Source organism: Pelophylax lessonae (genome assembly GCF_965119305.1).
Source record: "Pelophylax lessonae genome assembly, chromosome: 5".
Lineage (NCBI taxonomy): Eukaryota > Metazoa > Chordata > Amphibia > Anura > Ranidae > Pelophylax > Pelophylax lessonae.
Genome location: NC_138772.1, coordinates 62542366 through 62759165, shown reverse-complemented (window position 1 = coordinate 62759165; position 216800 = coordinate 62542366). Strand labels below are relative to the sequence as shown.

Below are 216800 nucleotides of genomic sequence, written 5' to 3'. Positions count from 1 at the left end.
AAGCTCTTCACATTGAAATGTAGTAGTTGAGATCAGTAAAGATGCACTATGAACAATAAAGTTTATTGCAAGATTGCATTACAGTGGGTGTGGTTTTTGTTTTTTGGATCCTAGCACAGGTTCTCAAATCTGTCTTTACATCATGTAAGGTGATCATGAATCCACAGCAATGCAGTGCTGGTGAGGCCTGAGGAAAGGTTTGAAGTTGAATCTTACAGTATCGTGTTATATTCTTTAGGAACATAAGGAGAAGCGGTCTGGCCTTCTGCAGACCTCTCTGTAATGTACAGAAGAGCTATAATCCCCCTATGCTGGAGGTTTGAACTACCCCCATTCTGGCCAAAACATTGCAGTAGTGACCACTATAGCCCTGGCTGGGAAGAAAAAAACCTTTTTAGAAGTGGAAAACCGGGCATAGCCAAGTTTTCTGTGACAGAATGGGTTGGCATCCAGATACAGAACAAGCTCCCTGTTCACTACGGCTGCACTCTTCTCATGCCATTTAGTTTTTGTCTTAACTAGCAGCTGCTTTCTCAGGTTCTAAGGAATATGCCTTTTGAGATTTTTTTTTTTTCAAAGAACGTCCTTTTGGTGCAGCCTACAAAGTGAACCTGCACTGAAACAAATGTGTAGGCTGCCATTGCTGACATTATGAAAATAGTCGAGTCACTGACGTCCTACTCAGCAGATTTGTGCCAGTTCAGTGATGCAGAATCTATTAGGCCTTTATCACTTGATCCCTAAGCAACTAAATTTCAGTGTGTTTCCCCTGCCTGGAAAGTGCATAAGCTGCATACAGCCACCCATAGACCTGAATGGATGTACCTGGCTAAATACTGGATTATATCCCGGTGCTCAAGTAAACCGGAGCATAGCCTATGGACATAAACAAAAAGTTGTCTATTTTTTGCAAACACCTGTACACTATACTTTTGTGTGCACCAGTGATTACCCAAGTACAGCTGGGTGCAGCAATTAATGTCTATGTACCCAAACAGCACATGGGTTTTTTTTTTAGGAGTAGGAAATAACCCTAGAATTTTGTTGCATGTCCTCCAGGCTCCCATGCTCAAGAGGCCTTAAAGACTTTGGATCAAGGTACCGGTAATACACTTTCCAGGCAGGAGAAATGCACTTGAATTTGCATTTTTAAAAAGGCATTCTGCAATGACTGCCTACTGTACATAATTTTTTAATTAAAGGTAAAGTGTAAACCTATAGTGAATGTGTATAGAAGAGCTACATTTTAAATCCTACTGCTTTTATTTAACGGGGTCCTAGAGCCAGCCCGAGCACCCAGCTCCAATGAGGACCATCCTAGAGCCAGCCCGAGCACCCAGCTCCAATGAGGACCATCCTAGAGCCAGCCCGAGCACCCAGCTCCAATGAGGACCATCCTAGAGCCAGCCTGAGCCCCCAGCTTCAGAGAGGACTGTCCTAGAGCCAGCCCAAACACCCACTTTCAGAGAGGACCATCCCGACCCCCTTCCCCAGTCCTCTGTTGGGTCAGTAGACCTGGCTGATAGCACAGTGCAAAGAGACTGCTGCTTCCACATAGAGAGCAGTGGTCTTCTGTAGCTAAATGCCAGGTGAGTGAAGTTTGGGCTGAAGCAGAAAGAGGGTACCATAAGGTGCCTTCTTTTTGCCAGATTTGCCTCCTATTTTTGCTCCTCTGGGTTTGTTTCATTTTATGGGTGCCTGATTCAAAGTCAAGTCCCATCTCCTCTCTGCACCCTTTCCAGTCATTTCCTCAGTGCTTTCAATGGCCCTGAAAGATTTTCATCAGACCAGGCAATTGAAGTTGCTGTGGTTTAGTCCAGGAGAACTCCTCTGAAAACAAACTCGGAGGCACATGCAGCAGGATTTTTAAAGTGAGTAATAGCAACCACACTTTTTTTTTTTTTTTTTTTTTGCTGTATATGTCCCTGATTTACGTGTTTACTTTGCCTTATTGTACAGTGCAAGAAGTACGAGGGCAGACAGGCATGGAGTCTCTGAAAACCTCTTAGAAACAGCCATTGAAAGTTTGAATCTCGGCCATGTCCTTCCAACCCCTATCAACAGAGTCCGTGTCAATGGGGGAACCACTCCGCAGCACTATCGCATTCTGCCAGCATAGCACAATGATTACTGCTAGTGGCTATAGCTGCCAGCAGTAATCAATGTGTAAAATCTGACAGGCTCGTTGTACTCAAGTTAGTCGATGGATTGGCCTGAGTACAACCAGCCTGCCCATACATGGATCAAATCTGTCAGTCCCTGCTGAACGGGCCCGGATTCTATCCAGCTACAGCCAGCTTAAGACTTATAGAGAAGGTAAACCTACACTATATTGTCAAAAGTATTGGGACATCTGCCTTTACACACACATGAACTTAAATGGCATCTTAGTCTGTAGGGTTCAATATTGAGTTGGCCCACCCTCTGCAGCTATAACCGCTTCAACTCTTCGGGGAAGGCTGTCCACAAGGTTTAGGAGTGTGTCTATGGGAATGTTTGACCATTCTTCTAGAAGCACATTTTTGATGTTAGGCACTCAGGAGCAGAGATTACAAGCCAGGCCTTCTCATCCAACATAATTCATTACAAAGGTGTTCTATTGGGTTGAGGTCAGAACTCTGTGCAGGCCAGTCAAGTTCCTCCATCCCAAACTCGCTCATCCATGTTTTTATAGACCTGCTTTGTGCACTGGTGCGCAGTCAAGTTGGAACAGGAAGGGGCCTTCCCCACACTGTTCGCACAATGTTGAGAGCATGAAATTATTCAAAATGTCTTGCTAATCCTGATGCCTTAAGAGTTCCCTTCACTGGAACCAGGGGGCCAAGTCCAGCCCCACACCAAAATCCCCCCTCCACCAAATGATTTGGACTAGTGCACAAAACAAGGTCCATAAAGACATTGATGAGTAAGTTTGGGATGGTGGAACTTGACTGACCTGCACAGAGTTCTGACCTCAACCTGATAGAACACCTTTGGGATGAATTAGAGCGGAGCCAGGTCTTCTTGTCTAACATCAGTGCCTGACCTCACGAATCCGCTTCTGGAAGAATGGTCAAACATTCCCATAGACACACTCCTAAACCTTGTGGACAGCCTTGCCAGAAGAGTTGAATCTGTTATAGCTGCAAAGGGTGAGCCAACTCAATATTGAACCCTAAGACTGGGATTCCATTAAATTTTGTGCGTGTAAAGGCAGGTGCCCTGACATTTTTGACAATATAATGTGGATGGCAGAATCTTATAACAGAAATTTTAACCGTTACATTTAAATGTTTGGCTTTAGATATGCTTAACCAGCGAACACTCAATGTAAATCTCCACTTGAAAGTTTTTTTCAAGCTTTTGCTTCTGGAACAATGGAGAACAGCTCTTAAATGAGGGAGTGTTTTTGGCGTAAGGTAAAAACCTATATTTATTACTGAACCAGGGCTCCACATCCATACTTTATACTATCATTGTCTTGCACAAAGTAGTGTCCTAGGAGGTTGGCTGCACTTTCCTTTGGCTCTGCTAAGAAAAACTGTTTTTGATGTATCCTCAGCAACAGTTGTGGAAGTGGTTTCCACACCCCGCTGGACTGGAAGATTACAGGGCTAAGCCTGGATTGTGATGTTTGGGAACTTTGCTCTGCATGGTTGTGCTACCCAGACCTTTGTGTAGCCATAGAACACCCTCCAGAGCCATGGCACAGCCTCTAGTGTAATGCAGGATCGAAGGACTCGCATAGCGAGTAAGGCCGGTTCCAGTAATTGTGTTCCTCACAGTTGGTACTTTTGGGCACTGTAGTGAAATTTCCACCACCTTAACTCCGTAACAATTAAAGCTGAGAGTACCGAGTGCTGACTTTCCACGTGGAGTGTTGCAGATGCTCCTTCCCACGCCATTTAGTGTTCAGCAAGGGTACTGAATTAAAATTCAGAGGTATGGTCTTTAAAATGTTAAATCCTGCAGAGGTCTGAATCTCATATTTGTTCTGTGACTTAGATCCTTTACATCTGTCACCTCCTTACCCTCCTTCTTCATATCACAACCCCCTTTCACATCAGAGACCTCCTTTTACCTCAGTGTCCTCAGTCCCCCCCCTACACATCACAGCCCCCCCATCTCTCATCACAGCACCCCCCTACATCAGTCTCTCTTGCAATAACATCCCCTTTTAAACAAGCCCCCCTTGCAATTAAAGCTCTCCCTCACCCTTCACAATCTTAATTGAGCAGGGCAGAGGGCGTGAGCTGCCCAACTCCTAATGTTACCAAGTGAGTAATGGGTTGCTTGGACTGCCTCGTGTTGCAGTTTATTCAGCTGCCTGGCTGCAGTTTATTCACTTCTGGCTGTCTGTGACCCTCATCAGCACCAGCTGCTTGGATTGGCGAGTATGTAAAATCTCAACTCACTTTGGGCCTACATGGTACAACCTGCCTTTTCAAAGGCACACAGGGGACACTTCTGCTGCAAAGGGTGATCTCGGCCCATACACCACTATTGCTTTTAGGGGCGATTTCTTAGTATTCTCAGAAGGTATGAACAAATGTAACCTAGATCCTAAACCCTCAAATGTAAAAGGCTATCGGTGTCCTCTATAGTTCTGCATGGGGCTCCATGGTGTTCACAAGACCCTTTCTATCCACTTTGCATTTTTTGTCAATTTGTTTGCAATTAATGGAGCAATCTGCTATAAATGCATATTAAGGCAATCCACAGCAGTCTAATTTTGACCCTACTGGGCCTCCATCTCTAAGTTTGTCTGAGGCCCCTTATGCCATCTCCCGTGTCTTCAGTCTACTCCTGTATAGACTATATTCAAGCAAATTCCATAAACTTCAAATTTACAATAAATTCTTGACACTGATTGCAGTTCATTTTACCCTGCAGTGGGAGGAGGTCTGCTGTTCCAGGGATAGGGTCTTTCACAGGTCTTGTGGATGCAATGACATTTCTCCATATACTGTTTTAAAACAAGGCATGAAATTACAGCCCCTTCCCTGACAATGTGAATGAGCTTTTTCCTTTTACGGTGGCATCTATTAAGTTGTCCATTCATTCATCCTAACATGCACATCATCAAACAGGTTGATGGAGTTCTTACTTTTAGGAAATTGACATACAGCTGTGATTTAACTGGAGTCACTCTGCATCCCTTAAAGTTTTAAACCCTTGTGTCTTAGAACTTTCAGAACAAAAGTGTAGTGCCACACGCTTCAGCTGTGATGATCTTTTTTCAGCCAACTAAGCCTGTAACCGGTATGGGGGTAATGTCTGTCAATGTGCCTGGGGCATTGAGGATATGCATAAGAAATGTATTATTTACTTGTCCTTTCAGGGAATGCTACTGAAGATTGCACTGGGTGTCTGCCTCCATGCAGAAGATTGGTGGATGACACAGAGAAGCCCCAAACTTTAACTACTACTGCAGTAGTACATTGTAGGTAACCAGAATCTACATGCCATACAAGCTCCAGTTCCAAAAGTGAGAAGCCCTCAGATTTACTTAACTTTCTGAATGAAGATATGCTTCTGCTTGTGCCAGTGGGGAATTGTTTGTTTATTCTATGGAGTCTTGGCTACATAACCTTCTCACAATTTGGATGCTCTGGCTTCCTTTTTTGACTTCCACTCTAGACTCTTCAATCAGACACCTTCTTTGGCTACTCTACCACACCTTCCAGATATTACCGCACCCCATTGTGCTTTTCCTCAGGTTTTTTGGGTTCCATGCTCCCTAGGACCTCTGGTTCCTACTCGAGTAGGGACCTATCCTTGGAAATGCAGTTCACTTCCACTCTTTGCAGAAGAGCCCTTATTCATCATGGATGAGTGCTTCCCTTGTAATGCTTAATTCTCCTGAGGCATCTCCTGACCTACAAGGCTAAAAAAGGAACAGTCCTTACTGTTTCCTTTTATTCTTTAGTGCTGTCCAGCAGTAGTGGCCCTGTTCTCAGCACTGACCCTTGGGTCCACCCTAGTGCCTTTTCATGGCATTCCCATTGTGGGTACACTCTGAAACATTCCTTAAAGAGAATCGGCTTCCTGGATTTTTGCAGTTTGTGCAATACTGAGGATCCTATTGTCTACAATCCTTGTCTACATACAAACTAACCTACTCTTGGGCCCTTTTAGAGTCGATCTGCGCTGCTCAAATCCTTGCCAACAACTCCAATTCCTATGGATCTTTCCTAGTGGTAGCAGGCTGTTTCCCATTCACCCTTTTGGGTTTGTGGAATTGTTGGGAAATTCCTTTTTTGGCAAGACTCCCTCATCTTGTGCAGTCTGTTCTTTCAATGTCTCCATCTGTGTTTGAGGTTGTAGAATTTGAAAATGCACCAAACTGGTCTCTTGGAATCAAGAAGTCTCAGATGCTACTGGCTGGAACCTAGCTAGGGTGAGGATGTTCCTCCTCCCATCTTGGTAGGATTTCCATATGTATCCTATTACCTTCTCTGGAGCAGACAGATCCCAAGTCATCAGGGCATCCCTCTGTTGGTTGGTGTTTTTGATCTGACCTCAAATGGACTTCATCCCGAAGCTGTAAGATATTCATCTCGGGAAAGAGAAGAGAACTCCCCTCTGCAACAGATTGGGTGACTCCCCCACACTGAACAGTGTTTGACATTTGTGGCCTCCGCTTTGCTAGAGTAAAGATATTGTCTTTCACATTCCCTTGTCTGATGATCCCTACTTTAAACAGTAAAGCTTCAGCATGGAAATGCCCCTTCCTTTCTTCTTAACAAAGAAGTATCACTGGAAGATCCGTACTTCCGTAGAGGATCAGCAGGCAAGACACTTATAAATAGTGAAAAGGATGCGCTAGCCTGACGAATAGTTAGCAGCACCTAGAACTCCCTGAACATTGGGAGAAAAATAAGTGATAAGTGAAGAAAGACTAGTGCGCTAAAAATAAATGTACATAAACAGACAAAAAATTATGACCGTGATGAAACACAAAGAAAAACTAAATTTCCTTGAAAATTATCCATAAGCCACAAAAGTGTAAGAAAATAAGCCATAATGAATGGTGTCATAGAACAAAATGTGCTCAAGAAAGATGCAACAAAGTTACTAATAAATAATGTGGTATCAATGGAGTCTGATGAAATCCAACAAACTATTCCTTGATATTAGGTGAATTCACACAACCTGTATTGTCAACTGCTGCATGTGACCCCACCGTGATCAAACAAAAGAAAAGGATTAGGTGCTGGTCTGGTCCTTGATCTTAATAATCCAAGCCTCCAAAGAACAAAGTTTGACCGCACTCCAATGGCCAGCGAAATCCAAACTTTGTGTAAAATCCATATCACAAAGACCTCAGTTTCCATCACAGAATGACAGCAGTTGGTAACGTGCTTAGTCATCAAGCACATTGTGTTTGATGAATCCTCTTCTGTGATCAAGCTGCCGTGCCTGAGGAAGTCTTAGATCCCTCCCTTTTTTTTTTTTTTTTTTTTATTCTCTATCGGGTGTATATTTCTTAGGGCTAATACTAGTATTTCTCCTTGGTGGAGGATTCTGCTCTTACAGGGTTCGGTGGGTGATTACTATATTTTATACCACTGCAGGTTTGCAGTGTGGTTACCACACTCTGGGTGGTGTTTAGGACGCCTTATCCTTCCAGTCCTCCTGTTCTTGTATGCCAGGTTGCATTATAATATATCCTCATTCTTGACTGCCTCTTTTACATGTGTTGTCAAATAGCCTGCCCTCTCCTTGAAAAGGATTCACAGTTAGTGCCATTTCAGCTTTTTTTTCCTCAACCTAAGGCTATTTTCTCTTCTCTTTTATGATTTATGCTGTAATGGTTCTCAAATCCACAGATATCGAAGACATTCGTTGTTTATCTTGGACCTCCTCACTGAAGTCAAGGGTTAGAAGTATGCAACAATGTCTGCTGACCTCTTCGGGCAGCCGGATTTCGAGCCTTGATTGCCAGCCACTGTCATTGGCCAGGCCAAGATGAACGTCACTCCCATTCATGGGCAGGAGTTCCATCAGATTCAGCATTGCCACATTTGTGCAGTGAGCTGTGCTTTCATGGCTTACTGTACAGCGGTGGATAGGCAGGTAAGTAGCTTTAATGTAGGCAAGTCAAAAGCATGTCTCTTCTGCATTAAAATCCTGCCTGTCCCATTTTCATAGTGGAGCCTAAAGTTACACTTAAAGAGGAAGTAAACCCTCCTCTGACACTTTTCCCTATAGGTAAGCCTATGACAAGGCTTACCTATAGGTACTGTAAATATCTCCTAAACATATACCGTTTAGGAGATATTTACCTTAGATGCATCCAGTGACGTCACTGGCGCATGCGCTGTGAAGGAACGGCCGCTCGTGCCGTTCCTTCAGAGCCCCGTGCCGTGACTGTCGGCTCCCGTGCGCGGGAGTGATGTCACCGCGGCTCCAGCCAATCAGATGGCCGGATCTCGCGATCCCGGAAGACGGGCGACTAGACATGTCGCCCGTCATCCAGCTAAGCGGGCGGCACGGCGGGGGCTCGTTCTAAGGTAAGTATTTCATAATGAGCTAGTATGCGATGCATACTAGCTCATTATGTGTTTCTCTTGCAGGGTGAAGAAGAAAAAAAGAAGAAAAAAAAAAAAAAGAGTTTACAACCTCTTTAAGCTTTTCTCTGCTGACCAGTTTGTCTCATTCCTGGACCTTTTCTGTTTGTCCAAGCTTCCTTTCCACCATTTTTTTTTTTTTGCCTGGTTGTTTGGTCCTTCATTCAGCCACCCATGACTACTTCAGGTAGCACTTTTTTCCTTTTAGTGGTGATTATCTGTTCTGGTCTGGAGCACAAAGCTGATCCTCTGTAGCCTCTCCTTGTCATGGCACTTTCCACATTTGGTTGGCCCTCCTTTGTCTAGCCTTCTTCCAGGTACAAATTCTTTCATATACTGTTAGTGTATTCTTCACATTTGATGTATCTCTGGCAATTGCTTATCCCTCAGTTGGACTGCTTCTGCACTTTCTCAAAACAACAATACTGAACTTTTCTGTGTCCCTCCATCAAAAATAAAGAAAATAAGAATCTTGCACTTACTGTGAAATCTTTTTTTTTTTCTCTTTAACTTCTTTGAAGCACTTAAGTCATGCCCCTCTAATTTGACTAACTCTTGTACTGCTCACAAAACTAGTGTGCGACAGTTGGAGGTGAGGTTATACGGGGGCTGGCTTAACATTTGTTTGCCAGTATTCCAACTGCCTGGAGGTGGCAATATAACCCAAGTGTTCAAGAAGTCATAATGTTGCCTTTACTAATTGTTGGGAAACCAATAAAAATGTAATGGGGGGGGGGGGGGGGGAGTCCTAATGTTTGTGTTCCTCAGTGGACTTTAGAAATAAAATTTTATGGAAAGTGGAATTTTTTTTATTTATTTTTTTCCTTTCCCTCTAACCACTTAAAATCTTTCTTCACACTGTTATGCTGCTTTAGCACATGCACATTATGCCGGTGTTAATGTGCTGCATTAAGACAGACCATTTATTTGCATGGGCTGCCTAATGTACAAAAAAAGGTGCACTACAACCTATGGTAGTGTGACAGTGCAATTTGGTGCGCTAAAGCGCATGGCCGATTACTATCCAGTATGAATGGCATCACATTAACACCCTAACCTAAATGTGCTATCTAATGTTCTCTTTATATAATAGGACTCCCTTGAATTGCATATTGAGATGTTGATGCTCTCCCAGATGCCCGAATTGCACTATAAAATGCTAGCTTTCCACTTGGGCATCTGCTTTCTTAAACTTTAGGTTTTACCATGAGGTCCCTTTAACAGGGTTCTCTTATTTCCTTATAAGCAAATTATTTTCTCTATACCCCCCCGGCGCAAATTGTCATGTTGTGTGGCAGTATCTGTAGATGGTATCAAACTTATAGATACTATCCAGGCAGCTCATTTATTTGAATGGGCTACCAATGCACCGCAATCATAGTGTGTTTTGGCAGTGTACTGCATCAAAGGGGTGTTCTTTTAGTGTGCTGGGGTGCCATTCAAAATTAATGGCAATGCATGCATGGTGTATTACTACAATACATAGGTGTGAAGCTAGCCTTAGATTTTTCCCTCTTATCTGTAGGCAGTTCCAATAGCAGGCTTTTTCTCCAGGCCAGAATATGCCATTAACTTGCCCATTGACATTCTGATTTACATTACCTGAATGTTATATGGACCAAAGCAGTGCATGAACTAATTTTGAAGTCGGGCATATATCAATGGAAAATATGGGGAATGACTTGTCATGTAACTTTGATGTCCAAAAACTAATTTTATAAAAAAATAAATAAAAATATTGCCTTTTGACAAAAGTGCAACTTTAAAGCAAAACTTTTCATTTTAGGATGGAGGGTATAACCTGTCTGTTTTTTGTATTTATTGTCTCATTGGGATGATTTTCCTTCATTACCTGTCCCAAAGCCAGAGCAGGGAGTGTGAGGAAATCCCTGGTTGTCAACAGAACTAGTGTCCCCATTAGTAGATTCCCCCCCCCCCCTTTTTTTTTTTTTTTTTTAAGGTGAGAACCCAAATCTTTGGAATTACTTTCACTTTTAATGATGATGATAAGCAGGACAAAAAGAGTGACTTTCACTATTGGGGCACAGAGAACAGTAAAGCCCCGTACACACGTAGAGATTGTCGGCCGAATGATCGGCCGTCTTTTGTCCGGTGCTGTCCTGTCGGTTGAAAAGTGCTAAAGACTGCACACGAATTTTGTCGGCCAACAACAGCCGACTGCAGAAGTGATGTCATGTGATGGTTAACTTTCCGTGTGTTTTTTCTTCTCTGAGCATGCCCAGTCTTGCTCATCTGCTGTTAGTCGGCCGAATTCTGTACTGACTGAGGAACAATCGGCCGTTCTGGTGACGGCCAACAAAAATTTTATAGCCTGCACACCCGATTCTGTTCAGCCGAAAAGTCGGAGTCGGTTGTCGGAAGCATCATACTAACAAGCCGACAATCGGCCAATCATTTGTCGGACGAATGTTTTCGGCCGACAATCGCTACGTGTGTACGGGCCTTAAAAACCTGACAGGGGGTTCTAATTCCTCTCCACTCTAACCCAAAGTAAAAAAAGGATTTTTGTCTTATAGTTTAAAATCATTGTTTGCTCTTTAATGCCTCGAAGAGAGGCGATTCAAAAAAAACCATAGAATTAAACCAGGAAGCAAGTGTGCCTTTTATCTAGCCCAAAAGTTTGGCAGAGGTGTGTATACTGTATCACTACACATATATGTATTTCAACTGTCTTTTTGGGATGTAAATGGGATATTTGGTTTATATAATAAAAATTCCACATCTTGAGTTTGCTAGGAACTAATTTTATATTGTAGTCTTCACCACTTGGTCTGTTCCATTTCTGATTGTGTATTAGGACTTGTGTCGGTGTACAGTTTTTATCAACTTGATAAAGCGGGGGGATGCTCAACCCTATGAAGAGTGAGGGCTACTTCAACCGCTAAAAAAAAAATCTCTCTGCAAGTTAATTTGAAAGAATGTAATAAATAAATTAATAAAATGAAAGACTTGCCTGAAAACCTAGCCCTCCAGGGCTTACATCTTCACCCGGTCTTCCTTCCAGGTTTGTGGGCAGCCGCCATTTTATTGGCTGAGCCATGATGACATCCCTCCAGTGCATGCCCATGGGAGTCACGCCGGCAGCACGGCTCTCTAGAGACAACATGCTGTTTGTAGAGAGTGCAGTGCGTTTACGCCGGTGACATCACTAGTGCTGCTCAAGTAAATATCGCCTAGGAGATATATACTGTACCCATAAGTAAGCCTTACCTGTAGGTATAAATTTAAAAAAAAAAAAAAAACCTTACCACTTGAAGTAATTTGGTAACCAGTCATGGGCCACAATAAAATGGTTAATTTAAAATTGTATATTTTGAATAGCATAAAGATTTTAGACGAGGATCATCAGTTTCCAATGTGACAAACCCCTGTTGTATGTTTACCCACTGTTAAGCCTCATTCACACGCAACTAATTTCCACCGACCGGTCGTCCGTCTTTTGTCCAGAGTGCGTGTCCATTGGTTGGAATGTGATCTAGACTGCACATGAAGTTTCCCGTACGACAGAATTCTACTGCTTTGTATGTGTTCTTTCATCTCTGAGCATGCCTAGTCTTGCATATAAGATTTTTCCCCGTCGAAATCTGTACGAAAATGTGTTGACGGAGGACAAAAATTTTAATGCCTGCACATCAGGATATTGTCAGCCGAAAAGTCGGAGTCAGCTGTCGAAAGCACCATACTAACAATCCGAAAATTGGCAGATCGGTCGTCGGACGAAATTTCCCTTCCGAATTTCTTATCGTGTGTACGGGACTTTAAATCTTGTGGGTGTAGTGTACTTTCAGACGGCGCACCAAACCCACAGGATATAATAGAAGTCTATAGCGCTACAGCTAACCCGTAGGAAAGCTGAAGGTGCACTTAGCTGCAGAAGTGTGAAAGCAGCCTAATAACCCTTTTTTAACATAATATATTGCAATGGCTAATATACCCATTGCAAAACTGTAATGTTAAATAAACTGACCTTTTTTGTCTTTCAGCTTCTGTTGGTATCCCTAGGCTGTTAGAAAGGTTTCTGTCCCATGTGGAGTAATACCAAATGCACTTGGCCTGGGACAGGAGCTTGCGCTACAGCGGAAGCAGCTTATGGCACTTCTGCTTACTCTGCAGCCACTTGCTTCCTCCGTTGCCGGCTCCCTCTACTCTGATGTTCTGGGATAGAGAGTCGGCAACCAGGGATCTGGGCTTGCTGAACGGCCATCCCAGAGTATGAGGTTGCGGCCCATAGGTTTAGCACGACTATTATAAAGATACAGGACAATAATGCCCAGATCTGCCAACATATCCATAAAGAACCATGTAATCTGAACAGTGTCCAATCTGTCTTTTGAGTCATGAAATTGAATCTAGCAGTGTGGTACTTGTGGATATCAACCAGTTCTGGACCGGAAGAATTTGCCCCCTTAAGGACCAGGCCATTTTTTGCGAATCGTGTTACTTTAACGTAAAATTGCGCAGTTGTGCAACACTGTACTGAAATAAAATTGATGTCCTTTTTTCCCTACAAATAGAGCTTTCTTTTGGTGGTATTTGATCACCTGGGCATAGTTTTTATTTTTTGCGCTATTGACAAAAGAGCGATAATTCTGAAAAAAATATATTTTTTTTCACATTCTGCTATATAACATTCCCCCCAAAAAAAATGTAAAAATCAACATTTTTCATCCTTGTAGGCCAATTTGTATTCCGCTACATATTTTTGGTAAAAAAAAAATTCCCAATAAGCGTATTTTGATTGGTTTGCGCAAAAGTTATTGCGTCTACAAACTAGGGGAAAGATTTGTCTTTTTAATTTTTTACTAGCAATCGCGGCAATCTGCGATTTTTAGCGGGACAGCGACATTGAAACAGACAGATTGGACCCCTAACTGACATTTTTGACACCTCTTCACCGCCGCGGCTTAAATTTTAGGACCAGCGTTTACTATCACCTTGGTATCTCAGACCTTAACAGAATGGGCAAAGATTTTACGCCAGGATCTGCAAAGGAGTCAACACCCTCCTGAACTAGCGGATCAGTTTGTTCAGTGGTTACAGTATATTTGTGATGCATCCTGAGATGCGGCCCCCTTGGTCGGCAGGGTTTCTGTGACGGTGGTGATCCTTCGCCTCATGTTATGAAGTACTGGTCGGCCGACCAAGCTTTTAAAAAGGTGCTGAGTTATCCTCCTTTTTTAGGTGCCTCTATGGAAGAGATCATTAAAGCGGTAGTATACTCCCCTTTTTAACTTTTACCTACAGGCAAGTCTATAATAAGGCTTACCTGTAGGTAAAATTAATACAGGTATCTCCTAAACCTGCACGGTTTAGGAGATATTCTATATAAAAATAGTGCAGCACTAGAAAAAACAACTAAATAGATAAAAAGGTTACAATAAAAATATCAATAAATTGATTATAAAAGTTCATCATAATTCATAGCTGACAGTCCAGAGAGGCCAGTATTGCCAGACAGGAGCCAAAAGATCAGACAAGGAGATAAGGGTGGTAGGTTGGTGAAAACACTTCACACCCAAAGTGGTACAGAGATCTCCTTATCAGAATGAAAGGACCACTCTGTTATAGGTGGTCAAACAGGCATCTCATCCCTCTCGGGGAAACAGGTCAAATACTGTACTCCAGATCAGTCGCCAAGACATATCATTCAATAAAGGCAATACAATCCACAGATGCTCCAGGTCTCCAAAGGCAGAACAGTTATCAATCGTGTTTATGAATGAAAGGAATAGTGCATTAAAAGACTTAATTCATTAATGAAATACAGATTCATGCACTCACGATTAGTGGGATGACATAAAGCACTCAATAAGGCACTGGGGCACGCCTGTGGCATCCCTGTGGGCTCCGTCCAGCACAAGCCCGGCTTCCAGGAGGGGAATAGAGCGTCCTCCAATCGAAACCAAGAAGCAGGGAAGTGACGTCATCTCGGCTCCAGCCACTCACAGCGCCGGAGCCGCCGAACCCGGAAGAGACGCTGAGGGAAGAGGTCCGCTGCCTCAGCGCTGTCCGGGCGACCATGTTGGGGCTTCATTCTAAGGTAAGTATTTCATAATGAGCTAGTATGCAATGCATACGTTTTGGGCACCCCCACTGTTTTGAGACAATATTGTCAAAGAAGGTGGGAAAGCAGAACACCCTTGCCGATTTGGAGGACCTGTGGGTGTCAAAGGTGACCCCGTGCCTCTGATGCTGCGTTAGTCGCATCTTCCATATGCAAGGTTTCCCACACGGATACAATCAGTGCATCCACTAGCGCCTTTTCATGTGAAGCTACAGGAACAGAGGAATCATGCTCACCATCTGAGCAAGCAGGGTGCGTGGACACAAACCCCGAAAGGGCAGCTCGCATCCGACTCTGGATCTGATGAGACAGGTGAAGGCGGGGGATGCTTTTTGCTGGCCCGTTTGCCCAGGACCAAATCCACTTTGGACACCAGGACTGCAGTCAGTTGTGGGCACGCCCCAGGGGGCCCGACAGCCTCTGAGAGGGAATCAGGTGGTGAAACATGCTACAGGGACTCCATGAATGGAGAGGGAAAACCACACAAAAAAAAAAGTGTAAAAGCACTGCAAGTGTCACCCCACCGAGCTGTCGGCATAACAAGGCCCAGCACAGCACTACCGCTGCAATAGCAGAAAGGAAGGAGAGGAAACCCCACAAAGGCACACACTACCGCTGCAATAGCAGAAATGAGGGAGAGAAAACCCCACAAAACACTCACCGCCACTGTTCAGGTACTCACAGCCCGAACTATCTGCACACCATGTGGTGATCAGGAAGAAGAATATCTCTGTATCAGCACTAGAGGCCGAGGAAGGGCTCCTCACCACTGAATCACTGCCCATCTGACTCCAAAAACATGGCTGCCGCTATTTGCACTGGGAAACCATAGGAAAATGGCCACCAAGGCTACACAAACATGGCCGCCGGTCTGTAGCACACAAGGCTACAAGAAGTACTTTCTAACCTTGTGGAGAGTTTCCTCCACTTCACCCCAGGCAATTGTGTCCTTAACTGCCCTTTGCAAAAGCCTCTATTGGGCAAAAGTCAAAGCCTGTGGCTCCTTGTTTTTTAAATCAAAACAACTTTATTGTGTACCGAAAACAACACAAGGCATATACACCCAGAAATGGCAATAGACAACAACAGCAAAAAAAAAAAAACAAAGGCATAAAAAGACATAATACTCAGGTCAGCAAAAAACACCAAGAAGAAAATTGTTGTGAAACAAATGAAACTGTCTGCAGGCATCCAATAACTGGACAGTATAACAACACTCATGACGTACAAGTAGTGGGAGAGTTGAGCCACCGGTCCCAAACCTTATGATATTTGCCCGGGCAGCCCCCGTTAACACAGATGATTTTCTTATAGGGGGAAGAGTAGTATTAACCTCATTAATCCATGCTGCCAGAGTAGGCGCAGCCTGTTGGATCCAACCCCTGGCCAGGAGTTTACGGGCCAAGAAAAGTTTCATGTAAAAAGGTAACCAAATGTTTGTCTAGTTCAGCATCGGGAAAAAGCCCCAAGAGGTATAATCTGGGGTCGAGGAGCACCCATCTGGTCGTGGAGAAATTGGACAACCTGGGCCCAAAATCCCCGCACACGCGAGCAATGCCACAAGAGATGGTCAAATGTACCAGTCGACAACAGACACTTAGGGCAGTGGGAAGCCCGGGTGGGACAAAACTTAGCTATGCGTTCGGGGGTAAGATAGGCTCGGTGGAGGATACAAACATGGGTAAAGCGGTAAAGCTAGACATTTTGGGGGAGATAGATTTGGTACATAGCAAGATATCCTCCCAATCTTCATCCAGAACCAGCCCCAATAAGGGTTCCCACCTAGACTTAAGATGGTACGCGGTTTTAGTAGCGTTACCAACATTTCATAGAGTAGGGCAGTCAGTTTACAATGATCTGTACCCATAAGAACCCCAGTCAAATCCAGAGGTTCCACAACAGGGCACGTCACCAGGAACTGGGCCCGCAAGACATGATGAAGCTGCATATAACGAAAAAACATGTTGGGCGGGAGATCAAATTCTCGTTTGAGGTGGCTATACATTTTCACCGATCCCTGATGCAACACATGAGAGAGCAGGAAAACCCCTTTAGAGATCCAAACACTCGGATCAGGGAGCAGCAGAAGTTCGGGTAATGTTTTATCCAACCACAGCGGAGTAGCAGCGTGTAAAGCTTCACATCCTATCTTTTACACTGCCATGTCCCAGATCCGTTTATAGTTGTATAGGAGACCCCCACGCGGGGGAAACCTAGGAGACCCACGCACCCCCAGTAAAAGATCACAGAACGGGTGAGGGAAATCAAGTCCAGAATCCATACAGACCAAAAGACGGCACCGCAGATTATCCTGTTTATCAATATGGTAAAAATGGGATAGCTGAGCAGTCTAGTAATACAAGGGGAGATCCGGGACAGCAAGGCCCCCCAGGGAGGTCGGGAGTCGGAGCATGCGCGAGGACAACTTACGCCTGGTTGAGCCCCAAATAAAGGAATTCCAGAGAGATTCCAGAACTTTAAAGTAGCGGAGAGGCACATACACTGGGCAGTGCCATAGGACATACAATATTTTAGGCAAAAGGATCATTTTAAGAAGACCTATACGCCCCATCACCCCCAAGGGACTGTGGCTCCTTTAACCACTTGCCGACCGCCGCACGACTATCTACGTGGGCGGTCAGCCCCTCACAGGCAAAGTGACGTAGGTCTACGTCGCTCGCCTGTGAGGGTTTAGGGAGCGAGCGCGCGCCGCCGGAGGCGCGCTCCCGCTCCCGCGTGGTCACGGACCCCCCCGCGCGCGTGACCGGCGGACCCGATCGCTGCCGGCCACTCTGCGATCGGCGGGGGAGAGGGAGATAGTCAGGCAGCTTGTGTAAACAAGCTGCCTGTCATTCTCCTCTCTGTATGAGAGCTGATCACATGGATCTACTATGTAGATCCATTGATCACTCTGCATACAGTTGAAGCCACAGCCAATCACAGTTAGAATCACGCCCCTAGGGACACACACAGCCCCTCCCTCTCAAATAAAGTTAACCCCTTCACTACCAGTGCATTTTTACAGTAACAGTGCATATGTATAGCACTGATTACTGTAGAAATGTCACTGGTAACCCCAAAAGTGTCAAAAATGTCAGTCAAGGGTCCGATCTGTCCGCCGCAATGTCGCAGTACCGCAAAAAAAATCGCAGATCGCCGCCATTACGCGTTAAAAAAAAAAACAACAAAAATGACAAAAATCTTTCCCTTTGTTAGTAAACGCAATAACTTTTGTGCAAACCAATCAAAATACGCTTTTTGCGATTTTTTTTTACCAAACATAGGTAGCATAAAACAAATTGGCCGAAAATATTAAAAAATTTTGATTTTTACATTTTTTTTTGGGGGAATTTCATATAAAAAAAAGGGAAAAATATTGCTATTTTTGCAAAATTTACGCTCTTTTTTTGTTTATAGCGCGTGATCAAAAAATCGCACAGGTGATCAAATACCACCAAAAGAAAGCTCTGTTTGTGGGAAAAAAAGGACGCCAAATTCGTTTCGGTACAGCGTCGCACGACCGCGCAATTGTCCGTTAAAGTCACGCAGTGCCGAATCGCAAAATGCCCTCTGGTCGTTTAGCAGCCAAATCCTCCGGGGCTTAAGTGGTTAATGCCTTTGTCCTCAGACAACCTTTCCAATTTGGACACCACCTACTGGCTTTGGTTGGAAGTGCTAGGCAATTCAGCTGCCGACTGAGGAGTACAGGCTTAATTTATCGACTTCTTGGTTAGCCATTTCATCAAGGCAACTACTTTCCTGACATCCCCTTCTTTGTCAGTTGTCGCTTCCTCCAAGCGGACTTGACATAATAGCTTGTCAGGCAATGAGTTTCCACCACAAATGCAGCAACCATGAAGGTTGGTATCCTGTGGTGTTTGTAAACGGAGAGCAATAATAACGAGAGGCGAGATGATGAGCTTGATTAACGCTACCTGGATGTCTATGCCTAAATGGCAACTGTTCCGGCTTTTAGAGGGCTCCCTTCATCCTGAGGTGCTTGCAGGGCTGTATGCCACTTGCTCCAGGCAGACTTAAAATACTAGCTTGTCAGGCAATGACTTTCCACCACAAATGCAGCAACTATTAGGGCTGGTAACTTATGATGTTTGTAGACAGGGAGCAATGATAATGAGAGGTGAGATAATCACCAATGACCTTGATCAACATTGTCTGGATGTCTGCTCTTAGATGGCGACTTGTCTTGACCTTTAGAGGGCTCCCTCCATTTTGAGGTCCTTACAGGGCTGTAAATATTGGCTCTCTTTTTCTCAATATCTACACTACTTAACTAATCCCTTTACCTTAACCACTTGCCGACCGCCGCACGACTATTTACTGCGGCAGGCAGCCGCTCCTTGGCAAACCGACGTAAACCTACGTCGCTCGCCCAGGAGCCCATAGGGGGCGAGCGCGCTCCGCTGGGGGCACAGACATCCCCGCACGTGTGACCGGTGGCACCGATGTCCGCCGGCCACTCGCAATCTCCCGCAGGAAAGGGAGGACGGACGGCTGATGTAAACACAGCTGTCTGTCATTCTCCCTGATGTAAGCACAGAAGCTATGGGATCCTGCTATGTAGGATCGTATGTCTCTGGTTACATCACAAGCCACACCCCCCCAGTTAGAATCACACCCCTAGGGATACATTTAACCCACTGATCACCAATAAAGTTAACCCCTTCCCTGCCAGTGTCATTTTTACAGTAACAATGCATATTTATAGCACTGATTACTGTAGTAAAAAATGTCAGTCGGGGGTCCGATCTGTCCGCCGCAATGTCGCAGTCCCGCAAAAAAAAAAAAAACGCAGATCTCTGCCATTACTAGTTTAAAAAAAAAAAACAATAAAAATGACATAAATCTTTCCCGTAGTTAGTAAACGCAATAACTTTTGCGCAAACCAATCAAAATATGCTTATTGCAATTTTTTTTACCAAAAATATGTAGCAGAAAACAAATTGGCCTAAAATGTTAAAAAATTTAGATTTTTTAATTTCTTTTTTTGGGAATTAAATTAAAAAAAATGTGAAAAATATTGTTTTTTTCTTCAAAATTGTCGCTCTTTTTTTGTTTATAGCGCAAAAAATAAAAATCGCACAGGTGATCAAATACCACCAAAAGAAAGCTCTGTTTGTGGGAAAAAAGGACATCAATTTCATTTGGGTACAGCGTCGCACAACCGCGCAATTGTCCGTTAAAGTCACGCAGTGCCGAATCGCAAAACAGGGCCTGGTCTTTGAGCAGCCAAATCCTCCGGGGCTTAAGTGGTTAAAAGTAATGGGTGGTCTGACTGGGCATAGGACCAACTTCCCCATAGAAACAGAACAACACTGAGGAGATAGGAAAATGCCATAAAAAGGGAAAACATACCTGCAAATAATGACCACATAAGCATCCAGCATGTATGAGTAGGGAACTCCACCATGTGTTTCCCATAAATGCCGTAAAACTATTTAAAACTGGCACATTTGGCCATTAGTGGTGCCTGAGCATGCTCAGGTCGCCATCTTGGAAAAGGGCTAGCCAGGAAACTGGCCACAGAGACCGCATCACTTCCTGCCTTTCATGCACAGAGTGTACTTACACTGCTGCAGCAATCTTGGAAATGGCAAACGCCAACAACACAGACAGAGATAAAAAAGGGAAAAACATAAGATAAGCAAAGGGAAAATGATGCCACTTATGCCAAAGCATATAGGTCATGTAGTGGTTGTACAGGAAGAGCTTCCACCTGTAAGATCCTGGTACTTTCAGTACCTTCTAGCCTCTTACTTCCGGGTTGCGTTCCACCATTCAGGTAGATGGAACGCATATAACTGCATGTCTCTTTAACAACTGATGACGTCATCACTAGGCGCCGCTCTGAGCGGCTATTTCAACCGACGGTCTGCACTCACAAGAGGTTCGTGCAACCGCTCATAATACAAGCCTGACTGACGCTGCCGTATCCTCCAGCTATCTTCCCTATACCTGGACTGACCGGAGCCTCGCTACTTGATCCTTTACCTCGCTACCTGATCCTTTACCTCGCTACCTGATCCTTACCCTCGCTCACCAGCCTGTGATAAGTACCCCGCAGGGGATCCCTTCCTACCAAACCACTTGCTATATCTTTCTGCATAATAAGAACTGGTACTAAGCTCTAAGATACATGCTCTCACCATCTATCACCTGCATCGCTACCTAGAGTGTTAGCTCTTGAACCTACTACCACCTGTAACCTATATCCTTGTGTTTGCTTAGCATATCCTGTACACTTCATCTGTTATCACCTATTACCTGTACATGATTGCTATCTCTCCTGCATACTATCTATCACCATCTGCTATCACTCCTGCAACATTACTACCTGAGTGCTTATTATTATTTGCTATCACTACTCAAGCCTATCCCTTCAGTATATCACCTCACTACTATTGCATAGACCTCTATCACTCCAACAACATCATCTCTGAGTGTTTGTGTGTGTGCATACTGAAGCAGGCTGAACCACCATGATGAGTCAAGAGAGTTGGATAAGGTGATTCAACACATCTCTACACGACTACTGAGTGGAAATTCTGCAGCTGCAAATCCAGTTCACAAAATCAAACCCCAGAGCGTTACACCACCCAGAAAAGGCTGAACTATGCCCCTTAGACCACCGGAACAGGGTGAACCTCGTGACTCCAGTCTTGATCAGGTGAGGACAAAAAGGAGAATGCTGCGAGCTGGGTCTGTCGTTGATTTATACTAACCAGTCCTATCAGGTTGTGGGGGTGGAGCCACAACCCATTTTATGCTACCATGATGTGCCAAGAAAATGGTTTCACTAAAGAGGAAGTGAGGCAAAATCTGCAACAGACGCACAAACTGCAATACAAATCAGACAGGGGTTCTAGCCTTGCTGTACTCTAAAAAAGAAAAACCTTTTTATTTGTCTGTGTTAGACATGTGCAGAACGGAAAAAAATGTGTTTAATTTTGTTTTGGATAGATTCGTTATGTAAGGCTACATTCACACCTGAGCGTAGCGTTTTTCGCGCGTTTTTTACCGCGATTTTACCGCGATTTTTGCGGCGTTTTTTACCGCGATTTTACCGCGATTTTTACCGCGATTTTTGTGCAGGCGTTTTTAGATTCAATAGAGATCAATGGAAAACGCCTGTAATCTGCCCAAAAAGAAGCTCATGTACTTTTTTGAGCGTTTGGCGTTTTGTATACAGCTTCAAAACGCTCAGATGTGAACAGGGGCCATTGAAATGAATAGGATTTGTCTTGTTGGGCGTTTTGAGAGCTGATCCTAGAGCAGAAAAACGCCCCAAAACGCCTACATGTGAACGGAGCCTTACTAATTTGTTTAGTTTTGTTTCTCTAAAAAAAGAAACAAAATAGCTATTTAGTGAGTGGTCCGAGAAGCCGGCTGCTGTGTCCTAACCGATGACTGGTATGGATTCTAAGAGTAACCCTTTCCCCCTTGATGATGGGGACAATAACCTTTTACCCCACAACCCAGGGATGTGGTTGTGGGGGTCTGCAGGTGAGAGGGTTATCGTACCCATGTGAATGTGTAGGGGTACATCGTACTGAATCCTCAGATAGTGAGAATGATTCCTTCACATCTGCTACCGCGCATGAAAAGGCGCTGGTGGAAGCACTGATTGTATCTGTGCGCGAGACCTTAACCACTTTAGCCCCAGCCCTATTTCGGACACTTTTTGTTCACAAGTTAAAACCAGTATTTTTTCCTAGAAAACTACTTAGAACCCCCAAACATTATATATATTTTTTTAGCAAAGACTCTGGAGAATAAAATGTCGGTCATTGCAAAATTTTTTGTCACGCGGTATTTGCGCAGCGGTCTTTAAAACGCCATTTTTTTGGAAAAAATTTGAAAAATCACATTTCACTGCATTTAAAAAATACTAAACAGTAAAGTTAGCCCATTTTTTTTGTATATTGTGAAAGATGATGTCACGCCGAGTAAATAGATACCAAACATGTTACGGTTTAAAATTGCGCCCCCCCGTGGGATGGCGACAAACTACGGTCAATAGAGATCTCAATCTGCGACGCTTTAAATTTATTTAACGGTTACCAGTTTAGAGTTAGAGTGTAGCTCTTTTTTTTTAATTATTGCCCACGCTCTGGCGATCGCGGCGATACCTCACATGTGTGGTTTGAACAGCGATTTCATTTGCGGCTCGACTTGCGTATACGTTTTTTTTTGTGCGCGAGCTAACGGTGACGGGGACGGCTAAATTTTTTTTTTTTTTTTTTTTTCCTATTTATTTTTTCTTTTTTTTTAAACTTTATTACAGGTTTTTAAAAAAAAAAAAATCTGATCACTTTTATTGCTGTCACAAGCAATGTAAACATCCCTGGTGACAGCAATATGTCGTGACAGGTACTCTTTATGGAGGGATCGAGGGTCTAAAAGACCCTAGACCCCTCCACTACACTTCCCTGTATGCAAAACGCCGAAAACGGCATTTTTGCATACAGCCGTTTTTCAAATCTGCCGCCTTTTGCAGCACAGTAACCCGGACGTGACGTCATGGACGCCGCCTCCGGGTTACGTCATCGGAGACCCGATCGATGCCGTTTCCGGCATTCATCGGGACTCCATCCAGCCGGCGGACGTGCCGGCTGGGTGCTCGGGGCTCCCGGTGGGACGGTAGCCCCGAGCAAAGCCGCGGAAGGCGGCGGGAGGGGGGGGACGTCCCCTCCCGCCCCCCCGGGTAACGATCGAGCGGCTCCCGAGCCGCATCGATCGTTACCGACGGAAAGCCGACCGTCGGCTTCAAACAACGGTACCGGGATGATGCCTCTAGCTAGAGGCATCATCCCGGTATAACCCCGCAAAGTCTGATGACGTAGAGGTTACGTGACTGGTAGTAAAGTGGTTAACCACTTGCCGACCAGTCACGTTGACTATACTGCGGCAAAGTGTCTTGTTCCCGTCCAGTGACGTAGACCTACGTCGCTGGACTCCTCCCCTTGTGGGCGGCGCGCACGCCACAGGAGGCTCGCTCCCGCTGTATTCAGTCACAGCGGGAGTCGGGCCAGGGGAGGAGCGGCGGCAATCGCCGCTGCTCTTCCCCGATCGTCGGGGAATCGAGTCTGGAGATCCGCCCGCTTGTGTAAACAAAGCGGGCGGATCGCCTAAGTGACAGACCGGGTCAGATTGCAGGGTTCAGCATAGCTGAACCTGCAATCTGACCCTGTGTCACTCAGTCACCTCCCCCCACACACGTTAGTAAGCACCAGGCATACATTAACCCCTCCCTCTCCAATAAAATTAACCCCTTCCCTGCCAGTGTCATTTTTACAGTAACAGTGCATATGTATAGCACTGATTACTGTAGTAATGTCACTGGTACCCCCAAAAGTGTCAAAAATGTCAGTCAAGGGTCCGATCTGTCCGCCGCAATGTCGCAGTCCTGCAAAAAAATTGCAGATCGCCGCCATTACCCGTTAAAAAAAAAAAAACACCAAAAATGACAGAAATCTTTCCCTTTGTTAGTAAACGCAATAACTTTTGCGCAAACCAATCAAAATACGCTTATTGTGATTTTTTTTTTTACCAAGCATAGGTAGCAGAAAACAAATTGGCCAAAAATTGTGATTTTTACATTTTTTTTTGGGGGGGGGGGGGGAATTTCATATAAAAAAAATTTGAAAAATTGTTATTTTTTCAAAATTTACGTTCTTTTCTTGTTTATAGCGCAAAAAGTAAAAATCGCACAGGTGATCAAATACCACCAAAAGAAAGCTCTGTTTGTGGAAAAAAAAGGACGTAAATTTTGTTTAGGTAAGGCGTCGCACGACCGCGCAATTGTCAGTTAAAGTCGCACAGTGCCGAATCGCAAAAAGTGGCCTGGACGTAAGACAGCAAAATCCTCCGGTGGTAAAGTGGTTAAAGATGGAGGAAGCAGCTGCGACGGAGGCGCAGGTTCCCTTTGGCACACACAAGCCATCCAGAGCGGCAAAGGTGTTTCCTTTCTCTGCCTATTTTGACAAAATTGTCGCACAGGGATGACCAAAGTGTCCCCTTGGGGTCCATAAGCGATTTGCTAGGCGATACCCCTATGAGGAGTCCCTTATTAAGAAGTGGACTGTTCCACCGGTGGTGGACCCTCTGGTTTCCAGATTGAAGAAGGCAAAAACGATTCCGGTTGAAGAGTACCCGGCCTTTAAGGATCCGGCTGACAGGAAGGCGGCGGCCTGCAATATGCACACTCTGGCTGGTTCGACACTGAGGCCAGTATTCACCATTGCCCTGGTTTTGCAAACTCTGAGTGGGCTAAGCTTTTACCCTGTGACCTTTGCTGAGCTGGCAGACCAGCTGGTCCAGGGCCTGCAGTTTATCTGCGATGCCTCTTTGGATGCGACTCCCTCAGTTGCTTGGCTCTCTGTTTTCTGCCATCTGTTCAGTGGTCCTTAAGCGTGTCTTTTGGCTCAAATGCTGGTCTGCGGACCAGACTTCTGAAAAGGCCTTAACTGATCTCCCCTTTCAAGGAGATTGCCTGTTTGGAGCTACCCTGGATGACATCATTGAGGGTCTCACAGGGGAAAGAGTACCTTTCTTTCGCAGGCTACTAAGGGCAAGGACACTCGTCATAGATGTGGGCCCTCCTCTATTCATAAGACTTTTTTTGTCCCTCAGGGTCGACTGACAAGGGCTCAAAGCTTTTCAGGGCCTCCTCTGGAGGATCCAAACGAACCTGGACTGGCAAGCCGAAAGCGGGCTTCTCCAGACCTGCGGACAAAGCTCCTTCAGCATGAAGGTGGGCCCTCACCCATATTGGGGGTGAGGGGACGTCTTCTCTGATTTCTGGACCCCTGAACTTCCCTGGTACAGGACAAGTGGGTCCACAAAGTCATTCAGTCTGGCTACAAGATTGGGTTTCACTCTTTTCCCCCTGCATGTCTCCCATTGGCCATCCTGAGGTGAATCTGTTAGCGCCTCGGCTCAACAGAAAGGTGCAGAAGTTTGTGGCTTTGTCACAAGATCCTCTGACGGACGCCACTGATGGGCTGGTGGCCCTGTGGGGTCAAAACCATCTGATTTTTGCCTTCCCTCCTCTCAAGCTTCTGCCAAGATTTCTACACAGGATCGAGGCTGAAGGGATTCCGGTCATCTTGGTGGTTTCGGACTGGCCTCGTCTGTCTTGGTACGCCGATCTGGTGCAGCTGCTCACCAACGTTCCTTAGAAGCTTCCTCTCAGGGAGGATCTGCAGTCCCAAGGACCAATCTTCTATCCTGCTTTACAGTAGCTGGCTTTGGCGGCTTGGCTGTTGAACGCTAGGTGCTGATGGATAGAGGTTTGTCTGCGTTGGTAATTCCAATGCTGGTAAAAGCTAGGAAATCAACTTCTAGGAAGATCTACCATCGTACATGGAACATACGGGGGGGTTGAGCAGAAACTGGCCTTGAGTACTACCAAGGGTCAGGTGTCGGCCTTATTGGTCTTATTTCAATGGCCCGTGGCCACATACTCCCTGGTGCATAATTTTCTTCAGGGAGTTAGGCACTTGGCCCCTCCAGTGCGGTCTCCGTTGCTGCCTTGTTGGGACCTCAATTTGGTGCTCTCAGTCCTCCAGAAGCCTTCATTTCAGAATCTTTGGAAGATTTCCCTGCTTACGCTGTCCCAGAAGGTGGCTTTTTTGGTGGCTATCACCTCTGCACGCAGGGTGTCTGAATTGGTGGCGTAATCCTGTCGTTCATCTTACTTGGTGGGTCACAGAGATAAGGTGGATCTTTGCCCCTGTCCGTTGTTCCTTCCAAAGGTTGTCTCTGATTTTCATGAAGACATTGTGTTGCCTTCCCTGTGTTCCAGGCTAAAACATCCGATGGAAATTGCCTTGCATGTGGTCCGGGCAATTAGGGTGTACCTGGCAGCTAAAGGCCCCTACACACGATAAGAAAATCTGAAGGGAAATTTTGTCCGATGACCAATCTGCCGATTTTTGGATTGTTAGTATGGTGCTTTCGACAGCCGACTTTTCGGCTGACAAAATCCTGATGTGCAGGTTATAAAATTTTTGTTGTCCGTAATATAACGTCCGATTTTCGTCTCATTAGTACAGATTTCGACGGGAAAAAAAATTCTTAAGAGCAAGACTAGGCATGCTCAGAGACGAAAGAACACATACAAAGCAATCCAACACATGACATCACTTCTGAAGTAGAATTCTGTCGTACGGGAAAATTCATATGAAAAAAACCTCTTCACTTTCCACATCAGACTAGCATGCCACAAAAAACAGACGACCGATCGTTAGATAATCTGATCGCGTGTACGGGGCTTTAGGAGTCTTTTAGGAAGTCAGACCCACTATTTGTGCTCACAGATGGGCCTCGGAAAGAGTTGTGCGCTTCCTCTGCGACCATTTCCAGATGGATCAGACAGACGGTGATCCAGGCCTATTCCATCAGGGGTCAGGTTCCTCCTTTCCTTGTCAAGGTGCACTCTACTCAGGCGCTCAGTGCCTCCTGGGCCTTCCATCATCAGGCGTCAGTGACACAGGTTTGCAAGGTGGCCACCTACTTGTCGGGGCGCACTTTCACAAAGTTCTATAAAGTGGATGTGTTGGCATCTGCGGATGCTTCCTTTGGCCACAAATTTTGCAGGCTGCTGTTTGGAGGACCTGGTCCTCTTTGATGGTGAATTGTTTTTTTTCCAGGTAAGCTCCAGTTGTTTGGGTTGTGTTCCTGTTTACTTGGTTGGCTATAGTTAGCCTTGGGAATTTCTTTTTAGCTGTTCCCAACCCTCATGTTTAAAACTGCTAAGGGAGGTCCCAATGGTTAAGAAGATCAGGAGCTGTGTATGTCAATGAATGAAAGAGAAAATAGAATTTTTGTAAGAACTTACCGTAAAATTATTTTCTCCGAGTCCTCCGACAGTCGCCACCCACTCATACAATCTGCACGTCTGGGTATTGGTCTTATCCACAGGAGTAAGCTAGGCAGAAGATTTTGTCAGAAAACATTCACAAAAACCTTTGTATAGACACACCTACAGGGGGCCATCCCTCTGGTCCAATACCCCCATCTAGCTGCATTCCCAATTCAGTCTGGTAGCAAGCAGTATAGAGATCCATAAACCCCAAAAGAGGGGTGGTGGGCGGCGACTGTCAGAGGACTCAGAAAATAATTTTACGGTAAGTTCTTACAAAAATTCTATTTTCTCTTACGTCCTCTGACAGTCGCCGCCCACTCATACAATCTGCACGTGTGGGATGTCCTAAAGCAGTGTAGATGTGAGGGGTGGGAAACGTAACCGTCAAAAAAAGCAACGCAGCACCCAGGTCACAGAAAAGAACCTCTTCTGAACAAGAAAGCTAAAACACTGGGTAACAAGAAAGCTCAACAGGAGTGAACAAACCCAGGAAAGCAAAATAAACAAGGGGAAAAAACCCCAACAGGAGGAGACATGCTAAAACCACCATGTCTCCCCTAAGGCACTGCCGCACTCAGAACTTTGCGGCCAAAAGAGGCATCCGCTGATGCCAAGACATCAAGTTTGTAACATTTTGTAAAGGTATGCACGGACGACCAGGTCGCCGCTTTGCACACCCGAGTCACTGGCGCCTAATGGCGGAAGGCCCAAGACGCACTAATCGCTCTGGTAGAGTGCGCTGTGACAGGGAAAGGTGGAACCTGATCCCTAATTAAATAGGCCTGCACAATCGTCTACCTTATTTATTTTGAAATGGTTGCCGCAGACGTACCCTTCCGAGGTCCCTCAGGAAGGACAAAAAGAGAATCAGACTTTCTGAAGGATTCAGTAGACGACAGGTAAACCCTGATCGCCCTTACCATATCCAAGGAATGCAAGGCAAACTCCTTAGGATGCTTAGGCTTCGCACACAGCGAAGGTAGGACAATGTCCTTGTTGAGATGGAAATCTGAAACCACTTTCGGAAGAAAGGACTGATGAGGTCGCAAGACCACTTTGTCCCTATGAACAACAGAATAGGGGGAGTGGCAAGACACTCTGTGAGCAGATGTGACCGCCACCAGAAAGGCAACTTTCCGTGACAGCATCGGCAGAGGAATCTCCCGAATGTTCTCAAAGGGAGGACGTTGCAAAACAGACGAAACCAAATTCAGGTCCCAAGGAGGCAAGGGTGCCCTCCTAGGGGGAGCCAGATGACGCACCCCTTGAATGAAAGTGCGGATCAAGGAATTGGACGCCAAAGGGCGCTGAAAAAGAATGGCCAGCGCAGATAACTGGCCCTTAATAGTGGTCAGCGCCAGACGCTGCTCCACACCAGTTTGCAGGAAAGCTAACACCCTCGCCACCGAAAAGGAGCGGGGATGGAACCCCTGCGATTCACACAAGGTGAAATAAGCCTTCCAGGTACGATAATAAAACCTACCAGACGAGGCTTTCCTGGCCTTGAGTAAGGTAGGAATGACCGCAGACGAGAGACCTCTGTCTCTCAAGACCTGGCTTTCAACAGCCACGCCGTGAAAGCCAGCGACTGTAAAGCAGGATGGAAAATCGGCCCCTGAGACAGATCGTCTCGTAGTGGGAACTGCTAAGGAGGCTTGACGACCAGTTGCATGATGTCCGCGTACCAAGACCGGCGTGGCCAGTCTGGTGCCACTAGAATCCCCAACCTCGGTTCCGAGACCAACCTGCGAAGGAATCAGGATAACAACCGAATCGGTGGAAATGCGTAAATCAGGCGATACCGGTGCCAGGGCACCACCAACGCGTCTGCCAGAGGGTCGCGTGTGCGAGCCACAAATCTTTTCACCTTGTTGAGACGCGAACAGATCCACATCCGGGGATCCCCATCGAGCACACAGCATCTGAAACACCTCAGGGTGTAGGGACCATTCCCCCTGGTCCAGGGTCTGGCGACTCAGATAGTCCGCCTGCCAGTTCTCCACATCTGGAATGTGAACTGCCGAAATCGCCGGGACCTGCGTCTCAGCCCAGGACAGAATCTCGGCCACTTCCTTGGCCGCCTGGGCACTCCTGGTGCCCCCTTGGTGATTGATGTAAGCCACTGCAGTGGCGTTGTCCATCTGCACCTGCACTGGGCAGCCCCGCAGACGATCCGACCAACGGAGCAAACAGAGCCTGATTGCTCGCAGTTCCAAGACATTTATCGGCAGGGAGGATTCTCCCGCCGACCAGGTGCCCTGGGCAGACAAATTGCTCAGAACCCCACCCCAACAGGCTGGCGTCCGTGGTGACCCCTGTCTATAGCAACGGTCGAAAGGACTTGCCTACCGTCAGAGCCGGTGACTGGAGCCACCACAGGAGATCCGATCTCAATAGGGGGCTCAAAGAAATCCTTCTTTCCAAAGAGTGAGGACGTCTGTCCCACCTGGCGAGAATCTCCGCTTGAAGAGATCTTGTGTTAAACTGTGCAAATGGGATCGCCTCGAAAGCCAACACCATTAAGCCCAGAGACCGCATGCAGGTCCGAAGCGAGAAGGACTCGTTGTCCCTGAGGGATCTGACCTCGACCTGCAGGATACAGAGTTTGTCCTCCGGAAGAAAGACCTTCGCCTGGGCGGAGTCCAGAATCATCCCCAGGTAAGGGAGACGAACAGAAGGGGACATGGTCGACTTCTGAAAATTGATGGTCCACCCGAACTCCTGGAGCGCCTGAACCGTGATCGACAGATCGCACAACAGAGTGGCACTGGAGCTCAACCTTAACAGGAGATCATCCAGGTAACCAAAGACGGCAATCCCCCATACCCGCAACAAGGCTAGAACAGGAGCCAAAACTTTGGTAAACACCCTTGGAGCCGAAGCGAGGCCGAAAGGCAGTGCCACGAACTGATAGTGCTCCTCCGCTATTGTGAATCGGAGGCACCTCTGATGACCCTCGTATATAGGGATGTGTAGATACGCATCCTTGAGGTCGATGGAAGCCAGGAAATCTCCTGGACTCAGGGATGCCACCACCGACCGGAGGGACTCCATTCGGAACTTCTGGACCCACACAAAGCGGTTTAGAAACTTTAAGTCCAGAATCAAACACACCTTGCCCTCCTTTCTGGGCACTGTAAACAGATTAGAGTAAAAACCCCGAAACCTGTCCCGGTGTGGAACCGGGACAACCACCCCTTGGGCGAGGAGATCCTGAACCGCCCGATGGAGATCTCAGAAACGATCTGGGGTCAAATGAAGATTTGAGGGAAAGAATCTGTCTGCTGGGCGCGATCAAAACCTGATCTTGTACCCTGACCGAATGAGTTCTTGAACCCACCTGTCCTGAATCTTGGCCAGCCAAGGTTCGGGAAAACAGCGCAGACGTCCCCCCACCCCTGAAACAGGTGAGGGCGCCCCTTCAGGTCGAGGCGGACTGAGCCGCCGTGCCAGTGTGGGCGGCTTTTGACTTGCCCACCCAAGGCTTCTCCTGGCCACCAGAGGCCTTGAGGGACTTACCTTTGTCTTGTGCCTTGAAGGCACGAAAGGACCCCTGGTTAGGTTTAAAGGAAGGGCCTCGCTTATTGCGGAAGGACTTGCCCCGGGACACCTGAGGCAGCAGAGTGCTCTTGCCCCCCGTGATTCCCTTCACCAGTTCATTCAGAGAGTCCCCAGAAAGACGATTCCCTGCATAAGGGATGTCAGACACCGTCTTCTTGGAAGACTGGTCCGCTGACCAGCTTTTTAACCAAACGATCTGACGAATCGTAACTGCGACTGCAGACAGTCGTGCGACTAAAGGGGCCTCATCTAAGGCCGCGTCACACAGGTATAACAGCCTGAACAATTTGATCCACCATCTCCAGAGTAGCAGCAGGGGCGGAGCCAGCAATTAGAGTGCGCTTAAGCGCTTTGGCCCACTCCACAACAGCCTGAGAGACCATTACGGAAGCGAAAACGGGTTTCAGCAAGGAACCTGCTACCATGTAGATGTGGCGGGTAAGAGTTTCCACTCGCCTATCTGCCGGGTCTTAAAACACTGGAGAATCCTCCACGGGCATTAAAGTGGCTTTATTCAACCTGGACACAGTGTGGTCCACCTTAGGAGCCGCAGTCCAGCGAGAATCCACCGGACTCGCAAAGAGATAACGGTACTGAAATCTCTTGGGTACCACAAAATTAAGTTTTAAATTGCGCCATTGGTCATTCACGGTATCGTGAAACTCCACGGGACAGGGAAAAACCTGACCCGACTTCTGGGCTTTGCGGGTCCCAAAGGAAGACCGCTTACCCGACAGGTGGGGCTCGTCATCCAAATTTAAAGGGTCTTTCACAGAGCTAATAAGCGCAGACATTGCAGCGCGTTCTCTTGCTGATCCGGAGGGGGAATCCTCTTCCACGTCCGACTGAGAGGACTGAGACCCCTCAGGGGGTACGCTGTCCGTGGCAACCAAATCTGGCTCCGAGTCAGACGACTGAGAAGGCATAGGCCTTTTCTCAGAAGCCCGGTCAGACATCAACAAATCCACTTTAGACGCTAAAGTCACAATGCAGCAGTAAGTGAGACTATAGCAGAGGATTCGGGAGTACCTGAACCCTCCACCAGATCTGGGGGGAATCTGCTATCCTGGGACTCCATAATAGCAATCTCAAATTTAAATGACACTGACCCTTTAAATCGGCGATTTCCGCGGTTCCCACTGCAAATGCACCGCAATGAGGAACATGTCCTGTGCTACAGGAAACTGCAGGAAAATTAATGCTAGCAGGAATGCAGGCCAGGAAACACCATAAAATCCCCCCAAAGTATGCCTATACTTGCCACATGCTGCCAACTCGATATGCATGTGAGAAGAAAGGAAGTGACGTCACGCCTCTAGAGGCAGAACACAGCCCTGAGCCACAAAAACTGAATTTTTGTAAAATCTTACCTGTAAAATTCCTTTCTCTGAGTCCTCCGACAGTCGCCGCCTCTTCATATTCGTCACATATGGGGGTATTAGACTTTGCTCCGAAGGAGTAGCTAGGCAACAGAATATGTTAACAATAAAGCTTTAACATATCCCACCCTCAAGGGGTGGTCCCCTCAGTCAATACCCTCCTACTTCCTGCAACCATATCTCAGTTTTAGTGGAATAGCAGTAGAGTATACAATCAAACCCCAAAAGAGGGGCGGGGGCGGCGACTGTCGGAGGACTCAGAGAAAGGAATTTTACAGGTAAGATTTTACAAAAATTCCGTTTTCTCTTACGTCCTCCGACAGTCGCCGCCTCTTCATATTCGTCACATATGGGGACGTCCCAAAGCAGTGCAAACATGAGGGGTGGGAAACGCATCCGCGCCGAAAGGCAACGCAGTCTCCACAACAAAGAAAGGAACCTTACCAAAGGAAGGAAACCAGCTGGGCAACAGCAAAAATAAGTGCTCAACAGGAGCAACAACCCAGGAAAAGACAAAAAAAACAGGGGATACAAAACTTATCCCAACAGCCAGGAGTCCCCAACAAGGGACCCTAGGGAACAGCCGCACTAAGAACCTTGCGGCCAAAGGAAGCATCCGCCGATACCTGAACATCTACTTTGTAGAATTTTGTGAAAGTGTGCACGGTCGACCAAGTCGCCGCCTTACACACCTGGGCTACAGAAGCCCCATGACGACAGGCCCAAGACGTACTCAGAGATCTAGTAGAGTGCGCCTGCACAGGCACAGGGGGAACCTTCCCCTGCAAAGCATAGGCCTGTTCAATGGTCTGCCTGATCCATTTGGCGATGGTAGAGGCCGAAGCCGCCATGCCCTTCCGAGGACCCTCTGTAAGAACAAACAAGGAGTCCGTCTTTCGAAAAGACTCAGTCGATTTAAGGTAAACCCTTATCGCCCGAACAACATCCAGAGAGTGCAATCTCACCTCCTTTGGATGTTTAGGCTTCGTGCACAACGAAGGCAAGACAATATCCTCATTAAGATGGAATTCCGAAACTCGTTTTGGCAGAAAAGAAGGATTAGGTCGCAAGACCACCTTATCCAAATGAATAACCAGGTACGGAGACTTGCAGGACAAAGCCGCCAGTTCCGACACTCTGCGAGCCGAAGTGATCGCCACCAAAAAGGCGACCTTTTTGGACAACATAGACAACGAGATCTCCCTGATCTGTTCAAAAGGAGCACGTTGTAACACAGAGAGAACGAGATTCAAGTCCCAAGGGGGCAGAGGATCCCGCCTCGGGGGAACCAGATGCCGCACACCCTGAACAAAGGTGCCAACCAAAGGATTGGAAGCCACGGGACGTTGAAACAGAACGGCCAGAGCAGACACCTGACCCTTTATCGTAGCCAGCGCCAAACGCTGATCAACACCCGTTTGAAGGAAAGACAGCACACGGGACACCGAGTACGTGCGGGGTGAAAACCCCCTGGACTCACACCAGGCAAAATAGGCCTTCCAAGTACGGTAATAAACCTTCCCCGAGGAAGACTTCCTCGCGTTGATTAAAGTATGAACGACCTCCGGAGAGAGACCCCTCTCCTTCAGGACCTCGGTTTCAACAGCCAGGCCGTCAAAGCCAGCGACTGTAAAGCAGGATGGTATATCGGTCCTTGAGACAGTAGATCGTCTCGAAGAGGCAGACGCCACGGGGCGTCGACCGCCAGATTCACGAGGTCTGCGTACCAGGACCGGCGAGGCCAGTCCGGTGCCACAAGAATCACCGTGTTGCGTTCCGAGTGTAACCTGCGAAGGAACCTGGACAGCAACTGAATCGGTGGAAACGCGTACATCAGCCTGTACTGATGCCACGGGGCCACTAACGCGTCCGACGCGTCTGCCCGAGGGTCGCGCGTCCTTGCCACGAACCTCTTCACCTTGTTGTTGAGGCGAGACGCGAACAGGTCCACTTCTGGAAGACCCCACTTCGCGCACAACGTCTGGAAGACAGCCGGATGGAGAGACCATTCCCCCTGATCCAGGGTCTGGCGACTCAGATAGTCCGCCTGCCAGTTCTCCACTCCCGGAATGTGAACCGCCGTTATCGCCGGGACATGAGTCTCGGCCCAAGACAGAATGTCGGCCACTTCTCGAGCCGCTCGGGCACTCCTGGTGCCCCCTTGGTGGTTGATGTAGGCCACCGCCGTGGCATTGTCCGTCTGCACCCGAACCGGGCAACCCTGCAGCCGGTCCGTCCAGCGATGAAGACAGAGCCTTATCGCACGCAATTCCAGAATGTTGATCGGAAGGGAAGACTCCCCCTCCGACCAAGTCCCCTGAGCGGACAGAACGCCCAGAACTCCACCCCAGCCCGACAGGCTGGCATCCGTGGTGATCACCGTCCACGAGATCGGACGAAACGACTTGCCCCCGGACACCAACGGGGACTGGAGCCACCACAGAAGGTTTTCCCTGGTGCGAAGACTCAACGAGATTTGAAGATCCAGAGATTGAGGTCGCCCGTCCCACCTGGACAGGATCTCCGCTTGGAGACTCCGCGTGTGAAACTGTGCGAAAGGAATCGCCTCGAAGGCCGAGACCATCAATCCCAGACATCTCATACACGTCCGCAGAGACGAGTTCGGAACGTCCCTGAGGGACCTGACTTCCTCCCGGAGAGTCCTGAGTTTGTCTTCCGGCAGGAAGACCTTCGCCTGCACCGAGTCCAGTATCATTCCCAGATAGGGGAGACGAACCGACGGACTCAGTGTCGACTTTGGAAAATTTATCGTCCAACCAAACTCCTGCAGAGTTTGCATTGTGACAGACAGGTCCTCCTCCAGACCTTGTCTGGTCGCAGACCGAACCAGAATGTCGTCCAGATACCCCAGGACAGAAATGCCCTGGGCCCTCAATAATGCCAGAACCGGTGCAAGCACCTTGGTGAAGACCCGCGGAGCCGAGGCGAGACCAAAGGGCAACGCCACGAACTGGTAGTGATCCTCCGCAATGGCAAAACGAAGGTACCTCTGATGACCCTCGAATATGGGGATGTGAAGGTACGCATCCTTCAAATCGATGGAGGCCATGAATTCCCCCGGAACCAGGGCAGCCACCACCGACCGCAGGGATTCCATGCGGAACTTGCGAACCCGCACAGAGCGGTTCAGAGCCTTCAAGTCCAGAATCGGACGAACCTTGCCCTCCTTTCTGGGCACGGTGAACAGATTGGAATAAAACCCCCGAAACCTGTCCCGATGAGGCACCGGGACCACCACTCCCTGAGCCCTCAGGTCCCGCACCGCCAGGTGCAGATCCCGCAGGCGCTCTGGAGACAGTTGAAGATTTGAGGGAAAAAATCTGCTCTCCGGCCGAGAGAGAAACTCGATCTTGTAACCAGATCGAACGATTTCCAGAACCCATCTGTCCCGCACACGGGCCAACCAGGGCTGAAGAAAACCGAGCAAGCGTCCCCCCACCCCAAAACTGGGTGAGGGCGCCCCTTCAGGCCGAACTGTTATGGGCTGCAGGTCCGGATTGGCCGGACTTCTGTTTCCCAGACCAGGGCTTCTTCTGAGAGCCTTGACCTTTGAACGGTTTGCCCTTGTAGTGCGGCCGAAAGGCACGAAAGGACCCCTGAGGGGGCCGAAAATTTGCATGCTTCTTCCCAGAAGCCCCCTTAGCTTGGGGGAAATGGGGCAAGAGAGTGCTCTTACCCCCGGTGATCCCCTTAATCAACACATCCAGGGACTCCCCAAAAAGGCGAGACCCATCATAAGGCAGATTGGCTAAGGTCTTACGTGAAGATTGGTCCACCGACCAACATTTTAACCAAACCAGGCGGCGAGACAACACCGCCACGCTGTGCACACGTGCAGCCAACGGAATCAAGTCCAGGTCCGCATCACACAGATACATGACACCCTGGTGGATCTGATCCACCATATCCAGGGTCGCCGCCGAGGCCGAATCGGCCACTAGGACGCGCCTAAGCATCTGCGTCCAACTTGCGATCGCCTGGGCCGCCATGAGAGAAGCAAACAGAGCCTTAAGCATAGAACCCGTAACAGAATAAGTATGACGGGCAAGAGACTCCAGTCTCCTATCCGTGGCATCACGGAAAACAGGGGAACCCTCTGCAGGAATCGCAGTGGCTTTGTTCAAAACCGCAATTGCATGATCCACTGGTGGAGGCACACACCACCGTTCATCAGTGGCAGGCGAAAAAGGATAACGCAGCTTGAATTTACTTGGTACCGCAAAAGGTTTGCGCAGATCGCGCCATTGATCCTTAACGGCGCGCTGAAAATCAGCATTGCAGGGAAAAACCTGCGGCGTCCTGCGTTTTCTCTGCGTCCCATAAGCCGCCAAGGCAGCGGGGGGACACACTTCGTCCTGCAAACGCAGCGTTTGCTTAATGGAAGCAATCAACTCATCCATGATTGCAAGCTCTTCAGGCGAGCCAGGGGGAGAATTATCGACCCCCTCAACTTCAGCCTCCACCTCAGACCCCACTAGATCAAGAGAGGAGCGGGACCCCGATAAGGAGGTCCCTGCCAGAACAGCCCCATCACCTTCACCCTCAGAATCAGAGGACAGAGCAACTCTGGGCCGTTTAGTAGATTGAGCAGCCACCAGCATTTGCACCTGAGCAGCAAGGCCAGCCACAATAGTGGCTAAATCCCCCCCTGGGGGGGAAACAGCGGTCCCCTGGCTTTCCACCAATACTGTAGGAAATTTGCCCTCCTGAGAATCCATTGCCCCTGTAATGCCAGACAACCAAGGGTTAACTGCCCCTTTTTTGCAAGCGCGGCAAGCGCAGCCCACCGCACCACACTCAAGCACAATGAGACCCCCACAGGGAATATGCAAACTGAACACAGGCAATGGATAGCAAGAACAGAAGGATAAAACCTGAGGAGACCCTCGCCGCTGCTGCTGCCTCGATCGGTGTTCCTGGAAAGAGGAAGTGATGCTGCCAGGGCGCTCTATGTAAGCCTATGGAGGCTACAAGAAAATGGCCGCCATGCATGTAAACCATGCGGCCGAAGCGGGTGCAGGCAAAATGGCGTCGTTTGGCGCCGAAAACGCCGCTCCACAGTGCATTAAAACACATATTACAATCCAATATAAGGATACATGTTAGATCGCCGCAGCGATCGCTGTATATGCCCAAACATGCCAAGAAAAAAACATGCCCCACAGCACACAGCTCTCACACTGCCCAGCCTGACACACACAGTGCCATACAGCTCCCCCCCCCCCCCTTGCAGCCCACAGCATGCAGCCGAGAGATAGGGAGACAAGCAGTGTGAATAGAGGCAGGTTACACAGTCCCAGACTGACACCCCCCCAGACAGACAGGTCCCCACATAAATACACTTACCTCACATGGCGTGGGGGACCCGCACAGGCGAACAAGCCGCTGCACATGAGGCAGGGAGAGTCACAATTCAAGACGCACAAAATGGGGGTTAAGAAACCGCACAGCGTCCAGTGAGGTAGCCACCTCACCAATCATCCCTGCACCGAACAGGGATGGGTCGTTCACTATGCCAGGAGCGTTACCTGGCTGAACGCTCGATGGCAGACTGGGAAGCCACTGACCCACGACCTGCGACCAGGGGGATCAGCCCGAGACCCAGTCCGCATGATCCTCTTCGTCCGAAGAACTAACTAACGCTGACAAAATAACAGCTATTAAAAGGTAGAGAGAAAAACTCAAACAAAATATTAAAAAGAAGAAAGAGTCTGGGACAGAAAGTCCCAGCACAGAGAGAGCCCTGACAAGCTAGACATTAAAACTGAGATATGGTTGCAGGAAGTAGGAGGGTATTGACTGAGGGGACCACCCCTTGAGGGTGGGATATGTTAAAGCTTTATTGTTAACATATTCTGTTGCCTAGCTACTCCTTCGGAGCAAAGTCTAATACCCCCATATGTGACGAATATGAAGAGGCGGCGACTGTCGGAGGACGTAAGAGAAAAAATGGTTGCCAATACCAGTCTATGGAGAAAGCTCCGGGAAAATGGCCGCTGACCACATAAAGACAGTGCCCACAACAAAGATGGCGCCCGATCGGCGCCAACAGTATTGCAGAAAATGGCTGCTGCCCTCACACAATGAGGCCAAAACAGCCTGCCCACACCTAAAATGGCGGTCGCGCGGATTTTCGCCGATTGCGACCCCCACACACCATGTCTGTACTCCCAAATAGAGGCCGAAGCACCCCAGGGACATCAGGGACCCCCGCAACCCCCCATACAGCGGTAGAACCGCCACAGCGCCCCCGCAGGAACCGGGAAGGGACACACAGGGACCGCACTGACAGACATGAGGGGGACATTACAGATCCATACCGAACTACCATCCCCATAAACAGAGGGCCCACATACACACCCCGACAGACAATGCCATAGACAGAGGGGTAGCATGGTACTCACCGGTCCTGCGAAAACATGGGTACCACTCTGTGACAGGAAGCCTCCCACTCTGGGTGGTGGTGCCGTAAGCCGAAAGGGACGCTAGCAACACACGGCGTACCGCAGTTGAGACATCCCAGCGAAGTAGCCACTCCGCAGGCTCGTCCCCAAGGACAGGGACAGGTCGTTTGCGAGGCCAGGGTGTACGCATAGCCTGCTAACGCTCGATGGCAGGCCGGGATTCCATAAGGCTCTAGGATAACCAGTGTGAATCCCAACTCCGCAAACGCTGTAATCTTCCGAAGTCCGACTAACTAAGCGCAGGAACAAATAAAAAGCTATCATAGTAAAGAAAAAACACTTTCTTAGAGAAAAAAAAAAATAAGAAGAAAAAAGGCTGCAGCCCCAGCCAGGGAAAAGCCTGCCTACTCCTATGCTAGGCAGAGACAAACTGATTTGGGAATGCAGCTAGATGGGGGTATTGGACCAGAGGGACGGCCCCCTGTAGGTGTGTCTATACAAGGTTTTGTGAATGTTTTCTAACAAAATCTTCTGCCTAGCTTACTCCTGTGGATAAGACCAATACCCAGACGTGCAGATTGTATGAGTGGGCGGCGACTGTCAGAGGACATAAGAGAAAATGGGATTTTTGTCTTACCGTAAAATCCATTGACTGACACAGCACCCACCCCTCTGTGGAGATGTAGTTCTTCTGACACTGCTTGTAACAAAACTGAGTAACTATAGCCGAGAGAGGGAGTATACCCCCTGGGACTGCCCAAAGGCATAGCCAGATTTTTTTCTGCCTAGTGTCCTACTCCTGTAGGGGGCAGTATAACCCAATGGTTAAGAAGATCAGGAGATGTGTCCATCAATGAACATCAGAGAAATGGATTTTACAGTAAATCAAAAATCCTATTTTCTTTCTACTATAAAACAAACCCAATAAAAAAAAAAAAAAATAGGAAAAAAAAAACAAATTTTTTCATAAATTTAGGCCAATATATATTCTGCTCTGTATTTTTGGTAAAAAAAAAATCCCAATAAGCGTATATTGTTTGGTTTATATCATAAAATAATAGGTGGTGCGCTATATCAATATATTGAGTGTATTCCAAACAATAACAATCAATACAAAAAACAACCTCAAATTTAAACAAATGTATAGGTGCAAAAAGATAAATGGTGAAAAGGTCCCAAAACACAACTGTGTCAATAATAGGACCACCAACAGTGGTGTGTTGGTGACAGGTGATTATATATTCCAAACAATACCAATCAATACATAAAATAAAATATATAGGTGCAAAATTATGTGATGCAAGAAGTCCCAAGACACAACTGTGTCAATAGTAGGACCACCGACAGTGATGTGTTGGTGACAGGTGATAGTTAATTCAATTGGTGAGTTGAAGTTCCCTCCACCTGCTGGAATTCCTCCTTACCGGACGGAATGAAATAAGTGCTTTTCTATGGTGAAAATAAACGATCCTGGTGCCCAAACTGAACAAAGTGCTCCCCACCGTGCATTCACAAGAGCCCGTCAGGCCTCTTACCGGATAAATGGGGTTATCATGCACTGCTCACTACTCTCAGATCCAACCGATATTGGCAGCCACAATGGATATAGAAGTCATATACCACTCCACTGTTCACAGTCGGGTAGATTTCAGACGGTACTCATGGCCACTTGTTATAGGTGATTAAGAGGATCGTTTCGCTCCAACATTACATGTAAAAGAATAACTGCCCATGGTGCATTACCCTAAGTCCTCCTCTTCAGCTCTAACCATTCCCTCAGGCTACTGACATAGGCGAAAAAGCAAGGACTGTCCAAGGAACTGCAAAAAATCGTTTTTTTCCTTTTTTGCAGTTCCTTGGACAGTCCTTGCTTTTTCGCCTATGTCAGTAGCCTGAGGGAATGGTTAGAGCTGAAGAGGAGGACTTAGGGTAATGCACCATGGGCAGTTATTCTTTTACATGTAATGTTGGAGCGAAACGATCCTCTTAATCACCTATAACAAGTGGCCATGAGTACCGTCTGAAATCTACCCGACTGTGAACAGTGGAGTGGTATATGACTTCTATATCCATTGTGGCTGCCAATATCGGTTGGATCTGAGAGTAGTGAGCAGTGCATGATAACCCCATTTATCCGGTAAGAGGCCTGACGGGCTCTTGTGAATGCACGGTGGGGAGCACTTTGTTCAGTTTGGGCACCAGGATCGTTTATTTTCACCATAGAAAAGCACTTATTTCATTCCGTCCGGTAAGGAGGAATTCCAGCAGGTGGAGGGAACTTCAACTCACCAATTGAATTAACTATCACCTGTCGCCAACACATCACTGTCGGTGGTCCTACTATTGACACAGTTGTGTCTTGGGACTTCTTGCATCACATAATTTTGCACCTATATATTTTATTTTATGTATTGATTGGTATTGTTTGGAATATATAATCACCTGTCACCAACACACCACTGTTGGTGGTCCTATTATTGACACAGTTGTGTTTTGGGACCTTTTCACCATTTATCTTTTTGCACCTATACATTTGTTTAAATTTGAGGTTGTTTTTTGTATTGATTGTTATTGTTTGGAATACACTCAATATATTGATATAACGCATCACCTATTATTTTATCACTTATCATTTTCATCTGGTAGCAGCATATCACAGACCAGCGCACTTTTTCTTCACATCATGGTTTATATCATAAGTTATATCGCCTACAAACTATGGAATAGATTTATGGAATTTTTATTTATTTCTACTAGTAATGGCGGGGGATCAGCGACTTATAGCGGGACTGCGACATTACAGCGGACAGTTCGGACACTAAGTGACACTAATACAGTGATCAGTGCTAAAAATATGCAGTCTCTGTATTAATGACACTGGCAGGGAATCAGGGGCAATCAAAGGGGTTAAATATATGCATAGGGAGTGCTTGATGTGTGGGGGGTGCATGTACTATAGAAAGGGCAGAGATCTGTGGTTCCTGCTTTGTAGGAACACAGGATCACAACCTTCCCTTCTCACAGAATGGCAATCTGCCATGTTTACTATCGTTCTGCCTGTGTCCCGAACGATCAGCGGGTTCTAATGTAAAATCGAGCACGCTGTACACGCTCATTGGCTCCCGCTTTGTCCAAACACAGCGGGAGCAGGGCCACGGCAGCACGCCCCAGACAGGGAAATGCAGATTCATGTACAGGTATGTGATTTTTGCACAGGAGAGCTGCCTTGCCGTTGATTGAAAAAATTGGCTTTAAAGGTTAATTTTCCACATCTGTGTCTTTTTAAATTGCAAATAGTGTCCGTGTATAGTCAATGAGTTTGTTAGCTCTCACGTGAATGCACTGAACAGGCTAGATACTGACCCATAGGGAGCAGAAAACTGTCAAAAGACCTGAATAACAAGGTAATGGAACTTTATAATGCTGGATTAGGATAGACAAAGCCTTGGATAGGCCAGTCAATACTTTTCAATTACATATTAAGAAGTGGAAAATTTGGGGATCTCTTGATACCAAGCCAAGGTCAGGTAGACCAAGAAAGATTGCAGCCACTACTGCCAGAATTGTTCAAGATACAAAAAAAAAACCCACAGGTAACCTCAGGAGAATTCCAGGCTACTTTGGAAAAAGACAATGTGGTTGTTTCAAGGAGCACAAAACAAAAATTAGCTGCATGGTGGAGTTGGCGTTAAGCCTTAACTCCAGATTACAGTGTGCCCGAAGCTGAGGCTTGTCAAGGTGTTGTTGGGCATTTTGTAACAGGGCTTTTCTGGCAACTTGACATTGCAGCTCATTTTTGCTCAAGAATTTTTCGTATTGTGCTCCTTGAAACAACCACACCATTTTTTCCAGAGCAGCCTCTTTCTCCTGAGGTTACCTGTGGATTTTTCTTTGTATCTTAAACAATTCTTCTGGCAGTTGTGGCTGTAATCTTTCTTGGTCTACCTGCCCTTGGCTTGGTATCGAGAGATCCCCAAACTTTCCAATTCCTAAAAAGTTATTGAATAGTACTGACTGGCATATTCAAGGCTTTGGATATCTTTTTACATCCTTTTCCATCTTTATAACTTTCTATTACCATGTTATACAGGTCTTTTAACAGTTATATTTTCTGCTCCCCATGGCTCAGTATCTAGCCTGCTCAGGGCATCCACGTGAGAGCTATCAAACTCATCAACTATACACAGACATTAATTGCAATTAAAAAAGCCACAGCTGTGGGAAATTAACCTTGAATTGTAATTTTACCTGTGCGTGTCACCTTGTGTGTCTGTACCAAGGCCAAACATTCCAGGGGATGTAAACCTTTGATCAGGGTAATTTGGGTGATTTCTGTTATTATGATTTATAAAGGAGACAAACAACTATGTGATAATAACCCTCCCTTCTAGATTGTAAGCTCTAACGAGCAGGGCCCTCTGATTCCTCCTGTATTGAATTGTACTGTAACTGTATTGTCTTCCCCCACACTGTATAGCGCTGCGCAAACTGTTGGCGCTATATAAACCCTGTATAATAATATAATAATAAATGGTTTTATATGATCACTATCCATAAATAAAAGACAGGTTTTTGGCATGATCAGTCAGATTTTCAATATTAATGCCAAAATGTCATGATTTCTACCAGGGGATGCAAACTTTTGAGCACAACTGTATATACTGGCATTCCCTGCTCACTCCTGCACACCCGTGGAGTTAGGCAGACGTTACTTCCGGGTTGTGACTCGTGAAGTGAACAGAGATTATTAATTCCCTGAATCTCTACTATATTGTGTGACAGACTGTCAGTGACTCACAGTGTTGACATTATGACACCCCCCTCCAACTCCAATTTTTTTTTTTTTTTGCTGCGACCCCAGACTGGCTAGATCCAGCCCTGGTGTGCGTTGATTAAATATTCAGTAGTCACATCTGTTTATTCGCTAGGAACAAATGACTCATGACTACTCCTTAGGACTAATACTGAGCATTAGGCGTGAAGTTGTCACTGGTCCCACAGTTAAATATTCTTCATGTGAGGATGACCACATTAAAGTAAATAAAATGGAAGTCAAAACTATTTTTTTTAACATCTATAGCTATTCTTATCACTAATAAAACTGCCTTACCTTTTTCATTGCTCTGCAGTCTTGATAAATCAGGATACTAAATCTCACTGTGAAAGTAGGGATTCTGAGGGGCTGTAGTAGTGGCAGCTTAAAGTGGTTGTAAAGGTAGAAGTTTTTTTATCTTAATGCATTCTATACATTAAGAATAAAGAACCATGAATTCCCCCGGAACCAGGGCAGCCACCATCGAGCGCAGGGATTCCATGCGGAACTTGCGAACCCGCACAAAGCGGTCCAGAGCTTTCAAGTCCAGAATCGGACGTACCTTGCCCTCCTTTCAGGGCACAGTGAACAGATTTGAATAGAATCCCCGAAATCTGTCCCGATGAGGCACCGGAATCACCACTCCCTGAGCCCGCAGGTCCCGCACCGCCAGGTGCAGATCCCGCAAGCGCTCTGGAGACAGCTGAAGGTTTGAGGGAAAAAACCTGCCCGCCGGCCGAGAGAGAAACTCGATCTTGTATCCAGATCGAACGATTTCCTGAACCCGAACGCGGGCCAGCCAGGGTTGAAGAAAACCGAGCAAACGTCCCCCCACCCCAGAACCGGGTGAGGGCGTCCCTTCAGACCGCATTGTTATGGGCAGCGGACCCGGACTGGCCAGACTTCTGCTTACCTGCCCACGGCTTTTTCTGGGAGCCTTGTCCCTTGAAGGGCTTACCCTTATAGTGCGACCGAAAGGCACGAAAGGACCCCTGAGAAGGTCTAAACGAAGCATTCTTCTTACCGCGAACAAACTTAGACTTGTGAGTCTGGGGCAAAAGAGTACTCTTACCCCCAGAAACACCCTTGATCAGAGTATCCAAGGATTCGCCAAAAAGGCGAGAACCCGCGTAAGGCAAATTAGCCAAGGTCTTGCGAGAAGATTGGTCAACAGACCAACATTTCAGCCAGATCAGGCGACGGTTCAACACCGCCACACTCTGCAGACGCGCAGCCAAAGGGACCATATCTAGGTCCGCATCACACAAATACATGACACCCTGATGAATCTGATCCACCATAGCCAATGTTGACGGCGAAGCAGAGTCAGCCACCAGTGTGCGCCTGAGCACCTGCGTCCAATCGGCAATAGCCTGGGCTGCCATAATGGAAGCAAAAATAGGCTTCAGCATAGAGCCCGCAACCGTATAAGAGTGATGGGCCAGAGACTCCAATCTCCTGTCCGTAGGGTCCCGGAACACCGGGGTATCCTCAGCAGGAATCGCAGTGGATTTATTCAAAATCGCCACCGCGTGATCCACCTGAGGCGGCACACACCAACGCTCATCAGTAGCTGGTGTAAAAGGATAACGCAGCTTGAACCTACTCGGCACAGCAAAAGGCTTCTTTATGTTGCGCCATTGCTCCTCAACAGCGCGCTGAAATTCCGTAGAGCAAGGAAAAACCTGCGATGTTTTGCGTTTTCTCTGCGTCCCATAAGAGGACATCAAAGCAGGAGGACATGGTTCATCCTCCAAATGCAGCGTTTGTTTGATAGAAGCAACCAACTCATCCATGAGTGCAAGCTCTTCAGACGAGCCAGGGGGAGAATTATCAACCCCATCCACCTCAGCCTCCCCTTCAGACCCCGCAAGGTCTAGAGAAGAAGGAGACCCTGAGAAGGGCACTCCAGCCATAGCATCCCCATCGCCCTCTGAATCAGAGGAAATTGATACTTTGGGCCTTTTTGTGGATCGATCAGCCAACAGCATCTGCACCTGAGCAGCAAGGTTAGCCACAATAGTAGCCAGATCAGCCCCCTCGGGGGAAGCAGCAGCAGCCCCCTGGCCCCCTACCAAGGAGGGAGGAAACTTGCTTTCCTGAGAATCCATGCCCCAGTAACTAAGGAAAAAAAGGAGTACTGCCCCTTTAAGGTCGCGGCGATCGCAGCCCACCGCACTCACAACACACTGACCCACCGGGCTAGGAATACAAAGGCAAGGAATACAGGAATGGAAGGTAAAACCTGGAGAGGTCACACAGGCTGCTGCTTCATCGATCGCTGTCCTCAGAGCAAAAGGAAGTGATGCGAGACTGACCGCCCTCATAAAGCCTATGTAAGGCTACACAAACATGGCCGCCGGCCGAGGCTGTAGAGGCAGAAAACAGTGACATGTGGCCCGCGCGATCGCCGCCAAAATGGCGGCGTTTGGCGCCAAAACGGCGCTCTCACCACACAGGATCGGCCACCACAAAACTGTCACAAAAAAAATGGCGGACCGCAGCAGCGGTCGCCGCACAGTGTGCCCACAACATGTCTCACATCATGTCCTTCACAGCACACAGCATGTCACACAGCCTGTTACACAGAGCAGAGCAGGAGAGCCCCCCCCCCTTGCAGCCCACAGAGAGCAGCTATACTGCAGGGAGCTCAACATTAAGCACAGACATGCAGGGTCCCACAGTCCCAGACTGACACCCAAGACAGACAGGTCCCCACACAGAAATACACTTACCATCCGGATGGCGTGGGGAGCCTGCACAAGCGATCAAATCGCTGTACTAAGGACAGGGAGAGTCGCAGCCAGGACGCAGTGTAATTGCGGTGCGAAACCGCATGGCGTCCAGTGAGGTAGCCACCTCACCGCAGCATCCCCGCAGCGGACAGGGATGGGTCGTTCATATTTGCCAGGGAAACCTAGCTGAACGCTCGATGGCAGGCTGGGAAGCCACTGGCCCTGAACCCCATGTAACCAGGGAGGCCAGCCCGAGACCCAGCACCGCACGATCATCTTCATCAGAAGACCTAACTAGAGCTGAAAATAAACAGCTAAGTAAAGAAAGAGAAAAAAACTCCAAATAAAATCAAAAAGAGAAAAGAAGCTGAGACTGAAAAGCCCCAGCACAGGAAACGTCTAACCTACTCCTGAGCTAGACAAATGAAACTGAGGTAGGAATGCAGGAAGCAGGAGGGTATTGACTGAGGGGACCACCCCCGGGGGGTGGGGTATGCTAAAAGCTTTGATATTAACATTCTGTTGTCTAGCCACTCCTACGGAGCAAAGGTCAATAACCCTATTGTGACGAATATGAAGGGGCGGCGACTGTCGGAGGACGTAAGAGAAAATACATTTCAGAACTTTTTCCACCTTTAATCTGACCTACAACAAACTGTACAACTGAAGAACAACCTTAAATATGTTAGGTATAGGGAAGTAAAAAGAAAAAAACTAAAATACGGTTGTGTAAGTGTGCACACCCTTAAACTAATACTTTGTTGAAGCACCTTTTGGATTTTTTTTACAGCACTCAGTCTTTTTGGGTAGAAGTCTATCAGCAAAGCGCATCTTGATTTGATAATATTTGCTCACTCTTCTTTGCAAAAACACTCCAAATCTGTTAGATTTGCGAGGGCATCTCCTGTGCACAGCCCTCTTCAGATCACTCCACAGATTTTCAATTGGATTCAGGTCTGAGCTCTGGCTGGGCCATTCCAAAACTTTAATCTTCTGGTGAAGCCATTCCTTTGTTGATTTGGATGAATGTTTTGGGTTGTGGTCATGCTGAAGTTTCTCTTCATGTTCAGCTTTCTAGCAGAAGCCTGAAAGTTTTGTGCCAATATTAACTGGTATTTGGAACTGTTCATAATTCCCTCTACCTTGACTAAGGCCCTTGTTCCAGCTGAAGAAAAACAGCCCCAAAGCATATGATGCTGCCACCACCATGCTTCACTGTGGGTATGGTTTTCTTTTGGTGATGTGCAGTGTTGTTTTTGCACCAAAAATATCTTTTGGAACTATGGCCAAAAAGTTCAATTGTGGTTTCATCACTCCAGAACAGATTTTTCTTCATGCTTTTGGGAGACTTCAGATGTGTTTTGGCAAAATTTAGCCAGGCTTGGATGTTTTTCTTGGTAAGAAAAGTCTCCCGTCTTGCCACTCTACCCCATAGCCCAGTCATATGAAGAAGACGGGAGATTGCTGTCACATGTACCACGCAAACAATATGCAAAAAGATAAGTTGTGCTAAAAGTGAAAAAATGATGAATATTGACCTAAGTTAAACAATTTCAATAAATGCAAAATGTACCACACAGCCAGTACTTGCCAGATATTGCTGTAGGCCTCCTGGAAGCCTCACTGATCAGTTTTCTTCTCATCTTTTCATAATTTTGGGGTGACATCCAGTTCTTGGTGATGTCACTGTTGTGCCATATTTTCTCCACTTGACGATGACTGTCTTCACTGTGTTCCATGGTATATCTAATGCCTTGGAAATTCATCGTACCCTTCTCCTGACTAATACCTTTTAACAATGAGATCTCTCAGATGCTTTGGAAGCTCTCTGAGGACCATGGCTTTTGCTGTAGGATGCGACTAAGAAAATGTCAGGAAAGACCTACAAGAACAGCTGAACTTTATTTGGGGTTAATCAGAGGCACTTTAAATGATGGCTGGTGTGTGCTGACTCCTATTAATGCCCCTTTCACACTTGTGTGACCTAAAAGTCATGCGATTTTGCCTGGACTTGAAGCAATGCCTGTTTATTGACCTCAAAACGCAAAGATGGAACAAAGTAGTGCAGGGACTACTTTGAAGTGTTGCAACTTGAAATCGCACAGATATGAACGTTACTCATTGGAAATCAAGGTGTATGACTTGTCATGCGACTTTGCAGTCCCAAATTGCAGGACAAGTCGCACAAGTGTGAAAGGGGCCATAACATGAGTTTGATTGTGATTGCTTAATTCTGAACACAGCTACATCCCCAGTTATAAAGAGGGTGTGCACACTTATGCAACTACAATATTTTTGTTTTAATTTTTACTCCCCTTCCCTCCATAAAAGATTTCAGTTTGTTGTTCAACTGAGTTGTACAGTTTATAGGTCACATTAAAGGTGGAAAAAGTTCTGACTTGGATTGAACTTTGTCTTATTTAAATTTTTTTTACATCACAGAAACTTGACATTTTAACAAGTGTGTAGATTTTTTTTTTTAATATCCACTGTAGGTATAACATGTTTGTTATTTTTACCAAAAAAAAAAAAAAGAAGACTTTAGTGTCACTTTAATAGAATAGTGGCTATTCTGCCAATTTTGGTGTCACGAAGGTTATCTCAAGCCCAACCTGTATGAAAAGTACTCCTGAACTGTGGCTCTGCATCGCATGACCTGATATGGGGAATACTTTTCCTGGTAGGGGATATCAGGGGTCATACTTGTAACCCCTATATCTTATTGTTTAGGTGGGATTCAGACCAGCAGGACCATCTCCGCTGATTTTAGTAGACCTTTGTATGGTACTTTCATAACCTATTTCTTATATGCTACAAGTATCTCTACTCAAATATGTTTTTATACTGGTACCTTAAATGGAACTTTAACATGTTCGTAAAGAATTTTTTTGGCTAAAAATAAAGGGGGCACCCATGTGTATGCTGCTGAGCCCAGCTGTGTGCATCCATAGACACGCACACAGCACTGATAAGGTGGATAAGGTGGTACCTTGGCCTTGGTCGTGATTGATAGAGGAAAATGCAGAGTGATGGAATTGTACTCAAGAGTGGAAAGGAATGGGCATCAAGAGTGGGTATAGAGCCACAAAGTGAGGAGAAACGGGGGGTGAGGAGGGTTCGGGGAGGATAAAGGTAGGGTCTTCTACATACTTTAACCAGACACTGATAGAAGTCACAAGACTGCTATATACTGCTGATGAGAAAAGGTATTTAGCCGTTTATATTTTCTAAAATAATTGCATTTCTGTGTACTGTGGGGGAGGAGAAATAGTGACTGCAGGCTCCGGGGTTTAGTAACACTTTTAAAGTCTACATTTTTTTTACCTTTAATGCATGCTCTGCCTTACAATACATTTAAAAGAAAAATTCCCACTTCTTGTCATCCCTCCCCCCATTCCCCACACACTTGAGTCCTGTCACCGCTCCTCTCTCTTCCTGGTATCACAGGGGACACTGAGGGCTGCTATAGAGGGATTGGCTTCCGCTGTCAGTCAAACACCTGTGAGGAGGTAGTAGGGGTGTGGCCAGCCAACCCCTTAAAGCGGTAGTATACTCATCCAAGAAAATAAAAAAAAAACCTGCAAGACAAAAGGCATAATGAGCTAGTATGCACCGCATACTAGCTCATTATGAAACACTTACCTTAGAACGAAGCCCTGACACGGACCCCCGGACATCGCTGTGGGCGCTGACATGATCCCTCTGCGTCTCTTTCGGGTTTGGCGGCTCCGGCGTGGTGATTGGCCAGAGCCGCGATGACGTCACTCCTGAGCATGCGCGCGGGAGTCATTTTCCGGCAATTCTCGGCAAGGAACTCTGAAGGTCCCCCCGGACCTTCAGAGCGCATGCGCCGCACTCGTCAGCGGCTTCATGCGGTGGTAATATCTCGTAAACCGTGCAGGTTTAGGAGATATTAATTGTAACTACAGGTAAGCCTTATTATAGGCTTACCTGTAGATAAAAGTGAAAAAAGCGGGATACTACCGCTTTAATAACACATGAGATGGAATGGGTTACTCACTACTACATGGACCACCTCTATAAAATGATCTCTCGCCTCTGATCAGATGCTGGACACGTTACTTCTGCTAAACAAGCAATCTCCCATGCATCATTTGACGAGTGAGCCCCTAATTCACAAACTCTTGGGCCCACTATTAATGCCGACTTAATTATCCGCCTTCCAGGCTTGTGATTTTCCTACAACATTAACTTCTTTGTTTTGAATATCAGATACCGATATTATTGTCACCAGCTTGTTTATTTACGATATTTTGTTGTAATGCCTTTTCTTTTACAAAATAAAAAATATTTGAATAAAAAAAAAAAAAGTATGTAGAAGGATTTTTCATACTGCACTGAGCTGTCCTTTCAGGATGCAGGACCCCTGCCCCTCTGTCTGGACAGTGCTGATTGGCCCTGTGTTGATCACATGCGCCCTGCCTACTAAAAAAAAAAAAAAACTCCTCTCTAGCAATACACATCAAACAGAGCATGTGAGAGTGTCCCCAAGGCTCTGTTCTATCAGAAGATGGATTGGGGACTGTGGAAGAAGGGGAGGATCAGGGAAGACAGGATCAAACAATCTTTTTACACAATGCGCAGGATTAACCCCTTAGGTTCCACAGTGAGTATAACAAGCATGCTTTACTGCATATACAGACTGATTTTACTGTTGTGGGTTTAGTAACACTTTAAAACCATTTTAATCACTTTTGGACTGAAGGTTTTACCCCCTTAATGAGCAGGCAATTTTTTGCGATATGGCACTGCGTTACTTTAACTGACAATTGTGCGGTCGCACGACGCTGTACTTTTGATAGTATTTGATCACCTGTGTGATTTTTATTTTTTTGCGCTATGAACAAAAAAAAAAAAAAGCGACAATTCGGGGAAAAAAAAAAAATCAAAAAACTATTTTTTACTTTCTGATATATAACATTCCCAATAAAAAAAATAATATTTAAAAATCTAATTTTTTCATCATTTTAGGCCAATTTGTATTCTGCTACATACTTCTGGTAAAAAAATTCCAATAAGCGTATATTGATTGGTTTGCGCAAAAGTTATCGCGTCTACAAACTAGGGAAAAGATTTGTAATTTTTATTTATTTTACTAGTAATGGTGGCGAGCAGTGATTTTTTAGCAAGACTGCGATATCGCGGCGCACAGATCGGACCCCGAACTGACATTTTTGACACTTTTGGGGGTACCAGTGACATTACTACAGTAATCAGTGCTAAAAATATGCACCGTTACTGTAAAAATGACATTGGCAGGGAAGGGGTTAACACCAGGGCCGATCAAATGGTTAAATGTGTCCCTAGGGGATGCTTTCTAACGGGGGGGGGGGGGGCTTGCTGCAGGAACACAGGGACCGGTGTTTCTAAATAAGGGGAACACAGGATCCCTATGTTCATAACTGACAGAACAACGTTCTGCTATGTTTATAATGGCAGGCTGCCATTCAGTCTCCATGGGGAGCGATCGCTGGTGCCCGGCAGCAATGGCAGCCGCTGGACCGGCTGATTGTCTCCCCCTGTGGTCAATTGGCGGGTACGCGCGGTCCTGCGAAGCGACGTACATGTACATCGTTTCGTGGGACAGAGCTGACCTGCCGCAGTAAAACTACTTCTGCTTCTCCTCCTTCCCCCAGCTCCTATGCAGCTGAGAACAGAGGGAATGTGATCACTTATAAAAAAGGGGGAGAAAAGTATTTATGTTTTTTTTTTTTATATCTTTGCAAATGTTTGCAATTCATTTCTTTTTTAAAATGAATGAGTTCTTTTACAAGGTGATCTTTTACAATCACTTTAACGGAATAAACAGAAGCTAGAAGTTGATTGGTTACTATGCATAACGGTCAGATTCTCTCTGCTCCAGTTTTAGTAAATTCCCCCCAATGTTAGGTCATGTTTGTTTTTTACTGTGTGCAGAACTTGACCCTCAACCAAAGGTTATAATTTAAATTCAACTTCCCTCTGTTTAGAGTAAGTATCTAACTGCTGATGGTGGAAGACTTTAATTCTGTATGAAACTTTGCATGTAATAGCCAGCATGCTGGTTTGGATCCACAGCAGCCGGATGTTGTCTTAGAAGTTTCATTTTCTGCAACAGGTCTAGAATTTTTTAATTCAAAATACCATATCCAAAAAACATATGCAAACATAAGTAAACATATATATATTTTTTTATAAATAGTCTTTTGCCCAGAGCACTACAACACCACTGAATCCTATTTATTACTGTAATGTTATCAGGCTGCCAATTCAGTAATAAATATGGGGCTAGCTGTGAAGTGCTGCAGCAAGGGGTAAAATATCCTGTGCTCACCCCACATAGAAGACTCTTATTGCAGCTCACACACAGCTTCGCTTCTCCCCCCAAACACTGCTTTGTTAACATACAGAACAGATTTTACATATTCTGTACAGTAAATGGTCATTGAGAGCAATACCGCTGCTTTGCATAGGGAGCCACAATAAGGCTATGCGCTGTCAGCACCGGGTATTTTAACTATTTTTTTTTTTTATTTATAATCAGTGAGTACAAGTACTAATCCTTTTGGTCAATAACTCACGATACAGAGTACTGATATTTTGCAGGACAATTTGCATCCATACAAAGTTAATGGGCCCAAATCACACTGCAAACAATCACATGTAATTTGAAATGGAATGCAATTCCTGTCCGAATTGCATGCGGTTTCCCCACCACTCCTGTGTGAAATCACAATGACAAGCCTGGATTTCACCACTTAAGCCCCGGAGGATTTGGCTGCTCAAAGACCAGGCCCTATTTTGCGATTCGGCACTGCGTGACTTTAACGGACAATTGCACGGTTGTTCAACGCTGTACCCAAATGAAATTTACGTCCTTTTTTTCCCACAAACAGAGCTTTCTTTTGGTGGCATTTGATCACCTGTGTGATTTTTACTTTTTGCGCTATAAACAAAAAAAGAGCGATATATTTTGAAAAAATAACAATATTTTTCACATTTTTTTTATATGAAATTCTCAAAAAAAAATTTAAAAATTAGAATTTTTTTAACATTTTAGGCCAATTTGTTTTCTGCTACCTATTTTTGGTAAAAAAAAAAAAAAAATCGCAATAAGTGTATCTTGATTGGTTTGCGCGAAAGTTATTGCATTTACTAACTACGGGAAAGGTTTATGTCATTTTTATTATTTTTTTTTTTTAACTAGTAATGGCGGCGATCTGCGATTTCTTTTTGCGGGACTGCGACATTGTGGCGGACAGATCGGACCCTTGACTGACATTTTTGACACTTTTGGGGAGACCAGTGACATTACTACAGTAATCAATGCTATACATATGCACTGTTACGGTAAAAATTACACTGGCAGGGAAGGGGTTAACTTTATTGGTGATCAAGGGGTTAAGTGTGTCCCTAGGGGCGGGATTCTAACTGTCAAGGGGCGTGGCTTGTTAGATCATAACATAGACATATACGATCCTACATAGCAGGATCGCATAGCCTCGGTCATGATCTAAGGGAGAATGACAGACGGCTGTGTTTACATCAGCCGTCTGTCTTTCTCCCTCTCCTGCAGGAGATCGTAAGTGGCCGGCGGACATCGGAGCTGCCGGTCACACGCGCGGGGATGTCAGGGAACGAGCAGGGGCGGGAGCGCGCCTCCGGCGGCGCGCACTTGCCCCCTGGAGGCTCATGGGCGAGTGATGTACCGATACGTCACTTTGCCCAGGAGGGGCTGACTGCCGCAGTATATAGTCGTGCTGTTGGCAAGTGGTTAAACAGGAGCGGTGTGGGAAACCACATTCAATACAGAAACTAATCACACCACATTCCTGTTCAAATTGCATGCCATTCTTTGCAGTGGAATTTGTGCCCATTCATTTTGTATGGGCACAAATTGTACCGCAAAGTATCAGTTTTAGTATCAGGAGCATTTTCACAAGTATTCGTGAAAATACTCGGTATCAGTGAATGCCTAATTTTAACCCTTGCTGCTACAGTAGCAGTTAAAGTAAAAGAGAGCAATGTTTATAACTGTATATCTAGCCTGACTGCATTACAGTAATAATTAGCGAAGGTTCAAGGTGAAGAGGCTTCTCACCAACGGTGAGAAATATCGATTGGCACAACAGGTTATCTTTTTGCCAAGTCATCTAATTTCTATGTCAAAATTGTACACACCAGCTCTGCATAAGCTGCCCCCCACTAGTAAACATGAATGTGGCACCACTCTATGGGTTCTCCTAACATCACCGCACACTACACATACATCAACCGCAAATTCAACAACATACGACTTAAGGCAACACTGGAAGCGCACCTTTAATTTTCTCCTTATATTTACTATAAACATAGCACAAACCGGCCATAGCTATTCTTCTGTCACAAACATAATGAACTTTCGTTCTGCCGATTATAACACTGTCGTCATCTTAAGTGTCCCCCGGCGCACAGAGTTGGTGACCTTATCCCCGCAGGCTGAACAAAAAGCAAAGCAAGAGAAGAGTCAATCGTCCCCTTTGCAGATGCTCGGAAAAAAATGTCCGGCATAATTTGCAGAAGAATTGTTTTTTTTTTTTTTGTTTTGTTTTTTTGGGGGGAGGGGGTTGGAGGGGGAGGGGCTGTTGATAGCTCTGCTGCCTTACTGAATGTACAGTATCAAATCTGAAGAGATTATGTCACATGCATTCCGCAGGTCTGTCTATAAAAATGGTAGTGAATTAAAACCAAACGATTTCTCACGTCCTTGGAAAAAAAAAAAATATGTTTCCAAATTATAAAGGAATGTGTGCTTCAGTTTATTACGTTTGTTCTGCGTCTTTTTTTTCATTCGGTTTATTGTTTGAATAATGCATTTGCGCCATGAGAGAATGACGACAGCTCTGGATGAAATCTGTGGTGGTTGCAGTACAATCCCGTTGGGCTGCTCAGACGTCTTTATTTGTTCTTCGTCTCCTCGGGACCCCTCGTCTCCAGCGGTTTTGTGCTTGTCCTTCCTGAAGAGCAGCTCCGGTGCGTGCGCGAGGCAGTCTTGGATGCAGAGGTTTACTGTAACACCAGGCCCACCTGCAACGAGACAACAGTGTCATACCATCCGACCATTTAGAATAAGGCCTCATTCACATGGCAAAAATGTTCCTGCGGCTTCCTGCAGCTGGATGTGGACAGTTGTGGCCGCTGAGCCTTTACATGAGCAGTGACAGGCTGTCAGCCAGCATTCAGATGTAACTGTGAAGCCTGCAGTTAGTGGTAGATTGAGACCTCTTTTTTCCAGGAGCAATCATCTATCCCTAATCGCAGGTAATCATTCAATTTGCAATTACATGCACGGACACTGTTAGCTTGTCCCTGCTTTGTGCAGGCTCAGCGGCCGCAACTGTCTGTATCCATCCAGCCGCAGGAAACTGCTCGACTCTTGCCGTGTGAATGTGGCTGAAGGAATTGTTGAATAAAGAGTGTGACATCCTAAGATGGCTAAAACCTAATAAAATGTGTGAGTTTTAAAGGTTAATGCAGATTTATAGATCAAAAAGGAAAGTATCTGTACAGGTGCATCTCAAAAAGTTAGTAAATCATCAAAAAGTTTATTCCCGTAATTCAATTTAAAAAGTAAAACTCTCCGGTAGTCCATGTCTTATATGTTAGCCGATTATGGCTGCAGAATTGGAGCCTCATTACAATACTTGAGAGTACTAGTGTGTATATGATGTGACAGATTGCTCTTGGTAATTTTGTGGCATATTCAGTGTTAATTTTTCTCGTGCTTTTGTTTATATTTTTCAAATAGTAAAGGAAAAAAACTTAATGAAAATTGTCAATTATAAAAAAATAAATAAAAAATGTATATATAGATGTGTTACACAGAGTGATATATTTCAAGCATTTCTTTATTTTGATGATTATGGCTTACAGCTGCTGAAAATCCTAAATTCAGGAACTCAGAACATTTGATTATTACACGAGACCAATTAAAAAAAAAATAGATTTTTAACTTGCTGTAAAATCCATTTTTCTGATGTTCATTGACGGACACAGCTCCTTATCTTCTTGACTATTGGGTTATGCTGCCCCCTACAGGAGTAGCACACTAGGCTTGACTACGCCTATGGGGCAGTCCGAGGGGGTATACTCCCACTCTCAGCCATAGGCACTCAGTTTTGTTGCAAGCAGTGTCAGAAGAAAGCCAACTCCACAGAGGGGTGGGTGCTGTGTCTGTCAATGAACATCAGAGAAATGGATTTTACGATAAGTCAAAAATCCCATTTTCTCTTTCATTCATTGACAGACACCGCTCCTAATCTTCTTAACAATTGGGACGTCCAAAAGCAGTATCAAAAATGAGGGTTGGGAACAGTAAAAAAAAAACAAAAAAAACAATACACCCTCAAAGAGGACCAGGTCCTCCAAACAGCAGCCTGAAAAACCTTGCGGCCAAAAGAAGCATTCGCAGATGCCAACACATCCACCTCATAAAACTTTGTAAAAGTGTGCACAGACACAAACCTGCATCAGTGCCTCCTGGGCCTTCCGTCATTTGGAGTCAGTAAGTGCCCAAGTAGAGCGTGCCTTGACAGGGAAAGGAGGAACCTGACCCCTGATGGAATAGGCCTGATCCACAGTCTGTCTGATCCATCTGGAAATGGTCGCAGAGGAAGCAGACAACCCTTTTCGAGGTCCGTCCGTGAGCACCAATAGAGTCAGACTTCCTGAAAGACTTCGTAGCTGCCAGGTACACCCTAATTTCCCGGACCACATCCAAGGCATGCAAGGCAATTTCCTTTGAATGTTTAGGCCTGGGACACAGGGAAGGCAACGCAATGTCTTCATTCAAATGAAAAACAGAAAACCTTTGGAAGGAACGACGAACGGGGCGAAGAACCACCTTATCTCTGATACACCAGATAAGGTGAACGGCAGGATAAGGCTGCCAGGTCCAAAACCCCGTGCGCAGAGGTGATAGCCACCAAAAAGGCCACCTACTTAGACAGCATAAGCAGGGAAATCTCCCAAATATTTTCAAAGAAAGGCTTCTGTAGAGCTGAAAGCACCAGATCCCCTGAGCAGAATGCTTGCCGAGGATGCCTCCCCAGCTGGACAGGCTGGCATCCATGTTGACCACTGTCCAATACAAGGGGAGGATCTGATTTTCCAGAGGCTGTGGAGTCTTGTCCCATTTGGTCAGAATCTCCATTTGCAGGGACCTCTTATGGAACTGTGCAAACAGAACCGCCTCAAAGGGTAGACACTGTCAGGCCCAGCACCGGCATGCAAGTCCGAAGGGACGACCATCTGTTGGACAGCAGGGGGCGAATTGCAGCCTGCAATTTTTGGAGTTTGTCCAGAGAAAGGAGCACTCAGGCTAAGGCCAGAGCAGACTTCTGAAGGTTCAGAATCAATCCCACATTCCCACAGAGTTCGTATCTTGATCTCCAGGTTGTCCACCAGAGCAGAGGGATACTCTGTACGCAGAAGGAGATCGTCCAAGTAGCCCAGTACCGCGTTCCCCATTAGCGTAGCAAGGCTAGCACCGGGGCTAACATTTTTGTGAAGACCTGAGGAGCAGAGGGCAACGCTACAAACGGATAATGCTCTTCTCCCACAGCAAAATGGAGAAAAAAACTGGTGACTGGCACATATTGGAACGTGAAGGTAGGAATCCTTGATATCGATAGAGGCGAGGAAATCCCCCTGACGCAGGGATGCCACCACCGTTCTAATGGACTCCATTCTGAACTTCTGTACCCACACAAAGTAGTTTAGCGCCTTGAGGTCCAGGATTGGATGCTTTGCCTTCCTTCCTGAGAACTGTCAACAGATTTGAGTAAAAACTTTGAAAACGTTCCGAAGTCAGAACCTGGGACAATCACCATTTGAAGGAACAGGTCTTGTACCACCCCAAACATGCCCTGTAAGCGGTCTGGCTGGGGACAGGCCCAAGTTGGAAGGAAAAAAACCTTGTTAGGGGACAAGAGTGAAACTCTACCTTGTAGCCAGACCGAATGACTTTGTGGACCCACTTGTCTTGCACTAGAGAAGTCTACGGGTCCAGGAACCAGCGAAGACGTCCCCCCCACCCCCGATACAGGTAAGGGTGCACCTTCATGCTGAAGGAGCCTTGTCCACAGGTCTGGAGAAGCCCGATCTTGGCTTGCCAGACCAGGTTCGTTTGGATCCTCCTGAAGAGGTCCTGATGTCCGCTGACATCCGACCTGTCAAATCTGGATGGATGGAAACCCTATTTTCCATCCGTCCAGCGGATCGGATGGGATCGGATGAGAACGGACAGACGGTTTACATTGTTTACATCCTGGCAAAACCAGAAGTGACAAAATACTTGTTGCTTCTGATTTCTTATACCATGGAGATGATCAGGGATACATTTTGGTGGGACAGGAGAACCCAAAAATGCAGTGGGAAGGAGGGGAAGACCCCTTCCCATCGCATGTAAAAACAATTCAGCAGCTTTTTAGCCACTAGGAAAAAAAAAAAAAAAAAAAAAAAAAAGATACTGGGATGATGCCTATACCTACAGGCATCATTCTGACATCAACACTGAAGGTCCAGGATGTCATGTTACGTCCTAGGGGCAGGAAGTAGATACGGGAGGTTTACTTTAAAGCCCAGCTTTAAAAAAAAAAAAAAAAAAATGTATAAAGAGCATTGTGCTTTAATCAACCTTGATTGCAAACATCTCCTCCTAAGCCATCCTGCAGTACAATGGATTTCAGTTTCTTCTATGACTCAAGCTAATATCCTGCCCTGGGGATCAGGTATTTTTCCCAGCTTGTTATCTTCTTGGTCACTGGGGGGGGGGGGAGGGAATCGCTAATATCCTGAGCTGGGCTTAAGGTGGAAGACATATTTGGTACTCCCATAAAACTGCATTTGACAAGATTATCCAAGAATACACTCAAGTTTTTAACTATAGTACAGATTTTTTTTTTTTTTGGACCCTACAATAAAGCAGAGCTTGGTGGGAAAAGGTTCAGCTGGACTCCAGCACGTGCATGAAATCTTGACAGATATGTAATTTGTTTTACAAATTCTCACTATGCTTTACAATTGTGCAGATGAGAGTTAAGCCACACACGCGTCGATAGTTGGCCGTGAATTTTCGGCCAACGTCCGATCGGCCGATTTTCGGCTTGTTAGTATGATGCTTTCGACAACCGACTCTTCGCCCGAATGAAATCTGGTGTACAGGCTATAAAATTTTTGGTGGCCGTCACCACAACGGCCGATTTTCCATCAGTCAGTACAGATTTCGGCAGACAAATCTGATGAGTCAGAGAAGAAAAAACACACAGAAAGTAAACCATCACATGACATCACTTCTGAAGTAGATTTTTGTTGGCCGAGAAAATTTGTGTGCAGTCTAGAGCACATTTCAACCAACACAACAACACTGGACAAAAGTCGGCCGATCGGTCGGCCGATAATCGTTGCGTGTGTACGAGGCCTAAGGTGTTGCAGGCACCCCATCCATTTATCTGTACCGGTCATGATCTGTAGGTCTACACCTAGAAATGTACAAGAAAACCAAAGTCTGCCCTAGAAGGTCAGGATTTGGTCCAGTAAAGCCTGCTCACCTTTTCAGACTCCATAGCTGGGCATCTCCAGTTGAACAGGTAATATTGCAAGTTGCCATCCCCAATGCCAAACTTCAGCTTTTCCAAGAAAGTTTTGTTTTCCATCAGATCCAGAGCATTAAACACGTCAAATCCTTTCTGCAGAACACCGGAAGAGAATTTGTTTGTTTAAATTTGAAGTTTAATCTTCTTTTGAAACAACCTAAAGTTACATCTTTTTAAATAACACTGTTGTGCTTTCATTACAGACCTTATTTTAGACTCAGGAATGTCGTCTCTATACAATGCATGCAAATCATGGCACCACCCTGCCTTGGCTCTCACCCTGATGCAAGCAGTGGGCTGACTCTTGGAAAGTGTTATACAAATATCAAAATACCTCAGTTGGCTAAATTGGAGCACCGGGCATTCCTAGGCAGGATTACATTACATGCAGACCACACTTGGTAATGGCCACATGTGGCGCTGAACCTTAATGAAAAAAAATTTAAATCCAATAAACCAAAGAGGAGGGCCAGGGACAGTGAGGCTGAAAGGGTTAGATGATGCGGGACATCCTTCACCCAGGAAATGAGGCAGACTATCTGTCCTTGCTGCGGGCTCCTCTCCTGTACTGAAATTGATTATTCTAATTTTACTGCATGCTGTGAGCTTCCTGCAGTGTGCAGTGAAATTAGAATAATTAATTTTAGTACAGGAGAGGAATCTGTACACAACTGTGCAAAACTAAAAAGGTAAGGCTGAAGTTCAGCTTAAAAGAAAAAAAAAAAAAAAAAAAAAGCTGTATTTTCTATTCGGATCTCACAATAATTCAGAATCTTTGGAGCCTTTAAACACATTTGTATCAGTTTATAAATCCAGCAGAGCAGCTAGTCAGCAAATTTACTATAAAAAGGTGCATAAAAGTCAGTTCAAATAGCTTTCAGTACTTAAAGGATCTTCGGTTGTTCATAAAAGCACACTTCAGTGCCTGTTCAGGGATCCTGCGCCGTCATTACTGTGGCTGGTTCTTCACCAGTCATCTGGTCCCCAGCTTCGGCATGTTTACTAATGGCACTTTTCCACTGCAAGTACCGGCTCGGCTCTACTCGGCCCGGTTTGGTTTTCCACTGCATGGTACAGGTACGGTGTTGGAACAGTTCGGTACGGTTTGCTTTTCCACTAAAGTAGTACTAAAGTAAGTGGGTGGGATAACAATGATTCTCTGACCAATCAGTGGCTAGTAGTGACAAACAGTCAAGGCTGCATGCAAAGGATTGTGGGATATGGTACCGGCATTGCCCTGTTGGAACCACAACTGAGGTGGTACTGTTTAAGCGAGCTGTACCGTTTGGTTCCATGTAGTGGAAAAGCGCCGCCGTACCAAACCGTTCCAACAACCGTACCATGCGGTACCAGCAGTGGGAAAACACAAAAGCGAGCCGAACTGTTCGGTTCCATGCAGTGGAAAAGTGCCATAAGGGAAGCCAGCTGTGACTCCTTGTGGCTTCACAGCCGGCTTCCCACTGCGCATGTGCGAGCCACACTGTGCTTTGTGAATGGTCCCACCAATGTTCAGCGTTCTGCACTGGAATAACCCGCCTTGTAGTAAGGAGTGGGGGGCGTTGCTGAGGGCGCAGTAACGCGTTTCAGAGGCAAGTTCCTCCTTTGTCCAAAACCTCTCCTTACCACGAGGCGGGTTTTTCCAGTGCAGAACGCTGAACATTGGATCTTTTTGACAGCTGTCAAGTCCAGGTTTTTCCTGAGCCGGCTAAGAGATACATGTATTGCTGATCCACACTGGCAGCCCTGTGGACTTTCATCTTCTGTACTGCCGACAAGCGCTGACAACCCCAGTGTGCTTCCACCTAGTTCTCATGCTGATTTTCAAGAATTTTACATCTAAGTGTAATATTTTTCTGGCTGAATAAATTATTCAGCCAAAAAAATATTACACTTACACGGCCGTCAGGGAATCTCCCTCCTGATTGGCTAGGACACAGTCGCGACACCATTGGCTCCCATGGCTGTCAAAATCAGTTAGTCAATCTCAGGAGAGAGAGGGGGGGTGGAGCCAAACCGCAGCTCTGTCTGCATAGACACATGGAGCTGCAGCTCGGCTCGGGTGCCCCCATAGCAATCGGCTTCCTGTGGGGACACTCAATAGGAGGGAGGGGCCAGGAGCAAGAACGAGGGACCCGAGAAGAGGAGGATCCGGGCTGCTCTGTGCAAAACCAACTGCACAGAAGAGGTAAGTATAACAGATTTGTTATTTCTTTTATAAAACAACAACAAAAAAAATTTACAATCACTTTAGTCTCCGTTTCCACTACCGCGGCTACGAAGTCGTGCTACTTCTAGCTAGGGAAGTCGCACTGAAGTCGGCTCAAAAGGAGTGCACAAACTACTTTTGAAGTCGCCGCAACAGAAGTCGCGGCAGTGAAAACGGGCCCGATTGAAACAAATGGCTTTTGACTTGCTGTGCGACTTGACATGTGTCAAGTCGCACTAGTGGAAACCAGCACTTAGATCCACTATATGGCCAAAGGTTTGTGGACACTTGAACACCTCCGTCAGGTACTGATGTTGGAAGAATTGACTCTAAAATCAATGCTCTTCACCCCAAACGTTTTTAAATAGGAATGAGGTGTGGGTTCTATGCAGATCTTTCATGGCCTGTGTACACGGGTGTTGGGGTTTTGTTGCCGTTTGTGAAAGATTTGTGAGGATTGTGGTTGCGGTAATTGAGTTTTGGTTACTTTTTCGTTGCTGAATGCGCTATTCAGGCCGTGTTTTTTTTGCCATGTGTGCCATTTTTTGCCATTGACCCAGACTGTAAAAATGGTATAACAGGGTTAGCATATCATACACACAGACAGAACATGCCTCCATCCACCAGCTTGTATTCTAGATGAACGGTCTAATAAGTGTTAGACAAAAATGTGTTAGCTGTCACAGCGAATATTAAGCACCCTCACTCATCCACGGGGCGATAACTACTTACTAATTTGGCGATAATAAGTGCATCGTTCATGAGGTCCAGCAGCGCAGTCTCTGTGTGGACATTGTAGAAGGAATAGGCTGCTTTCAGCGTTTTATGCAGCGGGTGATGCATCACTGTGGAGGGCAATGTGTAAAAACTCAGGAAGTCTGTTAATACACCATTTGAACTCTGGAGAGAAGACAAAGCAGAGGTGTCAGACACATATACAGGATTTACCACATTGCAAAACACATTATACTGGTTCTAAAGCTCAAAGTTTTTTTTTTTACTTTAATGCATTTCCTGTATTACAGTAATTGTAAAGCTCTTTTTTATTTTTTAAAAATAACAAACTTTATACTTCCCTGATCTGTACAATAGTTTTGAACATAGCAGCCCTGATCCTCCCCTTTTCTCAGGTCCACATTGGCCCCGCCTGCCATAATGGCAGATCGTAGCTGTAGTTCATTAATTCACAGAACTCTGTGACCGAATGACAAATGACATGGCCATGTGGGCAGAGCCCCGTGCAAATGCCTTGTTTTTAAATTGTGACAGCGGGTGCGGGGAGAGGGTCCCTAGATACGCATGTAATAGTTTAGAAAGGTGAACTTTGCATTTAAGGTAAAAAAAAAAAAAAAAAAAAGCTTTACCACCTGCTGTGCCCCATCCCTCCTCCTAAAATATTTACCCGAGTCCTGTATCGATTCAGTGCTGTGCCTGGCTGCAGGTCTCCTCCACTCTCTCTTCTCACAGGATGTTCATGCAGCAGCAGGAGCCATTGGTTCCTGCTGCCGTCAATCAAGTTCTGTCAGCAGAGAGCATGGCCAGAGCTGAGCGGGACTGTATGTGTCTATAGACACACAGGCTGGCTCGGGAAAGAGCCTGCATGTCTGCCCCATAGCAAGCTGCTTGCCATGGGGGCAGACACATAAGAGCAGGAGCAGACAGTGCCGGCGGGGGACCCCAGAAGAGGTGGTTTGTAAGTATAACCTGTTTTGTCATTTTAGTTAAGAAAAATAAATAAATAAAAAGCATTTAGAACTGCTTTAAGTTCCAATTCACACTTCTGTGATGCGGGAACGCTGCGAATATGCAGCATGTTCCCGCATCGCATCCGCACCCCTGGCAATTCACACTGCCATATGCAATACGCAGGGGGTGTCAATTAAAAGTTAATGACACCCCCAGTTAAGATCGCATATCGCAGTGCGATCTGCAAGTTCGCACAGAATCGGATCGCATTAGTGTAAACCACCATGCAATCCGATCCTGCTACGGATAAAAAAAAAAAAGGGTCATGTGCGTGTTTAGTGCGATTGCGGTGCGAATTCAGCCATACAAACTGTATGGCTGAAATTTGCACCGCACAGAAATCGCATGTAATTTAGGAGCAGTGCGTTCCAAATTGCATGCAATCTCTGTGATCGCACTAATGTGAACCAGCCCTAAGTCCTGCTCCTGGACTCTATGGAACATGTATGCATACACTGCACACTAACCCTTAAACTTAAAGTGGTTCTAAAGGCTCAAGGTTTTTTCCATTCATGCATTGTATGCATGATGGAAAAAAAACCTTCTGTATGCAGCAGTCCCCCCCAAATACCTGAGCCCCATTGCGATCCAGTGATGTGCACAAGTGTGTCAACTCTCTGGGAACACTCCCTCCTCATTGGCTGAGACCGCAATGGGAGCCCCTGGAGCAAGTGATCCAATGATAAGGTAGGGGGGCGAGGCCAAGCCGCAGCTCTGTGTCTGAATGAACACGAAGAACAGCTAAGATAGGAGGATCGGGGCTGCGCTGTGCAAACCTATTGCACAGAGCAGGTAAGTATGACATATTTGTTTTAAAAAAAAAAAACTTTAACATCACTTTAAAGTTACAGTGTATCTTCAGCAGGCAAAATATTTTAGTTTTGGATAGCGTAGGGAAAGGTTAGACCCTCTGTTTCATTTTTATTGCTACCTGGGCCCCCTTTGGGGAGATTCACCCCTCTATTTGTACTGGTGACCATTGTCACAAAAAAAATAAAAAAAACTAAGGGAATTTAGCTTTGTCCCCAGAACAAGTGGTAAGAAAATTCTTCCAACTGGGACACCTGTTGGGTAGCTAAGACCAGAATTCCTTTCATTTTCCTCTAACTTCCTGTTGATTTTTTGGGACAGTAAAGAGAAATTTCCCCAATGGTAGACAGCACAAAACAGCTTGGCAGGGGATATAACCCTTCCCTACTGTATCCAGCACTAAAGAAAAAAGGTTTTGTTTTTTTGTTTTTGTTTTTTATATTTCTTTATTAAATTTTTCAGGTAAAAAAAAATATTTTACAAAACTCCAATCACTGGAGAATTTTTCCATATACATTTTTCACATAGTTACCTTTTACCCCCTTTTTCCCTCCTCCCTCCCCTATCCCTCCCCCCCCCTATCTCTTCCTGTCATTCTACTCCTATTATTTCTCTGTATTCCCTTGTATCCTTAAATTCTTGCCATTCATCCCAAATTTCCTCTCCATTCCCCTGTTCTTCCTCTTCCCAGGTTTTCAATTGTTCTAGCTTTCTAGTTTTTTCTACTTTACTCAACCAATCTTTACTTGAGGGGGGTTCTTCTTTTTGCCAGTTTAAGGGAATTAAACTCGTAGCTGAGTTTAGTAGGTGAGGGAGTAATGTTTTTTTATATTGTTTCACTGACATATGAGTTCCATGAAACATACATTTCCAAGGATCCAATGGGATATCTATTTTAGTAATTTTACTTATCAGTTCTATAACTTCTCTCCAAAACATTTTAATTTTTGGGCACTCCCACCAAATATGGGCTATAGTCCCTACCATCTGACATCCCCTCCAGCAAAGTCTTGAGCTCTCTACCTGGATTCTTCCTATCTTATCGGGAGTGTTATACCACCTTGTAAGCAATTTATAGTTCGTCTCCTCAGTGTTGGTATCTATCGCTGATCTATGTACTAATTGGAGACTCTTATCCCACTGTTTGTTATTACTACACGGGCCGAAGTCCCTTTCCCATTTTTCTTTTAATGATAGTCCTCTCTCTTTTGTTGTTGTTAACAATATTTTATACACATTCGAAATATTATTTTTTATCTTGTCCTTAAGACATAGTTGCTCGAAAGGGCGGAGGTCATTCATATCTCTCAGGGGCTGAGGTAATGTCAATGTAAAGTGCTTTAACTGAATATATCTCCACTCATTTATCTTCCAGTTTTCTTTCCTTTGTTTTATCTCTGCCAAAGTTATAATTTTCCCCTTCTCTACTATATTTTTCCCCTGGTGCAAAAAATTTTGTGCCCTGTAAAGGGATCAGTGGTGAATTGTGTTTCCAATTTTCTTTTTTATGTATATTATCCCAAACTTTAATAGCATGTCGTGTGATTATATGAGTGTTAGTGTCCAAGTTTCTAAACCTCGAGGGTATCCATATAATTTTTGCTAGGTGTGTATCACTCATCGTGCTTTCTATTGCTACCCAATTTCTATCACTATTTTTTTTTTGTCCATTCTATCACCCTTGTGAGTATTGATGCGAAATAGTAATTTTTAATATCGGGTAGGGCTAATCCCCCTTGTCCCTTTCCTTTACAAAGTGTAGTATACTTTACCCTTGGCTTTTTATGTTTCCAAATAAAACGGGATATTAAACTTTTAAGTGTTTTAAAAAATACTTGGGGTAATGGAATTGGGATCATCTGGAATTTATATATAATTTTTGGCAGGATTATCATTTTTATCGTATTTATTCTCCCTATCCAGGAAAAAATTCTTGGAGATAATCTATTTAATTCTGTTCTTATTTCATTCAGAAGTTGTAGGAAATTTGTTTTGTAGAGTTTTTCTGGAGTTGGGGTTAATTTAATCCCTAAATATTTAATCTCATCTTTTCTCCAGTTAAACTGAAATTCTTTTTTTAACCTCTCCTCCTCTTGTTTGGGAATATTGATATTTAATATTTCTGATTTTTTTTGATTAATTTTTAAGTTGGATAGCTCTCCAAATTGTTTCATTGTTTTGATTATGTTAGGCAGGGTGATCCTTGGATTCCCTATATAAAGCAGGATATCATCTGCAAAGGCAGACACCTTATGCTCCACTTGTCCCACCCTTATACCCCTGATATCCACACTATTCCTAATGGTTGCCAATAAGGGTTCCAGGGATAGGACAAATAACATCGGAGACAAGGGACATCCTTGTCTTGTTCCGTTGAGCATTTTGAATGAGTCTGATAAAGCTCCATTAACCTTTACCTTTGCTGTTGGTTGAATATACAAGGTTTTAATCCAGGCTAACATTCTAGGTTTTATTCCCAACTCCACTAGGGTATTTATCATGAACTCCCAGTCTACCCTGTCAAATGCTTTTTCCGCATCTATTGACAGGAGTAGACTGGGAGCTCTACTTTTTGCCATTTGGTCAATCAACAGTATGGTTTTTATCCCATTGTCCCGTCCCTGTCTCACCGGGATGAATCCTACTTGATCATTATGAATCCACTCCCCCATTAGATTCTTCATTCTAGTGGCCAATATTTTTGTGAATAATTTAGTATCTACATTAAGTAGAGAAATGGGTCTAAAACTAGAACATAATAACGGGTCTTTTCCCTCTTTCCGTATAACTGTGATTGATGCTGACAGGGCCTCTCTACTCATCTCGTACTGAGTCCCTATTCCGTTTATATATTCTTTAAATCTTGGGATTAAGATATCCTTAAATTTTTTATAATAGCTTATGGTGAACCCTTCCGGTCCTGGGCTTTTACCTAGACTCGTTTCTTTAATGGCTCTCTCTATTTCTTGTTCTGAGATTGGTCTAAGAATGCTAACTTTTCCTCATCTATCTTTGTCAATCCTGCGTCTGCAAGGTATTTTTGGATTTTCTCCCTCCTTTCTATTTCATTCCCCTGTATCTCACCTTTCTTTACTGCATAGAGGTTTGCATAGTAGTTTTGGAATTCTTTGGCTATTCCTGTCGTTGTTTGAATTATTTCCCCATTTTTATTTTTAATTTTATCTACAAAATTTTTTCCTTTCTTCTTTTTCAGAATTTTTGCTAGATTTTTCCCCACCTTATTACTTTCAATGTATTTTTCTTTTATACATCTTTTCATTTCCTGCTTTATTTCCTGTTCTAGCAGATCTTTCAATTCTTCTCTTTTTACCTCAAGTAAATTTTTTATTAATATATCTAGTGTATTTTTATGTTTTTGCTCTAATTGATGTACTTCTGTCATTAGCCTAATCTTATCTTTTATTTTTTCTTTTTTCCTTTGGGCCCCCTTTGAGATGAATATAATACCCCTCATATAAGCTTTATGAGCTTCCCATACTATGTCTTTTGGTGCATCTTTTGTATCGTTTATTTGAAAATAGAATTCCAACTCTTTCACTATTTCTTTTTCCCACATTTTATCTCCAAGAATCTCTTCGTTTATTTTCCAAGCATCCATCCTAGGCCGCTCTTTCGCCATTTTTATTTTTACCGTAATGGGGGTATGGTCCGACCAAGTCTTGACCCCAATCTCTGCCTCGTTTACCCTTTCGATCCACCTATGTTCAATTAATATATAATCCAATCTTGAGTATGTTCCATGTACACTTGAGTAGCATGTATAGTCTATCTTTCGGATGGAGAATCCTCCAAATATCTGCCAATTGGTTTGTAAATAATTTTTCCTTTATTTTCTTTGCCTGTACTTTATTTATCCGTAGTGTTTTTGATGTGGTATCTACTTTAGGGTCGAGGCAGAGATTGAGGTCCCCTGCCAGTATGACTCCTCCCTTTTTAAACTCCATTAATTTCCCCAGTACTTTACCTAGGAAGTCTACTTGCCTCTCATTGGGACTATATATGTTTACTAGGGTTAACTCCTCATCTCCTATTTTTCCTCTTAAAAAGAGATATCTTCCCTCTGGGTCTACCATTCTCGACTCCAAAGCAAATCCGAGGCCTCTAGATATGCCAATGGCAACACCCTTGGACTTCCTCCCGGGTGAGTCCGCCTAATACCAGGTAGGGTGGCTCTTAGAGTACAATCTAATATTAGATGCATGGGATAAGTGAGTCTCCTGTAAGAATGTTAAATCTGCCTTCAAATAACTAATTTCTTTTAGAATTGTTTTCCTTTTTTCTGGGGAGTTTAAACCTCGGACATTATAAGATAATATATTAACTATAACCATTGTTTTTCTTGCCTTATGGGAACTCTTAATTCTTGTATTTTCTTATAGGAGAGAATTGAATCTATTAACTTCTTTTTCCCTCTTTCTTTCCCTTTCCACCTCCCGCCCCTACCCTCCCCCCCCCCCTCATTTCCCCCACCCCCTCTTTTCTTCCCCTCCCTCTCCTTCCCTTGTGGGGGCTTAGCTATTCCCGGTCCCTCCATCAGGGTTGTCGATTCTCCTTCCTCCCTTTCTAATCGACTTGTGGCCTAGGTCGAGCTCTGCCAGTGTCACCGTTCCCTCCCATCTTCCCTAGCATTGGGTCTGATGGTGACGGCCCGCTGATCTCCGTAAGGCTACCCTTTTTATATTCTTACTTGCTCCTCCCCTTCCTCCCCACTCCCGCCAGCCCTCCTCCCTCTCCCCCAGTCACCCCGGTCCCCCCAGTCCTTTTTCATCCTCTTGTTTTCGGCTTTTTCTTCTGTTGCCACTGGTTCGGCTCTCCTTCATCTACTTCTTCGTCTAGGAACTCCTGGTCTATCCAGCCTGGGATTTCTATGAGTGGGATATTTACTGCTTCACAGAAATCTTTAGTTTCTTCTGGGTATCTAAGGAGTACTGTTCTTCCATCTCTTCTTACTCCTAAACCTGCTGCGAAGTTCCAGAAGTACTGCATATCATTCTTCTTTAGTATATCTACCATTGGTCTAAGGATGCGTTTTCTATTAATTGTTTCTTTTGCCAGGTCTGGGAAAATCTGAATGTCCTCTCCTTCATATTTTAATTCACTTCCAACTCTCATTTTCTCCCAGATCTGGGCCCTTGTCTCGTATTTGTGGAATCTTGCAATCACGTCTCTTGTTTTCTCTTTTGGTATATTAGTTGGTTTACGCAACCTACGTATTCTTTCAAATTCAATTTTATCTGTGATCTCCTTTCCCAGCAGAGGGTTGAATAACTTCTCCAGCGTTTCTTCTAGATTTTCTGTCGATCCTTTCTCTGGTAATCCTCTTATTCTCAGATTTTTTTCTTCGATTTCTATTCTCCTGATCTTTGATCTTGTATAACATATTTCAGAAAAAAGGTTTTGGTTCTAGATACATTTTTAATGCCAACCCTCTCTGAATCTCTTCAAATTGCAGCGATTCACAGACCCAGTGATGGCATCGCTTTCTAAGGCCTCACTCACACTGCCACTCCTTTGTTTAGCTTTTCTAAAGGCAGAAGTGATCTGGGAAACAAACTATTTTTTTTCTCCAAGGTCACATCTTCCTGCGTTTCGATGTTCCAGCTTTAAAGCAGGTTTAGCAGCGTTTACATACATTTAGAGTTTCTAATCAGATTCTAAACTCACAGAATTTATTTATCTCTAAACAACGCCAGACTGAACGTACCTAAAACAGTGTGAATGGCACATATAATTGTATGTATTTAGAAATGTCCTCTAAAAGCAAAAAAATGCATGTTTGACAATGCCAGTGTGAATGAGATCTAAGGCTACATTCACACCAGCTATTAGGGCCAGTGCAAATGGTAGAAGCAGAAATCTAAGATTTCTGCTGGGGCCCCGTTCACTATAGTGAGTAGGGATCGGCTTTTTTTTTTTTTTTTTAAGTATCAGTATCGGTCACAAACTTGCTGATATGACCGATATTTCTTCAAGGAGTTGTACCGGAGTGATGCCTGCAGCTAGAGGCATCACCCCAGTACTGTTATTGAGAGCCTACGGGTTGGCTTTCTTGTAATGACAACCGATATACGGCTGAGCAGCCGCTCGATTGTCATTACAAGGAGCAGGAGGGGACGCCACTGCCCCTCCCGCAGCTCGGCAGATCCAAGCGACCAGCGGGCACGTCCGCCGGCTGGCCAAAGACCCGAACAATGCCGCATAGTGTCTCTGACATCACTTCTGGGTACTGGAGCCTTAAATACGCCAGATTTGAAAAAAAATTACAGCATTCAAAACAGCCAAACTTGGCGTTTTGAATGCTTTTAACCACTTAAGCCCCGGAAGATTTTACCCCCTTCCTGACCAGGGGGTATTTTGCGATTCGGCACTGCGTGAATTTAACGGACAATTGCGCGGTCGTGCGACGCTGTACCTAAACGAATTTGACATCCTTTTTTTCCCACAAACCGCTTTCTTTTGGTGGTATTTGATCACCTGTGCGATTTTTTGATCATGCGCTATAAACAAAGAAAGAGCGTCAATTTTGCAAAAATAACAATATTTTTCACATTTTTTTTTATGAAATTCCCCCCCCCCCCCCAAAAAATGTAAAAATCAAAATTTTTTAACATTTTCGGCCAATTTGTTTTATGCTACCTATGTTTGGTAAAAAAAAAAAAAAAAAAAAGCGTATTTTGATTGGTTTGCGCAAAAGTTATCGCGTTTACTAACAAAGGGAAAGATTTTTGTCATTTTTTTTTAAACACGTAATGGCGGCGATCTGCGATTTTTTTTGCGGTACTGCGACATTGCGGCGGACAGATCGGACCCTTGACTGACATTTTTTACACTTTTGGGGTTACCAGTGACATTTCTACAGTAATCAGTGCTATACATATGCACTGTTACTGTAAAATGACACTGGCAGTGAAGGGGTTGACTTTATTTGAGAGGGAGGGGTGGTGTGTGTCCCTAGGGGCGTGATTCTAACTGTGATTGGCTGTGGCTTGAGCTGTAGGAACAGTGATCAACGGTCCTACATAGTAGAACCGTAGGATCATTGTTTCTACACAGGGGAGAATGACAGGCGGCTTGTTTACACTAGCCGCCTGCCTTTCTCCCTCTCCACTGACGATCGCCGAGTGACCGGCGGACATCGGGTCCGGTCACATGCGCGGGGGAGGGGGGGGGTCGGTCCGTGACCGCGCAGGAGCGCGCCTCCAGCGGCGCGCGCTCGCTCCCCAGATCCTCACAGGCTAGTGACGTATATATACGTCACTTTGCCTGTGAGGGGCTGACCGCTGCAGTATATGTACTTGCGGCGGTCGGCAAGTGGTTAAGTGCAGAGGAGGGTTTTTTTTAAAAAAAAGGACAGTGTAAAAATAAAAACTTTAAATGTGCAAAATATCGGCCCCTAAAATCTGGTTGTCGGTCTGAAGGGTGGCCGGAAAGTCAGCATCGGCTCTGAAGAAACAATATCGGTCGATCCCTAATAGTGAGAGGTCACCGGCAGCTGCAGCACAGCTCTCTGCACAGCCAGAGATTACCTGCAGCGATCGCTGCTGGAAACACACAAAGTGTAATCTCCAGCTGTGCTGTGTGTTACGACTTCTCATTATAGTGAACGAGGCTGGAGGTCCCACTTAGCTGCTCAGAGCCGCAGCAGGAACTGCCACTACAATTCATACCAGCCTTAATCGCTGATGTAAATATAATCAAACTCGCACAATGACAGCTGCTGGGGGAGGAGTCGTCAGGACCTATGCATGGCTGAACAGGCAATAATAAAGGAACTTACACTTTATCATGGGCATCGCTATATCATCACATTTACAGCACTGTCATATGAAGAGTGAAAGCACAGAATATTATTTCTCTCTCTATTTTTTATTTTATTTATTTATTTCAGGTACTTATATAGCGCTGTCAATTTACGCAGCGCTTTACATATACATTGTACATTCACATCAGTCCCTGCCCTCAAGGAGTTTACAATCTAAGGTCCCTAACTCACATACACAGTAGGGCCAATTTTTTTTTTATTTTTTATACAGGATCCCATTAACCTAACAGCATGTCTTTGGAGTGTGGGAGGAAACCGGAGTACCCGGAGGAAACCCACGCAGGCACAGGGAGAACATGCAAACTCCAGGCAGGTAGTGTCGTGGCTGGGATTCGAACCCTCTTGCTGCTAGGTGAAAGTGCTAACCACTACACCACTGTGCCGCTCTTTTTAATTCTTATTGAGTAGGGGAGCCCTCACAAGGCAGGATACATTAGCATGCAGAAACTCGTATGATGGAAGACTACAGGGAGAGGGTACTTGACACCCAGGAAGAGGCTGGGTGACATTGGACGTCATCCAGTCCCGATATGATGGGGCTCTCATAGGCTGAGACATGACAGTGCAGCATACCAGCAGAGATCAAAACAGTGGCTGCACTGCCCCCAGGAAAGCAAAAACTAAAAATAATGTAAATTAATACTGATGTTAGACTATACAATGTCATACACCTTTTCCACCGACCTGAAGACTTTGCCAAATATACAACTAGAGGCAAAACTTTTTTTTCCACTTTGGATAGAGTACAGGAGGGTTATAAACCCTGTAAGGTTTATTTTTGCCATCTCTGTCCCATTGGGGAGATTTACCATCACTACCTGTCACATAGCCAAAACGGGAAGTGAGAGGAAATCCCAGCAAATTACTCACTTGTGGACCGCCCTATAGCACATTTACTGCTACAGAGCAGCCGAGCTGCGAAGGATCATGTATGTTTATATATATATATATATATATATATATATATATATATATATATATATATATATATATATATATATATCATACATACATACATACACACATACACACACACACACACACACGTGATCCTGCACTTCCGGAAATCGGGTGTGAATGCATGCCGCCAGCAGCTCGCTCTCGCTGTGATTCTACACAGCGGGTCGCGCCGATGTCCACTGTCACCTACTGATCGTTTAGTACACTGACAGAATGCCAGTCTGGCTATGTAAACCAGGCTGATTGCTGTTCCGTCAGTACAGTAGGCAAGGCTCCTGTGTTCCTATTTAGCAGGAACACCGATCTATGCCTTCCATTAGTAAAAGCACCTCCCCCACTACACTGAAACACCAGCTAGGCACACTGTTAACCCTTTGATTGCCCCTGATTGCAATCCTTTCCCAGTCATTGTCATTAGTACAGTGACAGTGCATAGTTTAAGCATTGATCACTGTATTAGCGTCACTAGTTCCCAAAAAAGTGTCAGTCAGGTGTCCGATTTGTCCGCCGCAAAATCTCAATCCCGCTGTTAAGTCACTAATCGCCACCATTATTAGTTAAAAAGTTTGTAGACGCTATAACCTTTGCGCAAATCAATATACGCTTATTGAGATTTTTGTTTACCAAAAATATATAGCAGAATACATATTGGCCTAAATTGATCAATTCGATTTTTTTTATTTTTTATTGGATATGTTTTAGAGCGGAAAGTAAAAATAATAATGGGATTTTGGACTTACCGTAAAATCCATTTCTCTGATGTGCATTGACAAACACAGCTCCTTATCTTTTTGACCATCTACAGGAGTAGGACACTAGGCAGAAAAAAGCTGGACTACGGCTGACCTAGCGCTCGCTGAGGCCTGCGCGCTCTCGCTGGCCAGACTGGGGGGACCCTCTGGATCTAGATTATCCAATCCTTCGTCCAGTCCAGCAGTTGATAGTAGATTCTCACAGGAACAAAGTAAAAATAGATAACAAGGATAGGAAAATTTTCCATTTAAAGGGAAAAAAATTGCCAGGACCAGAGATCCCAGCAAGGAACTAGGTCCTTACTCCTGATTAGGCAGAAAAAAAAACTGAGTGCCTATAGCTGAGAGTGAGAGTATAGCCCCTGGGACTGCCCCATATGCGTAGTCAAGCTCTTTCCCACCTAGTGTCCTACACCTGTAGGGGGCAGTATAGCCCAATGGTCAAGAAGATAAGGAGCTGTCTCTGTCAACGAATGAAAGAGAAATTATAATTTTTTGTTTAAATGGTCTATGGTTTATTGTTTATAGCGCAAAAAATAAAAACGCAGAGGTGATCAAATACCACCAAAGGAAAGCTCTATTTGTGGGAAAAAAGGGTAAACATATTATTTGGGTACAGCGTCGCACGACCGAGCATTGTCAGTTAAAGTAAGGCAGTGCCATACCACAAAAATCAGCCTGGTCATAAAGGGGGATAAATCTTCCAGAGCTGAAGTGGTTAAGGGAATTTCTTGGGGCCCCCAGACCACCAGAATTAGTATCCTCAATGGAAGATTTCTCCTCTATTACTTTTCTAGAGACAACCCAAAATTTGGGATTTTCTTTTACTTTCATATTCAATGACAACAGTGAATAGGACCTGATAGAGAGGTTGAATCTCCCTAACGGGGGTACAAGCAGCAATAAAACGTGATAGGTGTCCTAATCCCTTTTCACGCTATCCAATTTTTTTTTGCCTTTAGTTATACTTTAAGTATTCTAGATTAATTCTAGGAGAGGGCCGACATCGCTGCAAGATTTCTGTCGAAATTCCAGCAGCACTGTCACCTTCTCCCAGCAATGTAGGTGCACAGACGCTGTCACTGTACCAGCAGCTCACATTATTAAAGCTCTTCTAATACTCTTTATTATTGCATCCCAGCAAGACTGTTAACTTTATATGTTATAGTTCAGCAGAACTATCCAGGGAAGATATAAAAGACACAAACGCAGTCCTGTATTAATACACACCTAAATGTATTTTGTAAGCAGTGTAAGTTGTAAGTACCTGAATTGATTCTGTATCAAGCTCTTGCTTGCTCAACTTAAAGCTCAAGCTGGGGACAGCAGAGGAAAAATAAGGAGCAGCATGCTGATAGAAGGAGAGAGTAGAGTGGCAGAGAGATGAGCTTATTTGTCTGCTGATTCTCCTTTCACTGTCCAGTCTCAGGCAGGGGATAGACGAGACCTGTAAGTGTTGCTTAACTGCAGCATGAGAAATCACATCTCCTGTCCTGCCAGAAAGTCCGGCTGTTTGGCAGGGCTGTGTAAATCTCAGGACTGAATGGACAGAAATAAAAATCATTCAGCAGGTAAAACAGCTTCCTATTATTTTATCCCTATATTTTAGCTGTTTCCCTGGAGTTCAGCTTTAAATTTACTAACATGTGATCATTATTTTTTAATGACTCCATAACTTTGACAGTTTACTTCCGAATATATTTTTATCTTAATAAAAGTCACAATTTAATACTCACCTCTACAACATAGGTATCTATAATATTATCCTGAGGGAGAAACCAGTGCAACACCTCCTCTTCATCCATCACAGGAGCCAGATTAAACTGACTTAAATAGTGATTCAATAAGTGCTGAACCATGGTGACGTCTTTCCTCTCCATCGGCCGTAACCCGGCGGTCTTTGTTCCCTAATAAGAAGGGAGGGGGGAAAATAAAGAGGTGAAAGGAGCAATGCAATCAGCAGGATATAGCACATGAATTCCAGAACGAGCTCTGGAGGATGATTTAATTAGAGCAGCATGCGGTAATTAATGGCTTGCGGTACTGTTGTCCGACTGCTCATATCAGCTATGAAGAATCTATTAGCAAAACTCTGTGTTTACAAAGACACTAGGATGCATAACCCGGGTCGGCGCTCCAGCATGCTGACCTCATAGGAACTATGACCAGACTAGACTTGCACAGCGTGGCTGTAGAAATACATTTTTTTTTTTTTTCAAGCTAGTGAGGAGATAAGGATTCAAGAGAATAGCTAGCTCAATTGAATACACTGGTTTACAATCTTCTACTTTTTGTTAAAGAAAAATAAAAAAAAAAAAGTATTTCAGAACTACAGATTTCCAGGCAAATTGAAAAAAATACATTAAAAAGGTGCGTTTTTTTAACTGACCAAAAATTCAGCAGGATTTTTTAACACCACAACCCAAGCGCAATAGACCAGTGTGAAGACATAGTAAAATAGTAAAAACAGCGCTATCAGGTATAAATAATCCAAATAATAATAAATAGTAAAGTGTACCAGTGCTTAAATCTGAGATATAAAAATATCCAATTCATACAATAGTGTCAGATAAATAAATAGTCGTTGATAAAGTGCACAAATAAGTTACATTAAAGTGCATTTATAATAGATTCATTGTGCAAAAACGTGCAAAAGTGCTGGGTACTGTGCAGTCCAAAATGAATAGTCCACTTCAAATTAAGCCAAAGTGTTGAAAAAGGTGCTTGAAGTGTTTCACACACGTGCCAAGGTGCTTTCAAGGCAACCCCTTTTGGGGATGCACTCACCAGACTTAAAATATAATCAAGCCTTAAGATGCAATAATTCCAACACACCTCCAGCTTCCTCTATGCTCTCCTCTTGGTCAAATGCTCATACAAGAGAATGCCCATAGTAGGCGGGCGAAACGCGTCGACATAATTCCGGGCAGACGATCATCACACTACGTCACTTCCTGAAACCACCGTGGAACCAGCGTACCCGGAAGTGGATCGATTCGGTGTGTCTTTTGCTGTACACAAACGCGGATACATGTTGTACTCTTGTGAGTAGTTCTAATTTATTTTAATCTATTGAATACCTTACGGGCTTCACTATATTTGGCTGCTTTGCTTCTTGTATGAGCATTTGACCAAGAGGAGAGCATAGAGGAAGCTGGAGGTGTGTTGGAATTATTGCATCTTAAGGCTTGATTATATTTTAAGTCTGGTGAGTGCATCCCCAAAAGGGGTTCCCTTGAAAGCACCTTGGCACGTGTGTGAAACACTTCAAGCATCTTTTTCAACACTTTGGCTTAATTTCAAGTGGACTATTAATTTTGGACTGCACAGTACCCAGCACTTTTGCACTATGAATCCATTATGAATGCACTTTAATGTAACTTATTTGTGCACTTTATCAACAACTATTTATTTATCTGACACTATTGTATGAATTGGACATTTTTATATCTCAGATTTAAGCACTGGTACACTTTACTATTTTTTTTTTACTATTTTACTATTCTTCCTTGGTTTTTATCTAAGTGAGCAGCAGCTGCAGGAAATAATAATTTATATATATATTTTTTACCTTAGCGCGGGTTTTAACACATATAGTTTTACAGTGTGAAGACATACATATAATTTAAACAAATGCATTTTTCTTGAGCTTTTCTTGCAATAAAGGTGCCGATAATGGATGACCGTAATATTCATTTAAATTCATGATTTTTAAAGTCGAATATAATATATCTAAATAAAAAAAATATATTTATTTTTTTAACAAGTGTTTTTAGTTTTGGCCAAGTGCATTCTGAATTTTCAGTTTCGGTACCAACACCTCTAATTTTGTAGGCCAAACTCCTAAGAAAACAGGACTGGTGGCACAAAGATATCAGTATGAAAATTAGAGGAAAGGAAGGAAGATGCCATTATCTTAATCATACAGCACAGGACACAGGCTGAGTATTCATAGACCCTGGGTTTATAGCACCTTCCTTCTAACCCGACCGTGAGTCCTCAGTTTAATGCTAGTGGCCTAAAGTGATGGACCTCTTCACCCTTATGGAGAAATCACTCCTAGCTTACCTAGTTTATTATTTTATCAATGGATTCTCCAAGCAACTCTTCACTGTTTTCTAATAACACAAAAAGAGCAGTGCATTAGAATCGGTGCAACCTTGGTAAGCTGGGGAGCTGTACCCAGGCCCAGTGCCATGAAGACGGCCTGTAATGTTGCTTTGGGTACTGGATCCTGCACGGGCACGAACCTCGGCACTTTGTGCAACGCGTTTTGTCAACCACAGGTTGCTAAACAGGTCCATCCCTATGGAACCTAAACACTAAAGACCCCTTAAGGGATCTGCCCACAGTGGTGGGCAAAGTCTGGACCCTATATAGAGAGCAGCATTACAAACAGGTAAGATAGGTTCACCCTGTGACCATGGCGATGTTTGGAACATATTTACTTCACAGTGTAAACTTTTTAAACTTGGCTCTAAAACCAGAGCGTAGCCTCAGGTGGATGACCAGGTGTTACATCACACCACAGGTTGCACACTTTACTGCTACTTCCACCTAAAGCCCTTATCAAGTTCCTCAGCTGCTTCCTTCCACCCTTTCATCATGAGGACTTCTCTAAATAATGGTCTACACCAAGGTTGCTGTGTACTCCTTCTGGGCACGTTTACCCTATATTCAACATCCTACTGTGAGAACCCCACAGGGGATCACCCTCACCCATAGCTATGGAGCAAACCAGGCAAAAAGGAATCACAGTAAAAACTTGGGAGGCTGTCCAATCTTCTCTGGATGGAGCTTTGGACAGCAAGGTTTTCTTCAGTGGCACGCTAAAGTTGAGTCTGTTAAGGTTTATGATCATTGTTGTTGGGTCTGTTGGCAGTTGGCACAGTTCTTTTTGTCTAGTCATTGCCCATTCTTCTCATTCATTGTGTGGGAATGTCCCAGGGCCTATAAATACTTTTGCCTGTGTTCTGTACAATTAAGATAAGAGGAATTTTGAACTGGCTATCAAATACCATATCTTGGGAGTACAAGACATAGGCCACTGTCCCTTCTCAGTCCCAGATTAGGGTGGGGTTATAGGGGAGGCATATCCTTAATAGCTGTGTCAGTGTCCAATCACCTGAAGGTCTAGGAATACTTAACCTGTTCCGTGTACTGTACTCCAAGATATGAAATTTACAGAGGAGTCAAAAGTTTTCCATTTTTTAAGGCCATGCCAGAAAACAAGCCTTAGCACTGGACTGACGGCAGTGTGCTTCAATGTTATCTATCGTTTTGCTCACATAATTGCGATCAATGGAGAATGTGGGTGGCAATCCTAAATTATATTTTGTTCAGCACTTGATTTACTTCAGAAACTGCAAATTTTTTTGAAACTAAAGCCCCGTACACACGTAGCGATCGTCGGCCGAACGATCGGCCGTCTTTTGTCCAGGGCTGTGGTGTCTTGAAAAATGCAAAAGACTGCACACGAATTTTGTCGGCCAACAACAGCCGACTGCAGAAGTGATGTCATGTGATGGTTAACTTTCCGTGTGTTTTTTCTTTTCTGAGCATGCCCAGTCTTGCAAATCTGCTGTCTGTCGGCCGAAATCTGTACTGACTGGCGAACAATCGGCCGTTCTGGTGTCGGCCTACAAAAATTTTAATGCCTGCAGGACAGATTCTGTTCGGCTGAAAATGCGCTGTCGGAAGCATCATACTAACAAGCCTACAATCGGCCGATCGGTCGGCGGCAGAATATTTGCGGCCGACAATCGCAACGTGTGTACGGGGCTTTACACTTATCATAGACCAGCTAGTAGATAAAAGCTCATTTGCATCACCCTTTAACCGCTTGCCAACCATATACTGTATACATACGGTGACAAGGCAGCTCTCCTGTGCAGAATTACGTACCTGTACGTGATTTTGCACTTCCGAGTCTGGGGCGCGCCGCTCCCACTGTGATTGCACACAGTGAGCCAATCAGCGTGTCCAGCGAACTCTATGTCCGCCGGGACCCACCAATCCTTCCCGAGAGAATTAGGACAACGATCTGCAGATGTAAACAAGGCAGATCACAGTTCTGTGAGAAGTGAAGACTATGATCCTGTGTTTCTGCTAAGCAGGAACATGGATCTCTGCCTTCTCATAGTACAAGCACCTCCCACACAGTTAGTAAGCCCTCCCTAGGAACACTTAACCCTTTGATTGCCCTTGTTAACCCCTTCCCAGCCAGTGTCATTAGTACAGTGACTGTGCACATTTTTAGTAAGGAGCACTGTACAGTATTAATGTCACTGGTTCCCCAAAGTGTCAAACTTGTCACTTAGTGTCCAATTTGTCCGCCACAATGTTGCAGCCCCGCTATAAATCGCTGTTATTACTAGTAAAAATAAAAAAAATTCCACAAAAATATCCCATAGTTTGCAGACGCTATGAACTTTTGCGCAAGCCAATCAATGTACTCCTATTGGGATTTTTTTAACCAAAAATCTGAAGCAGAATTACAGATTGGCCTCAATTGATGAAGAAATTAGATTCTTACATTTTTTTATTGGATGTGTTTAATAGCAGAAAATTGTTGGTCTTTTCTTGTTTATAGAGCAAATTAAAAACCACAGAGGTGATCAAATACCACCAAAAGAAAGCTCTATTTGTGGGAAAAACAGGACATACATTTCATTTGGGTACAGTAGTGCAGGACTGCGCAATTGTCAGTTTAAGTAAAGCAGTGCCATATCGCAAAAAATAGCCTGGTCATGAAGGGGAGGGGGGGTAAAACTTCCAGGGCTCAAGTGGTTGAAGTAGGATTTGTGACCAGTAAAATGTCGTTCTTGGAAAGACTATGGAACACAGGATCTATAGTCATTAGCACAGGTTATATGCAGCTTCCTTAAAGTGATAGAACACTGGCTGCATTTAAATCCCACTGTATACCCCAGAAGACGACTAGGTGAAATAGGAAGAGCCGGAGGGGAGCGCTTTGCTGGGTAAATGTGCCATAATCTGAAAAAATACGCTGTACATGCTTGCACATTATGGCAAAAAAGCTCCTTGGGGTCCTAAATGTGCCATTTTCTGTGACGGTTTACGTCTGCTTTAAACTGATCTTGTCTGTATTTTTCTCAACAATGGTTATCCCACAGAACTTTGAAATAAAAAGGTACACCTAAAGACACGAGGTAACATTAGAAAGACATGTAGGAAAAGTGTTAGCAGAAATACAGAAATGATCCAATATGCAGCACTAGGCCATGTAATGACAAGAAAGATTGCAGTCAGACAACAATTAATCTTACATCAGGAAGTCTGTACAGCTTCATAGTCCTCTGTAACGTCATATTCCTGCTAAGGTGAGAAAACTTCACCTCTACCAGTTTTCTAGGGTTTAGGGAGCGGTGCCAGTACCTGATAAAAGAAATAAGAACATTTGTTACTGGTGCTCAGTGTCTCAGTCTTAAAGGCTTTGTTACCCCAACACTTCATATTCCTGATATGGGCCTGCTGTACCATGTACTTGTATTATAAAGTATCCTCTTCTCTTTGTATTGCTTCCTTTGTGTGAAATCCCTGCTAGTGTTCCTGCCAGTCCCTCTGCTTTTCTATTAAGAACTGACCACACTAAGCAGGAGAGCACATTGTGGTCAGTTCTCTAGCTATGCTGGGAACTCTGTGTACTCTCCTCCAATGATCAGATTTGTCCTGACACGCCCCCCATTCACTGGCAAGCTCAGTGTACTGCTGCTTCTCCTTCCCCCAGCTCTTATGCAGCTGAAAACAGAGGGAATGTGATTACTTATAAATAAGTTTTTTCCTTTTTTTTTATAATTTTTTACCTTTCATTTCCATTTTAAACCGAATGGGTTATTTCACAAGGTTATTGTTTACAATCACTTCAAGGCTGTGAGCCTAGGCTAACAGCATGCTAGTACCTGTAAGCTTCTCAATACCTGAAGATCCATAGGTTGTCCAAATCGGAGTAAAGCCATCCCATGTTCTAAATACCTCACTTCTCATTCCCATCCTGACTTTTCCACCCCAACATGCATACTTTTCCTGAGGATACTACTACAGGATATCTCCAGTGTCAGTCACTTCATTAAATGCTGAAGCATTGGGCACACAACCTCAGGCAGATGGAAGGCTCAGTATTTACTGTCTAAAATCAGCCTTCAAGACTTCTTTAGCTGAGATTACATTTCTCATAAGACCACTTTAAAGTAGTCCAGTCATTTATCAGTATGTATAATATGAGAAGAAGGAGAAAGATTTATGGCACACACATCTTTATTTTTAATATGATCATGTGGTGTGGACATTTAAAATATATATGTAAACCTAACAAGAAATGACTAATTTGCTACCAATTCGTCTGGTAAATATACCATTGAAAGCAATTTATTATATCTCTCTGAAAAGTGTAAAAAAAAAAAAAAAAGTTGACATTCTCAGAAATTCAGAGCGGTCTCGGTCTCTTGTGCACACTTCCTATGTTATCTTATAGAGGTTGTTTAGCCCTTATTTTAGGCCTACAAGTCAATTATTGCCTAGGCTTTGAAGAGAAGGATATGGTACATGGTATTATTTGAGTAATTTAGCAAAATAAAACTTGGCAGGGCTGACACCACACAATCCACAATTTGTACAATTCTGGCAGATCAATGGGTATTTTCTGTGCCTTCAGGGTCTTTAAAGGGATAAAACACAAGACATGTGCATGCACTAAGTTCCGGACCGGAAGATTTTCACCCTTAATGACCAGGCTATTTTTTTGCGATTCGGTACTGCGTTACTTTAACAATTGCGCGGTCGTGTGACGCTGTAACCAAATGAAATTGATGTCCTTATTTTTACACTTTCCCTTTTTTTTTTTTTTTTTAAATCACTTTAGTTCCTATTAAAAAGGAATGTAACATCCCTTGTAGAAGGAATAGGGCATGACAGTTTCTCTTTACAGAGAGATGTGGGGTCTATAAATACATCTCTCCTGTAGGCTGGAAAGCCTGAGATAAAAAAAAAGCGATCTCAGCCTTTCCAGCTAAAAACACGGCAGTGTTTACATCTGCAGGTGTCGGAAGTGACATCATAACGTTGCGCCCAGCCCCTGAACGTCATAGAGATGGCCGGGGACCATCTCGTCCTCAGTCAGCTCTATGGTAAACTTCCATTGCTGGCCGACTCATTCTCTGGCTCGCTGATTGCACGGGCAAGCTATTCTAAGCACCAGAGGGCGGTGGGACGTCCCCTCCCACCGCCTGTAAAAACAATCAAGCGGCTGAATAGCCGCTTTGATTGTTTTTACTTTGCAGGGAATCCCTTGCAGAAAAGAATGATATCTGAATAATGCCTGAAGCTGCACCCATCATTTAGATATCTCCACTCAAATCCAGGACGTCATATGACATCCTACGGGCGGGAAGTGGTTAAAAACAACACGGCAGCTCCCAGGACTGATATTAAGAAGCAAAGAAAAATGCCTAGAACATTCAACTGAAAATTTTAACTGTCATGTGGAATAGCAAAGATGTAGCTTCTCCTGGGTGGTCTTCGGGAGAGCTGGATAGCTAAATTGGCATTTCACACTGCCAGTGCAGTGTTATAAAAACATGAATAGAATGCTGTTCTGGGTGCACAAAATATTTGTTTCATGGTTTACAAAGTTATTTTCCTTTGCTTACACCATTATGCCTACAGAAGAATGGTACATCCCCTTTAAGCACTGGGGGAGAGGAGGTAGACACAGTATGTGCTCTGATTTCAGCTCACTCTGAATAAGGCCGGGGAAGAAAAACATTCTGTGTGTCATAGTGTGGCTCACGCATACCAAGTTCCCCTCTTGTTTGAAAAGTGCATTTAGAATCCTAGTCACAGGCAAACCTGATTTCCCCTCTTCAGTACACAAAATTCTACACTAAGCCAAGGGCCGCTGTTTATTTGTCAAGCTAATCTATAAAACCAAAACCATAAGGGGGGGGACTGTACTTTATTAGTAGACAATCCCAAAAACTTCCACATATCTGTCCAGTGATCTAAACACCCTGCTGATACACAGCCAGTCCAACATCTAATAGGCTGCTATTTATATAAACTTCTATCCCGTCCGTCCCAGTGTCCCTTTAAAAAGTTCTGCGTGCCTGGGGGTATGAAGGATCAGCGATGAGGTGACCACTGTGATTGCCTGTTACAGTGGTCACAAGATCAGGAGCTGGCCCCGCCGGCTACCAACCGTTGGTGGGGACTACAATCTGTCTTTGACAGCTAGGTCTCTGTGCTAGGAGTGCGCTCCCAGCACTGAAACATCAGCTGCCCAATAACGCATGTGTATGGCGTGTGTGGCGTGTGGGCATTAAAGCCAACCCTTTTTCTGCCGCATATACTGTATATGATATGTAGATGGCAACAGGTTCATTATCCACTTCGCGACCACCCACCGCCTTTTTACTGCGGCAGGGTGGCTCTCCTGGGCCACCCGCGATCCTTCAGGAGAAGGACACAATGGTGGTCTTCCTATGCAAACAAAGCAGGCCGCCATTCTGTCAGACAGGAAGAGAGATCTTGTGTTCCTATGAACAAGGAACACAAATCTCTCTCTTCCTGCAGTCAGTCCATTCCCCCTAAATCTAGAAAGCACTCTCTAGTAGCACACATAACCCCTTGATCGCCCCTGAGGTTAACCCCTTCCCTGCCAGTGTTATACAGTAACTGCATATTTTTTAGTACTGATCATTGTATTGGTGCCACTGGTCCCCAAAAGTGTCATTTAGTGTCAGATTTGACCGCTGCATTGTCGCAGTCTTGGCAAAAATCACTGATCGCCGCCAATACTAATAAAAAAAAAATCAAAAAGAAAATCCATAAATCTATCCAATAGTTTGTAAATGCTATAACTTTTGCGCATCTTTAAAACCAATCAATATACGCTTTTTGGGGTTTATTTTACCAAAAATATGTAGCAGAATACTAATTGGCCTAAACGGATAAAGAAATTTGATTTTTTAAATTTTTTTATTAGATGCGTTTTATAGCATAAGTAAAAGACACTGGATTTTTGACTTACTGTAAAATCCATTTCTCTGAGGTTCATTGAAGGACACAGCTCCTGTCAAATTATTGAGCATTGGGTTATACTGCCCCCTACAGGAGTAAGACACTAGGCAGAAAAAACTTCTGGCTACACCCATGGGCAGTACCAGGGGGTATACTCCACTCTCCCTGCCATAGTCACTCAGTTTTGTTACAAGCAGTGTCAGGAGAATTACAACTCCACAGAGGGGTGGGTGCTGTGTCTGTCAATGAAAATCATCAGAGAAATGGATTTTACAGTAAGTCAAAAATCCCATTTTCTCTTTCTTTCATTGACGGACACAGCTCCCATCATTCTTGACCATTGGGACATCCCAAAGCTGTGTTAAACATTTTAAAACAGCAAAAAATTCCCAAGGCTAAATATTAGCCAACCAGGCAACAGGGGCTCAACCTAAACAACTGGAGCCTCCTGAAAAACTGAATTTTTGTAAAATCTTACCTGTAAAATTCCTTTCTCTGAGTCCTCCGACAGTCGCCGCCTCCTCTAAGTCATCACTGTTGGGTATGGTCTTCCCATCCACAGGAATAGCTAGGCATATAGACTTAGTCCAAAGACAAAAGGCATTAGCATATACACCCCCATGGGGGCTGTCCCATCTGGTCAATACCCCCCCTGCATCACCACTCCCAACTCAGTTTGGTAGCATAGCAGTAGGTAATAAGAACCCCAAAAGAGGGGCGGGGGCGGCGACTGTCGGAGGACTCAGAGAAAGGAATTTTACAGGTAAGATTTTACAAAAATTCCATTTTCTCTTACGTCCTCCGACAGTCGCCGCCTCCTCTAAGTCATCACTGTTGGGATGTCCCAAAGCAGTATAGACATGAGGGGTGGGAGACGCAACCGTAGAAAAGGTAACGCAGTACCCACATCAGAGAATGGAATCTTACATGCACCGTAAGAGAACCAACTGGGCAACTGAAAAAAAAAAAACAATGCTCAACAGGAGCAACAGCCCAGGAAAGCAAATGCCAAAAGCCAGGGACCCAGAAAAAAATGCAAGGGTCCATCATGGCACTGCCGCACTGAGAACTTTGCGGCAAAAAGAAGCATCAGCTGATGCCAGAACATCTACTTTGTAGAATTTGGAAAAGGTGTGCACCGACGACCAAGTCGCCGCCTTGCACACCTGGGCCACCGAGGCCCGATGCCAATAGGCCCAGGATGCACTCAAAGACCTGGTAAAGTGCGCCTTAACAGGGAAGGCGGAACCCGTTCCTTCAAGGCGTAAGCCTGCTCAATGGTCTATCTGATCCATTTGGCAATAGTTGCTGCGGACGCCGAGATCCCTCAGGAAGGACAAATAGGGAATCCGTCTTCCGAAAGGATTCCGTAGACGACAGGTAAACCCTGATCGCCCCGACAACATCCAAGGAATGTAAGGCAATCTCCTTTGGATGTTTAGGCTTCGTACAAAGCGAAGGCAGGACAATGTCCTCATTAAGGTGGAACTCCGAGATCACCCTGGGAAGGCAGGATGGGGGTGGTCGCAAAACCACCTTATCCTTGTGAATTATCAAGTAAGGGGAGCGGCAAGACAACGCCGCCAGCTCCGACACTCTGCGAGCCGAAGTGATTGCCACCAGAAAAGCAACCTTTTTCGACAGCAGAGGCAACGATATCTCCCTGATGTTTTCAAAGGGAGCACGCTGTAACACGGACAGAACCAAGTTCAAATCCCATGGAGGTAAAGGCTCCTTCCTGGGAGGAGCCAAATGTCGCACACCTTGAATGAAGGTGCGAACCAAGGAATGAGACGCCACAGGGCGTTGGAAAAGGACAGCCAGTGCAGACACCTGGCCCTTTATCGTGGCCAGCGCCAGGCGCTGATCCACTCCAGACTGGAGGAAAGCCAAGATTCTCGACACCGAGTAAGAACGAGGGGAGAACCCCCTGGACTCACACCAGGCAAAATAGGCCTTCCAGGTACGGTAATAGATCTTACCAGAGGAGGATTTCCTAGCCTTTATTAGGGTAGGGATAACCTCAGGGGAGAGACCCTTGTCCTTCAAGACATGGGTCTCAACAGCCAGGCCGTTAAAGCCAGCGACTGTAAAGCAGGATGGAAGATCGGACCCTGAGACAGGAGATCTTCCCACAGAGGCAGACACCACGGAGGTGCCACTGCCAGGTGAACAACGTCGGCGTACCAGGACCGGCGAGGCCAGTCCGGCGCCACCAGAATCACCATGTGCGGTTCTGAGACCAATCTGCGAAGGAACCGGGATAGTAACTGAATCGGAGGAAAGGCGTACATCAGACGATACTGATGCCAAGGGGCCACCAATGCATCCGAGGCGTCCGCCAACGGATTGCGCGTTCTTGCCACGAACCTTACCACCTTTCGATTTAGCCGGGATGCAAACAGATCCACGTCTGGGGATCCCCACCTCGCACACAGCATCTGAAAGACCTCCGGGTGTAGGGACCATTCCCCCTGGTCCAGGGTCTGGCGGCTCAGATAGTCGGCCTGCCAATTTTCCACACCCGGAATGTGAACTGCTGAGATCGCCGGGACATGAGTCTCGGCCCAAGACAGAATGTCGGTCACCTCCCGGGCCGCTCGAGCACTCCTGGTGCCCCCCTGGTGGTTGATGTAAGCCACCGCGGTAGCATTGTCCGTCTGTACGCGAACAGGCAGGCCCCAGAGACGGTCCGACCACCGAGACAGAGTTTTATCGCTCGTAATTCCAGCACATTTATTGGGAGAGAGGACTCCTCCTCCGACCAAGTGCCCTGGGCAGACAGGTTGCCCAGGACTCCACCCCAGCCCGACAGGTTGGTGTCCGTGGTAACCACTGTCCACACCAACGGACGGAAGGACTTGCCTTCCGCCACCGACGGGGACTGGATCCACCACAGAAGAGCCAATCTGGTCTGGCGACTCAAGGAGACATCCAGATCCAAGGACTGAGGTAGTCTGTCCCACCTGGCCAGGATCTCCGTCTGGAGAGCCAGCGTGTGGAACTGGGCAAAGGGAATCGCCTCGAAGGCCGACACCATCAACCCCAGGCCCCGCATACAGGTCCTGAGCGACGAGGACAGATTGTCCCTGAGGGACCTGAGTTCGTCCCGCAAAGTCCGGAGCTTGTCCTCCGGCAAGAACACCTTTGCCTGAGCAGAGTCCAGAACCATTCCCAGATAGGGAAGGCGAAGCGATGGAGACAATGCCGATTTTAGAACGTTGATGGTCCATCCGAACTCCCGGAGCATCTGTACCATGATGGACAGATCGCGCACAAGGTCCTGGCTGGCACGCGATCTCAGAAGCAGATCGTCCAGGTACCCCAGGACCGCAATGCCCTGGGCCCGCAGCAGGCCCAGCACCGGCGCCAACACCTTGGTAAACACTCTTGGTGCCGAAGCGAGATCGAAAGGTAACGCCACAAACTGGTAACGGTCCTCTGCGATAGCAAACCGAAGGTACCGCTGATGCCCCTCGAAAATGGGGATGTGCAGGTACGCATCCTTCAGATCTATCGAAGCCAGAAATTCTCCTGGACTCAAGGAGGCCACAACAGAATGGAGAGACTCCTTTCGAAACTTCCGAACACGCACGAAGCGGTTCAGCGCTTTCAGGTCCAGGATAGGACGCACTTTGCCCTCCTTCCTGGGCACAGTGAACAGATTCGAATAAAACCCCCGAAACCTGTCCCGATGAGGCACCGGGACAATCACTCCCTAAGCAAGCAGGTCCTGCACCTCTTGATGCAAGTCCTGCAGATGTCCCGGAAGCAGATGGAGATTGGAGGGAAAGAATCTGTCCGCCGGTCGGGAAAGGAATTCGATCTTGTAACCTGATCAAACGATTTCCTGAACCCACCTGTCCGATATCCGGATCAGCCAAGGTTGGAGGAAACCGCGCAAACGTCCCCCCACCCCTGAAACGGGTGAGGGCGCCCCTTCAGGCAGAGGCGGATTGTCATGCCGAGCCGGCATTGCCGGTCTTCTGCTTACCCGCCCAGGGCTTCTTCTGGTTGCCCTGGGCCTTGAAGGGCTTGCCCTTGGATTGGTTTCCGAAAGGCACGAAAGGACCCCTGATTGGATCTAGGCGCAGAACCCCGCTTTCCTCTGAAAGACTTGTTCTTCGGGTTCTGGGACAGCATAGTGCTCTTGCCCCCCGTGACACCTTTCACCAAGGTGTCCAACGCCTTGCCAAAAAGGCGAGAGCCAGCATAGGGAAAATCAGCAACAGTTTTCCTTGAGGACTGGTCGGCCGACCAGCTCTTCAGCCATATCAGTCGCCGGTTAAGTACCGCGACACTAGAGAGGCGAGCCACCAAGGGGGGCCTCATTTAAGGCTGCATCACACAAGTACATGACTCCTTGGTGGATCTGATCCACCATTTCCAGCCGGGCAGGCGGCACGTCATCAGACACGAGATTGCCCCTAAGCATCTTAGTCCAATCAGCCACCGCCTGAGCCACCAGAACGGACGCGAAAACGGGTTTGAGCAACGAACCCGCCACCGTATAGGAATGGTGAGATAGAGACTGCAGCCGCCGGTCCGTGGGATCCCGGAAAACCGGGGTATCCTCAATAGGAACCAAGGTAGCCTTGTTCAAGACGGCCACAGTGTGATCCACCTGCGGAGGCACACACCATCGTGATTCCGTAGCCGGCGCAAAAGGATAAAGCAATTTGAACCGACTAGGTACCAGGAATGGACGTTTCAACGTGCGCCACATTTCATTAACAGTGTAATGGAATTCCGCTGGACAGGGGAAAACCTGCGCAGACTTGCGGGTCCTGTGCGTCCCAAATGAGGACACAACGCCCGGAGGACAGGGCTCATCCTCTAAATGCAAGGTTTCTTTAACAGAAACAATTAACTCATCCATGGTCGCCCGTTCTTCAGGTGAACCCTGGGGAGGATGTATCAACACTCTCCATTTCAGCCTCCCCCTCAGACCCCGGGAGGTCCAAGGATGAGCGGGACCCTGAAAAGGGCACGCTCGCAGCAGCAGCCATATCCCCATTTGAATCAGAAGAGAGAGACAACCTGAGCCTCTTTCTCGCAGCCCGTTCAGACATCAGCATTTGCATATTTGCCACCAAAGTCGCTACCACAGCAGCCAGATCGGGTCGCAGCGGAGCCATAGGAGAACTGGGGCCCCCCACTAAAGCTGGAGGAAACTTGCTTTCCTGAGAATCCATGGCTCAAGTTATCAGAACAAACTACAGTGCAAAAACGGTGTACTGTCCCCTTTAAGAGCGCTGCGGTGTGCGCAGCCCACCGCTACTGCTACAGTGATGAAAGGCCCCCAAAAGGAGAAAAGAAACTGAGCCAGAAGCGATATACAGAGGGAAATTGAGAGTGATAACCTGCAGAGCTCGCAGAGCGTTGCTACCAGTGTCCTTGCTGCTGATGGAAAGGAAGTGCTGCTGGAGAGGGCTGGACTATATGCCAGACCCTGGGAAAATGGCTGCCCCATAGAAATGCATTGGAGGCTACGCCTAAATGGCCGCCAACATGCGGCCGGACCGATCGTTCCACCGCCCATAAAATGGCGGCGGATGGCGCCAAAATGACATGCAGGATCGCCCAGAGGAGCTATATATGTGTGCCCATAGCAAAGATGGCGGACCGCACATTCACAACCGTCTGCACCCCCAACAATGCACCTAGGTGACACAGGGAAAGGGACCCCCAGGCAACATACAGATCTGCACAAGCGACCCCCGCAGGGGTCGCACAGGGAGTCACACAGGCACAGACACGGGGAACACACAGCAACACAGACTGTCACCCCAGACAGAGGCCCCACACAGAAAAGTACTTACCTGTACCACATGGCGTGGGGAGCCTCTATGCACGGAAAACCTCTGTCCTCATCTGACAGGGAGTGCCGTGAGCCAGGGACATGACGCTGCAGCACCGCAGACGGCTGCATACCTGTAGAGAACAGGGATGGGTCGTTCGTAATGCCAGGGCGAACCATAGCTGAACGCTCGATGGCGGGCTGGGGGTCCATCTGACCCTTTTGCTCTGAAGAACCAGGGCGGCCAGTCCGAATCCCAGCACCGCATGATCCATCTTCATCCGAAGAGAAGACTAACACTAGAAGCTGACAAATAAACAGCTAGTAAAGTAAAAGAAAAAACTGACATTTTCAAAGAAAATCAAATAAAAGATTAGAAAGGCTGACACTGAAGCCCCAGCACAAGGGAAGCCTGACTATTCCTGGCGCTAGGCAGATTAAAACTGAGTTGGGAGTGGTGATGCAGGGGGGGTATTTACCAGATGGGACAGCCCCCATGGGTGTGTATATGCTAATGCCTTTTGTCTTTGGACTAAGTCTATATGCCTAGCTATTCCTGCGGATGGGAAGACAATACCCAACAGTGATGACTTAGAGGAGGCGGCGACTGTCGGAGGACGTAAGAGAAAAAACAATACACCCTCAAAGAGGATAAGGTCCTCAAACAGCAGCATGCAAAACCTGGCAGCCAAAAAAAGCATCCACAGATGCCAACACATCCACTTTATAAAACTTTGTAAAAGCGTGCACCGAAGACCAGGTGGCCGCCTTGCAAACCTACGTCACCGCCGCTTGATGATGGAAGGCCCAAGAGGAACTAAGTGCCCAGAGTAGAGTGTGCCTTGACAGGGAAAGGAGGAACCTGACACCTGATGGAATAGGCCTGAAAAACTGTCTGTCTGATCCATCTGGAAATGGTCGCAGAGGAAGAGGACAACCCTTTGCGATGTAAATCCGTGAGCATAAATAGTGAGTCTGACTTCCTGATAGACTCCGTAGCTGCCAGGTACACCCTAACTGCCCGGACCACATCCAAGGCATGTAAGGCAATTTCCTTCGGATGTTTAGGCCTAGGACACACAATCAAGACAACACAATCTCTTCATTCAAATTTAAGTCAGAGACCACCTTAGGAATGAAAGACAGACAGGGACAAAGCACCACCTTATCTTTCTGAATCACCAGATAAGGTGAACGACAGAATAACCCCACCAGTTCCAACACCCCACACGAGGTGATAGCCACCAAAAAGGCCACCTTCTGAGACAGCGTAAGCAGGGGAATCTCCCGAATATTTTCAAAGGGAGGCTTCTTTAGAGCTGAAAGCACCAAATTAAGGATCCCAAGGCCGCAATGGGCACTTCTCTTGCCCCCTTGGTGACTGACAGAATGATCGCTCCGAGACTCTTCCAGGGTCCAGATCCCCTTAACAGAATGCTTGCCAAGGACGCCTCCCCAGCCAGACAGCTGGCATCTGTGGTGACCACAGTCCAATACAAGGGGAGGAAGGATTTTCCCAGCCTAAGCGACGGAGAGCGAAGACACCATATCAGGGACTCCTTTGTTCCCAGACTCACCCGGATCTGATTGTCCAGAGAGTGTGGAGTCTTGTCCCACTTAGTTAGAATCTCCCTTTGCAGGGACCTTGTATTAAACTGTGCAAACGAAACCACCTCGAAGGAAGATATCATCAGGCCCAGTACCCGCATGCAATTCCGGAGGGATGACCATCTGTTTGACAGCAGAATACGAATTGCAGCCTGCAATTTCTGGAGTTTGTCCAGAGGAATGAGCACTCTGGCTATGGCTGAGTCCAGAGTCAGACCCAAATAGTCCAGCTTTGTGGGCGGAGCCAGGGCAGACTTCTGAAAATTCAGAATCCAGCCGAACTCCCGCAGAGTTCGTATTGTGATCTCCAGGTTCTCCACCAGAGCAGAAGGAGACTCCGCTCGCAGAGAGAGATCATCCAAGTAGCCCAGTACTGCGATTCCTCCCCCCCCGGCGTAGCAAGGCTAGGGAGCCAACACTTTTGTGATGACCCGAGGAGCGGAGTTGAGACCAAAGGGTAATGCCACAAACTGATAATGCTCCTCTCCCACAGCAATGCGGAGAAAATGCTGGTGACTGGCACATACTGGTATGTGAAGATAGGCATCTTTGATATCTAAAGAGGCAAAGAAATCCCCCCCCCCCCCCCCCGACACAGGGATATCACCACCATTCGAATTGGCTCCATTCTGAACTTCTGTACCCGCACAAAGCAGTTTAGGGTCTTGAGGTCCCGGATTGGATGCACTTTGCCTTTCTTCCTGGGGACTGTGAACAGGTTTGAGTAAAAACCCTGAAAACGTTCCGAAGTCGGAACCGGAGCAATCAGCCCTTGAAGGAACAGGTCTTGTACCTCCCCAAACAGACCCTGTAACTGGTCTGGGGACAGGTGCAGGTTGGATGGAAAAAAAACCTTGCTGGAGAACAACAGCGCAACTTGATCCTGTAGCTGGACCGAATGACTTTGTGGACCCACTTGTCTTGTAACAGGGAATTGGTCCCCCCACCCCCCAATACGGGTCAGGGCGTACCTTCATGCAGAAGGAGCCTTGTCCGTGGGTGTGGAGAAGCCCGCTCTCGGCTTGCCAGATCAGGTTCGTTAGGATCCGCTAGAGGAGGTCCTCAAGGGCTTCAAGCCCTTGTCAGTCGACCCTGAGGGACTAAAAAATGTATGAGCCAAGAAGGAAGTTCCACGTGCCTGCGGGAAGGAGGGGAACCCAGGAGGAAAACATTTTCAATTTAAATTTTTTTTGCCAGAATCAAAGATCCCAGCAGGGAATTAGGCAGAAAAAAACTGAGCGACTATAGCAGGGAGAGGGAGTACACCCCCTGGGAATGCCCATGGGTTTAAGCCAGAAGATTTTTTCTGCCTAGTATCCTACTCCTGTAGGGGGCAGTATAACCCCATGACAGGAGCTAGGCTATGTCCGTCAATGAACGAAAGAGAAATATTGTTTTTTTTTTTTTAAATTGTTGCTCTTTTTTTGGTTGATTGCACAAAATATAAAAATCGCAGAGGTGATCAAATACCACCAAAAGAAAGCTCTATTTGTGGGGGAAAAAGAACATAAATTTTATTTGTACACAATGTCGCTCAACCGTGCAATTGTCAGTTAAAGCAATGCAGTGCGGTATCGCAAAAGAAATGGCCTGGTCATTAAGGGGGTAAAACCTTCCGGAGCTGAAGTGGTTAAAAGCTTAAATCAATCAGTCATGGTATAAAGAATAAATACAGTTCTATACCTGCATGTAGACACGGGTTTTGGTAAAACGACCCCTGCTGTGTACACAGCTTGGAATATTCCTTCTAGATTGACTCTCCTGGTGATCTCTCGGATGAGGACAGGAGCAACGCGCTTCGATCGCAGCTTCTTATGGACACAAAGGAAATTAACCTCTACCATCTTCCTTTCACTGGGACAAGACAACAGAACAAGACAATATATTAGGAAGAGTTCAGTGTAAACATTATTAATTCAGACAGGCCCATCTTTTGTCTGCAGTGATCCATATTTAACCCCTTCACACCTAAGGGTAAAAAAAATCAATGCCTAAGCCCAATTGAGCAAATTTGACGTGTTAGTAAAACTGTACATATCATCACAACTACTTTGTGCATCCAGGTGGATTATATTTAGGTTTTTTTTCCATGACCAATTGGGCTTTGATTTGGTGGTAAATGGTTATGGATAGCTCTTGATTTTTTTTTTTTTCATTAAAGGAAACTGGCCCAAAACAATAAAAAAATATATATATTTTTTAAATTTAGCTGTATTTTCCTTGTTACTACTATAACCTTCCACTCAAAATAAATTCTTCTGCTTCTGACGATCGCAGCAATACTACACATGTGTATGTTAGGTAGTAGAGCGCAGAAACAATAGTGCGCATTTTGCTTTTTTTTTGTTCCTACCTAAAACATGGATACTGATTTAAAAAAAAAAAAAAAAAAATTAAAAAAAATCCTGCCCAAAATATACTGACCCTGATTTGACCCAAACACTAACCCTGGCACTGACCTAGATCAAACCTTGTTCTAGGCATTTTTTTTTTTTTTTTTACACACTTTTTCTTCCTCTCTGCAAGGAGAAAGATATATTGCATCTTTCCTCTCCATTCACAGAGAAAGAGAGGAGAGAAACACAGTGACGGGCTTCACAGTTACTGATCACTGTGGTAGCCAATCACTGGCTAGCACAGCGATAAGGTGACATGGAATCAGGAGTTCTGGGTCCTGATCGTTAGTACAGGACCTGGGGGGTCTTGGGGAGACCCCGGTCTCTGTGCTGGAAGCACGCTCCCAGCACAATGTGAGATACGCATATATGTGGCCCCACATAATAAAGCCAGCCCAGTGCAGTGGAGCATGTGTTACATCGGTGTCAATAGGTTAAACATGAACACAAAGCTTTATCACTAGTCTTGCTGGGATGCAAGTAAAGAGTAACACGGCACTACTTCCCAAGAACACACTAAAGTACACTCCCTACAGAACGGCTCACATAACACAAAGTCTAAGACAGCTAAGGAGGAGTCGCTGTACTAACTGCGATGTTAGTACATCAATCTACCCCGCAGTGCTATTGTGTTCTGAAAGAGGGATGGTGCCCCCCCCCCCCCCCCCGCCCCTGCCAGAACACTCCAGTTGGCACTCTAAGCCATTGGCTGAGCATGCTGATTGGGAGCAGATCGGCAAACCTTTTTTGGTCATGCCCCATCGGACGGCTTTGGTCGGAATGGCTGCAGCACACAAGGGCTGAATGTGGGCCGCTTTCTGATGCCGCCTGACATTCAGGTCGTGTGAACTAGGCTTTAGTGCTCCTATGTTAACCCCTTCACGCGGACCGTATGCAAATATGCTGCCCCACTGGACTAGGATTTTTCCCCAGGGCAGCATTTCTCCCTTTGTGCTGGGAGTGCGCGGCATGGCATGTTCCCAACACAGAGAATGGGGTCTCACGTAGAGCCCTGGGTGCAGTACTAATAATCGGGACCCAGAACTCTTGATTCCAGGTCATCTAAACGCTGTGATAGCCTCTTTTTTCCTCTGTGAATGGAGGAGAGGGATGCATCATATCTCTCTCTCCTTGCAAAAAATAAATAAAATGTGTGTGCAAAAAAAAAAAATTAAATAAATAAAACTTAAAAAAATGAAATACGAAAATATGCAAAAAATTTTTGGGGGGAGCATACCCATGTATTTCCAAAGCTGCTGCAGCTATGAACCAAAAGACATGTATATTAAAAAAGAATAGCGCGCAAATGCAAAAGAAATTACTACCAAATCTGAAGAGAGTCCATAAATAAAAATGGGGATTTGGTCCCACCATATGGCCATATCGTGCTCAAGCCCACTACTGCGTCAAAGTACCCCATTATCAGTGGGTCCTACACTATCCATGAAAAAGAGATGAATCCAGCCCTTCTAACCCTTGGAGACAATACTCCTTGCTGGGAGAGATGTGCAAATGCACTACAGGGGACTCCTCCTATATCTACTTGATGGTGGACACTGATTGAGTACAGGTGTGTGTGGGGGGTGGGGAGGGCTGCTCAACCTCGATAGTCTGGTCAGACCGAATACATAATAAACAGGCAAAAAATTTTTGGGGGGAGCATACCCATGTATTTCCAAAGCTGCTGCAGCTATGAACCAAAAAGCAAGGAGTATTGTCTCCGAGGGTTAGAAAGGCTGGATTCATCTCTTTTTCATGGATAGTGTAGGACCCACTGATAATGGGGTACTTTGACGCAGTAGTGGGCTTGAGCACGATATGGCCATATGGTGGGACCAAACCCCCATTTTTATTCATGGACTCTCTTCAGATTTGGTAGTAATTTCTTTTGCATTTGCGCGCTATTCTTTTTTAAAATACGAAAATATACCTAGATCAGGGTTGGATCTAGGTCATTGCCAGGGTTAGTGTTTGGGTCAAAGGTCAAGGTCGGTATTATACCCCCCCCCCCCCACCCCAAGGATTGATTTTTTTATGTTTTAGTATCAGTGTCATTTCGTGTCAGTGTGTTTCTGGCTACATTCACACCTGAGCGTAGCGTTTTCGCGCGTATTTTACCGCAATTTTTTACCGCGATTTACAGGCGTTTTTACAGGCGTTTTTAGATTGAATAGAAACCAATGGAAAACGCCTGTAATCTGCCCAAAAACAAGCTCATGTACTTTTTTGAGCGTTGGGCGTTTTGCTTACAGCGTCAAAACGCTCAGATATGAACAGGGGCCATTGAAATTAATAAGATTTGTCTTGTTGGGCGTTTTGAGAGCTGATCCTAGAGCAGAAAAACTCCCCAAAACGCCCCAAAACGCCTAGATGTGAACGGAGCCTTAGGTAAGATTAAAAAAAAAAAAAAAAGCAAAATGGGCACTATTGTTTCTGGGCTGTACTACAGGCACAAACAACATACATTTTGCCAAAAGTATCGGGACGCCTGCCATTACACGCACATGAACTTTAATTGCATCCCAGTCTTAGTCCGTAGGGTTCAATATTGAGTTGGCCCAACCTTTGCAGCTATAACAGCCTCAATTCTTCTGGGAAGGCTGTCCACGAGGTTTCAGGAGTGTGTCTATAACAGGAATCCTTAAACTACGGCCCTCCAGCTGTTGAGGAACTACACACCCCATGAGGCATTGTAAAACTCTGACATTCACAGACATGACTAGGCATGATGGGAATTGTAGTTCCTCAACAGCTGGAGGGCCGTACTTTGAAGACCCTTGGTCTATAGGATTGTTTGACCATTCTTCCAGAAGCGCATTTGTGAGGTCAAGTACTGATGTTGGACGAGAAGGCGTGGCTTGCAGTCTCTGCTCCAATTCTTCTGAGTTGAGCTCAAGACTCAAGTTTCTCCACCCCAAACTCGATCATCCATGTCTTTATGGACCTTGCTTTGTGCACTGGTGTGCAGTCTTGTTGGGACAGGAAGAGGGCCATGCCCAAACTGTTCTTACAAAGTTGGGAGTATGAAATTGTCCAAAGTGTTTTGGTATGCTGACGGCTTAAGAGTTCCCTTCACCGTAATTAAGGGGCCAAACCCAACCCCTACACCATAATTCCCCCCGCCACCAAATGATTTGGACCAGTGCACAAAGCAAGGTCCATAAAGACATGGATGAGCGAGTTTGGGGTGGAGGAACTTGATAGTCCTGACCTCGACCAGATAGAACACATTCGGGAAACAGAGCGGAGACTGCGAACCTGGCCTTCTTGTCCAACATCAGCACCTGACCTCATAAATGCGCTTTCCTAAGAATGGTCTAACATCCCCATTGACACACTCCTAAACCTTGCGAACAACCTTTACCAGAAGAGTTGAAGCCGTTATGGCTGCAAAGGGTGGGCCAATTAAATATTGAACCATACGGACTAAAGCCCCGTACACACGCACCGATTGTTGGCCGACCGATCGTCTTTTGTCCAGTGTTGTTGTGTTGGTTGAAATGTGCTCTAGACTGCACACAAATTTTTTCGGCCAACAACAACCAACTGCAGAAGTGATGTCATGTTCTGGTCTACATTTCGTGTGTTTTTTCTTCTCTGAGCATGCCCAGTCTTGCTCATCTGATTTTTGTCGGCCGAAATCTGTACTGACTGATGAACAATCGGCCGTTCTGGTGACGGCCAACAAAAATGTTATAGCCTGCACACCAGATTTTGTTCGGCCGAAAAGTCGCAGTCGGTTGTCGGAAGCATCATACTAACAAGCCGACAATCAGCCGATCGGACGTTGGCCGAAAATTTACGGCCAACAATCGGGGCGTGTGTATGGGGCTTGAGTCTGGGATGCCATTAAAGTTCATGTGCGTGTAAAGCCAGGCATCCCAATACTTTTGACAATATAGTGTATGTGGTGTCGCTGCGACCATCAGGAGCAGGAGAATTTCATTTGGGTTGTTCTTTGGTGAAGGTTATGGTAGCAGCAAGACATATACTACTACATTTTTTACTATTTTGGCCCAGTTTTCCTTGGATAATGAAAAAAAATAAAAAAATCAGGCTATGTCCAATAGCATTTACTAAGGTAAAAGGTATAAAATTCACCTGGATGCACAAAGTAGTTGTGATGATATGTACGGTTTTACTAACACATGTAAAAGTTTCAAAATTGTGCTTCAGCGTTTAGATTTGTTATACCCATAGGCGCAACGGGGGTCAATGAACTGTATTTGTCTCCTTCAAACACTAGATGGTGTACATCCTATTGCAGGAAGTATAGTAGGGAAAGACCTTGTCACAGATTCTGGGGATGTATATTTCACAGAACTCCATTCCTCTTCCTACGGGCTGCTAAGAAATGTATGCACTGATAATTATTATAGTTGTTAAGATTTGTCACTTGAACTATTTTGCATATTTGAGTAGATGTCAAGACAAGCAACAATTTTAAAACACACACATTTACAACATGGTCATGCAAACGTACACTGCAATTGGCTTAAATGATAAGTTCACCTTTTCTAACATGTTACCCTCATATTCAGGGGGTAACATATTACAGATACACCAGCCCCCACATCCCCTCAATCCCCAGTTTTGACAGTGAGCAGGCAATCTTTCCCCCAGCATGCTGTCGCAATCTAAAAAAAAAAAAAAACGTGCCCGGCTACATAAATCATTCATTGTGTTCTGTGTATGTGAAAACTGCAAGTACCGTCAGCCTTTGCGGCTGTCAGCTTATAGTTCTCAATGAACCACCAGGGCGCTGTTGACTTTTCTAGGTAGTTCATTAAGCTTCTTGTCAGAGTGTAAGTGCCTGACCGCTACACAGACAAGTCTGATGGACCGTGGCATTACACCCACAATCTGCTGATCACAGGTGCAATGCTTTACCGGCTCCTAAAAAAAAAAAAAAATAATAAATGCATATTTTTTTACCCACAAAAAAATGTGCATTTATTATTTTTGTTGTAAAGGTAAACTTATCCTTTCATTTGGTTACATTCTCCTTTACGCCGGATTTTAAGACTCTACACGACCTGTGACATATCGTATGGCAAAAGGGACTTGGTAATAACCAAACTGTTACTATATTTAATATACTTCTAGCAGAAAGAAGGTTAGAAGTGTAGTTTACCTTTAATACACAAACAATATTGGCGCACTGAAGGTGTGGTTGTACAGAAAAAGCCACTAATGGGCCAATAAAGGAGATCTAAGATGACAGAATTAATGATACAGGCCCAGTACTGTGAATACACAAGGGGAGATGAAGTCTATATGCTGGAGGGGAGTGTATAGATTACAGTATGGTGTAGAACAGGGTTTCTAACCAGTGTGCTGCAGCAAAATGACCCCCACTTAGTATTGCTTATTTTTAAATTATTAGCCCCGAGTCCCAAGGCCTGGGGTTGGCCGGGAACTCCGGGCTACATACCTCAGCAGTGTAACATCTCATCCTGCATCCAGGGATTGGTGGGCCAGCTGGGGGCTGCCGCAATGAGAGTGAGTGGAGCTGTCAAAATGAAGCAGTGATAATGGGGTGGGCGGAGCCGATATGTGGGACTACCCGCCCTTTGTCCCGTTTACTTAATAGACAAACAGCCGCTGGCCTGGGGAGGAAGGTGGCAGGGGACGGGGCCAATTGTAACTACTCTATGTGCATCCACAGCAGTGTATAATAAACCTGAATTATACACCACCGTGGGTGCACATACAGCAGTTACAATTGGTCTTGCCCCCTGCCACCTTCCTCCTTAGCCAGCAATGTACACACGCCGCCGATGCTAGCTGGAACAAAGGGGCAGAGCCCCGCATATCGGCCCCGCCCATCCCCAACATTACTACTTCAATCTGGCAGCTCCAATCACTCTCACTGCGGCCGCCCCAGGCTTTCCCACCAATCCCTGGCTGTCTTGGATAGATGTTACACTGCTGCATGTCCTGCTCGGCTCCACTCATGTTCCATCTGATGCCGCCATTCTTCCCTCAGCTCCTGAAATGATGCTAACCTCGCGCGCCGCACAACGCACTCCTGAACCTCGCGCGCCGCACAACGCACTCCTGAACCTCGCACCCTGCACAACGCACTCCTGAATCCCACTGATGTATGTAACAAATACATTTTTTGGAAATTTTTGGTTGGTGTGCCTCGAGATTCTGCCAGATTTTAAAGGGTGCCTTGGTTGAAAAAAGGTTAAAAAACACTGGTGTAGAAGAGGCTAGTTCATAGTCCTAAAAACACAAGTTCATGGAGGCCGACATGTAGGTCCTGGTGCTGGACAGCTGCAAACTCTAAATAGAGCTAGAAGGGCCTCTGCAGGCGATACAAGGGAAGAGAAAAAGCAGTGCCATCTAAGTGCAGCAGGACACATTTTAAGGGGCAATAAAAGACAGCAACTTACAGGAATGCCTGAAGGAGCACGCACTCTCCGAACGTGCGCACCTCCCACTCAACTCTGGATCCCGATGGGATGTCAATGGCTCTCTCCCAGTGCAACTGTATCTCAAGAAAATGCTGGAAGCCACCAGCCCAGCCAAAACAACAGACTGCATATTCAACCCTTGGCACCGAGTCCTCCTCTGGAGCAGATGATTATACAAGCACTTACACATCTTACAACTTGTAAGTTGATGCCTTTTATTACCCATTAAAATTTGTCCTGCTGCACTTAGACTGCTCTGCCCTTTCCTCTTCCCTTCTAGTTTATCTTCAAACCTTAAGCAAGCTGGGGCAGAAGGAGGATGAATCTGGTCACTTTGAAAGAGTTTCACTTACTTGTCATAAATACGGATAGTGGCAGGAACGGCGCTTATAAAGCCCACTAATTTTTTGTTGGAAGACACTCTGACTCCACAGTGCCACTGGGATAACCACCCAGGAGGACGAAGTGCCCTTTAAAAGACAACATTTTTAGAATAAAAATGACGATCATTGTAGGTGATGAAAATTAAAAGTACAGTCCAAATAATATGAAAAAAAAAAAAAGACCAATCTTAAAAATGTTCCCCCCTCCACCTATTTCCCTTTGGAATAAATAAAGTACTCTGAATCTGAATCTTTCCAGCCTAACCTGTACAAAAAAAGATGTGCGTACTTACCTATTTTTTTATCTGCTCCAGACTGATCATGTGATCTTGTAGCTCCAGCTCAGAAAGCGCTCGGCAATGACTAAAAATTCAGAGCGCCGGAACTCGCGAACTGGGATATGCGATCGCAACTGGGGGTGTCGTTAACTTTTAATTGACACCCCCTGCGTATCGCATATGGCAGTGTGAACTGCCAGGGGTGCGGATGCGATGCGGGATCACGCTGCATATTTGCAGCGTTCCCGCATTGCACAAATGTGAACCGGGACTTAAAGCGGAGTTCCACCCAAAAGTGGAACTTACGCTTTAGGGAGTCCTGACCCCCCGACATGCCACATTTGGCATGTCATTTTTTTTGGGGGGGAGCGGGTACCTAGTTTTGACATGTACCCGCTCCCACTTCCGCTCGGAGCGCCGCGGCGCCCTGAGCGGAAGTTCTCCTCTCCCCCTCCCTCCCTGCAATCTTCTGGGACACGTCAGAGGTCCCAGAAGATTGCCGGCCAATCACGGCGCGCAGCGCGACTCGCGCATGCGCAGTGGGTACCCGGCTGTGAAGCCGCAAACTGTAACAGCCGGGTGCCCACAGCAGTGATGCCGGCGCCGAGGGAGAGGATCGAGGCTTCCGGCGGCCGCATCGCTGGACCGTTGGACAGGTGAGTAAATGGCTGGAACTCCGCTTTAATTAAGAGCTTTTCTGTGTGAATCTATATAAGGTAGCGAATTGCTGGATCAGGAGAGTAACTGGCCAGCAGTATCTGTGTAAGCAATTGAGTATCTTGAAAACACTTTGAAGATGAATTTCTCCACAGTGCTTATAGTTATATACCAGTAGTCCCTAAACTGTGGCCTTGGGGCCAGATGCAGCCCTTTGCTTGGCTTTATCCGGCCCTTGAGTCAATATTCCTGTCACTGACACCAACAATAGGGTACTATTCCTTCCACTCACACCAAAGGTGGGGCATAATTCCTTGCACGGACTACAAAAATGGGGCACTATTCCTCTCAACGACACCAACTATTTTTTCCCCTAATACCAAAGATCTGCATTTTTTACTCCCACTAGCAACAGTCCGGCCCCCTTAAAGTCTGAAGGACCGTCAACCAACCCTTTCTTTAGAAAGCTTGGCGAACCCTATGATATACTGTAGGTGAATGAGAGCTTGTTATGAAATGGAACTCTGGAATCTTTGCAGTGCCTAGGGTTACCTGTTTGTTATGTCTAAGGGTAGAGGAATAAGCTTTAAAGTAGAACATTAGGCAATATTTTTTTTTTTTTACATTTTGGATAGAGTAGGGGAGGGTCATAACCCCTATAAGATTTTTGCCATCTTTGTCCAGTTGGAGGGATTTACCTTCACTTCCTGTCCTATAGTCAAAACAGGAAGTGAGAGGAAATCCCTGCAAATTATGGAAATCTCTTGGGACCCCCAGGTGTCCTAATTGGAAGTTGTCCCCTCTATTACTTTTCTGGGGACAACCCAAAATTTGTGTTTTTTTTTTACTATAACGGTAAAACAGGACATATCGAGAGGGTGAATCTCCCTAACGGGGGTTCAGACAGCAAAAAAAACTGACAGGTGTTCTAATCTCACTCCACTCTATCCAAAATGTAAAAAAAAAAAAAAAAAAAAAGATTTTCCTTCAGTTATACTTTAATACTCATTGATTACTTTGGCAAGCTTTCACCATGCTGCATGAGCAGTCAGTCCCCAAAAGCCAATTTTCTTTGGCACTCTGACAGTATCGCATTTCATACAGAACCAACAGTCCTGCATTCTATGTAAAAACAGTGAGGGCACAATCCTAAGCGTAAAAGAGAAGAGGAGAGTGCAGAAAGCCTGCCGGAGGGAGGATTAAGGTAAGTATTACAGTTTACCGTTTATTCTTCTACCATGAGACTTAAAGCAGAACTTTACCCAAAAGGGTCAAATGGCATCACATGTCCTAAAAAGCTGCAGGACCATTCACAAAGTGCAGCGTGTCTAGTGCATGCACAGTGGGAAGCTGGCTTTGAAGCAGCAAGCAATCACAGCCAGCTTCCTAAAGTAGACATGCCGGAGTCTGGACCCGAAGACAGCTGAAGAGCCGGCTCTGGAAAGGACAGTGCTGGATCCCTGGACAGGTAAGTAAAGATGGGCTCAGGCGTGTTTGGGATCCTAGGCCCAATCCACCTGTCCAATCCGGCAAGGAAGCCAACACTACACACCGCTAATCAAAGACATTGAGACATTTCCTGGTCTGAGCAACTGTGGACTGGGAAATGTCTCAATGCATGGGATTAACGGTGTGCAGTGACTGCTTCCTGCCAGGATTGGGCAGGTGGGTTGGGACTAGGATCCCAAACACACTTGAGCCCATCTCTACAGGTAAGTGTCCTATTATTTAACCACTTAAGCCCCAGGCCTATTTCTGACACTTTTTGTTTACAAGTTAAAAATCAGTATTTTTTCCTAGAAAACTACTTGGAACACCCAAACATTATATATCTTTTTTAGCAAAGACTCTGGAGAATAAAATGGCGGTCATTGAAATATTTTTTGTCACGCAGGTATAAACACCATTTTGTTGGAAAAATTACGAAAAATCACATTTCACTGCATTTAAAAACAACTAAACAGTGAAGTTAGCCCATTTTTTTTGTATATTATGAAAGATGATGTCACGTTGAGTAAATAGATACCCAACATGTTACAGTTTAAAATTGCGCACACCCGTGGAATGGCGACAAACTACGGTCAATAAAAATCTTAATAGGCGATGCTTTCAAATTTTTTTAATGGTTACCAGTTTAGGGTTAGAGTGTAGCTCTTTTTTTTAAACTATTGCTCACGCTCTGGCGATACCTCACATGTGTGGTTTTAACAGTGATTTCATTCGCGGCTCGACTTCCGTATACGTTTTCCTTCGTGCGCGAGCTAAACATTTTTTTTTTCCTATTTTATTTTTTTTAACTTTATTACAGGTTTTTAAAAAAATAAAAAATCTGATCACTTTTATTGCTGTCACAAGCAATGTAAACATCCCTTGTTACAGCAATATGCAGTGACAGGTACTCTTTATGGAGGGATCAAGGTCTAAAAGACCCTAGACCCCTCCAATACACTTCCATGTATTCAAAACGCCGAAATCTGCATTTTTGAATACAATAGTTTTTTTAATCTGCCGCCTTTTGCAGTAGAGTAACCCGGACTTGACGTCATGGACGCTGCCTCCGGGTTACGTCATCGGAGACCCGATCAAAGCCGATTACGGCTTTGATCGGGACTGCATCCAGCCGGCGGACGTGCCGGCTGGTTGTTAGGGTCTCCCAGTGGGACAGGAGACCCGGGCAGAGCGGCGGGAAGGAGGGACATCCCCTCCCGCTCACCCGGGTAACGATCGAGGGGCTCCCGAGCCGCATTGGTCGTTACCGCCGGAAAGCCGACCGCCGGCTCTAAACCACAGTACCGGGATGGTGCTAGAGGCATCACCCCAGTAAAACACCGCAAATTTACCGACGTAAATATACGCTACTTTGCGGTAAGTGGTTAAAGTCAGCAGCGGACTTAATTTTTTGTTTCAGACTGAAGAACCGCTTTAACAAACAGTTCTCTCTTACAGTGCAGGGAAGGGCACTGCAAAAGGTTTTTATTTTTTTATTTACAAGAAAGGTTAACTTTAAATTGCTTTTAATGCTTCTTCTTAATGCAAGTATTTTAGTGTGTATGGTGTTGTGAGCATATGTTCACTTTAAAGTGGAAGTAAACTTCCATTGATTGTTTGTACCTATAGGTAAGCCTATGATAAGGCTTACCTATAGGTACTGTAAATATCTCCTAAACGTGTACCGTTTAGGAGATATTTACTGCATATTCAGCCGATGATGTCATCAGCACATGCTCTCAGAAGGAATGGCCACCCGTGGCGTTTCTTCAGAGCCCCGTGCCATGATCGGCAGCTCCTGCGCACATGCGTGGGAGTGACATCACACGGCTCGGGCAGTCACACAGCCAGAGTCAGAAGAAAGATGGGCGAAGATGGATGCAGCCTCCAGCGGTGACAACGAGGGCTTTGTTTGCTGGCAAGTTCATTATGTCTTTATTTTGCAGGCCAGGGAAAAAAAAAAAAGCCAGCACTTTACTTCCTCTTTAAAGTGGAACAACTTAAGTTTTTTCTTCCCAGCTGAGCAGGGAGGAGTCTTTCTTGTTCCTATATATATATATATATATATATATATATATATATATATATATATATATATATATACACACACACACACACTAAATACAGTAGAAGAAGGGACAATGCTTTTCATACTCACCACTGTAAAAACTCTGGTGAATAATCAAATCGGAACATGTTATCATCATCTTCCACATAATTCTCATTCAGTAACGTGTACAGTTCTTTTAGCTAATAAACGGAAACACCAGAAGAGAAGAGAAAATAAAACAAGGTGATATGTTTAATACTGAACTTCAGACAGATATAAAAGACACAAATTACTGCACTCTGTACCGATTACTATAAATTTATATAATCCCAGCTCATCAAATCCTCTGCTTGTATAAAAGCCCTTTATTTCAATCACATAAAATTAAAGATGCCACACAGCACAGAAAAAAGGTATGCATTTGGCAGCAGGAAGACGAGAAATGTGGAGGACAAAGGCTTTCTCTGCTTCTAAACTAAGCCAGTATGGAGCCTCAATTATGAGATTATGCCCACAAAAAAGGGCACTGATGCAGAAAAATTGCCTTGCAGGGAGGTTTGGTGAGTCAAATCTTTTATTTACCAAAACTATGCTGATTGTAGATTTGCTTTTTTTGTTTGTAAGCCCTAACAATGGATCTTTTACCTGTTCCTTTTTGGTTTGTTTAAAGTGATTGTAAAGGCTTACTTATTTATTTTTATATAACAAACATGGTATACCTGCCTGCTCTGTGCAATGGTTTTGCACAGAGCAGGCTCTAGGGCCCCCTGCCGACGCTCCTGGCTCCTCCCCCCTGCCGAGTGCCCACATAGCAAGCCATTTGCTGTAGGGGTACTTATGCATGCTCAATCCCAAGCCGCCTATTAGTCTATAAGAAACACAGAGTGCTGCTCAGCCAACCCCCCCCCCCTCCCTCCCAACTGGCTGCCAATGGCTCCTGCTGTTGTGTCCAATAAGGAGGGAGAGATCAGAGGGAGCCTCAGTTCTCCTGCACATCGCTGGATAGAGATCGGGCTCTGTAAGTATAAAGGGGGGTTGGTGGGGGAAGCTGGACTCAGAAAGAAGGTTTTTACCTTCATGCGTAGAATGCATTCAAGTGGATGTAAACCCTTTATATACCCAGTGAAGTAACTGGCCTCAGGTGATACACAGAGATAAAACAAATAATCCTACATAAAAAGTGTATCCGTTTATCTGCAGTTTTCTCTACAGCCATTCAAAGTACAGAGTTTTAAAGCTTGTGCGAGAACTTATAAAAATAAAAAAAAGTGGGTAGACAGCTGAAGTTACACTCTGCAGAGCTCAGTGAAGAGAGCTTCAAGAGCTGATTGGAGGGAAGGGGCACTCCCCCTTTACACAGCCCACAGGAACAGAGCTGGGGCTGTCCATCAGCTGGAGCTCCCTCCCATCACCATTATTCTCGTGGTGTCAGGAAAACTTGTTATAAGTGATTCCTGCTGATAGCAGGAGGAGGAAGCAGCAGCCAGAAATTACACTTAGTGCTCTGGATTGAGACAAGTACATACTATAGAGGGATATGCTCAGATTTAATTTCTGAGGTTTACAACCACTATTAATGTAAAAAAAAAAAAAAAACCTTCTACCTTTACAACCACTTTAATATGCAATTGAAAGTTTTGTTATATCCATTTGATAAATTTAAAAAAACTGTTGATCTTGTCAGAAATTCAGAGATGTACTATGAATTATTAGCCTTTATGTTATTAATATCTCAGAGCAGAAGTGACTGAATAATTTAGCAAAAGACACATAGGGCTGACAGCACAAAGTTCACAAAAATGCTGTGTGTTGTCAGCCCAAAATTGGACCAAGGGGATGATATCTGGCAGATCACCAGGTATTTTTCTGTACTTGCAGGGCCTTTGGGGGTAAATGTAGATAAACAGCAGAGATGTACTGTATAAGAATATTTTTTTATAGTCTTTATACACAGAGTGCATATGGTAGATAAGAACAGTCAATTCCCATTCCTAATTGACAGTCCAGAAATCCTTGCTTGTAGAAAACTTCACCACTCCACTCAGCCCAGAGCTGTGGCTGCTGGCTGTATGAGCTCTGCGCTCGACTGCTCATGCCTGCTTCATTTTTATGTTTTCAGGGTATAGTAACAAAAAGAGTGGCTCCAGTAGTGAGCTGTGCCAAGTCCAGTCGTGTCCTGCTGGATGACTAAATAACAGCGTTCCAGGACTGCTTCTCTGCCAAGGTCTAAATGTGGCATTCGGGAACTAGTTTGCGGATCCTTGATGTGATCGGAGTATAAAGCGTGTTTTTCCAATCAGAAATGAGAGGCAAATGGTAGCAGCGAATCACGTTTACATCACTAGAGGGGATTTGAAGTTTACTACAAGCAATGATTTATGAACTGTCAATTAGCAATGAATGGGATTTGATGGTTTCTATATACCATATGCACTTCTAACACTGGGAGGTGGTGGCTTCTCTGTCCCATTCATTTTAGCTAAGCGCTGCTGGAATAATGTTAGAGATGGTGTATTTTTTCTTCTGTGTATGAAGTGTATCAATTGAGATTAGGCAGCAGCTGCCTTGGGCATAATTTATTTTTTTGTGTTGATTTACTTACTTCCAGGAGCGCACACAGTATTAAGACGATTTGGAATATATTTTTATATTACCTTTAAACTGATTCTTGCTAAGTGAAAATTTTAGCCTACTTGATGCTGTCTGATAGGACAGTGTAATACTGCACAAATAGCTAGGTAAATACACTGCTCAAAAAAATAAAGGAACATTTTGAAAACACATCAGATCTCAATGGGGAAAAATATCATGCTGGATAGCTATACTGATATGGACTGGGTAATGTGTTAGGAAGGAAAGGATGCCAAACCATTTAATGAAAACTATCAACCTACAGAGGGCTGAATTCAAAGACACCCCGAAAATCAAAGTGAAAAAATTATGCAGCAGGCTAGTCCATTTTGCTGAAATTTCATTTCAGCAACTCAAAATGGTACCGAGTAGCTTGTATGGCCCCCCCAAGTGCTTGTATGCATGCCTGACAATGTTGTGGTCCTGGGATAATTCCTCCCAGATTTGGACCAGGGCATCACTGAGTGTCTGAACAGACTGAGGTGCAACCTGGTCAGTGGTGGCGTCAGATGGACCAAAACTTAATGTCCCAGAGATGTTCTATTGAATTTAGGTCAGGTGAGCGTGGAGGCCATTTAATGGTATCAATGCCTTCATCCTCCAGGAACTGGCTGCATACTCTTGCCACATGAGGCTGGGCATTGTCGTGCACCAGGAAGAACCCAGGACCCACTGCACCAGTTGAGGGTCTGACAATGGGTCCAAAGAATTTATCACAATACCGAATGGCGTCCCTCCATGGATATGTCTCCCCAGACCATCACTGACTCACCACCAAATCGGTCATGCTGAACAATGTTACAAGGTAACATAATATTCTCCACGGCTTCTCCAGACCCTTTCATGTCTGTCACATGTGCTCAGGGTGAACCTGCTCTCATCTGTGAAAAGCACAGGGCGCCAGTGGTGGACCTGCGAATTCTGGTGTTCAATGGCAAATGCCAAATCGAGCTCCATGGTGCCGAGCAGTGAGCACAGGGCCCACTAGAGGACACTGGGTCCTCGGGCCACCCTCAAGAAGAGAGTTTCTGAATGTTTGGTCAGAGACATTCACACCAGTGGCCTGCTGGAGGTCATTTTGTAGGGCTCTGGCAGTGCTAACCAGGTTTCTCCTTGCACAAAGGAGCAGATACCGGTCCTGCTGATGGGTTAAGGACCTTCTACGCCCCTGTCCAGCTCTCCTAGAGTAACTGCCTGTTTCCGGCAATCTCCTCCATTCTCTTGAGACTGTGCTGGGGGACACAGCAAACCATCTGGCAATGGCACATATTGATGTGCCATCCTGGAGGAGTTGGACTGCTTGTGCAACCTCTATAGGGTCCAGGTATCACCTCATGCTACCAGTAGTGACACTGACCCTAGCCAAATACAAAACTAGAGAAAAACAGTCAGAAAAGAGGAGTAGGGGGAAAAAAAATTCAGTGGCCTCCAACTGTAAAACCATTCCTGTTTTGGAGGTCGTCTCATTGTTGCACATCTAGTGCACCTGGTAATTTCATTAACACCAAAGCAGCTGAAACAGATTAACAACCCCTTCTGCTACTTAACTGACCAGATAAATATCCCAGGAGTTTAATTGACTTGATGCTATACTCTGATTAAAAAGTGTTTCTTTAATTTTTTTGAGCAGTGTAGTTTTAATAACTACTGTTTTACCTGCTAATGGATTTACAATTCTGTACAGCCATTCTTGTAATTTACACACTTCCATCACAATGCATAGATAGCCAAGCAGTGTAGACACATTATAGTTCACCCCTGTAGCTTCCTGAGTCACCTTCAGCCTGGACTATGAATCTGCATCATCACTGCTGTGAAAGGAGTAGGCAGGTGACTCAGGAATGGGCAAAGCCGAACCAGGAAGTAGGTTAACCTTGTGCACTGTGCTGTGTAGCAAAGGGAGTGAATCACAACAGCAACTGAACAAAATTACAAATCCAGTAAACATATACGTATGTAAATGGACTGTACTGAGGGCTGCTGATACAGTAAATTGTAGAGCAGCTGGGTTGAATTAGTGCCCTTGCCGCTCTGTGTTGCCAGGTGGCTAGGGGGCAGTGTGGTGCATGATCCAGCTCCCTTTTGTTTTTGTACCAGCTTTATTTAAAGTGTACAAAACATACACTTCATTCACTGCAATGTCAGGCAGCTTGCTGCGTTGCCTAACAGTACAGTGCGATTTGGACTGGTGCGCTGCAACAAAATGCAGCATGTCTGCATTTTAGTGCAGCACTAGGCTGCATTGCAGTGTGAATAGGACACATAGAAAGCAATTGTTTCCTGTGTGTCCCTGTGGTGACAGACGTTTTACCATGTAGTAAAACGTCTGTCACTGCATATAGTATGAATTGCTCCTTAGCCAATTTGCTGGCGTTTTGCTGCAAGTACTTACAGACTTTATATTTCACCATCTTACGAAGCTGGCTGGAGGATCAAGAAATGTCTTCACATGGTTGATAGGTGACAAGTAATCAGATGTCGGATGACTTACCACCTCTGCATTACTCAGGTCCAGAGTGTCCCACATAAAGCCCTGAGGCAGCGAGTATGGCTCTTGACGAATGTTGTCTTTCTCGGGTTCAATAGGACCATGACAAGTTATAATTTCAGCTAAAATGGAGAGAAAGGGAGAAATAAAGCTAAAACAAAGAGACATTTTTCAGCATAAAAGTCATAAAAGTAACTCAGGTCGCCAATGTGCAGATATACAAAACAACAACTGGCATATAACTGAATGGCGAGGAGCCTTCTGATCCATTATCATATGACACACGTGTCCCCAACCTCCCTAGATGGATCAGTAATCCCACAATAACAAAGTATGTCCATTAGTCTTGCTTGGGTGCATAAGGAGTAATGAAAGGATTGAAATACTTTCCTGGAAAAAAAAATGCCATGCCAGGTTCCATCCATTGTTGGTCACAATCTCTAATACAGGATGAGCTGGCCTGAACAGATTAGGACAAAGTTATTACCCATTTTCATGGAAATGCGCTTGTCCAAAGCTAGCACTGCCCATTACACAGTGGTATGATGGTTCTTTTGTGGCATCGAGAAAATAATAATTTACAAATAAGGAGGATAAAACAAAATTCAGTTCCACCCAAATTTGGCATTTTAGCTTTGAGTGTGAATCTCCCCATTGCCTCACCCTCAAGGATTAGATTAGCCTAATAAAACACATGCTGACGTAAAAAAAAAAAAAAGAAACCTTTTAAAAAAAAATAATAGAGGAATACAGCAAGATCCAGTACAGTACAGCCCATAGGATGGGAACCCTTCTTTCATGTGCTCTGCTTAACCTTCTTAGTGACCTTGCCCTTATGTAAGGTTACCACATACCCAATTAGCATGCAATTTGCTCTCATGTTGTCTCCAAGGACAGAGGAAAAAGAAAAAAAAAAACAGACAAAACCAGAAACGATATTCCTTCATTTTGAAAGAAGCCAGAGAGGATCTAATTTTGGCACAAAGGCCGTGAAGAAAAGCATCTTAATGCCACCCATCACATGGAAACAAAAAGGATGCTCCAGAGAATGACACTACTACCCAATATTAACCACTTAAGCCCCGGAGGATTTGGCTGCTAAAGGACCAGGGGTTTTTTTGCGATTTTTTACTGCGTGACTTTAACGGACAATTGCGCGGTCGTGCGACGCTGTACCTAAACGAATTTGACGTCCTTTTTTTCCCACAAACAGAGCTTTCTTTTGGTGGTATTTGATCACCTGTGCGATTTTTTGATCACGCGCTATAAACAAAAAAAGAGCGTAAATTTTGCAAAAATAACAATATTTTTCACATTTTTTTATATGAAATTCCCCAAAAAAAAAAAGTAAAAATCAAAATGTTTTAACATTTTTCGGCCAATTTGTTTCATGCTACCTATGTTTGGTAAAAAAAAAAAATCGCAAAAAGCGTATTTTGATTGGTTTGCGCAAAAGTTATCGCGTTTACTAACAAAGGGAAAGATTTCTGTCATTTTTGGTGTTTTTTTTTTTTAACGCGTAATGGCGGCGATCTGCGATTTTTTTTTCGGTACTGCGACATTGCGGCGGACAGATCGGACCCTTGACTGACATTTTTGACACTTTTGGGGTTACCAGTGACATTACTGCAGTAATCAGTGCTATACATATGCACTGTTACTGCAAAAATGACACTGGCAGGGAAGGGGTTAACTTTATTGGACAGGGAGGGGTTAAGTGTGTCCTAGGGGCGTGATTCTAACTGTGTAGGGACATTCCTATTGGTGTAAAAGCAAAGATCAACCGTTCTACATAGTAGAACGGTCAGATCTTCACTTTTACACAGGGAGAACTGACAGGCAGCTTGTTTACACAAGCTGCTCTGTCTTTCTCCCTTCACAGGAGCGATCGCAGTGTGACTGGCGGACATCGAGTCCGCCGGTCACACGCACTGACTTGCCTGTGAACGAGCCGCGGCGGGCGCGCGCCCGCCCGCGATAGGCTCGCAAGTCAGTGACAGGCGAGTGACGTACCGATACGTCACTCTGCCTGGCCGGGGCTGACCGCCGCAGTATATAGTCGTGCGGCGGTCGGCAACCGGTTAAAGTGGCCTTTATAACTCATAATAAATAATGGAGTCTTCCCCCACCACCATGACTAGAAGGCTCCATGTACACGGGACGTTGTTAAAAGTCCCTTTGAATGCTGGAATTTTTAGGACGTTTGAAACGTCTGTTCGGTCGCGTTTGTACCCGCGTTTAGCGGCGTTTGCGTTTAGAAGCGTTCCTAGAGGTCAAAAAAATTATTCCCCTTTAAAATGGAAAAACGCGAACGCTAAACGCGGGTCATCGCGTTCGGACGCGTTCAGACGCGTTTGTGCGTTTGAAACGCCGGGAAACACACGTTCGAACGCAAATAATTGCGTTCTAAAAACAGTCCCTGAACGCAACTGCCTGCAAATGACTAAACGACCTGGTGTACATGGACAGATAAGATAAAATGTAGATGGGTTCAGGGGCTTCTGAAAAAAACGCCCAACTGCTCCTAAACGGCCATTTCCAGCGTCCCGTGTACATGGAGCCTAAGGCTGCTTTCACACAGGCAGTTGTTGTGCCGTTGGTAAAAGCATGTTTTGTTATTTTGAAATTCCAACACTCCTGGCACAAAGATTATTCACATTTGTACACTGTGATTACGTGCGTTTACATGTGGCTGTGTTTAGCTGCAGTAGTAAATTCTTGCCTTTTGTATAGCAACCGTTTACTTATTTTTTTCTTTGTACTGCGATTACCTGCGTTTATATACAGATAGCTGCGGTACTTCGCTCCTGGATGCTGTCAACTTTATTTTTCCTAAATGCACAAAACCGTATGTTATGAAAACGTTGCTAAACGCAGTGTGTGAACGGGGCCATAGGGATGCATTGTTTGCATTTAGCTGCAGTAAATAAGTTCCTCTTTCCGCAGCTAAAAGCTGAAATCTAACCGTTCGTGTGAAAGGGGCCTAAGGCTAAGTTTAGACTTGCATCTAAAATGCTGCACCTCAAAAAAGCCATCAACGTTCAGATCACTTTTCAGATGTGTTTAAAAGGTGGCGAGGAGGTGATGTGATGCCTCCTTGCCGCTTGTTTTCACACTGTATTTGCCACACCAATGCGCTTTAACCATGTGCATTGCACACAGTGGCAGGGTGTTTGCAGCTCCTCCCTATTTGGTTGAATGGCTTGCGTTTGTTGGACTTCCTGCTCACCAAACGCAATAGGAGCGATGCATTTTTGCAGCGGGGAAAGAAGCAAAGCATTGCAACTGTGACATGTGAACACCCCCATTCCTAAGCTTAAGAAGGGGGCTCTATAAATGCGGCTCGGCCATGTGTTTTTACATGCAAATCTAAAGGTGCCTTAACAGCCATTAAGCCCCGTACACACGTACCGATTGTCGGCCGTAAATATTCGGCCGACGACCGATCGGCCGATTGTAGGCTTGTTAGTATGATGCTTCCGACAGCCGACAGCGCATTTTCGGCCAAACAGAATCTGTCGTGCAGGCATTAAAATTTTTGTTGGCCAACACCAGAACGGCCGATTGTTCGCCAGTCAGTACAGATTTCGGCCGACAGACAGCAGATTAGCAAGACTGGGCATGCTCAGAAAAGAAAAAAGACAATGAAAGTTAACCATCACATGACATCACTTCTGCAGTCGGCTGTTGTTGGCCGACAAAATTCGTGTGCAGTCTTTTGCAGTTTTCAACAAACACGACAGCCCTGGACAAAAGACGGCCGTTCGTTCGGCCGACGATCGGTACGTGTGTACGAGGCTTTACTCTTCTCCGAAGACTTTCAACAAATGTTTGGAATGTGTCTGTGGGAATGTGTGTCTAGTTAGCCACAAAAAATGATTTGTGAGGTTAGATACGAACATTAGATGACAAGACCTGGCAATTTATCCCAAAGGTGAACAGTGGGGTTGAGGTCAGAGCTCTGTGCAGGCCACTCCAGTTCCTCTACACAAAACTCATCACACCGTGTCTTCATGGAGCTGGCTTTGTGCTCAATAATTTAGAGGGGTGTCTATATATTTTTGAGCCATATAGTATAACTGGTCTCCTGGAAGCAGATAGTAAGCCTATATATTTTTTTTTCTCCCCATGGTTTGGAAATGAGATGTCCAACAAGCTCATATGGGTGTGCTGGTCAGTTGTCCACTGAATTTTTCCCATATAATCTATAGAAAATTCTAAAATGTAGTAATTGCGGCTTACACATACGTGACCTCCTGGACTTTCTCTTTGTGAACAGTCACATGTACTGTTTTATAAAAATAACTCACACTGTATATAGAATAAAAAAAGAGAGAGATGAGATGGAACTCTTTCCAAGAGAGAGATGAATAGAGACAGACACTGCACAATGTGATCACTGCATTATGGCATGGCTTATGATAAATACCTGCACAGGACACGGGGGGGGGGGATTTATGAAAACTGGAGAGTGCAAAACCTGGTGCAGCTATGCATAGAAACCAACCGGCTTCCAGGTTTTAGTGTCAAAGCCTAATTGAATAAGCTGAAGCTAGAAGCTCATAAGCTACCATGCACAGCTAAACCATATTTTGCACTCACCAGTTTTAGTAAATTAACCCCAAGGTGCGATAAGTGGGTGTTGGAGACACACAACTCTTCCCACTTATGGCACTTTTCCACTGCAAGTACCGGCTTGTACCGGGTCGGCTCTACTTGGCCCTGCTTGGCCCAGTTTGCTTTTCCACTGCTGGTACCGCATGGTATAGTGTCGGAACGGTTCGGTACGGTACGGTATAGGTTTGCTTTTCCACTAAAGTAGTACTAAGTGGGTGGGATAATAACGGGGTGGGTGTGATTCTCTGACCAATCAGTGGCTAATAGTGACTGCATGCAAAGGATTGTGGGATATGGTACCAGTTTGGTACCTGTTGGAACCACAATTGAGTAGGTACTGTTTTTTCAGAGCCGTACCATACCGTTCGGTTCCATGCAGTGGAAAAGCAAACCTATACCGTACCGTACCGAACCGTTCCGACCCTATACCAGCAGTGGAAAAAGCACAAAAGCGTGCCGAACCGGTACGGTTCCATGCAGTGGAAAAGCGCCATTAGAAGCCTGTGTGCAGTGGCTCCGATTCCCCCACCCCCCCCCCCCCCGAGGTTCTTAAATAACTTCTCTGGACGACAGTAAATCCAACTTAAACCATTATTAAAATGTACAGGCGGAGATAACACAGAAGAGATAAAATTTCCCAGTGCCTACTTACTAAGTTTGGGTACAGGCTGTGTATCCCAAAACTGGTATTTACGTTTGCTTGCCTCATCGAGGTTCTTTGCTGGTCCCTGGCAGGCGGTCAGGAGCTCCATAGCTCTTTGGATGTCCTGCAGTTTCTGCATTGGAATGGCGGGATTCTGCGGAGATAAAAGAGTTTTCTAGATGAGAAGGAAATCAGACAGCTGTCTTCTGATCTGGAGCTCTTAAAGCAACACAGGTTTAAAAAACATAGACGCATCTGTGTGAATGGAACTAGATGACAAGTACTCGGAGCCTGCAGACAAACAACAGGCAGGGCTTTGTACTAATTCCAGCAATTTCCTACACTGCTCTGCTCCATCGTGTTTGTTGAGGTGTGTATATATATATATTTTTTAAAGCAGAGGCCCTAGAGAATGAAATGGAGGGTTTTGCAATTTCTTATGTGCAGTGTTTTTTTAAACTCAATGTACTTGAGAAAAAATTACACTTTTTTTATTCAATATAAAAATCAATACATAACCCAAATTTTTGGTAAAATTTAAAAGATTATATTACACCGAGTAAATAGATATCAAATATTTTAAAATAAGCACAGTGACAAATGCCTTAAGTTTAATCTTGCATAGGCGACAATTTAAAAGCCTTTACAGGTTACTACTTTAGATTTACACAGGAGGTCTGGTGCTAAAATGACTGTGCATGATCTGATGTTTGCAGCGATACCTCACATGTGTTGGCCTTTGCACAAGGGACGCTTTACATTTTTTTTTTTTTAAATGTATTTAATCTCTTTTATTGCAGTCACAAGGAACGTAAACATCTCTTGTGACAGCAATAGACATGCGACAGGTACTCTTTAATGCGAGATCCCTCCTCTGCCCTTAAAATATTTGATCGCACCAAGATCGGAGAGATTAAATGCTTTTCATTTTGAAAATGGAGCCGTTTACATGGGGGTAAACCGGAAGTGGGTCATTGCATCCGGGTTACTACGGTGCCTTGCAAAAATATTCACCCTCTTGTCTTTTTACCTATTTTGTTACATTACAGCCTTAAAGAGGAAGTAAACCCTCCTCTGACACTCCTACCTATAGGTAAGCCTATGATAAGGCTTACCTATAGGTACTGTAAATATCTCCTAAACATGTACCGTTTAGGAGATATTTACCTTTCATGCAGCCAGTGACGTCACTGGCGCATGGGCTCTGAAGGAACGGCCGATCGTGCCGTTCCTTCAGAGCCCCGTGCCGTGACTGTTGGCTCCCGCACGCGTGCGCAGGAGTGACGTCACCGCGGCTCCGGCCAATCAGATGGCCGGATGCCGCGATCCCGGAAGACGGGCGACTGGACATGTCGCCCGTCATACAGGTAAGCGAGCGGCGCGGCGGGGGCTCGTTCTAAGGTAAGTATTTGATAATGAGCGAGTATGCGATGCATACTAGCTCATTATGTCTTTCTCTTTCAGGATGTAAAGAAAAAAAAAAAATTTTCTCGGTTTACAACCTCTTTAAGTTCAATGTTTTGTTAATCTGAATTTTATGTGATGGATCAGAACACAATAGTCTAAGTTGGTGAAGTGAAATGAGAAAAATATATACATAAAAACTATTTTTTAGAAATCGAAAATTGGAAGTGCGTATGTATTCACCCCCTTTGTTATGAAGCCCATAAAAAGCTCTGGTGCAACCAACTACCTTCAGAAGTCACATAATTAGTGAAATGATGTCTACCTGTATGCAATCTAATGCCCTGTACACACTATCAGATTATCTGAAGACTTTTGTCTGCAGACTTACCAAAACCATATGAGGTCAAACCTAAACACTTTCAATTTGTATGCAATCCGGCAGGCCCTTGCACTACATAGAAAAGGTAAATCTGAAGACAAAAGTCTTCAGATAATCTGATAGTGTGTACAGGGCATTAGTGTCATTACATATACACACCTTTTCTGAAAGGCCCCAGAGGCTGCAACACCTAAGCAAGAGGCACCACTAACCAAACACTGCCATGAAGACCAAGGAACTCTCCAAACAAGTAAGGGACAATGTTGTTGAGAAGTACAAGTAAGGGTTAGGTTATAAAAAAATATCCAAATGTTTGATGATCCCCAGGAGCACCATCAAATTTATCATAACCAAATGTAAAGAACATGGCACAACAGCAAACCTGCCAAGAGACGGCCACCCACCAAAACTCACGGACCGGGCAAGGAGGGCATTAATTAGAGAGGCAGCACAGAGACCTAAGGTAACCCTGGAGGAGCTGCAGAGTTTCACAGCAGACACTGGAGAATCTGTACATAGGAGGACAATAAGCCGTACGCTCCATAGAGTTGGGGTTTATGACAGAGTGGCCAGAAGAAAGCCATTACTTTCAGCAAAAAACAAAATGGCCAACACGTTTTGAGTTTGCGAAAAAGCATGTGGGAGACTCCCAAAATGTATGGAGGAAGGTGCTCTGGTCTGATGAGAATAAAATTGAACTTTTCGGCCTTCAAAGAAAACGCTACGTCTGTGGCAAACCCAACACATCACATCACCCAAAGAACACCATCCCCACAGTGAAACATGGTGGCAGCATCAAGCTGTGGGGATGTTTTTCCAGCAGCCAGGACTGGGAAACTGGTCAGAGTTGAGAGAAAGATGGATGGTGCTAAATACAGGGATATTCTTGAGCAAAACCTGTACCACTCTGTGCCTGATTGGAGGCTAGGACAGAAGTTTACCTTCTAGCAGGACAATGACCCCAAACACACTGCTAAAGCAACACTTGAGTGGTTTAAGGGGAAACATGTAAATGTGTTGGAATAACCTAGTCAAAGCCCAGACCTCAATCCAATAGAAAATCTGTGATCAGACTTAAAAATTGCTGTTCACAAGTGCAAACCATCCAGCTTAAAGGAGCTGGAGCAGTTTTGCAAGGAGAAATGGGCAAAAATCCCAGTGGTAAGATGTGGCAAGCTCATAGAGACTTATTCAAAGCAACTTGGACCTGCGATTGCCGCAAAAGGTGGCTCTACAAAGTATTGACTTTAGGGGGGTGAATAGTTATGCACATGGACTTTTTCTGTAGTTTTTGTTCTATTTGTTGTTTGCTTCATAATAAAAAAATAAAAACATCTTCAAAGTTGTGGGCATGTTCTGTAAATTAAATGATGCAAATCATCAAACAATCCATGTTAATTCCAGGTTGTGAGGCTACAAAACACAAAAAATGCCAATGGGGGTTGAATGCAAGGCACTGTATATCATAGAGCCACACAAAGCTAACTTGGTCTTTGTTTGCCTTTATGAGCTTCTGCCAGCTGCTCGATCGGGACATTGGTGGGATGGAAGATCCTGGTAAAGTCGTGGAGAGGTGGGGAAGGTTGGGGATCTTGGGGATCCCCTCCCTCTGCTTGTAAAAGCAAGCAAGTGGCTAGTTAGAGCAGGCATCATCCTGGTACAACCACTTGTTCAATCCAGTCCAGTGATGTATGGGTACGTCGCTGGTTGGCAAGAGGTTGAAGTAGACATCCAGGATAAACCTAACTAATCGTAATAATTCTCCCCCTTTACAAACACCTATGCTGAGCTGGTAAGAAAGATGTACAAGTTTACCTATTTTCAAGCCACTCCAGACCAGTCATGTAATCTCCCCTGCTTCAGCCCGAGTGGGGATGTCATCGTTATTGGCGCTCCCTCCTCTCCCCTGCAGCCACCGCTGGCTGACACAGGGGAGCTGGATCACATGACCGGACCAGAGCATCCTGAATATAGGTAAGCATATACATCTTTCTTACAGACGTTAGTTAGCATTGGTGTTAGGAGTAGGGTGGGATCATTTTTAGTATTAGTTAGGTTTACCCTAGAATTCTACTTTACCTTTTCTTATTTGGCCACCTCTGGTCTGTTAAAGGGATTGTAAAGTCTCACAGTTTTTCACCTGAATGTATTTTATGCATGAAGGTGAAAAACCTTTTTTTGCTGCAGCGCCATCCCCAGACCACCCCCCCCTCCCCTTTTTCTTACCTGAGCCCATTTGTTCCAGTGCCGTGCATGAGCCCAGCAGCTCCAGCCACTGGCTCTCATCTCATTGCACAGATTGATAGCAGCAGGCGCCATAGGCTCCCGCTGCTGTCAAAAAAATCCAGTGACATGGGAGCGGGGGGCGGCTGAGTCTCGCTGTTTGTGTTAATGGACGCAGCAGCAGGACTCGATAACGAGCCTATACGGGTGCCTTCAGGGAAAGCGGCTTTCCGTGGGGGGGCACCCAATGAAGAGGAGCCAGGAGCGCTGCCGGGGAAACCCAGAAGAGGAGAATCAGGGCTGCTCTGTGCAAAACCCTTGCACAGAGCAGATCTAACATGTTTGTTATTTTTATTTTAAAACATCTGAACCTTTACAACCCCTTTAAACATATTCAAAGCGTTTTGTTACATCTTGTGAGCGGATAACGACCTGCGCTCTCTGCCTGTGCTGACTTTTATCCATTACACTCTTCTCTGAGGACTACAATACCGCATCTCTCTACATCATGATAAGAGAGGGATGGGGCTCTGTACTGTAGTATCTTATCTTATTTTGGTTGTCCTGATACAGAAGGGCGATTTTGTTTTGTCATCTGACACTAGAAGTGTGTTACAGAATCACCAGATGAAAATAAAGGGAAAAAAAAAAAAAAAAGAGCTTAAAAAGAAAACTAATGCAGATACCACTGATGATTGGTAGGCTGCAATATATTTTCATACAACGCCTGTCAAATGCCCTTTGGAAAGCGATTCAACCATTATTCGCTCTTTAGAGGGGAACACTCCACAGGCAGCCATTCTGGCCACGATTTAAACTGGCTACAGCCAATCATTCTTGTGAATGTTGAAGAATGCTTTGCAGACACACCTTCTGTGCACCAGGGCTGACCGTGTTCTTTTATTAGTGACAGGCACCCTGCAAAGGACCCATTTACTATATATAGAGGAAAACTGTCATTAGAATACAGAAGATATCCCCCCTGGGAAGCTTCACACTAGTCTGTCCTTCACTGAATAGTACAAAGGCCAGAGTCCGCGTGAAAATTACCTCATTTCACCCTCTCCATTCCCCAGACCCGAGGGACTCCAGCATGTCATTGGAAAGGCCTTGGCAAGCTGACAATTTTTACACTTTGTGTATCTGGAATACCTTACAAAAGGAGCCGAGAGGAAGCATGTGACACTGCTTGCTGGTTCTGTGGGTAGATGACAGTGAGGGTCCCTGGAGAAGCCACAGTCACGCTGCGGGAGCCGCCTTTCATTCAGGAGTGTCATGTGGGGGCAGCTAGATGGGGAGAAAGGAGAAGTACACACAGCTTCCTCACTGAGAAAACTGGAGCGTGTGCAGACAGAGCGGCAACACAGAATATTCAAGATCTCGTTGTCACTCTGAATAACAAAGAGCTGGGATCTGGCAGGATCACCATGTTTTTTTATAGGGATGCACCGATCTATCAGCTGCCAAAAATTATCACCTAAAAAATAGGGTTATCAGCATTTTGGGAAAAAAAATAAAAGTTCTGATAATGGCATGCTGCATCCCACTGACTGCAATGCAAAATGACGTCCCGCGGACTGCAATGCAAAATCGCGCCCCGCGGACTGCAATGCAAAATCACGCCCCATTGACTGCAATGCAAAATCACGTCCCATTGACTGCAATGCAAAATCACGTCCCATTGACTGCAATGCAAAATCACGTCCCATTGACTGCAATGCAAAATCACGTCCCATTGACTGCAATGCAAAATCACATCCCATTGACTGCAATGCAAAATCACGTCCCATTGACTGCAATGCAAAATCACATCCCATTGACTGCAATGCAAAAACTCCAGCCCCAATAAATAAATTAAAAATTTTCTTTAAAAAAAAAAAAAAAAACTGTGTTTCGGTTTTCAGCCAAGTGCATCCTGAATTTTCGGTTTCGGTGCACCACTAGTATTTACTCTCTAATGACAGGTGTGTATTTACTAAAACTAGAGAGTGCAAAATCTGGTGCAGCTGTGCATAGAAACCAATCAGCTTCCAGGTTATTTTGTCAAAACTTAAGCCTTCGTTCACACTGAACATGGCTTTGAAATCATGTGACTTTATCTAAACTCGCACGTCTGACTTCAGGGGCGACTTGGAAGACATCTGTGTAGGCTCATGTCGCCAAAGGTAGTGCAGGAACTACTTTTGGAAATAAGTGCCATTGCCGGCAATAGGATAGAGATTTGACCTGTCAAATCGCACTGATGTCAACGGGGGCTTATTGAACAAGCTGAAGTTAAAAGCTGATTAGCTACTACACTCAGCTGCACCAGATTTTGCACTCTTCAGTTTTAGTAAATCAACCCCACAGTGGCAAGAAAACGTATGTGAACCCCTTGGGATTACCTAGTTTTGAGCAGTAATTTACCCCAAAAATGTGATGTGATCCTCATCTAAGTCACAATAGACAAACACAATGTGCTTAAGCTAATGCCCCGTACACACGTGCAGATTATCTGAAGACTTTTGTCTTCAGATTTACCTTTTCTATGTAGTGCAAGGGCCTGCCGGATTGCATACAAATTGAAAGTGTTTAGGTTTGACCTCATATTATATGGTTTTGGTAAGTCTACAGACAAAAGTCTTCAGATAATCTGCACGTGTGTACGGGGCATAACATACAAACAATTCTGATGTCTTGTCTCTTTATTGAACACACAATAAACATTCAAATTGCTGGAGGAAAAAAGTATGTGAACCCGTAGTAGACTAATAAACTCAATGAAAGCTAATTGGAGTCAGTAGTTTGCATACCTGGAGTCCAATTAATGAAAGGAGATTGGAGGTGTGGTTTAGAGCTACTCAAACATTTAGAGCTACTCAAAACATTTTAAGATTGCTGTTCATAAGAAGCATCAGCTGATGTGAACCATGTCTCCCAAAAGCGAGCTCTCGGAAGACATATGATCAAAAGTAGCTGATCTGCATGAGGCTGTAAGGAGCAAAGCAATTTAAAAAAGTGTTCAGGCATCCATCAGTGAAGAGTAAGGGCTCATTTACACTTGCTTCAAAATGTGACATATGACACACCACCCTGAATGTCAATAAAAGCATCTGTCACCAAATAAAATGGTTAGCCAACAGTCCTGTTCACACTGTTTGCTTTGCTTCAAAAATTATACCCCATGTTGCTTTCTTGGTGCTTCAAAATGTCTCGAAAGCCACCTCAGAAGTCAATCACAAAGCTCACTAACAGCACCTGCAGCATTTGAGGGGCTTTTATTCAGTTAGCTTTGATTTGTTCTGGAATTATTGGAGGTTTGAGATATCCCAGGATGCACAGGTAAGCCAACAAGTGAATCAGAAAGACATCAGTAGTCACTTCTGGCTCAAGCGTATATATTCTTGGAGCGTCTGGTGCAGACATCATAGCTGGTGTGCAGTATGGGAGCAGCAGGAAGGTAACTGGGGTGTAGACCGGAGTAACTAGCAGATGGCACATGTGGTGCACGACATGCAAAAGATACAGTTGAAGGTCAACAGGGACCAGAGGGATTGGATTGAACAGCAGAGGATCAGCAGAGCTAAGAGACCAGGGAAGGGGGGGGGGGGGGGACTAGCAGATGTCACACGTAGTGTACAGCATGGAAGAAATAAAGTGGGCGGTGAATAAATGGGGGGGATCAGCAGAGCTGGGGGTTACCAATAATTGGGGGGGGGAATCAGCAGAGCTGGAGGTACTACTGAGCAGGGGATGAGAGGAGCTGGGGGTACTACTGAGCTGGCGATCTGCTGAACAAGGGTACTAATGAGCTGGGAATCTGCTAAACAGGGGTACTAATAAGCTGGGGGATCTTCTGAACAGGGGTACTAATGAGCTGGAGGTAATATGAGCTGGAAGTACTATTAAAACATTTGCCCAGCTTCATTAAAGCTTCAAAAAAGCATAAAAAAAAGCATGTTGAAGAAGTAGGCGTTTTAATGAGTGTTAAAGCTGAAGTGTAAATTTGCTCTTAGACAAACTGTCTATAAATGGAGACAGTTTTGTACTGTTACCTGCAGTGGTGCACCGAAATTTCGGCGGCCGAAAACGGGTCATATATGCCGAAAATTAATGGCCGCCGCAGTCGGTGTCCTCCGACTTCCACTTGCAGTGCCAACCAGAGGCGGAAGTCTTGGGCACTCCAACCTGCTCTCTTTGGTGAAGTGTGGAAATTGCTGGAGAAGAGCGGAGTGTGTGCCTTGTACTGTATGGGAATGCTCGATGTGTGGTTGGAGCACCGGGTGTTCCAGGAATGGGGGAGAGCCCGGTACCCCGCTCCTCGGCTCAGGTGGTGATGAAGACGGCGGAGGGGATCCCGCAGTTCCAGTACCCGGAGGAGAGGGATCTGGACGGTGAGTGTTTGGCTGATGTAATGAGCAATGTACAGGGTGACAGCTGGGAGCTGTTCCAGGGAGAGGACAGACCACTCACACTGCTCACAACTTCTCCAATGTCATTTCTAATGGCAGTCTGGGGATTTACTCTTCACATTTCTTCATAACAAGCAGAAAAAAAGTCATATTTATTGATAGTCACACCAGAAGTGTAAATCTTTATTTTTGCTAGAAAATTACTGTTAACCCTCAAACATTATATTAATATTAATAAAATGATAGAAAAAAAATAATTTAAAATCATTTGGTGGAAAAAAAAAGTCATTTTCGTTTTTTGGCCAAGGGCATCCTGAATTTTCGGGTTTCTGTTTCGGCCCAAAATTTTAATTTTGGTGAATCCCTAGTTACATGCATACAGCCACGAATAGCTGTCAGCGCGGTCAGCTTCATTGCTTTGCATGAGGCTTCCTGCCTGCAAGTGTGTGTAGAAAAACCCGGCCAAGTCTTCCATAGGAAATCACAGTGGGCCCCAAATGTAAAGCTGGATACACACTACACAACTTTTGTTGTTAGATTTCTTTTAGATTTACCTTCAAACTATATAGTGCAAGGGCCTGTCTGACTGCATACATACAAATTGAAAGTGTTGAGGTTTGACCTCATATTATATGGTTTTGGTAAAGCTAAAGGAAAAAATCGAACGAAAAATTGTATAGTGTGTATCCAGCTTAAGTGTGAATGAGGCCTTAAATGCATGCCAGTGCGAGGGGTGTTAGGGTGCCCTAAGGCCCCATTTACACCTCACCGTTTTGTAGCTTGAAGCTCTAAAACGCTGGAGGAGAAAAAAAAAATCAATTATTCTCTATGGAGTTGGTTCACATCTCCACTACAAGTCATCTGAAGCTCAAAAAAGTTCTGGAGCGTTTTTTGTAGCTGGAATCGGGCAGATTGGTGCGTTTTTGAAGTGTTTTTTGTTTCAGAGAAATGCATGGAAACGCTTGATTCGAGTGTTTTAGGCTGCATTTACACCTGAGAGTAGCGATTTACTGGAGTTTTTATTTCAGGGTTTCTGAGAGTTTTAGGCCTCTTTCACACGGCCGCTCCGCTGTTTTTGTCCGCTGCGGGACTTTTTTTTTTTTTCACGGAGCGGATGACAGTTGTGTCATCCTCTCCGTAAGTCAGCATATCATCCCATCCGTTTGCGGATGATATGCGGACATAATGTAAGTCTATGGGCATTGCGGATGTCAGCGGATGACACCGCTGACATCCGATTTTGCTTCCTTTCCGTTTTTTGAATGGAGGAAAAATAGGGTTCTGTTCCGTTCCAAAAAACGGAACAGAACTGAAAGGAAGAAAATCGGATGTCAGTGGATGGTCATCCACTGACATCAGCAATGCCATTGACTTACATTATGTCCGTAAATCATCCGCAAAAAAAATAGGATGATTTGCGGACATACGGAGCGCCCGTGTAAAAGAGCTCTTAGAAGTATATTACAAGCATTTGACAGGTTCAGGTGTTTCTGTTTAGAAGATAGAAATTAGAGGGAGGAGAGGGAGAGGAAATTTAGGGATGAGAGTAGGCTTGTGACGGTATCAGATTTTCATGCTGCGATTAATTGATTAAGGTTTTGCCACGGTATACGGTATTATCACGGTATTCTATTATTAAATTTAAATTATTAAATTTCCACCTAACTTCAATTTCATTGCTGAATTTAGGGGCTTTGGTTCACTTATGCACATTATTATATAGTCAGTCAGTACAGACTCTGTGAACCAGGCCTAAAATAGGTCATCAAGCAGTGTCTGGCCTAACTGGTGATAACTGGTCCTGGCGCTCGGCTCCGATCCGAAGGCCTGGTCATTAAGAGGGCAAATCCTTGTGGTCAAGAAGTGGTTAAACCTGAAGGAGGTGTTGTTTATAAATTACTTTACTATTGCTTTAGGCCTGGTTCACATGTATGCGGGTTGGTGGTTCACATGTATGCGGGTTGGCGGTTCACATGTATGCGGGTTGGCGGTTCACATGTATGCGGGTTGGCGGTTCACATGTATGCGGGTTGGCGGTTCACATGTATGCGGGTTGGCGGCCCACATTTGCACAGGCATAGCAGCCCATTGATTTGAACAGGCTGCTATGCCCTCATTTTCTGCAGAAAAAAGGTGCATGCAGCATTTTTTTAAAATTCAGTGGCCTTGAAATCCATCCTGCTTTTGCACCATGCGACTAACCTGCAGTTCCTGCTCTGGCAAGCTTTCTGCATTTTTTGTATAAGTGGGCACGGCATTTAAAAACAGTTTGCGTGTGCAGCAACGGCAGGTAAGTCGCATGGTGCAGAATAAGGATGGATTTCATGGCCACTGCATTTTTTTAAATTCTGCATGCACCTTTTTTCAGCTGAAAACGCAGGCATAGCAGCTCAAGCCCATTCACATCAATGGGCTGCTATGCCTGTGCAAATGTGGGCCCCCAACCCGCATACATGTGAACCAGGCCTAAAGCAATAGTAAAGTCATTAATTGGTTAAACCTGCAGGAGGACCGGTGTTTTTATCTTGATTTGCCCCTTTAAAGACCAGGCCATCGGATCAGAGCGCCAGGACCAGTCATCACCAGGTAGGCCAGACACTGCTTGATGGCTATATAATAATGTAATGTGGGCTGCTATGCGTGTGTGTGTGTGTGTATGTATGTATTATATATATATTAGAGCTGCACGATTCTGGCCAAAAAGAGAATCACGATTTTTTAGCTTGGAATAAAGATCACGATTCTCTGTGTAACAAAAAAAAAAAAAAATTGGGATAACTTTACTGTTACGTTTTTTTTTTTTCATTAAAGTCTATTAATTGCGTTTGAAAGACTGCTGCGCAAATACAGTGTGACATAAAATATTACAACAATCACCATTTTTTTCTGTAGGGTCTCTGCTAAAAAAATATATAAAATGTTTGGGGGTTCTAAGTACTTTTCTAGCAAAAAAAAAAACTGATTTTAACTTGCAAGCAACAATTGTCAGAAAAAGGTCCAGTCTTTAAGAGGTTAAACTTCCTTTCTCCCTGGCAGAGGGAAGGAAAAGATACAATGTAAACATTTTTGTTTATAGTTAGGAGACTTAATGCTGAAAGGCGTTAGCTATGTGAGTGAATGAGTCATCCAGCTCACTGAAATGTATCAATTCACAAGTCAGACCCAGGAGCAGAGAAACTCGGTATTTTAAAAATGCCACAATAACAATACCGCGGCTATGCAATACCGCGATATATCGAATTACCGAAAACCGGCATATGTCTAGATGAGAGCTGCTGTTTGAGCAGAAAACGTGCAACAAACTGCTTGTTAAACGCTCAAATCGGATTTTTATTGACTTCTGTGGGGCCAAAAACTTATAATCTGCCAAAAAAAAAAGCTCGTGTACTTTTTTGAGATTCAGGCATTTTGCATGAGACAAAGAACATTCAGATGTGAACAGGGGTCTTTAAAATGAATGAGATTTGGCTTGTTGAGTGTTTTAGAGATACAAGCTTCAAGCAGAAAAGCGTTTTGGTGTGAACTAGGCCTGAGGCAGGCCATAGACGTTTCGAATTTCGTACGAAAATCGTAAATGCCAGTGTTATCGAACGATTTTCCTATCGTTAGTGTGGTATGTAAAACATGTGATTTTCGTACGACAGCATAAATTCACATATCCAACATGTTGAGTTTTTTTGCGAAAATCGGCCAAATTTCGTATCATTAATGGGGGAGTTGTATGATTTCGCCTAACAAAACACAGAACAGTAGGGAGTGTGTCCAGTAGAGATGTGGTTAAAAGGCACAAAAAATAGTGTTTTGTCGTACGATTTTCGGATCACATTGATGGTACACTCGATGATGTACACGAGTGCCGCTTGCGTTTATCGCACGATAAATCGTACAAAATTCGAAACGTCTATGGCCTGCCTAAGTGTGTTTTGTCCCGCATTTTGTAGAGTTTTTCAGCTCAAATGCAATAATTAAATGAAAATAAATATACCGTAATAAAATAATAAAAAAACTTAACTCCCAACCCTTAACCACAATATTAACTCCAAACCCTTAACGCCTAATTAAAACAAAAACAAAAATAAGTAAATAAATAATAATTAAAGCAACCCCTAACAATAACCTTTAAAGGGTGTACAAAAGTGAAAATATATCAGCGCATACACCTCCACTAAAGACAAAAGCAGCTGACACTCAAAGTTAATCTAATTAACCAAAAAAACAATGATAGGAAATTAGTGCAGCGCTAAAACTAAAATGAATCAATTGAATAGGAAATATAGTCCATGCAAAGGAGGAAGGGCCCCGTGTGGATAAAGATGCACTCAGAGCCAATGCTGTGGTCTTGAAACTACAAATCCACCACCAGATAGAATGGCCTCTCACCTCAAAGCACTGACCACAAAGGGTCAAAAACACCAGGACAGATTCCACTTGCAACTGAACACTGACGATAACACCTTTGGCAGAGTGGATGGATGGGATGATCTCAGTTGCTCCAAATACCTCCAGGGAATACCGATTAAACAATCCAAAAGCTTGCTCTCTTAGTGGTGTGACTCAAAGAAAGGCAAGGGATCGCACATAGTGAAGTATGTCTAACACATTAATTAATTAAAACATAAGAAAGCCTCTTACTTAATAACAGCATACAGCACGCACATCACATTCTCTCTTGCTGAATGTAACAGTCGTACACTTCCTCGAGCGACTCTGAGACAGCGGGTGATTTCACAGCTCCTCCCTTCCGCACGTGTGACGTCCCATAAGGGAAGGGACTTCCTCAGCGGCTTGTGTAGGAGCCTGTCATCCCCGCAATATATAGAGCCAATGAGCTGCAACTCGTCCATAAGATTACAAGGCAGCCAGGTATTCATCCATAAGTGAATACCTGGCTGCCTTGTAAACTTATGGACGAGTTGCAGCTCATTGGCTCTATATATTGCGGGGATGACAGGCTCCTACACAAGCCGCTGAGGAAGTCCCTTCCCTTATGGGACGTCACACGTGCGGAAGGGAGGAGCCGTGAAATCACCCGCTGTCTCACAGAGTCGCTCGAGGAAGTGTACGACTGTTACATTCAGCAAGAGAGAATGTGATGTGCGTGCTGTATGCTGTTATTAAGTAAGAGGCTTTCTTATGTTTTAATTAATAAATGTGTTAGACATACTTCACTATGTGCGATCCCTTGCCTTTCTTTGAGTCACACCACTAAGAGAGCAAGCTTTTGGATTGTTTAATCGGTATTCCCTGGAGGTATTTGGAGCAACTGAGATCATCCCATCCATCCACTCTGCCAAAGGTGTTATCGTCAGTGTTCAGTTGCAAGTGGAATCTGTCCTGGTGTTTTTGACCCTTTGTGGTCAGTGCTTTGAGGTGAGAGGCCATTCTATCTGGTGGTGGATTTGTAGTTTCAAGACCACAGCATTGGCTCTGAGTGCATCTTTATCCACACGGGGCCCTTCCTCCTTTGCATGGACTATATTTCCTATTCAATTGATTCATTTTAGTTTTAGCGCTGCACTAAATTCCTAACAATAACCTTTAAAGGGATTGTAAGGTCTCCATTTTCCCCTTAATGCATGGAAAAACCTTATTTGTTGGAGGGCCCCCCTATCCCCTTTTTCTTACCTGAGCCCACAGGTTCCAGCACCGTGCACAAGCCCAGCGGCTGATTGATAGCAGGAATCGGGAACGTGCCCGCACTGGAAGAGGAGGAGCCAGGAGCGCCGCCAGGGCACCCAAAAAAAGGAGGATCAGGGCTGCCCTGTGCAAAATCCTTGCACAGAGCAGGCAAGTAGAACATTTGTTATTTTTATTAAAAAGAAAAAAAAAAAAAAAAAAACGAACCTAATTTAAAACACTAACCATTAAACCAATTATTCAGGGGGTGTGTGTGATCCCTGCGCTGTCTGAGGTGGCCAGAGACTCCCTGCTGCAGCGCCACTGGGACTGATACTAAAGCAGTAAATGATATAATTAAAAGGGTAGTGGTGCGCTTCAGGAATTGGCTCTAATGGATCTCTATTTGGATTGGTGGCAGTGATGTGTACAATTCTTGCTTTAAAGGTGCTCCGCGTGATAAATACAATATTTATGTTTTTAAATAATTAGGTGATGAAAGTGCAGGTGTGTTAATCAAATCAGTCAATATCAAGGTTTTCTTAAAATAAATAAATATATGAGTACGATGTGTATCAATGGATAAATAAATAAATAAATAAATATCAGAGTGCTACTTCTTTACCAGTATATTGAATGAGCGGGCAGAAAAACAAAAAATGGCCGAAGGAGAACTTCCGCCAAGAAGCAATGCAATAGAACTCCAAAAAAATGGCGGCCGGTGCATATCCGGTCTCGCCGCTATATAATGAACGTCACTCCAGCTATAACCACTCCCTGAGGAAGTCACGTGACCTCGTGACGTAACGCGTAGGAGGAGCCGGAAGTGACGTTACAACGGAGCCCGATCTCCACAGCGGCGGCTGGTTTTTTGTTTACATGCTGAAGCATCATGCCTAAATTGTAAGTGTAAATCTTTATATTTTAATAAATGAGTTGGATATACTGCACCATGAATAGTCTTTGTCTCTGAGGCACACTAAAGATCGGACAAAGAGGATAGTACAAAAAACGATCAAGACAAACATTTAGAGGGATCCAAGAAAGCAGCTCCATTAAGTAAGAAAGGACCTGGATTGAGAGAAATTGAGTCTATCGTTGAGCTTGGATAGATACCAAAGGCAAATTGATCTTGCCTATAAGGTGAGAGGCTAGAGCACTCAGAGGTGACACACAAGGTGAAGGAGATCATAGTCACTTAATTGCATGAGTGAAGCACGGATATAAGCGAGGAACGTATTCACACAAACTATTTTGGATGTTCTCTATATAATTTTTTCTTTTGGACTATTTCATTTAAATATTTATATTTGAAGGATTACAAGTGAACTATTCACAGATATCTTTTCTAGCACCGTTTTAATAGAAAATTGCATGTAGCACTTTATTTTGAGCACAATATATATCTGTTTTACTGTTTATGAATCAGATTGAAGACCAACACTGGATTTATATAATTTATTTATTGATATCACTGGTAAAGAAGTAGCACTCTGATATTTATTTATTTATTTATTTATCCATTGATACACATCGTACTCATATATTTATTTATTTTAAGAAAACCTTGATATTGACTGATTTGATTAACACACCTGCACTTTCATCACCTAATTATTTAAAAACATAAATATTATATTTATCACGCGGAGCACCTTTAAAGCAAGAATTGTACACATCACTGCCACCAATCCAAATAGAGATCCATTAGAGCCAATTCCTGAAGCGCACCACTACCCTTTTAATTATATCATTAAACCAATTATAATATAAAAAAAAAAAATAAATAAACAGATAAAAGCGAATGAAAAAGCTGAAAAACATAGAAACAAATCGATGAAACCTATGATATTTTTCCCCATTGGCTAATTAAAAAATTGCAAAGCTCATAAACACTTTAAAAACGCTGTACACAAACTCAAAAATGCACTTACAAACACTTGAAGGCAAAAAAAAAAAACCTCAAAAACATGACGCTCGTGTGTGAATGCAGCCTAAGAATAAATGGCACCTCAGCCCACCTACATAAGAAACGTGTTTTGTGTGCTAGGTGAACGAGAGCCGTTTCTCGCATGTTCCCACGGTGCACAGATGTGAATGGGGACTAAGACAGAGATAAGAGTCTTGTATTGTTCCATGCATGCAATAACTTACCCCCAAAGGCATCAATTTACTGCCCAGCCAGACACCAATGAACAGGGCCCTTCTATACATCATACACAGAGTGGTCAGGTAACAGGTTCTCTTTACTAGCACAATGTTTACTTCACTTGTCCCCGGTGACCCCGTGTAAAGCAGCTGCTAGCAACACTGAAAATAAATAATTCAAAGCAAATGTACACAACACTTTTCTGGTTTTCACTGGAGAAAACACGTTCTGCATGACAGAGGACTGCTCAGAGACGGACCAACAACTTTTATGGGATTATAGCATCTCAGCAGCCTAGAAGATAAAATGTTGTTTGTAGAATCTATGTATGTATGTGTAAATCCTATGCAACGCCAACAGAAAGGATGCTGAAAATGGCCAAAAGGTGTACAGTAACAAGACTTCCACTAAACACTGAGAAACAATGTGCTGTTTTCCTAAAACTACTATACCGTATCTATAAATTAGAAAACTGTAAGGCTGGGTTCACATATATATGTGAATTGGATGCGTCTTTACCCGCATCCAATTCGCATAACATCCTACCCCCTCCCACCGACTCACTCACTGCCCAGGAGATTGTCTACCACTTCAAACAGAAGATTGATACAATTTGTAAGGAGACCGTTGCTGTTCAGATACCTTCCATGCCTTATGCTTCATCCCCACAGGTGCGATCATTACTTCTCTCATTCAACCCCGCCACTATAGATGAGGTTGCTAAACTACTTGCCAACGTCCACCTAACCACCTGCCCTTTGGGTCCTGTTCCCTCGCAAATGCTACGTTCACCCTCTGGCCCTATTCTACGCTCTCTAACCCACATCTTCAATCTCTCCCTCTCTTCTGGCATCTTCCATAACTCTCTAAAACATGCACTAGTCAGCCCCATACTTAAAAAGCCCTCACTGGACCAAACCGATCTGAACAACCTACGTCCTATTTCCTTGCTCCCCTTTTCATCCAAACTCCTCGAACGTCTAGTCTACAACCGACTGTGCGACCACCTTGCCGAGAATAGCCTCCTTGATCCCCTTCAGTCTGGATTTCGGCCTCAACACTCCACTGAAACTGCTCTCCTAAAACTCACAAACGATCTACTAACGGCCAAAAGCAATGGACACTATTCTGTACTCCTACTTCTGGACCATCCCCTCCTCCTCAAAAAACTCCACGCCTTTGGTCTCCGTGACTGTACTCTTCACTGGTTATCTTCCTACTTATCCAACCACACCTTTAGCGTTATGTACAATTCTACTTCCTCCTCTCCTCTTCCCTTCTCTGTTGGGGTCCCCCAAGGCTCTGTTCTTGGACCCCTCCTATTTTCAATCTACACCTCCTCTCTGGGTCAGTTGATAGCCTCCCACGGCTTCCAATACCATCTCTATGCTGACGATACCCAAACCTATCTATCTATCCACCCCTCAGCTCTCTCCCTCAGTCTCCTCACATATCACTAATTTACTATCAGATATATCGGTCTGGATGTCACAGCACTTCCTCAAACTCAATACATCCAAAACCGAGCTTATAATTTTTCCTCCACCGCGTGCCTCTTCCCCTGATTTTTTCGTCAATATCGATGGCATTACTATCAGCCCATCCCTGCGTGCCAAGGTCTTAGGTGTTGTCCTGGACTCTGAACTCTCCTTCAAACCCCACATCCAATCGCTGTCCAAATCTTGCCGCCTCAGCCTCCGCAACATCTCCAAAATACGCCCCTTTCTAACCAAAGACTCAACAAAGCTCTTAGTTCACTCCCTGGTCATCTCGCGCGTCGACTACTGCAATTCCCTTCTCGTTGGCTTACCTCTACACAGGCTATCCCCCCTTCAATCCATCATGAATGCTGCCACCAGACTCCTCCTCCCCACCAATCGCTCAATGTCTGCTGCTCCTCTCTGTCAAGCCCTCCACTGGCTTCCGCTCACCCAACAAATTGAATTCAAAATACTAACAACATCTTACAAAGCCATCCACAGCTTAGCCCCTAGCTATATCACTAGCTTAGTCTCAAAATACCAACCTAATCACTCTCTTCATTCCTCTCAAAAATCTTTGTACTCGTATTAGCACAATTCGTTTTTTTTTTTTTGCACCCCCCACCTTAAAGCGGAGTTCCACCCAAAAATGGAACTTCCGCTTTAGGTATTCTAACCCCCTGACATGCCACATTTGGCATGTCATTTTTTTTGGGGGGGGGAGCGGGTACCTAGTTTTGACAGGTACCCGCTCCCACTTCCGCTCGGAGCGCCGCGGCGCCCTGAACGGAAGTTCTCCTCTAACCCTCCCTCCCTGCAATCTTCTGGGACATGTCAGAGGTCCCAGAAGATTGCCGGCCAATCAAGACTCTCGCATGCACAGTGGCTACCCGGCTGTGAAGCCGCAAACTGTCACAGCCGGGTGCCCACAGCAGTGATGCCGGCGCCGAGGGAGAGGATCGAGGCTTCGGGCGGCCGCATCGCTGGACCGTTGGACAGGTGAGTGAAATGGCTGGAACTCCGCTTTAAACACACTGACTCTAAATTTAAAACATTTTTTTCTTACCTAAAACACTGACCCTAACAACTGACACTTACAATGCGACTAACTGACATACTGCTACTGACTGACACCAACACTCACTAAGCTTGATCAAGCCTTGATCTAGTTAATCTTTAGATTATTATTTTTTTGGTACAAACTTCTCCTCCAATGAGGCGGAAAAGATTTTGTGTATCTTTACTCTTCACAGAGGAGAAGCAACAAAGATACGTTAGAGAGTGAATGATCACTGTAATAGCCAATCACAGCAATTATGTGATTGAGAGCCAGTTCTGCTGATTCCCGATCGTTAGTATGAGACCCAGAACTATCACCCCCAGCTCGGTCTCAGTGCTGGGAGCACGCAATGGAGTGCACTTCCAGCTCAAACACAGGAAACCCATATAGGCAGTGAAAAGGTCTACTTCCTGGATGCCTCGTGTGTTACATATGTTAAATATGTGTGTTACATACATAAAGGGGTTAAACAGGTTATTTATGGCAATAAAGAGGTACTATTTTAATAATGTAATTTGGCAATGCTGATTGCTGTCCTACCAAGTGTGAATTTTTTTTTTTAAATAATCTTTATTTTCAAGTTCGCAAAGAACAACGAATATACAGTGGTGATCAAAAGTTTGGGCACCCCGGGTAAAAATTTGTATTTGTGTGCATAAAGAAGCCAAGAAAAGATGGAAAAATCTCCAAAAGGCATCAAATTACAGATTAGACATTCTTATAATATGTCAACAAAAGTTAGATTTTATCTCCATCATTTACACTTTCAAAATTACAGAAAGCAAAAAAATGGTGTCTGCAAAAGTTTGGGCACCCTGCAGAGTTAATATCTTGTACTGCCCCATTTGGTAAGTATCACAGCTTGTAAACGCTTTTTGTAGCCAGCCAAGAGTCTTTCAATTCTTGAGGCATGTTTGCCCATTCTTCCTTACAAAAGTCTTCCAGTTCTTTGAGATTTCTGGGCTGTCTGTCACGCACTACTCTTTTAAGGTCTATCCATAGATTTTCAATTATGTTGAGGTCAGGAGATTGTGAAGGCCATGGCAAAACCTTCAGTTTACGCCTCTTGATGTAATCCCCCATGGATTTCGAGGTGTGTTTAGGATCATTATCCATTTGTAGAAGCCATCCTCTCTTTAACTTCAGCTTTTTCACAGATGGCGTCAAGTTACCATCCAAAATTTGCTGAAATTTTATTGAATTCCCTGTGCCACTGGCTGCAATACAACCCCAAAGCATGATTGATCCACCCCCATGCTTAACAGTTGGACAGAGGTTCTTTTCATTAAATTCTGTGCCCCTTCTTCTCCAAACGTACCTTTGCTCATTCCGGCCAAAAAGTTACATTTTAACCTCATCGGTCCACAGAACTTGTTTCCAAAATGCATCAGCCTTGTCTATATGTTCATTTGCAAAGTTTAAACGCTGATTTTTGTGGTGAGGACGTAGAAGAGGTTTTCTTCTGATGACTCTTCCATAAAGACCATATTTGTACAAGTATCTCTTTCTAGTGGAATAGTGTACCACAACTCCAGTGTCTGTCTGTCTGGAGGCATCGTGCAGTCAAACGTGGGTTTTGAATTGTTTTTCTCACAATCCTGCGAGCTGTTCTGTCTGATATTTTTCTTGGTCTTCCAGATCTTGCTTTAACTTCCACTGTTCCTAATGACTGCCATTTCTTAATTACATTCCGAACAGAGGATATTGACATCTAAAAACGCTTTGCTATCTTCTTATAGCCTTCTCCAGCTTTGTGAGCGTCAACTATTTTCAGTTTCAGTTTTCTAGACAACTGCTTAGAAGATCCCATGGTGCTGATTGTTGGGGCAAGGTCAGATGAGTCTGGGCATTTTAAAACCTTTGAGATTGACATCACCTGGTCTTCCCAGACGATGATTGAGAACAATCCATGACACTGGCAGGTCTCAGCCTTGCAAAGGGGGCAGTGCATGCTGTAAATTCTGCAGGGTGCCCAAACTTTTGCAGACACCATTTTTTTGTTTTCTGTAATTTTGAAAGTGTCAATGATGGAAATAAAATCTAACTTTTGTTGACATATTATAAGAATGTCTAATCTTTAATTTGATGCCTTTTGGAGATTTTTTGGAGGTGCCCAAACTTTCGATCACCACTGTAAAAGAACAGAGTAACAAACAAGGCTGTAACACATGAAATACATCTGATATGGCAGGGCATAACAGAAAGAGAAAAAAAACAAAGTCGCGGTTAACGCAGACAGTACCAGCGATATGAGGATTGTGCCTAATGGCCAAACGGAGGGTAAACCTCATAGAAGTCCTGCCCCAGCAACCTAGCTCAAGCCCCGGAGAAGCTCCCCCAGAGCAGCCTAGTGCAATTGTGACCAGTACCTGTTGAAATTATGCGTCTGCAGTGCCAACCAAATCACATAATAATATAGGAAGCCTGAGAATAGAGACCAAGGGGTAGGAGGAAAAGGGAGACACGGCTCCAAGTTCAGCTGCCAAAAGGGATAGAAAGATAGGAAAAAAGAAGAAAGAAAGAGAAGAAGGGGGTGACCTGGAATGTACATGGACATTATATAAATACCACCTGGCTAAAAGGGGGGGCCCCCTGCGAGGAAAGCCTCGCACACCTCCCCTAGGGGTCCAGCCAAAGTGTCCTATGGATCAGATATCTCTTCCGAATAAAACATCCACCTGGTCCATGTGTCCTTGAAGCGGGTCTGTAGCCCCTCGTGAGGTCAATACCCTCCTCTCTGCTTCCATAACCAAATTAACCTCTCTTTTCCAATCGGACAATGTGGGGCAGGAGGTCTGTTACCAAGTGTGAATTTTAATGATAGATCAGATATTTAATTTATATACGAGATATTTTGGTTGACATAAAGTACTGTGCAAGTGTTTTAGGCAGGTGTAAAAAATGCTGTAAAGTAAGAATACTTTCAAAAAATATATTTAAATTATTTTTATCAATTTACAAAATGGAAAGTGAGCGAACAGAAGGGAAAAAAAAAAAAAAAAAATTAAATCGCAAACAAATCAATTATTTGATGTGACTACACTGACTTCAAACCAGCATCAATTCTTACACTTGCACAAAGTAGGGATTTTGAAGGATTTGAGTCAGGTGTATGAATAACCAATTCTACCAAGAAGGTGCAAATTCTCATCAATTTCATATGTAGATTGAAACGCAGCCAATAACTGAAACAGAAACAGTTGTGTAGGAGGCTTAAAACTGGATGAGGAACAGCCAAACTCTGCTACTAAGGTGACGTTTTGGAAGACAGTTTCAGGTCACAGGTTATACACCATGGTAAAAACGAAGCACAGAGCAATGGGGCCATAAGGCAGGGCTCGACAATCCCCGGGCGCCAGGTCGCATTTGCGACTAGAATTAGCGACCTGGCGCCTGGGGGTGCCATGCAGAAGGTGTCCTGTCATTTTTGCCCGGACTTCCGCGCACAGAGTGCACGGACTTCCGGGCCGTCCGAAAATTGAGGCCCCGGCTTTTCGGCCTACTTGAGATGACAGGCTTCCAATGGGGAACTGGCGCCCTCTTGTGGAGGCCGGGAGTAATGACTGTTGTAATGACTGTTTCCACTGCCTTTTTGTTCTCAATTCATTACCATCTCCCTGTCCAGTTAGTTACCTTTGACAGGGAGTGTGGTTATTATTATTTATTTAATTTTTAAATGTAAAAAAAAAAAAAAATTAATATTTTTTTCTATTTTTTTTAATTATTAAAAAAAATAAAAATTATTTTTTTTCCAATTATTAAAAAAAAAAAATATATATATATATATATATAAAAAATATATATATACACTTTTTTTTTTTTCATCGCCATGCCACAGCCGAAGGCCCCTTTCACACGGGCTGTCTGATCAGGTCCGCCTGTCAGTTTTTCAGGCAGACCTGATCGGACCCTTGATTCTCCTCTATGAATCAGTAATCTGCTGCCATCTGATCCTGTCCACCAAAAGCAGACGGATGGTGGTTCTATTTTCTATCCATCCCGTGGATCGGATCAGATGGCATCGGATGGAAAGAGACAGTCTGTTTTCATCCAATTGTGCTATAGAGGAGAGTGGGGTTCTAGTCGTATTTATGTGTAAATAAAGCTTGGTTGTTAAGTTTAAAAAAAAAAACTGGCTCCTAACTTTTTTAGCTGGCTCCTAGATTTCAGGAAAATTTGTCAAGCCCTGCCATAAGGTATCTATAATGCATCAGTAAGGTCTCTCCCAGGCAAAGATTTCAAAGCAGACTGGGGCTTCAAGATGTGCTGTTCAGGCTCTTTTGAGGAAGCACAAAGAAATGAGCAAAGTTGAGGACCGGTGAACTTAATGCAGCAAAGACATAGCATGCTTACTTCCCTTCAACAATGGAAGATGTCCAGCAGCACAGAACTGGCAGGAAACTTGTAGGACCTAGGTACACCCATCTGTTTGGAGAAGTCTGGCCAGAATTGTTCTTCATAGACAAATGAAGCCAAAAAAAACATACCTCCGACGTGGAAACAAGGCTAAGCCACTCAAATATGTAGGAAAACATAGGAACTGGGGTGCAGAAAAATGGCAGCGTGTGCTTTTGACAGATAAGTCAGACTGTGAAATATTTGGCTGAATCAGAAACCAGTTTGTTTGCAAAGGATTGGAGAGCGCTACAATAACGAATGTCTGCAGGCAACTGTGAAGCAGGCTGGAGGTTCCCCACAAGTTTGGGGCTGCATTTTTGCAATTGGAGTTGGAGATTTGGTCAGGATTAATGGAGTCCTCAATGCTGACGAATTCAGGCAGATACTTATCCATCATGCCATACCATCACAGAAGCATTTGGCCCAAAATGTATTCTGCAGCAGGGCAATGACCGCCCACACAGCCTTGATCTTAACATCATGGAGTCTGCCTGGGATTACATGAAGAGATGGAGGGATTTGAGGTAGCCTACATCCGCAGAAGATCTGTGGTTAGTTCTACAAGATGTTTGGAACAACCTACCTGCCGAATTCCTTCAAAAACTGTGTGTTATGCCTCATACACACTCAACGATTGTTGGCCGTGAATTTTCGGCCAATGGCCGATCGGCCGATTGTCGGCTTGTTAGTATGATGATTCCGACAACCGACTGCAACTTTTCGGCCAAACAAAATCTGGTGTGCATGCTATAAAATTTTTGTTGGCCGTCACCACAACGGCCGATTTTTCGTCATTCAGTACAGATTTCGGCAGACAAACATCAGATGAGCAAGACTGGGCATGCTCAGAGAAGAAAAAACACACGGAAAGTTAACCAGCACATGACATCACTTCTGAAGTTGGTTGTTGTTGGCCGAGAAAATTTGTGTGCAGTCTAGAGCACATTTCAACCAACATAACAACACTGGACAAAAGACGGCCGATCGGTCGGCCAACAATCGTTGCGTGTGTACAAGGCTTAAGTCTACCTGTGTGCAAGTGTGAGGCTGTTTTGAAAGCAAAGAGGGGTCACACCAAATATTGATTTGGATTTCGCTTCTATTCATTTACTTTCCATTTTAATTGATAAAAATAAAACTATTAACGCTTCTATTTCTGAAAGCATTATTCATTTTACAGCTTTTTTTTCCACATCTGCACACTGGGCTTAAAGAAATAGTTATTTTTGGCACTTAGGAGCGTTTTTGTGCAGGGGTTTAGGAGCATTTAACCTTTTTTCCCCCAGAAAACTCCTCTCAAAAAATGCCAGAAAAATCTCAAAAAACGCAAACTAGAAGTTTTTTTTTCCAGCCTCTAAACATTGAGCTTAAAATCTGCCTGTACACATCCTTATATGAATGAACACATGAGATAACATTGAGCTGCTTCTACAGGCAGAACACAACTCCTGTAGAAGCCACGTTTTTTAAGCCCAGTGCGCATGGACTTAACTTTTGCACAGTACTGTATCTATATTCATCTCTCTATCTACCTTATCTAATCTATCCAATTTATCTATCTACCTTGTCTAACTACTTAAAGCGGAGTTCCACCCTTGATTTTTTTTTTTAAATACCCCCGGGACAGTCAGGGCTAGTGCATTCCACAATGGCTAGCCTCTGATCTGTCCCGGGTTGCACTTACCTGTTAGGACAAATACTTACCTTGAAAACGTCTTGTCCAGCGCTGCCATCTCAGATGTGGGCAGCTTGAAGCCAGCGAGATCGTCTTCGGCGTCCTCTTCCGCCTTCTTCGGTCCCACGATGCTCTGCGCCAGCCCTGACGTCACTTCCGGGTCGCGCGCGTCATCCCTCTACAGCTTCTGGGCATGCCCAGAAGCTGTTTAGAAGGGGATGACGCGCGCGCCCCGGAACCGACGTCGGGGCCGGTGCAGGCGCAATGATTCCTGGGAGCGATGACGTTCAGCTCCCAGGAATCATTGCAGAGCCAGGAAGTGACGACGGGCCGCGGCCGAGGAAGGAGGAAGAAGGAAGTAAGGTAAGTATATTTTCTTCGCTACGAGATAAGTAAAAAAAAAAAAAAAAAAAAAAATGGATTTTTGTAAAATCTTACCGTAAAATCCTTTTCTCTTAGCTCATCGACAGACGTAGTCCTCGGTGATACACCACCTTCGGGTTATGTTACCTCCGCAGGAGCAGGACTAGACAGGAAATTAAAAAGCTCTGGCCACACCCTAGGGGCAGTCCCAGAGGGTATATCCTCTCTCTCTCTGCCTCAGCAAATCAGTTATGTGAAAAAGCAGTGCTTAGAGAATTTAACCCAACCCAACTCCAAAACAGAGGGGCGGGGACTACGTCTGTCGATGAGCTAAGAGAAAAGGATTTTACGGTAAGATTTTACAAAAATCCATTTTTCTCTAGCGCTCATCGACAGACGTAGTCCTCGGTGATACACCACCTTCGGGACGTCCCAGAGCAGTATCACAACTGAGGGGTGGGAAAATGGAAATCAAATCCCAATCTAGAAGGCCCAACCGGTGCCAATTAGAGGTTTACAATGCTCATCCTTAATGATGAGACTCAACAAAAAAAATTTTCAAACAGAAAAAAACCCTCGAGGTAGACCACCGGTCTCCTCAAATTGCGGCCTGCAAAACCTTGCGGCCAAATGAGGCATCCGCCGATGCCGTCACATCAATTTTATAGAATTTAGTAAAGGTATGTACCGACGACCAAGTGGCCGCCTTACATACCTGGACCACTGACGCCTGATGGCGAAAGGCCCAGGAAGTACTGAGCGCTCGAGTGGAGTGCGCCCTAACAGGGAACGGAGGACTCTGACCCTTAATAGAATAAGCCTGTACCACCGTTTGTCTAATCCATTTGGCAATGGTCGCGGCAGATGCAGGCAAACCCTTTCTGGGGCCATCCGTGATCACAAAAAGTGAATCCGTCTTACGGAATGATTCCGTAGCTTTCAGGTATACTCTGATTGCCCGAACCACATCTAAGGAATGCAACGCATGTTCCCGATGATGCTTGGGCTGAGGACACAAGGAAGGTAGTACAATATCTTCATTCAGATGAAAATCTGAAACCACCTTAGGAAGAAAAGATGGCTTAGGATGAAGTACTACCTTATCCCTATGAATCACTAGGTATGGGGACTGGCATGATAATGCAGCCAGTTCTGACACCCTGCGAGCAGAAGTAATAGCCACCAAGAAGACCACCTTCTGGGATAAAGTAAGCAAGGGAATCTCCCTGATGTTTTCAAAGGGAGGTTTCTGTAGAACCGACAAAACCAAATTAAGATCCCAGGGCGGTAAGGGCGCGCGGACTGGAGGAGCCAGGTGCCGCACTCCCTGGATGAAATTCCGCACCAAGGATCTGGTAGCTAAAGGTTTCTGAAAGAAGATTGCTAATGCTGAAACTTGACCCTTGATGGTGCTCAAGGCTAGCTTCTGCTCAACCCCTTGTTGCAAAAAGGCCAATATTCGAGACACCGAATAGGTACGTGGAGGAAATCCTAAAGATTCGCACCACGCAATATAAGTCTTCCATGTGTGATAATAGACTTTGCTGGAAGTCGCTTTCCTTGCTTTAATAAGGGCAGGAATGACAGAAGTAGACAAACCTCTGTCCTTCAGTACTTGGGTCTCAATGGCCAGGCCATTAAAACCAGCGACTGTAAAGCACGAAGGTAAATAGGTCCTTGAGACTACAGACACTCCCTGAGACGAAGTTCCCACGGAACGTCTGCGACTAACCTGTCCAAGTCGGCCAGGCCGGCTTGAAGAGGCCAGCCTAGAATTTCTAGGACCACTGGCGCTGATTGGATCTGAACCAGGCGTCCCTAGAGGTATCTGGCCCCGACCATCCGAGAAAGTCTGGTCGTTTTCTGTTCCCACACATTTATCAGATACCTGATAGTTATCAGGCAAGGTGATCTTTTCTGGTTGAACCTCAGGGACCGAAGTCACCCGACTAGAGGCTACTTGGCCTATCTGGTCAATCAGATCCGATTCCTGTGAGGTATCGGGACTAATCTTAGGAAAAGGTAAAGGAAAAGATCTATACAGGGAACGGTAACTACCGCTTCCTGTACTTAAATGTTGGAAGGGAAGAATCGCACCGGTAGTAGTGGTTGATGCTCGATCTAATGTCCTGAATACCGGTGAAAACGTCCCCCCACCCTGAAATTGGGTGGGGGCGCACCTTCAGGCTGTGTACTCCTTTACTTCGGGTTTGGCTGGGTTGGTCCTCTGCTTGTCCGACCAGCCCTTCTTGAACCCTCCTGGAGGAGTCTTGCCTTTCCCGGAAGTACCAGCCGGGCGTCCTTTATGGGCGGTAAAGAAAGGTCCTCGCTTGTTGCGAGGTTCCTTAGCTTTTGCAGCCTGTGGCAAAAAAGTACTCTTGCCCCCGGTGGCATCCTTAATGATTTCATCTAGGTTGGCTCCAAATAGACGATTCCCCTGGAAAGGGAGATTGGTCAAAGTCTTTTTGGAACCTAGGTCAGCTGACCAGCATTTTAACCACAGCACACGTCTGAGGATCACTGCTAACTTAGATGCATGCCCTAACAAGGGAGTAGTGTCCAAGGCTGCGTCACAGATAAACCGTAGCCCTTGTATGATCTGTTCTATCAAATCAGATGTCTCCTGGGGAATATCTTTTCCCCTAAGATCTTGGCGTACCATCTTCGCCCATTCTGTAAGTGTCTGGGAAACTAGACCAATAACAATTACTGGTCTAAATGCTGACCCTATCAGAGAAAAGATAGTGCGGGACTCCGCTTCTATCTTTCGATCCACCGGATCCTTAAAGGACGAAGTGTCCTCCACTGGAATAACCGTGGCTTTATTCAGCCTGGAAATAGGCGGATCCACGACTGGTGGTACCGTCCATTTCTTAATGATGGATTCCTCAAACGGATAGCGTCTAGCAATACGCTTGGAAATAGTAAAGGTACGTTTAGAATGTTCCCATTCTCCTTTAATCTGATTTCCAAAACATTTAGGTACAGGAAAAGCCTTCGCCGTCTTGATGGGCTTATTAGTCCCAAAAGGCCTCTCTGTTTCAGTTGCCCCTGCCGGTAAAGCCTCAAGTTTTAAGGTTTCTTGCACTGCCACAACTAGTGCGTCCACCAATGCTTCTTCCTGAATTATAGCAGGAGAAGAAGCGTCCTCCTCACTGTCTGAGGGGGCTTTACCTGGGATAGCAGCCCTTGCAGAGGAACCTGCAACTGCAGTGACCATCTCTGAATCAGAGTCAGAGGTATCAGATAGTATAGGGGTAGGCGGGGGTCGCTTCCTTGACCCCCGTCCCTGACAGGCCGCCTCCACCCGAGCCACCATAGACTCCAAAATTGCTGTAAATGACTCTATACTCTGTACACCGGCGGGTCCCGAGGCCCCCTCGAGGGAAACAGGTGGGGGAATCTGTGTGGCAGGGTCCATAATAACTCCAGTTACTTCCTGGATGATATAATTCAAAGTAAAGAAAAACTTTTTTTTTTTTTTTTTGACCCTCAGCGCCACAAAAAACCCCTTAGTGTTACCTGCTAGGGATCCCTATCGATCGAGAGAGAGAGAGATAGACCCCCAGGCTCACCACTTGATGTTCGGAGTTGAACTGCAACAGCTTACAGCGCTGTCTTAGACAAACAGGAAGTCTTTTGGCTGGCTGCCCAGGAAGAAAGGAGGCGGCTCCGCCCCTCTGTACGCCTTCCGGCGCCTCCCCCAAGCTCCACGAGGTGTAGAATCACCTAAAACATGGCCGCCCCCATGCTGGAGACACGAGGCTACGCCAAAATGGCGGCTCGTGCGATCCAGCAAAAAAAATGGCGGCGGCCTGTGCTGACTAGCGGTGTGCTGCAGGCACACAACACTCTCTCTGCATGGGGATATGGCGTGTCTGGCGGTACCGGCCCTGGCGGACCGCATGGCCGTTCGGGAGGCCTGCTATTAGCTGGAGATCTGACTTGGAAGGCAGTCTACATGTCCATGGCTTCTGACTGGTAGGTAGCTTATACTTAACCCATAAGATTCCCAGAATGCCACAGATTACATCTTTAAAACATGTATACAATAGATTGTTAGCTCCCAAACCAAGCCTCCTGGCTTTTGCACACATAAAATCACACTCAAAGTAGGAGGATTTGTGACATGTTATAGGATAGAAAGAAACTCTTTTTTACCATACAGAGAGGGGCCCGCGTTCACCACAAAACCCGTCAGGGAAAACAGGGGGAACATACTACTCACCATACCGGAACCAGGCGGGCACCAACTCCTGACAGTACCCCTCTCCACCGGGGCGGGAGGGCTGTCGACCGATACAGACGCCGTGACTCATGGTCTTTGGCGTTTCAGCGAGACGTTTAACTCGCGGGTTCAGTCCTTTAATGGGACTTTGTCGCGGCCGACTCAGCGCGGAGCTATGGCCTGCACGCGCTCGTAGGCTGAACTGGGGTGACCACCGGATCTCAACATCCAGCCCGTCGCCCAGTTCAGCTTTCTTGCTTGAAGATCTCACAGGAACACTGGAGAAAAAAAGCTGTCCAAAAATTCTTTTAGAAAAAAATTTCTTGCCAGGACCTAAGATCCCAGCAAGGTATCTAGGTCCTTACTCCTAACTAGACAGAAAATAACTGATTTGCTGAGGCAGAGAGAGAGAGGATATACCCTCTGGGACTGCCCCTAGGGTGTGGCCAGAGCTTTTTAATTTCCTGTCTAGTCCTGCTCCTGCGGAGGTAACATAACCCGAAGGTGGTGTATCACCGAGGACTACGTCTGTCGATGAGCGCTAGAGAAAATGCGATTATCCATTTCTTTTTCAGGTGACCTGGAGCGAGAAGATGGAGGCAAGTATAAAAATAGGGTGGAACTCCACTTTAAGGATCCGGCCTTTTTCTGACATTCATTGTTTACAAGTAAAAATCAGTATTTTAAACTAGAAAATCACTTAAAACCACCAAATATTTTATATTATTTTTTTTTAGCAGAGATCCTAGAAAATAAAATGGCGGTCTTTTTTTTTTTTTTGCTCTTCTTATTAGTCCTCATTCGACTACATTCTGCAGACTAGTATGGGTATATTGGCTGTACCACCACTAAACATATTATGTATGTCACATTCTTCAACTATATTTTGTTGTCTACTGGCCCATTGTAAAGAAAACAAGAAAAGAAAATTCAGTTATCTTACCTGTTCCCTCCATGCCTCAGAGACCTGTATCGCATTATTACCTTGCGATAATGGACATGTTGTTTTTTTCTGATCTCTAGGTATACTTTATAGTAGATTTTTAACATGAACATAGGTTTCCCTTTTGTTTTCAGTTGTGTTATTATCCATTTTGATTTATGTTGCATAAACACCGGTTCAAAATGAAACTGAAACTAGGTGTGCTGCCCTATGCCCTAAGACACAGCATGTGTCCAGTTGGGGTTTCGGGGCGTAAGGTCCACACATCCTATCATAAGATTAATGATAGCATGTTTTTCAGAGTATAAGTTCTATACTGACATAGGATATCTTACTGTACTTGACCGATAAGTCTCTGATTTGTATCCTGTTTCACAAAATGTAACAACGTTCATTTACGTATCATTTCTGTTCTTTTTTTTTTTTACATTCTTCGTGCTTATGTATGAAAATTCTAATAAAATCGATTGAACAAAATGGCGGTCATTTCAATTTTTTATGTCACATGTTATCTGCACAGCAATTTTTTTTTTTGTGAAAAATAAGATTTGTGTACTTACCGTAAAATCCATTTTCTCTTTCGTTCATTGACAGGCACAGTGCTCCATATTCATAACCATAGGGATGTCCCCAAGCAGTGCCAAAACATGAGGGGGTGGGAAAGAAAAAATCCCAAGGCTAAAACACAAGTAGCCAACCAGGTAACAGGAGCTCAACAAAAAAACAACTAGAGCCCAACCTGAACAATACACCCCCAAAGATTGTAGATCTCAAGAGGAAAAAAACCAGGAGAGAAAAAAAAAAAATTGCATTTAAAAAGGAAAAAATTATCAGAGCCAAAGATCCCAGCAGGGAGCTAGGTCCTTACTCCAGACTAGGCAGAAAAAAAAACCCAATGCCTATAGCAGAGAGGGGGATGTATACCAGCTAGGACTGCCTAAAGGCGTAGCCAAGTATTTTTTCTGCCTAGTGTCCTCTTCCTGTAGGGGGCGGTATAACCCTATGGTTCTGAATATGGAACGCTGTGTCCGTCAACGAGTGAAAGAGAAATACACTTTCTTAAATCTAAATGCAAAAAACAAATATATAACCCAATTTTTTTGTAAAATATAAAAGATGTCAAGGCGAGTAAATAGATACCAAATCTGTCATGATTTAAAATTGCGCATGCCTGTGGCATCGTGGACAAGAGACGTACTTTTTATAATCCACAGTCGATGGTTTAAAAGCCTTTACAGATTACCACTTTATATCTACAGAGGAGGTCTAATGCTAGAATTACTACCCATGATCTGACAGTCGCTGCAATACCTCACATGTGTGGGATGGTCGCTATTTGCGTGTATGCGGGACTGACGATTGCGTTTGCCTTTGCGCCCTAGCACGGGGGCAGTTTACATTTTTTTTTTATTAATTTTTTTTTATTTTGACATTGTTGCTTTAATTTTTTATATCACTTTTAGGTTTGGTTCACACTTGTGCAATGCGGGAAGGCTGCGAATTCGTAGCCTGTTCCCGCATCGCATCCGCACATCTGGCAGTTCACACTGCCATATGCGATACGCAGGGGATGTGCGTGTTTGGTGCGGATACAGTGCGAATTCAGCCATACAAAGTGTATGGCTGAATTTGCATCTGCACATGAGATCGCATGTAATGAAGGAGCAGTGCGCTCCGAATTACATGCGATCTCTGCAGCCGCAATAATGTGAACCGGCACTTATTGCTGTCACAAGGAATGTAAACATCCATGTGACAGCAATAGGAATGTGACAGGTACCCTTTATGGAGGGATCTGGGGTCAATCAGACCTCAAAATCCCTCCTTTGCACTTGAAAACATTTAAAAGACCAACATCAGTGTTTTTGAATACTTTTGATTTTCAAAAAATGCTGCTGATGACAGCCATGTAAACCGGAAGTGATGTTGTGTCATGGCTTCTGGGTTGCCATAGCGGAGACCCGATCAAAGCTAAATTCGGCTTTATTTGGGTCTCCGGCCAGCCAGCAGAAGTGCCGGCTGGTAGCTTGGGTGTCCCGGTGGGACGGAAGAGCCCGAGAGAACCATGGAAGGCGGCGGGAAGGGGACTAGTTAGCCACTTCGGTTGCCATTACAGGAGAGCCGACCGTCGGCTCTAAAAAAACAGGACCTGGGTGATGCCTGCGAATGCAAAGCCACATGAAGTCAAATGACGTACCAGGTACGTGATATGGCAGCAAGTGGCTACTCTATCTAACTTACTGTATCTGTCTATCCAATGTATCCATTTACCTAGCATTAACTATCCACTATATCCGTCTACCTATGTATCAACTGTATCTATCTATATAAATAGATCTGTAAAACAACATATACATTTTGACACTTTTGGACAACTGATATGATGTAGCATTTCCCATTAAAGATAAAAACTTAGAGAGGACACTGACTTTTGCAGGCTGCTGTGATCTGATTTCTTGAGAATCAGACGCAGAGTCGGACTTGGCCCCCCCAGAATTCGGCTTTTCCTTTTTCCTCTTCTGTTTCTTCTTTTTCTTTTTAGCTCCAAGATCCCCCGCTGGGCTCCTGTAAAGGGAAAACAAAGATCAGAAAGCAACGCCGATATAAACGAAAAACAAAAAAAAGCTGAGACTGTAATGGGACCGTGTGTTTATCGAAACGCATAGCCCACCCTTTATGGTTAAATTTCAAAGAGTGCCGGATTAATTAAGAACAGGAAGCGGTTTCAATATAGACCAAAGCCTTGGTATGAAAATAAATCTTTTACACCACCAAAAATCTAAAGAGTGAAGAAAGAATGCCATAATCTTATACATTTTCAGCTCTAGGCTCCCAAGCACAGCCATAGGAAGACGTGTGGGTCTGAGGTTCAAGCAGAGCCATCAATTGGCTCAATTTCCGTGACACCACCCATTGGACCGCCATGGCTTTTGCTCAGGAGCCTGGAGTTGCTGAAATTTAAATTGAAAGAAAAAGCAACAACATTGGAGCCAATAATGATCTGCAAACAATATGCAGGTAAGAAGAGCCTGTAGATAAAAAAAAAATCTGTGCATCTTTAGCCAAAGTCAACGATGCCCTTGCTATTGGTGCAGGCCAAATGACGTGCCTCCTGAAGCCTGGCCAAAAAAACTCAAGAGATGGCATCCTCTTATCCTACCATGTTGCTAACACATTCACATCTTATTCAACCCCCCTTCCATACACGTTCGATGCTGCGACAGAGGAGAGATAGTGGATCACACATATGTGGAGGTTTAAACTTCACTCCTGAGATGGTGGGGGTGAGCAGTAATAGCTGGCAGTTTCTTAGCAACATCCTAGCAACAAGGCAGGACATGATGAATACCATCTCTGGGAGATTTTTGGCCAGGCTTTGGGAAGTACGTAAAACGGCCTACGCCTAGAACAATGTTGTCATCATCTAACTCGAGGGCCCTTTCACACTGATGTGCCTTTGCGCAGCTTACACCCCATTCACACTTCTGCAACTTGTCATGTGACTTTGGACATCATAATGGAGTGACAATTTGTACCCCATGTTTTTACAACGATAACCATTTATATATGTGCGACTTCAAAGTAGTTCATGCACTACTGTGGTCCGACTTTCATGAAACTTGAGGGCGTCAAAGACTTCAATGTTAACCCTCAAAAGTTGCATGAAAGTCATAACTGAATGTTTTGCATGCAACAGTGGGTTTGACTTTACAGAGGGACAAATCACATCCAAGTCGCACCCATCTAAAGCTGCACTCCAGGGTCATACAAGTGTTCATGGAGCCTTAAAAAAAGGGTAGTTCAGCATTTTTCCAAAGATATATACTTACCTAGCTGCATGCAGCATCGGTCCGATGGTGCATCTGTCCCCCGCCAGCTCTAAGACCGAGCGATCAAACACCACCGATTGCTTGGTTCTCAGAGCTAAAAAGAGAAAGAGAGCAGGTGAACGTCAGTCACCGCTGTCTGCTCCCCCCCCCCCCCCCCCACACACTCAATGGAGCGCTGGGCTGTGGAGAGGGAGGGAGCAGCTGGCTCAGCTGTCCGAGAGGCTGAGTCGGGTGCCTGACCAGGGTTGTGGGCAAATCCTGACCATATTGTCACAATCTTGAACTGACTGGCACTGCGACATCAGGCGACAGCAGGCTTCAACCCACTGTCTGCTGAAAACGGGTCACAGGAGTGCAGAATGAGCTGTCATCCACAGGAGAAGTACAGCCAAACCAGCTTTGGCTGTACTTCTCCTTTAAGGGCACTTCCACTGATGCATATTTGATGAGCTTTTGATGCGTTCCCACGGACTAACAATGGAAGGTGCATTTTTGAAAACTGCAAGAAAGATGTAGCATGAGGAGTTCTCAAATCGCAGCGCAACTGCAGTGTGTACAGTTACATAGGATGTAATTGTAAATAATTTTAATGCCCTTTTGTCAACCTCGAAAAGTGCTCCAGTGTCAGAGGGACCTGAGTCAAAGCTAGAGGCATCCCCTTAACTGCTTGGCTAGTCTTTTGGTGAAGGTGAACTGACCAGAGGTGAAATGTTTTCCTGGCACATTTCAGGCAGTTCCATCCTCCAGGCCCTATGGAAGGAGCTACATACAGCGCACTGCAGGGGGCGTAACCATCCAACATTGCAGTGAGTGTCTAATGCAGTCTTTCAACTAGGGTGCCCAGGCACCCTGGGGTGCCTTGAGGTTTCTTCAGGGGTGCCTTGGCAAAATGCCTTAAAATGGATCAAAACCTGTATACAGCCAGCAGGTGGATTAAGCCTGTATTTTAGTTACACAAAGCCACGGGTTTTCATTTTGCACCATTATGACTTTCTAGACACTGGCATCCTAACAACCAATGACATAATCAGTTAATAAGGAGGGTATCTGTTGCCTCCACAGCAGCCTTGTTTGACCCTCCTGTGCCTCTCTCCCTCAGCACTGGGGTGACATTAGCTGACTGATGGAGAGAAATTGAGGAAGAAGAGAAACATTGGAATACTAGTCAGTACCAGTGTGCAAAAGTGTATTTGCTTTGGTAGAATAAATCCCCTCTAACATTGGGTGTCCTACATGTGGATGTTGTTGCATTATGTAAAGCTATTAGAATAGTTTTTTTTACAATTTAGTATAGGGTGCCTTGAGATTGTCTATCATTTTAAAGGGTGTCTTGATTGAAAAAAGGTTGAGAAACACTGGTCTAATGGAAGCTGCAGTACTGGAAGAGAGCAAGGGAAGGAGACACATCCTTACCATTGGAATAAGACCCCATTCAAGCTTAGAGGAAACATAGCAGAAGTCCACCATGAAGTGAAAGAGATAAATGGCCATGTGGGTGTTGAGCGGGGGGGGGGGGGGTGGCTCAGCATGGAAAAGTTTTTCGGTTAGAGACTTTTTATTGTAACTTGAGCCTGTCCCTTAATGCAGTTGTAAACCCTTCCATATATCCAGTGAAAGGACGATCCTCAGATGATACACAGATATGGAAAAAAAACCTCCTAGATAAGTTGTACCTGTTTATCTGCAGTGCTCTACATCCGCTGATTTTTTTAAGCTGGTCAGAGTTTCGAAAAAAGAAAGGGGGCAAAGAACCGAAGAGAGCTCTGAGAGCTGATTGGAGGGAACACACACAACCCCTCTGCACAGCACACAGGAACAGAGCTGAGGCTGTCAATCAGCAGGAGGTCCCTCCCCTGTCACCTTTTATCGCTTGGTGTCAGGAAAAAACTTGTCAGAAGTGACTCATGCTGATAGCAGAGGAAGGAAGCAGCAGGCAGAAATTACACTTAGCGCTCTCGATTGAGACAAGTACACACTATAAAGGGATATGCTTTGTTCATATTTCATGTCTGAGGTTTACAACCACATTAAATAGAGGTAAAATTATTTGTATGGAACCCAAGTACACTATTTTTCCCTGTCGAAAATAACAGAAAAATTCTGAATTCCAAAAAAATGTGATACAAACAGGTGTAAAATGAACTTCTGTACATTGCTGCATCAGATCTTTGGTGCTCCCAAAAAACAGGCATTGTGCAGAGAACAAAAAAAACAAGGAATTGCTCATCACTGGAAGACCCGAGTCAAATGGCTAATCTGCAAGAGACTCCAATTACCAGCAATTTCATTATATATGGGATAATGTAACTCCCGCTGTAAACGAGGAGAATATTAGATTTCACAGCGGAGTTCAGTGACCATATAAATGTCGCAGGCTGCAGGCTGTCAGAGATAGAAAAGGTCACAGATCTTCGAATTCAATGCAAATATCCTTAATAAATGAATGCAGAGGTCATACTAATATATTTCTTTTAAATATATTTAAAGCACACTTAGCCTGAAAAACTCTTATCGGCTTTTAAAAGGCGTCAGTGGGAAGGCTTCTGTGATTTAAGTGAAGCCATAGACAGAAACGAGCAGCACGATAGGAAGTTGTGACTGGACTTTCCTTGTTAACCACTTCTGGACCGGAACTTTTTACCCCCATAATGACCAGGCCATTTTTGCGATACGGCACTGCGTTATTTTAACTTACAATTGCACGGTCATGCCACGCTATACCCAAAAAAAAAATTGTATGTCCTTTTTTTCCCCACAAATAGAGCTTTCTTTTGGTGGTATTTGATGACCTCTGCAAATTTTTTTTTTTTTTGCGTTAAAAAAAAGGGCGACAATTCTGGGGGAAAAAAAAAAAACAATATTTTTTACTTTCTGCTATATAAAATTACCAATAATAAAAAAAAAAAATTAAAAATCCAATTTTTTTCATTTTAGGCCAATATGTATTCTGCTACAAATTGTTAAAAAAAAAACAAAAAAACAATCCTAATAAGTGTATATTGATTGGTTTGCACACAAGTTAATCGCAAATACAAACTAGGGGGAAGATTTATGTCATTTTTATTTTACTAGTAATGGCAGCAATCAGAGATTTTTAGCGGGACTTCAACATTGCGGCAGACAGATCGGACCCCTAACTGACATTTTTGACAATTTTGGGGGGACCAGTGACATTACTACAGTAATCCATGCTTAAAAAATATTCGCTGTTACTGTACTGACACTGGCAGGGCAGGGGTTAACACCAGGGGCGATCAAAGGGTTAAATGTGTCCCTAGGGGGTGCTTTCTAACTGTATGGGGAATGGGCTTGCTGAATGAACACAGAGATCTGTGTTCCTAAATAGGAGGAACACAGGATCCCTGTGTTCATTACTGACAGAACAGCGGTCTGCCGTGTTTTCAACGGCAGACCGACGGTTCTGTCCCGCTGATTGGCTCCCCCCTGTGGCCAATCACCACACGCGTGTCCCCACTGGCGGTCCTGCGAAGCGTCGTACAGGTACATCGTTTCGCGGGAAAGAGCCGGCATGCCGCAGTAAAACTACAGCAGGTGGTCGGCAAGAAGTTAATGTGTCTGGACTGGCTCTTCCATAAACATGAAAGTTCTGCTTCTCTGAGCGTTGTGTCCTCGTTCGTTACTTCCCACTTATCTCAGAGAGAGACCGAAAAACAAACGGCAAAAGACTACTAACCTCTCTGATCACTTTCTCCTAGATGGTGTCAGGATCCCACAGATCATCGCCCATATCACATACATAGAACATCCATCATCTCATTTCTTTGGGTGCTACAAAGCTAACCTGTTCTTTGCCCATACACGGCAAGCCAACAGTTTGCATTACCCAACATCTATTCCCTGTGGTATACAATTACAGCTCTTTTGCTCCTCCACTACTTTATTCAGCAGTAGGCGTGGGTAAAAATAAAAAAAATTCTGTACTTTCTAACACAGAAGCACCTGACTGACACTGGGTCCATAGCAGAATGTGAAGTCGATAAGAGACTATTGCATTCCAGCAAATCCTACATCTGTGCTCAAGTCATGATGGGCCCTGAATTGATCCCAATCTCTGATGCACTGCAACCAGAATACACAGACCACCCTACATGTTTGGTGGACAAGTTTACTTTGTGAAACCTGTGCCGCGTACCTCTTTCTGCTTGACATATCTTCAATCACTTTCACACTTCCCGATATATGACCAATCCCTTTCACACTTCCCGATATATGACCAATCCCTTTCACACTTCCAGATATATGACCAATCCCTTTCACACTTCCAGATATATGACCAATCCCTTTCACACTTCCAGATATATGACCAATCCCTTTCACACTTCCCGATATATGACCAATCCCTTTCACACTTCCCGATATATGACCAATCCCTTTCACACTTCCCGATATATGACCAATCCCTTTCACACTTCCCGATATATGACCAATCCCTTTCAAACTTCCCGATATATGACCACTTTTACCCTTCCCGATATAGGACCAATCATTTTAAAACTTTCTAATATATCACCGACCACTTCCACACTTCCCGATATATCGCCGACCACTTTCACACTTCCCGATGTATGACCAATCGCTTTCACTATTCCCGATATATGACCAATCATTTTCACACTTCACGATATATCACCGACCACTTTCACACTTCCCGATATATAATCAATCGGTTTCACACTCCTTGATTTATCACCAATTACGTTTACGGTCTTTTCACACAGGCGTTCCATTTGTTTCATTAGTTCAGTCATGATTATTTTTAAAGAAAAATGGATTCAGTTTATAAACCCAATAACAAAAAAGTTGGGACGCTGTACAAATTCTGATTAAAAAAGGAATGGACTAATTTACAAATCTCAAACATATTTTATTCACAATATAATATAGATAACATATCAAATGTTGAAAGTGAGATATTTTGAAATGTCATGCCAAATATTGGCTCATTTTGGATTTCATGAGAGCTTCACATTCCAAAAAAGTTGAGACAGGTAGCAATAAGAGGCCGGAAAAGTTAAATGTACATACAGTATAAGGAACAGCTGGAGGACCAATTTGCAACTTATTAGGTCAATTGGCAACATGATTGGGTATAAAAAGAACCTCTCAGAGTGGCAGTGTCTCTCAGAAGTCAAGATGGGCAGAGGATCACCAATTCCCCCAATGCTGCGGCAAAAAATAGTGGAGCAATATCAGAAAGGAGTTTCAGAGAAAAATTGCAAAGAGTTTGAAGTTATCATCATCTACAGTGCATATATCAGCCAAAGATTCAGAGAATCTGGAACAATCTCTGTGCGTAAGTGTCAAAGCTGGAACACCATACTGCATGCCCGTGATCTTCCGGCCATTAGACGGCACTGCATCACATACAGGAATGCTATAGTAATGGAAATCACAACATGGGCTCAGGAATACTTCCAGAAAACATTGTCGGCAAACACAATCCACCGTGCCATTCGCCGTTGCCGGCTAAAAAACTCTATAGGCCAAAAAAGAAGCCATATGTAAACATGATCCAGAAGCGCAGGCATTTTCTCTGGGCCAAGGCTCATTTAAAATGGTCTGTGGCAAAGTGGAAAACTGTTCTGTGGTCAGACGAATCAAAATTTGAAGTTTTTTTTTGGAAAACTGTCATCCGGACTAAAGAGGACAAGGACAACCCAAGTTGTTATCAGCACTCAGTTCAGAAGCCTGCATCTCTGATGGTATGGGGTTGCATGAGTGCGTGTGGCATGGGCAGCTTACACATCTGGAAAGGCACCATCAATGCTGAAAGGTATATCCAAGGTATTGAACAACATATGCTCCCATCCAGACGTCGTCTCTTTCAGGGAAGACCTTGCATTTTCCAACATGACAATGCCAGACCACATACTGCAGCAAATACAACATCATGGCTGCGTAGAAGAAGGATCCGGGCACTGAAATCGCCAGCCTGCAGTCCAGATCTTTCACCCATAGAAAACATTTGGCCCATCATAAAGAGGAAGATGCGACAAAGAAGTCCTAAGATGGTTGAGCAACTAGAAGCCTGTATTAGACAAGAATGGGACAAAATTCCTATTCCTAATCTTGAGCAACTTGTCTCCTCAGACCCCAGACGTTTGCAGACTGTTATAAAAAGAAGAGGGGATGCCACACAGTGGTAAACATGGCCTTGTCCCAACTTTATGAGATGTGTTGATGCCACGAAATTTAAAATCAACGTATTTTTTCCCTTAAAATTATACATTTTCTCAGTTTAAACATTTGATATGTCATCTATGTTGTATTCTGAATAAAATATTGAAATTTGAAACTTCCACATCATTGCATTATGTTTTTATTCACAATTTGTACAGTGTCCCAACTTTTTTGAAATCGGGTTTGTACATCCACTTTTTATCAATTTTTTGACATCCACTACCAATGCAAAAACAGACTATTTGTCCGTTCGGTTTCTTAAGTGGAAAAAAAGAAGGCTTTCTTTCGTTTCAAAAAACTGATGTTAATTGAGGCAGATGTCCGCTTGCCCATAGAAATACATTGGTGTCTGTTTTTCATCTGTCAACTATGGCAGTTCCATTGGCAGCCATACATGCTCACACAACGACACTACCACCACCATGCTTCACTGATGAGTTGGTATGCTTTGGATCATGAGCAGTTCCTTTCCTTCTCCATACTCTTCTCTTCCCATCACTCTGGTACAAGTTGATCTTGGTCTCATCTGTCCATAGGATGTTGTTCCAGAACTGTGAAGGCTTTTTTAGATGTTTGGCAAACTCTAATCTGGCCTTCCTGTTTTTGAGGCTCACCAATGGTTTACATCTTGTGGTGAACCCTCTGTATTCACTCTGGTGAAGTCTTCTCTTGATTGTTGACTTTGACACACATACACCTACCTCCTGGAGAGTGTTTTTGATCTGGCCAACTGTTGTGAAGGGTGTTTTCTTCACCAGGGAAAGAATTCTTTGGTCATTCACCACAGTTGTTTTCCGTGGTCTTCCGGGTCTTTTGGTGTTGCTGAGCTCACCGGTGCGTTCTTTCTTTTTAAGGATGTTCCAAACAGTTGATTTGGCCACACCTAATGTTTTTGCTATCTCTCTGATGGGTTTGTTTTGTTTTTTCAGCCTAATGATGGCTTGCTTCACTGATAGTGACAGCTCTTTGGATCTCATATTGAGAGTTGACTGCAACAGATTCCAAATGCAAATAGCACACTTGAAATGAACTCTGGACCTTTATCTGCACCTTGTAAATGGGATAAATGAGGGAATAACACACACCTGGCCATGGAACAGCTGAGCAGCCAATTGTCCCATTACTTTTGGTCCCTTGAAAAGTGGGAGGCACATATACAAACTGTTGTAATTCCTACACCGTTCACCTGATTTGGATGTAAATACCCTCAAATTAAAGCTGAAAGTCTGCAGTTAAAGCCCATATTGTTTGTTTCATTTCAAATCCATTGTGGTGGTGTATAGAGCCAAAAAGATAAGAATTGTGTTGATGTCCCAATATTTATGGACCTGACTGTATACCAACAACATTCACACTTTTAAACCAGGTAAGAGACACTGGTGGCTGTAATAAAGTAATGCCACAACTTTATGCAAAACAGTAAAAATCAGTGCAACTCAGTGGATGACTAATAAAAAAAGTAATTGCGTGTACTAATGAGAGTGCAAGTGATGTAGAATATGTATTACAATAAATAACAAGAGTCCTGAGGGATGACCATTTATTGAACAGCAGGAGGCAAATTGCAGCCTGCAATTTCTGGATTTTGTCCAGAGGAAGGAGCACTCTGGCTAAAGCAGAGTCCAGAGTCAGACCCAGATAGTCCAGCTTTGTGGACTGAACCAGATAAGACTTCTGAAAATTCAGAATCCAGCCAAACTCCCACAGAGTTTGTAATGTGATCTCCAGCATCTCCACCAGAGCAGAGGGTGACTCCGGAGATTGTCCAAGTAGCCCAGTATTGTGATCCCCCGTTGGCGTAGCAAAGTTAGCACCGGGGCTAACACATTTGTGAAGACCCAAGACAAAATGGTAACGCCACAAACTGATAATGCTCCTCTCCCACAGCAAAGCGGAGAAAACGCTGGTGACTGGCGCATACTGGAATGTGAAGGTAGGCCTCCTTGATATCGATAGAGGCAAGGAAATGCCCCTGATGCAGGGATACCACCACCATACGAATGGACTTCATTCTGAACTTCTGTACCCACACAAAAAAGTTTAAGCGGTCTGGGGACAGGCGCAAGTTGGAAGGAAAAAACCTTCCTGGGGGACAGGAGCAAACCTCGATCTTGTAGCCGGACCAAATGACTTTGTGGACCCACTTGTCTTTCACCCGGGAAGTCCACAGGTCCGGAAACCAGCGAAGACGTCCCCCAACCCCTGATACGGATGAGGGCCCACCTTCATGCTGAAGGAGCCTTGTCCCCGGGTCTGGAGAAGTCTGATCTTGGCTTGCCAGACCAGGTTAATTTGGATCCTCCAGAAGAGGCCCTGAAAGGCTTTGAGTCCTTGTCAGTCGACCCTGAGCCTGACCCTGAGGGACGAAAAAAAGTTATGAGCTGAGAAGAAAGGCCTACGTCTACGACGAGGTTCCTTGCCCTTAGTAGCCTGCGGAAGAAAAGTACTCTTCCCCCCTGTGAGACCTTTCTTGATGTCATCCAGGGTAGCTCCAAACAGACGACCTCCTTGAAAAGGAAGATCAGTCAAGGCCTTTTTTGAAGTCTGATCTGCAGACAAGCACTTGAGCCAAAAAGCACGCCGAAGGACCACTGCCAAAATAGACAGGCGAGCCATCAGGGGAGCCGCATCCAAAGAGGCATAACAGATAAAACTGCAGCTCCTAAACCAGATGGTCCGCCAGCTCCCCAAAGGCAGGGGGAGCAGTTTCCCCTCCAGGTCACAGTGTAAGAGCTTAGCCCTAACCCACTCGGTCAGAGTTTGAGACACTAGGGAAATGGTGAATACTGGCCTCATTTCCCAACCAGCCAGAGTGTACATAGTGCGGGCCAAAGCCTCCGCCTTCCGATTAGCCGGATCCTTAAAGGCCGGGGACTCTTCAACCGGAATCATGGTTGCCTTGTTTAATCTGGAAACTGGAGGGTCCACCACCGGTGGCACAGTCCACTTCTTAAGAAGGGACTTCTCATAGGGGTATCATCTAGTAAAGCACTTAGGGACCCCATGGAGTAACTTTGGTTGTCCCCACTCTATAACTACAATTCCATCAAAATAGGCAGAGAAAGGAAACACTGTTGCCGCTGTGGATGACTTGTGAGTGCCAAAGGGCACCTGCGTCTCCGTCGCAGCTTCAGCTGCGTCCTCCATCTTCAGGGTCTCACGCACAGATACAATCACAGTGCATCCACCAGCGACTTTTCGTGCACAGTCGCAGACGTGGGGGAATCATCTTCAGAGGATTCCAGGCGTGGGGATGTAGACCCAGCAGAGTGATCCAGGTCCGCAGTGGCCAAACCTGATTCAGGATCTGATGAGAAAGATGAGGCAAGGGGAGCTTTTTGCTAGCCCGTCGCCTGCAAGCCACCGCCACCCGGGACACAAGGGACTTTAGGTTTGCCTTCAGTGCATGGATGGATGGTTGGGGCCCGGAGGGCTCCGCAGCCTCAGGGAGGGGGAATCAGGTGGGGAAATGTGCTCCAAAGACTTCAGGAGTCACCAGGGGTATCCCCCACAAAGTGTAAAACACTGCTAAGGGACAATCCCGACCCCACTGTTACAGTTAGCTCCCTGCCCCATCCCAGGAAAGTGGCCGAACCACCCAAATAACCCCAGCATGGGAGGGGGGGGGGAAAGGATGAGGGACTTGGCGAGGGGGTGCCTGCGGGAAGGTGGGGAACTCGGTGGTCCCGCCGTGCCAAGGAGGGGCCCACGTCAACCCCAAAACCCCCAGGGTGAAGGGGGACAGCTACTCACCATACCAGGAACAAGGTGGGCACAGAACAGAAACCCTCTCCATCGAAATGGGGGGGGACTGTCGGCCAGGAGGGGCGCTGCGACTCGGGCCTGAGACCCGGTCGTATGCGACCTGGCAAGGCGTTTAACTCGCAAGCCATCCCTGTCCAGTGGGGCTAGTTCGTGGCTGACCTAGAGTGGAGCTGAGGTCTTCGCACGCTCACTGGCCAGACTGGGGTGACCACTGGATCTAGAATATCTAGCCCGTCACCCAGTCCAGCAGATGATTGTAGATCTCAGGAAAAAATCCAGGAGAAAAAAAATATTTCTATCTAAAAAATTTTGCCAGGACCAAAGATCCCAGCAAGGAAATGGGTCCTGGCTACAGCAGAGAGAGTATACCCCCTGGGACTGCCCGTGGGTGTAGCCAGAATTATTTTCTGCCTAGTGTCCTACTCCTGTGGGGGGCAGTATAACTCAATGGTTATGAATATCAGGAGCTGTGTCCTTCAATGAACGAAAGAGAAAAAAAGTTTTGCCTATATTGATGTTTCAATATCACTTTAGGAATGTAGAGTTCTTTTTATGTATCCATAGCACAGAAAGGGACACGAAAATGACCAGACAGCCTGTGATAAGCCAACATTCAAATTATACATTTGTACAGTTTGGCCGTCAGCTAGATACCAACACAAATGTGTCTGGCAAATCAACAGCAAAACTTTGCAGAGCTTTTTACAAGAGGCCAGCCCTGAATGAGTGTGAATGTATTCCCAGGACACCAGGAACAGTACAGATACCTCTGTGTTACCCATATAAACCTAAAGAAAAAATAAGAGTGTGTCAGTGATATTGCATAGGGGCAGCCACTGTCACATCCACCTCTGCTAATGAACCAATAGAACTGTACTTAAGCAAGACGCCTCAAAATTTTTTTGACTTTTAAAAAAATATATATATCATAAAACCAGAAAACTATACACGGCAGTGACTAAGGTGGCTAAATGCAATAACATACAGAAAACCCCCAAAAAAGATAGTTCCCAATAAGAGAGAAATTATAACGTGAACATTTTTAATATACACATGAAAAAACATACTTGTGTAAGCAACTTTTATTGCAATACTCACTCAATCTTCGTTTCTACCATCTACAGACTTACCACCATGGGTTCTCTTCAAACCTGAATGTCTGGTGTCATTGAACGCATGTCCTGTAAGCCCAGGAAATCAAGGACACTCTTCCCGGGTACCTGTCATGGAACTACCCTGGGCTCACAGGAGAATTCTGCAGAAAGTGGCATCATTTATTTACATTGTAATGTACTCTGCAGCAATTAGTATCTGCCCAAAGCCAAAGAGGGCAAAGCAGATCTGTGGTGAAATGCAATCAGATCAAAGACCCATGTAAAACAGTAAGAGATGATCCGAATAAAAATAAAAAATGTCTGCTTCAAAGGAGTTGGGGGCAGTAAAATCTGTGTATAGTAAATTAGAACTGTATAGTTTGCTATTATATTTGTTTATTAAGGTAATCAGGGGCACTGGTGCACTGCTTTGGCAAGCTAACTAGTGATTAAAACAAAAAAATTGGGTGAACTGCTGCCACCACCAAATCAAGTGCTCATGTGACCCTGAAGAAGTCACGTGACAGGAGACGTAACACGTAGCAGGAGCCAGTGACATCAGATCCGGTGTCACCGCGACTCGCATCAGTGAGCTGAAGCCGCTATCTGCACCATAAGTGATCACATTTTATTGACGGATTTTACTTCCGGCATGTTTTTTTATATGGACTTTTTTTTTTTTGCTTATTATTATACACTTTGTATTAACAACATTATGTGTTTATGAAAGTCTCACATTGTCTAAAGAGTAGAATAGCGCACCACCTCAATATTCAAACGTTTGTAGGCTTGGCTTACTGATACAAAAAAAGTCGCTCCAGGCGAGTCTAATTATTCCCCACACACACTAGTCAGGTGCTAGCCCAGCTCGCACGCTGTATATCATAAGGAAATAATTCCGGACGGCTACACTTCCAAAATTCCTTTTATTGAAGCTTCATATGACAATTGTAGAAAAGAAAATTCAGATTCAGTGGTTTTCCTGGGAATTGCCGACATCCCTAATGTAAGACCAAAATACAAGATCCAAAATTCAAATTTTGTATACTCATGTAATAAATATTTATACATATACTACTCAAGTCCTGGTTATTGCCATTCAAAGTCCCACCCTCTAGGGGATCTTGTCTTTTGGTCATATGACAATTGGTTACCAGATGGAGTAGGGGAAAAAGAGGTAGACGCGTTTTGCGCAAATGTTAGCGGTTAGTCATTATCATGAGGCCCAGGGGGTTGGATGATGCTGGGCATCATTTCTCCTGAGAGGCCAGTACTGTATCAGAGAGTAGCCAATCAGTGGGGAACAGAGCAGGAGAAGAGTTGAGTAATGCAGTGGAAGTGTGTGTATATACTGTATATATCTTTAAAGATGCATTTACCATGTATTCCTATTGCCTTCCACCTTGCCTGTATAGAGGAACAGAAGCAGTTAAAACAAACCAAAAAACAGGACATTCTGCCTTTACATAAATGCAAAGTAACATTATTTTTGACTAAAACAGGAAAAAAGGTATTATTGCGGCACACAATCCAACTCAACCAATGCTCTCCAGACCTCTGGATGACGATTTACAAACACACGTCAGCAGTAAAACACGTAACGCCCGTGTATAAAGGTGTGAGGTCAGTGAACTCCTGAGATATCCTAATATAGCTCAGTAGGCTGTATGTCTATTCCTATGTAAATCACTCATATATACACACAAGAATATAATCTGTACTGCCAAAACGCTCAGTACATTCCAGCTACACATCAAATAATGAATGTGACACTTGCTACAAGCCTGGGTGCATTTATTATGTATTCTTCAAACCATGCAGGAGGAAAGAGCGAAAACTGAGCCTGAAGCATGTTAGGAAGGTGAATGGGAAGCTCTGTCCACCCCAGTAGAACACAAAGGATTACCAGGCCAGCTCCGGGGCTAATGGTGGAATTCAGAGCAGCACAATGCAGCCTGTGGGTGAGGAGCCAGCGAGAGAGAGGCTGACAGTAAGAGAAAAGCTCGGTGTATTCTGCAGCCCACACACGAGTGCTTAGCACTGAGGCCACAACAGTGGATGACGCATCTTACAACTGCATTGAGGACCCCCCCACCCCCACCTTCTACATGTAACACAAGCACAGGGGAGGATGTGATGTATGCATGCTTTGTTTGTATGTCCCACCTAACCATCGCCCTATATGGAGAAATAACTAATATACGGTATCACAATTCAAACTAGTAATGCAAATTCAGTGTATACTTAAAAAGGTATCCCTAGATTTCTGACCAGGTTTCATACTACACTCATATTTAGGGTATATCATGAAACATCTCCAGCATTCACGGGCCCAATCCCAACTAACAGGATTGCGTGGTTCTTCTCCATGCAGGTTCCTGTCGCATTTAAAATCAGCATGGCTGTGCATAGCTCCGTCCACACAGCTGTGTCATCAATTCGCAGGAGTCGGTGAATGAATGTACTACAAGCCTCATTTTCCGCCATGGCAAAGGGACTGTGGTTATCAATGGAGCACTTGCAGTCTTATTTCCTCTAGCTTTGTAGCAGGAGCAAGCGTCTGCAGGAGCCAGGGCACTGCAGCAGGGATCCACTGATTGTGGTTGCAATGCTTTGCATGCAAAAAGAAAGGTTTTGACAGGTACTCCCTAGAGCTGCACGATTCTGGCCAAAATGAGAATCACGATTTTTTAGCTTGGAATAAAGATCACGATTCTCTCACGATTCTCTGTGTAACAAAAAAAAAATTGGGATAACTTTGCTGTTACGTTTTTTTTTTTTATTCATTAAAGTCTATTAATTGCGTTTGAAAGACTGCTGCGCAAATACAGTGTGACATAAAATATTACAACAATCGCCATTTTATTCTGTAGGGTCTCTGCTAAAAAAAATATATAAAATGTTTGGGGGTTCTAAGTACTTTTCTAGCAAAAAAAATTATTTTAACTTGCAAGCAACAAGTGTCAGTAAAAGGTCTAGTCCTTTCTCCCTGGCAGAGGGAAGGAAAAGATACAATGTAATCATTTTGTTCATAGTTACTGGGAGACTAATGCTGATAGGAGTTTGCAGGAGGCTTTTTTTTATTTTTTTCCCACAGCTGTTCTCTCTGCTTCCTATGCAAAGAATCGAGCATATGTCAGGTTTAGATCGTCAGGAGGGGTGAATTGAGATCGCGATTTTCATATGATTAATCGTGCAGCTCTAGTACTCCCACTTCTGGGTAAAATCACCAATCTAGGATCAATTCCAGTTCCTCCTCCTTCTAGGACACACACAGGTCCCAGAAGACGGCGGGACCATTCAGAAAGTACAGCGCAACTCACGCGTGTGCAGCAGGAAATCAGCTGTGAAGCCTTCACTGCTGATTTCCCATTATTACAATGCCAGTGCCTGCACCCAAAGCCAATTAACAAAAAGGCTCAGGGTCAGTTGATCCCAGGACAGGAAAGTTTCCTTATATTAAAAGTCATGCAGCTACAGTATTTGTAGCTGCGGACCTATTTTTTTTTCTCAGACTGGAGCTCCTCTTTAGCCTTACTTAGCATGGCTGCCAGACAGTTGAATCGCATGACAACTTGGCAAATCTCCAAAAAGACTGCAGGCAAAATATTCCCCCCCACCACACTACAACCATTACAAGAGCAAGTGATGGTGTCACTCTCCCAGGATCATTTTTAGTATTTACAATATACAAACAACCGGGGAATCTGGTTATGTAGGGGATGTGTTGGTCATGGCTTTGGGGTGCCATGGTAGAGGCACAAATCTAGCCAATAGGCCTTGTTTCCGTGGGCTTATGCTTGTCTAAGAGCAATGTGTATATTAACGTCTTGCTCACTGCCTATCGCATATATGCAGAGACAACAAAGATGGGCTTTAACGACCAGCCACTGTACATATGCAGCATACCTTAATAGGTTTCTCAGGCCCACGCTCAATCTTCATCTCTGCAACCTCAGATGCTTAGAATGAATGAACAGGAAAAGCTTTGTACAATCCCCTATTCATTCAAAAACTGAAGCATACTAAAACACACAGTTTACGATACTCTAGTTATGAACGAGCACAGCGAGTGATCAGTACCGATCACTCACTGGGGCTGATTTACTAAAACTGGAGTGGGCAAAATCTGGTGCAGCTCTGCATGGTAGCCAATCAGATTCTAACTTCAGCTTGTTCAGTCAAAGTGTGACTAAACCCTCTTTTACATTAAAATAACGTTATACTTACCTGCTCTGTGTAGTGGTTTTGCACAGAGCAGCCCAGATCCTCCTTTTCTCAGATCCCGCGCTGGCACTCCTGGCCCCTCCCTCCTGCCGGATGGCCCCACAACAAACAGCATGCTCTGGGGACACCCAAGCAGGAGTGCCCTAGAGATGCGGCTGTGTCCATTCACATTCAATTTGATTCACATTATATATAGACTTTTATAGTTTGATTCTATATATTTATTATTATTTTAGCATTTTGCCTTTCACTTCTGTGTATGGTATATCATGTGTGGGATTACTTTATCACCTTTGTTATTTTTTAGCATGATTTTAAATTTCTATACATTAATTGCATTTTATGTTTGTTTTCTGATTTTTATGCTATAGCGCCAATCTATTTTCATTTTTACAGTGGGAGCCAATGGCTCCCGCTGCTGGCAAAAGCCAATCAGGAGTGCGAGTCCCTGGAGACACAAGGCTCTCATGGACATCACTGGATCAAGAGGGCTCAGGTAAGTATAAGAGGGGGCTGCAGCACACAGGTTTTTTACCTTCATGTATATAAAATGTATGAAGGTTAAAAAAAAAAAAAAAAAAAAACCTAGTTCCTTTACCAATTTAAAGCGGAGTTCCACCCTGGAATTTTTTTTTTTTTTTTTTTAAATACCCCCGGGACAGTCAGGGCTAGTGCATTCCACAATGGCTAGCCCCTGATCTGTCCCGGGTTGCACTTACCTGTTAGGACAAATACTTACCTTGAAAACGTCTTGTCCAGCGCTGCCATCTCAGTTGGGGGCAGCTTGAAGCCAGCGAGATCCTCTTCGGGGTCCTCTTCCGCCTTCTTCGGTCCCACGATGCCCTGCGCCGGCCCCGACGTCACTTCCGGGTCGTGCGCGTCATCCCTCCACAGCTTCTGGGCATGCCCAGAAGCTGTTTAGAAGGGGATAACGCGCGCCCCGGAACTGACGTCGGGGCCGGTGCAGGCGCAATGATTCCTGGGAGCTATGACGTTCAGCTCCCAGGAATCATTGCAGAGCCAGGAAGTGACGACGGGCCGCGGCCGAGGAAGGAGGAAGAAGGAAGTAAGGTAAGTATATTTTCTTCGCGACGAGGTAAGTAAAAAAAAAAAATGCGATTATCCATTTCTTTTTCAGGTGACCCGGAGCGAGAAGATGGAGGTAAGTATAAAATTAGGGTGGAACTCCATTTTAAGCACTGTTAGTGTAGCTGGAAGTGCTCCGGGGGTCTCAACTCACAATCTACAATCATAGTACAGGCAACCACACTAATGCTGGCCATACACTAGCCAAAAAATCGTTCGAAAATCTGACATTTGGTCTGATCGTTCGCTTTTCATCCAGTTAAAAAAAAACTTTTTTTTTTTTTTCAAACTTTTTTTATTTGTGTACCAAAAAAGAAAAAACCTTGCAGTGATCAAACACCTCCAAAATAAAGCTCTATTTGTGGGGGGAAAAAATGACAAATTTGGTTTAGGTACAGTGTTGCATGACTGCGCAATTGTCATTCAAAATACAACAGCGCTAAAAGCTGAAAATTGGCCTGGGCAGGAAGGGGGTGTAACTGCCCTGTATTGAAGTGGTTAAAAAGGTGGAAAAAAACTGAAATAATCTTTGTCTTGCTTTTTTACATCATAGAAACCTGACATTTTATATGATATACATATATATATTATAATAATCAATTTTTCCATAGGTTTTAAGCCATTCGTAATTGAAGCATGAGTAACAATACTGGAGCAGATAAAGGAAGACCTTCAAACAGGAAGTAGATTAATAGTTTGCACCATTCGGGTATGATAAGCACACAAAGACAAACTTTGCAACAGGATGTTTAGCAGTCAGGGTGCCACATACAGCAAAAATAAATAAAAAATAGAATATCCAAGTGTCAAATCACAAAGCTGCATGCAGCATTTTACTTTGATGTTTTTTTAACCACTTAAGGACCGGCCTACTTCGGACACATTGTTTAAAATCAGTATTATTAGCTAGAAAATTACTTCGAACCCCCAAACATATTTGTTTATTTTTTTCAGCAAAGACTCTGGAGAATAAAATGGCGGTCGTTGCAATATTGTTTGTCACACGATATTTGCACAGCGATCTTTCAAACTAAATTTTTTGGGGGGAAAAAAAAAATTTCACTGCATTTGAAAAAAAACTAAACAGTAAAGTTAGCCCAATTTTTTTGTAGATTGTGAAAGATTATGTCACGTCGAGTAAATGTTACATGTTACAGTTTAAAATTGCTACGGTACTTAAAAATCTCCATAGGTGACAATTTCAATTTTTTTAATGGTTACCAGTTTAGAGTTACAACGTAGATCTTTTTTTTTAGACTTAATGCTCTCACTCTGGCGATCGCGGTGATACCTCACATGTGGTTTGAACACCGTTTTTATTTGTGGGCATGTCTTACGTATGCGTTTTCTTTTGTGTGCGAGCTCACAGCGACGGGGGAATTAAAATAATTTTTCCTATTTATTTTATTTAAATTTTTAGCACTGTTTTTAAAGAAAAAAAAAAAAATCTTATCACTTGTAAACATCCCTTGTGAAAGCAATAGGCAGTGACAGGTACTCTTTATGGAGGGATCGGGAGTCTAAAAGACCCCAGACCCCTCCACTACACTTCCATGTATTCAAAATGCCGAAATCTGCAATTTTGAATACTGAGTTATTCACATTCGGCGCCGTTAGCAGCCGAGTAAACCGGAAGTGGCGTCATGATTCCAGGTGAATACATCCAGCTTTGTTAAGGATTCTAACCAGCCGGCGGACGTGCCAGCTGGTTGCTCGGGTCCCCCAGTGGGACTGGAGACCAGAGGCAGAACAGCTGAAGGCAGCGGGGGGGGGGGGGGGGACATCCCCTCCCGCTGGCTTGGATAATGGCTGATCGGCTCCCGAGCCACATCGGCTGTTATCTTCTGAAAGCCAACCGCCGGCTCTAAAGAACGGTACCGGGTTGATGCCTGCCAGCTGCAGGCATCATTCTGGTACAACCAATTATCTGAGCCGATGTATGGGTACGTGGATTCCCGGGAAGTGGTCACAAAAAATAATTATATTGGTGTGGAATTATTTTTTCTGTATGAAATCCATTTTCAGTAGTTGCATGAAGCAGCGACTGGTTGCATAAGTTTGGAGCATTGTGCGATCATTGAGAGTTCACTCCTACTTGCACCTCGTCAAATATTTCTAATATGTACCAGTCAATTGGTAGCTAGATATTAATTATGAACCACTGTGGGCAATTTTAGTAGCTCATTTGCACAAACAAGAATCTCCCACATCCACCAATCGCTGTGCTTTTGTTAACTGATACTTTTGAGAGTTTTAACAACTGTCAATACCAGTCTGAATCCACACTTATTTAGGAGCCATTCATTTGTAATAACACTTGCTCTATGTGCGGTGCATAGTGGTGGCATTCATTGTGAATGCAACCCTAATGCACTGTACATAACACAGCAATGCAAATTACACTGAATCACGATACATATATGATGCACTGTGGTGCGCTCCTATTAAAACGAAAAAAAAAAAAAAAAGCGTTGTGTGACCCATTGTGGTACAGAGAGCACTTTCATTCAAATCACAAAAGTGTGAATGTCTCTTACAACACACAGCAAAAAAAAGAGAACGAGAGAGAGAGAGAGAGAGAGAGAGAGAGAGAGAATTTTGCCCCTGTACAAATCATTAGTAAGCCCTCATCTGGAATATGCAGTTCAGTTTTGGGCATCAGTTCAAAAAAAAGATATCGGGAACTGGAGAAAGTGCAGAGAAGGGCAACCAAACTTTTAAGAGGCATGGAGGGGCTCAGCTATGAGTAAAGATGAGGCCGGGTTCACACTAGCTGCAGCCACGGGTCACAGCAGGGGGTCCTGTGCATCCCCGTTCTTCATATCAGGTGTGAATCAGGTCCGAATTTTAGCCTGACGTCAGACCTGAAACTGAGCCAAAGATTTACTGGACCCTTTCCTAGTGTAGACTGCAGCTGCCCCAAAGGTGTGTGAACCGGCTCAATTGGGAGCCAGTCACAGTCTACTGTCATGCAAATTGAAGGCAGGGAAACCCACATCCAATTTGCCTAGGTGTGAACCCAGCCTTAGAGGAACTGAATTTATTCTCTCTTGAGAAAAGGAGATTAAGTGAGAATACGATCAACATGTATATACATAAGGGGTCCATACAGTGAACTTGGTGTAGAGGTATTCACTTTAAAATCACTGAGGACAAGGGGGGCACCCTTTACGTCTGGAGGAAAAGAGATTTAATCTCCAAATATGGAAAGGCTTCTTCACAGTAAGAGCTGTGAAAATGTGGAATAGACTCCCTCAAGAGCTGGTTTTGGCCAACTCAGTTGATTGTTTTAAAAAAGGCCTGGATGTATTCTGTATACAAAACATAACTGGATTTGAATATTTATAAGTAAAGATAAACCAGGGAATATCGGATTCCCTGTTGGTGATTTTTTTTTTCCCTGCTGGAGAAAATTGGATTATGCTTTATTGGGGTTTTTTTTTTTTTTTTTGCCTTCCTCTGGACCAATAGTGGGTATAGGATTGTGTATATGGAGGTTTTCTATTTGTGTGCTTTTTTGAAGTGGATGGACTTTTATTTTTAATCCGACTAATTATGTAACATCGGCATGCATTTATTTTTTTTTAACAAACGACACATGTTAATGTGTCAATGCATGTTATGATGTGTGTTTTCATAAGCACCTTGTTTTCAATGTGACCCTCAACATACATTGACTTGCGTTATTCAAAACTGAACACCTGCTTCTAACAATGCTTTACTTGCCAAAAATCAGGAGGCCGATCCAGAATCTACCTTATTTTTCTGTGGATGGGAGCTGGGGTCCTTCAAGTGCCCACATCATTCTAGTGTGACATGGACATTTCCTATTGAATGTCCAGTGGAAGGGTACTTTAAGGCTCCATGCACACAGGGCGTCATAAAAACGAGCTCCAAAGCTGTTTCTTGATGCCAGGAAAAAGCAGCTGTAAAAACGTGCTTTTAGTAGATTTTTCCATTTGCGTTACTGCACGTTTGGCCACGTAGCTTTTAGCAGCGTTTTTTCTGCCTGAAAAAAAGGGCGTGGGGTCTGGTATGGATTTTGGGGGGGGCCCCACGCCGTTTTTTTCCCCATTTTGGCGTGGAGTTCCCCCTCAAGATTCTCACAGCGCAAGTCGCACCGCAAGTCGGATCATCCTGATCCGACTTGCGGTGCGACTTCCATTCAAATCAATAGGCTCCCATAGGGAACCATTGATTTTGAATGGAAGAAAAAAAATGTATAACGTGGCTTAACGCACGTTAAGCAACGTTATTCAACCTTTAGCAGCATCAGGCGTTTTTACAGCTTGACGCTGCAGCTCCAGAACGCACAGTTCCTGGTTTTTTTTTGGAGCTGTAAAACGCCTATGCCACTTGGAGCTCCTAAAAGCTCTATGTGTGCATGAGGCCATAGAATAACATGGATGGGCGTTCTGCAGCTGCAAAAAAAAAAACGTCTGACGCTGCTAACAGCAGCTCCAAAAACGTCCAGTGTGCATGAGGCCTTAGGATCAAGAAGTCTCAGTGGTCGTGTCAGCAAAGGGACCATCGAGGACCAGACGGTGCAGGCACCTCTACATCACTGGATTACCATTCTCTGGCACCCTGAAACTACAACCAGGGACCCACAGTGAATGGGTGAAATATACAGATGTAAGCACATCGCATTTTAGGAGTAGTTAGATGGCCTTTGCTGCACCCCTATCTGCATCCACTCACCTCTATGAATAAATGCACACACTCAAAACACTCCCTGATAGCAATTGTCCATAAAGATAAACGGAGCTCATAATCCTGCAGAAAAGACCATCCAACTGTTCAGAAAATTGTAGAGTGATGTTCTGAGTCTGTAGAATAAAATCCAAGCTTGTCTGAATCAGTCCTTATCTGGAAATCCCCTTCAATGTGATAAACAGAGAAGCTCTATTTCATAATCAGCAGCAGGACTATCCACCTGTCACCAATTTCAGCCATCGAGATATAACAAGGTTTAGGCCCCTTTCACACATTCGTCCGTTTTTCATTGATCCGTTGACGGATGAAAAATGGACATCAATGCATCTCTATGTAAAAACGGACGACAAAGGATGATCATCCATTAACATCCGTTTTCATCCGCTTCCGTCAATGTCCGTTTTTTTGGAGCGGATGAATGCCCTATTTTTCATCCGTCAAAAAAAACTGATCGGATGAAAAACTGATACATTTTTACGTGACTGGACTAATGAACTGAACGGACCATGTGTGTGAAAGGGGCCTTGGGAATGACCATACATCTGAACATAAAACTAGAATATCAACCTGCACATGGAGCATTGTAGCGAGTCCGTACCAAGGATATCAATCCAAGAACTAGAGAAACCAGAATGAAATGGGTCTTGTCTGACGAAGGTCTATGGTCTGGTTACTTTGCCCAAAGTAGGAAAAGTAACAGGTTCTCTTTACAGCAGACGCAGCAAGCATGTTGTATTTTCACTACTTGCAATCTCCCTCCACCCAGATCTGCTGCCAAAGTTGAACTAAACTCCCAGCGATGCGACGGTTGCATCCCTTGCTGACCACTGTTATCCTTTCTCCAGCTACTTCAGGGTGCAGAGTTTTTGGCCTCATGACTGGCCAGTGGGGGATTGATGTCACCTCCCCCCCCCACACACAGGAGTCAGTCAATCCAGCACAGCTAGAGTGTGCCAGGAACATGCAGCTCAATGTACATTCAATAGAAGACTGCGAGCAGGCAGGTAGGGCACAGCATGTCTCTCCTGCAATAAAGAGTTGCTCCTCCACTGAGAGAGGAGGAGGGAGAATGTCACATTCCCCTATACACAGAATGTCAAAAAAATTCTCTGGGCTTCAGTAGCAGATCAGCAGACTGAGGGAGAGTCGACAAAATTTGGGACTCATTTAAAGCTGCCAAATCTTCTGTCCTCCTTAAATGGAAGAGCTCACAGCCACCGACCATCAGTCATTGGCTTCATAAAGTGGAGGAAATAAATAAGAAGGAGAACCTAATCCTCACAAACACAAAGACTTGGAGGTTATGGAATATGTTTATCTGTTCTGAGGGAGGGGGGCTTTTTTTTTTTTTTTTAAATCATAACCTATCCATCAGGCAACACTTCTGATTACTTTTTATCCACCTTATCACCTCCACCCTCCCTTCCCAGCCGCTTTTTTTCTCCTTACCTTTCTCCCCTTTCCTACTGCTGGTGCTTCTAAGTAAAAGGAAAAAAATGGATTGGGTAGTCCCATGATTTTCCATTAGCGGCCAATCCTGTGGAAACGTTTAGGCTCTGTAAGGCAGTGGTCCTCAACCCTGGTCCTCCGGGCCCACTAACAGGCCAGTTTTGCAAGACAACTGAAATACATCCCAGGTGATCTCATTTGCTGCTCAGTGATTGCAGTATTCTAGTCTGCATCTCCCCAAGGTAATACTTAAAACCTGTCCTGTTAGTGGGCCCCGAGGACCGGAGTTGAGGACCACTGCTGTAAGGGATTGGTGAATCTATACTTGAATAGTTCACTTTGTTGATTTATTGAATTCTATGAATATTCAGCTTTCATTTATTATTAACTTGGTTAAATGATGTGGATTGATGTACCGTTATCTATGTACTATTGACTTGGCGACATGGAACTGACTTTATTAAGGTTCAAATAAAATATATGAAAAAAAATAAAAAAAACTTAGGGCTCATTCACACCAGCAGGCAATCATTAAGGTGTGAATAATGTGTGTTGGTGTGCATTGAGCACATGTTCAGCAGCATTGCAATGCTTGATCCTCCCACAGGTGTGCAAGCATTGCAAAAATGCAACACGTCTTTTTTTTTTTTTTTCAGTATACACCAACGCAGAACACTGGAGTGAACTGAAGCTATAGGATATAAGACAAACTGGCATGTTCTTCTGTTAGTAACGCATCCAGCAACACCGGCCAATGCAGTTAGTGTGAACAAGCCCTAAGAGTGAACCCTTACCTTGCATGCAAATGCTGGGAAAAAGGAAAGGGTCACAAAGCTCCCCCTCTCCCTGGCTGCATATACTCACCTTTCTTTACTCTCACAGGAGTGAGCAAATTGAAATACCTGCTAGTAGGGTTGCATTGATACTGGTATTGGTGCAAATACCGAGTACATGCACAAGTACTCGTACAAATGCTCCTGATATCCGAAACAGATACCTTTGCCATGTGATTTGAGCCGATAGAAAATGAAAGGGCTCAAATTGCACTGCAAAGAATTGCATGCGATTTGAACAGGAATGCGGTGTGATTCCTGTCCGAATCGCATGCTGTTCCACCACCGCTCCTGTGTGATTCCAGTATGGAAAGACAGGGATGCACCAATCAAGTAGTGCAGCAATGTACAAACAGTTAAAGAAAGCGGAGCTCCACCCACATTTTGCACCTTTTGGGGGGGAGCAGGTACCTGGTTCGGCCACCCTCCTCCTCCTGCAGCCGGCCAAATTAGAGAGCGCAGCAATGGGCAAACAGTTTATTAAAGTGGAGCTCCACCCAAAAGGGGAATCTCTGTTTATCTGCCTCCCCCCTCCGCTGCCCCATTAGGCACCTTTTGGGGGGGAGCAGGTACCTGCTCCCACAGCCGGCCCAATTTGCTTTGTGCATGCATGGTGGGAAACTGCTGTTTTTTCTTAGGGGAGATGGCAGCACCCAATATATTCGTTCCTGATATATTCGTAGTTTCTAACATACTATAAATGTATGTTTTAAATACAAGCATTGTAAGAACTCCAATTTGACCTGATACACCTTTGGCGGTCTCTGGCTGAAGTGAAGAAGTAAAACTCAAAGCCAATCAGTTCATGTGCTAATAATGAGTGTGCTGACAATGAGCATGCTGATAGGAGAAGAGAGATCATCACTGTGCTGCTTCTAATTTCACTGTCCAGTCACAGGGTGGAGTGGGACCAGAACAACCTGTACTCAGAGTAAGTGGGTTGAATGATGCTGGACATAAGACATCTAGTGGTGGAAAAAAAGTACTGCGGAGGAAATCTCTGTACTGAAGGTAAATATTGTAATAAAAGCTATTTTGACAGGCTGTAGTAAGTTCAAAATAGGACCATGTAGTTATAAAGCAGTAAATGTCTAACAATAACCATGTTATACCAAAGGAAACCTGCTCTGACAGAAAAATGGCAGCTGCCTTTGTTGACCTTCAGAATATTATAGCTGCCTTTTTCCTAATTCTGTACTCTGGGAATTTGACTGGGAATAAATAGGCAACCAGTAAAATTGGAACTGGCAGACTTGCTTCTGGTCAGAAAGTTTTTGTAAGTTAACCAGTGAAACTGAATGACAGTCAGACAATAAGCATTTTAAAAAGCAAAGTACAAGTCTGCACTGACGTGTTGTACATTTAGGTAAGGTGGGGGTGCACCTACTTCACATCTAGCTGGGTTGCACTTCAATAGACAGGTCCACTTTGATTAGAGCATAAGGTGACTGTCCTAGACAGACAATTCTGACCAGAGTCTGTATATGTGTTAGCTCACACAGTGGATAACCCAGAAAAGTCAGAGGGCAGGAGTCATTTTTCCAGGAAACAAATTGGAGCAAAGGGCGCGTCTGCTGGATGAGAGGTTTGAAAGGGACATTACATGCAACAATGTGAGTGTGACCTAGAGAGAGTAACAGTGATTGCAGAGAGGTACTATGAACGCCTGGATTAAAAAAAGGGGGGTCAAGGAAGGAGAGAGCAGTGCAAACATATTCACCAGCATGGCTGATCCAGAAATACAATATTTGAGCAAAAGGATGAGGACACCAAATGGGTTTGAATCAGAAGACGGGTACAGTAAAAGCTCTGATCTGAAGAACATGTGTCTGGGGGGAACCAATATAAAGAAATGATCTGCAGGCACAAGGTTGGGTACTTTATGTAGAGACACTGACCAGAGGGATCATAGTAATTTTAATAGGTACACACAGCCTTAATATTGAAGACGTAACAAATTCTTCATGAAAGACAGGAAGGAGTACACAAATCCATTGGGAGGATGGCAGTCACTTCTGTAAGTCACCTGCGCCGGCGTAATGCTTCCCCATGGGTGCCTGCTCCAGTGTAATGCTTCTCCGTGGGTGCCTGCTCCAGTGTAATGCTTCCCCGTGGGTGCCTGCTCCAGTGTAATGCTTTTCCGTGGGTGCCTGCTCCAGTGTAATGCTTCTCCGTGGGTGCCTGCTCCAGTGTAATGCTTCTACGTGGGTGCCTGCTCCAGTGTAATGCTTCTCCGTGGGCGCCTGCTCCAGTGTAATGCTTCCCCGTGGGTGCCTGCTCCAGTGTAATGCTTTTCCGTGGGTGCCTGCTCCAGTGTAATGCTTCTCCGTGGGTGCCTGCTCCAGTGTAATGCTTCTCCCTGGGCGCCTGCTCCAGTGTAATGCTTCTCCGTGGGCGCCTGCTCCAGTGTAATGCTTCTCCCTGGGCGCCAGCTCCAGTGTAATTCTTCTCCCTGGGCGCCTGCTCCAGTGTAATGCTTCTCCATGGGCGCCTGCTCCAGTGTAATGCTTCTCCATGGGCGCCTGCTCCGGTGTAATGCTTCTACATGGGCGCCTGCTCCGGTGTAATGCTTCTCCGTGGGCGCCTGCTCCAGTGTAATGCTTCTCCCTGGGCGCCTGCTCCAGTGTAATGCTTCTCCATGGGCGCCTGCTCCAGTGTAATGCTTCTCCATGGGCGCCTGCTCCGGTGTAATGCTTCTCCGTGGGCGCCTGCTCCGGTGTAATGCTTCTCCGTGGGCGCCTGCTCCGGTGTAATGCTTCTCCGTGGGCGCCTGCTCCGGTGTAATGCTTCTCCGTGGGTGCCTGCTCCGGTGTAATGCTTCTCCGTGGGTGCCTGCTCCGGTGTAATGCTTCTCCGTGGGTGCCTGCTTTAGTGTAATGCTACTCCTTGGGTGCCTGCTCCAGTGTAATGCTTCTCAATGGGTGTCTGCTCTGGTTTATTGCTTCTTTATGGGTGCCTGCTCTGGTTTAATGCTTCTGCATGGTGCCCACTCAGGTGTGACTGAAGTTAGAATCGAAATCTAGTCAATGCCTACTATGACAAACTTAAGGGTTGGGTGATACCAGACCTGAGCTGTACACACAAGGAAGGGTGTTTGATCCAGAACCAGGACCAGACACTGATCAGAGGGGGCATAGCAACTTCATGGATGGGCGCTTTAAAAGCAGACCTTTAACTCTAGTGACAAGGTCCACTTAACCAAGTTGCCCTGCCACAAAAAAAAACTGCATAAAAATGTATGTGGAGGGAAAAACAGTTAATATACTTATCTTTTCCTGACTTCCCTTCACAGTGCCTAGGCAAGAGCGACATCATCAGGCTTCCTGACAGATCTCAGCGAATGTGGAGTCGCCGATATCTCATGAGAAGATGATCCTGCACTGTGCTGCAGCATGTCCTTTTGACATTTGAGCTGCTCAGCATTCCGGGGATGCTGTTGGTGGGAGGATGATGAGGTCATCCTCTTCAGTATGCAAGACGGAGAAAGATGGGTATATTATCCAAATAATTTTACCCAACGTACTTTTTGCAGCTTTTTGGGGATAGGTGGGCACCTTGAATAAGCAGACCTTGCCACTAAGGTGAAAGGTCCGCTTTAGAGAGAATTGGTCACTTTGCCCTTTTAAGCTGAAGTAACATGATTTCTCGGCAGTGCACTCCTCACTCACTGATACTTTCCTTTATCCATCAGGGTTCTAATCCCTGCGTAAGATCTATGGCCACCTGTGTTGGAGGCTACAAAGGGTTTGATGACCTTCTCCCTCTCGCACGGAAAAGTGGTCAGGCCGACCAGGTAGTTGGCTATTCAGGTGCTAAGAACTGCATCCTGGAAAGGAGTCACATACTCCCCCCATAACCGTGTATTTCCAAGGGTTTCAACAGACAGTGGTGGAGTACAGTGAAGGACATTATCGGTAGGTTGTAGGGTGGCTGGTCAAGAGAACCTGTCACTTTGTACATCACCTCCACATGCTCCAATCGTCCAGGCTTGATGAAATCGGAGAGGATGTGATTGGTGTACTGTTTTTCTGAGACCCCATGTAACAATTCAGGGCCAATCAATCAGACTGTTGTAGTACACCAAGCTCAACTCTGGGCAAAATATAACCGCCCTCCAAACTCTATCCAACTAATGCTGCATGTTTTTTTTATACATTGTAAAGCAAGGTATACATATCAAAGTTTGCTGTGCGGGTCCCATGTTGATGCTGTTGCAGATGTGCCCACACTGGCTGGTCTCTGACACTCCTATTCTCCCCCCCTCCCCCCACCCACACACACTGTTGTCACTCCTTATTTGGATCCTGAGAGGACCAGGTCGCTAAACAGCTAATAAGAAATGTCCACGTCAAGCAAGCAGTGTTGTGGACACCCAAAGATGGACCCCCCCCCCCGATGATGTTAACAGAAGAGGAGAGAAGTCTCGGGATAAGAGTGTCACTAAAGGCCCGTACACACGTACCGATCGTCGGCATACAAACGTCGGCGGACGAAAGATCTGCCGATTGTACGCGTGTTAGTATGGTGCCTCCGACAGATGTCTGCGCACAATCCGCGGACAAAAGTCTTTCGTGCAAACATGAAAATTTTTGTCTGCGGACACCAGAACGGACGATTGTTCGCCTGTCAGTACAGAATTCGGCCGACAGACCGCAGATTTGCAAGACTGGGCATGCTCAGAAAATTAAAAACACAGGGAAAGTTAACCATTACATGACATCACTTCTGCAGTCAGCTGAAGTCTGCAGACAAAATTCTTGTGCTGTCCTTGTGCTGTCTTTGCACTTTTCAACAGACACCGACATCCCGGGGAGAAAAGACGAACATTTGTATGCCGACGATCGGTACGTGTGTACGGGGCTTAAGAGTTAGAGGAGTCATGCTTTGCTGAAAGATGGGTCTTAAAGCAGAGTTCCACCCAAAACATTTGGCATGTAATTTTATTTTTTTGGGGGGAGCGGGTACCTAGTTTTGACATGTACCCGCTCCCACTTCCGCGCGGAGCGCCGCGGCTCCCTGAGCGGAAGTTCTCTCCCCCTCCCTCCCTGCAATCTTCTGGGACACGTCAGAGGTCCCAGAAGATTGCCGGCCAATCAAGACGCACAGCGTGTACCCAGCTGTGAAGCCGCAAGCTGTCACAGCCGGGTGCCCACACCAGTGATGCCGGCGCCGCCGAGACCAGAGGGAGAGGATCGAGGCTTCGGGCACCGCATCGCTGGACCGTGGGACAGGTGAGTGTGTGTTTATTAAAAGTCAGCAGCTACACTTTTTGTAGCTGCTGACTTTTAATAAACACAGAAAAGGCTGGAACTCCGCTTTAACCACTTGCCGACTGCCTAACGACGATTTACGTCGGCGGTCAGCCCCTCACAGGCAAAGCGGGAGCACCGCCGGAGGCGCGCTCCCGCTTGCTCACGGACTCCCCCGCGACTTATTCTCCCCTGTGTAAGAATGGAGATCATACGGTTCTGCTATGTAGGACCGTTGATCTGTTCTTACACCTCAAGCCACATCCAATCACAGTTAGAATCACGCCCCTAGGGACACACTTAACCCCTCCCTCTAAAAAAAGTTAACCCCTTCACTGCCAGTGTAATTTTTACAGTAACAGTGCATATGTATAGCACCGATTACTGTAGTAATGTCACTGGTAACACCAAAAGTGTAAAAAAAAAAAAAAATAAATAAATAAAAATCGCAGATCGCCGCCATTACTCGTTAAAAAAAAAAAAAAGACAAAAATCTTTCTCTTAGTTAGTAAACGCAATAACTTTTGCGCAAACCAATCAAAATACGCTTTTTGCGATTTTTTTTATCAAACATATGTAGCATAAAACAAATTGGCCTAAAATGTTAGAAAATTTTGATTTTTAAATTTTTTTGGGGGGAATTTCATATAAAAAAAAAAATGTGAAAAATATTGTTATTTTTGACGCTCTTTTTTTGTTTATAGCGCATGATCAAAAAAAAAAAAAAAAATCGCACAGGTGATCAAATACCACCAAAAAAAAAAAAAAGCTCTGTTTGTGGGAAAAAAGGATGTCAAATTCGTTTAGGTACAGCGTCGCACGACCGCGCAATTGTTCGTTAAAGTCACGCAGTGCCGAATCGCAAAATAGGCCCTGGTCAGGAAGGGGGTAAAATCTTCCGGGGCTTAAGTGGTTAAAGAAGAACAGAGCCCTCAATTGAAAAACTAGCAAGCAGGAAGAATTTTTATTGCAGAAAAGACATACTATTGGGTCCATTTATAATTTAATTCTCTGTGTGTGAATCTCCCAGCATTTGCACAAAAGTCAGGAATAATAATGCTAGTTGTAATGCGTTTAACTTCAATTTCTATTTGTTGCCGTTCAGAGTAAATATTACATTCAATTCTTACTGCCGGTTCACACTGATCCGACTTGTCAGGCAACTTGGTCGCCTGACAAGTAGCTTCCAATGCTGTGCAATGGAACCGTTCTAATCAGAGCGACTCAAGTTGCTCCGACTTAGAAAAAGGCTCCTGCACTATTTTTTTGCAAAGTCGGAGCGACTTGCATTGACTTCTATTATGAGAAGTCGTTGCAAGCCACGCTGAAGTCGCGCTGCACAGGCGACTTCATTAGTCGCCCCTTAGTCGGGGCGACTTCGAGTCGGATTAGTGTGAACTGACTCTTAGGCTCTGTTCACATTAGCAAACAAGCCAGCAAAAATTAGGAGCTAATTCCCCCATCCACACTCAATGTATTCTCCCCACTGATCCTTTGTATTCTGACAGCGGGAAACTTTCTCCGCTGTCAGAATAGTACTGATCAGTGGTGTCTGCGGCACTAATCAATTTGTAAAAACCCGACAAGTTGGTTGTACACCAGCTGATCAATAGACCAACTAGTGTACAACCTCCCTGCCCATACATGGATCAAAAGCCTAGCCTTTTCTTGCCGAACCAGCCGAAATTCGATCCATGTATTGTCGGCTTAACATCATAGGCTAAGAACATTCAACCAGAAGAAATGAGGGAGACCGCTGCCCTGTCTACAAAGTGTATGGACACTGCTGTGCTCACCACCCTTCTGTATATCAATTCACTCTCTGCAGAGTTCTGGTTCATTACACTGGGAGGTGAGCACAGGAATCTCCACACACTTTGTACACAGGGCATCCGTCTCCCTCATATTATTTCTCCTTCTGCTCGAATGTGCTAAGTCTATATTGTAAGGCAATTTTTTTCACTGGTTGAAAGTTCTTTAAAGTTGAATTCCAGCTAAAACATAACTAATACAAAAAAAAAAAAAAAAAAAGAAGGATCCCCCCTCTTCCTCAAACACCTAGGCTGACCCGTGTCAAAAAAAAAAAATGTATATACTTACCTATTTTCAGGCCACTCTAGTCCGGTCACATGATCCAGCCCTCCTGTGTTAGTTAGCAGTGGCTGCAGGGGAGAAGAGGGAACGCTGACAACGGATGGGCCATAGGAAGCCTATGGATGACATCACTGCTCCCAGAATTCCCAGCCATTGTCGAGCGCTCTCTCCTTTTCCCTGCAATCGCTGCTGACACAAGGGATCATGTGACAGGAATGAGCTGAAAAGAGGTAATATATACAGCTTTCTTAAACAGCTTAGTCAACATAGGTTTTGTGGGGGGGAGGAGACAGTAATATTAGTTATGTTTAAAGTTGTTGTAAAGCCAGAAGGTTTCTTATCTTAATGCATTCTTTGTATTAGGATAAAAAGCCTTCTGTGTGCTGAGACAGCAGCGTTACGCCATTGGCTCCCGTTGCAGTCAAAGCAAAAAAGAGATTAGCCCCATGAAGTTGCACATCGGTGTTGTCCTGGAAAGGTGAATGGGGTGGCAAACTCAGCCTGGACTCCAACCAGGCCAGGCCATGCCCCCAATGTGTTTCACTCTACCCATTGGAGCACCCCCATGACTAAGCTCCGGGGGCGGAGTGAAACGCATTGGAGGCGTGGCCTGGTCGGAGTCCAGGCTGAGGTTGCCACTCCATTCACCTTCCCAAGACACCACAGCTGTGTGACTTCCAGGGGCTACCCCTTTTTTCCCCTTGAACTTTTCGTAGGCACTCAAATAGACTGGAGGAGTGAGGCTCATGCTACTTCCGGTTCCGACCCGCATCAAAATCAAGGTGTGACCCGATGGAGCGGCAGTTACACAGGCTTTGTGGATGACTGGACAGACTTGGTGCCGGTCTGAGGGCACTTCCACACGCGAGTGTAAAAATATTTTAATTAAAATTGGATGGGACATTGCGCAATGATGGCCATTTAATTACGTGATTACATAAGAGGGGAGCCAATTGGACCTAATAAGGAATCAGTGGAACACCATTAATTAGGCCTAGGATTGTGACATATACCTGGAACTGTGGCAGTGGAATGCCATATTCCTGGGAGACAGTTATATTGATCAGGCCAATATGGTGAGTGTGAAGTTTGGAAGGTGGTGGATATAAGCAGGTACCAGTTGGGTGTATCACCATATGAGTAACCTTATACACTATTACTGGAACAGAATGGATTAATGGACACTTTATTTTTACTTTCACAATTTTTTGGTGATGTTGGAACACGTATATTGCATTTTATTTTGCTTGTTGATTTGGGTACTAATTATCCACACACTGGTTAGCGCAGCTACTATAGATTTTTTCAGCTCCATAGATTGCTTTAAAAAAAGACCAGGATTCTTTCCTAAATGTAGATAATATAACTGGGTACAGCAATTCCCCCCCATATGAACATTCTATTACAAACTTTCACAGATATGAACAGGTCTAATCCTGTAAAGCTGGGTACACACACACTCAGTTTCTTTCATTCAACCCAGCGGGCTGAACAAAAAAAACTGACAGATCGCCATACCAACGCAAGCCATGTTGGTGCAGCAATTTTCAATGCCGTGCCTTTGTGTTCTGACAGGAGGGGCTCCCCCCGCCAGAACACACTGATCAGCGCTTGCAGCCTCTGCCTGCAAGAGCTGATTTTTGCTGGAATACGAACAAGTTAAACTTAATGTACTAACGTTATAGGTAAAGTTGGTCCAGGGATCATCTAATTGCCTCTTGGGGGAAATCATTATTTTTTTTTTTTCTCCTGCAGGATAAATTGGATCAGGCTTTGCTGGAGGGTTTAGCCTTCCTCTGGATCATCTGTGGGTATGGGTTAGTGTATATAGGATTGTAAAAAAAATTGTTTTGTTTTCCCATTTTTTATTGAGTGAACTAGAAGGACTTTGCTTCTTTTTCTAACCAGACTAACTATGTAACTATAAATGTACGGTTGCTAGCATGGCACATCACACTGTTTCAAGTCACATTCTGATAAAGCTCTATTCAGCATAGCGGCGTTGCAGTGGTTTGTGTTGCAATCTGCTTCTCTGAAAAGAAAACAGCGCATGCAGGACTTTTATTCAGCATCACTGTGGCATAAACTGAGAGCACAGAATAGCACTTTGCCTTGTCTATGCAGGGGGATTGTGCTGGAAACAGTCACCATCATAACTTTAAGAATGTTCTTAAAGCCCAGCTCTGGGAATTCAAATAAAATCTACTTTTGCAAAAAGAGTTGGGAGCGGCTTAAGCAGGCTGGGTGAAAAAAAAAAAAAAAAAAAACACACCAAAAAACTAAAGAGCTCGAGAGGAGCCGCTGTACTAACTATGCAATGTTAGTACAGCGATCTCCCCCACTGAGCTATTGTGTTCTGACAGGGGGATGCTCCCTGCACCAGAACACCCCGGTCAGCACTCTCAGAGATTGTCCCTCTGCTGGATGCCGATCGGCAGACCTTTTTCAGTCATGCCTCTTCGACAGAAGCCAGCCGGCTTCTCGCAGACCAGCTGCCGTACACATGGGCTGAATGTCAGCCAGTTTCTATTGAACCGGCCCCTGAAGCTCAATATTCTGCCTGTGTGTACTCGGCTTTACAGAGCAGGGACCCTGCTGGAGTAAAGCTGGATACACACTATACAACTTTTGTTAGATTTCCTTTAGATTTACCCTCAACTATGTAGTGCAAGGGCCGGCCTAATTGCATACAAATTGAAAGTGTTGAGGTTTGACCTCATATTATAGGGTTTTGGTAAATCTAAAGGAGAGGTTTCACGGTTAGAGTCAGGTGTCCGCCTGCCAATATCAGATAAACCCAAATTGTTCACCCATAGGGATTTTTCAGACAGGCCTAACAACAATGTAAAGAGAGTGAAAAGTACACATTTTTTTTATTTATATCATATTAAAATAACTAATAATGATGTATAATTAATAAAACCAAAACAAGTACAATGTAATGAGCAACAAGCATCTTCATGACAATATGCATCCTAATGTTGTGAAGCATAGGTAGTACAAATATACTCCATATCACCCAAATATCATCCATATCACCCTAATATCACCCATATCATCCATATCACCCTAATATCATCCATATCACCCTAATATCATCCATATCACCCTAATATCACCCTATCACCCTAATATCACCCATATCATCCATATCACCCTAATATCATCCATATCACCCTAATATCATCCATATCACCCTAATATCATCCATATCACCCTAATATCACCCTATCACCCTAATATCATCCATATCACCCTAATATCATCCATATCACCCTAATATCATCCATATCACCCTAATATCATCCATATCACCCTAATTTGTTTATTTGTACTACCTATGCTTCACAACATTAGGCTGCATATTGTCATGAAGATGCTTGTTGCTCAGTCCATTGTACTTGTTTTGGTTTTATTAATTATACATCATTATTAGTTATTTTAATATGATATAAATAAAAAAAATGTGTACTTTTCACTCTCTTTACATTGTTGTCATGCCTGCCTAAAAAATCCCCACTCCTATGAGGGAACAATTGAGTTTATTTGGTAAATCTAAAGGAAAAAAATCTAAAGAAAATTGTAGAGTGTGTATCCAGCTTTAGCCTTCAACCCAATTTTTTTTCCTTCAAAACCTGACACTTCGCCACACTAACACACACAATGTTAGTGTGGCAATCTACCCCCGCTGTACCTTTGTGTTCAGACAGGGGGACTGCCCCCCGACCAGAATACACTGATCAGCGCTGGCAGCCATTGGCTGCCAGCACTGATTGAATGCCAATTAGATGCTGGTTTTCCAGTATGCCACTCGACAGAAGCCAGTAATAAGACCAGCTTCTATAGAACAGACAGCTGTACACACCGTTTGAAATTCAGCCGATTCCTGACGAATCGACTGATTAAAGCCCCGTACACACGTACCGAATGTCGGCCGTCTTTTGTCCGGTGCTGTCCTGTCGGCTGAAAAGTGCAAAAGAGTGCACACGAATTTTGTCGGCCAACAACAGCCGACTGCAGAAGTGATGTCATGTGATGGTTAACTTTCCGTGTGTTTTTTCTTCTCTGAGCATGCCCAGTCTTGCTAATCTGCTGTTTGTCGGCCGAATTCTGTACTGACTGACGAACAATCGGCCGTTCTAGTGTTGGCCAACAAAAATTTTAATGCCTGCACAACAGATTTTGTTCGGCCAAAAGTCGCTGTTGGTTGTCGGAAGCATCATACTAACAAGCCTACAATCGGCCGATCGTTCGGCGGCTGAATATTTACGGCCGACAATCTCTACGTGTGTACGGGGCTTTAGTCTGATTTGCGGCCCATGTGTACCCATCTTACAGAATGAGGAAAAGTTGACCATACACACTCGGGGTTTTTGTTTAGCCAACAGACAAATGAGGTGGATGAAGGAATCTCCTCCCCCAGAATATTGTATTCTAACGCTGGACCCACCACTGTCAAACGACACTAATTGGCTACCACTGCTGATTGACTTTTTCAACATGTCTCTTTATCAGACGTCCAAATAACTGACATCTGTCAACTGAACCACCCAAATTTCGACCAGCTTAAGGGTCCTTTCACACGAGCTTTCCCCCCAGCAGACTTCGTTTTGCCCAGCGGGCATCGATCCCTCGATCCCTGCTGAGCAAGCGGATGACAGCTCCATCTCAGCTTACTTTGCAGAGACAGAGCTGTCAGATCCCCGCTCTCCTCTATGGAAGATCGGATGAAAACGGACCGCCTGTCTGTTTTAATCCGATCCTATCTGATCCGATCCTCCAGACGGATGGAAAATAGGGTTTCCATCCGTCTGGATTTCACAGACCACATCGGATCGGAGAGCAGTGGGTGTCAGCAGACATGTCACCACTGACATCCGCCGCTCCATAGAGGTACATGGAGCATCAGTTAGTTTTTTCAGGCAGACCTGATCGGAAAGCCCATGTGAAAGGGGACTTAGTATTTCTCCCTATTCCAGCACCCCTTACACATAACGAGCGCACTGTCATGGGGATTTTCTTTTCTATGGCTTCATGCACACAGGGCATTGTGCTCGCTCGCCTAGACGCCTTTCCTCCTGGCAGCAGCATTTTGGCAGAACAAAGCTTGACAATTGTAAACACATGTACTGCGTTAAGGCGCATCAAACACTTGAGCGTTAATTAATTTCACTGGCCAGAATAATTTATTCTGGCCCTTAAAATTAAATACTGCTCAAGCAGTAAATGCGACTAGCATTAACGCTTGCTTAGACGTGTTTACATGTGTCAAGCTTATTTCTACTAAAACTCTGCTGCCGTGGGCTTTTTTTGGCCTCTAAACTCCCATGTGTGCATGGACATGCAGGCTAACATGCATGGGCATAAAGTTCCTAACAGCCCTGTCAAAAACATCCAGTGTGCATGAGGCCAAATTCCTGGCATTGGACTTTAGAGAGGAAATTCACTTTGTATTTTGTTTTTTAAAGTCAGCAGCTACAAATGCTGTAGCTGCTGCCTATTAAAAATCAGGTACTTGGAGTCTAGTGCTGACTTCCTGCATCCAGTTCTTCTCACTGCTGCCATTCCTGGGCGCTGCCATCTTGAATACAGGAGCCGGCTGTGGCTTCCTGAGGAACCATAGCTGCCCCCCCACTGCACATACAGAAGCTTGCCTGGTAGTGATGTGTGCTAGTTGGCTGCGGGAGGGGAAGGGGCAAGGATTGCAGAAATGGGAGCATGGACCAATAAAAATCTGTACTCACTCCACCCAAAAAAAAAAAAAAAAAAAACTCTGTTACCGGTGTACTGCCGAAATCTCCAACCACGTTATTTCCGGTGAGTGTACACTGGGAATAATTGGAGATTTCGAGCACTTGGTGTTTTCACACAACACCGGCAGCCTATACACCGGAGTACATGGTATAATTAGTGCAGATTCTTACTCCGCCCGGGAGTTGTCGCCGCCTTGGAGGCGGCCATGTTTTTGGTTACTAGCGGGCGGTGTAAGAATCTGCACTAATTATACCATGTACTCGGGTGTATAGGCTGCCGGTGTTGTGTGAAAACACCAAGTGCTCGGAATCTCCAATTATTCCCAGTGTACATTCACCGGAAATAACGTGGTTGGAGATTTCGGCAGGTTGGAGTTTTCGGCAGGAGTTTTTGAGTTAATGGGCACACCCGTGCCAAGAGCCATCTTTGCCCACATTGGATATACAGGTGTTTCATGCATTTGTGTGCAGGCAGTCCCATTCATCTGTATTGGGATGCAGCAGTTGCACGTACATAGCCGCTGCTCCCAATCTGACATCCGCGTAGCTGCATTCACAAGGAGAATTTTTTTTTATAAGCGGACCCTATACTATGCCTCTTCTACAATAAAGGCTTCTTAAAGTGGTTCTCCAATCCGGAGAGAAAAAAAATCTAAAGTAAGTATCTACAAATCCTGAGGCTGCTGACCTTCAGCATGGGTTTACACTATTGTAATGCAGGAACCAGCGCAATTCTAGTGCAGGATTGCAATGTGGGAACCAGCGCAATTCTAGTGCAGGATTGCAATGCAGGAACCAGAGCAAATCTAGTGCAGGATTGCAATGCAGGAACCAGCACAATTCTAGTGCAGGATTGCAATGTGGGAACCAGCACAATTCTAGTGCAGGATTGCAATGTGGGAACCAGCACAATTCTAGTGCAGGACTGCAATGTGGGAACCAGCGCAATTCTAGTGCAGGATTGCAATGCAGGAACCAGCGCAATTCTAGTGCAGGACTGCAATGTGGGAACCAGCGCAATTCTAGTGCAGGATTGCAATGCAGGAACCAGCGCAATTCTAGTGCAGGATTGCAATGTGGGAACCAGCGCAATTCTAGTGCAGGACTGCAATGTGGGAACCAGCGCAATTCTAGTGCAGGATTGCAATGCAGGAACCAGCGCAATTCTAGTGCAGGATTGCAATGTGGGAACCAGCGCAATTCTAGTGCAGGACTGCAATGTGGGAACCAGCGCAATTCTAGTGCAGGATTGCAATGCAGGAACCAGCGCAATTCTAGTGCAGGATTGCAATGCAGGAACCAGCACAATTCTAGTGCAGGATTGCAACGCAGGAACCAGCGCAATTCTAGTGCAGGATTGCAACGCAGGAACCAGAGCAATTCTAGTGCAGGATTGCAACGCAGGAACCAGAGCAATTCTAGTGCAGTATCCCGCATCGCATCTCCCTCGCAGGCAGTTCACACTGCTGCGGGTGTCAATACAAAGTTAATGACACCCCCAGATCTGTTCACAGATCGATGTGAACGGTGAATTCAGACAGGAATGGTAATTCCAGTGCAGGAAAAAAAAAAAAAAAAAAGGTTCCTGCAGCATTTTCAAGCGAATGCAAACTGTATGGCTTGATTCGCATCACACAGACATCACATATGATCGGCACAGCAATGCGGTGAGAATCACATGCAATGTCGGTGTTCGCAATAGTGTGAACCCAGGCGTAATAACAGGACATTTACATGTTCAGGGATCCAGCATTGTCCTCACCTGGGCAAGTTCTTCACTAACCTTGGGGTTCCAGCATCTTAACTGTGGGAAGCCGGCTCTGCTGCTTGCAGCTTCAAAGATTGCTGCCCACTCCATATGTGCTGCGCTTTGTGAAGGGTCCCGCAGTCTTCTGGGATCTGTGATGCATCACTGAAGATTGCGGGGAGGGAGGAGAGAACTGCTGCTCAGATCGCCTAGGCAATCCGAGCGGAAGTGGGAACCTGTAAAAACTAGGTTACCCCCCCTTGAAAAGAATAACCTGCCAAATGTGGTAGAGAAGGGGCGGGGAGGTGGACCCAGAGCGTAACTTCCACTTTTGGGTGTAACTCCGCTTTAAACCGGCCATACATGGATTGAAATTCAGTGGGTTCAGCAGGGACTGGCTGAATTTCAATCCATGTATGGGCAGGTTGGTTGTACAGAAGTGGATCTACTGATTGACTTCTGTACAACCACCGTTAGTTTTTTTTTGCTGGTTGATTGGTGCTTCCAGCTATAGCTGGCAGTGCTGATCAGTGTATTCTGATGGCAGGGAAGTCTCCCCGCTGACAGAATAAAAAAAGCTTGGTAAGGAGGATTCCCCCGTGGACATCGAGTGACTGGATGGGGGAATTGAGGAAACCTGATTGCACTGGTTATCTTCCTCCATGCAAGATGCTCAGACTGCACATGAGCCACAGATGCGCCATCCCACGCCGGCCCATCAAGATGAAGACCTGGAGAAGCTGGCGCTGGAGCTCGCAGATGCTGGAGGGGAGGCGAGTTTGATTTCACGTTAAAGCTGAACTCCAGGAATTCAGCTACATTGTAAAGACTGTAGGCATACCATGAGTCAAAGTGTTACTACACCCAGGAGCCTGCATTCACTATATCTGGTCTCCCACAGAACACAGAAATGCAATTATTTTAGTAAATATAAACTGCTAAATACCTTTTCCCATCAGCAGTATATAGCAGGCTTGTGACTTATCAGTGTCAGGTTAAAGCTTGTAGGCGGAGTTTTCATTCTCCTCTGACTGTCCTATGAGGCTGCATGACCCCTGACCCTCTGTCTGGACAGTGCTGATTGGCCCTGTGCTGATCACATGCACCCTCCCAAGAATAAAAACTCTCTAGCAATGCATAACAAACTGAGCATGTGCAGAGTGCCCCCTAGGCTCTGTTCTATCAGGAGATAGGTTGGAGTCAGTTAAAGAAGGGGAGGATCAGAGAAGACAGGAGCATACAGCCTTTATACACAACAGGTTCCACAGTGAATATAACAAGCATGCTTTACTGCATATCCAGACTGATTTTACCGTTGTGGGTTTAGTAACACTTAAAGTCTAAGGCCGGCCATAGACAGTTCAAATCTCAGCTAGTTCAGCAGGAACCGTGTGTGGGCAGGCTAAATGTACCAAGTTGATCGGTATAACCAGCCTGCCGGATTCCCTTGGGAATAATGGTAGTGGCTGCAATATCTGCTAGCAATAATCACTGTCTTGTCCTGGCGGTGATGGCTTCCCCCGCCGGGAGCAGACAACAGCTTAGCAGAAGGGATTCCCCTGTCAGCACTGTCTGTGTTGATGGGGGAGTCGCATGAATTTCTTTCCTGCAACCACAAATTTGCACCGTCTATGGCCGGCCCTAACAAGGTGCCTTCCGCCTCATAGCCTTATTTCTATAATTCACATCGGACAGGTTTATTGTGCTCCAGGAAGATAACTTTAGGAGCACCCACGCTGCTCACTGTGGCATCAGCTCATTCAAGAGCAGAATTGCTGGAACTGCTATGCCCACCCCTCTTTGGGTGGAGCTCCGCTTTAAGATCAATTATCTGTCTAACTTTTATGTGACAGGTTTATAACACTTCGGCTGTGAGAGGAGAGAAGCACACATATCAGCTATGCCCTCCTCCCCTCCGTCTGCCCATTCACAGAAGCCTATTATGTGAACTCTGTCACAAAATACAAAGGCTTCTGTGAATGGGCAGCAGAGGGGAGTGGGCCATAGCTGCTGTGTGTGCTTCGCTCCTCTCACAGCTGAAGTGTTATAAACCTGTCACATAAAAGTAATAGAGATAATTGATCTTAAAGCGGAGCTCCACCCAAAAAAGACTTGTTTGCCTCCTCCCTCCCCCTTCAACATTTTGCAATTTGTGAGGGGAGGGGGTACCTGGTTTTGACAGGTACCCAGAAGTTCGCCTTCTACTCCCGCAGCCAGCCCGTTCACAAAGTGCAGCGCATGCACAATAGGGAACTGGCTGTGAAGCCGCAAATGCTTCACTGCTGGATTCCCTTAGTCAAGATGGCGGTGCCAGCACCCGATTCATGATTGAAAAATCGGCTAGAGTGCCGACATTGCGGGATCCCTGGACAGGTAAGTGTCCTAATATTAAAAGTCAGCAGCTACACTATTTGTAGATGCTGACTTTTAATTTATTTTTGGGGGGTGCAGAGACTGGAGCTTCTCTTTAACTCACAGTAGGCATTGCACGTTTTGCAAAGTTTGATTACCAATGTGGTGCCAACGTAGATTATGACAGGCAGGTCAGTCTTCGCTCCCCATGTGCACCAATGAGCACTGGCCGCCCGTGATCCTGTCATCCCGTGATCCAGTCATCCCGTGATCCAGTCACCCCGTGATCCAGTCACCCCGTGATCCAGTCACCCCGTGATCCAGTCACCCCGTGGTCCAGTCACCCCGTGGTCCAGTCACCCCGTGGTCCTGTCATCCCCGTGGTCCTGTCATCCCCGTGGTCCTGTCATCCCCGTGGTCCAGTCACCCCGTGGTCCAGTCACCCCGTGGTCCAGTCACCCCGTGGTCCTGTCATCCCGTGGTCCAGTCATCCCGTGATCCAGTCATCCCGTGGTCCTGTCATCCCCGTGATCCTGTCATCCCCGTGATCCTGTCATCCCGTGATCCTGTCATCCCCGTGATCCTGTCATCCCCGTGATCCTGTCATCCCCGTGGTCCTGTCACCCCGTGGTCCTGTCATCCCGTGGTCCAGTCATCCCGTGATCCAGTCATCCCGTGATCCTGTCATCCCCGTGATCCTGTCATCCCCGTGATCCTGTCATCCCCGTGATCCTGTCATCCCCGTGATCCTGTCATCCCGTGATCCTGTCATCCCCGTGATCCTGTCATCCCCGTGATCCTGTCATCCCGTGATCCTGTCATCCCCGTGATCCTGTCATCCCCGTGATCCTGTCATCCCGTGATCTGTCGCCGGTTCACCTTCCTTGGACCCCTTTTGGTCAGTCCTGACCACTGCATCCCACAAGAGCTGCAGTCTCAGAGTTGCTCTGACCCAGTCATGCAGCCATTACAGGTTGGCGATTGTCAAAGTCGCTTAAATCCTTACACCCCCCCCTCCCCCATTATTTTCTGCTTTCCAATCATACACTTCAGGGACAACATGTTTACTTACTGCCCTATATATCCCGCCTGCCTATCAGGAGATAATCAATGCTTTATGTCAGTGGTCATAATGTTGCGGCTGATCGCTGTGTAGCGCCATCACGCTGCGCCCCACAACGCCGCAGACTTGGCGTTATTTATGTACGCCGCGCGTTTCCACAACACACAGAGCCAAAATGTTCTGAGACCCCAAAAAGAGCGTACCGGGGGCCCCAAAATCAGCCTAGGGCCCTGCCCCCCACATGCCACATACAGGGACAGCACCAACCGATTGCACCAGGCCCCGCGGAGCACACGGTGGGCACCTCTTACACCGGGGGCACTGACACTGTAGGGGGGGCCCCATGGTGACAGGTCAGTGAGGGCCCCAGGGCCTTCCTTTAGACATGCTGATCCTGGTAGTGGCAGCTCAGCTCCTCCATAGTGTGTATGGGTGATGTGTGCCCAGCACCATGCTTCATCCCCTCCCCCCCACCTCCTCCGCCCTCTCTCACCCCTTGGCATGATCGGCCTCGTCCTCGTTGTCGCCGTCGATGCCGCAGGTGTCCTGGTCGTCCAGCTCCAGGCTCTGCTGACTGGCCGCAGACTCGCTGTCCTCCGCCATCACGACTCAGACACAGAGAGGGGAGGACGGGCGCCCGCAGCCAGCCACAGCATCCCGCGCAGCGACATCTAGCGGCCAGGAGAGGAAGGTGCAAGCACGCCTCCGCTCTCTCACTAGTTCTCTACGGCCGCCAGGGGGAGCTCTCCCTTCTCCATAGCGGCCACTGCTGGGGCTCATTGCCTATTGATCGCTGACGTCATTATTTAAAGTGATACTGAAGGCAAAAATAATATATATGTATTAACCCTTTCATGACGGAGGGTAAAACAAATCCTAACGCATGAATGCAGTTTTGCAACTTTTACATTAGTAAAGCTGTGCACTACATTACCAAAAGTATTGGGACGCCTGCCTTTACACACACATGACATACCTGCCAACTGTCCTGTTTTTGCTGGGACAGTCCCGGCAAATAGGAGCCTGTCCCAGGTAATTTACATTGTCCCTGGAAGCGCCCGTTAATTGGGCTGCCCGTAAATTGTTAAGAAGTGCAGCTGAATGGGAGAATTATTCCAACTCTCCTACTGTGGTCTTAAGTTTGAAATTCCCTTTTTAATTTCCTGTAATTCTCTATATATTGAGTAGACCCTATAATCTGATGATAAGTGGGCGGAGCTTCAGGAAGTGGGTGTGGTAAGTAATTTAAAAGCTGTGCTGCAAAGTGTCCCTGGAATTTTTTTTCAAATGTTGGCAACAATGACATGAACTTTAAAGTGGAGTTCCGGCCACATACACATTTTTGAGCTAAAAATACCTCCCTAATCCTAAACTATCCCCAATTATCCTAACACTAACCCCACATTACAGGTCATTACAGTTAGAAAATAAAGATAAATTCTTACCTTTAAAATTGATTGCAGAGCGCGGCCATCTCCGGTGTGGGCATCTGAAGCCGTGGTGTCCCTCTTCCTGGTTTATGGCTACCCAGAATGCCGATCACAATCTCGCGCATGCGCTGTAGATTGCGATCGGCAATCAGAGTAGCAGCAGGCCGTTCACATTGCATCCTGGGATTGATGACGCTCATCTCCCAGGACGCAATGCAAAGGAGGAAGTGACGTCGAGGGGCAAGGAAGGAGGAAGAGGAAGGAAGGTACGTTTATTTTCATTAAAAACAAGGTAAGTGAAAAAAAAAATATTAATTATCCAATTCTTTTAAAGGTTTTTTTAAGCTAACTGATGCTACAAAGTTTATTTTTAGGGTGGACCTCCGCTTTAATGGCATTCCAGTCTTAGTCCGTAGGGTTCAATATTGAGTTGGCCCACCCTTTGCATCTATAACAGCTTCAACTCTTCTGGGAAGGCTGTCCACAAGGTTTAGGAGTGTGTCTATGGGAATGTTTAACCATTCTTCCAGAAGCGGATTGGAGAGGTCAGGCACTGATGTTGGATGAGAAGGTCTGGTTCGCAGTCTCCACTCTAATTCATCCCAAAGGTGTTCTATCAGATCAAGTTCCTCCACCCCAAACTCGCTCATCCTTGTCTTTATGGACCTGTATATGTCTGTTGGTACCTCAGGCCAATTGTTATGGGACTTTTAAGGCAGGTATTGAATAATATTCAAACAAGTATAGAGAAAATAAATAATATGATTTAATATTAAAACCATGTACAAGGTAGGTACATATAGAGGTGTAGGGTTAAAGACCCTCGTGAAGGGGTGAGATAGGTAGAAGGTTAGTGACACGTGGTTATGGTTACTTTAAGGATGTGTCTCTCTGTCATTCCATGCTATATGCTTGGGTTTTCAGATCAGAGAGGGTCTCCTTTGTTCCCAACGCGTTTCGGCTCATATGGAGCCTTTCTCAAGGGTGTCGGTCACCAGTTATATGTTTGTTTTAATCCTTGTGTAGTGGGGTAGCTCCCTTCTAGAACAGCGAGAACCTATGCTGCCTCATATAGTTATGGAGAAAGATGGGTGTTGGGGTTCCCAAAAGGTGGCTGTATGGGTCATGTGGTGTGCCTTGATCCAAACCTCCTAGAGGAATAGTTGTGCCATCTTTAGTTATTGGTATGTGTCAGCTGAACAATCTTCGGTTTAGGTATAAGCAAGGATCCTAGGTTGTAACCTGGAGGTTCCCTTTAACTCTGTTCCAGGGAGATGTTACATGTATTTTCAGGGATTGCCGCTGTCCGTCCTCTCTGCTCCCTGTCTGCGACCAACTAACCTTCTACCTATCTCACCCCTACACGAGGGTCTTTAACCCTACACCTCTATATGTACCTACCTTGTACATGGTTTTAATATTAAATCATATTATTTATTTTCTCTATACTTGTTCGAATATTATTCAATACCTGCCTTAAAAGTCCCATAACAATTGGCCTGAGGTTCCGACAGACATATACATTTTGACCCAAGGACGACGGCAAAATCCAACTACAGATAGGATAATAGAGATCGAATCTTCCCCATGTCTTTATGGACCTTGCTTTGTGCATTGGTCCAAATCATTTGGTGGAGGGGGGATTATTGTGTGGGGTTGAACGAGAGCTGTTCTCCCAGCCATCTGCCAGAAAACTGTGGGGAGGTGAGGAAGAGGAGACCCATCTGGATCAGAGCAGGGATCAACCTCTGTAACAGCTTGGATCTGAAACGCAGGCACCGTCAAACAAAGTCCTGCCTCCTGGACCGGTTCCTATGATAGATAGAACACTGTTCAAATGCTGGCAAATTGAAGTAGTGTGACGTCTATAATAGAATTCGGTCCAGGGGGGACTTTGTTTGACAGCGCTGTCATTCCAGATTCAAGCTGTTACAGCGGGAGATCCCAGCTCTGTGTGATCTGGCCAGCTCTACTCCCTGTGATCCCTATGCAGTGATCGGCTGCACTGATGGGCACTGGTAGGCTGCATTAATGGGCACTGATGAGGCTACACTTATGGGCACTGATGAGGCTGCACTGATAGGCACTGCTGAAGTTGTTGTTAATATTTTTTTAACCTTATTCTGCATAAAACATTTAACAGTGTCATTTCATGAGATAATTTATGAGGCGGAGTTTAGGGATGGAATTAGGGGCGGGGCAGGTAGGGGTTGGGTGGGGCAACTGATGGCGAGAATCTCTTAAGGCCTGGCTAGTAGCTCAGGACTTTAAATTTTAACAATATTAGATCATGTATCCTCTCTGTATACAATGTATTAGATCATATATCCTGTATGTATACAATGTATTAGATCATGTATCCTGTCTGTAAACAATGTATTAGATCATGTATCTTGTATGTATAACAATGTGTTAGATCATGTACCCTGTCTGTATACAATGTATTCAATTATATATCCTGTATGTCTACATCTATGTATCTTTTTCTCCATTCAAGAGAAGAAAACAGCACAGGGGCGGGCTGTAAAATGACTGATCACTGTAATAACCAATCAGAGGCTATCACAGAGATCAGGTACCAGGCCTCCTGGTTCCTATTTGTTATTACTGACCCTGGATCTGTTGATAATAACTCTGTGTGATAAGTCTCTGTGCTGGGACTGGGAGCCCGCTGTGCGGCACACTCTCAGCATAAAACACAGCAGCGCAATCGCTGGTGACTAGGAAGATGTGGGGCATGATTCCAGTCTCCATATCAGGAGTGGTATGTGGGTGAGCTGAGATGATTAGGCACACAATTGCCTTTAGCGACATTGATGCCACCTGAAATTTGCAGGGGATGGGCTCATTCCTGCTGTGGTGCCTATGCAAGGATCCCAGAATATGGGCCATCAAGGAAAGGGACCACTACTGGTTGGCCACTATTTTGGATCTGCGTTATAAGGGGAAAATACCAGAGCTCATGCTGCCATCACATATAACGACAAAATGTGCCATCTGCAAGAGGTGCTGCAAAGAAATCTCCTAACAGCTTTCCCAGAGATTGGTAGGATCTCCTTTACTGGCTAACATACCTCAGATATTAATGGTGGCAAAAGGAGGAATAGTGATGAAAGAGCCTGCTTTCAGACAGAAGACCCCAACTGAACAGTGAAAAGGGGTCAAAAGAGAATGTGGACACTCTGACAATGGACAACCCACATGACTACTGGGTATCGAGGTGAGACCAATGGCCTGAGCTTGCCCAGCATGCCATCAAGATGCTAGGTTTGCTTGCGACCAGCGTTCTTTTAGAACAGGCACCTGTCTTCTATGCTAGGAAATTAATATTATTGAAATGGAAAAATGCTGAGCCGCCAAAGGTACAACAATTCTATGGTATGGTAAATGGTGATGTGCCACTGTATAAATTGATATACAAGAGTAGGGCATGTCCCAACAAGTTCTCTAAAATTTGGCAACCCTGGATAGATATTGAGAATTCCTTCTGGATGGACACTCCGTTGTCTCAGAGTTTGTAAGTCATGGAAATGAGGCAGAATACTTCCTCTGATGCTACTAACATATCTTGTTTGTCCCCTCACCCCCCTTTGTGGGGGGCATGGATGGTGGAGGGTGATGTGTATTTGTGTGAGTGTGTGTGGTTAGTGTATGTGTGTGTTTGGCTGGTTGTCTTTCGTTCAATTACACCTTCAGTGCCTCTGCAGGGGTACTGGTAGATTTTAGGCTATGATTAGCCCTGTTCAGGTTCTGGGGTGGGCCCCCTTTCAGAGTGAAGTCCCTACCCCCCTATCCTGTCAGCCACTGTTTGGCCTTGCACCATGTTTTGTTGAGGTAATGATATTCCTTCTGTACCTGTTATGGCCTTTAGCACCGTATGCTGATTTGTTTCTCTGTTCAGTTGTTTATGTGTTTTCTTGCAAAATTCAAAAATAAACAACTTTCAAAAAAAAAAAAAGAAAAAAAAGAATGGGCACCTGTCCCTAGACACATTTGACCGGCTCACCTTTATAAAAATCTTTCCCAAAAAAACATTATAACATACAGCATTACCATCTTTTACCACCACTACTGGCATGCCATTCATTATCATCTCCAGAGACCACTGTAGGCCTGCCATACATTACCATAAGCTGATACAGCTCTAGCCCAGTACTTCAGCACTGTCAGGGTACCACAGCTAATGTTTCTGCAGTTGTCCCACAGCTGCAAAATATGGGAATTTTTACTGCCTCAAAGTTTGTGTTCTATTATTTCTAAAATGATACCTGGAAGCCATTTTTGCTATACTGTCCATGCAGTATGTACAATATTCCTCTTGCTTTGTCCTCAAAAGCTGTATGAGAGAAGTGTTTTAACAAATAAGGCTTCACAGAAATGTATGGTCTAGTAGTGTGTACCATACAGTATTTCTTCCATTTTTTAATAGGAATCAGCTTTTTGTTTTGGGCACTAAAAAGCTGCACAGGAATGTGTTTTAGCCAATGAGGTCTAAAAGAAATTGTGGATATATTGCATATGCTGTGTGTGTCCTGTTACTTATGTAGAGATGCTATTCCTGTTCACATCAACCACTTTATAAAACTCTGGTCTGACCGCATCTGGAGTATTCTGTCCAGTTCTGGTCGCCAGTCCTCAGGAGGGATGTGTTGGAGCTGGAGAGAGTCCAGAGAAGGGCAACTAAACTAATTAGGGAATTGGAGGACCTCAATTATGAAGAGCGTCTGCAATCGCTTGATTTATTCTCCCTGGAGAAGAGACGCCTGGGAGGGGACATGATAGCAATTTATAAATATCTCAATGGTGATCTCAACATAGAAAAAAAGCTATCCAGTCGAAAGGATTGCATGAGGACTCAAGGGCATACAATGCGATTAGAGGAGAAGCGTTTTAACCTCAGGCTATGCAGGGGGTTCTTTACTGTTAGGGCTACAAGATTGTGGAATTCTCTACCACAAGAGGTGGTTTCTGCGGGAAGTATGGCTACATTTAAAAGACTCTTAGATGTACATCTCAAGGATCAGAACATTCAGGGGTATGAGAGATGATTACAGCCACACACACCTACACAGGTTGAACTGGATGGACCATTGTCTTTATTCAACCTCAACAACTATGTAACTATATAACTTTTTTATCCTAACGAATGATCATAAATCAGATATTGATGATGAAAGCGATCAGATAGGACAGGACAGGCAATGAGTTGTTGGATTGTTATACAATGCCTTTAGATTGTTGTTTGCTTTCTCTAATATCCTTTTGGCGTGATCCGATTTATACAGGCATGTTTAGCACTCACTTTGCATCAAATGACCGTGTCAGACATCTGATCGATTGTTGTTGTACAGTCGCATAAGGCAGATGAATATTCGAAGGAGTAACATGTTCCTGGGCATCCACAGGTAGGTGCAAGGGGGGAAACTGCCCCCTGGAATCTCAACTTCCTCTTTCAAGTGGTTGTTAAGCCACTTTATTCCATCCTGTCTGGTCTGTTTAATAATCCTGTGTGCCTGTGTCTGTGTTTTAAAAAAGTAAGCCGTTCTTTACCAGTTTTCAGAGGGCCGAGCACCGCTCACATGATGGAGTCGGCTCTCTTCTCCATGTCTGACAGCTGCCTGCGGTGGGCGGGGCCGAGGACTCCTCACTGATGTCAGTTGGGAGGGAAGGAGGAGGGGAGGGGGAAAGGAGGAGAGAGGCGGCGGGTCACGTGAGCGGAGATTGGCGCTCTGAAAACTGGTAAAGAATGGCTTAATTTTTATAAAACACAGACACAGGGGCACACAGGATTATTAAACAGACTGTAGACAGGATATGAAACTTTAAATGAAACTACAGCAGCAGGAGGAGAGTGGGGGGCATTAACAAAGGAGTAGACAGGCAGGGAGGGAGGGGAGAAAGAGGACAGAGGAGGACAGGAGGGCTGGGGATGACGGAGGCACATAAACTGACCACAGTGTCAGGGCTCAGCAGCCATGGTATACCGTGGTCAGCTTACAGAGGGGAGGACATAGCCAGGCAGAATCAGCCAGGTATTGCAGGTGATAGAAGGGGCCAATTTACACAGCAAAGCACTGGGCTGTATAACATGCTTTAAGGGAACCAAATCTTTTTTTTTTTTTTTTTTTTTTTTAGGTTAACAAATGCTTTAAAAATAAATGCTGCTGTTTGCTCTTTAAAAATAAATACTCAAAATAAGTATAATGACTAAGCCCCTCCCCTTTATGACATTGTTACAAAGGGGCGGAGCATGGGTGACCTTAAAATTATGCCCCCCCCCCCCCTGAAAAAAGTTCTGTGGACACCCATGAACATGGTTCTGCACATTTAAACATTAACCCCTTCATCCCCACCCTCCCATTGTATGCGACTTGTACACCCGTGTATGATCTGTACATTATTGTATCTAGTGTACTGTTACCAATCTCTATGTTTTAACCCCCTCAATACAAGCATTTTCTTCCTTTACAAAAATGTGATCACCTTTGGGTATCTATTTTTCAAAAAGACATCATTTTGGAGGTGTTTGTGATGTTCTGGCCTTTTTATTTGCTATGTTTTGTAACTGAAAGTAAGGAAAACCCATTTTTCTTTAGAAAATGTTCGTCTTTTTTTCATTTCTACAGTTAAAACAAAAAAAATAAATCCAGTAGTTATTAAATACCTCCAAGCTCTATCTGTCAGAAAATTATAGAAATTTCGGTGCAGTGTTGCATGAAGAAGTAACTGTCAGTCAAAGTATCACAGCATTGAAACCATAAAAATTATCTTGTAATGAAGGGTACTACAGGTTAGACTAGGCTGGTAATACATCTTATAATATATATTTTTAAATGCAAGCAGTTAAAGTACCTAAATGTAGCTTTAGATTTAAAGCGTAACTCCACTTTTGTTGAAAAAAACATTCCCCTCTGATCTCTGTACATTGCAAGGATTATAACAACCTTTGTTGCAGATTCCTATCTTTTGTTATTCTGAAGAAATCCCCGTTTGTTCCTCTGTGCTGAGTGGGTCAAATGGGAGTGGCTTCATAATTATCTATCAGCTGCGGCAGCTGCAGGGCTCTAATGAGGAAAGCTGCTGGGCCTGCATCCCTTTAGACGTGTTCCTATTGGGAGTATCTCACCAAAAATGACATTTTTGTTGCAGGGGATGCCAGAAATCTGACTTGTATCTTGGGCAGACTTCTGGGAAAATTGGTGAGCCAATCACACAATCAGGAAATGATGTTTCTGGGGTGTGGTCAGTATACATTCTGTGTACAGAACAGCTCCAGGTAGCCATATTGCATTGCATTTTCAGAAAATTACAACAGCTGCAGATTAAAAAAGGAAAGGTCATTTTAATAACATTCAATTACATTATGATTTGTGTTGCAATTGTAAACGCTATATTGTTTTTTTTTTCTTTATTTGCTGATTTTTTTTTTCCCCCACAAAAGTGGAGTTACCCTTTAACTTGGTATCAGCATCTTGCAGTTCCTGTACAGCAGAGCTCGGACTGAGAGAGGGACAAGCAGTACAATGAGCCAATCAGCTGTGCTGCAGTGCAAGAAGTTTAATGAAATACAAATTCTTTGTCAGTTTTAATAGTGTTCTGCTTTCTCATGTAACTATAATCATGTAAGATTGGATTTAGGACCCCTTCACACCTATGAACCGCGACAACGTGCGCATCACCACAAAGCGCATCAGTGCATTACAGTGCCATTTTTAAAGAATATACTATATACTATGGAAAACTTGTTGTAACCCCGGTAACACACCACCATGCCTTGTGTTGGGGGAAAAAGGAGCAGATGCATTTTTTTTATCTGTTCTGGTGCGTTGGCAGCCAATTCAAATGAATCAGCTCCCTTGATCCAGTGAAAATTCTACCGTAAAAGGTTCCTGCATATCACTAATAAATAAATACTTACAAGGCCATGGAATCCAGCATCATCCAGATTGCGGCAGAAAGTCTCCGGATGTGGCTTTCCTTCTGCACCGCGCTCTTTTATCAGGAGCCACCTGTCCCCTTCTCTGATGACGCAACAACCCACCTGATGAGCCGACCTCAATGCACTGTTTAATTGGGCAACTATGTGGCAAATGAAGTTTAATGTTGATAAATGTAAAGTTATGCACTTGGGGGCTAAGAATATGCATGCATCATACATACTAGGGGGAGTAGAACTGGAGAATCCATAGTGGAGAAGGATCTGGGTGTTCTGGTAGATCCTAAGCCTAATAATAGCATGCAATGCCAAGCTGCTGTTTCCAAAGCTAGTAAAATCCTTTCTTGTATTAAGAGAGGTATGGACTCCAGAGAGAGAGATATCATTTTGCCCCTGTACAAATCATTAGTAAGACCTCATCTGGAATATGCAGTTCAGTTTTGGGCACCAGTTCTCAAAAAGGATATCAGGGAACTGGAGAAAGTGCAAAGAAGGGCAACCAAACTGATAAGAAGCATGGAGGAGCTCAGCTATGAGAGAAGATTAGAGGAACTGAATTTATTCTCTCTTGAGAAGAGGAGATTAAGGGGGATATGATCAACATGTATAAATACATAAGTGGTCTATATAGTGAACTTGCTGTTGAGTTATTCACTTTAAGCTCATCACAGAGGACAAGGGGGCACTCTTTACATCTGGAGCAAAAGAGATTTCATCTCCAAATAGGGAAGGGTTTCTTCACAGTAAGAGCTGTGAAAATGTGGAATAGACTTCCTCCAGAGGTGGTTCTGGCCAGCTCAGTAGATTGCTTTAAAAAAGGCCTGGATTCTTTCCTAAATATACATATGTAGCACCCTACAGCTAGGTTCTTGGTAAAATATATAGTGGGCCTTGTCTGCCTAACGGCAGGGCTGTGATTTGTTAGGTTGGGTGTCAGGACTTCAAGATGTGTCTGCTAAGGGGGAGTATCCCCACTGGCTCCTGTGAGAGGTTTCTCATAGGGCAGTGTGGGAAGCCCAATAAGGGGACACATTCCAGCTTGTAACTAACCCAGAAGGAAGATTAGGCTGCAAAGGATTCTGGGAGTGGGTATAAGTTTGGGGGGAAGTGCGTGACAGGTTGTCTTTGGCGGGAGCAGAGTCCCAGGAAGGAGAGTGCGGCTGTCTCTCCTCCTGTCTGAGGAAGGTGGATGTCTCGGGGTGTCACCTGAGTATCCAGAGAGTGCTGAGTTTAGCTGAGGGGATCCGGTGTGCCGAGAGCCTGCGGAGAGAGAGAGGGGTTCAGTCCCAGGAAAGCCTACACAGGTCGTGAGTACTGAGGATTGCCCCCGGGGGTTCGCCTGAAGTGTTAGAGGGGACCACTCCGGGGGAGGTTCTGGGATCCAGTGTCAGTTAGCTTTAAAGGGGGTACCTAGGTAGAGGACCCTAAAGTTGTAAAGGGGGTACCAGCAGTATTACATGCCAGAGGTCCTAGCCACCAGTGCTATTGTGGGTTCTGGTGGCTTTTCATGTAAGTGATGTTCTGAAGATTGGACCTTTGTGTTTGGCTTTTTCTTGTTTTTAGTTAGTTTAGTCTTTTAATAAATACTACACTATGGAAAGCATTTTCTCTCTTGCATATCTATTGATATAACTTCCTGCCGGTTGGAGTACTTGAAGGAATTTTCTCTGGTGTCATCCTCTCTTCTGATTTGCTTTCTGGCTCGAAACCTGCTGTATAATATACAAAAACGCATTAGCTGTCCTAATAAGACAGCAACATGGTCTGGAGAGTGCGCATTTCTGTTTTTGGGTGAAGGACCACTGGTGGAGGATTGACCTTGTTTACACTGACACTGATTATCCATATGGACTTTTTTTGCAGTTTTATGGACTGAGTTCATTATTGTTGATCATATGCACTGTATGTTCACTAATTTTATGTTTTAGCGCTGCAACCTATTTTTTCACGTTTTTTAACAGTCTGGGCCCTGAATTGTACAGAGAATGTCAGTGAAGCGACAGTTCCACAAAGTTCTACAAGATAGTACCTCAAGCTGTACCTAGCAGGAGGGGGGGAGGGGGGGGGACAGTATTTGGTGACTTCCACAGCACAGCAGTGTCAGGAGTTCTACAGCTCTAAGTCATGGATCTACAGGACTATAAGTCGGGGATTCAACACTTCTTCAGCTACACAGAGAGTTCTCAGAGTTAGTGAGCGTTGGCTGGCATCGGCTGGCGTCAAGGAAGCGCCAATGGGCATTTTTCAGTAACAAAGTCCCATATGTAATTAGTTTGAGCCGCAAGGAGTATCCCACTCATTCCCTTCTCTCATCCCCTTTAAATCAAATAAAAACCACAAACAAAGATGTTGGAGTTGTCATTGCTTCAGTTGTCCCATCCAGGACCGCAGCTCACATGGGCTGTAGAGAGTACCGGTTCTAATGGCAGACCCACATCAGGCCACAGGCCTGAAAACCTTGCTACACATAATATAACTGGATACTAACCAGTCGGTAACCATTGGTAAAGTTGATCCAGGGAATATCTGACTGCCTCTAGGGGGATCAGGAAGGCATTTTCCCCCACTGGAGCTAATTGGATAATGCTTTGCTGGGTTTTTATTTAGCCTTCCTCTGGATCAACTGTGGGTATAGGATTGTATACTACTGTTACCGCCCCCCCTACCAATCTTTTATTGGTTGAACTAGATGGGACTTGTGTCTTTTTTTCAGCCTGACTAACTATGTAATATCAGATCTCATGCATGCACAGATAGTACTGTAGTGGTGTGCCCCTTTATCCACATGCAAGTCCCTTTAACTCGATTCCCCACAATCCTCTGGGCTCCCAGCATCCCCTGAGTTCCAGGACACGCCCAGGGAGTATAAATGCCAGCTCCGCCCAGCTTCCTGTGCTCAGAGAGATCCTGCCTGATGGGACAGCAGTGACTGGGCAAGTGAGCTGTCCCCAGGTGCTGGGTCCTCATTCGATCGGTCTGGTGTGTGGGCCACCAGCAGTGAGCACAAGAGCACGCAGCATCTATCCAAGCCCCAGTCACTGGAGAGGACTCTGTTACAGTCCATGTGGAGAAGCTGTCTAAGCAGTGGGTTGGTCCTATCTACGGCCCCCAGAGCCTCCTGACCAAAGTCAGCATCAGCAGTGCCTGTGTGAAGTCTGTGCCAGCCGGAAATCCCCTCAGCTCCCAGTCTGCTAAAATGAACGATCAATCTCTGGGAACACGTGAGAATCTTCAGATCTTTATCCTATCAGTAAATTGAACTCAGAACACTCTGCTGCCATCTAGTGGCCATTACTAGAACTGCAATAGAATTGTTTTCACGTGTTTTATGAATGTTTCTCCTTTCCTCATATTGCTGTTTTGTACTGCAAACCCCTGTTCACATGATCTCCTGTGTAATCTACGTTCCACATTGTTAAGTAAAGTAGAAATTGCACATCACCACTGGTCTGATCATTTGGCTGATACTGTTACATAACAGTACCATGTAATATTTTTTTAAGGGTTGCAGTGTAAAATATTGTGATACTTGACTCTTAGGGTGACAAGGACTTTTGAGATACAAATGCAGCCAATACATACTGTACATCACCCTCGCTTAAGTAAAAAATCAGGAAGTGGGTTACCACTAATCTAAATATAGCAAAAAAAGGCATTTAAAGTTCATAACCCTTTAAAATATTCAGCGATTTTGTAAGGTGCGGAGGAGGGGGCTTGGGGGATAGAATAAGTGAGAGGTAAAGTATAACTAAAGGCAATACTTTTTTTGGTTTTCGATATCGTGGAGAGGGATTTGAACGTTTATAATTTTCTATTGCTATCTGCGCACCCATTAGGGAGATTCGCCCTCTCTATTTGTTTATTGTCAATGAAAGTGAAAGTAAAAGAAAATCCCAAATTTTGGGTTGTCCCCAGAAAAGTAATAGAGGGAAAATATTCCAATGGGGTCACTAGTTCTGGTGACCTGGTGGTCCCCAAGGAGTTCCCTTACAGTGTTACTAAACTCAGAACCTGCATTCACTATATCTGGTCTCCCACGATACACAGAACATGGAAATTCAATTATTTTAGTAAATTTAAATGGATAAATACCTTTATTCATCAGCAGTATATAGCAGCCTTGTGACTTGTATCAGTTCCTAGTAAAGTTTGTAGGCGGAGTTTTAAAATTAAAAAAATAAAAAATAAAATAAAAAAAGTATTTTTTTTTTTTTAAATCAGAGGTTAAGTTTATTAAAAATTAAAAATTGTATAAACCAGAACAATCAACAGACAGAGTAAATATTGATCAATGTGTACAGCCAACCAAACTACAAAAGAGTAAAAGCGGTTATTTGTATTAACAGAGTCATATAGGACCAAAAGTAAGACAGTAGATCTCTTGTTCTGAATCTAGCATGAACTTTCAAAAAAGATCAAATAAAAGACAACCCTGAAATATAAACAAGGCAGACATATCTGTGCGATGACAGAGTGCTACACCCGTGAGACATAGAATGGAGGTAAATATAACAATGTATACAATACCAAGTCAAGACCTGGGGTAGCTAACCAGGCTTCCCAAAGTTTATCAAACTTACCAGGACACCCACAATGTAAATAAATGAATTCTATTGCAGGACAGTTCCCATATTCCGCCTCCAGTCCTCCACAGTCTGGGGAACCTCCAAATTCCAATATATGAGAACGGCTTTGCGCGATTGAAACAGGGCCTTGGAGAGGGCTTTCAGCACAAACTCATCTTGCGTAATCATTATCTAGGATTCCCAATAGGCACTTCTTAGGGTCAAGAACTAAGGTAGTTTGAAACACCTAGTTAAGAGTATTGACTACCCCCTACCAACACTGGTGTAATTCCAGGCAACACCATAGTATGTGGATGAGGTCCCCATGTTCCCGTTTGCACCTGCTACATAAAGAATTCTGCCACGCCCTTATAGTATATAGTTTAGTGGGCATGTGGTGTGCCTGAACAACTGGAGGGCCATAGTTTGAAGACCCCTGCTCTAACAGATTGCCATGCATTTGGCTCCATCCCTCTTCCTATTAACTCTGACCAGCTTCCCTGTCCTTGCTCAAGAAAAGCATTCCCACAACATGATGCTATCACCAACATGTTTCACGGTGGGGATTGTTGCCTTATGAGTTTATGTGTAATCTCCATTAGACTGTTGCCTGGTGAGGAGTTTATGTATAAATCTCCATTTTGTAATTGCAAATATTAATGTAAATAGTAATGTACACATTTTTGATTTCAAAACTCATATTTGCTATATGATTGGTAGATGTGTAAGTTGTGTAACACAGGCAAACAGTCAGTAGTAAGAATCCAGTTTAACAAGTCCATTTGAATGGCCAGCCGGCTATTCACATTTAAACACATAAAATGAATCCCATTCAACAAGTCTGTTTGAATGACGAGTTGTCTGCTAGCCGGGAGGTGGCTGGCTGATATGCCAAATAGTATCAACCTGTAATCCAGACTTCCTGGGGCCAATGAAACTAGGGGAATAGATCACGTCACGTCCGCCCTTATTTTAATCCTCCATATCAAAGAACCCTCATTAAGATATGCAATGAAGATTGACTATTGGTTGAAGGGTTGGACAATGGCCCCTTTAGATGAACCTTGCATCTTAATTTTCAATTTCAAAATCAATTATCAGGTTCTCCCCCCAACAGAGAGGAGCGGTTAGCAAGGGGCTGAATTATGCTAAGCTAGGCAAGGGGGAAGTTGTCCAATCCTGAATGAGATACGCCCAGAGGGAGGAAAAGGGCAGGATAGCTGAACCAATCAGAATAGCCCTATACAAGTCTATGCGATATGGTTCTATATTAGTAAAGGTGGAAAGAGAGGGACTTCCTCTCTTGCATGGCAGACCGGGATGAAACACTCAAGGGAAGGGTAACTATGAACGTTTAAGGTATACATTGCTTGTCCTCTTTGTGTCGGTCGTATTGTGTTTGTATATGAGTATATACTCTATATTTGTTCAGTTAAACTAGGAATATTTTCCATTTTGTTGTATGTACTACAGATAGATTGTTGTAAATTAATTTAGGCTTTCAGACTATATACCAATAAAACTAATATTGCTGTTTTGAAGCTTTCATTTATAGTCAAAGAACTCTAATTTTTAACCCAAATATTGTCTGAGATAAATTAAATCTCATATCTTCTGGGTAACAGGAATGATGTGTTCAGAGTGATGTGCAGTGTTCGTTTTCTGCCATACATAACGTTTTGCTTTTAGGACAAAAAGTTCAAATTTGGTCTCATCTGACCAGAGCACCTTCTTCCAAATGTTTGCTGTATCACCCATATAGTTTCTCGCAAACTGCAAATGGGACTTATGGATTTCTTTTAACAATGGCTTTCTTCTTGCCACTCTTCCATAAAGACCAGATTTGTGGAGTGCACGACTAATAGTTGTCCTGTGGACAGATTTTCCTACCTGAGCTGTGGATCTATGCAGCTCCTCCAGAGTTACCATGGGCCTCTTGACTGCTTCTCGGATTAATGCTCTCCTTGCTCGGCCTGTCAATTTAGGTGGACGGCCATGTCTTGGTAGGTTTGCAGTTGTGCGATACTCTTTCCATTTTCGGATGATGGATTGAACAGTGCTCCATGAGATGTTCAAAGCTTCGGATATTTTTTTGGAACCTAACCCTGTTTTAAACATCTCCACAACTTTATCCCTGACCTGTCTGGTGTGTTCCTTGGCCTTCATGATGCTGTTTGTTCACTAAGGTTCTCTAACAAACTTCTGAGGGCTTCAAAGAACAGCTGTATTTATACTGAGAATAAATTACACATGAGTGGACTCTATTTACAAATTCGGTGACTTCTGAAGGCAATTGGTTCCACTAGATTTTAGTTTGGGGTATCAGAGTAAAGGGGACTGAATACAAATGCATGCCACACTTTTCAGATATTTATTTGTAAAAAAATGTAAAAACCATTTATCATTTTCCACCTTCTTCACAATTATGTGCCACTTTTGTGTTGGTCTATCACATAAAATCCCCATAAAATACGTTAACATTTTTGGTTGTTACATGACAAAATGTGGAAAATTTCAAGGGGTATGAATACTTTTTCAAGGCACTGTATACAATTAGAAACATTTAAAGAGCAGAGCTGATCTGACTGTAGGGCAGATTCCCGTTGGTCCTCCCCAAAGGCCCCAACATCTCATTCCCATTTCTCACTTGCCCTGCTCGGGTGCTTCTCCAAATTGTCTGACAGGCGCAGACTATAGCAGTGGGAGATTAGCTCCTTATTAGTCGTAGCTGTTTGCAAGTGATTAAAAATGGGGGTAGGGGAGGAATGCCATAGAATTGACGCCCTGAGAGAAGACCATGTGTTTTAACTGGAAGTAGAACAGCATATTTTCTGGTAGGGTAAACCTGTAACGTAAAGTGTGAAAAAAGGTAAAATATATGCCGTAGATGTGTCACTCCATAGGATTTCCACTTAGAAGTGTATTGTAGTTTAGCTAGTTCAGGTACAGCCGTGCTATGCCAAGGGGGCTATAGATGGTATGACCCGTGACTTGCTGCAATTGCTTGACTTTGACCCAATAGTTCTACTTTAAAACACCTTTTTACTTTGTTTTGTTTATTAATTGTTCTCTCTGCCTAAGGCTCCATTCACAATATTGCATAGCGGGAACGACGATTTACGATATACACGTGATTCTGTGTGTTGCTTGAATGGGATGTTGTATGTGTATTTGTCACCTGAAAAGAAGCTCCTGCTCTTTTTCGGGCAACAAACCTCACAGGGTTTTGCTTTGCTGCAAGCCTTGCCGCTCGACAATTGACAAATGCCATTGAAGGATATTAGCACTAAAATGCGGGCTGTGCTACCATTGTCACGCATTTTGGAATTGCAAGCAGAATCTGGGTGATTCTGCCCGCAATTACAAATTGCAAAGAGGTAATGGAATGGAGCCTTATTGAGGACAAACAGGTAAACCACAGCCGAAATACCAAAAATAATTACTTGGAAAATATGTCATTCCCAATCTTGCACACAGGCACCAACACCTATAGAGGACCGATATTCAAAAGTAAGAGAACAGTACTGTACTGCTGAAAAATGTGGGTAATTGCCTACATCCTTTAAATATCAGAGAAAATGGATATGAACCCCCTAGGGTAGGACTTTATAGGGCATACAATGAAAAATTATGTGTATGTAGAAAAATGCAAAAATATTTATTGATATTGTTCATATAATACACTATCCCAATATGTATATTATACTTTTACTGATTTTTACCTATACTATACATAGGTCCCATTCTGGCCCTTTTGGTGGAGCATTTTCTATGCATCGGTTCACGCCTTCCCCTGTGTGGCTTTGTACAGGAGCACCAGAAGTATATCAGTCCTACGTATGATTTTTAATTACATGCGGTTATTGACTTGGTTGTACATTCTCTGTGGGTCAGTATGTCTTCCTTTTTTGATACTCGCAACAGAACATTTTGATGTATTATAAGCTCACTAATAAGATATATATATATATTTTTTTTTTTTTTGATTCATAGATACTACTGTACCCTAACCCTTTACCCCTGGCGAAGAGAAAACCTTCAGATATCTCGAAACGCTGTGTAGCACTGCATAGGAGGAAGCAGAGCCTGACTATGTAATAAGGAAATATTGCTGTCTCTCTTTACTTGCTATATATAATTGCATATTATTGAACATGTAACCACAACATTTCATATTCCTGATATGTGCCTGCTGTACCATGTACTTGTATGAAAAAGTATCCTGTTTTATAGGCATTGCTTCCTTTGTGTTCCTGCCAGTCCCTCTGCTTTCCTATTAAAAAACTGACTACACTAGGCATGAGAATACACTGTGGTCAGTTCTCCAGCTGTGCTGGGAACTCAGCTTCCTCTCTTCCAATAATCAGGCTTCTGCTGGCACCCCCTCCCCCTTTTCCTGCACAGCCTTTCACTGGGAAGATCAGTGTCTTGCTGTTTTCCCTCCCCTAGCTCTTATGCAGCTGAGAACAAAAGGGTATGTGATCAGTTAGAAAAAAAGGGGAAATAAAGGTGCATATCATTTTTTTAATATCTCTACACAAATGTTTTGCCTTTCATTTCTGTTTTAAACTGAATGGGTTGTGAGAAACAAGTTTTGTTTACCAGCATTTTCACCCCCTTCCTGCCCAGGACAATTTTCAGCTTTCAGCGCTGTGACATTTTGAATGGCAATTGCGCAGTCATGCAGCGCTGTACCCATATGACATTTTTAATTTTTTTGAGACAAAGCTTTTTTTTTTGGTGGTATTTACTCATCACTGGGTTTTTATTTTTTGCTAAACAAACAAAAAAAAAATACAGAAAATTTTGAAAAAAAAAAAATTTTTTTTCTTAGTTTCGGTTATAAAATTTTGCAAATAATCCTTCACGGACGGGCACTGATATGCTACACTGATTGGGGCTGCACTGATTATCTGTGTACATGTCCCCTGTCATTTCCGGTTACGGGCTTTCATCTTCTCGCTCTGTGACAGCGCGTGAGGAAAGTACTGCTGATAACCGGCAGGTCTGTTTACACTGTGGTCACTGTGATTGGACACAGCTGATCACATGGTAAAGGGCCGCTGCACATATCCCTTTTCTGTGATCAGCTGTGTCCGAAGGACAGAGTGTGCCCTATGCGTGGTTCTGGAAGGATGTCCATGGACGCCTTCCCATAAAAACAGAGCCATCTTTCGGCTATAGCACGGTAAAGAAGTGGTTAAACAATATAACAAACATATTCAAAACTTTCTTTTTAGTTTTGAATGGAGTAGGGAAGGGTTAAAACCTATCAGGACATTTTTTGTTGTCTGAGTCCTGCTTTGGAGATTTTCCTTCACTTTCTCTAATGGAGGAAGTAAGCGGAAACCTCCGCAAATTAACCGCTTAACCGCTAAGGCCCTGTTCACACCTGAGCGCATTTCAACTCGTAAAACGCTCATCCCTGAAGTCTCAAAATGCCCAACAAGCAAAATCCCATTAATTTCAATGGCCCCTGTTCATATCTGAGCGTTTTGTCTCCAGAAGAAAAACGCCTGAAGCTCAAAAAAGTACACAAGCTTCTTTTTTGGCTGATTACAAGCATTTTTGTTAGATGTCAATGCCTTCCTCCAAACACCTGCAAAAAACACCTGAAAAAAGCCAGAAGAAATGCCTGAAAAAGCCCCCCCAAAAAAAGGCCTGTAAAAAGCCCCAAAAAAAAAAGGCCTGTAAAAAGCCCAAAAAAAAAAAGGCCTGTAAAAAGCCCAACAAAAAGGCCTGTAAAAAGCCCCCCCAAAAAAAAGGCCTGTAAAAAGCCCCCCAAAAAAGGCCTGTAAAAAGCCCCCCCCAAAAAAAGGCCTGTATAAAGCCCAAAAAAAAAAGGCCTGTAAAAAGCCCAACAAAAAGGCCTGTAAAAAGCCCAAAAAAAGCCTGTAAAAAGCCCAAAAAATGCCAGAAAACGATATGCTCAGGTGTGAATGGAGCCTTAAGGACCAGGCCCATTTCTGACATTTGCTGTTTACAAGAAAAATCAGTATTTTTTGCTAGAAAATTACTTAGAACCCCTAAACATTATATATATTTTTTTATCAGAGACCTTAAAAATAAAATGGAGATCTTTGCAATACTTTATGTAACGCAGTTTTTGAGCAGCGGTCTTACAAACGCAATTTTTTTGGAAAAAGATACACTTTTCTGGATTAAGAAATAAAAAAAAAAATCGGTAAAGTTAGCCCAATATTTTTCTTTATTATGAAAGATAATGTTACACCGAGTATATTGATACCTAACATGTCATGCTTTAAAATTGCGCACTCGTGGAATGGCGAACAACTTTTTGGTACTTAAAAATCTCCATAGGCAGCGTTTTAACTTTGTTTTAGTTTTCACAGGTTACTGGTTTGGAGTTACAGAGGAGGTCTAGAGCTCAGATTATTGCTCTGCCTCTAACGATCACAGCGATATCTCACATGTGTGGTTTGAACACTGTTTACATATGTGGGCATGAATTGCGTATGCGTTCCCCTCTGCGCGCGAGCTAGGAAGGATGGGGCACTTTAATTTTTTTTCTTATTTATTTTACTTTTTACACTGTCCCTTTAAAACTTTTTCTTTTTTTTTTTTTTTATCACTTTTATTCCTATTACAAGGAATGTAAACATCCCAAACATCAAAAAGAGCTCAGATCTCACATTTACACTTAAAAGGAATAAAAGAAAAAAAAATTGTCCCTTTAAGGTCGTTGGCCGGAAGTGACGTTTGATGTCGCTCCGGTCCTCCAAGGGCATAGATTTGAGTGGGGGCCATCTTGCCCTCACTCAACTTCCTGCCCATCAGCACAGGGGATCAGATCATTTTCCCCGCTACCGACAGCTCCGGTAATTGGGGAAAACCACCAGGGGACAGTGATCCCGTGCCGAATCTGCTGCTGGGACCACTTTAATTTGAAAGCGGACCGCCTGCTGTGCAAGAAAATACCAGGGTTATGGCAGCTATTTTATTTATTTCAATCTTATTTTATTAAAAGTTGAATAGAAAAGGAATGAACAACAATATAAAAAGTTATATACCAAGTTACACAATATGGTACAAAGATAAGGATCCTAAGAAAATTAGCATAGTCACATTATGACATTTTTGCAGCTATCTTATTTAACGTAAAAGTAGCGACATGAGTACACTTTGGGCTGTCCGGAAGTGTTTAAGGACCGCCCCTCATACATAAACTACAGCAGGGCAGCCCATAAGCACAAATTCCCTTACCTGTACATTATCTTCTTCTTTGGCTCTGGGGTGCTCTTGCTGTGATTGGACACAGAGGGAGCCAATCAGTGGGTCTGGCAGACGCGATATCCGACGAGAACCCGGCGATCATTCATAGAGAGGCAGAACGGCGGTCTGCCTGTGTAAAGAGGTAAATGGAGATCTCTGCTTTCCTTAAAGCAGAGTTCCACCCTAAAATAAAACGTACCTTCATCTTCTCGCTCCGGGTCACCTGAAAAACAAATGGATAATCGCAATTTTTTATTTTTTTTTTTTACTTACCTGGTTTAGAAGAAAATATACTCACCTTACTTCCTCTTCCTCCCCTCGGCGGCCACGGCGATTCGTCACTTCCTGGCTTGCAATGATTCCTGGGAGCTGAACGTCATCGCTCCCAGGAATCAATGCGCCTGCACCGGCCCCGACGTCAGTTCCGGTGCAGGCGCCGTCATACCTTGCAAAACAGCTTCTGGGCATGCCCAGAAGCTGTGCAGGGATGACGATGCGGCACCGGAAGTGACGGCGGGGCCGGTGCAGTGCATCGTGGGACCGAAGAAGACGGAAGAGGACACAGAAGAGGATCGCGCTGGCTTCAAGCTGCCCACACCTGAGATATCAGCGCTGGACAATACATTTTCAAGGTAAGTATTTCTCCTAAAAGGTAAGTGCAACCCGGGACAGATCAGAGGCTAGCCATTGTGGAATGCACTAGCCCTGACTGTCCTGGGGGTATTTTTATTAAAAAAAAAACTTTCCCAGGGTGGAACTCCGCTTTAAGTCAAAGCACCCACCTAAAGTTAGAAAGCACTAATAGGGAACACATTTAACCCTTTGATTGCCCCTGGTGTTATTAGAGTCATTAGTACAGTGACTGCATTTTTTTTTAGCACTGATCACTACTGTATATTGGTGTCACTGGTTCCCAAAAAGTGTCACTTTTGTCTGCCGCAAGGTCGCAGTCCCGCTAAAATTCCCTGATCACTGCCATTACTAGTAAAAAATGTATTAAAAAAAAAAATCTATCCCATAGTTTGTAGACGCAATAACTTTTGGGCAAACCAATCAATATACGCTTATTGGGATTTTTTTTTTTGACCTAAAATATGTAGCAGAATACATTTTGGCCTAAATTTTAAGAAGACATTTGATTTTGTAAATTTTTTTTTTGGATGTGTTTTATAGCAGAAAAAAAACTGTTTTTTTTTCAAAATTGTCGGCCTTTTTCTGTTTATAGCGCAAAAAGTAAAATCGTAGAGGTAATCAAATACCACCAAAAGAAAGCTTATTTGGGTACAGCGTCGCATGACTGCGCAAATGTCAGTTATAGCAACGCAGTGCCGTATTGCAAAAAATGACCTGCTCATTAAGGGGGTAAAACCTTCCGGAGCTGAAGTAGTTAGGGGGAATTCTCATCTTAGACGATTGTTACTGGAACATTTGTCTTCATTGGAGATTTCTCCTCCTCCTGAATCTTTCCAGTAGGGACACAGACAGCAATAGGAGCTTGATAAAGGATCTAACCCTTCCACATTCTATGCAAACTAAAACAAAAAGTTTTTTATTTTAAATTCACTGACGAAGAATTGATAAACATATTTACAATTACAAGGCCTTTTACACACTGCTGCCTAAAAACATGCGTATATAAGAAATATAATATATATAATAAATAAATGCAAGAAATGATAGCCAGTAATACTCATGTTAAAACATCAGTACCGTTAGCAAGTACCCTGAAGCTATACTCTAGGCCACATGTGTCAAACACAAGGCCCGTGGCCCTCACACCTCTCCTGCAGCTGCAGCACCCCTTTGTCTCCGCCTTCCCTGGTCTTAGCATTCAGCAGACTCCAGCCCTCCTCTGGTCCTCCTCTAGACCCCGCATTTTCTGCTTCCCAGCTTCGCCCCAAAGGTTCTTCAGCAGCACAAAGTGTAAGGGGGGTGCACTGTATGGGAGAGAGGGGGGCTCTTGACTTTTGATGGTGGGGGAGCTGTTTACATCTGATGTAAGAGGGGGTGGTGTGCTCTGGGCATCTAGTATTACAGATACAACTGGCCCTTTGATGGCAACCATAGTGCTTATGCGGCCCCCAATGAAATTGAGTTTGACACCCCTGCTCTAGTAGATATATACAATGCTCAAAAAAATTCAAGGAACACTTTGAAAACACATCAGATCTCAATGGAGAAAAATCAGGATCAGGAGGTCTGTATAGGGCCCTGTGATTTCTAAGAGCGGCCCTGTGTATGCATGCCGGACAATGTTGTGACATGCTCCTAATGAGACGACGGATGGTGTCCTGAGGTATTTCCTTCCAGATCTGGACCAGGGCATCACTGAGTTCCTGAACAGACTGAGGTGCAACCTGGTGGCATTGGATGGACAAACATAATGTCCCAGAGGTGTTCTTTCGGATTTAGGTCAGACGGGCGCGGGGCCATTCAACGGCATTAATTCCTTCAACCTCCAGGAACTGGCTGCATACTCTCGCCACATGAGGCCGGGTATTATCACCAGGAGGAACCCAGGACCCACTGCACCAGTTGAGGGTCTGACAATGGGTCCAAAGATTTCATCCTGATACCTAATGGCAGATCAGGGTGCCATTGTTTGGCCTGTAGAGGTCTGTGTGTCCCTCCATGGATGTGCCTCTCCAGACCATCACTGACCCACCACCAAACCGGTCATACTGAATGATGTTACAGGCAGCATAACATTCTCCATGGCTTCTCCAGACTCTTTCACGTCTGTCACATGTGTTCAGGGTGAACCTGCTCTCATCTGTGAAAAGCACAGGCGTCAGTGGCGGACCTGGAAAATTCTGGTGATCAATTGCAAATGCCAAATGAGCTCCACTGTGCCGGGCAGTGAGCACAGGGCCCAATAGTGGATGTTGGGCCCTCAGGCCACCCTCATTAAGTCGGTTTCTGATTGTTTGGTCAGAGACATTCCCACCAGTGGCCTGCTGGAGGTCATTTTGTAGGGCT

At 44.7% G+C, this 216800-nt stretch overlaps 1 protein-coding gene across 1 annotated transcript; it reads right to left on the bottom strand.

Moving 5' to 3' along the window:
- Positions 1-55033: 55033 nt before the first annotated feature.
- On the bottom strand, positions 55034-193313 carry NMT2 (N-myristoyltransferase 2). The gene is made up of 12 exons (XM_082258733.1): positions 193151-193313; positions 149628-149763; positions 116895-117039; positions 111629-111747; positions 106615-106706; positions 102004-102120; positions 94516-94686; positions 81677-81785; positions 76124-76294; positions 63009-63176; positions 60026-60163; positions 55034-55502 (listed from the first exon to the last, which is right to left on the bottom strand). Exons 1-12 carry the CDS (start codon positions 193258-193260, stop codon positions 55482-55484), a joined length of 1497 nt encoding a protein of 498 aa, XP_082114859.1. The 5' UTR covers positions 193261-193313; the 3' UTR covers positions 55034-55481.
- Between the last annotated feature and the right edge of the window lie 23487 nt (positions 193314-216800).

Excerpts from the sequence above, each read along its gene's own strand:
- NMT2 (XM_082258733.1), bottom strand. The coding sequence starts at position 193,260 with ATGGCGGAGGACAGCGAGTCTGCGGCCAGTCAGCAGAGCCTGGAGCTG. Across the intron at positions 106,707-111,628 it reads ACCTGAGTAATGCAGAGGTG|CTAAAAGAACTGTACACGTT; the intron begins GTAAGTCATCCG and ends TCCGTTTATTAG. Across the intron at positions 63,177-76,123 it reads TAGATACCTATGTTGTAGAG|AGTTCAAATGGTGTATTAAC; the intron begins GTGAGTATTAAA and ends TCTTCTCTCCAG.